The sequence below is a fragment of the Aythya fuligula genome, chromosome 2 (assembly GCF_009819795.1).
Source record: "Aythya fuligula isolate bAytFul2 chromosome 2, bAytFul2.pri, whole genome shotgun sequence".
NCBI lineage: Eukaryota > Metazoa > Chordata > Aves > Anseriformes > Anatidae > Aythya > Aythya fuligula.
The window spans coordinates 54,496,249-54,784,606 of record NC_045560.1 but is presented as its reverse complement, the minus strand read 5'-3'; the positions used below and the strand labels follow the sequence as shown (position 1 = coordinate 54,784,606).

Below are 288,358 nucleotides of genomic sequence, written 5' to 3'. Positions count from 1 at the left end.
AATTAGAATAAATAAGCTGTACATAGGGGCTTATATTAGGTCTTTCTCTCCTCTGTGTAGATTTTAAGTGAATTTGGTTTTGTTCTCTTTGCAGTAGAAAGGTGCTGGAATATGTATAGATAGTATAAGCATATACTTCTTCAGGAACATGGGGCATGATTAATTTGCATGAGTAAATTAGTATATATTATTAGACTCAAATAAAATACATTGATATACTTAATTATACATTAATATGCTTTGTATTAATATACATTAATATACAAAATATTAATTTACATGAGTAAATTAATTTACATAGAAGACATGCCTGAAGGTTGTCTTTAACATGAACACTTATTATTTTTTTCTTGTTTCTACATGTCTTTTTGAAAAATATTAAGAAGAATTGCACATCTGACTGAGCACTTATATCATCCTGCAGATATTTCAGAGAAAACAGCTGAGTATATAATTATGTATTAAACAAATCTTACAACAGCATTGTTCTCAGCAGGAGAAGAAGCAAAGATATTGTCAGAGATGTGAGGAATGCTAGAAAACTCAGGGTTGCTATTAATTTTACAGGACACCCAACTACTTGAAACTAAGCTATTTATGTTAAGGCACAGCTTTGCCTCTGTTCATGCAATAATACTGTTCCCTTACTTTTAAATTTTTTATAGAATTTTACTGTCTTCTTTTCTGGTTGTTTGTATATACAGCTGATTTTATTTCATTTATTTTATTTTTTAAGTAAGTGTACAAGTCAAAAATGAAGCACTTATACATAATTAAACTAAAACACCTGCAAATCTTAATTAAATTTCCTGGTGTATTTTCATTGAGAGATATTTGAAGCCTTTATATATATGAAGCTTTTAATCATATGATAACACAGTTTTGCTCAGCTTCATTACACATATGGAATAAATGACAAACACTTAGGGATTTATTCGGTAATTTACCTTATACTGGTCAATATTAGTGTCAGTATAAGTGATATAACTAACCTTTTTGTAACTAAGAATAATAAATCACAACTGATTAGCTACAATATAGACACGAGAGGCATCAGAAATTTATGGACAAAAAAAGAAAACCTCCCATTTATATTGTTCAGACACAATTTTATTTGAAGATGGTAATGCTAGATAGCTCAGCTAAGATTAGTTGAGATATTTGCAAGAGTGAGAAGTCTCACAGGGAATGGTTTGGCTGAGCCCATTTTCCTCTGCATTGGAAAAAAAAAATGAGTACGCACCAGGAGCAATTAGATCGCTTGGGTGAGAGGGTGAAGCTTTATGTGCTCTAACAAGGTTTCCTGCATTGCAGTCATTCCCCTGTCAGATATGGTCATGGGCTAATACCTTGTACCCAAATTAGAAGAGTGAGATTATTCTGTGATGCCCTTCATGTATGAGAGGATGCACCAGCTGTTGTGTGGGAGGTGGGTAGTGAAGGGGTATGAAAGTGGAGGATGACCTGTGGTTTTTGATGACTTTACAAACTAACACATAGATAAGCAAAGGTTGCAACTCACTTTAAAGACAGCCAGACTTACTGCATCATTTTGATGTGGGGGAGAGACTGGCTGTCCCAGAAATGGTCATCCCTTGTGCTAAAATCAGCAATCCCATTTTATTTGTTCAAATGCATTTAAGAGCAATATCTTTTGTTATTGTTGTTTTTAATCCTTTTTTTTTTTTTTTTTTTTTTTTTTTTTCCAGTATGTGGAAACAAATGTCTGTACTTTAACATTACATAGTTAAAAGATATATATATATACACACACACCATTTAAAGCACAAGCCTACTTTAAGGATGACATATTTTCCAGCATTTCACAAAGAGGTTTGTATCTGCAAAGAGCTCTTAGTGCTGGAGTTAGCTCTTAGTGCTGGAGTTAGTCAACAGCCAGTTTAGTAAGCGTGGAGCTCTCAAATACTTTCTGTAAACATCTGAGTCTCACCTCTGAGTATGTTGTGACCCTACACAAGTTTTAGGTCATTAGTTACATGCCTACATATGGCAGTGAAAAATCACCATATCCCTCTTGGAACAAAGCAGACAGTAATTAGGCTATATGCAAGTTATTTCAGGCTTTTGTATTTTTTTTTCACTTCAATATATATAACCTTATGAATCTTGAACGAAGTTTCCTAATTCAAGAGTCATTTAGAGTTGTTGTTTTTGTATTCCCTTCAATTTATTGTTCCAAATCATCCCACATTGTAGATAAATTTTTAAAGAAGAAAATACATTTCCTTAAAAATAAAAACTATATTTTGTATTGTGCAATTCAAAGCAATAAAAAAATCATACTGTGATAATAAAATTGCAGACATATTATTGCTGGCAAAAGAATAAATTAGGATAAGTACCCTAAGACATAATAACAGCATTCAAATAATACATACAACGAATGTAACAGAATGTTGACTGCAATTATTTATGGCAATAGTGAGTTGTGGGCTTTATATATCATAGACAAAGCACAAGGTTTCAGAGATAATGTGGACATGCCACTGGATGCTTTTAGTCTACTATCAGTTTTTATTTTCAATTTCAATACACAAAATAATTGAAGTAATAATATAAAGTAAACATAATGTGAAGTAAAAGTAGTAAAACAGCATAAAGTAAAAGTGTAAATGAAAGTGCAAACTATACATAAGAAAACCAAGAAAATTCTAAAGAAGTGTTTTGACCCTAGTGCTCAAACAGTTTTTCTGTTAATACAGATGAAGTTATCTGAACAGAAGAAAAAATATTTTTTCTGGAAAACCAACAGGTGCTGGATCAACAGTTTTATGTGATAAATTTTTGTTCTCTTATATCTATTCTAACTTTCACTCTAGGACTGGTAAACACAGCAAAATTCTCATTGATTCTGCCTCCTTAATTCCAGAATAACTACAGGAACTTGATTTAATTTAGGATTGTTTCTTCCTTGTATTGGTACTCATTGGCATACATAAACCAGACTTCCCAGCACCAATGAAAATTTTGGAACTGAACCATCTGAAGAATATTGTTTGTGGAAAATGACTGGATAAAGTATCTTTCAAGTTTTTTCTCTGTAGGTATTTATATCAAATTATATTATATAGGCATTCACATAAAATGTACCCTGATCAAAGGATATTACGTTAAAGATATTTTGAAAACATTTACAGGGAAAAATAAAATACAATCATCTTTTCTAACTACAGTGAAGCTCGCTATATGCTAAACAAGTGTGTCTTACTAGGTAAAAAGGAAAGAATTCTAAAATTGTTAAATATGACACCACATATTTATAGTCATTAAAATGGAGGTTGTCTTCAATATTTTCTAACTGGACTTAGGTGGGAATAATAGACTCAAGTTATTCCTGCTATGTACATCTGTCCAATGAAAATTTATTTTCCCTTAAAAAATGGGAACTTCCAGTATGACACATACTGAAACAGGAAGTGGAAGACTCAAGAAATCAAACAGGACTCCAAAGGAAAGGAAGGAGCTGTTGGCAATTCTATTCTATTAAAAACTATCAGACATCATCATGATGAGATGTGTGTAAGACCTTGTTCACCAACAAACTGAATGGTGATGTCAAGTGGAAAGTAGTGTGTTGTGATTACAAGCATCATGTGTTTCTGCAATAGGCTAAAAGAGAGATTATGTACAATACCATTATGTACAATTTTGATTTCATTTGAGTTACCAAAAGACCTGATGTTCTTTAGATATGGGTTTAGCCTTTCCTAGTATAACTCTCAGAAAACTCATGAAAAACACAGCGACTGTGGTAACTGTTCCAAGCATGATACATATTCACTTTTTGTATGGTTTTGATGGCATTCTTTCCTTATTGTTGTCCGCATTTGGTGATTTTACTGCCTGGTTTGAAGTGCTTTATTAAAACTCTATTACTGTATAAAGCATTGTCTAACCCATGCATACAAAGCAGCCCTGTTATCCGGAGATCTAGAGATTCTCAAATCACACAGCATATCCAGAGCAGAGCTCCTCTTCTTTAATATGAAAAAACTGTATTATGAAAAGTGCTCAATAACATGTGATATACAGGTCCTTTTCTTTTTTATTTATTATTTTTTTTTTTAATAATATTTTCTTTGCAATGTGTTCCTCTAGCAGCAAGTACTGAAGAAACAATGTCAGATTTTTGAAGGAAACATCAGTAATTATTTTGGGAGCACTCATGTTGTCTTACTGTAGAGTGTATTTCTATAATAAAGATTATGATGAGAACACTTTAACTCATGTGATCTATTGTTATAGTAATGTTTCCGATAAAGACAGAAAACACAGTGTTATATTTTTTTCTTTGCTACCATCCTAACAAAGCATCCAGCAACAATGTAGTCTACTGTGATTGTCCTCAGACACCATGAGATTAGTTAGTTTTCCTACTTACTTTCTATTTAGAACCACAAAGAAGCCTTCCAGTACACAGCTTCATTAATGAAGAAACAAAACAACTGTTTGCAGTTGTTGCCAAAATACCAGTTGTTATTGCAAGTAGCAAAAACAAAAGGTACTTTCCAACCCTCAGGTACTACAGGGTTTTTGCTACCTGTGACAGCTGGCATGTATTTGTATAAAATGTTATGTGCTTTTCAAAAATCCATGTATATAATGCTATTGGGTTGTTTAGGAGAAAAAAAAAAATAATAAAAATTATTCACTATTGAAATGATGTTTGTCTTTTTATTTCTTCCAAGTATAGCATGAAGACTTAGCAAAGTAATTGCCATTCTCCACTGCAGGATCAGTTTTGCTGAAATTCCAAGTCAATACATTGGGATTGCCCAATATAAACGGAAATGTATTTTATCAAACCAGCAACACTGCACTGAAACACTCCCCAGTGACAATTAATCTGTTAAAGAAGTCTTAATTCCCATTTCTTCTTCTGTAAGCCTTCGTGCTGCCTGAATTATATCAGTATATCTTTCTGGGGAACAAATGCATAAATTGGTGAGTTAGGAGTTAGCTTTGCATTTAGTTCCTGAACCAGTCACTCAGAATCATACCTCTGCCCCATTAGAGATTTTGTGGTGTGTCAGTTTTAACATTTTGGTTCTGGTTTTGTCTGCAGTTTTCTGTTTTAATGGTGTAGCATTGTCTCATTTGGGAGAGAGATGCTGCAGTATCAGTTGTGATAAGTAAAGAGCACAGTTGGCTTAGTCTTCCGAATTCCTTGGTGCTGAATTTTCTCACAGAAAGAGCTAAAGGATTTTAAACCTTTCTAACAGCTAACTGTGACTGTCTTCCAACTGCCAATTTGTATTCCTAGCTGACAGGCCTTGAATGCAACTCAAATAGTTGTCAGAAATTGGAGTCAAAAAAGGAGCTTTAAATAATACATGACATTCAAAAAGGAGCTAAGCTTGTAATGTGTTTCTGAAAAGCACGACCTGCAAAGGGCTTTTTTATTATTTTTTTTCCTAGTAGTATTTTTTTTCCTAGTGGTATTTAACAGAAGATCCCAAGAAACTGCAGTGTCAGTCCAAACCTCTAAAAAAGCTAGGCTAGAAGTTTTGCTGAAGCTGATATTAGCCACGTGGAATATTGAAGAACAAAAGGGAACAAACAAACAAACAAACAACAACAACAACAACAACAAGCCCCAGCAACAATGAAAAGCCAAAAAAAAGGTTGGGAAAAAACCTGACTTGAATGTGTATGTATCTTTTTAAAGATTCAGGTAGCCTCTGACTCAAAAGATTGCTCAGGATGTTGTTCTTTCTGTTTGTTTACCTTTATTTTTGCTGAGCTGCTTTGTTCATTGTTGGATTTTAGTGCACACTCTGCTCAAGAGAGAAATTGGCACATTTGTTAAATAGTCAGATAGACATTGCTGCAGGTATGTCAAAGAATAGAAGAGCAAGATAACTATTCTGGGCACAAAACCTATGACACTGAAAATTGCCTTAATCACTGTCTGTGCTGGTTAGCTGTGATCATTTGGGGCTATTGTACAGTTCTTGTGCCTCTAGCAGTCTCTAGCATTTGTCATACAAACTAACTTTTAAATTCTTGGTTCCACCTTGGAATTGTCAGTGCTGAGGTGAGCTCCTGCACCCTCAGTTCTTCATCTGGAAGAAGTTTGGTGCTATCAAACAGGCTTCACCAAAAGCTAGCACAAAAAGCAAGTGAATAATTTAACATAGGACAAACGTTCTGATTTTGTAAAACTCCTGATTGACTGACAAGAAAGTATTTCTCCACCATTAAAATTGTATAAATTCTGACCTGTCCCTGAATTGGGACAAAGATTTCTTTAAAATATTTGCATTTTTTGCAGGCTACAGGAACTATTTTCTGTCCCATTCTAATTCAGACACTTGGTCAAAAAAATTGTATTCAGTCTTCCCTTTGGATACAAAGCACCCAAGTTGATGAATAAGAAGGGGATAACACTTAGATAATTAAAATGATAATTAGATCATTCCAGTGCAATGGTATGTTGAATTCTAGTATTATAGTTCCTTGTACATTATTTTATATAGTGATGGCATAGTGAGCATGTTCAGTTCTGTAAGCACTGATGCAAAAGTGAAATAGAGTTAGGTCACGTGGAAGAGGAAATTATCTTTTGTGTCTACTCCTTTTCAAGCAACTCCAGTGCTACCATTGTAAAGAATAGTTGCCTGGTGAGAGCAGGAGCCATCCCATCAGAAAGCAGCAGAGAAGCAGATGCTCCATGAGGGGGCCAAGCTCAGAGCTGCAGGTTACCCTACTGCAGGCTGTGAACTGACTGATGGGACACGTTACAGCTCTGAACTAAGTGGGTGATATTTGCAGGGTCTGTTAAAAGTTTGGGGATAATCAAACAAAGTGAAGAAACAAGTCACATTTGGGGTCAATCCAGGAAGTCCAGTGAGGAAAAGCAAGAGACAGGGACAAAGACAGGCTGCCTGTAACATAGGTTCAAATTTGCTCCATGAAGTTAGGCAGAGATAAGACTACCTAGAATACAGATCCCATCAGTAAAGGAGATGGGGGAACAGGGTTGAGCTCAAGCTTCTTACAGTGTATCTCAGGCAAAGTGTAGGAAAAATTTGCCATACCATGGAAGTTGGAGTGATTTGAATGATTCTGCATTTCTAGTTTCAAGGTTGAATAGGAAAAGATCTCTCTACTACACAGAAAGGGAAAGTTTTAAATTATTTGGGGCATTTAGGAGTTATATCTCAGATTCTCTACTCTATTTGGCATGATATCAAGCAAAAAGAGTAATAATAGAATCACTTAGGTTGGAAAAGACCTCTAAGATCATCAAATCCAACTATTAACCTAGCAATGCCAAGTCTACCACTAACTCATTTCCCTAAGCACCATATCTATGTCTTTAAAATACTTTCAAGGATGGCAACTCAATCACATCTCTAAGCAGACTGTTCCAATGTTTCACAACCCTTTCAGTGAAGAATTTTTCCTTATATCCAACCTAAACCTCCAACTCAAGGCCATTTCCTCTTGTCCTATCACTTGTTGCTTGGGAGAAGAAACTGAGCCCCTCCTCACTACATCCTCCTTTGAAGATGTAGAGTGATAAAGAGACTTGTTTTCTTGACAGACCCTTCACCAGCTTTGTTGCTCTTCTTTGGCCATGCTCCTGCACCTTGATGTCTTTCTTGTAGTGAGGAACCCAAAACTGAACACAGCATTCAACGTGTAGCCTCACCAGAGCCAAGTACAGGGGGACGATCACTTCCCTAGTCCTGCTGGCCACACTATTTCTGATACAAGCCAAGATGCTGTTGGCCTTCTTGGCTACCTGGGTACACTGCTGGTTGATAGCCAGCTATCAAGCAATAACCCCAGGTCTTTTTCCACTGGTCTACTTTCCAGACAGTCTTCCCCAAGCCTGTAGTGTTGCATGGGGTGGTTGTGATCCAAGTGTGGGACCAATTTCTGTCCAATACCAGAAATGCAGTTACATAAATAACAGATAGGGTGCTGGTAGACAGCATGTGGGAAGCTACAGAATGCTTTGGAGGATATGTAGAACAATGGCATGTGATGTGCACAGGGAAAAGGAGGAATCCTGCTCAAACAAAGGTTATGTGTTATGTCAAAAGAAGTGTTGAGCAGCATATAGTTTGGGAAGGAAGACTAGAGAAGAAGATGGTGGGATAATGGTGTGATCATATTACAAATAATGATAATCACTACCCTGTGTACAGTATGTTTATACTGAAAGAAGGCAGATTGCCAAAGGAGCAAAAAGTAGTATTGGTTTTACTGCTATTAGGTCTTGAGTGGGGGAGGGGGCAGTTCATTTGAGGGGAATGTTTTTCTGCAGTTTCTGCACAATATCTTGTTTGAATTCAGGATGTTTTATAAAGTAGGACCGAAGCTAACACAAACTTTTTGTACCTCTTGGCATATTTTCTTTTGCATCTCTTAAACTCCTGATGTTCTCTTAGCCGTTTCTTACCTGTCTGTGTTGTTTCAAAGTGTCTGTCTGAAGATTTGTTTGCACCTGAACTTTGTTTTTCAGACACTGTAAATATCCATGGAAATGCGACAGTTTTGGCTTTGAGCTTAAATCAAAACATATCCTGGACATTTATATATACAATACATGCTTCTGTCTGCCAGAATAGACATGTTTATGTTACTAAAATCACAATTGTTTTAAATACTTAAAACATCTCTTTTTATTTTACAACATGGCATTTCTGGGTTCAGTAAAAACTTGGAAAAATAATTGTATATCCTGAACATGTAATTTTAGTTCAGGATTACCTGTTTCTAATTCCATTAATTTTGGATAGGCATTTTCTTAAGGGTACATTTGATTTGTTCCCTTAATTATTAGAATAGAAAGTATCTCCTAGGATTTTCCTTCCCTCTGCTAAAAGAGCACTTGTGGTCCCATCCCAACAAAACATCCCAACAAAACATTGATGGCAACTAGGAGTCAAAGTAGGAAAAGTTGTCCAGGAATACCTCAAGTGCCACTTTCTGCATAGATTTAACATCTTTCTTGTACTTAACAAAAACCAAGCAATCTTTTCTTCTTTTTTCTTTTTTTTTCTTTTTTTTTCTTTTTTTTTCTTTTTTTTTCTTTTAAAGTAGTTTTCCCCTTTTTTGACTTTTATCTTTTTTTTCCCCCAGATGTATTAGTATATAATGCAGATAGTCTGTAAATTTGTTTCAAGTAGGCTGGAGAACAGTAAGTGATGGCAAGAAGAGAGGCAATGTGTTCCTGTATGTTTGCACACACATTTCTTTTAAATACTATTTTTGTATGCATGATGTCTGCCTTGTTTTATAGTAAGACATGAAGCAAAACTCAAGTTCAGATTCCAAACTAGAAACCTAGATGTATCTACTGTCTCTATTATTATTTCAGAGAAGTTATAATCTTGTTCAGAATTTGAGCTAGAATAATTAAATCTGTAAGTTTAGTTTATGAAATTTACTTTAACTCTTCCTGAGAAGAATACTACTGCTGCTTTTCCAAACACTTTATAAGACAACTGATTGCAAACTTCCTTAGATCTTGCAAGAAAAATTAGATGACTGTTAGTGCATATCTCTTCGCTTTTCTCCTTAAGTTGTAAAAAACATTTTCCTAGGCTGGTGGAGTTCATTGCAAGGCAGACTGGTGCATTTGAAAGATTCACAAGGTCAGGTCCTGCCTCCAATGTGTGCACAAATTTCACCAAAGGTGATTTAATGTAAGGATCCTGTATAGGATCTCTAAAAAGAATATCAGGGTAAGCCACAGCTAGATAGGTGTTCTTTGTAAATCTTGGGTGTTGCTTTTGGGTGTAATATTTGTACTGTAACTTAAATTCATTTGGATGAATAATATAGACAGAAACAAACATAAATTGGTATTAAATAGCATATTATTTTAGTTCTAGGACTAAATGCACACTAAATCCCAGTTCTAGGACTATGTATGTTATAGCATGGTTTATGTGAAAGTCTCAAATAAATTTTTGTTCAGAGTTTCCAATTCCTCCCTTCCTATTTTCTCTATTGTCAGTTCCCTGTTTTAGCATCAGCTACAAAGGCTAATGGTAAAATAATATTAATCTGAATCTGTGTAATTTAGAAGAACAGAGACAGGATAAGGTACCTTGATTATGTCCAGTTGATTTTGCAATGAGTTAGCATGTATATGTGTGTGTGTGTATGTTGGAATATGCCTATCTATCTCTATTTAGGAGACATAGATTAAATGAATATTTCTTCTCCGACCCTGCCATTTACTTGTTCCTCATCCCACCATAAAATAAGTGGCAATATTTTAAAAAACATTCCTCATAATCTGAAATATTTCTGTGGATTGTTCTGGAGCAATAAAGGACCTAGTTGAATTCCTGGGCCACCCTTCATGAGATATTTATTATTGTGAGGTTGTAGGCAGCAGTGATCTGTTCTATGTAGATACATTTTCTTTATTTTGTCATGATGCCAGCAAAACCAACTTTTAAGCTTTAGGCACAAAGACAATGCCTTTAAGGGGAGAATGAAGAGGCAATAATTTGCAGGTATGCCTATCTATCTCACTTCTCCAAATGGTTGACTTGTTATAAATAACTACATAATATTTCCATCACTGACACTATTATGCAGGGTTTACAGCATATATTTAAGTTTAATGGATTTAGTTTACCCTTGAGAGAAGGGCACAGTCTCAGTAGGGCAACATTACTTCCTTTAGACAAGATATAAGCAACAACTGTGTAACTGCAGGGCAGGTCTAAAAATAGCTTTCTGTCAGTACAGTACAAAGCAATGAAGTATAAAAGCAAGATACTCTGTTTCATACTGCAGTTAGCTGCTCACTGTAGATTTTCTCAACTTTAATTCAATTATGAAAGAAGCAATATAATATATAACTACATATTTTTTTTCTATTACATATATCAACTGTATTTCATGGAGTTGAAGTTGCCCAAACTAATTCATATGAAGTAAATGACAGGTTATGACAGTACAAAAAATATATATATATATTTCTGTTACAGTAATAATAATGAATGCTAGGAGCAATTTCAGCAAGTACAACTAAATCTCCTTTATCTCACACTCTTTAAAAATAAAGGGAAGATGTGTGGAGAGAGAGAGAGAGTCAGTTTATTCTAAACAGAGAATATCACAAAGATACAAAGACAAAACTGTGTCTCTTTATGAAGACCTTTAGATTTCATGGGATGCTATCCCAGCACCCTTTCAGCTGGGTTCCTCCATCATTTTGGGGCTGGGTGTGAATTGTGTCCTAAGGATATGTGGTTCACAAATCCCAGGAGTTAAATTGGTTGTTACGTTCCCTAAGTATCCTGTTCATTTAAACAATAATGATAGCCGTTCATTGGTCTGGTTGAAAATAAATAAGCATCCTATTGAAATGTGGCTGTGTTGTATAGCATGTTGATTTACTAGTTTCCAAGCATATTTTGATCTGCTAACTCTGCTCTTCAATACTTCTCCCTGACCCATAGGCCATCTGTTTTTCTTAAGGTTATGCAACAATTAGTAGTTACTTTGACTTGAAAAGACACATATTCATTTTCACATTGTAAATAGCTGCACTGTGATCATGACACTATTGCCTATTAGCAATACAAGCAAATGCTGCCCTTAAAAGGCATTTCCGTGACAATCCTCAAACTTTATCTTCTATGAACAGTTATTGCAGTTATATACACGCATCAAGATCATAAAAGACTTTTTTTTTTTCTTTCATTCTTTTCTGTTCTTCTTCAGGTGCTACATAAGCCTAATACATTGTTTTCATTTTGGGACAACAGATACTTTCATTTGTTATTTGCTATTCTGGATTATAGGGTAGCATTGTGGTTTAACCGTGCAGGCACACAGCCATTTGTTCATTCCCCCCTCCCAGTTGGGTGAGGGAGAGAATTAGGAGGGGGAAAAAAAGTAAAATCTTGTGGGTTGAGATAAAGGTAGATTAATTGGACAGAAAAGGAAGATAAATAATGATGATGATTATGATGATAATTGTAATAGAATAGAATGTACAAAGCCAGTGATGCACAAAATAATTGCTCACCACCTGTTGATCAATGCCCAGCCCATGACTGACTAACAGTTCCCTTCACCCTGCCACTTCATATGGTGTGGCATGGGACACAGGGTACGTTTCCAGCAGTCCAGGGGTTGCTTCCACCATTGTAAGTACATGGTACTTGTTTCTGCAGGTGTGAAGAAGAGTGATATGATCGATCTGCCAGGCCTCCCCATATTTATGTTTCAGCCATTGTCCTCAATAGCAGATGGGATTTAACAACATGCAGCAAATATTTCACAGTCATGAATTACCTGTGCAATAATGTTCATGGTCAGGTGTACTCCTCAATCATGAGTCTATCTATATGTGATCATCTGACCTTATTTATTTATTTATTTATTTATTATGGCAAAACCATCTTTCAGAAGGATTTGTACTATTTTCTTCCCTTTCTCAAACTTCTGCTGTGTTGCCCCACATGACGGTGCCATCAATGTATTGCAGGTGTTCAGGAGCTTCCCCCCTTTCCAGTGCAGTCTTGATCAGCCCATGGCAAATCATAGGGCTGTGTTTCCACCCTGGGATAGTTGATTCCAGGTGTACTGGATGCCTCTCCAAGTGAAAGTAAACTGTGACCTACACACTGCTGCCAAATGAATCAAGAAAAACACATTAGTGATATCACAGCTATATGCCTGTGGCATACCACTTGGCTGTCTTTGACTCCAGTTCATACAGCATGTGCAGAACAGCAGCACTCAGCAATGGCATGACTTTGTAAGGGGATGGTTGGACCAGATGATCTTGGAAGTCTTTTCCAACCTTAATGATTCTATGATTCATTCAGGCTGTTGTTATTCTCCACTCTCCATCAGACTTTTGCACTGGCCATATGGGACTATTAAACGGTGAGTGAATCTTGCTGATCAATCCTTGGCTCTTCAGTCGACGAATCAGTTTATGGGTGGTAATCAGGGAGTCTTGGTTTATATGATATTGCCACCAGTGCACCGCTGTGGTAGTGATCGGCACCTGTTGTTCCTCAACCCTTAGCAACCCCACAACAGAAGGGTCCTCCAAGAGACTGGGCAAGGTAGACAACTGTTAAATGTCCTCCATCTCCAAGACAGCTATGCCAAAAGCCCAGCAGTGCCCTTTTGGACCTTTGAAGTACCCTCTCCTGAGATAGTCTATGGCAAGGATGCATGGAGCCTCCAGGCAAGTCGCAATAGGATGCTTTTGCCACTCATTTCCAATTAAGGTCACTTCAGCCTCCAATACAGTTAACTGTTGGGATTGTCCTGATGCTCCAGAAATACTGATGGGTTCTGATGGGTTCTCCCCCTTGATAGCTTGATGGCATTAAGTGTACACTGTGCACTGGTGTCCACTAGAGCCTTAAGCTTCTGTGGGTCTGATGTACTAGGCCACTGAATCCACACAGTCCAATAAAACTGACTGTCCCTTTCCTTCAGCTAGGGTGAAGGTAAGATTTTCTATCCCACTTCCTCTCCGCGGTCACACAGGTAAAACCACAGGGTGGCATGTGGTGTGTACCCACTGTATCATCTTTAGCAGAGGGATGCTTACTCCTGATAGCTGAGATACTGGTTCATACAGGTGGGGAGGAAGACACATGTAGATTATCTTTAAGTTGGTGGACCTCTTAGGAAGGTTTTTCTACAGCCAAGACACAGGCCTGTAGGGAAGAAGAGAGACTTTCTTTGTGCTGCTGGAGTTCACTAGCCAATTCATCCACCATGGGTTCCTCTCAGTCTTTGCAGGTCGTTATTGCCAATAAGCTGGCATATGATGATAATGTGCTCCATACAAACTTCCACCACATAGGTAGTGTGCATTCGACTTCATCTGGATTTTTAGATACCTGTAAATTGTTTAGGTTACTATAAATCATCCCCAGCCTGGCTAATTCCCTGAGGTACTGGATACCCCTCTCCATGGTGGTCCATTTGCCTGGCTCACATGCATCGTCCTTGAAGGGATACCTTTCCTTTATGACCACAGGAATCACCTCCAGAGGGTGAAGACCTGTGCCTCTTTTCCAATTGCTTTGTCAATGCTCCTTCCCTGGTAAGGGAACCCAGCTGCTTGTCTTCCATGCCCTCTAATTCCAGGCTATTGGCTCTGTTGTCCCATCATTAAAGCAGCCAGGTGACAATGTGGTCACCTGGAAGATGGCTGAAATCTTTTCACATATCTTGTAGCTCACCCAGAGATAGGGATAATGTGGTTACTAATGCTTTTGTGATATCTTCTTCTTCATCCTCCTGTTCCTATGATGGCCCCAAACTGGGCACCAAAAAGACGGTTGTGTTTTAACCTGGCAGGCAGCTAAGCATCACACAGCTGTTTGCTCAACCCTCCTCCCAGTGGGATGGGACAGAGAAACGGGAGGGAAAAAAAAGAAAAAGAGCTCGTGAGTTGAGATAGGGACAGTTAAAAAGGATGGAAAAGGAGGAGAAATAATAACAGCAGTAGCTACAACAACAATAATAATAGAATGTACAAAGCAAGTAATGCACAGTGCAATTGCTCACCAGCCGCTGACTGATGGCCATCCCATACCCGAGCAGTGGTCCCCCCACCCTGTGCAGCCACCCCATATCAATTGTTCAGCATGATGTCATATGGTTTGGAATATCCCTTTGGACAGTTTGGGTCAGCTGTCCTGGTTCTGTCCCCTCCCAGCTCCTTGTGCAGCCCTAGCTTTGCTGACAGAATAGCGTGAGAAGCTGAAAAGTCCTTGACTTAATGTAAGAACTGCTCTGCGACAACTAAAATATCTGTATGTTATCAACATTATTCTCATCCAAAATCCAAAGCACTGCACCATACCAGCTACTAGGTGAAAAATTAACACTATACTAGTTGGAGGACCGTAACTGCAGAAACAATAAACTCCCAGTTAACCTCAGAATTGTGCAGGATTTGCTGTTCCAGCTGGATGCATATCAAGCTATGGGGCTTGATGGGATTCATTCCAGAGTAGCTGGCTGATGTCATCACAGAACCTCTCACAATTATTTTTCAATGGTCTTGGGAATCCGGAGAGGTCCCAGTGGACTGGAAGCTGACAAATATTTTCACAATTTTCAAGAAGGGCAAGAAAGAAGATCCTGGCAATTACAGGCCTGTCAGCCTCCCTTCAGAGCCCGGCAAAATTACGGAGAAGATTATTCTGGGAGTTATTGAAAAACACCTAAAGGACAATGCAGTCATTGGTCACAGCCAACATGGGTTCATGAGGAAAAGATCGTGTCTAACAATCTATTTCCTTTTACCACAAGATCACCCAGCTAGTTGACCAAAGGAAGCCAGACAATGTACTCTTTCTGGATTTCAGTAAAGCTTTTGATACTGTCTGGCACAGTATTCTTCTGTACAAAATGACCAGAATACAGTTAGATAAAATAATAATAAGATGGGTGAACAACTGGCTGATGATTCAGGCCCAGAGGGTTCTTGTAAATAGGGTTAAATCAAACTCACGACCTGTCACTAGTGGGGTTCCCCAGGGCTCCATTTTAGGAGCAGTCCTCCTCAGTGTTTTCATAAATGATTTGGACTTGAAGGTTTTTTGAGCATGTTTGCAGATGACATCAAATTGGGTGGAACAGTTGACTACATCTAGGATGGTGAGGCCTTGCAGAGAGATTTGGACAAATTATAGAGCTAGGAAATCAACCAACAGTATGAAGTTTAACAAGAGCAAGTGCTGGATTCTCTATGTGGGAAGGGGCAACCCTGGTTATACATACAGATGTATAGATATTGGAGAACAGCCCTGCATAAAGGGATCTGGGGGTTTTGGTAACAACAAGCTGAATATGAGCCAGCAGAAGTTGGACTTTTTCCAGTGGTGTTTTAACAGTCAAAGGTGGCATCTTTAGAAGCTAACATCTGTGAGCTTTTCTTTCTCCACCTGGGGGCAGGTCCTCAGGAGAAGTAAATAGCCTACAGCTGTAATGTGTCATTTGTTTGTAATGTAACTGGTTTTATGACAGCAAATCAACTGAGTCAGCTCATGGGAAGTTGTAGGGCACATTGACAGGCATTTCAATCAGGGCCTGAAGAACAAGTTCTAGACAAAGGTGACTACAGCTCTGAAGATGGATATGCTGTCTTGTGAGTCAGAGGGCTTCCCTCCCCATAGTTGTATTAAGAATGAGGTAATCACTTCCAGTGGACTTACTGCCCTTTAACATCATCTTGGACTAAATTGATAGGGACTGTTATAAGATGTATTTTAAAAATCCCAAGCTATGAAAGCAATGGAAGGGGAAGATGGAGATGTGTATGGGAGTACTTTGAATTTAAATAGAAAAAAAAATTATATAATAATTAATTACATTTTAGAGCAAGTTTCGGTGTTTTCTGTCAAAGAGCTGTGCTTCAGGGACTGTGAAGGATACATTTTCTTTATGGCTTCTGTGGAAATGGAGAAATTGTGTGTCATGTGAACAAGCAAAATAATTAGCTAATTCTTTAATTATGGAAAAATATTGGTTTGATATTTAGATTTCTCAACTCTATTTTTGTTTTTAATTTGGATGATGAGAGCATATAACTGACCATTACTCTTGAAATGTAGAGTTTGTCTCTCCTGCTGAATGTTGTGTATAATGTTATCTTTTCCATTTTTGTTATCATTAAATTACTAGCAAAATCTGATTTTGTTTACTGAAATGGTTTGTCTGTTCTTTTACATCTGTTTTCTAGTTTAAAACCAAATAAAATAAAAAACATGTGAAATACTGTTTTTAAAGCAGCCGTCAAAGGCTAAACACAACCCTTGGACTAAGGTGATGTTTGTCTGCTCCTGATTTAGAGCAGTGAAAATTCAGGATATTTGGCCTCTGTTTAGGTTAATAGCTCTCTCAGACAGACTCATCAAAGCCACATCCACAGCACAGCAAACACAACAGGTAGACTACAATGCTGGACATGCTGCATTTCTGAATGTAGTGTGACATTGGTGGTAGGGGGATGGTCGGACCAGATGATCTTGGAGGTCTTTTCCAACCTTAATGATTCTATAATCCTATGATCTATGATCCTTAGGTGTTTTATGTCTCACACTAGTAGCATAAATAAGATATTCGATGTAACTGGTGGAGGGATAAGGCTGATAAAAGTGTTGTTAAGACCCCTAGAAGAAACCCTGTTAGCCAGCGTGGGAGTCTTTTCCCACAGCGTGGGAGTCTTTTCCCAAAGCAATAGTTCATTTTAAGTTGTTTGCTTGTTTTGTTTCTTTGTGTGTTTTGTTTGTTTGTTTTTCCAGTGCTTGAAACAGGGACTCTGCCTCTTCTGGGAACTTTGAAAACAACTGCTGAGGTAAAGCAGCACTGATAAATACTAGTGCAAAATAAACTGGAAGATAACATTGTATTGATTAAGCCATGAGGAAAATCAACAGGATTTGATCACTAGATAATCAAGACTAGTAGTTATCTCTGGTTAAGAGAAAGACAATACTGTGATATTTTGCCCCAGATTACTTAAATGACCTGCTTACCCTTCTGTTGTCTCTAGACAATGTGAAATGACTACTTTGGAAGTTTCAAAGAACATCTGCATTGTGTAGCAGTTGTTAGGTACAATTCACTATTGAATTGTGTTTATCAGGAAGTTTTTTTCTGTTAGGAGAAATCATATTTTTCTAAAATTGCTATTAACTGTTATCATAGCAGTCTGATAGAATGGAACCTCATTGGAGGTTCTATTTTATTCTGTTTTAAAGAAAAATAGTTTAATTCCTGAGGTCAGATGATTATATAAGTATTTCTGCTTTATTTTTAAGGATATTTCTACAGTTCTTGACAGTGAGCAAACATCCCAAACATTCTGTGGTTATGGATACTACATTCCTAATGTTCCCAGTATTTTTGCTATAGTCACAGCAGAGAAAGGTAGGAAGTACTGTACAACAGAGATTATCCTTGTATGAATGACAGTTTAATAGAGATCCTGTTTAGTAGGTTATTTTTTTCCCTCCTTTCTTTCCAGACTACCTGGTTCTAATACTTAAAACATTTTGGTGGCATCTGAAGTAATTGCTATTGGAAAAATAATATTAAATGAGCTTTTTTGTTTGTCTGTTTGTTTTTCCCAAGTTTTGCGTACAGACAGCAGCCTGAGGAAATTTGTGGGAATCAGGAGTGCCCAGAGCCTTTTAAAATCAAGTTTTCAATGTCTTTCACTGATTGTCACTGACATTTAGCAGCTGGAAATCTTGACTGGCAACTCTTTGAGTGACCAACAGGTCATAGAAAACTAATTGAGAACTTCATCTACATAGAACTTTCCATTTATCACTATAACACAATATTTCCTCTTTTTATTTCTTTAAGGATAGGTTTTATTTGCCTCTTGATGTTATCTAGAGTTGCAGTGGTATTAAGACAAATGAGAGAACCAGAATTTGTTTTTAACATTGTTCTCTTTGCAGAAACATTATATAATGAATGTTGAAATTAAAGTAATAAAATTCTCTCAAATACTTTCAAAGTAGAATATATGATGGGTATAGAGTTTTTATAGTTTTTAACAACCTCCCAAATCAGAAGAATATTTTTTTTTTTTCTGGGCAGTAGTAAAACTCTCTGGGCAGTAGTAAAACCTTTGTTTGGGAAAAACTGTTCCCCTTGTTTGGATTCAGTTCTTATCCACTGGAGAGAAGAAACAGTGTAGTGCAACTTAGGCCACATAGACTCAAAATTGCAAGAAATTAAATCTTAACCCTCAGGAGGACTTTAATTCCCTAAAGTGAAAAATACCACAGTTTGCCTAAGACATAGCTGCTGCTGGTAGCCTTACACATCAAGCTTGAGGGTGCAGTATATAGTTTTTTGTAGGCAACATTATAATGTACTTGTGTAATTATGGTACTGGCCACAAAATCTTCAGTGGAAATCCTTGTTCCATGGAAGTCTACTTTTGCTACTAACTTAAACTGCTAGATTTCCTCCTTTACACTGAACAGCTGACACCAACAGTCTGGAGACAATTCATAGGGTGAGATATACTGATGAAGACTGAGTTACAAAAGTATTACTGAAGGTATCAAAGCACTATCCATGAGTGTGAAGACGGACTACAGTAAAACAGACATACTGTTTTACAGACCTAGTGGCCAGTGTAGGGAAAAATAAATTATCAGCAACATGTTCAAGTAAGTTAGCACATTCACTGGAAGGCAAATCACTGCTACTACTTTATTAACTTTGGAAACTAAAATAAGTCTTCCCTGAGGGTGCTGTCTGAGGAGATTGGAATGGTGCTGCTGAAAATGACACACTGCTGCTTCAAGAATAATCTAATAAAGTTAATGCTGGAGGTGGTATTTCAAAAGTGCTCGTAAAGGTAACTGTCATAATGCTGAAAGCAGAAACTCCAGCAACTGTATCAAAAAAAAAAAAAAAAAAAAAAAAAAAAAAAGGAGAAACTGTAAGTTTAATTAACAACATAATTGAGTTTGAAAATGAGTTCAGTCCTTCATTAAAAGGTCATTTGATACTCATAGCAAAAGAAATGTGCCTTCTATCCTACCATGTACCAAAGCTTTAAGCAGATCAGCAGTCACCACAAGGTGACTAAAAAGGGAATGGCTTGAAATATCAAGTCAAAACATTTTGAGCCATCTCTTCAGATAGTAAGTTGGTATAACTCCTTTGATTTTTGTGAAACTGTAGTCATTTACAAGAGGTGAGGATATGACCTAATATTTATTTCTTCAATTGGAAGTGGATGTAACATGTAGAGGGGAAGGTAATAACATTTCTCTACAGCAGGTGAGGTCACATCTGGAGTGTTGGTTCCAGTTGTAACTTCCCCACTATGACAGACATAGACATACTACAAAAGGCCATGGAGCAGATGATCAAGGGAATTGGAGTGTCTGATATGAGGAGATGCTGACAGATCTATAACTATTTATTTTGGAGAAGTGAAAGATCCACGGAGATCTTATCAATGTGCTTTAATACCTGGTGGGAGGGAGTAAGGAAAATGGAGCTGAAGCCTTATCAGAGGTACCACTGAAAAGGCCAAGAGATGATGGATATGAACTGATACAGAATGTTCCATTTAAGCATAACATTATTTTTTTTTTTAATTATTATTATGTTTTTCATTTCTGTGAGTCTGATCAAAACATTGGAACTGGTTGCCCAGGCAGAGATAAAGACAGGGAGATCACTCAACAATTATCGTCACAGGCAAAAGAGACTCAGCATAGGGAGATTAATGTAATTTATTACCCATTACTAACAAGGTAGAGCAGGGAGAAACTCAAAACAAGCTAAAAACACCTTTCCCCCATCCACCCTCTCCTATGTCCCTCCAAGTAGTGCAGAGAAATGGGGAATAGGGGCAGTGGTCAGTCCCTAATGCTTTGTCTCATCTGCTTCTTCACAGTCACTCTCTGCCCCTGCTCCATGTGGGGTCCCTCCCATGGGATGCCGTCCTTCCTGATCTGATCCTGCATGGGCAGTAGCTCTTCAAGAACTGCTCCTATATGGATCTGTACCAAAAAACTGTGGAAATGTCTGTGTTTGTTGTTGTTGCTGTTGTTTGTTTTTATATGTTTTTGGAAGGTTAGTTTTTTTAGAATCACAGGTAAATTTAGGATTGTTTAATAAGGATGTGGGAATAAATAAAAAGTCATTTAAGTTGCAGATTGGAAGTTATATGAGCAAGTACTGTGCTTTTCCCTTTCAGCTCTTACAGTCTACATTGTGCCAAAATTACATAGTGCCAAAATTACAGTGGAGACATGGAAGAAAAAAATGCTGTTTTTTCAAGTAGCTTCTAGACTGTTTAACCATCCTGTTGGAAATGTAGGGTATGCTAAATAACTTGAAGAAGAAAGCACAAGAAGAGGAGGGAATGCACTGAACAGAGCAGGAAGACATAGCGTTTTCTGTTCTAGTTACAGAAAAACAAACAAAAAAGCACAAGTCAGTGGAAGACAAAGATACTTCTGTTTCACCCTTTACTTCCTGAATATTAAGGTTGCTGTTCATTTTTTCCAGATATTGGATTGTCAGGAATTCTGTTAGTCTGCTAGCCTGTGACTGGGAAGAGTCTCTCTGCTTTAACCTTTAAGTCCTGTCTCATCCAAGAGAATGTTACCTGTTCTGTAATACCTTTTGTAAAAGGAGGTATCCCTAAGCAGAAAGAAAAAAAAAAAAAAAAAAAAAAAAAAAAGGAAATTCTGCTGTTCAGTCCAGTCTGAGGCAAGCAGTTGACCTAAAGATTTCCTTCTTTCAGTCTGGATGCACTGTACTTTTATTTTTTTATTTTTTTTAATTATATAATTTAGCAGTTTCCACAACATTTCCTTAAGCTGTTGTGTGGAAATCTGCAATCACAGGAAGAGTTCCATGCAACAAGAAAGCAAATGTTTTTCTCAGCATCCTATGAATAAGTTATGACACACTGACTGAATCTCTTTGGTAACTGGTGTGCTAACTCAACAGGGAAATCCATCTATAGCAAAAGCTATGTAAACTGTTGTTGTAGGTTGCCATAGGGTAGCTGCCACACACCTACCCATCTGCCCTCTCACTCCTCCCTTTCAACAGGCCAGGCAAGAAAATAAGATATAAAAGTTTTTGGTTTGAGGTAAAGTCAGGGAAATCATTTACCAGCTACTGTCACAGGCAAAACAGACTTGACTTGACTTCCTAGGTTCAACTTCACTCCTTCAATTTGTGAATCCTCTACCACTCCCTCCCTTCCCCATCCGCCAAGCAGCAAAGGAGGTTGGGGAAGGGAGGCTATGGTCAGTCCATAAAAACTCTTTTTTAACACTCTTTCCTCTTCACACTTTTTCCCTTCTCCAGTGTGGATTGTCTATGAGCCACAGTTCTTATAGAAAATAATCCACCTGCTTCAGAATCAGGTCCTCCATGGGCTACAGTGTGGATATCTACTCCATCATGATCTCCTCCTCCATTGTCTACAGGAAGGCTCATTGCTAGGTATCACTGCTATTTTGGAAAGAGTTAATATTCCTTTCCCATTGAAACTGCTGAATTTGGAGCTATAAAAATGCTTACTGAATGGACATAAGGCAATAAATGATGTAGGTGGGTTAAAAGATCAGTCACAGTGTTGAGAACTAGGGATGCTCTTTTTCTAGAGAAAAGCATTTCACTGCCACTTTAAAAATTTTTGTATTGATATGGAAATACATGACAGAATATCACTATGTCAATCCAACACTATAACTCCCATATTTATGTGCAATAAAACAATTATCTTCTTAGGAAAATATTTTATCCTTCAAGAGAGCTCCTTCAAGGCCTACTTTGGCCTGAAATACTTTTATTCTTTATTATTGTCATTGTTATTATTGTTGTTGTTGTTGTAGTTGTTATTATTATTATTGCTCATTTATTAAAATCCTGTACTGTGTACTGAATTTCCAGCTAGAAAACAAATGGCACAAAAACGTTGCTGAATGTTAAGCTTCTTTTATTACTGAGGTTGAACTGCATTATCTGGTTTGCTACAAATAGTACAACAATTAATCCTAATCCTGTGGGGGTGTGTTAATTGTCAAATCATAAATATCTCATAAAGCCAATTTATTTGGAGCACTTATGGCAGCCAAAAAACAATGACTAATTGATTACTGTCTGTTTGGTAGATAAGAAGTCCATAATTTATTTACAATTTTATCCTCAGAGGCTCATTAGAGGCTGGAACATGACAGTCAGTGCACCACTCACATTGCAAAACATGCATGTTGCTCTACCTTAGATAACCAAACACTGATGACTATCTTTCCACATTCATTTATCAGAAGAAACTGTTGCAGATAGACAATGTATTCTGCTACTTTTCAGAAAGAAAAAAAAAAAAAAGTTGTCTAAGAAAAATATGGAGGATGGAAAAATTCTATATCCATAATGAAATGTGTAGCTTTTTCAAGGGATTATGTTTGTATCATTTATTCCTTCTCAGGGTATGTTACTTTAATGTCTGATTCTTAGACTATTGTACCCCATTCTTCAATTGCAAAATAATAAATGCAACATCAATGAAATTTCCAAATATGAAGCAAGATATCTCAGGTGTGACAGAAATGAAAGCCACATTGATTAAATAAAATACATTTTTAAGTTGTACAAAGGCTAAGGAATAGAATTATAAGCACACTGAATTTCATGCTACTTATCCAAAACCATGTTTCTTTGTAATCTGTTATGGGAAGAATTAAAAGATTCCTCTTCATATAGATAGAGACATTTCTAATAATACCAACCACTTTTTCATTTTCCCCCTTAATTTTGTTCATTTTCTGTAAAACTTCTTTAAAATCTGACTGTGCAGTGCAAGAAAAGAATGACCCTGAATACTGAGTGCCTTATTAGAATGTTAATGTATGGTTATATTGATTTAGTTTAAAGGACACTATAAGAAAAAAAAAAAAAAAAAAAAAGTAAGAAAGTATGGCCATTCTCAGCACTTGAGAGCTGTTAGGAGACTGTAGAAGGGAAATAAATAAATAAATAAATAAATAAATAAATAAAAGACTAAACAGTCTACAAATTAGAGCAAGAACCCAATTTAACAAGTGACATTCTCTTCTATATAGGTATAGAAAGTACTTTGGTAGTAGTATGAATTTACTTTTCTGCTGTATTAGCTTCTAAAGTTAATTATACCTAGGTTTCCTTCAGGGACTCCTAAGCTTACATTATGATGCATAAACAGCAGACTGTTTAAGAAATACTTTTCTTGCAGAATTAGTCCGTTATGGATAGTAGTTTCTTTAAAGGATGATACCCAATGAGCTGGCACAGCCTATTGTTTTTTTATTTCTGAGGATATTCCTAGCAGGACTTTTGACCTTCATAATCACCATCAGATCAGATTGTGTCAAATCTTTGATTACTGCTTTCCAACTCTGAGAAGATGCATTTCTTAGAACAATAAGGGAAGAAGAATTGCTGTGCATATTTGCATGTCACATTTTCCACTGTACAAATGCCTTAGAGACTTCTAAAATTTGGTTTACAGTGAATACAAAGCTGACTGTTGTAAGGTTTCTTAAACTGCAAACTTCTTTTAAAGCTGAGCTCAATATATATATATATATATATATATACACACTATATACACACACACGCACTATCTGAGAGTTGATTTTTCACTGCTATGATGAATATTGACAGAGCTGTAAAATCATAGTATGAACAGGAATGATGGATATTTTTGCCTGTTTAAGACAGGATAGCATCTGCTCTAAGGAACTGAACCAGTAAATAGCCAGATCTCATGAAGAAGGGAGATTAAAGGCATAGTGTGTTGCATACACTGATGCAACTCCTTGAATCATTTCAACAATATTGGATATGTAAAACCAATCTGTGGAAGAACAGGCTTTGCTTATTCTTCTACGTACAAACAACAGGGCAGCCTAGTTTGTATGTTCAAATTAGAATATTTATGGGCAGTCTTTGAAAGCATTTTTTTCTCCAATGCAATTAAGAAGAAACAATTGGATGCATCTAATTTCCTGCTGGGTAAACCAATTGAAATGATACACAACTAAAATAAAAATTGGACATTTTTCTTTCCTTTTATGGTTGTTCTCTGCTTCTTCTATTCTTTTCTCGTTCCTTCACCTCCTTTCTCATTTCTTGAAAATTTATCAAAAATATATATTTAATTAAATTATCCGGTATTCTTACTACTTTGTCTCGCTAGAGAATTAAAAGACAAACCAAACTAAACCATACCAAACAAGACATATGAAACAAAAAAAACATCTGAGCATAAAATACACTGTCTTCTTACATTAGATCATTTGAACAAGGAAGAGAACATAATAGTGCCTCAGCAGAATTAGATAAATCCAAATGAAGGTAACATAGCCTTTATTTCATTTACATTGCACATAATTCATTAATAATAAACTTAGGAAAACCAAATCTATTCAGGAGCAAGCAGAAAAAGGGACAGTATTTATTTGACAAGCTAGTTGCTGAGGAAAGTGCATTCAGACTGCAGCATACCTAATTCATATTCTGTATTATTCCATGATCCTTCATTTGTTTTCAGAAAACAATGCAATGTTGTAACACCAACAGAGAAAAGTAGAAATAGAAAATTCTCTAGAAAAAACAGTCAGTAGATAACATTCTTAAATGTTGTTCAACTCTGCTGTCTTTTCTACTTTGTCTTCTCATCATTTCTCTTTAAAATTTGAGTTCCATTTTAGATCTATTTTCAGATTGATCTTTTCAAATGAACACTAAATCACTATTTCTTACGGAGCAGAAATGTTTGTTCTTAGAATACTGAACATTGAAAATAAAATTCCAAGTGTGCAATATTATGGTGCAACATCAATGAGGCTTAGATTCACTAAAAATGTGTTGCTAAAGCAAATGGTTAACTAGAAGAGGTGCTATGTATCTCTAGATGTTCAATTATTATGAGATTCTGACTAGATTCATTACATTTTTCTTTCATAATATTGTGTATTTTTCATAAGTATCCTTCAGTCACTAATCTAAGTATTTCATAAGTATTGTACAATAACAGATATCAAATTTTAAATAGTCAAATAACCTGGAAGAAGAAGTGAATGACATGAACAGTTTAGCAAAACACCAAACTAATTTCAAGTTTTCATATATGAAAATAGGGAACATGTTATCCACAAAACAAAAGCATATTGGTCTCTATTTTGTTAGAATCATAGAATGGTTTGGGTTGAAAGGGACCTTAAAGATCATATAGTTTCAACCTCCTGCCATGGACATGGGCATATCCCAGTAGATCAATTTGCCCAAAGCCCCATCCAATCTGTCCTTGAACACTTTCAAGGATGGGGATGGGGTACCCACAACTTCTCTGGACCACCATTTATACCACACTTAGATGTTATTAAAAATACTTCTTTTTGAAAAGATACTTAAATACATTTTTCTTAGAACACAAGAGCTCTTGATTCCCATGTGCAAGAAATCAAGCAAGGAAGACAGGAAACCAGCATGACTGAAACAAGACCTGCTGATTAAGCTGAAATGCAAGAGGGAAATGTGTAGACAGTGGAGGAAGAGACTACATCCTGGTAAGATTATAGCAATAAAGCCTAGGAGTGCAGGGATGAGATCACGCAAGCCAAAACACAACTTGAGCTAAACTTCGAAAGGGATGTGAAGAATAATAATAAGGGCTTCTACAGCTACAACAGTCAGAAAAGGAAGGCAAAAGAAGTGGTACCCCTTTCAATGAATGAGATAGGGGATCTGGCTACAACTGACATGGAGAAGGCTGAGGTATTCAACAACTATTTTGCCTCAGTTTTCATGGGCTTCTGCTCTTCCCATATCTCCCAAGTCCCTGAATCTCAAGGCAGGAACTTTGGGAATGAAGTCCCATCCATCATAGAAGAAGATCTGTTTTGAGACCATCTGAGAAACACAAATGCACAAAAGCCCATTTTTGGACTTGAGGGAATTGATAGATTAAGTTGCTAAGCCACTATCCATCATATTTGAAAAGTCATGGCAGTCAGGAAAAGAATCCAGAGACTGGAAAAGGGGAAACATAAGCCCCATTTTTAAAAAGGGCAAAAAGGGAACTACAGGCCAGTCAGCTTCACTTCTATGCCCAGTAAGATCATGGAGCAGATCCTACTGCAAATCATGTTAAGGCATACGGAGGACAGGGAGGTGATTGGTGACAGCCAGCATAGCTTGACAAAGGGTAAATCATGCCTGACTGACTTGATGGCCTTGTATGACAGATTGAAAGCACTGGTGGACAAAGGAATTGCAACTGATGTAAAATTCTGTAAGGCCATTGGCATGGTCTCACATAACATCCTCGTCTCTCAGTTTGAGAGATATGAATTTGAGGGGTGAATGAGTTGGTGGGTAAGGATTTGGCTAGATTGTGATATCCATGGAGTTGCAACCAATGATTTAATGTCCAGATGGACACCAGTGATGAGTGGTGTCCCTCAGGGGTCTGTAATGAGAGCAGTACTGTTTAATATCTTTACTGGTGACATGACTGAGGGCATCCTCAGCAGATTTGCCATTTGCATCAGGGCAGTCCTAAACATCTGTACAGAATGGGTAAGGAATGAATTAAGAGCAGCCCTGCAGAGATGTACTGGAAAACAAACAAAAAACAATAGATGTGAGCTGTCAATGACAACCCAGAAAGCCAATGGTATTCTCATCTGCATCAAAAGAAGCACAGCCAGGGGAGGTGATGATTGGCTTTGTAGGCTGCAACTCCACATTGCTGGCTCATACACAGTTTTGCATCCACTAATACCTCCAAGTCCTTCTCTGCAGGGCTGCTTTCAGTCCACTCACTGCCTAGCCTGTATTCATGTGTGGGATCGTCCCAACCTAGGTGCAGGACCTTGCAGTTGGTCTCATTGAACTTCATGAGGTTTGCACAGGCCCACCTCTCAAGCCTGTCAAGGTTCCCCTGGATGACATCCCTACCCTCCAGCATGTCAACTGCACTGTTCAGCTTGGTGTCATCCACCAACTTTCTGAGGGTTCACTCAATCCTACTGCCCATGTTGCTAACAGTGGCATTAAATAGTGCTGGTCCCAAAACAAATCTCAGAACACTACTCATCACTGATCTCCACTTGGACATCAAGCTGTTGACCACAACTCTTTGAGTACGACCATCCAGCCTATTTCTTAGCCACCAAGTGGTTCATGCATCAAATCCATCTCTCTCCAGCTGAGAGACAAGGACGTTGTGCGGAATTTTTTCAAATGTTTTTCAAAGGTCCAATAGATGACTTCAGTTGTGCTTCCCTCATCCAGCAATCCTGTAACCCTGTGTAGTGGGTTGACATGGCAAGGTTTTGGTAGCAGGGGGGCTATTGGGATGGCTTCTGTGAGAAGACTCCAGAAGCTGCCCCATGTTAGATAAGGGCCCCGCCACTGGCTGGAGCTGAGCCAATAAGCAATGGTGTTTGCACCTCTGTGAGAGCATATTTTAAAAAGGGGAAAAAAATCTGCTGGGAAACAGCAGCTGGGAGAGAGAGGAGTGAGAAGCAGCCTTGCAGATGCCAAGGTTAGTGAAGAAGGAATGGAAGGAGGTGCTCCAGGCACCGGTGCAAAAGTTCCCCTGTGACCTGTTGAGATGACCATTGTGAATCAGGTTGTCACCTTGCAGACCATAGAATACCATGGTGGAGCAGGGTTCCAAGCTGCAACCTGTGGAGGACACCATGGTGGAGCAGGTAAATCTGCATGGAAGGAGGCTGTGGCCTGCGGAGGACCCCCACTGGAACAAATTCTGGGCTGGATCTGTAGCCCGTGGAGAGGAGCCCACACAGGAGCAGTGTGCTCCTGATGGATGGACCCCATGGTACAGACCCATATCTGGAGCAGTTCTTGAAGAGCTTCTGCCTGTTGGCAGCCCACACAGGATCAGTTCGGGAAGGACAGCAACACATGGGAGGAACCCACATTGGAACAGGGGCAGAGAGTGGCTGAGAAGGAGTGGCAGAGACGAAGTGCTATAGACTGATCGTAACCCCCATTCCCCCATTCCCTGCACAGCTTTGGGGGAGGAGGTGGAAGATAGTGGATGGGGGGAAGGTTTTTTTGGTTTCTTTCCTTTGTTTCTCACTTCTCTAGCTTGTTAGTAATAGGCAATAAATCTTACTATCTTCCTACTCTGAGTCTTTTTTGCCCGTCACAATAATTGTTGAGTGATCTTCCCAACCTTATCTCAACCTTTGAGCCCTTTTTCACCCCCTTTCCCTTTGAGGAGGGAGAGTGAGAAAGTGGCTGAGGTGGAGCTCAGCTGTCTACCTGAGTAAAACCACCACACTCTGTCATAAAAAGCCACCAAATCTGTCAGGTATAATTTGCCTTTAGTGAAGCCATGTTGACTGAATTGGTTGGTGAATCACTTCTTTATTCCTGTGTGCCTTAGCAGAGTTTCCAGGAGGATCTGCTCCATGCTCTTGCCAAGCACACAGGTGAGACTGGCTGGCCTGCAGTTCCTCTTGTTGCCTGATAAGAAGTTTGGATTTGTTGCCCAGCGTGCAATGCCAGGTTCTATCTGGGTAACAATATGAGACATTTTGGTGCCAAGTGGTTCTGGTAGTTGGGGGGAGGAAAGGCATTAGAAATCCCCTGCTGATCTTCTCTCAGGAAGGTCTTGGGACACACATTTGGAAAAATTAGCATATGAAGTGAGAGCTGGAGGTGTAGACTAGCTTATAAATAAAATAACTCAGAGGGGCCACATGTGCACCCACCACCATCACAGACAAAAAAGGAACTTGACAAGAGACATCTCTGGAACCCAAGGTGGTGATCCCACGTTTTCTTCTACTTCTACCTTTCTAGCTTACCCTCTCTCTTTCTTCACGTGGTGGTTTTACCCTACTATGGTAAAAACTGGATTCTGCTCCTGTGGGGCTCTCCATGGGCCCCTGTCTCCTTCAGGCCAGATCCACATGCTGTATTGTGGACTCCTCCATCGGCTGAAGTGTGGAGATCTGCTCTGCCGTAAGACCCATGGGCCGCAGGGGACTGCGTGCTCCACGAGGGGAATCTCCACAGGCCATGGGAGAATTTCTTATGTGCCTGAAGCACGTCCTCCCCCTCCTTCTTCATTGACCTTGGTGTCTGCAGGGATGTTTCTCGCTCCTCACTTGCTCACCTACTGTTGCACAGCATTTTTTTCCTTTCTTAAATCTGCTTTCACAGAGATGCAACCAATATCACTCACTGGCATGGCACTGGCCAGCAGCAGTTCCCTTTGGAGCCAGATGGAGCTGGCTCTGATCTGACACGGGGCAGCTTCTGGGCTCTTCTCACAGAGGCCACCCCTGCAGCCCCCTGCTATTTAACCTTTCCCACGTAAACCCAAGACACTTCATTGTATGTTACAGGCCATTAAGCCCTTTGTAAAATCACAAGGTTTTCAATAGCTCCTGTTTAAACAAGAAGGTTTAATCAGTTACTGCCAGAATAGCTTTTGCCATCAATACAACTCTTCAATCGACTTTTTGGTGTTATGTCACCTTAAAAATTACCAAGGTACTTCGAACATCAGTGGCCTCTGAGTGGGTCATCCAGGATTGCTGTCTCCAGGCCCCCATACCAGGGTACGGTGATTGCAGCCCAGGCTACCTCCAGTCTTGACCTCTCCCATAATTTTTTCTGCATTGGTGAAGAACAGGTCCAGATGACAGAGAGAGCAAGTAAAAACAGGAAAATACTAGTATCTTAACCTCATTGTATCTGCATTTGAGTCAATTTCAGAGCAAAGTAGAACAAGTTAACACTAACCCTTTATGTTTTTTAAAAAAATGAAGCTTTAAACTAGTTTAGTATACTTGGCACACATTTAGCAACAGAAGCCCTTGCACAGTCAACTACAGTGGTATCTATCATAAGCACAGTGTGTTCCAGCTTCCAAGTAAGATCATTAACAAGCTTGCCAGGTCATCTGTATCTAAAAGATATGAGACTGTTTGCTTAGTCATGGAGGTGAGTTTCCACTGTGCTATTTTATTTTGTCAGAATCAGATTTTCCAACTGCAAAAGATTGATGTGTAAAGGCAAAATATTTGAAAATATTTGTGCAGATTCTATTTCTGTGTGCCTTAGTTCCTACAAGTCTATGTAGAACAGGCAAAAAGCTAAAGGTAGAAAAGGAAGGAAAAAGTAAAAGAAATAAGTATTATGAGAAGCAGAGGAAGTAGTGTAGTTCCCTAGGCAACTAAGCTTTTTTTCTTTTTGTTAAACCCTAGAGCTCACGTAGGCAAAGAGCAATTCTCACATCTCCACAAGTGTATTCTTATTACTTTGAAGAACAAACTCTCTCATTGGATACCATTTTTCTCTGGGATAACATTTATCTGTTTAAAGTGGAAGAGAGATTGATGTTTCCAGTGATGAAGGATTATGTACTTTATGACCAGTATGCTCTCTTTAATCCATTTTATTTCACTTGAAATTTTACTCATTTTAGTGATACCTCCCAGGATGCAAGAGGGATTTTAACAAAGCAGTATCAGAATGTCAGAATGCAAAATCAGATCTACTTGTTCAGTTATTTTTGTCTAGTGTATATATATACTTATATTTTAATAAGCCTGTTCCATTCTATCTGGTATAAGACCCCAAACATGTAGAATAGTGCTAATGTTAATAAGTTACATTACTCAATTATTCATTCTGTCACCTTAAACTAGCAAACATTATGACTGCTATCATGAATAGGTGATGCTATTCATGTTCAAAACTTCAGCCTTGTTTCTTGAGCTACTTTTATTTTTTGCAAAGTATGTGTGTGTTGAACTTAAAATGGAAGATAAATCCCTACTGATTTTGGACTGCAAAATCATGTTCTATCTACATAAACAAAATTTTATTTTTCTTTCTACTGTATGTTTAATATGAAGATGGGATACAACCTCTTACAACCTCTTACAACCTCTTCAAAGTTACCTTAGTTGTTCCTACTGAATGCTTGCTTCTAGGAACTAACACATGTAGAGGACACAAGGAGTAAATGAGTTGGTGCAAGGACAGTTTGGAGCATATATCTCATTAAAAAAGGAATGAAGGTAACTAGGTGCAAACAAATTTAGGGCACTACAAATAACCTGTTTTAGAGTAATCTATTTTTGTTTGTTATTCTTGCATGTGCCTTTCCAGCTTTCTGGAGGACAGATGGATTTCTCTGTAAATTTGTAAGAATATTAGAATGATTTTGGTCACTCGTGTTCTTTGAAAGGCCCTTTGCTTTACATGGTGGCCTCTTGCTGGATCATGGTATAAATCATTTTAACAGAAAATATTGACCCTCAGAGAAGTGAGTGAATTGTCATGGAGTCAAAGTGTGGGTAAGCTATAAAGTATAGAAGGAAATCCAGATGTCCTGACCTGCTAGTCCTGAACCCTGATCATTGTACAGCATGGCTTTCATTAAACTAATAATAGAAGCTGAGTAGGGGCATCCTCACAGAACTTACAGCTGATGTAAGCATTACACTTAAAGTTTACATTAGCTGCTGATTTTCCTAGAGGATATTAAATCTGTCTACACTAATAAACATTAGCTATAGAGATTTAGATATATAAATATAACATAATTTTCTCTTTTCACCACCAAAAAAAAAAATAAATAAATAATAAAGTGACTCTTTTCCTTCAAAAATTCAAGTCCTGCTTTCAAATTAACTAGACAATTAAAGCTACATTTCTCCTAGGGGCTTTTCTAACTGGAAGTTACCTTGAGTTAACTGACTACCAGGTAATTGATGATAGAAACTCTGGCTGGAAGTGCTAGAACATCCTCAAGTAACAATAGAAATAGAACACAAACAAAGATATTAATATATATATATATATATCATGGCACAGACTTTCAAAGAATTTCCAGAATAATCTTTATATATGCATTATTTGACATTTAAGCAACCTGTGGTAGGAAATAATAATGCTAGGTCTTGTCTCAGCTTCAGCTGTTAATTGCTGAAGTCAGTAGTGTGTGTAGTGTCATGTGCCCCCAGAGGATGGGATTGTATACATCTCCTCTGTTGCACTTTCAGGACAGTTGGATGGTTGTATAATAGATTTGGTATAGATAGTGCCTCTGCACATTTACAGGTCACTTGTTTTCACTTGCAACCTATACCACTGTAGAACAGAATTTCTCAGAATTCTAAGGAAATGGATACATCTATTTAAAGAATTGCTGCTGTAACCCTGTTAATTTTTTCCACTAGTACCTAGAAGAGAAACAATTGACCATCACCACCATGCTTTGGATCTTCATAATAGTAATTCATTGTACAACTATAAAAGGTACCTTTATAAATGTCACTTAAATGGGACAGCAACCCTGAGGGACTGGCTGCTGGAAACTACTGTGAGCTTCAGTAATTTCAGCATTGAGAAACAGCCAATATATTGCCATGGGAAGACAATCTTTTAGTGCTGCAGTTGCTTTCTAAATGCTATGACCTGGCTCAAAGCCTGATTGCAAAGGATTTGGGATTTTGGCAGGCATACTGTTTTGCTGCATCTTGCCTGGCATTAATTTTTCAATGGCTTTACCTTTCAGTAAGAGAAGTCAGTGACATTCCTTCTTTTCTCAAGAGTGCAATTTGGAAAAATGGGACCTGAAACCACACAGTTTCAGATCTGTAATTTGCAAAAGCACATTGTTTTTTTTTCATGTAAGTCTTTATTGTTGTTTGTTTCTTTTTTTTTTTGTTTGTTGTTGTTCTTTTTGTTTTCCAGCCCAACTGTAAGAAATAGTAACAATTCCATAAGAACAGCAACCTTTCATGATTTTTGGCCCAGTCTCCCACACTTCAGAGGTTTGGCTGGCTCAGATAAATGTGAATTTCTGAGGCCAAAGCCTCATACACTCACATACTTAGAAATTATTAACTGAAATATGATATTGCACTCACAGGCGACATTCTATTCATATGCCATCTAGATTAGTAGTGCTGCAACGTACTAGTAAAGTGGGTGGGGAACAAGTGAGTAGGTTCTTTGAGCTGTAGGCTCTGTAGGAAGAAGTTCTAGCTAAGTAACTGTGTCATTAATGTTTAATAAATGTATCTTCCCCACCTCATTGCTGTTAATTTCTTTAAATGAAACTAACCATAGTTCTGTATTCACGAGTCATCTTTGTCTGGCAAAATGCCTTCTTTTTTGTTACTCATTCTATTTATGAGGTAGATGGTTTAAATAATCCACATGAAGCAAAACAGAGCATTCTATAAAACTCCTTTCCCACCCCACTGTTAAGAACAGACAATTCTGTTAAACTTGTTTTGATTTGAACATGAATTATTTGTGAGTTCTAAAGGCTTTAGTGTTCTTTTATATTTCCTTAGGAAAATGATATCTGAATTTAGGTGTAAAATTTATAACCATCTTATTTCACAAAGAGGGAATTAAAAAAAGGACGGGGGACATGACAGCAGCTCAGTAGTGACAGTCTTTATTCTAGGACTATATAGGTCAGTGGATTATTTTTGACAATAGATGACTAAAGAACATAAGATCTCTCAGTATTATTTTTAAGCAGAAAGTATAAGTATGTGTGTGTAGGGGTTGAGAAAGTTACACAGATGTGTGTGTAACAAACAAAATCACAACATCTTTTGGGGTGAAAGGCACCATGGAAGGTCTCTAATCCAATTTCCTGCTCAAAGCATGGTCACCACTGACCCGAGATAAGATTTCTCAGGGCTTTATACATTTAAGCCTTGAAAACCTCTAAGGGGTGGAAACTGCATAACTTCTCCACGTAGCTTGGTAGTTCTAGTCCAAGTAGTTCTACTACTTGACTGTTTTTTTACGGGGGAAAAGTTTTTCCTTATATCAATCTGATATAATCTTGTTTCAGTGTGTATCCATTGTCTCTCATCATCCTGTCAAAGACCTGCTCCACATCCACCCAGTCCCCAGCCTGTATTTCCTCAAGGCACAGTCTGCCCAAAGTTTCCAGAATTGTCATTTGTTCTTGTTGAATTTTCCTGCAGTTACTGCTGGCACATTTCTCCACCTTGTTTATCTCACTGTGAATTTCTGCCTTGCCTCTGAGCATACTCACAGTTAACCCCAGTTTGGAATAATCTGCATATTTTGGCATATTTGACATACATATATAAGGCCCTCTAGGTAACTGATAAAGATATTAAACTAGTACAGACCCTTGAGGTACTCTGCTTGCAACCACTACCATTTTAAATGATTTTTCATGTTTAGTCATGCATTTATCTAGACCAGAGTGTTCTAATTTTGTCTCAAGCATTCTGTGAGAGACCATGAAAAGCCTTGTTAATGTGAATTTAATTTTCATCCACTGTTCACATCCTCGTGTGTCAAATCTAGTCATTTCATCATAGATGGTGGTTTTTATTTTATTTTTTTGTGCCTTATTGATTCTTAGTAAATGCATGTTATTCCTAGTTGCCTTTTTTTTTTTTCTTCATCTGCCAAGAAATGTGTTTCAAGAGGACTCACTCCAAGATTTTCTAGGAACCAAAGTGAAAGAAAATAGCCTATAGGCTCCTGAGACATCCTTCTTACCTGTTTTTGATGTGTCAGATTTATGTTTCTTCAGTCACTGTGGACCTTCACTGATTAAATGGCCTTTCAACAGTGACACAGTGTCACAGTGACATTTGACAGCTCTCTTAGCATGCCCAGATGCATCCCATCAGGTTCTATGGACTTATATAGGCTGAGATCTCAAGCCATCACTGAATTAATCCTTTTCCACTACTGATAGCTTTCTCTTTCTTGATCCTTGTCTCTAGGCAAAAAGGCATGAGAGACTTTTTTAATGAAGACCAAGACAAAGAAGTTGTTGACTACCTCTGTTTTAATCATGCTACTTGATATACAAATCAACATTGCAACAAACAGGAATAAAGAGTGGAATTGTTGCTAAAAGTCTTACTCCAAGTCCCTGTAAAAATACTGGGATTAAATTGGTTTAGCAGCCTAAAGTCAAGTTTCAAGGATGTCAACAGCTGAGCAATACCCCCAAGAACCATCATTTTATATCAAGATTCATATCAAGATTCATATCTCAATGAGATTTCATCAATCCAGATCTCATTTCCTTTGTCAGCATTTCCTTTTCAGATGACATCAGGGCATCTATTCCAAGGTTTAAGACTAGCTAGTTTATCTGATAGGTTTTTAGCACCTGAATTCAAAAGAAAGTTTCTAATATTGGATCAGAAAATCTTTATCCTTAATTCAGTAGAGAACATACTGCAAAGAATGCCATTGTTGTTGTATAATAAGAAAAATGTGGGTTGTGGAAAATCTGTAGTGCTACTGTGTCTTGGCTCATCCACACTCTGCCACCATCTGCATGTGCAGCACTGTGGCCTCATGAACAAAGAAGAAGAAGTCATCTGAGAACTTTTTGTTAAGCTTTATGTTAAAAGAGCTACCAGCAAGAGTTGCAAATACACTGACAAAATAAACAAACAAACAAACAAATAAATAAATAATCCCATGAAGAGGGCCATAAAAGCCAAAAGCAGAATGCCATTTATCTGTTAGAAAATGACATCCAAGCTTAAGTAATGAATGTTTTCTTTTGAAATATTTAGAGTGTATATACAAATTGTTTAAGCTAAAAACTTCTGTGGAGCAATGGGAACCTTAAGATCTGAGCAGGAACAAAAACATATTTCATTTATCAGTGTATGCATTTGTTTGGTCTCCTTTTTCTTATTACATATTTTTTCATTGTCCTATTACTATGGAAGAAAGCAGATACCCAACCAAAACAGAACTGTGTTTTTTTTTTTGCTTGACCTGTGACTTCCTGTATATTTACTCTCATTACATCATATTCTATGGCTCCAATAGAAATAAAAATGTTATTGAAATCAAACAAGAACACCGTGGAGGCTTAATCTTCTGGTTTCCTCTGCAGTTGAACTCTGGTAAGATCCTAATAAAATGCTTACAACATAAGGAAGATCCCTTTTACAAGTTGATTTTAGAAATGCATATTATGTCCTGTCTTAAGGTACCACTGTCATGTACTAAGGTTGTTCTCATTATACTGTTTATTTACAACACTCCTCATTGTAGCTAGGAAATATTAATACTATAATGGTAGGATTTCTGCTGGTGGGCAGGCTTTACAAGTATATAGCAGCAGTACTATAGTTAAACTTCAAACATCCTGACAGATCTGGCAGGCTTGGAACTATATGGTCTGCAAGTTCAGGCCTGAAAACAGTTCCACACACCTAGGACTGAGAGGAATTGTCACAAATGTGAGGTTTACAATGTGGATGGTTAGCAGATAAGGTTTTTATTGTATGTTTGAAGTTGATTATGCCTATCTGTTTCAATACAGCCTGACTGCTGAATTGTTCTTCTTACTGTTTCTTACACATAAATTTGTTGTGGTTTAATTCAGCAGACAGCTAAACAGCACACATCTGTTTGCTCACTCTCCATTCCAACAGCAGGATAGGGGAGAAAATTGAAAAGTGCAAGAACACATAAGGACAGTTTAATAAGAAAGAAAAAAAACGGGGAAAAAAAAATAAACAAAACAAGTGATATACAATGCAATTGCTCACCATGAGCCAACAAATCCCCAGCCAGTCCCTGAGCGACAGCGCCCCTCCCCTGACCATCTCTCCCAGGCTTTCATTGTTGAGCATGACATCAAATTGTAAGGAATATCTTTTGAACTCTTAGGGTCAGCTATCCTGGCTGTGTCCCATCCCATTTTTTTGTGTACCCCCAAGCAGGACACTGGCAGGAAAGCATGAAAAGCAGAAAAGTCCTTGATTCTGTAAGCACTGCTCAGCAATAACTAAAACATTGATCTGTTATCACCACTATTTTAATCCAAAATTCAAAACACAGAACCATACAAACTAGTAGGAAGAAAATTAACTCTGTCCCAGTCAAAACCAGGAAAAATTTCTAAGCCCAAAGCACAAACAATAACAACAGAAACAAACAAACAAAAACCCAATAACTCATCAGCCTACTAGGAAGCATTTGAAGGGTCTACTATTCTAACGTCGATGATCTCGATGATCTCGAAATGGCAGCACATACAATGTTCCAGGTTCCCAGCTTCATAATCAGGCTCATGTTTCAGTGGATGTTTAGATTAACCTCCCTGTTTCTCCTCTTTGTAAACATTCTACTGGAGATGTTTTTCTCTCTACCTAGAGATGGAGGTAGAGTAAATTAAGGAAACAGTATTTCTTTTGTCTTGCATCCTGAGAGATTGCCTTTTCCTGACTCCCTGGGTTACTGAGAGTGGGGAAAATGCTTCCATGCACATAGTTTTTTGTTGTTGTTTCAGGAAGAATTCCAATAGGCCAGAAAACTTTTGGTTGTAGAATTTTTGGAATTAAGCTAGTGATAAATAAAATGATGAATCGATTACACCCATTACTATTGTGTTCTCACAAATAAAGAATTATTTGTTCCCAGTAACTAAACATGAAACCAGTGGAAAATCAATTCATTATGTGTAGATGAGAGCCATCTAATCTGCAAGAGGAAAAGAGCTGCATGTACAAATTAAAAACCCAAGCCATCTGGACCTTCAGCAAGGCTTGCTGTATCTCCATTGGGTGTGATAAAGTAAAAAGCTGTTTCTATGTGCATACTCAGGCAAAACATATTTTCTTCAAAAATATCTGCTCTTAGCCACTCATTAGGTAAAGCAGGACTTACTTAACTTCTTTTGGTTGCTGTTTTGCATCCCCTACATTCTCTGTTGACATCACCTTATGCTCACATAGATAATGATGTGAAACTAAATTTCTTTTACCTTTCTGTAATGAGGAGTCACAATCCTTGAATTTCACTGCTACATAGAAGGTGTTTTTTAGATTTCCAATCTGATGGAACAACATTAATTTTTCTCCCGTTATTACCAGTTCCAGTTTTCTTCAGCAGTTGAAGTCTGCATGTCTGCCAGAGCTACACTTATTTTACTATAGCATGTAACCTTCATCCCCAAGGCAGATAACTGCATGATTTAGGAAGTGGGACTTCAATAATCAAGTGCATCTTGGAGTTGAATGCTTCCTTTCCCTCAGTATTAACAGCCAGGGTGTCTCTCCTGCAGTTACAGATCTGTCTTTCTTATACAAACCATAATGTCAAATTAGCACACATTAATTCTGTTGTTAGAGGAACTATTTTGCCGTGTTTAGAGAAAGAATTTGAATTTTACTTTCCAGTAAGTGTTATAACCACTTACTCCATAAGACCTATGTACTAACTTTTCCTAACTTTGTGTGATTGTGGAAGAGACCAAGGGCAACAGAACACCAATAACACGGAGGTAGGCTTAGCTTTAACTGTTCTTTACCCAGGAACAATAGCTACTCCAAGGACAAATGAGCTTATATACTCCACAGCCTAAAGCAAAAAGGAGCTGTCATCGCAGACTTAGGTCAAAGCGTTCAAGATCCAGTATTTTCAAATCCCTACCTTGAGGAAAAGGCTGATAAGGCTACACACAGTAAAATCCTCCTCCTATTTCCATCATCAGTGTAGTACTGATTCCCTTATTGAGATCATCCCAGGGCTCCCAATTCCTAGTGTTTTCCATGATGCCCTCTACGGTACTTGGCTATATGAAGATATTAACCTGAAGGTCAGGAGATCAGGAAAGCTAATCAAACTGTGAGAGTGGGCATACTAGCTCATGCCCAACAGATGTTCATTGATCTTCGTTGATGAACTCTGCCTGAACTTTAGGAGCAGGGCAGCTTAGTGTGTTTGGAAGACGACATTCTTGCATCTTGAGAGAAAATTGTCTGACTTGAGACGTTAAAAAATTTGTGCCTACAGAAATGTATCTCAATGTTTCCATAGCATTGCCTGCATAGGAGTGTTAAGGCTTAAGTTTTGAATATTGGTATTGAAAGGGGAAGTTAGATATCATCTTTTTGTTCATCCATTTTGAAGAGATTTTGCAAAATCAGACTGAAGCCCTGTTTTAAAGACTGAGGTTGCTGCTCTTTTTTACTGTCGTGGTTTAACCCGACCGGCAGCTAAACAGCCGTTCAGCCGTTCGCTCACCCTCCCCCCTCCCTCTCTGGGACGGGGGAGAGAAATGGAAAGTGAAGCCCGTGAGTTGAGATAAAGACAGTTTAATAAGACAGGAAAAAAAAAAAAAATAACAAAAATAATAATAACAATAATAATAATGATGATACAATGGTGATAATACGAAAGTAATAATAGTATGTACAAACAAGTGATGCACAATGCAATTGCTCACCACCCGCTGACCGATGCCCAGCCTAACCCCGAGCAGTCCGGCCCCCTCCCCCCGGCTAGCCACCCCTATATATTGTTTAGCATGACGTCAGATGGTATGGAATACCCCTTTGGCTAGTTTGGGTCACCTGTCCTGGGTCTGTCCCCTCCCAGCTCTTACTGCACCCCCAGCCTGCCTGTTGGCAGGACAGAGCAAAGGCTGAGATGTCCTTGGCTTAGTATAAGCACTGCTCTGCAACAATTAAAGCATCGGGGTGTTATCAGCACTCTTCTCATTCTAAGCCAAAACACAGCATTCCACCAGCTACTAGGAAGAAAATTAATTCTGTGCTAACTGAAAACCAGGACATCTATCCACCCCTTATTCCATACCATTTATGTCATGCTCAGGTTACACTCTTTTCCATACATTCTAATTAGTCACCTATAGTAATCATGGTAGTGATAACATACAGTATAATATACTATTTAACATGGTGCAATTCAGTTCATGGGCTATTCTCACCCAGTATTAAATCTCCTTGAGGTACACACCGGACCTCTCCGTTCTTTTGCATCACCCACCAAGTATATCCAGGTCCCTGAGCGAAAACAATTCCACGAATAGGTTTGCCTTTTCCTGAGGCAGGAGTAGCCCAGACTGTTTTACCCCAGCATATTTTTACATGCACTACAGGAACTTTATCCCCATCTACAGTACGTAACAGGTTTGATTGGGCAGGTCCAGCTCGGTTGGTAGATCCCCTAGTATTGACTAACCAGGTGGCCTTTGCCAAATGCGTATCCCAGTTTTTGAACGTCCCAGCGCCCATTGCTTTTAAGGTAGTCTTTAACAGGCCATTGTATCGTTCAACTTTCCCGGAGGCTGGTGCATGATAGGGGATGTGATACACCCATTCAATACCATGTTCTTTGGCCCAAGTGTCTATAAGGTTGTTTCGGAAGTGAGTCCCATTGTCTGATTCTATTCTTTCTGGGGTGCCATGTCGCCATAGGACTTGCTTTTCAAGGCCCAGGATGGTGTTCCGGGCGGTAGCATGAGGCACAGGATATGTTTCCAGCCATCCGGTGGTTGCTTCCACCATTGTAAGTACGTGGCGCTTGCCATTGCGAGTTTGAGGGAGTGTGATGTAATCAATCTGCCAGGCCTCTCCATATTTATATTTCAGCCATCGTCCTCCATACCAAAGAGGCTTTGACCGTTTGGCTTGCTTGATTGCAGCACATGTTTCACAGTCATGAATAACCTGTGCTATAGCGTCCATGGTCAAGTCCACCCCTCGATCACGAGCCCATCTGTATGTTGCATCTCTACCTTGATGGCCTGAGGTGTCATGGGCCCATCGGGCTATAAATAATTCACCTTTATGCTGCCAATCCAGGTCCACCTGAGCTACTTCAATCTTAGCAGCCTGATCCACCTGCTGGTTGTTTTGATGTTCTTCAGTAGCCCGATTCTTGGGCACATGAGCATCTACGTGCGTACTTTCACAGCCAGGTTCTCTACCCGAGCAGCAATATCTTGCCACAATGCAGCAGCCCAGATAGGTTTGCCCCTACGCTGCCAGTTGTTTTGCTTCCATTGCTGTAACCATCCCCACAGGGCATTTGCTACCATCCATGAATCGGTGTAGAGATAGAGAACTGGCCATTTTTCTCGTTCAGCAATGTCTAAAGCCAGCTGAATGGCTTTCACTTCTGCAAACTGACTCGATTCACCTTCTCCCTCAGCAGCTTCTGCAACTCGTCGCGTAGGACTCCATACAGCAGCCTTCCATCTCCGATGCTTCCCCACAATTACGACAGGACCCATCAGTGAACAGGGCATATTTCTTTTCATTCTCTGGCAACTGGTTGTACAGTGGGGCTTCTTCAGCATGACCCACCTCCTCCTCTGATGATATCCCAAAGTATTTGCCTTCTGGCCAGTCCATGATCACTTCCAATATTCCTGGGCGACTGGGGTTTCCTATTCGAGCCCGCTGAGTAATCAGTGCAACCCACTTGCTCCATGTAGCATCAGTTGCATGATGCGTAGAGGGGACCCTTCCCTTGAACATCCAGCCTAGTACCGGTAATCGGGTGCTAGGAGGAGCTGCGCTTCAGTACCGACCACCTCCGAAGCAGATCGAACTCCTTCATATGCTGCCAATATCTCCTTTTCAGTTGGAGTATAGCGGGCCTCAGATCCTCTGTATCCCCGACTCCAAAACCCAGAGGCCGACCTCGAGTTTCCCCAGGTTCTTTCTGCCAGAGGCTCCAGGTGGGGCCGTTCTCCCCGGCTGCAGTGTAGAGCACATTCTTTACATCTGGTCCTGTTCGAACTGGCCCAAGGGCTACTGCATGGACTATTTCCTGCTTGATTTGTTCAAAGGCTTGTCGTTGTTCAGGGCCCCATTCAAACTCATTCTTCTTACGAGTTACTTGGTAGAGTGGGTTTACAATCAGACTGTAATTTGGGATGTGCATTCTCCAAAACCCCACAACACCTAGGAAAGTCTGTGTTTCTTTTTGTTAGTTGGTGGAGACATAGCTGTTATTTTGTTGATCACATCCATTGGGATTTGACGACGTCCATCTTGCCATTTTATTCCTAAAAACTGGATCTCCCGTGCAGGTCCTTTGACTTTATTTTGTTTTATGGCAAAACCGGCTTCAGAAGGATTTGGACTATTTTCTTCCCTTTCTCAAAAACTTCCTCTGCTGTGTCACCCCACACAATAATGTCATCGATGTACTGCAGGTGTTCAGGAGCTTCCCCCTGCTCTAGTGCAGACTGGATCAGCCCATGGCAAATGGTAGGGCTGTGTTTCCACCCCTGGGGCAGCCTATTCCAAGTATATTGGACTCCCCTCCAAGTGAAGGCAAATTGTGGCCTGCACTCTGCTGCTAGAGGGATGGAGAAAAATGCATTAGCGATATCAATTGTGGCGTACCACTTGGCTGCCTTCGATTCAAGTTCATACTGAAGTTCCAGCATGTCCGGCACTGCAGCACTCAGTGGTGGCGTGACTTCGTTCAGGCCGCGATAGTCCACTGTTAGTCTCCACTCGCCATTAGACTTTCGCACTGGCCATATGGGACTATTGAAAGGTGAATGAGTCTTGCTGATCACTCCTTGGCTCTCCAATTGACGAATTAGCTTATGGATGGGAATCAGGGAGTCTCGGTTGGTGCGATATTGCTGCCGGTGCACAGTTGTGGTAGCAATTGGCACTTGCTGTTCTTCGACCCTCAGCAACCCCACAACAGAGGGGTCCTCTGAGAGACCAGGCAAGGTAGATAATTGTTTAATGCCCTCTGTCTCTAAGGCAGCAATACCAAAAGCCCACCGGAACCCTTTTGGGTCCTTGCAGTATCCTCTTCTAAGATAGTCTATGCCAAGGATACATGGAGCATCCGGACCAGTCACAATGCGGTGCTTTTCCCACTCATTCCCAGTCAGACTCACTTCAGCCTCCAATACAGTCAACTGCTGAGATCCCCCTGTCACTCCACAAATATAGATGGGCTCTGGTCCTTTATAGCTCGATGGCATTATAGTACATTGTGCACCGGTGTCTACTAAAGCCTTATACTTCTGTGCGCGTGATGTGCCAGGCCATCGAATCCACACAGTCCAATAAACTCGATTGTCCCTTTCCTCCCCCTGGCTGGAGGCAGGGCCCCCCTAATCCTGGTCAGAATCTTCCTCGTTTCTGTGTTTGAAGGACTGTCTGCTGGAAGTTGGAGCAGCAAACTTTTCGGAGAATCCCTTTTTCCTGATTGTTTTCTTTTGCAACTCACGTACCCGTGCCTCTAGGGTCGCGGTAGATTTTCCATCCCACTTTCTCATGTCCTCTCCATGGTCTCGTAAGTAAAACCACAGGGTGGCACGGGGTGAGTACCCACCATATCGTCTTCCTTGTGTGGGTGAACGCCTACCCCTGACAGCTGAGACACTGCTTTGTACAGGTGCGAAGGAGAATAATCTCTCTTCAAGTTGGTGAACCTTTTCAGAAAGTTTCTCCCAAGTGTTCTCCTTTGGTCGGTGGGCACTGGTTGGTTCAGGTGGGGAGGACAATAGATTCTCTTCAAGTTGGTGAACCTTTTCAGAAAGTTTCTCCACAGCTGAGACGCAGGCCTGTAAGGAAGAGGAGAGACTTTCTTCGTACTGCCGGAGTTGTTTAGCCGCTTCACCCACTGTGGGTTCCTCATCCTCTTTCCAGGCCATTATTGCCAATGAGCTGGCATATGATGATGGTGCACTCCGTACAAACTTCCGCCACATGGGTCGTGTACACTTGACTTCATCTGGATCTGTGGATGTTTGTTTGAGGTCTGGATCCTCATAAATCACTTCCCGTACGGCTAATTCCCTCAGGTACTGGATTCCCTTCTCCATAGTGGTCCACTTGCCTGGTAGACATAAAATATCTTCCTTGAAGGGATACCTTTCCCTCACAGCTGAGAGGAGACGCCTCCAGAGGCTGGTGGGTCGTGCTCCATCTGCAATTGCTTTGTCAATGCCGGCGTCTCGAGCAAGGGATCCCAGCCGCTTGGCTTCCCTGCCGTCTAATTCCACACAATTGGCTCCAGAGTCCCAGCACCGGAGCAGCCAGGTGACAAGCTGCTCACCTATACAGCGACCAAAATCTTTTCGCACATCTCGTAGCTCGCGCTCGTTTAGGCTTCGGGTAGTTACTGTTGCTCTTTCGGCATCCTCATCTTCCTCCTCCTGAATCCTTGACGGCCCAGCGTCGTCATCATCTTCGTCATCTCTATACTTAGTTTTGGCAGAAGCCTTACCTGGATTGGCAGAAGACTCTCTGCGTTCTAAACGACTTGAATTTCTATACCATATTTTCACCTTCTCTACAGGGGCAGCTTGCACTGCTACTGCTCGTTTCTCTGACTTTGTTACAGGGTCTGCCACAGGGGTTGGAATGCCCTCTGCAGGGTCAACTTGCACTGCTACAGCTCGTTTCTCTGACACGGCCACAGGAGCTGGAGCGGCTACAGGAGCTGGAGCAGTTGCAGGAACCGGAGCTGTAGCGGCTACAGGAGCTGGAGCTGGAGCTGGAGCAGTTGCAGGAGCTGGGACTGGAGCAGCAGTAGGAGCTGGAGCTGGAGCGGCTTCAGGAGCTGGAGCTGGAGCGGCTTCAGGAGCTGGGACTGGAGCAGTTTGCAGGAACTGGGACTGGAGTAGCGGCCGGAGCTGGAACTGGAGCGACTGCAGGAACTGGGACTGGAGTAGCTGCAGGAGCTGGAGCTGGAGCGGCTTCAGGAGCTGGAGCTGGAGCAGCTTCAGGAGCTGGGACTGGAGCAGTTGCAGGAACTGGGACTGGAGTAGCGGCCGGAGCTGGAACTGGAGCGACTGCAGGAACTGGGACTGGAGCAGCTGCAGGAGCTGGGACTGGAGCGGCTGCAGGAGCTGGGACTGGAGCGGCTGCAGGAGCTGGAGCTGGAGCGGCTGCAGGAGCTGGGACTGGAGCGGCTGCAGGAGCTGGGACTGGAGCGGCTGCAGGAGCTGGGACTGGAGCGGCTGCAGGAGCTGGGACTGGAGCGGCTGCAGAATCCACCGTAGGGGTCACAGTGGCCGTTGGATCTGTCACAGGGTTTGGAGTGGCCGCAGGGTCTGTCACTAAGTTGACAGCAGTATCAATGGCAGCTCGATAGGCATGAGCCAGGCCCCAGCACGTTACAATGATTTGTGTTACTTTGGAACTGCCAGAATCATTACACCTTTTTTTCAAGCATTCTGCCAGTTTTTGAGGATTTTGCCATTGTTCAGGGTGAATTTCCAACACACTGGGGGTGCCAACTGCTCTAGATGCCTGCCCATATCCACCCATACTCCCTGCCACCCACAACTATACTGCCTCCGGGCAGATCTCCGGATGAGCTTCATAAGTAGTTGTTTAACTTTAAGCAGAATCTGAAGTGCATTCATGAGGCAGAACAACAAGACTATGGTATTCTGAGTATTCCAGAAATATTCAATATCTTGGAGAGCTATTGTGACAAGCTCAGGGGATAAGAGGGTGGTGAAGGAGGAAGGCAGAGTGACCCAGGAGGATACAGGGGTGGTGAAGGAGAAAGGGAGAGTAAGCAAGTAAGGAAAAATATCCTCCCCTTTCCCCTCCACAGATTGACTCTCTAATGGAGAAAAACAATAGGTATAATTGCTAATAGTTCCCAAGATGCTGTTTCCAAAGTACAGAGTCCACGATGTTACTGAGTATAAATACCAAGTTAGAGTCATGACCAGATATCTTATCGTCTCATAAGCCATTGCTATAACACTTAGTACCATAATGGTCTGAAACCAGGGCCCGGAGAGGAGAAACAACACTACAGAGAGCAAATACGGAAAATAATGTACTATAATACTCAATTTGGAAAACAGGCGCAGCAGAGTTGTGATTAAAGCAATCAGCATCATGACAAGTGACTATTAAGCAGGTCTAATCCTTACACCAATTTTAGTTTAACACACTCTGATCAGATCTGCCGTTATCTCAACCTTTCGGGCCCCACGTTGGGCGCCAAAAAGACTGTCGTGGTTTAACCCGACCGGCAGCTAAACACCACGCAGCCGTTCGCTCACCCTCCCCCCTCCCTCTCTGGGACGGGGGAGAGAAATGGAAAGTGAAGCCCGTGAGTTGAGATAAAGACAGTTTAATAAGACAGGAAAAAAAAAAAATAACAAAAATAATAATAACAATAATAATAATGATGATACAATGGTGATAATACGAAAGTAATAATAGTATGTACAAACAAGTGATGCACAATGCAATTGCTCACCACCCGCTGACCGATGCCCAGCCTAACCCCGAGCAGTCCGGCCCCCTCCCCCCGGCTAGCCACCCCTATATATTGTTTAGCATGACGTCAGATGGTATGGAATACCCCTTTGGCTAGTTTGGGTCACCTGTCCTGGTCTGTCCCCTCCCAGCTCTTACTGCACCCCCCAGCCTGCCCGTTGGCAGGACAGAGCAAAGGCTGAGATGTCCTTGGCTTAGTATAAGCACTGCTCTGCAACAATTAAAGCATCGGGGTGTTATCAGCACTCTTCTCATTCTAAGCCAAAACACAGCATTCCACCAGCTACTAGGAAGAAAATTAATTCTGTGCTAACTGAAACCAGGACATTTACCTATCTCAAGTGAGTCTTTAAATAATTTTAAATATATCTTCCTAGTCCCTGTTACTCTAAGTCCTCTTGGGCATTTCATCTGTCTATGGAAACAACATTTCATGATTTGGAAATAGATAAAAAATATTGAGAATGCTTCCATGGGTTTCTAAAAAAATAAAATAAAATAAATTTATGACACCAAATATTTGAGCTTTCCCTGCTACAAAAAGTTTGGATCTAAAGCTTATATTCCTGTGCCAGTGTTCTCAAAAAAGGTTAATATCTACTAGAACAGTTTTCAACTAAAATTGAGATTTGGGACTTGTTGTTCTTCCTTAGCAACATTACATATATGGGAGAGGGTTAGAATTTGCTTTCTTCCAGATAATGTATCTTGTTGAAGAAAAACAAATAATAATAATAATAATAATGCTTCAAGGAAACTGTGACAAAAGGAGTCTGTGGTCATCAGCCCAATAGTTTACCAAGGATGCTAATGTAGTTTTCTTAATATTCAACCTTAAAATTGGATAGTTTGCATATTTATATTACACATACCACTCTGTTCTTGCTGTGTTTACTGTTAAAACAACATAAAATATTGAAAGGGAAGGAAAGAGGACTTTGATACAATTTTACCAAACCAAAAAATGTGTGAGCATTTTTGTTGCCTGTTATACTCTAGAAGAAATTATACTTGCCATGATACACCCCATTTTTCCCAGTCTTCAATCAGCTTTGAAAATAAAGGCTGATTCTCAGCACACCAATGAAAAAGGTGGATCTGTCCTCTATGGGGCATTATGACTGGCAATGGAAAGCCTTGTAATATTGTCAGCATTGCCAGAAAAGAGAGTCTTTGATTCCATTGATTTCTGTGGTAAGATCTCACCATGTGATCTAAGGATCACATATACTACAGAGAACTTTGGGCAATACATCCACACAACATCAAATTCTGGGCTGCATCATTTTTCTTCTGACATTATACAGGAGAACATACGCATTTTTAATTTCTTTTGCTGTCATGCATTTGTCCAGTTGAAGTTCTCAGTTAGAACCTTATCTATTTATCTCTAACAAAAAAAAAAAAAAAAAAAAAAAAGAGATGAAAGAAAAATAAAAAAAAAAAAAAAGATTTTTTTTCTTATCTGTAAGGAAAAAAAAAAAGCATATTGTTTTGATCTTTGAAAGATGATGGCTTATTTACAATGAACTATCTGAATTACTCTGAAGGGGTTTTAAAATGTTGACAGAGCTTTTGATAAAATAGGCAGCATTCAGTGGGAAAAGGTAATTGCAAAAGGAATAAGCCTATTCAGGCTGCTGCTTTTGTAATTCAAGCTTTCTGCTTTGGCTCAATGATTTCATCAAAAATAAGTCACCGAAAGAGACCCATGCTGTGCATTATTTGTTCAGGATCCAGGTGTGGCAAGTTTGCAATTTTAAAGTGCAGATATTCTGCAATTTCTGCAGCGTAGGTGAAATCTGTTACAAAACAGATGTCACTGTCCAACTCAGTTTTCTTTCTGCTACTTAATAAGGTGCCTTTCTCCTCAGCTAGAGTTCTATGAAAGACACACATCACACAGAGCAGATGATTAGATTAACATTCTGTTTTACTGTGGTGATATAGATTCATGAATTTTATATTATTTTTCTGTTCCTTTATTAATAGTTGGTAAGGGATTGTGTCAGTGAAAATATTTTGGTTTTGGTTTGATTTGATGTGTGCTTATTTTTGTGGAAAATGGAATGATTAACTCTGATAGTCACCAATGGTCATCAATAGTGATAAATAATCAAATATACTCAATTTGTAATGTTTTTACCTCATAGTTAGTATTGACAAAACTGGTATCTGTCCCTAGCTAACATAAAATTAATATCAGCTCTTGAATTAATTTCTGGCAATAAGTCAATTGGAAGTCTCACCCCAATAACATATAGCATATATTTATGGAGTTATTGCCAAGAATAATTTATTCTTGTTTATATTATACATATTCAGAATTAAAACAACAACAACAAAAACATAATGATGTTAAGTTATGAATTGCTTTCTTCTAGAATAGAAAGATGGAAAATGAAAGTTTCCCAGCATCAGGTGAAATGGGTGTGCAAGGAAAACATCAGGAGGTAGGATCTGAGATGGTTCTGTAGTAAAGCCAATGTGACGTATTTGCTAGTCGGCACTGGACTTGTCAACCATGCCATGTCAACCTCTATGCTCCTTCACAGCATGAAATGTCCTCAGCATGGACTGAATGGGTGTAGGAATGAGGAAAACAGTAAAGTTGTGTTCCAGTAGCAGCCACACACCACCTATGGTGTGTTTCACAGCACATTGTGCTGCACTAGCATTCAGTTTTCCTACTTCTAAAATGGAGAAAATAAATACTTCAACCTCAAATTACACCTTTTAGAGAAAAAGGGAAAGCATCAACCCTTAGTATGAAGTATTGCTATAAATTACTCAGTTTAACTTTATAAAACTCACCATGTGTACAGTACACTGTAAATTGTAGAAAAGTTAAGACTACCTGCTTTCACATTGCAAATGTTTAGCTGTTCTGGTGGTAGAGATTCTCTGAATGAAAGTTAGAGAAGCACAATTTGGTGATATTGTTTTTAGTATTCATAGTCATCAAAATACCATTGAAATGGTTGCATATAAATTTTTAATGCCCATCTTAATGTAACAAACTCAGCCTACTAAGTCTATTTATTCTTAACAAATGCTAAAATACAAAGATGATATATATATATATATATACATATATATATGTGAAAGAAAAACGGTCACCTAAATAGAATCAAGGTCTCTAGTCATGCAATAAAACTATCCCAGATTATTCTACTTTTCTCAACTGCTTGCTGTTTTTATTGTTTTGGGAAGCTGTTTTTTGTTAATAACATTAATAACATTATAATTGGCATCAGCAACTATGGAAATCAATAAACTGTTGTAATAGGTAACTGAATGCATAACAACTATTACAGTGAAATGATTTCTCTTGATAAAGCTAAACAAATCTTAAAAGTCAGGTAGTCAGCAAAATGAAGCAAACTGCTTTACTAACAGTGCTTAGTTGCAGTGTTTTGAAAAAACATTAGCAAAGCAATATTAAGAAGAGGATTCTGAGTCCTCAACATTTCACTGCTTTACTGTGGGGTATGCCAGTTTAAGGGTTTAGCATTTCTAGGAATGTGCCTTAATTCCACAGTAAATCACATTATGCATGGGTGTTACCAGGTACATTTATCTGTGTCCTTATGATGATCTGTCTCTGTACCAGGCTGATGTGCTGCTGAACTAAGCACTTTTCATTCCCTTACACTTTGCCAAAACATTTCTTGACTGTTTTGTTTCTTTTTCTATTTTACACACAAACATAGGCATATACCTCTGTGTATGAGTCAATACGTACTCTCTCTTAAGAACAATATTACAAAAGACTAGTGAACTTTTAAATTTAATAAGAAGGTAAACATACATGTATGTATTAAATTACCATAGAAGGATTATTTAAACATCTTTTTAAGACAAGGAAGTGTTATGCCCCTTTGACAGAGTGAGAGCTTGAGTAAAAAGCCCACTGTCCTGAGTTCACTGTTGTGGTTTTTTGTTTGGTTGTTGTTTTTTGTTTGTTTGTTTGTTTTATTTTGTTTCCTCACAGAATACCAGCAGAACTCCTTAGCCTTCTAGTGTTCTCTGTTTCACACCTTTGTATTGTTCCAGAAACAATAACAGTACTTTATGGAGTCTGCTTTTCTTCAATATGGGAACAGGAATTCAACCATGTCAAATAGATGTTGCAATTGTAACCATTTGAGCTTACTAATTTATAAAATAAAATATAATCATGTTTTCTTACAGTTCCCTGTAACTTGGAGTCCCACATAAAATACTGCTAGTGCTCTACTATCATTGACCCAAAAGTCCCTTAACTTTAAAGGAGTTATATTCAAAAATATAGAAAAATAACTGAAAATATAGAAAAATAACTGACTTCTTTTTCAGTTTTGACAGCACACCCCATCACCCCCCCCCCCCCCACCCTCCTACCCCCCAGCCCCAAATTCTGAAATTTCTTTCTTTCTTTGGAGGTCACTATGTGGATAAGCTGACCTGTTTTTACATCTTAAGAAATGGTAGATACCGTAATGGGAATCCTGTTCTCCCACATCTTGCAATTCTTACAGAGGTCAGAGGCACTTCAGCTTCCACTTGCAGGAAACTTCTGTTGTCTGTTGATTTTAACTTTTATTTTATTTTATTTTATTTTATTTTATTTTATTTTATTTTATTTTATTTTATTGTATTTTTCAAGAACTATGCTCCCCCGCAGACGCAAAGAACATTTAGGGCAATCATAAATTTTGAAAACAATTTTCATAAAGGAAATTGTTTAGTATGCTCTACTTGTTATATCAAAGCCTTCTCTAACTTTACTCACATGTGCCTACATGGACTACATTAATCTTATAATTAATTTTATGTTGTGTGCATTAATATGAATTTAGTGAGGCAGCAATATTGAAATCTAAATGTTATATGGCTTTTTATATATTCAATTCTGTTTAAAGCTGGTTACAAATCATACTCAGAGAGGAAACAAAATGGCATGTGATAATACTTGGCCATAGAAATGATCTTTTTTGGCTATGAAGTTCGTTTGTTTGTTGCATGGTTATTTTTTTGTCTTGATTTTCTCTTTCATGTGGATCAAAACCAATATTTGAGCCTCTGATTTTAGTTACAGATGTACAGAGTTAATCTGCAAATCTATAGGCTGCCTGTTAAATATATTTTTCAGAACTGAGCCAACTGGTACATACCTGAAACTATTTCCCATCAGTTAACATTCTGTTCTCTAGTAAATGAAGGTAAGTTAACTGAGGAATTGCACATACACATACACTTTGTGTATTGTGTAGCAAAAAGCAGGAAGTAATATGTTAATATTACAGTAGGATAAGAATTTTTCTTGATTTATATTTCAGAATGTGGAATTATATATGTGCATATGTGTATATGCATATGTGGTATTGGATTTAAAATTATTGCCTTTTAAGTATAAAATAGCTATCAGAAAGCACAAATATGGCACCTTGCATTAGGGGTGTCTGAGGGAAGGGGATATTTTTAGGTTGGTGGACACAAAGTATAAACTGTTACTATTGTGGCAAATGTGCCCCAGCAGTTTTAAGGGTTTTTCTCTTTGTTCTGATACTGTATGCTAATTATTTATACAATTAGATGGCTGTGGATTAAGCTGCTCACCACAGTTATGTTGCAACATCTGTTGCTATAAAACCCTCAGCATATCACAAGGCTTTTGGCAATAAGCAAATAGCTTTTGGCAATAGGCACCTGAAGTATCTATCTGTTATTAAAAGAAATTTTTAATCTGACCAACATTCAAAAAATCTTAAAGCCTTTCAAAGAGATGCATAGGAAATATGCACCACAGTGACATTCTGTGTCTTCTTCCTTCCATTTATTTGTAGCTGATAAACTTTTTAAAAAATGTCGGTTTTGGTAAAGTCTGCATGCACATCCTCAAGCTCAGAACTGGAGGAATTTAAATAAAATATAAAATAATTTGCATTTTTTGTGTTTTCATGAAGACTTACTGATTTTTATTTGTATATGAACCTATTGTTGGCCATTCCAATTTGTTTATGAGGTCAAGACTTTAATAAGAACATCTGTTAGATATTTGTACACAGTCATTTCAGGCTAACTCTTGCAGACCCCACAAGTGAACATCTAACATTCAGAAGTCACTCAGACAGGTTTAAAAAGAGCAAACCTCAATCTGGTGCATGTGGTTGTATGGAAATATTACCTGTTATTTGAGGTAATATTATTGAAAAATGACAGCTTGTAAAAATATTATCTACATAGTTTTTATGGCAGTGGAATGAACATAAAATGTTTTATGTAATATACTGTACATGATTATGATCTCAAATTTTCTGAATCAAATGCAAACCATTTGGCAAACTTGGGCCTTAGCCAGTTGAAAGTTAGTTGGTGTCAGTTACTGTATTTCTAAGAATACATGTATATATATATATTTCTATTTTGTAAGTTGATGATATTTAGAAAGTGTACATTTTAGTACCCAGATATTCACTGTCTTCTATATTGAGGACTGCAATGTCAAGACACTGTTTTTGTGATGGCAGGAGTCTCAGAAAACTGATAATTAATGTTTTCCATATAAAATATGTAGCAGAAGTACAAGAATACTCCTGGGAAAGTTAGAAGGCCTGTTAAAATGTCAGTTGCTGGTGTACCTGCAGTCTGTGCAGGAGAAAATGTTGCAGTCAAAAGGGATGTTCTGCACTGTTAAGGTGGTTCAGATGTGTCAAGTCTAGGAAAAGAAATGCAGTAAGGCTTCCAGCTGAACTCTAAATACCTCACCCAACCTTTATTTGAGTAGAAAGGCCTTCAAAAGTTGATGGACAGGCATAGCAACCAGTCAAGTCTGGGGAAATTAAAGCCAAAGCAAGGAACTATATTTAGTCACCTGTCATCTGGTCCTCAATATACATATTCATACTGAGTGTGTGGCTGTGTGGAAAAGATTATGACAGACTCTTCAGTAAGTTAAAATACTTTGTGAGAGAGAGGGAGAGAAAAAGAGATTTTTCCTTCTGACAGAGTACAGTATATCTTGCTTGACTGTCCTCATAAGAGACAGAATGAAGTCAAACTTCCAACTTTAATTGCAAGTACAATTTTCATAAATGTTCATATTATAACCTAAGCTCAGCTGTGTCCTAATGAGGGACTCTTCAGTGTTATTCTGCGTTCATCATGCCTCTTTGATTATCCAGAGACAACTTCCTTCCTTCCTTCCTTCCTTCCTTCCTTCCTTCCTTCCTTCCTTCCTTCCTTCCTTCCTTCCTTCCTTCCTTCCTTCCTTCCTTCCTTCCTTCCTTCCTTCCTTCCTTCCTTCCTTCTTTTTTCTCCAACTTGTCTATTCTCACATTCTTTTTTATTTTTTATTCTGGGGGGGAGGATCTTGCTAACATTCTAAGAGAAGTTTAATACAACCACTGGGGTTGTAGTAAAATCAACAATTGACTATTGGAAAATAAGCTATTTTTTCAAGTTCTTGCTTTTCAAGTGGTCACATTTAGCATCAGAGCTGTGTTACTTTCTATGGAAAGTCGCAGAAACTTTAATAAGTAAGTCTTCTTCAAATTCACCTGTTTTTACCAAAGACTGTATCAGATCACAACAGAAAAGAATAGTAGGATAGTGCTACTCATACAGCTCAGTTTAGCAATATTGCATCACATACTGAATTAGCATTTTTGCTGTTTCCATAAATGTGAAATTAGATTTAACTGCCAAAAAGAGATGTTAGAAATAGCCCAGTTTTTTACTCTAGTGGTCTGGCTGAAATGCCATTAATTCCATTTAGTTTTCACTCCCAACATTTATTGCAAAATAATTATTTCATCCTCATCTGCTCTGAGCCCCCTTTTCTTAACACTACTCTAGTCAGTTAGTCTAGTCTAGTCTACTCTAGTCTGGTCTATTCTGTGAGATTATTTAACAGCTGAGAAAAAGCTAAAAAATAAATGAGAATACAAAAATGAAATCGTAGCACTGAGCATAAGAATTCATGATGCCATGCATGTGCATAATTTGACCAATAAACTCAGATATTGGTAACTGATAGACGTAAAATAATGTTCTGATAATCTGTTATCAGTTAAGTGGCAGTCACTTAACATGTTGGAAACACTGAAATGAAGCATTTTTCGGGATGTATAATCTCGGATTACCAGGTAGTTTAAAGATCTAAATAATAATAACAAATTATTTTCTGCTTTGAATATTAAACTCCACTTTGCCCCATACAGCTTTGCTGTTTGTCTTTGGATATAAAGAATGTCCATCAGTTATGGAAATCATCTTTAGAGAATCACTAATCATCAAAGATTACTAGAAGTATAAAACAAAGGTGAGGGTATAAACAGAATATGTCTCTGCTATCACAAGATGAAATGGACTAATATGTCATGACAGTCTTTTGTTAACCCTCTACTGTACACACTTATTTCAGTTGTTGAAGAAACCATGAATTCTCTTCATTATATTTGAACTAGTTGTTGAAGAAATATCTCATCAGGTATCTCTAGTAGATAAAAATATGGTATTACTGGTACGTAACTATAAACACACAAATTAAAATATGTTGGATGTTGCGAAAAAAGAAAACATTTATTTATTTATTTATTTATTCCTATGGGGATTATTCTAGAGATAGATGTACAATGTTAAAATGCTCTCAGTGCTGTAATTATTATAGAAAAAACTTGTTGCTTTAGTTACAAAATTCAAATCTACTGATGCCAAAGGTATCCAAGGTACTTCTACATTAGTGTTTTAGCTTTGCTTGGGAGTTTGCTTTTGAAACAAATCTCCTGATCATTCTCATTTAACATGCTTTCTTTCACATCACTGAGCAGTCTCAGGTCATGTGCACTAGCTTCCTTTTGGGTGAAACTCAGTCAGATGTGCTCTGGGAGCATACCTAATGCCTTCCAAACAAAAATGTGTCTGCATTGAAGGGGACCAGAGTACAATTAGACTAAAATAAGCCTCCTCTTTCCACACGCAAAATATTTGTCTGTGTTGACATTGTGCTGAGAGGGGTGGTTACACCTTGAGAAAAATCCAAGTCTCTCTATGACCTTCTGCTTTGAGTCACTAAATAATATAATATTATATATTTTTAATTATATAATAATAATAATATTCCCCCATCATCTCTGGAAAATAATTTGCACATATCTTTTTCCATACATAGTAGGTGCACATTTTCTTGGTCTTCTGTGGTGCATGCAGGAAGACAGAAAGTAGTCTATTCATCCTCATGGAATCCCCACATATTCAAGTGTCTATAGTGTTTTTCTACAGTATTCATTAGATTGTATTGGAGCACTGAGTGACTGAGTTGTCACCTTACTGTGTTTCATTTAAGCACTAAAACACTTTAATTTTCAGGTGGTGAAATTAAAGTGACCTGAATCACTGAGAAGCTTTCAGCCTAAAGCTTCAAGGAATTCAGGTTGGTATTCATTGTTCATTGGAACTCAGTAAGTTGTAACAACAAGTTTTGAAGGAATCTAATAAGAAGTATTTTATTAAAATGGACAGTTTGACATTTGGGATTTTAAACAGAGCTCTTTCAAGGTTTGGTTTGACCTTCATGAAAGTACTCCTAGCCCCTAAAGGTGTGTTCTGCTGGAGAAGTGTTTCCTTCTCCAAACTTTGTGTTTGTTAGATCTGAATGGAGGTTAGAGGACAAAGAGTATGTGACATGTATTAACTCAGTCTCTTAGAATAACAAGGAAATTCTCCCAGCAGAAGCTATATGACTTCCCTTTGCCATGGTTTACTTATAAAAGAAATACTTAATATTTACTTGGCTGTCAAGAAATAACGGCAATCTTGAAACCCAAGAAAGTAGAATTTCCTAAGTTGCTATAGGGTGTTTATCTCTTTAAAGCTACTAGCTCTTTAACAGTTAGTTTAAAGGGACGGGGAATAGGAATAATGATGTTGGCTAATCATAGAATATAAATATGCTGATATCAAATTTATGCCACATTAGAGTAAATATCACTTTTTAAGACAAGCAGTGAAGCATTGGTTGTGTGTACTTATTTGACGGGAAAAAAAAAAAAAAAAAAAAAAAAAAAAAAAGGTTTTTAATAGAGAGTTAATAGAAGTTGAAATAGGAACAAAAATCACACATTTAGAGATACAAATAGCTTTTTAGAATGACAACTTTTATTTGCAAATATGTTCAGTTAGTCTAGACTGGCTAGATGAAAAGTCTATAAAAATACACTGATTTATAAGGATATGGGCATATATCTTTGATCTTCACTATAACCTTGCACAGATAATACTCCACATTTATCTTGACAGATTAATGTCTGCATCCTTAAAGCAGAATTTTCTTAACCTTACTCCTTGTTTTTCTATGCATCACAATCCCTTACCTGTACCCTCCTCCTGTGGTTTCTGACCACAGCAGTTCTCTGACAAATTTTTTTGTAGCATCTCCTTTGCAGTTAAATAGAAATGATCATTGAGAACCTTTTTCCTTAGGGATGTTGTGGCATAGCTTCAGAGTTTAATTATATTGCTTTTTATTTCCAATTACCTTGTGAGTGCCTACTTTTTTATAAGCACTTGGAAAGTTAGTCTAAATCAATACTTTGCTGCAACATCTGCTCACCAATAGATACATGATGGCACTGAAGTCTGAATTATCTTCTTCATGAATAATCCACTTTCATCTCAAAGGGCTTAAATCTCTGAACTGTGGTTGGACAGATGTGCACCATTCTGTCTGGAGAAAGTAACTCTTCCACCCATCTCTCACTGCAACACAGGTAGATATTGGGCCATTAAACTTGTAGTTACCATAAGAAGTACTTCTGTTATGCTGAGACAGTATGTCTGACACAGTGTACATTTTACACATCAAACTACTTCTATTTTTTTAACACTTTTGGAATAAATATATGAGAGATTTCTACTTGTGAACAAAATACAAACTTGAAGCAGAAACAGAAGAGTGATTCTGTGAATTTTCACTGTTCATTGCCAGACAGAATTTTGAGTTTCTTTATTTCATGTCAGAGTAGTCTTTTAACTCCCTGTGGAGTAATAAGGTTGCTGAATAAAAGAATCTGAAAGCATATTTCCAGAGTATGTTGGGATGTATGGGGTTAGCACTAAAAATCAAATAATATTTATGGATAGAAGTGAACAAACAGGAGAATACATGTAGATAAAACAAAAAAGTGAAATATTACTGTTTCCAGAGTGATGCATAGCCAGCAATTTGTGAATTGTGCTTTCCATCTAGGAATTTTGTTGGGCCTGAACTCTAACGAAATGAGCTTAGCATAAACTTTGAGAAGGTATATTTGTTTTGTCTTCCTGCATATCTATAAGGACCTGTGTACTGAGCTGGGAACAAGGGATTGGATTCTTTTATTAATGTTACTATTAAACAGAGCTTCACTTGTAATGAACCAAGTGGTGCCAGTTCTTCCTTGTCAACAGCCTATTCATTTCATCACCCCAACAGATATATTGGTTGGGGAGGGGGTTAAGAGAGGGGACTGAGAGGGAGGAATAGAGAGAGGGAAGGAATGTGCCTGGTAAGATCATGGAGCCCCTCTGTGCCTGGCAAGATCATGGAGCAGATCTTCCTGGAAACTCTGCTAAGGCACATGGAAAATAAGGAAGTGACAGCCAACATGGCTTCATAAATGGCAGATCATGACTGACAAATCTGGTGGCTTTGAGCAACCAGGTCTAGTGGAAGGTGTCCCTGCCACAGGCAGGGGCGTTGGAACTATATGATCTTTAAGGTCCCTTCCAACCCAAACCATTCTATGATTCTACGATTTCTTGAAAATAAGATTATTTTTCTTGTTGAATGTTATGAAAAACAAACATAACATTCAACAATGTTATGAAAAACAATCAACAAGAATTCAACAATAATTTAAACAAGAAAAAAGATTCTTGTTGAATGTTATGAATGTTATGACTTGAGTGTTATGAAAACTAGCATCAGTGAAGCCATGTGTCCAGCACAGGAGGAGTGAGAGAGATAAATAATTGTCTAATTGAATCTCTAGATAATGATAGTACTTCTTTCTGCTTTAATGAACTCTTTAAAGATATACTCATCTTTCATGATCAAGAAAGCTATCTTGGAAATTTTGTTGCTTAAACTTATTTCAAGTTGTTTAAAGTTATTTCAAGTTGACTGTATGGAGTCAGGTTCAGGTTGGATAACAGGAAAAGGTTCTTCACTGAGAGTTTGTTCACACTCTAGAACAGGCTCCCCAGCAATGTAGTCATGGCACCAAGCCTGTCAGAATTTAAGAAGTGTTTTGATCATGCTCTCAGTCATATGGTCTGAATTTTTGGGTAGACTTGTGTGGGGCCAGGAAATGGACTCGGTGATCCTTGCGGATTGCTTCCAACTCAGGATATTCTATGATTCTTTGATTCTACGATATCCTTTCCAGCTGGTAAGTCCAACTCTCATCATTAAAAACTTCAACTCACTGAGCTAGCAGAAAATGATCTGTAGGGCTTGTTCTTTTTTATTTTTTTTTTCTTTTTTTGTTCTTTTGTCTGTTTTATTTTATTTTGCTTTGTTTGTTTGTTTTTCCTTTTATAGATTATTTGCATTTTTTTTTTCTTCTTGGTACATTGAAGGATACAAGGAGTACTAGAGCTGGCATACAGTCAACAGTATAGTTATTTCTTTATAACAGTAGAAAAGTTGGTATAGATATAGATTTTACTATCCAGCTTTCTTACACATATGCAAGCTTCTCTTTTTGCTAATAGTTTCCATAAATTAGGCATTTGATAACTCTGCCTTACAACATTTAGTTTGACTTCATAGAGGACACAGAGATTCATAAAGAATCCTCTTTAAAAAGAGTATAACATTTTCTTTAAAGCTGAAGGACTGTTAGAACTTGAAAACTCAAATGCATCCCTAAACACAACTGGCAGAAGATTCATTTGTCAGATAGTTATCTTTGTTCTTCTGATGGAGTAGAGGCTTTTAATTTTCAGTTAGCTGAAAATACAGTTGTGTTCAGTTTAAAATTAATTTAATTGTGATGGATATTACGGTTTAATTTGCAAAGATAACCAGAAGGAGTCTTATGAAGAGCCTTAGCCTTACCAAACTATTACTTTACTCTGAGAAATTTGGAAGTATGTAAAACAGCTTCATTGAGCTGCCTCAAATTTCTGTAATTTAAAAATAAAAAAGGAAAAGTGCCAAAATCAAGATTGGTACCACAAAGATAGGTAAGAAATTAGATGCTGAGAGATAAAACACACATGCAAAAAAAATCTCTGCCTGACTCAGTATTTAAAAATGAAGAAAATAATTTCCAGGATAAGAGAAAAGACCATCTTGCAGACTAATACAGGAATAAATGGATAGCAAGATTACTGCATTGAGCTGGGGGGTGAGGGAAGTAGGGAATGGGGTTCATAAATCTTAGTCTAACTAAGTATCATTAGGGAACCCACCAAAATTATAAGGAAAACTTTTATTATACTAGTTTATATTTTCTGGTCTGATACTTAAGTTTCCACCAATGTTGTATGGATGAAGGGATATTGACAGTGATGTAACAGATTCCTGTGTGGAATGGACCTTCAACCTGCTCTGGCACAAGCCTAACCTGGATGTCTTAACAAGTCTTTTCTGTTTTTAACTGCTAGTATTCTATAGTATCTAGATGTCAAAAGATAGACCAACAACTATTAAAAGTGAAACTCATAAGATATAATTTAATTAATATATATATACTGAAGCCATACAGTTTGTTTTTATTTAGCTTGTGCTTCTGATCATAACATGTCCTTTTGTTTGTTTATTTATCTATTTACTAATTTATTTATTAAACAGAGTAATATGGACATAAGCTCTCTTCATACAAAGAAAAGTCTTGCTGAAGATTACTGAAAGAGTGGGGAGGAACAGCTAACCTGAGTGCTCAGATGAAAATCTGTTCATGAAACCAGAACAAACTTTTCAGGATATCTTAGCAAAATTCAGAGAGAAAGTTTAGCAAGAGGGAAAGACATTCTGTTGCTAAATATGATTAAAACATTGTCTTACTATCCAGATGATAACAAAAATGAAATCTGAGCAGTATATGGTGTTTCAAGAACATGCTGTATGTGCTGTATGTGCTCTGCTTCTCATAATACTAGTCATCTGCCCATTTGAGCAAGTTGAGTCTTTGAAGTTGAAATAGCAACTACAATGAGAGAAAACAGAAAAATAAAAATTAAATTAAAAAAAGATTATGTTATGTATTATTTAAGTTGTTAAACTTCATACCTGATTAACTGATTTAATTGGACAAAATGCTTGGTTAGGACTTGTGTTTAGTTCGGAGGAAGACTGGTAGAAGTTCCTTGAAGATTATATTTGAAGATTATATTTTAAAAAGCATTGCCTTAAGAATATTTTATGTAGAGAAAATACAATAACAGTATTTCTTCTCAGTGTACTTAAAGAAAACTACTCATTCCCCCTTAGGCATGAACATATCAAGTTTAATATACGGTCAATAAATTTTTTTTTACTTTAGATTTTTTTTTTCCCAATATGTGAAGCTATTTTGTTAAATACAAGTAATTATATCTGCAGTAATTGTATATATGTCCATTTGTGTCACTAATATGACCAAGATAAAGGGTCTATGGAACTCTTTATTAGTTTTTTGCACAGGTATGACTTTTCCTGTAACCTCAATTTAGAAAATCAATGAAATAAATTCACCATATATATATTCTAGAGAGAATCGTGGGAAAACTGAAATATTTGAACTGTACTATAACTAATCAGCCCAGCAAAGACATCAACAGAGAGCTTTTGTGTGACCAAACACTGGTCATTTTTTTAGAAGGTGTAATTTTAAACACATGAACAGAAGGGAAATTATCTGCTTTTCTGTCTTTCTCCTTTTCTGTTCTGAAGCTATCACAAAATCCTTTTGCAAATGCCAGTAGCATAGTATGAAGCCGATACAGTTCAGAATTTCCCATGGTAGGGCAACACCATCACATTCTAGCATAAGTAGGAAACAGTGTGTGGTCATGATATGCCACTGTATCATTACTTCATCTCTCTCAGATTCTATCTGCACCTTCTCTCTCTTTCTAGTGTGCCACCCTGCTCGTAACTTTCTTTTCTAATACTCTTCTCCCAGTCCAGATTATTCTTCTCTCTTTCTCACCCTGTTTCTTCTCAGATCTTGATGCTTTTTTATTTTTTTTTTTATGATGATGATTTACCAGTACAGTATTATTCTGTCTGAAAATTGACTAAAGGCTTTCTGAATGTACTCTAGCAATATACAAATTATTCACAAAATGAAACCAAAACAATATAAACTGAATAGAAATGTTCAATAAGAAACCACAGATACAGTAAAACTCTGTTACAGAGGGCTGAGTGATAATCCTGTCAATTGTACCTAGGTTTGCTGTGTGATAACTGATCTGGGCTCAGTAACAGCCATGTGTGTTTCAGAATACCCTACTCACATGATGTGTGCTCAGTGAGGTCTTTTGACCAACAGTTTTTAATTCAGCTATTCCCTGAACACTGTTTTCAATGTTAATTTTCTAATGAAGTATTTATTTATCCATATCTGTAGCACAAATCCTGTCCACTGACATAGTCCTTCAGCTCCTTCAGCTCCTATTAAACCTCCAGAGGTAAATGTTTGAGCACTTTCGCCACACTGAGAAATATGACTTCCTGTGACATGAGGACATGAGGAGGGAGATGAATTTTATATATATATATATATGTGTGTGTGTGTGTGTGTCTTATGGCTTAGAAATATATATGTTATTAATATATTAATATTTCAGAAATATGTGGCTACACTGACACAATACATAAGCCCCTCTACTCAGAACCTTCTCAAGATATGCTAAACAATACCACGGACCAAAGAGAATGTCATTTGAACATACTCAGAAGTTGACTTTTAAAGTGAAAGCAGCTTCAGTTCAGTCTTTGCTACTGCAAAGCAGAGCTCAGGAATCATGAAAAAGAAAAAAAAAAATGCCCCAAGGTGCCAATCTATTGTGTTGCTGTCCTACATCACTGAAATCACAGCTAATGCTACCACACAGACTCCCAAGAACAAGATTCAGAAGCAAAGGCTCTTGACTGTTTTTATTCATGAGAAACAGATTGATAATTTTGTGAGATGAAAACATTTAGTTGCTTTTATTTCAAAGGGAAATGGCTAGCCACAGAAGTTTTGCTTTCAAATGATGCCAGTTTTATTTTCAAAGTAGATTTCTGCGTGTAAGAATGCTTTGAAAGCAGACATTCAGCAGACATTCCTCATTCACTTAGATCATAGAATTAGTCTATTCAGGCTTATGGTGTGAACAGAAAAGAAACATCTTCACTAATAGATTCATCTGATTTTTCTTCATGTTTCCAAGCATAGCTTTTCCATTTGTTCAGAAGACTTTCTCTCGACTCATTAGCATGGAACAGCCATGCAATGAAGCCTTCTTTTAACAATGAATTTAATTAATTGAGCAAATAAGTATGAGGATAGGAGATGAAAAAGGCTATCTCTGCAATGCTTACTAACATAAGTCATCTTTGCTTCAGCGGGTAGTTTTAGTAATTTGAATAGGACCATTAATATGAGGGGTATTTGCAGTATATGAACTTCAAAGAGTTTGACATAATATGATTAAACAGCTATAAGATGACAGATTTTCACTGTAGCTTTAGCTTTCTTTGTGATGCTGTGGCTGAGATTCTTGGGTGAATAAACAAGAGACTAAAGACAATTTTTATTGCTGCATACAGAACTGAAAATACATTGGCTGGAGTAACCTCTAAAGTACCCGTGAAAACATTTAAGAAAAATATATCAAAAAGTTGTAGCAGATGAAGAAAAGATATTCATGTGATTTAAGGTCTGAAGAAAATACTATCTTCAGAAGAAAGACTTGAAAAATATCATCTGGAGAAGGTAAAGTGGCAGGACTATATTCCTGCATGCCTCCATTCAAGGTTACCATTAAGCTAACAGCAGCTTGACCATGATAAATCATTTCTGGACACTTCTAGATCCACTTTGAGAAAGAGGAGAAAACATCTACTTTAAATGGCACTCACACATATAGAAAACATGAATATGTTGAGAAGAATTTGTTGGAGAAAGTTTTTTAAGCAGACCACTCTGAGAGCCAAACCAACTTGCTTCCCTCCCAGTCCTGTTTCCATAGGGAGATGGTACTATCAGAGGCCTTTTAGACCTGTTAAGAAAAAGATTTTGAAGCCTTATACATTCAAAGGAAAGGCTTAGACTTCTCTTTTAATAAATAAGGGGAAAGAGCTATCAGAGAGCTCAAGAACTCAAATGAATGGATAAAGATGATTAATCATGTCATAGGATTTTTTTAGGTTTGATTTAATGACATTCACGCAACAGCTTCTGATTAGTGGCAGTAAAGATATGAAAAGAAAGGGAACAGTCCTAAAGCAGCTGTCTTATTGGCACAATATTAAAGCAACTGATTAAGGGGAATTAATTGAAGAAAATGAAAATTAAGACCATATAGCACAGAAGGAGGTGAGTGATCCACAGTTTGATGAGAATGTAACACTTCTCTGGTTTGAAAGGAATACTAACCAATAATATGGGCATAGTTTTGTTATAAGTTGAAGTTGCTTTCACAACCAAATCTAGGATTTCTCTTTTGTTAGACTCTCACTTCAGAAGACTTGATGAGGTTCTGAAATGGGTGCCCTGCCCTGCAGAGTGAGCTTGAGCTGTAAATGCAATTGCTGGGCTCACCAACAGTTACTATACCACTGAGGATGGTGAAAGAGGTTGAAACTGCATGTTTGAACCAGAAACATTTCTCTGGTTTTGTTGTCTTGCTACACTATCACCTGACTTCCAGTAGGGCAGTGGTCTTTTCAGTGGATAAAATGGTCTCTTATACAAAATTGTTTGCTTTAAACAATTTGTACTAAAAGTTCCTTTGTTTTGGTAATTTCTATGCCCTTTTCTTTCTCCCTTCCTGGCTGACAGTTTTCTAAAGAAGTCTTTGGCACAAAAACATGTTATTGTATCATGTATGGATATATCTGCAGGGTACTTCACAGCAACATCTGTTGCCCTATAACCAAGGTGCTTTGAGTTTCTGCTTATTAGATTCTTAGTATGGCATTTCTTAGTAAGGAAAAGATGCACCAAAGGTGTTTGCAGGCTTGGAGTTTGACTTTTCTCCCTTAGGTGAATGCCTGGAAGCAATCGGAATAGCAGTTTGGTTTTGTTTGGTTTCCCTTAAGTTATTAGTGAATCACAAGACATCCTTAAAGAACATAAGAAATTGTCTTTTTTTTTTTTTTTTTTTAGGGTGGAAGGAGGAGATAAAATGGCAAATAGATTGATTTTTTTCATATCACTTTTGTCAAGTAGTGATGGGCAGTGATGCCTGGCAGGTTGGCAGGTTAGGTGTGCCTGAGTAACATAAAAACATAAAGTTCAAAAGCTCTTCGCTAGCATTATTCTTCTTTAAAGCTGGTTCCAAATACCTTGTGCCTCTGTGCCTCTTACTACATTTCCGACTCTCTTTCAGCCCTTCTGTTGCACAAGTCTGTTTTATTACCCTCCTTTCCCCATGCTTCTCTTAACATTAAGTAGTAGGTACAGATGTTCCTTCAGTTTGGAGATCCATTACTGCCCAAATTAAATGCTTTATGTTTTCTGTTCATTTTGATTAATTTTCTTTCACTCATTTCTCATATTCTGGCAAAACAGACAACTGAGATATAACTTGTTTTCTGAGGTAGTTACTGATGTCTTATTGTGGTACAATGGAGATCTGTTGTAGGAAACATAGGAAATTTTTTCCTTCAGGATGTTGTCTGCAGCTCACCTCTTTATTTTTATTTCTTACTGGTATATTGTCTTGGGGACCAAAGCTTATAAAAGGCTTCTACAGAAGAGATACAGATGTAGCAGGGAACTTGTTCTGCCAACTTATTATTTTGACCTCTGGTGACAGTGATGAGAGCTCTCGCAATTTGTCATGACTAATGTTCCTCTACAGAAATCTGTCAATCTACACTGTATGTCCTATACATTTATTTATTTATTTATTTATTTATTTATTTTTACTGAGCCCTCCAACTTTCCAAGCAGTCACAAGGAAAGAAAGTAAAAAACAGAATAGGACCAGATCATTGCTTAAACTAAATGATTTGCTTTGCAGCTATTCATGAGTGAGAGCATAAAAACGTTTCAATCAGTTTTTTACAACTGTTTCTAATACCTGTATTTCAGTAATGTCTCATCAAACTAGTCATACACATAATTAATGTTATTTTCTCCATGTATACAGATTCCAAGCCCTGACTGAGAATTAGAAAAGGTTAATAATATTAGGAATTGTTAGGAACAGACCCAATATAATAGGAATAAATTTATTTGCAACAGAACCAAGAGGGATTTTTTGTGCATGTTTTGTTATTGTTGTTTTGTGTGTTTGTTTGTTTTGATCAAGTAATGGTTTGAAAGCATTTTCATTTTTATTTATTTTGTTGTTATGACAATGGTATGAGAAACTTTATGCTCCACAAGTCTTATTTAAACAGTATATATGCAGCAGACAGACAGAAATAGACTGCAATTCTTAATGAAATACCTTGTCCCCATAACCTTACTGACAGTTTGTTTCTATAAGTTATGACTCAGAAGACCAATCTTCAAACTGTAATGCTAACTTGAAAAGACAGTTTACAGAACTTAATGTAAATACATTGAAGAACTTTTGTTCCTATAAGTATAATTGCATATTTATGTTAATACCTGTAATTATATTAATACATAACATATCATTAACTGAAGACTTAAAAACTTAAAGGAACAGATTCTAGTCACCTATTTTCCATTCCTTTTGTGACTTTCTTGTCTTCCCTTCTCCTGCTTGCCACCCCTACACACCCCACCCCAAAAAGGATAAAATGCAGTAAAATGTTTAACTATGTGCAAACCAGCGATGACTCTTGAATGCCAGTAGAGAAGAATAAGATGCCTAAATTGCATTTCTGTCATGGCAGCGTATAAATGTAATTTTAATGTAATAATGTAATTTCAAGAAAATGCTATTGTCACCCAAAGAGACTTAGCTAACTCTTCCTTTCTCTCTGCATAACAGCACATACATAAAATGTGCTTTTCCCTGACGTTTTCTTAGAGTACTTTGGGCTCTACCAACAGCAAATACATTCACTGGAGTTGTCTCTATGTCATTTAGCTTAAGATGATTTTTCTGCAGACAAGGTATTGCCAACCTGGAGAATTTAAATACTATAAATTTCACCTCAAGTCAGTGTTTCTTTTTTGTTGTCATTTTGTTTTGTTTTATTAGTTTTGCCATTTCTCTTACCTTCATTTGCAGAGCTTTTGGGGGCAAGTTTGCAAACTTCCTTTGACACTAGAAATGCTCTTTTGCTTTGAATAAAACCTAAGAAGCTTCTATAATGACCAGCCTTCAGGAAGTGTAGCTTTAAGAAAAAATGTTAAATAAAGGACAATGACTATAAAATCTTGAAAGGGGAAATGAGGAAATTTTTGCCTTTGTATTTGCTCTCATTTCATGCTAGGTAGCCCAAACTGAAATACAAACCCTCACAGCCCTGAAATTCATAATACACAGGTAACACGATAGTTCTGAAAACATTTATCTTTTGCCTAATTGCTTGGATCAGCCAGGAACTACTGTTTCAGATTTTCTCCTCAATATTTTTTGGTATCAGCTGGAAAACAGAGTGATGCAGAGGAATAAACAGGGAGAATTTTGGCTTTCATAAATTTAATATCTATGTAATGTATGGTAAGTTAAGTAATAATGGTGACATGTTTTTTAAGAGAGTATTTTTCTTCCACCTTTACTTTCTGTGACAAATGGCAGATTGATCTATAAAATAAGACCAGTATATTTCCTATGTTACAAATAAAATCAGTGATGAATTTCCAGTGTTTATTTGGCCCAGATCTCAATTTTACCACACCTGAGAACTAAAGGAAAAACCCACATGGGAAAAAAAAAATTATGCCTTTTCTCTGATATCTCATGAAAGACTATGCAATATGCTAGGCTGTGCAACAAGATACCTGATCTTTTTTTTTTAATTATTATTATTATTTTTATTTTTCTTCAACTTATTAGGTAACCAGTGTTACAGAAACTTAGTTTATAAAAGAATCCTTAACAGAAAGGCTGCTTTAAGTAACAGATAGTTTTGAACAAGCTCTCAGTTTCTTTCTTGAAAATATATGGATGGTATCACAGATTTCTCTGCCTGTACCAAATAAAGGCAAGATCTGGAGTTTGGAGGAGGCAAGCAGAAAATATAATTACTATGCAAGTTTCTATGTATGGATATTTTATTTTAACTCTGTACTAGCAGTAGTTGAGTAAAATTGGAAAAATAAAAAATAAAAATAAGGAACATCTGCCTCCAGGAACAGACTGTGCTCTTACACATATGGTGACAGCATGCTCCTAAGGCACAAGGAACATGTTTTCAGATTGGTAGAGACAGTCATGCAAAGGCTTCATGCTGAGTTGCAACCCATTGCACTTTAGTCTATATTAACTATGTGTTTTCCTTGAGCTTAGCCCCCTTCTGCAAAAGGTTAACTGAGATTGTTGGAGAGTTTATAGTAAGTTTGGCAGTGTTTGCCTGAACTACCAGATCCTTTCAGAATATCCTGCCAGAAAATATAACATTTTAGTTTGGACCATGAATAACCTACCAAGAATATAAAGTAAGAAGGGAGCAGATTCCTCAAAGAATCATGAAAGTAGGAGCCTTTTCATGGAAGACTTGATAAAAGGAGTTATGGAGCTTGGAAAGAGAGACAAAAAATCACGATTCATAAAAAGCTCATAAAACACTTTAATTTGTGGGGAGACTTTATATGATGTAGTATCAAAAACAGGAATTTCTGTAGCAGTTTTAGTCTTTTCCTAGATGGAAATGGAAATATCTATATTGAAATCTCTCTCTCTCTCTATATATATATACATTGAAATATCTATATGAAAAAAGTACAGATATCTTTCTGAAATGAGCAGGATGGTGTATTTTTGTCCTGTAAGAATTACATGTATTGATGTGATACATCAGTAACTCAGGAAAGAGACAAAATGTTTATCCCTGATGGGTATTTGGGAATTATGGGTTGCTTGTTTCTCAGACTTTCATGCAAGTTGGTTAAGCAGCTTTGTGGTCTCTTGAGGAAACACTTTAATACTTTCAGTTGTCACCAGTTCAGGCAAAAGGCATTTCATAAAAAATAAGGAATCAAGCTGTAGCTAATGCTAGCATAACTAATGTTATGGAAAATAGGTCTCCTCAGACAAACCTTCCTTTATTCTTACAGTTTAGTTGATAAAGGTACTTACATGCAAACTTTAATAAAGCACTCAAACTATAAATTCTGAATAGAGTGCTGACTCTGAGGACTTGTGTAAGTACTAATGAAGCATGTTTCTGAAGTACCGAAGAAGGTGTGCATGCTACCTGAGTTTCTTCATTTCCTCTCTCTTTTGCGTATTTTCTGATATCTACTAAAATGTAAGCTCACATCAAAACTTTTTTTTCTTTGTCAAACCTTTCAAATAAAGTGTCTATCTTGGCACCAGGGAACCTGTTTCTACAAAACAGTAGAAGGTTAATAGTCTTTGAGCATTTCAACCCAGACAAAGTTAAAATTGGTTAAATATTCCAAAATTACTACAGCTTGTGGGCACAAAGGCAGTGAAACAACACAATGATTACAGAAGCTTTGTTTGCCAAAACCATGATAAAGAAAAACATATTAATAAGCACATTTTGGTGAGTTTAAGAACAGGCCAAATAAGACCACCCATGGAGTTGCCATTCCTGAATGAGATGCAAGATGGCAAATGGAATCGTTATAATGATAATTCATAATAAATCTTTATAAACCAATGATTGATTTTTTCTTCAGATACTATTTTCAAGCCTATGAATATGCTTGATATGGGGGACTCTCTGGTATTATCAATTGGAATAATTAGATATTTCTGAAGATCCAACATGCTCATATTTCATGCACATGCAAGCATTCATGCATATTTTAAACTAAAAGGGAATAGGTTTAGATTAGACATTAGGAAGATATTCTATACCCAGAAGGTGGTAAGACACAGGTACAGCTTGCCCAGAGAAGTTGTGGATGCCCCATCCCTGGAAGTGTTTAAGGCCAGGGTGGATGGTTTTTTTGGACCTGATCTAGTGGGACGTGTCCCTGCCCATGGTGGGGGGGTTGGAACTGAATTTAAGGTCCCTCCAACTCGGACCATTCTACGTTTCTATGTGCTATTGCTGTTTAAATCTGTGCCTGCATGTAAATACTTGCAGGATGTGTGTTTAGTTACCGAACAAGGTGAAGATAACAAATTCACCTAAGGTTTGTTATGCTTTGATATGTGAAGGTGTGGATGATGTGGTTTCACGTGCACATTGATTTCAAGAAAATAGATTTTTAGTTTTGTCACCCTTGGTCTTAGGGCCATTTTATTGATCACTGTCTTACAGAGGGTCTTGGGATATTCATCTCTACACTATTATAGTTCTTCCAGAGGATTGCATTATCTACTTTGCCCGGATAAAATGAAAAGGTGTTAGGTTGCAGTCTATTAATGAAAATGTGTAAAACTTTCTGAAAGTAAATCTTTTACAGACTAATTCTGTCACTGAAATTGTACTTCAAGACCATGTGAAACAAACACAAGTTTTGATACACATATAAATATAATATATATGTGTACATTTATCCTTTACCAATCTTCTTTTCATGTCTGTGATATCATTATACATCATGCTGCCAAAAAAAATATCTGTGACATGCTTTTTCATGTGGTAAAATCTCAGTGTAGTTTTGTATCAGAATAACATATCTGTCTTCCCTGAGGCTCCTGTTTTCTGGTTTGAATTATCTAAGTTTTCTGCATTACTTGAAAGAAACACAGGGCTCTAATTTACATGGTATTATCAGTTCAAACTCATGCTGGCAGCCAGAAATATCTAGGATTCAAAGTTTGTGCTCTCTTACCCTGCTAAAGTCTTCATGTTGTATGACACAAAGAGGAAGAATATGGTTTGACCCTGCTGATTAGAGAATTCTCTTTTTGTTATCTAATGAAGTCAGCAAAGCCAATTTTCTCTCTATTTTGTGTTATTTCAGCTTTAAAGCAGATGAATCAGGGAGAAGACAGCATTTAGTCCACTGTCTTCTGTATCTCTCCATACTGTGTGTCTTTTAAGCAGATGGCTCCTAGATATATTTTATCTAGGCAGTAGTTATCTGAAGAACCTGTGTGTATCCAGTCTGTAAAGTACAACTGCTAATCAGGAGTTAATGTAGTATTGCAGTCATGGTCCCAGCTGGGTCCTTCATGATTGTCAGTAATGACAGTCATTCCTACACCAAGCACCCATGTTGGAATGCATTATACTGGTTACTGGAAAAATGCTTTGTGTATAATGAACCTTGTTTTCCCCACTGCAGGTTGAGATAAAGGTATTTAGTATTCAAAATAAAACATATTTTAGTGATATGTCAACATTATTAACTATGCTGTGCAAAAAAGAAGAGAAATATTTAATACTTTGGTATACAGAATTTCCCTTCTTACATTTTCTTCCTCTATTCTTTCCATAACTGCTTTTCTGGGTGTTTTTGAGTGGATAAGTATTATCAAAGTCTTCTTGGCTTGTGCTGTCACAGTAGATTAGTAATGTCAATGAACTTGACTGGTTGTTTTTTTCCTTCTACTGAAGCATATGCTTAATACAAGGATGCAAGACCTGTATCCCGGGGAAATAGGTGGGCCATTGAAGAACTGAGCTTTGCTAGATGATTCTGCATGTTGGACTGTGTCAAGTATAATTCCAAACTGAGAGAAAAATGCCACATAGTTTCTCCAAATATTGAGAGTCATACAAAGAATCTGAAAACTGGGAAGTAAGCTGAGGTACAGTAGAGAGTCTATCTTTAATTACAGGGGAAATTGTGCAGCAGTAAATGTTGCCAGTAAGTGACCCTTCTGCAAAAATTTCTGTCTAGACAGTTACCACAGAAATTGTCTGAGATTTTTTTCTAGCCAATATCTGCAACTTCTGTGTGGTTTATGTACGGCGTCATGTGTTTACTAGCAAAACATCTCATACTTCTTAGAAGCCCAACCCTAAAAGGAAACCTCATAGATAAACTTCCTCAGACCTTCCCTTCAACTTTTCCTCTTTCCCAAAGAACAGCAAGGCTTTCTCTCAGTGTTTTGACGGTCCATCTTAACCCCACTTTCAAAATTAATCATCCTTTTTTTTAAAAAAAAATATATATATATATTATTCCATTGTTTTTGGTAACTATTTCTTTCATCATTGATATTTTAACCTGTAAGTAAAGTGCTTCCCTGAGTTTTCCTTTTATTGTTTTTTTTCTAACTCTCTAAAGATACTATGAGCAAGACTGAGATCCCCTATCCCATCTCATATATCTCTTGTCACTGATTTTGTGCAGGGGAACATTACTGTCTTGTTGGCTCTTGTCAAAAGAGAACACATTATTCATACCGTAAAGCTTGCAGTTCACGCACACTTCTCCATATTTTATGTGTGATAGACTGTTATCTTACATATTATGTTTCTGAAGAAATGAGGATGATATGTTATCTTCAATATGAAATTAGATTAAAATCTTTCCTGGCAGTTTTCTTTATTGTTAAAGCTATCTTTAAATGAAAAACACCAAAAACAAACAAACAAACAAAAACGTAAGGATGTAGAGAAAATCAACAGCACAACTTCTGCTGCTGCTCTCTCTCGCTCTCTCTCTCTCTTTCTCTCTCTTTCTCTCTTTCTCTCACTCCTGAATGGCAAGCACATTGCCTCCTAAAGTCATGGAAGTTCCCAAAGGAACCACCTGGATGGTTAGGAAATGAAATACTCTTCAGCTTTTATCAGACTGAAAAAAAAAAAAAAAAAAAAAGGCAGGGGGAGAGTGGGGAGGGAGAAGCCACTACAAATTTGCTGTTGAAGGCGGCCATCAATTTCCAGAAGAGAACATTTTTAAGTGACCTTGCGATTTTCTGATCATCCCTTTTACAGATCAGTTTTAAGATATTTTACTGGTCTCTCCCAACCTGACAGTCAACTCCACATCACCATATGAAGTGGTGTAGCTCCATCTCATTAGGGCCACCATCAACACCTGTAGCTATGCTAGAAGGCTGTTAATTGAAATCTTAAGCAGAGCTATCTGTTGTTGCTTCAGTCTGTGTTTAAATATTCCAGAAACAGAACAAGGTGTGTATCCCTGCTCCAATTAATAGGCTGGGCAAAATGGGCACCTTTGTAAGATGTAAAAGTTGCAGTTTTTATGAATGAAAACAAAGAGAAATGAGGACAGCAGTTTTGACATCCAAATCTGCACTGTAATAAATTGGCTCTTCCTTAATATCAGTTACTCATTTTAAAGATCCATTTGCTTGATTTCATACAAGATAAACTATTGTAAGGATCATAACATTTGGAATGTATTTCACTTTTATTGACTCACTTTAGCAACTATAAAGGAGAGGCTGTGCCAGATATTTTCTACATGGACATGTGCCAGTCAGTACAAATGTATGAATTATGTATACATGTTAATAAGTTAAAAAGGTCATTGCTATATAATTTTTACTGTATGCGCTGTAACCCCAGGAGCTGTAGCTTGGAAAGTTACTTTCAGTACTATGGGCAAATTAGTCTGTTAATTTTCTCCCAATAGCAAATGTTACTGCTGACTGTAATATTCCTTCTTTCTCAAACAGGATCAGGTTTAGCACATCTCAGTTTCAGGTTAAATGACATCTCATTTGTCAAATTTGAGAGTTAAGTAGTAGTAGTAGTAGTAGTAGTAGTAGTAGTAGTAGTAGTAGTTGTAGTTGTTGTTTTTGTTGTTGTTGTTGTTGTTTCCTTCTTGTTTGGCTTTACCTTCTTAAGGGAAGTTTCTAAGGAAGAGAGTCTGAGTGCAGAATTGTGGTAATCCTGGCAGATGGCAGAAGTCTGCTGAACTTCATCAAGAACAACAGAACACCACTGAGGAGGCAGACCTTCAGAGCACCGTGAAAGGAACAACTTCATTCTTCCTTCACCAGCCAGGAAGGAGGTTATGTGTAGGCGAGGAAAGAAGGGGAGATAGAAGAAAAAATGTTTTGCTGAATGATGTTGATCTTAAAAGACATCATAAGTAGAGAAGGAGAAGACTTTTAGAGGGGAATATAAGCTTTTATTTTTGTTGTCTTTGCCAACAGACATGGAGATGAAAATTGTCAGTCTTTTATATTTTGATAAATTCGCATAGAATAGTCCAATCAATATGTCAGCTCATAATTATACAATACATCCAGTTATGGGGGGGGGGGGGGGGAGTTGTTGTTTGTTTGTTTGTTTGTTTTCCAAAGGAAAAAAGCTGCTGTTCTGAAGGCAGACTGTTTTATTGCCTGAATTCTTGGAGATGAACCAAAACAGTAGACATGGACACATACCTGTTGATAATTTTCATGTAGTTATGTGTATGTATACACACAAAAAATAATAAAACAAACAAAAAAGAACCATCTTCTTATTGCTGGTAGTAAGTATCAATGAGTGCATTTTAAGAGTTGTCATGTAACAGTCAAATAAGTGTCCAAAGATTAATAGACTGATTTTTTTTTCTGCCTTTTGCTGGAGAGCTCATAGTACATTTGTGAAAGCAGAGAGTAAAAGGAGTAAAGGTTGTATAAATCATATAAATCATAAAGCTATTAAATCATATCTCAAATATAATGATAATTATTTTAAGTTTCAAATTATTTTAAGTATCAAATATAAACAGATTCAAAATTTCTGGTTCTGGCAAAGGTATGTGTGCATATGAATTAATAGAAATAGGATGGGATTTTGCAAGCTATGGAAGTGAGATTGAACTAGATGAAAGCTGAGATGTGGGGGTTACAGCAGCGTGAAATTATGTTTTTATGTAGCAGGAATAGAATGAAAGTTTAGGCAGTAGCCAGCCACTTCCTGTGAAATCAAAGATTAAGTTAAATATTCCTATATCCAAAACTTAAATTTAAGTTAATTATTTCCTCGATATAGATTAAAGAAAGACTCTCGCTGTCAAGTGACTTGAGGGGTAGGATTGCAAGGTTACTTTTATTCACAGGTTTTCCAACATTTGCCAGGTTCTAGGGGGAATGTCACTCTACCTCACAATGTCTTAGTCTATATATATTAGAAAAGGATTCATTTACTTTTCAAAACACTATATTCTTGTTTATTTTATTATTTTTTTCTTCCCATTTTGTCCCCATCTTCTTAAGGGGAGTTTCTAAGGAAGAATGTCCAAGTGCAAAATCATGGCAATTATAAGGATAAGAAGTTGTTCAATCATAAGTATAAAGTGTAAAGTAGTATTAATAGTGTTTCTAAAAACTGCTGCACTTTTTAAAGTTTCCTGTATGCCCCTCTCTTTCTTGAAGTGCTTGAAAAAATCATGTTCTATAAATCTCTTTCTTCAGTCATGTTGCAATTAAGTGTAATGAAATTAACCTTGCTAGAAAATATTATTCTGTGTTAAGTTTGTATAGTAAATCTCACTCTTGCTTGCTTAGTCATTCTAGCCCATATTCTGAATCAATTTTACCTTTGGTACTTCACTCAAACATCACAGATACAGAAAAAAAAAGAAAGGTAGATCAACTGAAATATCTTTCCCTTTAGTTCAAAAAAAAAAACCAGTATCCTAACTAAATATCCTAATGTCTATGACCTAAGCCTGCTGTAACCTATTGCACACATTCATAGAATCATAGAATATCCCAAGTTGGAAAGGATGCATAAGGATCATCAAGTCCAACTCCTGGCAGCGCACAGGTCTGCCCAAAAGTTTAGACCATGCGACTAAGTGCACAGTCCAATCGCTTCTTAAATTCAGATAGGCTCGGTGCAGTGACTACTTCACTGGGGAGCCTGTTCCAGTGTGCGACTACCCTCTCAGTGAAGAACCTCTTCCTGATGTCCAGCCTAAACTTCACCTGCCTCAGTTTAACACCATTCCTGCGGGTCCTATCATTGGTGTTTACAGAGAATAGGTCACCTGCCTCTCTACTCCCCCTTGTGATGAAGTTGTAGACCACGATGAGGTCCCCCCTCAGCCTCCTCTTTCCCAGGCTGAACAGGCCAACTGTCCTCTTCCGCTCCTCATATGTCTTCCCCTCTAGGCCCTTCACCATCCTTGTCTCCCTCCTCTGGACACTCTCCAACAGTTTAATGTCCTTCTTGTACTGTGGTGCCCAGAACTGCACACAGTACTCAAGGTGAGGCCACACCAGCGCAGAGTAGAGCAGGACAATCACCTCCCTCGACCGACTAGCGATGCCATGCTTGATGCATCCCAGGATACAGCTGGCCCTCCTGGCTGCCAGGGCACACTGCTTGCTCATATTCAACGTGCTGTCAACCACAGCCCCCCCAGATTTCTCTCTGCGGGGCTGCTCTCCAGTGTCTCATCGCCCAGTCTGTATGTATAGCCAGGGTTGTCCCATCCCAGGTGCAGGACCCGGCAGTTGCCTTTGCTAAACTTCATGTGGTTGGTGATTGCTCAGCCCTCCAATCTGTCCAGATCTCTCTGCAAGGCCTTTCCACCCTCATCAGAGTCCACAACTCCTCCAAGTTTGGTGTCGTCAGCAAATTTGCTCAAAACACCTTCTTGTCCTACATCCAAATCATTTATAAAGACATTGAAGAGGACTGGCCCTAAAAGGGAGCCTTGAGAGACCCAACTAGGGACCATCCACCAGCCAGATGTGGCCCCATTAACCACAATCCATTGAGCCCTGACCATCAGCCAATTGCTCATTCTTTATGTTCTTAAAGAACATTAAGAATATTCTTTATGTTTTTGCTTTTCATTATATGTGACAAGACTTAAAGACCCTGCCTGCTTCCATTAGGCTTTAGAGCACTGTTTTACCAGCTATAACACAAATAGCATGCTGCTGATTTTTTTATTTATTTATTTTTTATTTTTTTCCCTTTACAGTCTATTACTTTGTGGCAACACATTTCGCAAAGGTAAGTAAATAGATATGCTTGGGGCCCTACCCAGTCTCCACTATCACCAATTCAATGAAAACTCAGTGCACCCAATTATGATTTATAACTGATAACTTCCATCTTTTTTTTTTTTTTTTTTTAAAAAAAATGTCCTTTTGAAAAGAAATGTCTTTTAAGGCAGTTGCCTTAATTAATAAAGTTTCTGGTTGTCCTTTAGTATTTGGAAAACTCAATTATAATTAATTGACTAACTAGCAAGTATCACCAAATCTTTCTAAATATTACTCAGACCTTTCCTGTTTGTTTTCTGTATTTACTACCTCTGTAATTTCAATGTTTCCTATTCCTTTGAAGTCCAAACCTAGTAATTTTTAAAAGAATGATGCATACCTTCATGTCCGTGAGATATCAATTGATTACAGCTATTTCTATGACAGTGTTGCCTTCACACCTGCAATACAGATGGCATGCTGTAGGAAGAAGGAAGAAAAAGCACCAATATACATCTGCTGTTAGCAAATGATGATTGGGCATATCAAGTAGCCTTTGAGAGTGATTTTTTATTTTATTTTATTTTTCTGTGGCTTCAGTTTGCAAGTAAATCTTTAGTCCAAAGCAAGCTGCCTGTCTTTTTCTTGAGCTGGTGAGAAAAGTTTGTTGGAAGTTTCTGTTTATAAGTTAAAAAAGAAGACCCTGATATGAGGATTCTGAGTGAACAGGAAAGGCAATTCAGTCAGCCATAACAACTCAGCTTCTTGATTTTGATCAAGTTACCCTCCTGCAACAGAAATGAAGTTAGTGTGAAGGTAATACAGCAACTAAAAGGCTAGATTTTTTTTTTTTTCCTGAAGTTGTGAAGAGAAAACCCAAGGTATTTGCTGTGACAACAAGCAGAGTTTTTAAAGTCTTTACTTATATCTTTGCAGGAAATGCAAATGGCATGTCTGGGAAGTTGGCACAAAAGAGACCTTTTTCTCCCTGTTCCTTTGAATACCACCATCTAGGGTTCAGCAGTCATGCCTCAATGTTGCTCTTAGTCTAGCTAAAGTGTATTTTAGTTTAAAATAAATAAATAAATAAATGTCATGAAAAGACTTCCAGTGATGGGGCTTTTCGAACAAGTTTGGTTCTATGTATATATACAAACAGTTCCAAAAGCCAGAGTATTTGCCCTGCTGGGATAAAGTAAAGAGCATGATGAAATGTTGCATCTGTGATCAAGAAGTGCCGTAGCGTATAGAATACTAACACATGGCACAAATAATGTCCTCCAAATAAAGTCTATACAATCATTTTTTACTATAGTAAAGCTCCTTTCTCTTCCTCTTCCTCTTTTTTTTTTTTTTTTTCTTTAGAATCATCTCTCACAATTATATCCCATGAGTTTTTTTCTTGTGCGAATTTCCTCTAATTCCTTTCCACATGCTAAGGAACTCTTAATTATAGGTGGGGTGCGAAACTTTCAATTTCCAATGTAAAAACAAATGAAAAATCCAGTTAATTGAATTTATAGACTGAAAGTCAGCAGTTGCCTATCTTTGATTCTTGTTCAATGACTTCATGAATTTTTGAGAAGTTCAGCACTCACTTTTTTTTCGTTTAAAATTGCTGTGTTTTCTGCAGTACTTTTTTCCTCCTTCACTTTCAAATTGATTATTCTCCCAACTGAGAGTGTTTTTCCAATGATTTCCAATTGTTAATTGTGTTTTTTGTATCTTCCAAAACTTCTTAGACTGCACATGTACACTCTGAAATGTTGAACACTTTGGGTTATCTACTTAACAAGCTTCCTTCTGTTCCAGATTAATATGAGTTTCTGATCCAAAGCCGTTATACTGAAATCACTGAATCAAACTACTGAACAGATTTCTAAAGATCATGTTCTTCCCAGGGATCAATTTTTTTACAGCTTCATTAAAGTTCTAATTTTATATAAATTCTGCATGTACCATACTTAAATATTCAGGATTGTTGTCCACCTATGTTTTAAACTGTGTTGATTTATGGTTTGTTAGTACTATAAAACTTGACATTGGGAAAAGGTGTTTTTTTTTTTGTTTGTTTTTGTTTTGTTTTGTAGCTTGTTGATGAAGTTGCCTGTTGTGCAAAGGATGAGGACCTTGCACTTCTCTCTTGTGGTGCCTGGAGCACCTCCTGCCCTCCTTCTGCACTGAGTTTGGTGTCTGCAGGATTGTCTCCTCACTCTATCTCCCACCTGCTGCTGCACAGTTGTTTTTTTTTCCTTTCTTAAATGTGCTGTCCTAGAGACTCAACTAGCATTGCTCACTGGCTCAACTTGTCAGCCGTAGGTCCCTTTTGGAGCCAGCTGGACTTGGCTCTCATCTGAAATGAGGAAGCTTCTGGACTCTTCTCACAGACCAAGCCCTTGCCATGTAAAACCGATACACTATAATGAGAACTATTTTCTTCAGGTGTATTATTCTGTGTTAAGTTGGCAGGCCAACAGATATAAACTTCAGGGGTGGGAAGTTGTGTGCAGCTACAGATGACAAATTCAGTGCATTCCTGCAAGATAAGTGTGTCAGCACAGCTATTGCTGTCCCCATGGTTATTGAACTGGTGCTGACTGTCCTTCAGCCCAAATGCTACTGAAATGTTAATCTTAAATGGAAGAGCTAACCTTTAAGATTAAAAAGAGAAAGAAGAAAGTGCTTTTAACTGCATATCAATTATGTCAACAAGGAAGGATCTTTCTCTTGCAAAATAGTACAGATTAACTAGATATTAAAAAATAATAATAATAAAAAAATATGGGTTAGGGATAAATGCTGAGGAGATAAGCAATATTAGAATATATCTAAATAACTTTTAACTGGTTGTATAGATTAGGCTTGGTGAGAACTGAACGGGAATAAAGAGATAAAAATAAAATAAAATAAAATAAAATAAAATAAAATAAAATAAAATAAAATAAAATAAAATAAAATAAAATAAAATAAAATAAAATAAAATAAAATAAAATAAAATAAAATAAAATAAAATAAAATAAAATAAAATCAGACCACTTTCAGTTAGCTTGAATTTTGCTTATATGGACTTGAAAATATTCAATTTGGGAATTCTTCAGGCTGCTTAAGTACCAAGTGCACTGCTATCTATATAAGTTGCTGCACTTCTTCCTTTATGTTTACTGACCATTTGCAGTTAGCTGAAAAACAGTATTTTGAGATGAAGTGTAACCTAACATAGTGATATGAGCAAGAAAGCTATATGCAACTCCTAACTCAGCTATTACTTTTTCCACTATCTTGTGGTGCTGTTATTAGTCTGTACAGTAGTTTGTCAAGACAACACGTCTCCCCAGTAGAAGTTGAGTAGTCATCTATGTAGTCTTCCAAGACACTATTCGTGTGACCTAGTATGATAGTTGAAAAGATGTGGTTAAATAAATTGGTAATAAAATTAAATTTGAGGGTTAAAGAAATAGGAAAATAAATAAATAAATAAATAAATAAATAAATAAATAAATAAATAAATAAATAAATAAATAAGCAAGCCAGTGACCACAGAATCACAGAATTGTAGGGGTTGGAAGGGGCCTCAAGAGATCATTGGGTCCAACCCCCTGCCAAAGCAGGTTCCCTAGAGCAGGGTGCCCAGGTAGGCGTCCAGATGGGTCTTGAATATCTCCATAGAAGGAGATTGCCTCCCTGGGCAGCATGTTCCAGTGCTCTGTCACCCTTACCATGAAGAATTTCTTTCGCGTGTTGGTGTGGAACTTTCTGTGCTGCATTTTGTGGCCCTTGTCCCTTGTCCTGTTCTCACAAACCACTGAAAAGAGGTTGGCCAAATCCCTCTGTCTCCCACACTTAAGGTATTTATCAACATTAACAATATCCCCTCTCAGTCTTTTCTCAAGGCTGAACAAATCCAGGTGTCTCAGATTTTCCTCATAGGGGAGAAATTTGATTTGCTATGTGATGGGTAGTTTGCATGTCATGCTCACCAAGGCAGAGGGAGCATTTCTCTAGCAAGTAATGTGACAGAAGTATAGCTTGTACAGGAAGGAAAGTGATAGTATCATAGAATTATATAATCATAGAATATTCCAAGTTGGAAGGGATCCACAAAAATGATCCTGAACCCAAAATCAAACCATATATCTGAAAGCATTGTCCAAATGCTTTTTGAACTCTGTCAGACTTGGTGCTGTGACCACTTCCCTGGGGAGCTTGTTCCACTGCCCCTCCATCCCTCTCAGTGAAGAACCTTTTCCTAACATTCAGTCTGAACTTTCCCCAATGCAGCTTCATGCTGTTCTCTTAGGTCTTATCATTGTATGCAAAAGAGAAGAGATCAGAGCCTTCCCTTCCACTGCCCGTAATAAGCAAGCTGTAGACCATGATGAGGTCTCCCTCAGTCTCTCCTCTTCTCTAGACTGAACAAACCAAGTGACCTCAGCCACTCCACATATATGCCTTCTAGACAGTTCACCATATTTGTAGCCCTCCTTTGGATATTTTTTAGGACACAGTTGATATTATTCAGTTCACTTGTTAAGGACCCTGTAAGAAATTGCTGAGATGGAGATTTTTTTTCTTCTTTTTTTTTTTTTTTTTTATTTTGTCAGAAAAAGACTAAGAAAGCTGGCTTTGGATCTTGTATTTATTATCCTCTTATCTTCCGTGGTCTCCTTTGGTGCTTTGTTTTTTGACTACAAACTCGTCAGTAAGGGGATTTTTGTGTAATTTAGTTTTACAGAACTTTTCACAACTATATTTTAAACCTGTTTATAGTTTTTTTTTAGTATTATTACAGTACAGGTAATTCCTCCTAAATAGTGATAACTGTAATAATGACATAGTTTAATGTTAACATTTTTTACAATAAGTAAACAACATTCTAAGTATTTTTTTCCCAAGATTGACAATGTAAGTTAATTATTGCTGAGTTTGGTACTTCACATAATTTCTAAGAGGCTACAAGTTTTTGTCATTCTTTTATTTCATTACTTGAAGATGCTGAAGCAAAAGGTTCACTACCTTGAACTACTTGCTTATTCCCATGAGTCCTATGTGTATTTAAAATAGGTAGCCATCAGAACATCTTAATGTGGATCATGGAAAGGACTATACACTTCCATCTGCCTTAGAAAATCTACAAATGAACACACAAATTAGCGTAAGAAACAAAATAGCCAAGTGGAAGTTTAATGGGCCATTAAAATAAACCTTTAGGCCCAAAACCCAGTTACAAGAAACAGATGTACATTTCAATGATTCACAAATGATAAGCACAATACCACTTAGCAACCACATCAAATATAAATAAGGTTGTTCCTCTAGCAAAAGTTCCTGACTGACCATTCTAATTCTCTGCAGGAGACAGCAATGACACCAGAACAATTGGAAAAACAGAAAAACAGAAAAAAAAAAAAAAAAAAAAAGTGTTTTGCTTCATTTATTGACATGTTATATCTTTGTGATTGAAAACAGTTTTTTAGTTGCTGTCCGAGGCAACATTAGGAGTTGGGTGTCCAGAAGATGGAGTCACCTAAAAAGGTAAAGGAAATGCTCCACAACTCAGATTCTCTATTCTTGTCTCAGGAAAAAAATACGTTTTACAATTAGTCTAGCTAGATGAAGTTTACTAATACAAGAAATAAGGAAGACTTCTAATACTGAACTCTACTTCTGGATGAGTAGAAAAAGACTTCTTGGATCAGTCTACTTGACCCAGTGTTTCTACACACATTTTACACTTCTCTCTGCAGCATTCTACCATGACGCCGTATCCCAGGTATGACCATTGTTTTTCTTACCCTTAGATGTAGGGTACTGAATTGAATCTTATTTTGTCTTTGCTAATTAGAATTATTAGCTGTATCTCGACTACAGTCTCTCAGGAGTATGGCATGCATTCTCACTTAAACCCTGACTATACTGTGGGATGGAAACTGTTTAAGGACTAAAAGTGATTAAGCTGGTCTAATCAAATTATGTTAGAAAGGCAATGAATAAAAGGCATTGCAGGTTTTGAGTCCAATTATCTCTAAACTTGAGTTTAACCTGTTAACTCAAAGTACAGTCAAGTGCCTCATCTCAACTGCAGTTTTAACCAAGTGTATCTAAATGAAGATCCAGCTTTTTTTTTTTTTTTTTTTTGGACTGTAGTAGAATATCTCTAACCTACATTGTAGGTGTTCAAGCTCTTAAATATTTATGAAAATAATACCAGCCAACCTGCTTTGTATTATGACAGACATAATAGCTTGTACTCATTACCATAAATGTATGCATAATATTCCTTGTTTAAAAAAAGGAAAAAAAAAAAGTTCCCCTTCAAGATAAATGGGTCTTGAAAATCCATTCAAAAGCTAAGCTGATCCATGTCAAATACTGAATTTTTAGAAGGGCACTGTGTGCAATTGAAATACTATATAAGTGAGAACAAGCATGGTATGTAAAAGGGTATGTGAAAGGTTTCACTGAAGTCACAAGGACACAGTAATATGAGACACAAACAAGGATTCTACTGAACCAAAACAAATGCCGTTCAGACACTGTGGCTGAAGAGTATCTTATGCTGTTCACATTTCATTTCTTTTAATTGTTTAATTAATTTAATCATATAAATGATTGAAGATGAAAACAAATTTTTCAAATCAGTGAATTCCATAAGTTACAATATATTTTAAAAGAGAAAAAAAAATACTTTGCGCAAAATGCAAAGGCTATAAAATCATATCGTTGCACTTGATAACTTTTGAAAATCACACTATGAAATCATTTCCAGACAGAATATTTCAAAGTTTGTGAAGAAGGTCACCTGGGAAAGCAGTCACTTCTTTTATTTCTCTGCTTTTGCACACAAATTTTCACACTCTAGGTCAGATCCCATGAGTGATCCAGGCAACCAACTAAGAACCTGAACAAAAATTACAATATCCAACTGCTGCATAATTCTGGAGTGCCAAGATAACATTTTGCTGTGGTTTAACCCAGCAAGCAAGTAAGTACTACACTGCTGCTTGCTCATTCTTCCCATGTGGGATGGGGGACATAATCAGAAAGGTAAATGTGTGAGAACACATGGGCTGAGAAAGACAGTTTACCAAGTAAAATAAAAGCTTCATGCGCAAAGAAAGTAAAACAAGGAATGTATTCAATACTTCCCAGTGGCAGGCAGTTCAACTACTTCCAGGAAAGCAGGACTTATGCATAATAAATTTCTGGAAAGATGAACACCATTGGTCCAAAGATCTCCCCTCTTTTCTTTCTTTATCCCAGCTTTTATTGCTGAACATGATATCATATAGTATGAAATATGTCTTTGGTCAGTCTGAGCCATTTGTCCTGGCTGTATCCCCTCCCAGCTTCTTGTGTGTCCCCAGCTTCCTCACTGGCAGGACAGCACAAGTAGAAAAGAAACTCTGTGTAAGCGCTACTCTGCAACAAGTAAAACCATTGGTGTGTTATCACCACTCTTTTCATCAAAAATCTGAAACAGCATTATAGAATCCTCTACAAAAGAAATTAAGTCTATCCCAGCCAAAACCATGACACATTTCTATACTTTTTTTTTTTTTTTTTTTTTTCCCCAGTATATTTTCTAGGGACCTGAGGTTCTCACCAGTTTTCTCAGCGCTAGCCCAGTTTTGACAGAGTTGGGAATTTTTCCCTGTCACCCAAGCTGCTTGTATGCCCAGCTAGCATGTTTTAAGTAATTGTTCCTTCCACTGTTCTGCAACTCCATCAGAAGCATGTAATATTGCTAATCCCTACAGGCTCAAATGGATTATAAACTGCAGCTAAAACTTCATAATTTAGAGTCATTAGACACATTTCTTAGGGCAGATCTTGTATTGCCCAGCCCGCTTTTACTTTGACAACCAAAATTTTTTGAACAAAACAAAAAAAGCAACATAGCATAGGAAATGGAGGAGACAGTTCCTTCACATAAATAGCATGCCACATGAAATGGGGTTGCACTAGAGTAGTTTGCAGCCCTTTTCCACTCAGATATATCAAGAATGGTGTTTGAGCTTCCTGCATCCTAAGAAGGAGATCTCATCTTTTTGGATTATTGCTGCCACCTCTTCCTATGGGGTCCTCAAAATAAGTCCTCTCTGGATCCTGAGGAAGGAAAATAGTTATGGCTGCCAGGTGAGTATTTTGGGTGCTTAGTCAGCAGGCTGTTTGTTTTTAAGTATTCAGTAGCTTGGTGTGCAAGTATAAGCAGATTGCACACACTGATCTCAGGAAGCTCTTTGCTGACTGCAGGTGTTGATGAGAATCTCTTTCAAGAAGTACATCAGTCATACAAATATCTAGAATGTGAAGGTCCAAAAGTTACAAGCCAGACATAAGACCCCAGTAGAGCCATCAGACAATAGCCAGTCAAGTTCCCTTCTGTCTGAACTCAGCCCTGTAGTTAGTAATAGTTTGTACTGAAATCAGGGGCCCTTTTTTTAGCAGTACAATGATCAGAGTTGACCTTTTTGAGACAAGATTTCGTCATTGGGTATCATGGAGCAATATGTGGGACTAAAGGGTGTAGAAGGTCCCCTGGATTTTGGTGAGTTTGGTTTGGGGCCAAAAGAGTATCTCAGTGCTGGACAAAGATACAAAACCTACTTGCAAAAATGGACACAGGTGGCACCACTGTGATGGTTGTTGAATATTCCTACAGATTTTTTATTTAAATGTTAGTATTGGCTTTCCTTCCCTAACATCTTTTGGATATCCTTTAGGCAGTCCTTTAGGAAAAACATTCATCCTCTAGCATCACCTGGTACCTTTGCAGCCATCTTGCAGTGACCTTTCTCCCACTTAACTGGAATATTTAAACTTCCCAGACTACCACAGTTGTCAGCCTAAACAGGATTAGGGGAAGAAAAATAGCACTTAACCTCGTTTAAAGAAGTGAGATATATTTCAGACTAGTGGATAAGACCTAATCTATAATAGATGTAGTCAGGCTTGTATATACTAAGTCTGGAGTTAAAAACAACAGTAAGCTCTCCTTAGAGTAATGTGCCTCTGTACCATGAAGTGGTATCAGTGCTGAGGAGAGGAAGCATTCTCAAGGATTAACTGCTAAGGTGTTATAAAAATAGCTGTTCCAAATATACAATTATTTTTTAGGCATGTGGACCTATATTTAAGCTACTGTATTTCTGATTTTTAAAAACGGGATTTGTGAGAAAAAACCACCTCTTTTTAAATAAAATCTGAGCATGATTTTTAATGTTTTAAAAAAAATGATTTTCAATTTCACATGTAATCGTAATTTCTAAGGAAACAACCTAATTTTCAAATGTAAATGTGACTGAAAAGCAAACAGGTTTTTGAGCAAGCAAATGAAAACACAAACACGTTAAAAAAGAGAAAAAAAAAAAAAAGAAAAGAAAAAAGGAAGATTATGCATGAAAGATATGAGGTGTAGTATTATCACCTGACTTCATTGCTCTCAACTTATGTCACATAAAGAAAAACGTAAAATATATTTCACTCTTTTGTTTTTAAAAATTAAAACAAAACAAAACAAAACAAAACAAAAAAACAACCAACCAAACAAACAAAAAAACAACTTTCCTTCTCTACATTTGCAAAAGTGCATGTGCAAACACATACAGGTATTTACAGGAAAACCTGTAATACTAGGAGTTTTCTTAAGACTACTACTTTGGCATCAACTCAGAAAATTATTTTTTTTTCCACTAACCATTATTAACAACAAAAGCACTTTTTTCTTAAAATTTCTTTGAGTATACAATCTCTCTTTCACATCTTCATGCACACAAACACATGCATAGAGTGTAAGCAAGAAGAAAGAATGAGACAAGAAAAGAATTAAGTTGCTTTACTAAGCCGAATTTCCAGTTCATCCATTTATAGTAACAGTAGAGCATAAGCTAAGTAGCATTATGCAGGTTTATGCAAATTGTTTAGGATGAAAAGGGAGTACAAGTGACAAGAAAATAAATATAACATTGAAGGCCACTGGAAATATATGTTGAATGTGAAACAATGTTGAATGTGACTAAAAGAATAGTAAACACAGCACATCATAAAGCTGTCTTTTTATTTTTAACATCCAACATTTGTAACTGTAAAGAGGAGTGTAGCTCCATCTTGAGGGTTTAAACTCAAAATAGATCCAGTAACATCTGTGCTGTTAATTTGACCTAATTAGTTGTTACTACTTGCAGGACTTATGTGAAGAATCTCATTACATAGATAAGATATAAAATAGATGGAGCTTGGGCCTCAGTAGTGATCAAGTGGAATGCAGTCTAATAAACATCCTGTTTCTGGGTGCTCTGCAGTTTGCAAGGGGTTGTTGGAGGAGGTGAATCTCTAGTAAGTGTCTCCTCTGACTTAGTCTTCTTTAACAAGATTATCTTTCTATTTGAAAAGCATCACTAGGATTTTTATTTAAATGTCCTACTATATTTGGGGATTGTTTCCTTGTGTTTATTAAAAAAAAAATGATACTGTTTTTGTTTACAGTTCAGTGATAGAATACAAGTAGTAATTAGTAGGGAACATACTGTTTATCTGTAGCATGCTATGTGTTGAAAGTATTACCAGTTTTTTAGATTAAAAAAAAATAAAATAAAATTAGTAGGAAAAAAAAAAGCATTTTTTCCCCTCCAGTGTGAACTGACTACAGTTATTTTACTTTTGTTGTTTTTGTTAAATTCACACTGTCAGTGCACTTTTCCCTCTTTGACAGAAGGCATTGCAAATGAAAATATGCAGACTTTTATAATCCTTACTCAAGAAAAAACACCAAATGAAATCAGTATGGAGTTCTGCCCAAATCAGAAGTCCAGAAAGAAGCCTCAGGTCTGATACCTGAAGGAGCTATTTACAGAACTGCTAATGAGTGCACTGTGATGGAAAGTTATAGCAGAGCACACTGTGAATAACACCAAGGGTGAAAACTTGACATAAGGAGAACATACACAGATTAAAGAATAAAATAATAATAATAAAGCCATTAAGCAACCAATAAGATTCATTTAAAAAAAGAATTAAATTAAAAAAAAAAAAAAAAAAACAGTTTGCTAAACTACCGGTTCATAAATAATAATACCATATTTTAGTGTAACTTATCCAATAATACACATGGAGTATAACTTAGAGATGAGTAAAATAGGAGGACACTAAATCTGGTATATATGAATTACTATTTTTATTTTTTATTTTTTTTTAATAGAAAGAGATGGATGAAAATAGAGCTAGCAATGAACTGCAGAATTCTGCTGTAATTCTTGTCTTTGTTTTTGCTTACATCTTGTCTTTTCCTTTTAAAGATTCAAAGGGTTACACCAAGAAAAATGCTTGTCCTTTCACACTTACAGCTGCAGTGATTATCACAACTGCCCGTGATTTTATGGAACAGAATCAGAGACATATAATATTGTCACACACTGCCAGAATCCTGATGTTGGCCATTTGCAGAACTCCTAAAAGAGAATGGAATGTCTAACGTGAAAACAAGGAGAATTAAAAAGATTTTCTCCTGGGTGGAATTAATTTTAATAAGTATGATTTCACCTCTCAGGGATTTTTAAGGATGTATTGATTGACTAGATTACCTCCATGATAGAAACTGTTACCTGTTCTGCTATCTACTTGGGAAGATCTTCATTGTTGTATTGCATGGACAAGTACTAAGTCGTTAGGTGAGGAGGGTTGAGTTAGCCTCTCCTCTCTTCTGCGTCCTGGTCTTGAATGAAAATTAAGTTTTGAAGATACCAGTGTGTTGAAATATCTGCCTTACTGAAAGGAAAGTAGGGAAAAAGTCACCAACTCTTGCAGGATAGTGTGATATTTCTAGTTTCCAGACTGCAGTTTAAAGATAAGCTGTCTTCAGAGTTGGTTACTGCACAACTGCACTAATAGAGTATGAAGCTTTAGATGGTAAGCTCTGACACAAATGCAAGGCAAAGTAACAGACAGCTGCATGGTTTTCAGTAATTTATCTGGCACCTCTGTATAGAGTTGTATTGGACCACAGAGGTGTACCTGAATATACATAGCCAACTGAGAGTAGCTTCATCATACCCTCTTGCTTTCCGTTCTCCACTGAAAAAGACTAAGGTCTAACTTACACATATAAAACAAAATGATGAAAGGAGGCGGTGTGTGTGCTGTGTAGATCTTGCAAGGTGCTTTATGATTTCTCATTTTACTCTTAGCATTTTTTTAATGAATATATATCACTGTTGTATACATCTCAGCAAAGTATGCAGAAACTGTTTTGAAGAAGCCTTGAAACCTTTCCTATGTTATTTTCATGCTGTTGCCATCCAGATGCTCATGAAGTAAAAATCCCCAAATTTCCCTGAGGTAACAGGGAGGATGCAGTGGGGAACAGCAAGACAGAAGCATGGCCAGATGGAGTGTGGTATTTGGAGAAGCTTGTAAGAAATGTGGCTTACTAGATACCATGAAAGAAACAGTCAATGAATTTCTCATTGCACCAACCCTCTTTCCTGAAATTTTTCCTATATAATAGTCTTTGGGTGGATCTAATTTTAGATGAAGAATAGATAAATCAGAGTTGATGCAGTACAGACAGAGGAAATGAATGAGTTGTCACAAGCTGGAAAGATCCAGCTGACCTGCTATAAATCCATGCTGGCTGAAAAGCATGTTGCTTGCTCACTGGAAAGAATCATTAGTATTAATATAGAAGTTCAGTAGGTCACAGAAGTCTCATGCTATCCTGGAAGGCTTAGAATAGAAGAGAGAGGTAAAGGACTCAAATGGTCTTAATGCCTGTACTCTCTGCTCAGCAGAGGACTGGAGAAAACTCATCCCCATATTCTGCTGGTAAATTAGCCACTTTAACCCTATTGTTTTCAGCTAAATCTCCTAGTTATTGTACCAGCAGTCCTGTCTGGCAAATGACTTAAGGTTGAGCCCTTAGTGTAATTCTCTTCTCATTTTATTTTATTTATTTATTTTTGTTTCCAATAGACTACACAATTAACTAGACTTCAGATAAAATTGTGAATAAAATAGTGTGAGTGCAAAAGGCTGGTCCAAAGGAAATGAAGTGAGCAAAGGTGCTGATTTTAGACCTGGATAGAAGCTAAGATACAAGTTTGTCCTTGAGTGATTAGTGTTATACCCTAAATATATCCTTGAATGTAATTGTTTGTCTCTTAAAATTGATTATTTTGTAAAGAAGCACAGAATGAAACATCTAAAACAGTAATTTATTTGGAGTACACTGTTTGGGTCGAGCACTGTTTCCTAAATGTGAAATTTGTAGGTGTTTTAAGTTTTTCGCTTATTGTCACTGGGGAAATTATATTTCAGCTCTAGAAACACTCGAGATAAATTCAAACTTGTAGCTCAAGTTGTGTATCTGTAGAAGTGGTATGTATCAGAAATATCTGGTTCATTTGTTTTCCAGCAGAATACATAAAAGGAAATCAAACTTTAAAATTATAAATTAAAAAAAAAAAGGAATAGTTATTATGATGCTCATGAAATCCATTCAAACAGTATTTCAGTAGCCATATGGAAATCTAATCTATATTTCTTGGATTAGGAATGAGAGTGAGGATGCTGATTCCAAAAAAAATCTCAATGATTTAGAAAATAAACTTTCACTTATTTTTTCCCAAACTTTCCTCAAAATCTAGAAAGAACAATGAGTATATTTCAAAGATCCATGAGAGGAGGAAAAAACTATGTTGAATCTCTACATTTAAGCCTGGCCTTTTCTACCATTTTCTGCAGGACCTCTTCTGTTCTGCCCATATCACTGCTTTTCTCTTGCTAGGCACATCTCTCTTTTTTTTTTTTTGTGGTGGCATTAATAAACTGTGACCGCTAGAATGAGTCTGCAGAAATTTCTCTATAGATTTATGCAGAGTCCTTACTTTTACTGTCAGAGGGGGTGAGAAGGAAAAAAAAATATATCCCTGTCTTAGATGATAGATCATGTCATTCTGTTACAAGTAGGCAGCACTAACTATGGATAAAAGATGAAGATCTTTGCAATCCTTACACAGAAAAAAATTAACCCAAGACAAAAAATCTAGTGATGTTAAACATTGACCTTCTTAATTCTAAATTTGCCATGAATCTGAAAAGCTCTAGTTCTATAAAAAATATTGCTTCCAAAGGTGATCTCCAGCCAATGCATCAAGCAGTGACTGCCTGAAATTGTGGGATGTGAGAAGAAGAAAAAAAAAAAAAAAGTACAGGGTTTAATACAGTAAAACAGAATAGACAGTGAAAAATAAATCATTATTAAATGGATAAGCTATATGCACAAAATAAATTACAATAGACATTCTGAAATTCTGAGTAGACCTCTAATTCAAGACTGCTCCTAAGGTCCAGCAAAACAGAGACTTCTGCTCAGTCTGATCTAGATCCATACACTGCCCAACTCTCCATGAAGAAAAGATTTCTACTTCCATTCACTCTAATAGCCAAGTCAGCTTGCTTCTCAGGAAAAAGCTGAACAGATAGGTTTTGCAACGCAAGAGGTGATAGATCTGTACTTTAATCACCCTTTCCAGTCAATACTACATTTATTTCCATTGTGGTCTCTGGTTACAAATACAAGGATGTTCAACAGGAAGAGCTGGCTTGGATCTGGCCAATATCCAGAACTTTGAGGGCATTATATATCAAAACCAACCACATATCTTCCTTAGAAATGAGCTAGAAGTGCAGTATAGCCCACAAAGTGTTGTTCATAGTTCACAAAACCTGAACCTGGCTACTGCTATCTGCAGCAGGTAAGTTTAGTTGGAAAACGTAGCACTGTGTCAAATGTACTCCAGAAGTTTTATAGGTGGTTATTTGCTGTAATTATGTTCCTGTTTCAGACACAGGTTCCAAGGTTCCTTCTTTGCATTTGTGCCATCAGGTAGTAAAAAAATGTGTTCTTCACTATGCAGGGTAAGGTGCAGTATTTGCCCTGTGATGTGAAACATCATATAAAAAATGAGAGTTTAATTAATCATTGTGTGACATTTCCATATTCTTGCAATATCTAAATTAGACAAATCTTCAACAGTTCACTGCTTCCCCCTGACCTAATAAGAATGGAGATATGTATATCTCATACATATGAGCCTTTTCTTCTGGATTTACGTACTAACTAACCCAATCTGATGTTGTAACAAGTGTGAAAATAATCTAAATCACATTGGGCCTTGTAGGGAATTACTCATTTTTTCTGTTTTTCCAACAGCAAACTGACAACCAGAAGAAAGCATGGCAACTCTTTCAGTTCCTAGGGCTGGGCAGCTAGGTACCACCTCTAATGCAGTGTAAGATATAAAATACCATTTATCCCTTGGGATACATGAGTTCAAAAGGAACTAGAGGACAAGTGAAAAGATAACAGTATCTGTTAAAAATACATGTGTGGCTGAAGTGAATTTATGCATCAAAATGAACAAAGAAATATATTTTAGTAACTTTCCAAACACACTGGAGACACTGCAAAACAAAGGAAGCTTTATTTTTTACATTTCATTTCAGTTAAACATCTCTTCCTGTCTCCAGGATTTAGGCCAGCAAACCCAGTCCCTTTACTTTCTTCTTGAAGTGAGTTACAGAAATATAAATACTAGCTTTTTTTTTTTTGGCTTTTTTTTTTCCCGTTCTGCAGAATTTAAGGGAATAATTCACAGTGTGAAACTACCTTAAGCAGTGTTGCATGAGCACAAAATGACAATCACTGCCTCAAACGTGAAATATTTATTTTAAATAACATATTACCATATTGCTGTAACATATGAACTCCAGCAATGATGATTTGTTCCCTTTTCCTGGTGAGGTCTATACAGTTTCAAAAGAACAATGCCATACTGAGTCTGGAAGGCTCAGACTACAACAAAATACTAAAATAATAGTGTAAAAACTATATTAATTTATCTCATGTATTGGAGATATTATTTAATGTTACTTTACTTTCCTGAAATAAAATATCATTAACCTTCATAGCTGTAACAAATTTTAAAGAAATCTGCCTGCTGTTGATCTTAAGGCTCTTTGGCTTAAATCAGGAACCAGAATTTGACACTACTGACACAAACCCAGCAATTAGAACTTCAACATATCTGTGATGGTAGGCTTCGGTTCTAGAAAGTATTCCTACAGTACCTTTGAAAAGCCATATGTTAATCACCTATGAAAATTTCCAGTTTTGATGTTTTCCTTACCCTGTTTCTTAGAAATGCTTAGACCAAAACCAACACAAACATTGTAATTCTTTCTCCAGTCTTTGATGACCATGGAGTCAGCCTCTTGATCTCCAAATTAGATGCAATGGTATTCTTTGCTGGCAATTTGCTAATAGTGATATATAGTAGTGGTGTTATAGGCAGTACTGAATGTTCTTTCAAAACAACGTACAGATTCCCTACTCAAGTTCTTGATGAAGCACAGAGTGCAGTTCTGTGCAGGATGATAATTAACTCCTGCCACAAGAGTAGCCCTCCACAACCACTGACTGATTTGTATTTCCAGACACGCAGAAGTGCTCACAGAAATGTGCTTTCCTGAAAATTTTCTTATGCACTGCACTTCTCCAAATATTTCAGAGTCTAGAAGGCAAAAATCATAAAATCAGCATGTTTATTCAGGCAGATAAGTATTCATTTCTCACAGGAAGAAGGACTCACCCCTCTTTGTATCTAATATATTTATATATTTATACCCAATGTATTTATATATTTATATCTAATAAATTTATTCGTGCATATTTCTATTTTTTTTCGTCGATCGATTTTCTACATTTGCACGTATTTCAGTAGATGTGACGGTGGGCGGGAAACACGAGGCCGGCAGACAGCAAGCCGCAGCTCCAAGGCTTACCCTCGGCGCCCCGCGGGTGCGGGTGCTCGGCGCTGCGCAGGGCGCGGGCCGTCCCCCCCGCAGCTCCCCTGCCGCGAATGCCCGGCGGGGGCCGTGCCCGGCTCCCCGGGCGAGCGGCGCGCAGGCGCCTCTCGCTCCCCAGCTCCGGTGAGATGCTCTCGGACGTGCGAAGAGGATCGCCCTGCCTTTCTCTCTTGCCTTCTGCTTTCTCTCCGGCACCGCTGCCCCACTTTTCCTGCGTTTAGCCTGATCTCCTGGCTGGGTTTCATTTTTAATCCGCCTTTTTTATTTATTTATTTATTTATTTTCCCAGTGTTGCCCACCCCCGGGAGCCCGTTTAGCACCCACTCTCCGCAGCTCTTGCTCCTCCATGTAGCTGTATCTAAAGGGAGACCCGCCTGTTGATTATTCCACGCACCCTCTGCCCTTCCCCCCCCTGCCACCCCTCCCCCCGCTTGATTTCAAACCTTTGGATGGTATTTTTGTGTCATTAGGAGATTAACATCCCTGGAACACCAGGGGAGGAAGGAGGAGGTGGAGGAGGAGGAGGGTGGAGGGGGAGAGAGAGACAGCAGCCAGGAAGGTTGTCATATTGACACGAGTGAGGCTCTCCTCCCGCCGTCCCAGCCATCCTCGGCTTCTCGGTGGCAGCGGAGGGGGGCGTTTGCAGGCGCCGCTGGTTGCGGACGGCGGCAGGCAGGCGGGCTGTGCCCGGTGCCCGGTGCCCGCGTCCGCGGAGCTGCGGCGGCAGGGGCCGCCGGCGGGCGTGCGGCCGCGGCTCCTGCTCGCGGCCCCCCTCTCTTTTATGAGCAGCGAGGCGGAGGAGCGGCAGCCGGGGACGCCAGGAGGAGCATTTTTCACGGGTGTTTATGAATGGCACTGATATGGAGGAAATACCGTTTCAGAAAGTCAAGACCAAGAGGAAGAAGTGCTGCCACTGCTGCTGCTCCCCGCCTGCTGCCGCGGCGGCGGGAGCGGGAGCCGGGCTGGGGGACCCCCCTCCCTTGCTGCTGCTGGATGCCATCGCCTGCGAGGACGAGTTCGACTGCAAGGAGCTGGAGGCTCTCTTCCAGAGCTATAACCTGAAGCTGGAGCAGACGTCTACCCTCAAGGCGCTGGCCGTCCTCATCGTGCTCACCGCCAGCCTGGCCCTTGTGGAGCTGCTCTCCGGACCCAGCCTGACCATCTCCAAAGGCTCGCACCCGGTGCACTGCATCATCTTCCTCTCCCTCTTCATCGTCACCAATGTCAAGTACCTGCAGGTCACCCAGCTGCAGCAGATCGTCAAGCTCACCTTGCTCTTCAGCTTCACCTTCTCCTTCCTCTGCTGCCCCTTCTCACTCGGCGCCTATGGCATGGAGCCCCCCAGCGCCCCCGAGCAGGGCATGTGGCAGCTCATGCTGGTCACCTTCGTCTCCTACTCCCTGCTACCCGTCCGGACCCTGCTAGCTATCGTCTTCGGGCTGGTGGTGTCCGTCTCCCACCTCATCGTCACCGCCACCTCCGTCAGCACCAAGAGGCAGCGGCTCTGGAGGACGGTGAGAGAGGCCGGGCCGGGCCGGGCACTGCAGCACAGCCCAGCCGCGCGGTGCGTGCCCGGCGGGCGGGAGGGGAGGCGCGGAGCAGCGCGGTGCCCGCCGCGGTGCTCTCCCGGTACGGCCAGCCGGGGCGGCGGCAGCGCCCGGCGGTCACCGGGGAGCGCCCGGTGTGTCCCTGGCCGGGAAGGGGGGCGTACGCAGCCCGGCTTCGGCGGTGCTTGTAGTTCCCAAAAAGTTTCCGGGAGACCGGGGGCTCAGGGTGACTCCCGGGGGAACAGGACTCTAGGCTTTGTCGGTCGAAGGAAAACGGGAGCGCTGAGGAAGGGGAGGCATCCAAGCGATTACACGCTGGGGCAGGTCCAGGGGCACCGCATGCACAGTCAGTGCAAATCCAGCACGTATAAGACCGCTTGATTCACTACGAATTTGGCATAGACAATAAGCTGCGTGTACTAACAATGCTTTGTGTTGATTCGTATTCTTGCTATCCGTCTCAGCCTTTGACCCTTCGTGCCCGTAGCCCATCTCAGGAGGATTCTGCAGAAAAACTCAAAGGGGAAGCCCACCTCTTTGCTCTCCCAGGGAGCACGGCATTCCCACTTCAGTTTTCCTATGGCATTTGCTGCCCCCTCTCCACAGGCATTACCTGGTATGCCAGTGAACTTCCTAGCAGTTCCTTTTCCTCTCTGCATTAATCCAGAAAAACCTCCCTCTGCAGCAAGCATCGTTGGAAACGTGCTGCTGCACTCCTCCCCCTCCCCCAAATAGCTATTTATAGCCCTGCAGGGCTTTCTCCGGCTCTCATGGCCTGATGGACCACACTGGCAGAAGGAGGAGGATGAGGGGATGAGTGTAAGGGGAACGCTAGGGCTGGGAGTCAGGATTTGCTGCTTCAGGCTCCATTATATGGTGCCTCTGAACCACTGGGAAAGAGAAATATAGATTTTTTGTGTCCTCCCTGGTATCGCATTGATCATGTTTGCCCTCAGGAGAAGCACATAGGTTCTGGGGTCTAAACTGGTGTTAACTAACAATTTAATGAATAATTTAAGTACTTAGTACGTTGCTTCTGATGAATTCTGGCTTTATTCTCCATGGCCTTGTAAAAACTGTGCTGCAATGCTAAGACACACACAGTTGGTGCAGGCATAAACATAAGCAGACTTGTACACCTTTGTGCCCAGAAGAGTAAATTTCTTCTCCCTTCTTACATGCACACATGCCCCATAGTGACATATATACGCATACTGGACATACATAAGGACAATTAAAAGACTGGGATACTGAGACATACAGGATTATTCATGGCTTCATGCTGCTGAGCTGGTGGACAAAATAAATTGTATATTTTGAAAGGGAAGAGAGAGATAAGCTGAGCTTTATGATTTACCCAGATAATCTGATGGTCTATTTTTAAATGCGTGATTTAGAGTTTCCACGAAAGGGAGAGCTGATGAAATGCAGAACACAAAGAGGAGCCTTTTCTAAAAGCATCCAAAAGGGTACCAAAAATGTTAGAATATATCTCTTCAGGTAGGGCTGGAGATAGCTCTTTTTGCTAGAGTACCAATTAGATCTTGTGGGATTCCAGGCTATCCTGTCTGCCCTGACACAGACATATTTTACTTGATGCCAAGTAAAGCTCAGTGTGCCTGTTCCTAGAGGAACAATGTAAAGAAGCTGACAATAATGTCACTAAGATACCTGACCAAGGGCTTGAAGATGAACAATTTTAAGGAGAGGAAATCTGCTAACGGTCTTTCTTCACACTAGTTTAATTCAGCTTTTCAACAGGCAAGTAGCTGGCTTAGAAATACATAGAATCATTTGACTAGCAGCTGATGTAACACATGTACATTTCTTCTTCAGCACTCTCTCCCTTCAGCCAAAGTAATTTCAGTAATTTGTGTGCAGTTCCCTGAACAACTATGCTTTGCTGATAACAGGAGGCAGAAACCTGCTCAGAGTCAAGGGAAATAACTGGTCTGTGAACTTCCATTGCACAGAAACGTATGTTGATATGTTGCATATTTGCAAGCAAAATGTCTTCTGATTTGAAGACTAACCCTGTGTGTAGAAGGGACCCTTCTCTTATATAAAAGTTGTTCCTTCTTTTCCAAAGCACAATTTTAAAATTGAGAAAAATAAAGCCTTGTAAAAGCCACATCATCTGAATTTTATTTGCCCAGTCTAACAGTAGCCCAGTCTATTTTGTTAAGGGTAGAATGGATGCTGTCTCTCAGTCTGAATCTTCTTACCATCATTGTTTTTCATCATGAACATCCTGGTGCACGAAGACAGTGCATGCAGTCAGCCTGTCAAGGAGACAGGATTGCTCTACGCAGAGCTGCATCAGTGTGAATCTCTGTGCTTTATCTCCCAGCCCCAAAACTTAAACGAAAGGGTGAATTTCAATTGTTAAATTGGAATGTACTGTATCCAAAAAGCAGAAGCACCAGCACCAGCCACTGAGACCAGTTTTCTCTTAAAGGAGTAAGAGAATAATAGAACATCCTGAGTTGGAAGGGACCCACAAGGTTCATTGAGTCCAACTCCTGGCACCACACAGGTCTACCCAAAATTCAGACCATATGACTAAGAACATAGTCCAAACCCTTCTTAAACTCTGACAGGCTTGGTGCTGTGACCTAGAAGCTTTTGATTTTTGGATAGTTCAGGCAGGAAATGAATTTAAATGTCATTTAACCTGAGGTTTGAAAAATGCAGATCTAGTAACATCCATTGAAGTTTCTAGCAAATTGTCAGCAAGACCAGGTGCTTCATGGTGCTTCAAGTTCAGCCTATTAAAACATGGACGTACATTATGTTCTGAAGTGGGTTTTGGGGTGAACATATTTTCTTCCATGCTCTATGAGGAATATCTATACGCAAATCTTCGAATGCCAAAATCCTCACTGACTCCAGTAGTGCTGAATCAGACCCTGAGTGCGTCCCATGGCATGTGTAAAATTTGCATTCATATAAATGTACAAACACTTCAGCACATTAAAATCAATAGCTCAGCTCATTGCGGGAGTAGTTTGTTATGAGGTCTACACCATAAAGCACATTTACTTCAAGTGTGATAGTTTTCTGACAGCATAGTGTTGTCTCCTGATGGTCTGTGCAGATCACAGGCTCAATTCTTCTAGCTCTTGCCACCATTAGATATCATGTCACATCAGAGCTAAGACACAGGAACGTGAAAAAGTGAGAGGAGAGGAGGAACACAAGTGTAGGAACGCAAAGGAAGTTGGGGGGGGGGGGGCAACATGGCAGAACCCAAACTTCATCTTTCCAGTCAGTGGCTGGATTTTACCCAAATTGAAGATTCCAGTCTGCCAATCTGTACTTCTGATTTCCTAAGGGAAATGTAATAATGGATAACATATATATACATACATATATATATATAAAAGTAGAATATTAATCACATATAAAGCATTACAGGCAACCTTGACCACATTCATGGCAAAAGGCATACTGACTTCACAGCTGTTTTTGTATATCTGGTTTGACATTGTGATAAGGATTTAAATAGCATATATGAATGATAGCATTTTGATTATGTTAGTTGGACTCTTTCACTTGCTTTGGAGTCATGGAACAAGATGTTCATGCCATATCTTTTCTTGAGGAAAAATGTGAGGAAGCATCCACAGCAGGCTGAGCCTAGAGATGAAGATTTAATGACTTCTCATCTCATTTTTTTTTTGGTTGATTTTTTTTCCCCCTGCAGCTGGCAGATGTACGTTAGGTGCCACAGAGCAGTTACAGAAATAAAAAACCCTGCACCAAGAAGCTTAGTCCATTTTTTTGTTGTGATACAGAGAGTGGGTGTTAGAGAGATTAAGGGCAGATAGGGTGAGGAAGGCAGAGGCTGCTCACAGAAATTACTCAGCTGTGGCATGTGCACAGTTTCATGACTTACTGTTAAATAACTGCTTTTCATCACTAAATATTTTGTTCCTTCTTCTTTAAAAATAAAACGTATGGTTGTTTCCAGAAAATTCAGAAGCAAATTTTACCAACAGTGCCCTCACACATCACTATATTCATAAAAGAGCAAATCTTTTGAGAAAACCAAAGTTGCAACTTGAGTAATAAAGAGCAGAAGAAAGAAAAGTGCTATCATAAATTAGTGAAATTATATTGTTTCCAGCAGTGTGGAGAAATGAAAGTTGCAGTATTTTTGTCTGTATTTAAAACTGGTTTCATGCTTTCATTTATCTACTTTTATGATTAGAGCTTTTACTGATTTCAGCAAATTCAGCAACAAATTAATAATGGGGAATAGGCAAACTATGAAAAGTGTGACATGAAGGAAACTGGTAGTGATTATTTAAAATAATTAAAGTACTGAAAATTTCATTTGGTATCTTAACTCTTTGCAGGTTGGTGTGATAGTAATGTGGAATATCATGAGGAATTATCATATCACTGTATAGTTAATCATTTTTGATAGTATTTAAAATGTAATTAAGGAACACATAACTGACAGAACTATTAATCTCCACACCTCTGTTTCTCACACAGAAGGCTGAGACTCGCAGCCTAATAAAAAGGGCTGCAAATGTAAGACAGCTCAGCTCTATTTCATTGTCTTTGTTATTCTGTGCAAAGCACAGGTTTTCTGCTGCATGCATAAGAAGTATTACTGAGGTACTGTATGAGTTCATTTTACAGTGCTTTCCAAATATTAGTATCAAGACTATCTCTAATTTTGCAAATATATCTATGCACTGGTAATCTGTTTAAATGCACTGTTTTCCTGTCTCTCCAAAGATTGGGACCACTGTTCTTAGACACTGTTAAAAGGACTTAATCTGTTTTGTCAGTTTGTGAGTCTACACTCATGAAGCTTAGCTCTAAGTCTCCATTTGCAAAAGCTGTATTCTCCAGCACAATGATATAGTGAATAATTGAGCTTGGTTACTGTTAATAATGATTTTTCCTTCTCTTGGGAAAAAGGTATCATACCTAAGCTAGGGAGAAATTGTCTTTCTCACAAAGTTTTTTACATGCCCCTGAAGTTGTCTTTTGAAGTTGACTTAGTGTCACTGATCCTCTGTAAATGCAATATTACCTAAAGATCTCAAAGAAATTCTTATCATAGGAAAATCTCATGTGCTGTCCTGCTTTTTTGTTTGTTTGTTTTTTTTCCCTTGTGTATGATAGTTGCTGCCATTCCACTTGTAAAAAAATTCAAACACTAAAAAATTAGAGTTACAACTACTTTGTACAAGACAATTGTAAACCCTTTTTTGTAGGGTTTTGAATTAAAAACCAACCAACCAAACAACAACAACAACAACAAAACACCATCTAAACCTGATATATAATGCACTACTGTGTTACAGTAAACTTACTGTAGGACTGTTCCTAAATGAAATTATTTTATTGAATGATTACAAACCTAGAAACATACATGGATTTTTTTGTTGTTGTTTTGTTATTGCAGCTAAGGGGTTCAAGAGCGAAGCTGAAGCTGTATGAGGGAAAGGCCTTTTCTTATTTAGAGTCATAGTTCAAATGTAGGTAGTAAAGGTTCAAGTTTCTTTACCGTTTGAAAGCATTTTGATGGCCTAACAAAGTGATTGTTTACAATAGTCAGGTTTCTGAGGTGTAACCACAATTTTTTTTTTATATAGCATCACTGTTGGTAACACATAACTCAGTAGCAAATTTAAAAGTTTTTCTTGTAGTTGGAAGGCAAACACAAGTGCTGTATTGATTAAGATTGCTTATAAGGTAATGTGTATGACTTTTGTGGAATTATAATGAAAGTTTGTAGGGCCTATGCATCAATGGTATTAAGATGTATAACAATAGAATGGGAGGAAAACCTGCATCCACAGTATGACAGAGTTTGCTGCCATATTTGAATTTTAACACGATGGGTACGTACTGTGATTCTTACTGTGGCAAAAATCACACTCAGCCTAAATCAGTCCCAAGGGAGAAAAAAGGACTTTGACTTGTTGGCAAAAGACAGCAATGCTACATATAAGTAGACAATGGCTATAGTATAATTTCATTCTTTGGTGTATTGCAATGAATGCAAAGTATTTTGAGGGTCTTTCTTTCTTTAGTAAAAGGGGGTAAGTCTTCTGGAAACTGCTGTGTTTGGTGGTTTAAAAGCTGACATAGAGCAACCTATCTTGAGAGTAACTTAAGAAGAGAAAGCCCTAGTGGTCAGTTTATTCCTCCCTTTAATATCTGGAGATCTCACAGCTGTTTTCAGAAATGATTAAACTATCTTAGTTATGGAAAGTTTAGTGGGATCATTGTAGATGTCAAGGTCAATCTGTGGCTTTGGCATATTGCTGTAGGTGTTGTTTGGTATTATCGAAGTTTAGACCGAGCAGTTTTTGAGTTTGCTTCTTTTGAAGACTTTCATGTGGCAAAGGAATACCATATGAAAAATCATCTCTAGTTAACTTCATCTAATTCATTAATTTAATCTAAATCATTAATCTGTTCTTCATCTTCATTCAGAAGATACAGTGCTTCATGTCAATGCATCATCTCTTCAATGGTGAATTTCTAGACTGGCACATGATTCCCTGAGCACGGTGAAGAATGTAGGAATGCTTTTTAAAGGCTAAATTACTGAGATGCTAAATAATCAAATTCTAGACTTCCTTTTAACAAGGAAAGAACCAAAGGATTGGTTCCACCTTCTACTTTATGGATTAATTTAGTTCATACTAACTGTCAGAAACATAAGACTGTCAGTGTCAGTCAAACATAATTCTAAACACAGGAAGAAAGAGTATACTCTTTGCACCAACCTGTTGATATACTTGGGGTCTGAAGCACATTGTTGGTGCTTCACATGGGGTGCTTCATGTACAAGTGCTACATCATGTTTCTGCCAGCAGTATAACATGTGCTAACATAGCAGGAAATCCAGCTAGCACATTTTCTCCTCTGACTCAGGGAAACTAACACAAGGCTTTGCAAAGAGAGATCCTTGATGGTGACAAGCTTTGTTGTACCATGTTCTGCTACATTCGCTTTCTTTACTATGGAGTCACTCCCTCCATTTTAGATTAGTTGTGCCTGTGCCATTAGTAAAGGTGTACTGTCTGTACTGTCCCATCTGAGGCATGCTTTTGGGAATCTGTTGTTCAAGCTTAGTTGCATAAGTGTGCAAACCCTATCAAGTAGCCAGGATCATTTCAGCAATACAGCCTTTTTCCTTCTCTGTTGTAATCTTATCTTTGGGTGGGTCATACAGCAACAAGAGACATAGAGCTGCACTGCAGCTGAGAAAGACTGGGAGATGTTTTGACAATCAAAACACCAGGCAGAGGTCTGGTGGAACCTGGTTTAGGAGACCATCTCACTGGCAACTTCAAAAGCCAAAACCAGAAATTAAGCCTCATAACCATTTTCAGTTCTTTCCTTTGTGGAAAGACTGTATCAGGAATACAGGAAAACAGCAGGAAAGACTGCACAGGGCTTACCTGTTTTCTGGAAAGTAATTTTCAAATGAAAAGTGGGATAGGTTTCTTTATTTAGTTTTTCTTAAATGCAATGTCATTGTGTAAAGCAATCTTATCTAAGGACAGATAAGAAAGAATTAGAAAAGCCTGGTGATAACTGGTAAGTTATCATCACATCTGCCATCTATGTCCAGAATAGTAAACCTGGACAACGTTAGCAGACATGATGATGTGTGATGATATGTGGTGCTTGAGTAAAGCCCTCTGAACAGGAATCAGAAATCTCTAGTGTTCAAGGGCAGATATGCAGAGTCTAGTAGGAAAGCAGGCTCCTAGGTGAGTGATTAAGGTTAAACAAATAATCATAAGTCCAGCTATTTATTTCTGGATTTCAAAGCAGCAATCAATGGTCCAGTTTTACTCTCGGGTCATAGTTTAAGTCAGCATTACCACTGAAAAAGTAGTCTGTTGACATGGATACACATCCCTGTTCACCCATTTTCACCACACAAAAACTGCTGAAACCCTGCACTGAACGGATCAGGGAGTTAATGCAGATTAGAATGAGCCTAGCAACGTGGGCTCTCATCCTGTTTGTGCCTGTATGGGTTTCTTTGCAGGCACAAATAGGCTGGGATCAGGAACAAGAAACCAGTGAAACAAAGAAGACAGAACAGCTTTTTTTTTTTTTTTTTTTTTTTTTTTTTTTTTTTTTTTTTTATGTCCTTTTCACTATTGTAACAACAGCTGTATGGACTTCACTGATATATGAACTTCAGTGGGAACAGAGTTAGCCCTGATAACATCTTTTGTAAAATGCAACCTAACTTTACACTTTATAGTTAGTCACATTTGTATTAATTTAAATAAAGAAGTCTGGAAAATAAGTAAATCAGATGATATAATTAAAGGTTGGTTTGGTTTGGTATATCTCTTAAAACAACTGATACTGGAAAATATTTCAACATGGGTGCCAAACATCTGTAACAAGTTCACAAACATAAATTACTGTTAAGGAACAACAATTAAATTTTCTTATGTTTCAAAGACCCCTTAAAAGTAACCCAAGCATCCCCACTTTAACCATTAATATAGAGGATTTAGTTCTTCACATGGTACCAAAAGAAGGAAGTTTGACCTCAGTGCCAGGGAAGCTCATGGAGCAGATTATCTTGAGTGCCATCATGTGGCACTTGCAGGGCAACCAGGCGATCAGGCCCAGTCAGCATGGGTTTATGAAAGGCAGGTCCTGCTTGACGAACCTGATCTCCTGTGACAAAGTGACGCGCCTGGTGGATGAGGGAAAGGCTGTGGATGTGGTCTACCTTGACTTCAGTAAGGCTTTTGACACTGTTTTCCACAGCATTCTCCTCAAGAAACTGGCTGCTCATGGCTTGGACTGGTGTACACTTCATTGGGTTAGAAACTAGCTGGATAGCTGGGCCCAAAGAGTTGTGGTGAATGGAGTTAAATCCAGTTTGAGGCGAGTCACTAGCGGAGTCCCCCAGGGCTCCTTACTAGGGCCAGTTCTCTTTAATACAATATCTTTATCGATGATCTGGATGAGGGGATTGTGTGCACCCTCAGTAAGTTTGCAGACAACACCAAGTTAGATAAGTGTGTCAATCTGCTTGAGGGCAGGAAGGCTCTGCAGGAGGATCTGGATAGGCTGGACTGATGGGCTGAGGCCAGCTGTATGAAGGCCAAGTGCCTGGTCCTGCACCTGGGGCACAACAACCCCAAGCAGCACTACAGGCTGGGATATGAGTGCTTGGAAAGCTGCCTGGCAGAGAAGGACCTGGGAGTATTGGTTGATAGCTGAATATGAGCCAGCAGTGTGCTCAGGTGGCCAAGAAGGCCAACAGCATCCTGGCTTGTATAAGAAGCAGTGTGGCCAGCAGGTCTAGGGAAGTGATTTTCCCCCTGTACTTGGCTCTGGTGAGGCCGCACCTCAAGTACTATGTTCAGTTTTGGGCCCCTTGCTACAAGAAAGACATTGTGGTGCTCGAGCGAGTCCAGAGAAGGGCGACAAAGCTGGTGAGGGGTCTGGAGAACAAGTCTTTTGAGGAGTGGCTGAGGGACCTGTGATTATTCAGCCTGGAAAAGAGAAGGCTTAGGGGCAACCTTATCGTGCTCCACAGGTACCTTAAAAGGAGGCTGTGGTGAGGCGGGTGTTGGTCAATTCTCTCATGTGCCTGGTGACAGGATGAGGGAGGATGGGCTAATGTTGCACCAGGGGAGGTTTAGGTTGGATATTAGGAAAAACTTCAGTTTCCCTGGTGCCCAGGGAAGTGGTGGAGTCACCATCCTCGGAGGTCTTTAAAAGACGTTTAGATGTTGAGCTTAGTAATATGGTTTAGTGGAGGACTTGTTAGTGTTAGGTCAGAGGTTGGACTAGGTGATCTTGGAGGTCTCTTCCAACCTAGATGATTCTGTGATTCTGTGAATTGACTTTTAAACGTGGCCAGTAGCAAATACAATTTGTTTAAAGATTTTGAATTTGTGAAGATTTTGAATACCATTTGAGGCACTTTTAAATGGCCCAAAACTTTAAAAAATTACTTCATCTTCCATAAAGATATTTTATGTTAATATCCGCTATGGTGAACTGAAATGAGTGAATCACTAGAACCCATTATTTCTGCAGTAGTTAGAGACAATTGTCACTGATACCAGTTATAGAAGAGGCTGTATTTTTGAGATTGAAATTCAATAGGTTTTGCATGTTATTGTGGAAGTGTTATGTGAATAACTTACTTCATTCAGAATGGACAGAAGCTGGTTCTTCATACAGAATAGGCAGTTTCTACCTTGTGCTACTATTTTGGCTATATTTGATCTTAAATACCTAAGTTACAAGGCAGATGCTCAAATATATATATATATATTGATATCAAAATTGATATCCTGCAATAATCTATGCATGTCAGTGCTGATGCATCCATTCATGGTCAAGAGCAGAAGCAGACATACAATATATTTAAATACATCTTGCAATATCTTTAAGGTCTTGAATAATTCTGAAGTTGCATGCATCTTGAAGAAAATTCTGGAAGACAACAGACAGCTTTCTTAAAATTAATGATTCAGTGCTTTATCATGCGTTACCTGTATATCCTGAAATCAGTTTTTTTTTTGCTATAGTACCTTAGGAAAGCTCTGTCTGCTTAAGATAAATCTTTAATACTTTTCTTTTTTTTTTTTTTCTCATTGCAACTGAAAAAATATTAACACAGTGCAAACAAGGGATTGCTCAAGAACCTTACACATCAAATTATAGACTGAAATTCAGCTTGTCTTATTCTTATTTACCACTGATGTTAAGGAAATGCCTGAAGTGTCAACTTTGATTAGCTTCTCAACTTACTGCTTGCTGTACCAGTGCACAAATAACAGGCAGTCCTTTGTCATCTGATAGACATGCAAAAGAAAAGGAAAAAAGACTAGAGAAGAGAACCAAGATAATTTTTCTAAATGGAGGGGTCAGTCAGAATAGATTGAAAACCTGACTTCAGCTGCAGTTGTCTGGGGCAAGAATTTCATAAAGACAAGACTTCATCCTAAACATCACAAATCCCCAGGGAATAGTTTAAAATATTTCCATTTGCTCTAGGCTAAGCCATACTGCCATGTTTTCTTCTTTTCAGCTACTCTGAGATGAGCCTTTCATCTGGTCTCCATGACTTGGAGAAGGACGTTCATAAAAGAATGAAGTGTTCTGTGTTACAGTTAAATGGAGCGTGTTTATGAGCCACTTACACTTTTTTTTTTTTTCAGTGTATTTGCCTCAGTAACTTTGTTATTAGCTGCATAAGATGTAGATGAGAGGTAAATTTTGTTTACTCAAAGCAATGGCACGAATTGACAGAACAAAGAATAGCTGTTCACCTATACGTTTTCCAGTAACAGTTGGAATTGTTTCACTTCTTCATAGGCAAAATGAAACTACAATTATGTTTTTGAATAATTTTCCATCAATTTTTAGAAGAAACCATCTATAGTTTATACATACAATATATTTTAATAGCTATTTATTATAATTATATATCCCAGATATATTGCTGAGATATGTATGAATGGACTTATGCCAGAGCATATTGTATTTTAATTCTGATATTGCCAAGTAGATGTAACACTGAGCAATGTGAAATCTGGAAAGAAAAAAGAAAAAAAAACAGGTCCTTAAGTAAGGTCCTTAAATGCTGTTTTCTAAAACAGTTACCTTAATTTCTGTTTGACATTTTTAAAGAAATATTGACAGGCTTTTCAGAGGCAATACACTGGTTTATCTGCAGAGGGTTTTTGCTTATTTTTGCTGCATGACATGGAAGAGATATAAGTTTTCTATACGTGGCCAGGTTGAGAGGGAGCTTGAGTGAGTCAGTAATTATTTAAACCAAAAAGAAAAGGGGAAGCTGTCCTTTAACCCCATGTTAACTGATGGTAATTTCGAGGAGCTCCTTCACAGAATTCAGAGTTAGATGACTCTTGCATGTTACAGTCTTTACCTGTAGCTTTATGTTTGGCAGCACATGCTTGAAGCATACCTTAAAAGAACAAAAGAAAATAATGAAATAATAGATAAAAAAAATATGTGAGGAATTTGAGTAATTTTGTTTCATAAAATACCATGCAAAATTACCATTTCCCTTCTCACCTGCTGTCATTTGTGAAACTTCCACTGTGCTTGTTTTTGCTATTTGAATATTGCAAATGCTAATGTAAAAGATACAAGTGCCTACACAAAGATAGAACAGATTTATTCTGAAAGTTATTGAAAGAAGCATGCTGCCTATTTTCTATGTTTTCTCTTTCCTCATTCAGTTTTTCCCTCCCAAAGGAAATAAGTCAGAGGCCTCTTAACTTCTGCATTCTGTCTGTCTCTTTTCCTCATTAGTGTTCTTGCACAGACTTCTCACAGATTTCACCTCTACTTATCTATAGGTGTCTCCCTGACTAGAGAAATGTCTGCTTTTTACATCTTTTCTGGATTAGTTTATTACATGGAGCATAAATATTTCTGCATCTTGTCTACAACTCCCGCTTGTGCAAGAACCTTAAAAGAGGAATTCATTTTTATGCAGCTTTTATTCCTTATGCTTTTCAAGAGCAGAAAATGATGAAGAAAAGAGAAAAATCAGTGTTCCGCTTCATCCTGGAATAAGCACTTCACCTAGTGACTTCAAGTACGGTTTTGCTTGTGAATGAACTTCAAGATTCTTCTTATGACCATTTTTCAGTATCTGAGTCCAGAGAAGAGTGGGAAGTAAAATGACTGTTTCTGCACAGTGTTTTGTACAACTTAGATTTGTGAAATAGTGGCTAAAGGTTTGGTTTTCAGAGTTGAAAGAATTTTTCTAAAAATAAAGCTAACTGTGGTCCTAACATTGTGAGCATTTTGTCAGTTAAGTATTAGAACTAAATTCAGGCTTTTCTGCCTTATTAATTTTATCTTTATGAATTTTATGTTTTTTGTAAGGTGGTCTCTCTCTCTCTCTCTTTTTTTTTTCTTTTCTTTTTTTTTTTTTTTTTTCTCTGGGTGCAGCTGTAGGTTCATTATTGAACAGTAGTAAATGGATATGCTGACAGTACTTAAACAGCTAGTGTTCCTTTTATGTTTTTCTATTTAGTTGGAAGTTCTTGGAGCAATCCTGATGAAGAAATGTAACATCTTCAATATGCTGCTCTTGACTTTCTGTAAACACATCACAAATGTATAACTTTACATTTTTGTTTGTTTGTTTGTTTTGCTTCTTGAAAGATCATTTACCTGTAGCGAAGGGAAACAGATACACAAAAAGAGCAAACAAACAAACAAAACCAAACAAACAAACAAAAAAACACACCACTCAACCTCCTTAAATTTTTTGCTTGTTTGCCTTTTGTTTTTGTGAATATATACTGGCAGTTCTCATCTTCTGAAGCTTTGATACAAATTTTACAAGCCTCTGGGACAATATAAAATGTGGCCCTTTACCAATATAGTTTCCAGGGCAACTAAAGGGCCTGCAGTTTCATAAACACTGTGTTCTTGAGGAGAAATATTTGTCTGTTGGAAGATTATTTTACATTTAAGCACATTCATTTTAGAATCGTATCTCCTCATGAAAAAATACCTCTAGCATACTAATTCAGGTCTGGATTATTTGGAAGTAAGGCAAGGAGATATATTGTACAACTGCACTTGTAAGTGAGGGCTGCAAATAGTGTGATATAGGAAGGCTGTCAGATTTCCTCAGGCCCTGTATCTCTTCTCTAACGCCCAATGTGGGGATGCCATGTAGCCCCTTCTCAGTGCCCCCTGTCTGTTGGAAGATCACTGTTAAATCCCAAGTGATGTCTTTATTGCTGTTTATTTGTAAAAAGGTATATTTTTCAGGCTGACAATATATTTGGTTGTTAGCTGTACTACAAAAAACTTTATACTTTGATATGATATCAATGTGTACCTTCCATTTGAAAAAAAGTGATTGTGAAAAGAGTTTGGTTCGGAAAATCTGTGTGCACTCATATAACATTTGACTAGCATCCTTTTTTAACAGTTTATTCATTTTCTGTGACCAGTGCCATTTTTGACGTTTAGGCTTTAAAGAAAATCCTGTGTTGTCCTGCTCTGTGATAATATACTTCTCCACATGATCACAGAATTACAAATTTGTTTTTTCTGTATCCTCTTGAAGTATTAAGGCAGGACCAGGAGAGAGCATATATACACTACCCTTATATGATGTAATCAGTGTAGTATCTGAACAGTTAATTAAATGACTTGGCTGGACATAAATGACTTGTCAGGAGACTGAAAGCCAAGTCCAAATCAAAGATGCAGAAAATGGTTTGAATATCTTTATAACTGTGCCTGGGGTGATGAATTTTCAGTATATGCACTGTAATTAGTCTTGGTAAGATTTAGAGAACAGGGTATGTACTGTGTTAGCATTATTTGGTTTTCTTGTGCAGCTGAAGAGGTGTTTTTAGGTACAGTAATCTTGGAAAATGAACCAGATCTTTTCCTCAGCTTTGCATAATTCTTCCTGATTTATGCACCAAATGTGTTCATGCATATTTGAGTACTATACAAAACAATGACCTAGATTACAAGCTTAATTATGTGTACTCAATTTAATCCATTTTGAAGAGTTACTCCAGATTTTCACTAATTTTAAGTAACATGACAACTTGTACTTTTTTTGCTAGACATCTGTATCCAGTGAAGTTAGTTCACACAGTATTAGAGGTTCTGTTATTTCCTATTTTTTAATCTTTAATGTTTGACCATTTATCCGTTCCTTTCTTTCTTTCCTTGCCACCCTCCTCCCTTCCTGTGTCTTTTTCTCCATCTTTCTATGGTGTTGGGGAAATAAAACAAACACTATGTTGTGTTTTTGTTTGTTTGCTTGGTTTTGTTTTGTTTTGTTTTTAGTTCATTTATTTATTCCCTCATATACAAATGTTGACTTCACTCTGTTCATGAGGGCTTTTCAGATGATGAGTAACACAAGACTAACACACTGGAAAATCTGTAAATAACTGTACAAGGATGGAACGTGTGACCTTTTGTAGGAATGTGTTCTATGTCAGACTTCACTGGGGATTTTGAGTAGAAATGCTTAAGGAAAAGTAAAGTACAGATTTCAAGATTTGCTCTTCTGCAGGGTTTTGTGGATTAAAGTATTTTAACTTCTGAGACTTGAAGTAAATACTTTTTTTTTTTTTTTTTCCTCCCCCACAGGAATTTGTGTATTTATTTATTTATTATTTTCACAGAGAAGCAGTGACCTACTCAGGTCTCATCAGCAAACTGATCAGTAAATATAACAATATTTAGATAAAGATATGTAAAGGTATCTTCTGTTTCCTCTTCCCTTTAGAAATAATTTAAGACATGGTGATGACTATAATATTTATTGAGTATTACATTATCCATATATTCAATCAGACTGGAACTGTGAAGCACAGGTTCTCACAAGTATTTATGTCTCTGAGCACACAGGTTGGGTTTAGAGACAATAAGGCATCTACATATGTGCGTGGATTTACACCTAATTCAACCCATGGATAGGCTGTTTTCGACTGCTTCACAGGATTCTGTATTACCAGGATTTTACTAGAAGACACTCTGAAAACCTTGGATACTGGTGGAGGCTCTGGTTCACACAGAAACAAGTTCTAAAAATAGGAGTGTTTGTTTGTTTGTTCTTGTTTTATTTTGTTTTGTTTGTTTGGTTGGTTGGTTTGTTAACCAGTAGGGCTTAGTCTGATGAACATCATCTTATGAATTGCTTACTATTTGTCAGACCTCAAATCAAAAGGGCCACATACAATCTGTGAAGTACAAACACATGCAGATGGAAATGGTTCAGTGTGTCCCTGTTGCCTTGGATGTTTACTGAGCACAGCAAAGCAAAGATGGTAAAACTTTTAGAAACTGCTTTAACTACTTTTCCTCTGCACTTGTTTCTAGGGAGACCCTGTTCCTTGATGGAGGACCTTGGGCTTCTAGCTTGGGACTGAAGTGGATGACTTAATGATTCTATGCTGTAGAGGCTGTCTTAGGATAATGTTCCAGCTGTGCCAGGTGTACTTGTTTGAACACCTGTGAGGAATGCATACAACCTGTTCTAGAAATGTCTTAGACATCAAATTCAGTTTGGACTGAAACATCTGAATCGTACCTAGTCATTCAACTCTCCATGATCCCAGCAGAACTAATCCTCTGAGACTATGCGTTCTTGCAGTGCTGAACAGAGCAATGCAGAAAGAACTTTTAAAGCTGGAACTTTCGTATTGTGTAGAAAGTTTGTGTAAGCTTCACAGGATTGAGTTCCTTCTGCATGGCCATTTGAGTGAGGACCACAGGTTGGTGATTCCCTAAATGTGTATGTGAACACTGTGCATCTGTTAATTATTAGAAAGATTTTGTTTCAAAGGTCAATATAAGAATCACTGATATCAAACAATGAGAAGTGCATACTGAAATGGTACTAGTGTAATTGTGCGATTATTTGCTCAGACATAGTAGTAAAAACTTATAGATAGGTGCTTCATTAAGGGAGCCTATCCAAACAAGAGAGGTTTATTTATAAATGCAACAATTAAGAATTGAACTTTTTCCTGATCCAGAATACAATTACCACCATAGCTCTTGTGACTTATATAAACTGAAATTCTACTCTGTACTGTTTTTCACTTCGTTAATATTGTCTGGTTATAAGTATTTATTGAATAACCCCAGAATACATTTACCATCATTGAATTAGTACTGAATCAGTACTGAAAATATTAAATAAGAGACTTTTCTTGTGGCCATATGTTCAGAAACAGGAGTAATATAGCCTGCTATGCTGAGATCTTACCCAGAAGAGGAAGAAAGATATGATCAGACAGAAGCACACAGATAAGTGCTATTTGTGTTACCAGGACGGATCATGGCTGGGCTATCATGTGGTTGTAACTGTACAGCCTTCTGGTTTTGTTCTTAATTATATTGATGAGCACAAACAATACAGCAGTGGCACTGGGGATTTCCAAAGCATTAGTAATCACTGAAGACATAGCATAAGAGAAGAACATGCTAAGTTTTTATGCTAAGAAGTCTACTGAATATGTAGGTGTGGCTGAATTAAACTGGTATGAAGATGTCTTAAAGAATAAAATTATTTTTAGAATTTTCTTCAGCTGTGCTTAAAAGTAGCATTATGCCCCTTGTACACCTGAAAGGGTAAGGTTTCTCAAGCTGTGATACAAGAAAGACGCAATGGTCTGTAGTTTCTCTTAAAATAGAGGCTGTTCCTTATTTGCCTCCTACTCAACTGACAGTATATAACACCACCCCTCATATTAATAACTCTGACAAAATTTAATGTCAAGCAGAGAAATATAAGGGGAAGAAAGGAACAAGCAGAGTTTAATCAGAGAAGCAAATCAACCCTGAAAAGACTTCTACTTGCCTCTCTCTAATACCTTTTTAGCACTTTTGCCCAGAAAAGTAAATTTAAAACAAAAGAAAACAAAGCACAACTGAAAACAAACAAACAAACAAACAAAAAACAGCAAAGATGTGGCCAGGGATTTCACTGAGCTGGGCAGTCTGTTAGTGAAGAAGAGAAAGGTGGTCTCTGCCTCCTTCCAAATAAATCTTTTATTTTTCTGCTTGATAGTAAACAGTAAATATCAAGACTGATGTATAACAGTAATCAATGATAGTAATCATATAATTAATACATTCACATTGCCTTAAGGTGTATGTCTGTACCTTTAGAAAAAAAAACTGATTTCAGGGAAGGTAAGGAACTGTCACTTTTTTTTGAAAGCTTTCTTCATCTTCTGGAAATAATTCTTACTGTCTTTACTGCCAGTCATTGTGATACCATGTCCTTTTACCTACATTGAAGGTATGCTTCTGGTCAGCACATACTGAGCTCTTCTGCAGAGCACTTACAGTTGTCTTGAATAGTTTGCTATGTGTGTGTGTCTCAGGCACTGATTTTTTCCAAGAAAAGGGTTTCTCATCATAGCTTGAGGAATGGTCACAGCTGACTGTAATAAATAGAGGTTATACAGCAGAAAGTGATGCCAAATGAAAGGACTGTAATGGAGAGAAGGAAAGGTGAGCTCAAACTGAGAGCAGTGTAAGGGAAGCACCCAAGAAGCCTGCTGAATGTTAGATTGCAGAGCTCTGCTGTTTTTCTGTTTGGGATGAAGTGAGCCTCATCTCAGTTATTTGCTGTGTGTACAATGGTTATAAGAGATATCTACTCATCTTTTAGAGAAGGGGAATCTGTCTGTGCTTTGTCTGTGTGACTGTGGAGTTAACTTACTGTATCTGTGTCTGAATATCTAGACTTTTATACCTTGTTTACCTTCATGGAGATTATGATCAAGAACATGATATTTTCAATTATGAAATAAAGTTTTTATTTTGTGGCCTATTACCTACTTATAATTTTATGTTTCCTCCACTATGCTCAGGGCCTGGGGCATGTTCAGTGATGCAGTTAGAACAGTTGCTTTTTTTGTAGAGATTTTACTGGTGCCTATGCTGCAGGTAGCAGGCTTTGGAAATTGCCCCTTACTCTCTCTATCTCTCTCTCTTTTTTTTTTCTCTCTGTTTTCCTTTTCTCTATATCAGAGTTGGATGATCTCTGAGTAAAGTTAATTCAGCTCCTTGAATTATGTCAGGCTGTGGGAAACCATGCTCTGTGATCTACAAAGGTTAACACAAATTCCAAAGAATTATCAAACTCGCACAAAACTATGAGTCAGCAAAAAGCCAACTCAAATATTTCCTGTCCATAATCAATTCTAGTATGAAAAATATGTTCCAGGTAACCATTCTAAACACTTAATCAGCATCAGTTGTAAAAAATCCTGAATAGTAAAAAAGACAATCTAAAACAAAACCAAAGCATAGTAGTAATAGATAAAAATCAAAAGCACACCCAAAGGAAGACATGTTCTTCATGGTTTTTTTTTGTGTTTTGTTGTTGTTGTTGTTGGTGTTTTTTTGTTTGTTTGTTTGTTTTTGTTTTTAATTATACCTAACTTCACAAATTGCATAAGTCTGAATAACAGTAGATTCTAAATTACTTTACAGGGCATATTTAATGTTTCATTATATTATCTTCTTTCCTTATTTACACCATTTATCTATTTTACACAATGAAGATCTCAAAAAAATGGGAAGTTGTGTAGGAGCTCTTCAATATTTACACCTCATAACCTTCCTTTCTTTTCTCTGTCTCTTGCACCTGCTCACAGCCAGCACACACAATGGGCACCAGTGTTGCATGCTGGCCTCCCTTGTTTCTCATTCTGAGGCTTATGTGAAGGTAAGGATGGAGAAGGAAGAAAACATTGCAAAATGCAAAGAGGTATATAAACTCAGAAAATGAGAACATTCATAGACTTTTTTTTTTTGTGGTTCTCACTGCCAGTTTTCTGATGTGCATTGATTATCTCTTTTCCCCAACTTGTTCTGTGCGTTCTCACAGTCTCTAAGGGCCATTCACACCCTGATTTCTTCCCCTCACTTCCTCTTTTGTTCCCCCATCAGTCACTTTCTTTCCCTTTGATGCATGTTGAGATATAGCATCCCATTTACCCCTATTCTTCCTTCCCCTCCAAAAACAAACGAAAAGGCCTGGAAAAATCATGCTATTTACTACCTTTACATGATTTGCTTTTTTAATGTATTATATTTCCTCCCCTATTCTGTATTTGTGCTGAGTAGATTAAAAAACAAACAACTGTATCTTGATCAGTCATTCTATATTAGTTGGTACATTGGGGTTGAAATTTGCTCTGGCTTAGATGCAGTTATAATTCTGCATAACTAATAAGAACAAATGACTGATTTAAAGTTAAAGTGCCCATAATTGCCACACAGTTACCACTTAGAAGTATATGAAACTATTGTAGCTTGTTGAAAGGTGGGCAAAAAAGATGAAGTCTCTAGAGGGAAAGCTGTATGAAGAGCAGCTGAGGTCACTTGGTTTGTTCAGCCTATTGAAGAGGAGACTAAGGGGTGATCTCATGGCAGCCTACAGCTTCCTCATGAGGGGCAGTGATGGGGAAGGTGCTGATCTCTTCTCTGGTGAACAGTGATAAGACGCAAGGGAACAGCTTAAAACTGCATCTGGGGAGGCTCAGGTTCAATATCAGGAAGGAGTTCTTCACTGAGGGGGTTGGAGGGATAGTGGAACAGGCTTCCCAGGGAAGTGGTCATGGCCTCAAGCATGCAGGAGTTCAAGAAGCATTTGGATAACACTCAAACTCGGTTTGAATTTTGGGTGGTCCTGTGTGGAATCAGGAGTTGTACTTTATGATCCTCATGGGTCCCTTTCAACACAAGATATTCTACAATTCATAGAATCACTGCTGGCCATTCAGTCCAATGACCATTTTAGGTGTTCCCTTTGCAGGCTGGCCACACTAGTGCTCATACCAGTAAGGTATGTGGGGCAGAGAGACTATCAGACATGCAATGCCAGGTTGCTTGGCATGGTTGTTGCTGCCCATCAGATGGATGTTTATGGTGGGAACGATACCGTCCACATCCTGTGGTGACTGAGCTTCAAGGAATACCAAACCAGCTCATACCTTTTGATGTGCCATGAACTTCACTCTTCTACACTGTGATTTGTATTCTGTTTAAATTCACAACCAATAATTAGAAGGTCTAACACCTAGAGCAACAAACTTAAAGCCAAGTATTCACAGATGACATTGTAATGCTGATGTCTTCACCCTTAGTAGAAATCCTCTGGGTTCTAATATTAGAAGCAAGGGTAGACATTAGTGTCATGGTTTATTTGAGTGTGTGGACTGTCACTGTACAAAAATTGGACCTTTTTAATGGTAAGTACATAGTAAATCATTTGGCAATGGGTTTACCTTTGAGTAACTGTTTAAAGCAGAGTTGCATGAAAACCAGAAATTCACAATTTTCACAAATCACAGTAAATGGTGCTTCTGAATTTAGTTTGTCAAACACTGTCCTTATTCCACTTTTTTTTTTTTTTTAATTAACACTTACCAAAGAAGCATGTTGATCAAAATATTAAACCCTTATTGTAAACATTTAGGTCCTCTCTGATAATTAGTACCATCTGCATTTGTGAGGTTGCATGTGTGTTTCCAGGAAGCTGGGAGTCATTTGCAGGAGTGGAGAAGCATTATATACATTTACACAGAGTTACATGTGTGGGAAGGCTGAGCACTTAATTTGAAAAACAAATAAAGCATGTCAAGGGCTATTTTGTATTGCATGATATCAGAGTGTTGGTATCTCTCGCTTACTTATAAAGCTGTGAAAAACTGGCCATGTGAAGTGAAAGTGGCTATTATGGCATGGCAGCCAAAATTTAGTTTGAGTTGTAATTGGAAGTAATCAAGGACTGTTGCAACCATATTTTACATTTTGCATGTTTTGATTTTACAGTAAATATTAAGTTAAATATATATATATAACACATAAATATATCTATTTGTATCTTTTTGCAATGGATAATTTTGGAAATAAGTTTATGTTTAAACTTCTTTAAGTAGGTTAAAATATTCCAGTTATCTGATAATTGAAATACAGTCAGTGACCTACATTCATGAGGAAATAATTATTTTTTGAAAATGCTGTTCTAACTTTAAAAGAATCATTAATGGAACATATCTGGCAGTCCAATTTACATTTTAGATAACTCAGAATTATTAATCATCATGTTATGCCCAGGCAGACTTCTAATTTCTGCAGAGAAGTATCTAGGCCTTTGCAGCTTGAAAGAAGAAGCCAAAAAAAAAAAAAAAAAGAAAAAAAATGCCACCCCAAAAGCCTTTCCAGCCAAAAACAACTATGTAACAAGGGATAACTATATGGTCTGAAAGGGATTTACTTTTCTATGGGTTTCCTAATGTGTTCTTTTGAAACTCTTGACTGGTTTACAGGGCTAGCTTCATTTCTTCCAGATCTGTTTTTAGTCTTGGTGCTTTGCCATGTTGCATCTCACTGTATAGTTTCTGGTATATTGGTATACATATATCCACAATGAAAACATCAGGTTGGCTATACAAAATACTGTGAAACCAAATATGTTTTTCCATGGTTTTATTTAGTTTAGTTTAGTTATTTTTTCCTCAGAGCTAGAGCCTCACACCTCTTCATTGCTGTGCACCTGGTATGCATCAGCCTCATCTCATGCCACAAGATCAGCCAAGTTGCAGGCACATTTCCCCTGACAGGAGCATGTAGCTCCAGTACTGGCCAACCACTTCCTCAGGTCCAAGTATTGCAATTTGGCAACTGAAACCAGTATTTGGTAGGAAAGAAGAATTCACATTCAAAGGCAACGTGACACCTTCAGCCTTGATAATTGTCTTCAGTGCAGTCTGAAAGAGTGTTTCCCTTAGCTAGAGCAAGTCCTGCCTGCCTGCATTCCCACTCAACAGTGCAGGGTGACACTGGGGTCCTGGTTTTGGTCCTTGAAACAGTTACAGATGCTTTGGAGCACAGCTGAATGCAGTGGCACTGAATATTTAGCCTCTGCTCCTCTCCACCAAATCCTTCAGAAGAAAATAAATAAATAAATGGAAATAAAAATAAATAAATAAATAAATAAATAAATAAATAAACAGCAGAAAAGCTAATTCCATGGTACTGTCACCACTTCTAGAGCAAGTTTGGATGTTCCTTTGCCATGTCTGATTGTTCTGTAAATAACATCCCTTTTAGATCATGAAAACAGAAGAGAACCTGTATTATTCCTCAAATTGTTCTTCCAGCTGTATTATGTAGAATCACTGTGAAAACCTGGCTGTTTGGCCTAGTCTGTCCTGCTGGTAGTTTGATTTGGTTTGATTTTTCATACCTAAAAAACTGCCAAGCAGGAACAACAGTGCAACAGAGCAAACCAAAGGGGATGACCTATTGTTTAAGTTGCTAGATCTATTTAGTTGTTTTTGTCATCACTGCTGTAATGACTGTCTCTTACTTGGAGACCATCGTGCAGAAACTTTTTCACCCCATTGGAATTCTAATCCATAATTAGTGTTTTGGATCAAGGCAAAGCTACAAAGTTCTTGCATGTATTCCTGGTCATATTTTGTCATAGGCCCCATTAATGATTTTTTATCTGGGCAGTATGAAATAATACCTTGTGAAGTAACTTTAATGCCACAGCTAGTCTGCTTTGCATTAACTTTCTGTAATGGTTCCAAGGTGAACTCTGTCTCACAGCACAACTTTATTCCTTGCAGTGTTTTCCAGAGTGCCATTGCAGGGTAAAAATTTCCAGAACAAAGTATTGTTTGAGAAAGAAAGGGGTGCTGAAGAAGACGATTTGTTTGTTTGTTTGTTTGTTGTTGTTTTAAGTAAAAAGATTTGTGCAACAGTTGTATTAAATATTGCTGAATCAGAACTGTATTAACTCATCCTTGCAAGAAAGGTTAGATTTTTACTCGTTTCCTGGGGTCCTTACTTAAATAGAAAAAAAGGTTATCAAAATACTTGCATGATACGCAGTAACCTTGAGCAATTGCTGAAAACATTGTTTTTGGGCTTCGGGTTTGTTTATTTGTTTGTTTGTTTGTTTTTCTGAAGATTTATTTGTTCTGGGTACTGCGGGTTTAGCTTTTTCACTTTCTAACTCTTCATGTGATTTCTGTGTTCATTGGGCATCTCTTCACTGTGTAGCTGGTTAGTTACTTCTGATCAGTTCTGATAGCCCTAGAAAAGGATGGCTCACTTTTTTTTTTTTTTTTTTTTTTTTTTGTACTGGCTGTACCAATATCTCTTCCACCACGAACACTGGATGGCTGATTTGTTGTTTTTAGTTTTTGGATACTTGAATGGATTTTTCCGTTGAACACTGTCAGTATTAGTCTCTCCTATTTGTAGCTTTTGCTTTTTGTAGTTGCTGTAGCTTTCCAACACTTGTTTCCACAATGTATGCACCTTCAATATTTTGTCACACTGTACCTGGAAAAATTCTGAATTTTATCGTTTGGCCCACATTCTTTTATCAGGATGGAACTTAATGCACATATACTTTATAATAATGGTGTGAAATATATATATATATATATATATATATATATATGTATATATATATATATAAAACCTTTTATCTTTGTTTCTATCCTAGACCCAGTTGTATTGACCCTTATAATCTATCCAGTTCTTTCATCTGGAGGGGAAAAAGCAGTTTGAAATCTAACATCTTTTCACTGTTTTTTTTTTTTTTTTTTTTTTTTTTTTTTTTTTTTTCCTGAAGCATCTACAACTTTAATGGAAATGCTTTTCAGGTTTTTCTCCCTTGTGCTCCAATTTTGTGCTGTTTCCCAAAGCACTCTGCTGTAGCCTTTGGCACTTTCAGGATTCACCCCTGCTTGCCTAAGTAGTTGTCAACTATGATACAAACTTCTCTTTCTCTTTGTAGTGAACTATTTTACTGCATATTTAATATCTTTCAGAAGAGCCTTTAGCAGCTCTCAGAACCACCGAGAGCAGAGGATCTCTAATGCCGAGGATCCCAAACTTTCCCTATCACTAAGACTGGTAGTTGTTTCATTTGGTCCATAGTTGGCCTCAGTTTGGTGTTTGGAGCTATTTCACCCACACACCTCTTTCTACGTGGGCACCTGGGATGAGAGTTGTGTGGCTGGGTGACCGGATCTCTAAGGGATTGCTGTAGAGTTCAGAATACAGGTATTACTCTTAATCCAAAAAATAACCTGGATTATTCTCCTAAAGTGGATGTTCTTGTCAGAGCTGATACTTAGTAATGAATATTTGTTTCATCTTGCTGTTTTGTATCCATGGTGTTAAATAGCCTTGATGTTTGAAGTCCCTTTCCATGTTCTTCTGTCATTGTGACAAAGCCCTTTGTACCTTCAAAGTCAGCACCTTTATACTTGTTGCCTTCTTCCCACTCGATATAATTATGGCCAACATTTTATGACATTACAAATATTTTTGGTATCTTGCTTTATTAATTTTAATTGGCTGGAACAGGTTTTGACACAGTGGCAATTCTTATGTTGCTTCCTGTTGAAAAAAAATGTGATCTCTCAAAGGCATGGTTTTGAAAGAAAAAAAATATTATTTTATATATTAAATAATAACATTATTTGTAAAGGTGTGCCATTTCTGGCCAGGTGAGTTCCCAGAGCCAGTTCAATGTGTGACTGCCCTGCTCATCAGTTATTGCAGTAGAGCAGGAAGAACCAGCAGACGGGAAAGTATCACCAGAGCAGTCTCTGCTTCAGCTGGCTCAAGCTACCATACTAACAAAGAGTGCAGAGTTTACAGAATCTATTTGAATGATGAAAAGAGAAGCAACATGGCCACAGCAGCCCAGCACTGCACCTGGAAGGATAAACTCTTTTTAAGAGACTGTTTCAAGTCTCTCATGCAGACACTGTACTGCTGAGGATACAGTTTACAGAGTTCTGTTGGTAAAGAGCTAAAACGACCCGGAGAACCACTGGTATTCCTTACCAGTAACTCAAAGGACAGCACTGCTGAGTTTTAACACACAGTTGTTGCTGCATAGTGTATTACTGGAGACAGCAACAGATACGTTTCATTAATTGAGCAATTATACAAATAAGGTATTTTTTACCTATATTGGTCATTTAAAAAGCATAGTGAGACTTTATAGACTTAGAGGAATTTTTTTGTCTGCTACATTGCTGAAAAGTCACAACCTGATGTAAAACACAGTAGCTGCTTAATTGCTGGCAGATTCCTATAATCATCTGAACCTACAGGGTCTTTAAAGTAGGCAAAAATATAATTACTTTATATACTTTCTACACTGAACTAATTATGCAGTGCCTTACACTGGAAAAATATTCTCGTTTGACATCCCTATTAACATAAGTCTCTAAGGGTAGAACTGTATATAATTTCTGTAATCTCAACACAATTACAAACATATATTAGCATGTATAAAGTTATTTAGTTTTCTTTCTAAAACTTTAATCTCAGTCCTTGCCTCAATTCTTGTACTTCGGTAATTCTGACTGTAAAAATAGACTCTTTAGTTTTTCAATATGAATTATTTTATTTTATTTTATTTTATTTTATTTTATTTTATTTTATTTTATTTTATTTTATTTTATTTTATTTTATTTTATTTTATTTTATTTTATTTTATTTTCCCAAGATGCCAAAGCAAGGCAATATAGCATATGCAATAGAACTCAACAGAGATGTTAAAATCAATTTCAAAATATTAGAGATGGAGTTAGGCTGGCAAAAGTGACATAACTGCAATAACTAAGACTTTAGACTAAACTATAAAGGCAGAAAGTATGCTAACATTCTGACTTTCATGTAGATACTTAAGTCAAAGAGATTGTGTGAAGGTGACTGCTGGCAGTGTTTAGGTCACAGATTGTAGACTGACTATGCATTTGAGATTTTAGAGGTAATCAAAATAATTGCACTGGGTCAATCATTGTTTCATTGTAAAGAGTAGGATAGCCTCTCTTCAAAGTTTCAGAACTTTGAATGATGGTCTTGGATTTGATTTCTTGTTAGTATTTTAGCTGGCATTTGGACCTGCTGAGACCTGCTATTAAAAGTTGCTGGAGACTCCTAAAAAAGAATAGAAGTAGTGTTCTTGTGGTCAGCGCTTGTGTTAGTTCAAATTAATTTTTATATAGCAATGACATACTGAGATGGAGTGCAAGTTCACCAACTTAGGAGGCATGGCTTTCTTCCAAATGCAGTATATTTACTTTTTCCTGACTATGCTATGTGTTTGTTTTCTACAGATTCTGTTGTTTTTCATAGTTTTTACCACTTTGTCCAACATAAAATCAATAGCTCAGTAATGTCATCCTGGAGTTTTGTAGGAATGGCTGGCCAAAGATAGCCTGTTTCTGGGAATCTGGTTCCCTTTATTTGGGGATTCAGTTTAAAACCTCTTTTACAGATAATTCAGCCTAAGAGAGATTGTGTGGTATGTTCATTGTAAAAAACAATATTTTTTCCATATGAAATTAAACCGTACCATAGGGTTTGTCTCTCTTTATCTCCCTTTCTTTCTTTTTTTTTTTTTTTTTTTTATTCCTTTTTCTTGCTTTCTACGTGCTTTGTGCTTCCTTGTATTTGGACAATTACATTTTGAACCAGGTACTAGAAAAGAGCTCAAAAAGACAGTCAGGAGTGCTTCTTTTCCTCTTAGTTTCCTGGTAAGCTGCTTCAGAAAACATTTATGGAATCTAAAAATTTGCCTTATTTTCGTATCCCTGTGTAATAGTTACTGAGTCTGCATATGAATGACAGGAGCTTTCTTTTGGTATGTATTTTGCAAGCACAGCCTCTTTGAAATCTCAGATTCACAACCCCTCCATCCATCCTCCTCATGTGACAGTATAGTACCATTAATATACTTTTCCCATATCAGTATCACATTTTAATCAATGGAAATTCTGCTTCAACTTAATACAGCTAACTTATTCAGCTTATGCATAGCACCACTCATGTTATCCCTTGCAGGTTGCACCTTGAAAATGCAGTGTCCCACTAATTATTTTAGTATACTTCTGAGATAATACTGCTAATTTCTAATTCAGTATACAGAATTAGAAATAGTTCATGAATCTTAGTTCATTCCAGTTCCCTTTTCTTACATTTGCATAGAAGTACATATCCATTTGGTCCATCTGCCTACTTTCTACACTCTGTTTAGATGGGATTTGATTGATTCAAGCTGTTCTTCTTCATTTCTCCCTACAGCTGTTCTTAGTCCTTTTTATTACTTTACCTGAAAAGGATATGTGCTTTTGAACTGTGTCATCTTCCACCTTGCTAAAACCTCTCCAGTTCTTAGTTTGACCCATTTTTTGGATTTATATGAAGTTCATTCTGCTTATATAAGCTCATCCTATTTAAATAGTCTCTGCAGTTGCTACTAATTCAACACCTCAATTTTTAAGGGTCTTTGTTAAACTTCTGCTAACAGGTGAACTTTCAAGTACCCCATGACACGGTATTCGAAGCCATGTTCTTTTAAGTTAGTATTTCAGATGACTTCACTGAGGGAATTAGGATCAGATCAATGATATTTAGTTCTGAAGGCAGAAGAACTATCCCTAATGAATCTGTTTGTGTAGCTTGGGATTTCTTAAAAAGGGTTTGTGAACAGATGGTGTGGATATTTTATCAAAGGATTTGGGGCAGTCACCCAAGATATACTCAGTGCCTCAGAATCTGGCCAAGAACATTTTTGAAAGATGTCATGTAAAAGATTTTCTTTAATTATTGTTCATATCAGAAACTTAATCAGAAAAGAGTGTTAATAACAGTTACAGTAAAACAGACTTAATTAGCATAATCTTATATGTACAATATTTTTTTTTTTGTCTTAAAGATAACAAGAATTATGCTGTTGTTGCAAGAATGTGCTTCACATCTACTATTTTTTTTTTTCCTTTATCCTAAGCACAGGGATATGGAAAGAAAGGAGAAAAATGGAAAATTTGTAGTATACTATGATATATTTTGATCCTTACATTTCTGATCTAGGCATGTTAAATCCTAACTATCTGCACACTTATTATGAAATTTTAATCCAATACCATGTATTCTCATTTTTAAATCCCCTTTTACAGACTTGTAATTTCCATGATTGTTTCTGGCAACATCCTATAATGACTGAGGAAATACTTATTTAGTTACTTTTTTCTAGACCATTCAGGAGACAGTAGAAACGTTTTTAAACAACTGAAAAATCACTGAATAAATTGGTCATTAATACTTCAATCTTTCTGTACATAGCAAAGCTTTTCCCTGGGATAGTAAGGATATTACAGATTTCTGTCTCATACACATATAGCATAATCAACAGTGCAATATTCACTTTTACTATAAACCGCTTTTTTTTTTCCCCAAATATATTTCTAGCTAGCATGATTCAGCATATCTTGGTTATGTAGGTGCCTACTTTTCCCTTACCTGTGCAGTCATTATGATACAAGTCCTTTGAGACTGAAAGGATAGTGGATCCTTTCAAAAAAAAGTAATCTCTAGTTTTTGCTGTACTAAAGAAAAAAAGAAAAAGAAAAAGAAAAAGAAAAAGAAAAAGAAAAAGAAAAAGAAAAAGAAAGAAAGAAAAAAAAAGGTCTTCTTACCCATGTTCTGATAAGGCATCTTTTGTGTTTAAGAACAGAAACTTCAGTGGAAAGTTGGCTAACTGGTGTACATTACAGAAAAACAAACTAGAGCTAACTTTACCCCAAATGCACATGGTGTGGCATAGGCTCCTCAGCAGCACCTCCTTCTGGCTGCAAGACCACACTGGTTGGGTATTTTTCTTGCTGCTGTAAACAGAGCCAAATTGAGTCTTTGACTTTCCTTGTGTCTTCAGATTCAGGTAATGAACATATGGAACCCACACCTGGAGAAAGCAAAAATAAAACAGTGCTGGAGACTTCCCATCCTGTTCTGTTCCTTAGTTTTTCTGAGCACAAGAAGTATGGTTAGCAAACCCTTGAGAGGATTTGTGAATTGTTAAGAAAGACTTAGTAGGGCTTATTGATAAGGCTTTAAACTAGATTTGAAAGGGGAAAGGGTCTTGACAAGGCTTGACAGAGACAAGCCTGGGGTTGGTATGACAGTAGTTACAGTCATAGCAACCATAACTAGCGAGGTGCCAGCAAGGTTCACTGCACTGCCATCCCATATGATATAGGGGTTGGAGAGCCATACAGCAGCAAATGTACTAGGGACATTGACAGGTTAAAAATCACCAATGTGCCTGGGAATGGTAATGCAGGATTAAGGGCTTCTACACCAAAAAGGTGATGGGATTGTTAGCCCTTGTTCTCATGAGAGATTTCAGCTTTCCAGACGTCTGCTGGAGATACAGCACAGCAGAGAAGAAACAGTCTAGGAGGTTGTGGAATATAAATTCTTGACACAGCTGGTGAGTGAGCAACTAGGTACGGCACCCTGTTGAACTTTTGTTTGTGAACAGAGAATGATTTGTGGGTGCTGTGAAGGTTGGAGGCTGTTTTGGGCATAGTAATCATGAATTAACAGAGTTTTCAATTATTGGAAAAGTAAGGAGGGGGGTTAGCAGAACTGCTACCCTGGACTTCCAGAGGGTAGACTTTGGCCTGTTAAGGAGACAAGTTGGCGGATTCCCTTGCGATGCAGTCCTGAAGGACAAAGGAGCCCAGGAAGGGTGGACACTCTTCAAGAAAGAAATCCTAAAGGCGCAGGAGCAGGCCATCTGCATGTGCCTAAAGATGAGCCAGCACGGAAGAAGACCAGCCTAGCTGAACAGAGGGCTGTAGCTAGAGGAAGAAAAAGAGGGTTTATGGCCTTTGGAAGAAGGTGCAGGCCACTCAGGAAGACTATAAATATACCATGAGGGCTGTGCAGGGAGAAAAATAGAAGGGCCAAAGCCCAGCTTGAGCTCAATCTGTCTAGTGCTGTTAAAGACACTAAAAATGTTTTTATAAATACATAAACAAGAAAAGGAGGACCAAGGAGGTCCATCCTTTATTGGATGTAGGGGGAAACATAGTGACAAGAGATGAGAAAGAGGCTGAGGTGCTTAATGCCTTCTTTGCCTCAGTCTTTAGTAGCAAGACTAGTTGTTCTCTGGGTACATAGTCCCCTAAGCTGATAGATGGGGACGGGGAGCAGAATGAAGCCCTTGTAATCCAGGAGGAAATAGTTAGCAACGTGCTAAACCACTTAGTTGTATGCAAATCTATGGGGCCAGATGGGATCCACCAGAGGGTACTGAGGGAGCTGGCCAAAGGGCTCACCAAACCCGCGTCCTTCATTTATCAGCAGTCCTGGTTATCAGGGGAGGTCCCAGTCAACTGGCGGCTGGCAAATGTGACAACCATCTACAGGAAAGACTGGAAGGAGGACCCAGGAAACTACAGACCTATTTGTCTGACCTCAGTGCTGGGGAAGCTCATGGAGAAGATTATTTTGAGTACCACCACATGGCACTTAAAGGACAACCAGGTGATCAGGCCCAGTTAGCATGGGTTTATGAAAGGCAGGTCCTGTTTGACAGACCTGATCTCCTTCTATGGCAAGGTAATGCATTTAGTGGAAAGGCTGTGGATGTGGTCTATCTAGAATTCAGTAAGGCTTTTGACATTGTTGACACTATTTTCCACAACCTTCTCTTGGAGAAACTGGCTGTTCATGGCTTGTACGGGTGTACACTTCGTTGGGTTAAAAACTGGCTGGGTGGCCAGGTCCAAAGAGTCATGGTGAATGGAGTTAAATCCAGCTGGAGGCTGGTCACTAGTGATGTCCCCCAGGGCTTTGTACTGGGGCCAGTTCTCTTCAACATCATTATCAATGATCTGGATGAGGGGATTGAGTGTACCCTCAGTAAGTTTGCAAATGACACCAAGTTGGATGTGAGTGTTGAACTGCTCAAGGGTAGGAAGACTCTGCAGAGGGATCTGGATAAGCTGGACCAATGGGCCAAGAGCAACTGTAAGAGGTTCAACAAGGCTAAGTGCTGGGTCCTGCTCTTCAGTTCCTCCACAACAACGCTAGAGGCTGGGGGAAGAGTGGCTCAAAAGCTGCCTGGTGGAAAGGGAATGGGCAATGTTGTTCTATAGCCAACTGAATATGAGTCAGCAGTGTGCTCAGGTAGCCAAGAAGGCCAGCATGATCCTGGCTTGTATTAGAAATAGTGTGGCCAGCAGGACTAGGAAAGTGATTGTCCCTCTGTACTCATCTCTGGTGAGGCCGCACCTTGAATACTGTATTAAGTTTTAGGCCCCCTCACTACAAGAAAGCCATCAGGGTTCTGGAGCATGTCCAAATAAGGACAAGAAACCTGGTGAAGGGTCTAGAGAACAAGTCTTATGAAAAGTGGCTGGCAGAACTGGGGCTGTTTAGCCTAGAGAAAAGAAGGTTCAGGGGACACTTTATCATGCTCTGTAATTACTTTAAAGGCTATAGTGAGGTGGGGATCACTCTCTTCACCCAAGCACCAAGTGGTAAGACAAGAGGAAATGGCCTTTGGTTGCACGGGGAATGTTTATTTTGGATATTAGGAAAACATTCTTCACTGAAAGGGTTGTGAAGCATTGGAACAGGCTGCCTAGGGAACTGATTTAGTCACCATCCCTGGAGGTCTTCAGAAAACATGTAGATATATTGCTTAGTAACATAGTTTTAATATCGGACTTGGCAATGTTAGGCTAAAGGTTGGACTTGATCTTTTGGTCTTAGATATTTTTTCCAACCTAAATGATTCTATGATTTTATGACAGTAGTTGCAATTGACCCTTACTATTTTTTTTTTTTTGAGCACCTGAACACCTTGCTTTGGGGATTAACATATTTTCTCCTGTCTCATATGTTATGAAGCAGAATGAGAAATAATTGATGTCTTTTTTCTTCCTCTGTAATTTTCAGAATTACTTAAATCAGCTAAAAACAATGAAATTCTGCTGCTTGCAATCTCTTATAATATGTATATGGAAATACCACCTTTTCTTCAAAGATTGCATTCTCAGTTTGATGGACAGCCTTAAGTTAACTAGAATTGACAAGACATTCAAAGCAGAGCCATCAGACAGTTTGTAGAATGGAGGACTGTTGATGTTTAGATGCAAGTTTGGAAGTGTTTCTGTGTATTTTAGTAGCTAAAGGTGAGGAGGGGAAAAGAAACAAAAACAGGAAGACTTCTCATTCATAGCCAGAGTAACAGTCCTTGTTCCTTACCTGTCATTCTCATCCATTAAAAAAAATCTGAAACAATGTGCTAGTTTTTCTCTGAATTTGGCATCATATCAGTAATTCTGAGCACCTTATTATTCTTTAGCTTGTTTCCTGAGCTGAGAAGGCATGTTTCAGTTCCTCTGTTTAGAATTATTTTCCTAGTTTACTGTATTATTTCTCCTTTTACCCCCATTTATTCCTCCTCTTCTAAAAACATATTTGCTTTACTTCTTGTTTTCTTTTATCATCCTTCATTTAAAGAAAAATATTCAAGATTGTATTTATTTCTGCAGTTCACCTCAGTGTTTTTAACTGTTTGCCATTCACAATATTGTGAAATTTTCATATATATATATATATATATATATATATATATATTTACATTCAAATGGTCTTGCATTAAAATAGAACCAAACTTACACAGGACAAAAGATCATATAACCCAAGAAGTTATTTATCATGTCCTCACATGATATTTCTTCTAAAGTATCCTGTTGCTCACAAATTATTCATATTGCTCTTTCTCTAAGGTCCTGATCCTGCAATGAAATGTGTATGAATCAGTTAGGAATATTACCCAAACTCCCAACCACAGAATCACACCTGCATTTTCTGGTGCACTCAGATTATTTTTAGTCATACATCATAGGGATTTTCTAACAATAAACTTGATATTTTTCAGGAATGTTAACTGAAAATCAGGATAGTTTGGTTCTTTTGAATTCCTCTGACTTGAAATCATTGACTGATCAATTCAATTTTTAAGTAGAGGAACAGCCTCTTATTTTCCTAATAAGTTTATCAAGTGCAAGTGGAACTGGTAATATATATATATATTAAATCTTCCATCAACTTATTGTTTGATTATAGATGACATAATGTATTGCTGGTTTCTCTTCGCAAAAATATACTTTTCATAGTTGAACAAGAAAATGGCTAACCTTCTCTATATTTTCTGCTTAAATTGCTGTTTTTCAACTTCGTGGGTATTAAAGCTCTCAAGTGCCAACACTGACAGAAGATATCATAGATTAAATGACCATGCAGAGTGGAAATCTTATTATCTGAAGAGACAGCTTTTTGTAAAGCTTGCCTTGCAAGTTGTAAAGAATAACAGGAGAAAAGTAAACAGGCTCAGCGTAGTAGTTTCCTCAAGGCAAACACTTTCATCTTTTCAGGACATTTGACCAGAAGTGACATCATTCACTAGCTGCTTCAAATATCTGCATAAAGAGAGAAAAAAAAAAAAAAGAGAGCGAGAGAGACATAAGAGGACTTTTGTCAGGTCTAGCTGGCAATCTATCTGGCAGAAAGGGAAGCTGATTGAGATCAGTTTCATCTTAATGAAGTCATGTTTTCACTTAGCAGTACAGAGGCAAACAGAGCAACAGCATATGCACTTTATCCTCTCTTTATCTCTGTCTGACTTCATTTATCAGGAAAAGGACCAGGTGTTTCTGCAGTGAGTAAGAACCAAGGCTTCACAGTATAGTAAATCAATTTAATTTGCAGGTGAGTTGTTAGAAGACTTCCGTATACTTCTAGACATTTTTGAGGTGAACATTTTTTAGTGACAAAAACAAAAGTGAGACCCATTGCTTAATATGAAAAATGTGTACCTGACACTGCCTGAGTCACAAAAAATTACTCAGATTTGCTCGATAGGTCCATCAATAACCCGTTTCAATGTCATTTCCTAATAATAGATTAATTACAGGGTAATATTTGGACAGCTGCTTGAATTTACTCTGTGATGATTTTTCTCAGCCTGTAATTATACCTAACTGATTTATTACAGACTTGGGAACCTGGTTGTAGCCATGGCCCTCTCCCAGATACTCAGTCAAATCTTGAGAAAGCCCTGAAGCTAAATTAACAAAACAACAACAACAACAAAACAGCAACAACAAAACAAGAACAACAACAAAAAAAAACACTTTGAGGTTTTAATGTTGGGTGTTACATTTCCCAGGTTTTATGCATCTGACTTTCCAGGAGAAAAAATAAATCCCACTTTGGAGGAAGTATCCTGTGTACAGCACAGGAAAACACCTTTGCAATACCAAACAGATGGTGTTTGTGCAGCATTTGTAATATGCCCTGGGATAGTATTTCATCCCCAGTGGCACAGCTTCTGGGCTTGACAAGAATGAATGTGAACTGCTGGAGAGCACGGCTGGGACAAGGAAGATCCTTGTTTTGTAATCAGCTCTGTCACTGGCCAGCAGAATGACTCTCCCTTTCTGACTAAGGTTCAGTTTCCCAGCACTGTATATTGGCAAGGCTTTGTAGAGCACTTCTGAGTGCCCCTTGAAAACTAAACTAAAGCTAAGTAATGAAAGATCCTGAGTGGAAAGCTGGAAATGCACATCAGCTGCCGGAACATGCAGAAGCTTGATGAGTACTTATCAATATTCAGTAAACTAGATTCTGTTAGAGGGACACTGTGGAGTATATTTTATGGATAGTAAGATAACCAAATCATGCCATTGGAACATGAGACATTGCTGAGTTCACTTTGCCAATGATACAAATATTCAGCTGTGAAACGATAGTGGCAGGGAGCCTCAGAAGGAGGCTGTTGCATTCTTCCTTCTGGGTTGTTACTAAAGCAATCTGAAAATGTAGTGCTCATTGCTGAACTGAAGTCATAGCCTTGTTTTATGCCTTTAACAGCTATCCACTAGATAAGAAATGCATCCTATCTACAGCAGCCAGGTGCCAGAATGAAGCAAGCTGTTACGTACCATTTCTCAACCATTCACAGGACTCCAATGAAGAAAAATTGCATTTAAGATCAGAAGGTCTAGTCACCTAGCAACTCCAGTTCCAAAGAATGTCTCAAACTAGCTTGGACTGTATAGCTCCACAAGTCATTACTTTTGTGTATAGTTATTACAGCTTTTAAAGAAAATCATATATATTAAGATGTTCAGATGAATCCTTGCACAGGAACAAGTCTTGAAAAGGAACCAGATATTGCATGTAATAAATACAAACAAATGTTGGCCAATAGCTTTCTGTACTTTGCTGTAATTCCATAACATAATATTGTACTGACAAATGCAGAAAGGGGAGAAAGCTGCAGATTTTTGTTTGATGTAGAACAACTTCAGGGACTGATCTCCTGGCCTCTGTCAAACAAGTGCAAATTACATGCTCAAGTTAATAAAAATATGCAGGACATAATTTCTATAGAAATTATTTCAAAGAGCTTTGGCAATGTATTCTTTTGTGATAGCTAACAGCTATTTGTAATGCTTGAGAACAATTGCATTGTCAAAACAACAATGACAACAACAACAAGTACCACCCACAAAACCAACTGTAGCAAACCACCCCAAAGCACTAAGCCTTATTTGTTCTATGGTGATTTACAAGTTAATATAGAAGAGTGTAAGGGCAAACTCAGGAAAGAAGCATAGTAAACACATACATCTCTTCTCTCAGCACAGAGAAATTTGTGGAATATGATGTAGTCCAGTTTGCAAGAATATTTTTACTTTTTTGTGGGCAGCTCATTGTGTCAGATTTTCTCAGATGGAAGTGACTGAGAGCATATAATTAGATTTATATTAAGTTATATGAACCTGCAGTGGACCTGATGCAGCCTCTAGAGTTCAATACCATAATATAACAGCAAGAGAAAACTACCCTGTGATATCATCATACCATATCTGACAGCCTTTCATAGCCTCTCTCATAGTGAAAAACCATGGAGATCAGCCAGTTCTTGTGTGCACCTATGCTTGACAGATCTGTCTGGATGAGTGGGAAATTGTTTTGGCTTCATATATAATATTCTTCAGATATTCTTTTCTGTCCCCAGTAGCCCCAGTACTTATGTTGGCTTTGGAGGGACTTTGTTGATGTGTGTAATGTAACCTGCAATTATTTATCTGCAAGATCTGCATTGATATATGAAAATATTGCTAATTTAACTGGACTTCATAGATAGAAACATGAAACCAAGAGAAATAAATTAAAAGTGTTCTTCACATGCTGTCAGGAATCAACTCACAAAAGAATATTAATTTTCACATGTTGTGTATAACAACAGAGACAGATAATTTTCTTGTTGCTTTTTGAAATTTCTGAAGTGCAACAGCTTAGTGCTATACTTGGCAAGTTTCAGATGTTAAAGCTATATATAGTTGGGCCAACCATTTCTAGAAGAGTATTTTTGTGTTTAGATCTTTTTTTCTGGACTCAGTTTGTCCTTCAATGCTAGCCCTGACATACACACACTAGACGGTTATGATGAAGAACGATTTTCACCCATCATTGGATGATTGTAACTTCCTTGTTTGCTTCTGCATGCTCATCTATAAAATGAGGTTATGACCACATGAATGAGAAAACTAATGGCAAGGGAGGCTGAGGCTGGTGCTTGTCCAGGCTTACTTGTCACTAATCCCCTCTTAGTGTATGCTATAGATTCTGGAGGGGGGGCAAATTAAGAGGTGAACCATGGAGCATAGCACAGCAGAACACATTTTCTTAGTACATTATATAAAGAAACTAGGACAAAAACTAATAGAAGTAAGAGAGGACTGTTTATTCAAAAATGGAATACATTTGTTTAATCTGGAGATAATTTGTTTGGCTGATTTCTTTGGTACCAGGGCATAGTTTCTGGGACACAGCAAGAGCTAAGGAACAATTCTCTGCTCCTGTGATATGCCACTTCAGCAAAAGGAGGAAGTGGAAGTAGTAATTAAGTGTTCTCAAAAGGTTGCAAAGTGAGTTAAGTAAATGATTTAACAAAGCCATGTCAAGATCAAGAAGCAATTGCACTTTCTCTTCTACTCGTTCTGTAAATAAAACACTGCTGTAATTCCCCATAACTGGAAAAAGAGAAATTATTTTTATTTAAACTTTTGAAGGGTCTTATTCACGATATCAACAATTCTAATGAACAACACAGTATTGCTTAGCTCTTCAACCGTTGTAATGGAGGAAGCACTGACTCATTTTGGTAATCTTTTTATGACTCCTTAGAGACATGCCTCACAATAGACATTTATATCTTACAATAACTCATTTCATTGCTATGTCTAAGTGTTTTGACAGAATCAGTAAATGTTACATTATCTGCATAATAGGAACAACTGTGGCACAGAAATTACTTGTAGTAGAACTCAGTCAACACAAAGAACTGGAAGTAGAATTCAGGCCCCCCATACCTTTATTTTTATTTTTTTTTTCAGGTATCTGAGGGTTAAGACATATAAGAACCATCTTGATCTTGGATTTTTATTTATTTATTTATTTATTTCCCCTGCAGATTTCAGCCTTCACCTGGAGCAGCACTCCACATATACTACCTATTCTAGTCTCCTTTATTTTTTAGTACTCTATGTTAGACCATGATGCTGATAAATTAAATATTGATTTTAGCTACTGAATTATGATTTGGGGAGTGGTTACTATTGAAATTCATTTTCAGTCCCACTCAAATCACAAACCCAGAAAGCAGAATGAAGTTCCTTAAGTTTTCTTCTCTAATAATTTATATTTCTCATTTATTCTACTTCAGTTAGGTATTTAAATATCCATCCATATGAATGTCACCTTGTAAAAAGTATTTGAACAATCCATTTGAACAAGCCATTTACACCTTAGTGAAGTAGCCTTATTTTTCTGTGAGGAAATTTTGTGAGACAAACAGAAAGCAACTCCATAGTGGAAACCAGCCTCAGGTTTGCACTGTCTACTATGTTACTGTTCATCTCATAGCAGAATTAGACTGTTGAGAAAACAGTCTTCTTAAAAGGTAATTAATACGTCATTTGCAGACACAGTTCTCAACTTTTAAGACAGAGAAAGAACATGAATGAACATACTCATAAGATTCTTGCTTTGAAGGAAAGAAAAAAAGTGGAGATAGAATACATCTAGAATAGCAGAGAGAGAAAAAAAAGTTTTGAGAGACAGTTTGAAGAGTCTCTCAGCTAAACCCAAAGGACATTCAAGAACTGGGAGATGACTATGATAATAATAATAATAATTTAATAATAATAATAATAAAAGAAAATAAAAGCTTATTAACTGAGCTCTTTGATGCATGTGTATCTCCAGAATTACTTGCCCACTCTTTGATGGGAATTGCTACACCGCGTAGTTGGAATTCCCTACCAAATTCCTTATCAAAACTAACTTTAGACCCAAGTAAGTCAATGAAGAAACTACAGGAAGAATAGAAATGTGGTTAAAGTACCTGCTGGAGCTGTCAATCCCTCTTCAGTGACTAGGCAGCTTATAAGAACTACTTTTCCATGTCAGAAGTGTCAGAAGTCTGCCTTTGGTAACAACCACTAGAGTGAGCACAAGAAACCATGGCAGACAGTCTGTCCAGAGGTGGAGGTTGTACCCTGCTAAGGTATAGAGAAGCTTAAACCTCAAGGTGCTCAGTGCAGCTGAAGTGCAGCATACTTCATCCAGAGGATAAGACAGCAATCAAAACTGGAAATTGTCTTTCATGTCCTTGAAGCACTTTTGTTATTCTGACTGGCCTATAATCTCAGTATGGGTAACATAGTTTGAAAGAAGTCGCGGAACAAAAATATCTTTAAATTATTGTGTGTTACATTAAGTAAATTATTCCTTCTGTTGTTATGTAAATAGGAGATGGTGAAATCTGAAGAGCACTCTTTTTGATACTAAGCACCAATATAATGAATATAATGTAGAAAGGTTTTAAAATGAAACTCTTTGATATTTCAGCAGTTTTATATGCTTCAATAAGTCTTAAAATTGATTTGTGTTGAAAGTATGTCTCTCAGTCTTTCCTTGATTTATGTCAGATAATGTGTGTAAGTTATGTATGTTTATATAGAGAGCAATATACATGCTTACATATTGAAATGAAAGGGACTATGGGAGTGACATATATTTGAGAAACCTACAGAGAAAAATGTATGTAGTTTGCAGTTGAGGAAAAAGTAGTAAATACGCAGGAGGATTGCAGAGAGGAAGAACTCCTACCTCAGGAGACACTCTGCCCTACTTTCTTTTCTCACATTTTGAAATCTATGAATCTTTTACTTGCTTTATCACTTTTCATGATTCCCCACAGGCCAAAACTGAAAGCTAAGCTGTTTTATCTTAAAGTATTCAAAGCATGTTGGAAAATTACTGACCCTGCTGAGTCTGAAAGTGGTTACATGATTGCAGGAATCCACCTACTGGTTACCTAAGTCCAGGTGATCATCATTGCTTGAGTTAAATCATAATAACAATAACAGAACATCTGATAGATTGTTAAAATATATTTTACTGCTTTCAGTTGAAGACCAGAAACCAAGTTGACACTTTTTTTTTTTCTTAAAGTAATTATTTATGTTTTAAGTCACTATGATATCAGTACCTAAAGATAGTATTAATTTTGCAGCACTATTAACAGCTGTTTTCTATATATACAGGGTCAAGCAGTTGCTTTGCCTGTAACACTTGACTGTTTATTTTTTTGATCTGTCTACTGCCTCCAAATATGGCCTTAACAAATCCTTTCTATTTTTATTCCACTGAGCTTCTAAGAATTAGCTTTACAGAGTACTGTTGTCGTTACATTCAAACATGACAAAATGCAGGGATAAGGTGAATTTAGCAGCATTGGTATGTCTAAAAATAGGGTTATACTGGAATTTCTACAGAAATTCTAATTTATTGGTGCTTAATTTCTGCTGAAAACTGTTATATCTCAAACAGGCATGTGTGATGAAGCAAAATAAAGCATGATAGGAACTGCTGACTATGCTCATCTCTTTCATGAAATAACATGTTTGTGTTATGCCTTTCATCTTCAAAATTTTACATTTCCATTACTATTTATGAGAATTGGCATACAAGTAACCAGTACATGAGATTATTAGATTGAAATTCATCTGACTGATAACATTTGAATCCACATTTTACACTTCTCAAGAAGAAGCCACAACACCATTCTTTGCTCATATTATCTCTTGGGAGATAAGTGTTTCTTTTTGGATATCTGAGGAGAAAGAAAACATTAATGCTAGGCACAGATCCCTTTTGTTGTTGCAAGTTATTATTTGATTTTGTGCTAGTGAGAATTTTTGAAGGAAAATAGTTGGTGTTGTCCTCTTAGTTCACAACAACCGGATCTGAAGGAAAAAAGTTGGAGGAATTATGAATCCATGAAGGTCTGGAAAATCCACCAAGTGGATCTTTCAGTTCACCCCATTATGCTGAGATCACAGGAGATGTAGATGTATTATTACCGTCATTTACACAGGAGAAATATATTTCTTAATTTTGTGGGATAAAACATTTTCCAAAGGCTCTCAAAAGTCAGCAGGAAGTTTCTGGCTATCTTTCTGAATCTTTGCTTACCGTATTGGCTGAGTTCTAGCTTTTAGCCCTACACCCATGAAAGTTGGTAAGCATTCTCTACAATGCACTTTTTTTTTTTTTTTTCCCACTAGCTTTATTTACTTATTTATTTTAATTTGATTGTGTTTTTTTTTTTTTGGCACAGCTGGACTCACTATGCAGTGCAAACATGGGCAGTGGGCTTCTCTTTGGTTTACACTAGCAGAGCATGCAACATACTTGCTAGAAATATATACCTTGAAATGAGAAATAAAAATCAGTTTTATGGTCTTTACAATTTTAGATGCATTGGAATTTTACATGATTCATATTATTTACTGTAATGTCTTTCTTTGTTCTTGTAATAACCTGTCTTGGCCAATTTAACTGCCAACTGAAATTTTGGAATTACTGAGTTCCATGAATCCTCATCAAGACTTTTTGGTAATTAAGGTTAATATGAAGAATGAGACTCAAAAGATAGTAGAAAAATAGGACTCTTTGCCTTCTTTCTAAATAAACATTGCATTGCAAAATTTACTGTCTAAAGACACTTAGGTAATGCAAGTTTTCATTAACATCCTTACTCTATAACTTTATCATGGTTTCAGATATCAGAGATGCAGTGAGAAACTTGGATGAACTTGGATGGGGTTGTCTTGGGTAGGGAAGTGGTATGCAAGCCAGTGTTGAGCTACTTACATTAGTTTAATTAACTTTACTCACATATCATAAAAACATTAAGAAAATAATAATCAGAAGGTCAGTTGGATCATTTATGTGTTGTTCATCAAAGTACCATTCATGGAAGTAATTCCAAGGTAATTCAATGCTCCTGCTCATAGCATTTCTGTGGGTCTTGGCTTGTGCAGATGGTATAAACACTTTGTGCACCATTTGAAAGCCCTTGGCATCTTCTGACAGGTATGCTGCATAATTGCATCAACGATATTTTGGGGAGACTTCTCAAAAAAACAAAATATGATCACTAACAATATGGATATGGGGAGAGATTTTCCAAGTGCAAACTTCATAACGTGAAAGCTTGGGGTACCAAGTAATATGTTTTGATTTTGCATTACCAAGTAATACATTTTATATTACATTGTATTATTAAGTAATACATTTTGATTTAGTTACAGATTTTGACAGTGCCTCACTTCTCAACTGTAAAAAAAGGAACAATAATTTTCCTAAATTACTAAGGCATAGGATACAATTTCTGTCTTATGAGCATCATGCAATTAATTAAATGCTGAAGGTACTAGTCTCCTTACTGTATGGATAGATCTTTCAATGAACTGATGAAACAACTGATGCTGCATGAAAATGATAAGCTATGGATCATCACAGGAGAAATTCACTTCAGCAGATGAAAAGTTCTGTATCATGCAATATAGCCTGCTTGGATTTTTGGTAGCTGCTGTTATTGTTTCTCTACAACTGGGCTGTGAGAAAGGGTTTCAGTGACATGACTAGCAAGGCAGAATGTTTTAAAGAACATGCTTTTTTTTCCAATTTATTTTGCTGAGAAGGAATGTAAAATAAATAAATAAATAAATAAAACACAACAACTGTATTTTAAAATATTCATTTATTTTTCTTTCTTCCTTACAGCTTGTGGCCAATGCAATCCTTTTTGTCAGTGTAAATTTGTATGGGGTCTTTGTGAGGATTTTGACAGAAAGGGCTCAGAGGAAGGCATTCCTTCAGGCCAGGAACTGCATAGAGGACAGGCTGAGGCTGGAGGATGAAAATGAAAAACAGGTCAGTTTCTAAGACTTTTTTCTTTTTCTGTGTTTCTTCTGAGATCATTATAGTTACATGAACTGCAGGTCAGGACATTGCTGCTAAGTGCATAATAGGAAGTGTGTGCTTTCTACTGTGAAGGAAGAATGCTTCCTCCCCTGCCTGCATTAGTTCTTTCTTCTCAACGCATGCAAACATTTCACTCTTCATCACATGTAAAAGGTACAGCCTTACCACACAGCTACCATAAGCTCCAACACCAGAGTGGATGTTTTTTAGTGCTGAGGAAAAGCTAACATACTACTATATTACTATATAGCATATTAATATTACTATATATATGTATGTATATTCCCCTCTCTCCCTCCCTCCCCCCAGTTAATATTGGGTAGGTGTTAAATATGCTGTAAAAATTCTCTCCTGACTGTGTGCTATATCCTGTTTACATTCATGACATGTAAGAACAAAAGATGTCCTTACATTTTGGGGAGAAGGAACTACATATATATATGGATAAGAATCATAACATTCTATTAAGCCACATTAATTAATTTGATGTTTTATTTCACACAGTTGAATCAATCAGTCTTCCAAATAGTTTTGGCAATGATGAGAAAAACTGCTATATTGCAGAGCTTTCTGTTCAGAGAATACTCACAGGTTTGAATCTTAAACCCACTAACAGATGTTGATTCTGTAAACTTTGAATCAGTCTGATTTTTTCTGTCTATGTGATAACAGAGGTACATGCTTTGCAGTTCTGAAGCTCTTTAGCTTCATTGACTTCTGTGGAATTATGGTAACTTGTGCCAATTGAGGAGTTAAGTGGTATTCAAACCTTACTATAGAAGATGTCAATGTTCTCAAAGCATGAGTGCTTCACACACTTCACTTCCAATTTCCTATATTGAAATAATGTAGGTGCTTAAGAACTGTCCTGATATGGATTTAGTGAATGCATTTTTATGACCTAAGCGTACATAAGTAGATGTCTTCTTTAAACGAGTTTATATCTTTGGTGGCTGCATAAGAATGGCATTAACATTAAAGACTTTAGGTTTGATTCTGGGCTTTTGTAATCTCAAGCTGAGGATTTTCAAAGGCACAAATGTGCCAGAAGTTAAATTTCATGGGGTTTAGGCAACTGTTTGCCATTTATGCATCTGAAAACTTGTTTCAGAGATCCAACATGATCCAACATGAAATCATACTTGACTTTTTGTTTCTATATTTAGAACATTAACATTATATTTTATTTTATATTTTATCCATGCATAGATAAACATAAGAAAGGAAAAAAAGCCTTATACATAACTACCATTACTGTTTATTGTTTATATTATAAACGAAGAATCCTGTAAATCACTTTCCAATGCAGTATAAAAGTCAATGAAGAGAATTTACTTTTCTCCTTTATGTGTGAAACTAACTTTATGCAACATGCATAAAACTCAATGCAGTTGTGAAATATGCTAATGAGATGACAAAGTATCACTGAAATACCTTCTATGGCTGCTTTTGCACTACACTAGAATACTTCTGAAATCAAGATAAGATTTACCTGATTTCAAGCTATAACCTTAATCCATAGTTTCTGTAGAATAACATAGCCCAAGTTTCAAGTTATTTGCCAATATTCAAGTTTTTGTTGTTTTTTATTGTTTGTTTTTTTTTTTTCCTGAGGATAAAAGGACTTTCTGACCTAGTTCAATAGTTGTGATCATTCATGTGCTTTTGTTTTCTGAGCTACAAACAATAAAATTTAAAAAGGATTACAATTTATTATCAGACTTTCTTGTCTCATTCAAATGCTCTGACCTAAATAGCATAGCGCTTCTACATTGAAAATTGTAATCAAAACCACTAAAACCTTTCCCTGGTATTTCTGTGCAAATCTCTAATGAGAAAAGAAAGAACAAACTCTTGGCTTTTGATCATAAACAGCATTTTGGAGTTAAAGTGTTGACTGTGTGAGACAGATACCACAGTTGCATCTGTAAATGAGATTTCTTCTTCTGTGTCCTACTTACAGTGATTGTCCTCATATGGAATGCATTTGTAGTAATAGTCCCTTGTGATAATTTCGCTAAATCTATTTTTAGGAGCAAGAGATCATCACGTATACCTCATGTTGTAGTGTTTTTAGAGTCATTGTGCAGGAGTTTATAGAAAGGCTGTGTTGCTGGGGAGAAGGAAGCAGACTCTTTGTTGTGTGTGTTTTTGTTTGTTTTTGTTTTTAATTCAGTTTAATGTTCATTATGTTATCTGTTCTCTGTGGTCATGAAAAATAACTGCCCTCCATTGTGGAATCATCTATTTGTTATGTTGATAAATAATAGTTTGCAAGTCAAGAGTAAGACCTGAAGCCAAAGTCATAGAAAAGTAAGCTTTAGAAAAGGAGTGACTAATTATAATCATTTTGCTGAAATAGTTGTCTTCTCTTTTTTTTCTACAAATTTCAGCAGCAACACTATTCTCTGCAGAGCAGGCAGTTGAATAAATATTGTGAGGTAGGTCCTTTTCCCTGTAACTGGAACTTTGCTTTGTTGTTCCTATTCAATCAGAGCACCTGGGTACTTCCCTCTTATTCCCACTGCACTATATCTTTGTGTTCACTTCTTAATTTAAGACAACCCCTTACCTATATGCTAAGCAAGGCGTCATCACCTTGCTCCTTTGAAGACTGTGTTAGACATCCCTACCAATTCTGAAAGCAATTTCCACACAGTGCTTCATCCTTTTTGAAGTGAGCAAGCAGGAATGGAGAATGGGTGGGTGAAATGTTCAGCATAGAGTAGTGACCCGCTACTGATACAGGGTGCTTCCTACTTCATTCAGAGGGGAAAACAGAAAGGAAGCTGCAACTCATCATGTGACACTCATTCCCATTGTGGTGGCTCCACAGTGTGCCATAACTCCAAGAAAGTGATAATCGTGTAATTCTAAAGGCCCTATTAAACTGAAGTGTAACTTGATCACTGTATTTAAAGGATGGTAGCATGCCCATTTTCCATTTTTCTATTCTCTCTTTCAGTGTATTGAAATAGAGTTTTGTCATCCACAAGAATTTAGACCTGAAAAGACCAGAGTAATACCTGAAAATACCAAGACAGTTTTGTCCTCTACACAATTTTGTGATAGTGAACTTCACTCTAATTATGCACTGTGAAACAGAACTTAATTTTGTTTGTTAGAGGCTTGTTATCTAATGATTTGTTTGGGTACTTCTCAACTGTTCTTTTGTGATAAATTATGAGTAGTCATTCTATAATAACCTTCTGTATGACTGTCATGGTACTGTAGATTCCTCTCATAGCCCTGTTCGTCTCTCTTTCCAAGCTGAACTGTAGCCTGTTTAGTCTCTTCAGGTATGAAAGTTATTTCCTACTCCTAACCTTGCTGATTTTTTAAAGAATATTGCTCTTTTGTTTTGTTTGCTTGTTTTCCCTGATAATAAGAATATTTTTATGTATATTCATGCACTGGACTTGGGATAAAGCATATAATTTTCATCAGTTAAATGTACTTGCTGCAGCACAAGCTGATATGAAAAGTTCTTGTTGTTTCCATATGAGGAATACTGGAAAAAAAAAATTTACACAAACCTCCCAATCCCACAAAATAGCTTTGATGTCTTTACTGGTTTGGTACTGCAGAAGTACATGTAAATATGTTTAGAAAAGAAGGCCATTTTTCAAGCAACTCGTGCAGATCATTTTTTTTATTTTCCATCCTAAAACTTTTGCATTTCCTCCTAATTAGAATGTGATGATGGAGGAAAAAATGAAGGGGAAAAAATGAAGGGAAAAAAATCATCTTGTCATGAAATTGTTCTATACTCCATTACAATGCATGAAGCAATTTTATTTCAGCCTCTAGCATTAGAAGCTGAAAAAAGGACCAAAACCCAAGTGCAAGTTCCTGTACCTGGGTCAGGGCAATCCCAAGAATGAATACAGGCTGGGTGGAGAATGGATTAAGAGCAGCTCTGAGGAGAGGGGTTTTGTTTGACAAGAAGCTGAAAATGAGCCGGCAGTGTTCACTTGCAGTCCATAGTCAACAGTATCCTGGGCTATTTCAAAAGAAGCATGATCTGCAGGGCGAGAGAAGTGATTGTCCCCCTCTACTCTGCTCTCCCCACTGGGAGTACTGCATTCAGTTCTGGGGCCCCCAGCACAAGAAGGACAGGGTTGTATTAGAGCAAGTCCAGAGGAGGGCCACAAAAATGATCAAAGGGCTGAAGCACCGGTCCTACAAAGACAGGCTGAGGGAGTTGGCGTTGTTCACCCTGGAGAAGAGAAGGCTCCAGGGAGACCTTATAGTGGCCTTCCAGTACCAAAAAGGAGTCCTACAAGAAAGCAGGAGAGGCACCATTTATCAGAGAGTACAGTGATAGGCTGAGTTTTGGTTTTAAACCAAAAAAGGGTAAATTTAAATTAGACATAAGAAAGAAATTCTTTACTCAGAGTGTGATGAGGCACTGGATCAGATTGCCCAAAGAAGTTGTGGATGCCCCATCTCTGGAATTGTTCAAGGCCAGGCTGGATGGGGCTTTGAGCAACCTGGTCTAGTTGAAAGGTGTTTCTGCCAATGTCAGGGGGGTTAGAAAAAGGTGATCTTTATGGTCCCTTCCAACCCAAAGCACTCTATGACTCTAAACTACAGGGAGTTAGGATGCACTGTGCAGACACAGGCAGTTCTGTGTTCTACTCTCAGGAACAGAAGCATAGCACTCCAGCTAGAGTATACTCTGTTATACTTTGTTAGTATAACACCACAGTACTTCCTAGTACTAGAACAGTGCTAGTTCTGGGAGACAGACTAGCATCTCCGTGTTGTTCTGAAGTGCTTATGTATACATTCACAAGATCATTTGAAGCCAGCTAGCTACATTCTCTTTATGCAATGCTGAATTGTGCATACAAATGTCTGTGAATGAAAGTGCTGCATTTTAGAGCAATATGTTTAGCATTCCATATAGTAACTGGAACATCACTAAGTCACAGATCTGATCAGTAACTATTCATACAAAATGAAACTGTGTTGAAAAAAGTACAATGAATCTCATTGCAGCGTACTTTGAATTGCTGCTTAGGGCATTTTGGATTTAAATTCCCTGCTGGGTTCATATCCCCCCTTCAAAATAACTTTATCTAGATCTTCCACATTTTGTATGTTTCTACTGCCTCCTGTATCTTTGGATAAAAGTATGACACCCATAACAACCCTCCAGTCATTTTGTCTGTTATATTTAATTTCAAACATTTATGGAAAAAAAAAGAAATAAAATACATTATGTTTGAATAAAACATGCTGTATTGGACTTTCATTTTGGTGACAGATATCAGGTTGCTGTTTTTGTGTATATGGTTTTTCTTTTGTTTTTCTCAGATCAGTAAAGGAGATGGAAAAAAAATATTTGCACATCTTCAGACAGAAGTAATTTCTAGGGTACCTGACAGCATGTTTATCGATGCATAATCAGGTTCTCCTTGTTTCCCACCTTTTTGTTCTCAGAATCTTGCAACTTTCTGCACAGCAGTTCAGAACAAAATATGAAATTTATCATTAAAATACAGGCCCTGTTTCCATAACCATTCATATTGGCTCTGCACTTTATCTGTAGGTTTGTGCCCAGTGCGCCCTGTCAGTAGGAACATAGAGTCAGAATTAAATTCCCCAGTTTAAGACTACACATATAAGCAAATCTTCGTAATGCAAAAATTTGGAACATGTGTGGGCACAAAAACATGTTCTTGTTAAATTATCCAATATGCAACAGGGAGGTGATACTAGTGTTACACAAATTGCAGGGCAAGATGATATCTGGTCCTCTGTGAAAGCTAGCCAATGCAATCTCTGAAAAATGTGGGTGGATTAACTAATTTTAGCTGACAAGTGAGCCTGTACTACATTAACACTGTTGTGTTCTATGCTATGAGGAGGCTTAAAATTGATTTTTTTTTTTTGTGTGTGTCATCAAACTACAGCCTTACAAAGGGTAATCCACTTTTAAAAATCTATTTGTCCTGTTCTAGGATGAGGGCAAAGAGAAAATAATAAGTGTTACCATTTCAAATTCTAAATGTGAAGTGCTGGGCTTCAGGCCCACTTGTACAGGCTTGTCAGCAACGCCTCGTAGCCAAATAGCAGTAGCAGTAGAGATGCAGACTCCCAGCCTCTGCTTTGTTCATTGCCTTTGGCTACTTAGATGCTTATGCAGAACTGAGTCAGACTGTTGTCTACCTTTACTTTGTTGAGTGGTAAGCCTGGCCTGTCTCCCACCTTTCTCAGATGGAGGGAGATGCAAAGATGCACAGAAGACTCCCCCACACAACAATAAAAAGAAAAAATTGCCCAAAAGCTTTCCACTGACTAGCATCTGTTAGTCCCTAGTCTTGCAGTAGTCATACACGTACCTATCCTTAATACAGCAAATAATAAAACTGAGGGCTACTCGGGCTACAAGCAAACATTCAGGTGGAAGGCTTCAACTTCAGCCTGAAGCTATTATGAATGGCTTGGTACCCCTTGCAAGGCAGAATATAGCAACCAAATAAATGTGTTCCAATTTTTCAGCTCTATTGCACCTGTGTTTATGCAGATTAAACCTCTCATCAGAATGCACATAGTGCCAGAAGCTGCATTGTTTGGCATACCATTAGAATTCTTACCTAACTTTGCCCAAGTAAAAGTGAGGTTTGTAATCTAACCTTCTAATCTGTGAAAAGTAATCCTTGGTAGTAATAGACACATGTGAGGGCACTTCATCCCTTCTATTCTGAACACCTTGCTGCTGAGGTTTTCCCAGGGAGTGGTTATAGAAGGACACCTAAGGTTAGGGCTACACAGCTGTATAGTAAGAGACAGACATTCCTTGCAACTAGAAAATCAGTAACACACAAGAAAAAACATACAGCTGTAAATCATACAAAGTGCATACATTTTAATTACATCTTACTTGTATTACTCCATCCACATGCCTTTAATTTTCAAAATGTAATATGTGGTATCATATGAAAAACTATGAAAGCCTTTAGAAAGCCACACATAGCAGCAGGTCACATCAGTACTGTAACAATTGGGCAGATCTTTAATTCATCTCCTGAAAGCTTCCCACTGTTAGCAAGTATGTAAATTAAACCAGTTATCAGCCATTTAATTTTTCATACAGGGTACTAACTAAACAGATTTCTAAAGCCTGAAAATTTGTCATACAAACTTAGCTTTTTGCTATAAGTCTATATACTCACTGTTACTCAGTCGAACGGGATGAGTTAGATTGCTGTTTGTTGCAGTTTGTTTTTCCTCTTATATATATAGACATATAGTCATGAAACTACATTAAGCTTTTACATGTTGTAATGAATGCTGGCTTACAATGAGTACAATAGACAAATGTAAATAGAGAACTTAAAAAATAAGAGTGTGTTGGGTCACCACAAATAGTTGTATCATTCTAAAAGCTATTGATACTTTGGCTGTTAGGAGTTTTGAAAGAAATACTGGGAAATTTTGAATAAGTTCTGTTTCAAACAATAGTCAATTAAATGTGTTGGAGAAGTTTGGCTCTTCGTGAAATTTTTTTCTTTTTTTTTTTTCAGTTGCTCCTTGTGTTTTCCATTACAGAGAACAGAGGATGAGAGACAAATAAGAACACACAAAACTGTAATTAAATTATTAAAATTACAGTACCATACAATTTTAAATAGATAACATCATGAATATGATTGAAAACAATCATAGGTAATAACACTAGATATAATATATCGGATATTTAGTTAAATACTAAAACAAGTATTTCAAAAGTACTTTCTATGATTGATTGCTAAATATCAGTATTCATAACAGCAATGCTGTGTGGACATTCATTCAAGGATGCACACAGAATCTTTTCAACATGTGTGCTAGATGTAATGTTTCTCCTGCTGCAGTTTCTATCCTGGGAAGGGGAGGACCAGGTGAAAGACACTAACTAAAATGAAGAATGCAGCAGAGCTCAGCTTTCTTCTCCTGCTAGAGTGAGAGGGAGAGTGATAGAGACGGGTGGCAGCATTTTCTCTGGGAAAGATGAAATGTGCCTTGCACCACCTTCAGTAGTTGTCATTCAATCTTTTCCTTATTAGCAGCCTCTGATATGGGGAAGGATGACAAGACCCATGGCTGCTTTTCTGGCCTCAGGAGGCTGCTCCTCCTTGGGTACAGCCTACTTGTACCTACAGCTAGCCTTATGTACAATATATACTACAAATGCACTGCAGAATGGAAATACAGGAAGACATTTTCAAATCAACTAAATGTTTTATGTCTTCTAGTAGGATGGCACAGTATAAAGTAATGCAAGCTCATGAATAACTTCTGTTTTTCTTCCCTCAACAATATAAATTCATAAGAAGCTTTAAAATGTCATTAGAAAAGTTGTTACATGTGTTTTTATTGTTTCCCACGGAATTGTTTTCACTTCTAGAACTGTATGAACTGTTTTGAAAGCTAGCTAACACTTTAACAGAAGCTTAGCATGATTTTCCTATGCTACTTTTCAGACTGAAGGTGGTTCCATCATAGACTAGTAGGTCTGCCACAGATGTGTTGCACATTACACCTAGTGGCACGTGCAGTTTTAAAATACTTCACAAGTTACTGTGTTACTGCTTAATCACAGATTATCTCCATGAACAGTATACTGAACAGGATTTGTGTGTGTGTGTGTTTAGTTGTTGTGGTGGTTTTTGGTTTGGTTTGTTTGTTGTTGTTCTGGCTTGTTTTGCTTTTTGATTGTTTGTTTTTGTCTTCCAAACTTCTTTTTGTAGAGTGAAGAGCTTCTGTTTCTCATATAATTTAATCTCTTTCCAAGGTTTCTGGTCCATATTACCTCCTTGATACAAACTGGTTTAGGGTTTTGCTTCTTTTCAAGCACATCTGGCTAGGAATTTCCGTTTGACAAGGTAATTGTGGGTTAAACCTGAGTACAATTTAGCTCCATGACTTTTGTTTTATTAGGAATTAATGCATGTCTATCCCAAGAATTAATTATTACATGGTGGAACAATCCAGACATGGCTGTCGACTGGAAAGAAGAAAAACTTGTAATTGCAGAGGAAATGGCACACCAGTGGTTAGCCAGTGAAGTGCTTTCTGCTCTTCAATTTAACCTAGAAGGGAGTAGTGTCAATGAAGATGACCCTACTTGTGATGCCACCTTCCTAACATCTTCAAGAGAAAGGAACTTGGAGAAACAACAAGATTGTTGTCCCCATCATGTTCACAGTGAAAAGCTTTGTTCTGTGCAGCACTTCAGTCTCTAGCAAACGTGAACTCATATGTGACTTGTTTGCAGGACTGCCTAGAAATTGCATTAGCACTGCCAAGTTCCCTTTGATCATGACGTTGGCAGATGGCTTGTACTCTTGACAGTCAGTTTGAAAATCCTTCTTTATTTGAATGAGAAAAGACTCTTTATAAAGAAATTAAAATTTGGAATTTATGTTTTATATATATATATATTTATAAATATTCACATTATCTATGAATATAAATACTACATATTCATACTACCAGCACTAACATGAGGGGATAATTTTACCAAAAGATTAAACCCACTCTTCCTGACTATGCAAAATAGAAGGTAAAATATTTTCTTTTCCTTGTAGGAAGATTTAGAATTCTATATTTGGTGGCTCGTCTGCGCCAAAACCAGTTTTATCTTCATTGATATATCCTCAAAAACCTGCTTATTAAAATCCTATTGAAGCTTGATAGATAGGAACAAAGAGGTTTATTTAAGAAAAATAAGAAATTAAGAAAATAATAAAGAAAAATTTTACACAAATACTCACTTGAATTTTGGGGGGCTTTACTACCAGATATTTTCAAATCTACCACATTACTGTCTTGTCATACTCACTATAATTCTCTAAATGTTCTGTGGTTGGTAGCAAGTCTTTGCTGATCCATACATCTTTTGAACAGAACAATGACAAACTAAAATACACAAATTGTGATGAGACTTAATGCTTTATCTCATAACTCTAGTCACTCAATCCTCAAAACAAGAGCAGTGAAGGACAGTATATTTTAAATATGTGATATAAGAATATGATCCCATAATTGATGATTATTCTGTCACTGGTGATGACCCCAGACAACAGCTCACCTCAGAGGAGCTGTCAGACCCATGTCATATACAATCTAGTAACAGCAGTCCTAGCGTAGTTCTCAGAACAGACACTGTGCCTTGTGTGTAATCCAGCCAATGCAAAAGCTGACAAGAATTAGATCTGGTGGAAACTTCTTACAGTGGAGAGTTTTGATTTTCCAGTTCTCTGTAAACTTTATCTGTTTAGGCAGTGGTAGCTCCTGAAGAAGAGGGGAAGCAGCCTTTACTCACAGTGAGCCTTTCTTGCTATGAAATGAAAAACTGGCACTAGCAGGTAGCCAGGAAAGAACCTCTTGCTTAGTTTACCAAAATGCTATCAAATCTTCCTACTTTTTCTCTCCTTTCCTTTCAATGTTCACTGCAGAAAGGCAAAGAGTTTTGCTGTGGTTTTTTTTTTTTTTTTTTCTTTTCTTCCTCCACTCTCACCCCCTGCCTTATTTTGTTTTCCTCCATCTGCTTCTGCTTTCTGCAGAAAAGAAAATCAGTGCTGAAATGAGTATCATATTTTTCCTGCAATGTTCACTGTAATGCTTATATGGAGACATTGAATTTTGCATTATGTTTCAGAGAAAGCGAAGATTAAGGGTATGGGGTGAAACTGTAAAGATCATTGATATGCCAATGCTGGTCACATATTCATTGCCAGTTTATACTGTGTAATAATCCTTACCGTTATATTTCTAGAGAATTCTGATTTAACAGATATGAAGGCAACCAGGAAAATAGATTATGCTTTCTAGACTTCTTGTTTCATTGCTTGTCCTCGTAGCCCTTCTCCGCTCTCATTCCTGTTTAAAAATGATGCATGGAGCTGATCTAAAGGTTACCCTACTAGCAGTCTTCCAGCCCATTCTAGCATCACACTTGCCTTCATAGAGTATCACCTCATAAAGACTTCATAGTCATTCAATGGTCAGTGGTATCTGGGGCTTTTTCACTTGCAGAGGTTTCCAAATCATCCTATCGCATGTGTTTTTGTGGATTGTGCTGTTGAAGTTTACTCATTCTTCTCATTCTACTTCTCATATGCTCTCCTGTACCTTCAAACAGGTGTATGGTATCATTACATACCATACACCTTTATATACATTATATACTTTCCAGCCCAGTACTTCTACAGTCGATGCTGCCCATTGCTCTCTGTTTTAGCCAAGATTTCACTCTCCCTTATTTCCTTCAGTAAGCATTACACTCTCCATTTTATTATTGTAAATAATCATCTTCCATGTGGAGTCTATCAATGCCTTATTAAACATTATGCTGATGATATATTCTGCCTTTCTTTTGTTTAAACAAAAGCAAATAGGTTAACCATAGCCATCTTGCATTGTATGATCATGTACCATAATAGTATGCTGTTAGCCATCCTCTTACCATTTCAAAATCAGTGCACTAGACTGCGATTTTACGGAAGGTCTTTTTTGTTTATGATTGTAACAAGGATTTACTGATAAATAGATATTTTCAAGTAATCTCACGAATGTTCTGAAACATTGCCACCTTGTGGCTTCCAAAAAATCACCATCTTTAACGGTGCTTTTTTTCATACTTAGTTGGAAGACAAAGCAGTCCATTTTTCAAAGTATAGTTTAATTTAAAATAATGTATGAAGGAAATATATTGCCTTCATTTTCCAGGTTACAGGTAGTATAAAAGAATCTCAGTAGTATTACACAGACTTTTTTCAGTGCACTAGGCTTCTTTTCCCTCTCATTTTTTTTCCCTTGCAGTTTCTGTAAGGAAACTGTAAAATGAATGTACAGTTTAATATAGGTATAACAGAGACCATAAACACACTAAGCAGTATCTTTTAAAATTATGCAAGAGTAATTTATCAAGGTATAATTAGGTAGCAGGTGGTAATGTTTAGGATGTACTTTGTAGTCCCTGATGACAAAGTAGAAACCAAATCTCAAAATTACGTACATGAGCTGACTTTGAAACAGTCTCTAGAACATTTTTTATGAGTGCCTGAAGCTTGTCTTCTCCAGAAAAATGAATAAATACATAAATATTGTGTCACTTCCCATTTAAGAATTGTAATAATAGAAGATCTTTTGTTGACTGCATAATCTAGTAGACTGGATTTCATTTTTGTGTTATAAAAATCCTTTTAAGTGTAGATGATCAAAATGGTTCTTTTTTATGTGAGCTTCTTTTCCTGTTTGCCATTGTAACTGGACAGTCACTATATAAAAAAAAAAAAAAAAAAACAAGAATAAAAAACCATGTCAGTCAGAAAGCAAAGGTGCTAAACATATTTTGTTACATCTTTTTATTTTTGTTTTTGCTTGTTTTTAAAGTCCTTATGAAAATGTAGAAAGCCACAGGCCATGGGTATGCAGTCTTTCCTAAGTAATATGGGTTAGTACCTGGGGACAGGGAGTGTGAGGATGGACCATCAAGAGCTACTGCTTTCCCCAGCACAAGTTTGGAAACCACTGAGTCCTATTTTGAGTAATCTCTCTTCCAAGCTAGATATTGGGCCTGAATTCCCTGGTGGGTGAAGGCAGCAGGATCAGCAGTTTGGCTGTAAGCAGAAGTTCAGAAGAAACATGACAAAGATGACTAAGATGGCCTGACTTGCATCCATTACAGGCCCATTCTCATGGGGTTGCAAGACATAATGAGCAAAAATTTTCTTCATGGCCCCTCAGCAGGTCCAGACTGTAACTTAGTTCTCAGAATGAATTCTACTAGACATGCATATACAGTAACATGAGTGAACAGGGCTCTTGCAAGCAATAGGTTCAACAAACCAAGGAAACACAAGAAGCCACAGCTTTGAGACAATGCTCCACTTCCTCTGGTTGCTTTTCTCCTGTATCTCAGAAACAATGGAGACTACTGTTTCCTTCGATGAAGTAATTTAAACTGACTTTAAGGAAGATTTCCATTTTGTTTTCTATTTATCTTGTGTGATAATCTACAATAAAAATAATTCAGCATGGAAAAGCCCAGCAAGTACATCTAGTTAATGGGCCACCCAACTACACAGCAGACAATGGGGAAGAGAGGAGAAGATGCTGGCTGTAAACATTAAGATATTTTACTGTACTGAAGCCTCTTTTTCTGATGAAGGGAGAATGGGTTTGTAAATGATTTACAGCTTCCTAAAGAGTTTTGAAAAATCTATCAGTCATTTCCCATACAGATGTCAAAATAAATAATTTTGTGCAATAGGAAAGGAATGTGGTATTAGGCTGGATAGTATTGTTTGGGAAGCTGAATAAAATGATTATAAGTACAGATGAAATTTTCAAAACGACATTAAGAAAGCCTGCCCTCCTTTCCTCTTTCCCTCCCTCCCTCCGTCCCTCTCTCCTTCTCTCCTTTATAAAGGGCTTTTAAACAACTCCAAACTTGTGTGGGATTTGCCGCTCCAGCTAGATGCGTGTATGTCTGTGGGGCCTGATAGGATTCATCCCAGGATGCTCAAAAAGCTGGCTGATGCAAGACCTCTCTCAATTAATTTTCAACAGGCTTGGGTACCTGGAGAGGTCCCAGTTGACTGGAAGCTGGCAAATATTGTTCCAATTTCCGAGAAGGGCAAGAAGGAAGACCTTAATAATTATAGGCACTTCAATCTCACTTCAGAGCCTGATAAAATTATGGAGAAGATTATTCTGGGAGTTACTAAAAAACACCTGAAGGACAACATAGTCATTGGTCACAGCCGACATGGGTTCATGATGGGAAGGTCTTGTTTAATAAACTTAATTTGCTTTTATAATAAGGTTACTTACCTACTTGACCAAGGAAAGCCAGTTGATAAGATTTTTGGGAGGGGATTTCAGCAAGGCTCTTGATATTGTTTCTCACAGTTTCTTACAGTATCTGTCTGGACAAAATATTCAGCATACTACTAGTTAAAAACATAATATGATGGGTGAACAATTGGCTGACGAGTTGGACACAAACAGTTGTAGTAAATGGGGTTGCATCAGGTTGTCAGCCCATCACTTGTGGCATTTTGCAAGTCCCCACTTTAGGGCCATTTCTCCTTAATGTTTTAATAAGTGGTTTGGATGCAGGACTTGAATGTAAGTTTGCAGATGACATTAAATTAGGAAGAGCTGTTGAATGCCCTGATGGTAGAGAGGCCTAGCAATTAGAGGGCTGGGTGCTCACCTATCATATGAAGTTCAACAAGAGCAAGTGTAGGATTCTGTATCTGACATGAGGCAATCCTGGATTTATGTACCAGCTCAAAGAGAAGAGGCTAGAGAAGAGCCCCATGGAAAGGGATCTGGGGGTTCTGGTTGATGGAAAATTGTATATGACTCAACAGTGTTCCCTGGCAGTCAAAAAGGCCAACTGTATCCTGGATTGTATCAAGCACACCATTGCTAGCTGACTGAGGGGAGTGATTGCCCCACTCTGCTCTGCACTGGTGCAGCTTCACCTCAAGCACAGTTCTGTATGCCACCATATAAGAAGGATATAAAACTATTACAGAGTATCCAAAGGAGGGCTGCTAAGACGGTGAAGTGTCTAGAGGGGAAGGCATTTAAGGAGTGGATCACTTGATTTGATTAATAACTTGAGTAAGGAGGTCACTTGATTTGTTCTGATTAGAGAAGAAGAGACTAAAGGTGCTGATCTCTTCTCTCTCATGACCAGCAATAGGGGAACAGTGTGAAACTGAATCAGGAGAGGTTCAGATTGGATATTAGAAAAAGGTTCTTCATCAAGATGGTCATTGGGCACTGGAACAAGCTGCCCAGGGAACTGGTCACAGCACCAACCAGAGTTCAAGAAGCATTTGACAATGCTCTCAGATGTATAGTTTGATTTTTGTGTGGTCCTGTGTGTAGCCATGAGTGGGACTCAATGATCTTTGTGGGTGTCTTCTAACTCAGGATATTCTTTACTTGTTGAATTGTGCCAAGGTGTCACTGAGCAATTCCTGATTGGCTTAGTATGTACATTTTGACTTGACTTGAAGTCAAAGGAATGGATTTATTCCTTCTTATTTTCAACAATTCTTCATTGCTGTGGAAGAATGAAATCTGGATATTTTTAAAGTTGTGTTCTATTCAAGTTGAACTAAGTCTTCATTAGTGGTGCAGAAATCCTCATTAATAGGAATAGGACAATTGACAGAGGCAGACCAGTTTGGCATTACAAATCCCAGGCTACATCTGACAGTTTAAAATAAAATTGTAATGAAAAACACTGTGAATGAAGGGGATGTAGGTCCTAATCTGTTAGTTTCTTTTCTTAGTGGGATTTCTGCAGGGAATGCAAAATCATTTTCAGACAATTACAATCTCATAAAAGATTATTTTTTTTTTAATCGTGATTTCACCTTAGATCATATTAATGCTGAGTGAAGATTTATAGCAGGAAGAGAGAGTACAAATTCCTAAGACAGCAGATGTTGTTCACAGTGTTAAGATTTAATTTTCTGATTAGAAACTAGCTGCTAAAAGCTTAAACTGTATCGTAGATCAGTGAGAAAGATGAAAATGTGGAGACATTTTTCTCTCTACTAGCCCCTGTATTTTGTAATATGCCACATGTTGAGGCTTCCCCAATACAACTTCAGTTGTTACTAAAAAGAAGTTCTGCCACATGAGTGTTGGTTTATTCTAGTCAATGTTGTTGCTAATTGATTAGTGATCCCTGTCTGACTCTTGCTTTTTTTTTTTTTTTTTCTGTCACCACCCATCTCCGGCAGAGGTGACAGCCACCCAGGCATGAATGTCACTACAAGTGTAACTGGCCTTGCTTCAGTACTGTCACTTGTTCCATTCAATTCACTATGCAGCCATGCACATCTAGTTTTCCTTTTGGTCTGATGTTCAGATCATTTTTTCAATCAGATCAGCCATATGGGAGCAAATGAAAAATCAGTCAATGATGGTAGGATCTACTGAATAGAGATCCAGATGAGAACCATTTCCCCAGCCTTCAGCAGTATTCGGTATTCACAAAGTCAATTTTACATTTCCAAACCTCTGAGATGTAATCATCCCTTATGATGACCTGGAAGACAATACCACTTTGCTTGACAGATGAGATATTGCCCAAAATAAAAGAGGCTTTTTTTTTTTATTTTATTTTTTTAATAAAGTTAGATGCTGTCTTTCATTTGTATTCAGTGCTCTGATACTTTCCAATGTGAGTTTGTTTCTTATCTTTTCCCATCTGTTCTGCAGTGACTATTCTTTAGAGCCACACTGCTGATTCCTTTCTTGGCCTGAAAGGATAGCTCAGCCATGGCTGAGTCTTTCCTTGCTTGTTGAGTTTGAGGCTGCTATATTAAAATAACATTGAAATTGTAGTAATTTACCATTTCTTACCAAGATCTATTGCTAAGGCTATTTGGTTAACTTGAAATTCACAAATATTTAATTTCACCATATTCTGCAATATTCATGGTATATAAGTGAAAACAATAGGAAATAGGCTTAATTAATGATCTCTAGCCTCAAGTCCATATGCACTGCCACAAATACAGGAAGGATCATTAGTCTAAAATAAGAACTCTAGCAGTTCTGCAAAGTTTATCTTACCTCCTAGTGACATAAATAACCAATTCGTCATATTTCAGATGAAACTGTAAAATTAAAAACCCTTTGTGTGTTATTTGGAGTTTCTGTCTGGTAAATGTGTGCATGTGAGCAATACAGCATATTTGCCCATGCAGATACCCTCTTCTGAGTGTTGATTATTGCTCCTTACTTCATGTGATTCAAATAACAGGATGATGCAGTTCAAACAAGTTCTGCACTTATGTGATGTGCTATCTCACAGTTGCCATTCCTGTGGCTCCTGTTACATATACAGTTATGTGAATTCCTTCAGTATGTTTCCAGAACTGAAACTATCAGGCCTGATGCATAGACTTGTAACTACTCACTGGAAAAACAAAACAAAACAAAACAAAATCAAACAAACAAAAACAGGTCTATTGCATTTTGAATTGTGTTTTCTGTGTGAAAAGAAAAATTCAACAGATATCTAAATACAACACCTAAGAACACCTGCTGCAGGTTCTACAGGTCCCTGAATACAGGCCAGAATATTTGGAATAACTACATAGGCATTTATAGTCAACACTGATGAGATCCAAAATATTAGAGGTCCTTTCTATGCAGGTCAGTGACACATGCTAAAATATCTATGTGGATATAGCAAGCAGAGTTGTGTTTTAATAGGGGTTTGCACCAATGTGTTCTGTTAACATGATGGCTGGAACAGACATTGCCAGACTCGATAAGATGCCATTAAAACTGCGTCTTTATTATGGTTATGCTGATTCATACTGTGTGGATAGTTCTGTCATCCATTCTCTCTGCTTAATAACCAGCTGTCATAGTCCTTGTAGTATAACATTTTTATTAGATTCAGAAGTAGGACATACAAATGATCCTGTAAATTCTTTCTCAGATAGATAAAAGCTACTAGAGATAAAGAAAGTTGCTACTATTAACATTGTGATATTAATGAAAATTTTGGAAAATTATCAGTTTTTGCTGTCTCTTCCATTTCTGTGTAGCTTGTTTGTCAACTGATTTATTTATTTTGTGCAGAATATTTAAAAAGAATGCACAGTCTGCAGAAGTCTGAAAAAAAAATGGTTTATACTATTTATTTAGAGAAGGTTCTCAGGAAGCAGACTCAAGTAGGAATAAGTTGTCTAGTTTCCTAGTTTAAAACAGTTTAATAATAGACAACATACTATAGCGCAAAACTGATGTTGTTTACATTTTTTTCAGGAACGTCTCTTGATGAGTCTTTTGCCCAGGAATGTTGCAATGGAAATGAAGGAAGATTTCTTGAAGCCTCCTGAAAGGATTTTCCACAAGATTTACATTCAAAGGCATGACAATGTTAGGTAGGATTGATATCGTACATTAAATAATTTAAAGCAGAGAATGTTTAGTAAATATACATGCAGTTGTGATCAGGTCTTGGAACATAATAAACAATCAGTATAGTAAAGATCTGTCATTTATGGGAGAATGGTGGCTGCTAGGAAGACATAGTAGTCTCAGGAGTAAATGATCACTTAATAAATGGCTTTCAATAGTAATGCTGGGAGGCAGGAAACTTTTCAAGTGAGTAGTCATTCTTTTTGTACCATCTTTCATTTTGAGTGAATAGAATTATTTAATTTGCATGGTAACAATAACACATTTGCATTTATTTTCCTGATAGTAAGGAAGGACTACTTTTAGTACTATAGTTTTTCTGAGTAACACCATGGAAAGTGTGAGGTAAACTCAAGAAAATACATGTTTGTCCCCATTACACAAGCATTCATCTTCAGAAGATGTTATTGACTGAGGCCCAATTTGACTTCTTGTTCTTGTTCAGTAACAGACTACCGTGTAAGCGGCCTCATTCATGCTGGTTGTTGTCAAAGTGCATTCTCATTTTCTATTCTCTTTGCCACTCGAAACAAATTCCCTAAAGGATTTGTCTGAATGGTGTTGTTTTATGATAATTCCTCTAGTTACATTTTCTCCAAGTGCTTCCACACTAAAAACAGTTTCAAAGAGGTACCATCCTAGCTCTAAGCAAGGTGCATCTCCAATAGAAGATATCATAGAACTGTCTTAAGATTTTCACTGTCTGCTCATGTGGCAAAGGAGTAAACTCCATCTCACCTATTCAGAAGCAGTTTCCTCTTCTTGGGGTTTAGCCCATCTGCCATTGAGCTGACTGTAATATTTGCAAAGACCACTTTTAGTGACTAAGATGCTGCAATTAAAATTATCTATGTCAGAGAATCAAAGATTACTGTAAAGGGATTATGTAGAAGACTCACAAATCAGGTCGGATTGGTAAACTGTAAATGAAGCATTATTGAATTTATTCATTAAAAACACATTTATTTCCAGTGATTAAATCTTACATTATGTTAATCATCATCACTACATACAAAAAAACTTGGTCTTTAACCACCAACTTAAAGTTAGCTGTAAGTGTACAATACCCCAGAGATGATCCTGCACAGTTGGCATAGTTGGTTATGGGCTTCAGTAGTTCTCAGTTGCCAAAGTCAAGGTTGTCAGGCTTGTGAATTCAAGACCAGAAAGTGAGCTGTCTTTTCATCTATTTTTCCTTGCTTATGACTCATGCTTTCATACTACTGTCACCCCACCAACACTGTTTGTCTCTTTTTCTATTTCTTGCCAATCTTTTTTCTTTGGTTTGCAGTGGCCTGCCTATTTGCAGTCACTTGTGCTAATCTTGTCTGCTCTCTGCTAAGTTTTTGTTGCTCAGGTGCCTCCTACTGTCTTTGTTTGTCTCTTTGGTGATCAGATTGTTCATATACCTATAAAAAATTGTGTCTGGTTATGCCATCACAGTGTTACAAAATATATTCATCCTACCGTTTGTTGCATTTATATTCAGGCTTAATGCAAGCCAATATTGTCCTGGTTAGTACATTTATAATTTACATGCATAATAGGTCTTTACTTTGACTACAGTGTGGATAGTCTTTTTGAACTCCATTATTTTGCAACTGAACTGATATAATACTTCTGAGTTCTCTGTTGTGCTAAAGTCTTTTTAAAAACATAAACTCAGGAGTTATCCTTTTCTGCATGACACGGTATTTCATATAACCTGTAAGGATGTTGTGGCTCACATATTGCTTCTATGTAGAGTTCATCAAAGACTTTGAACTTGAATACATCCTCTGGGGAGGTGAATTCATTCTCTGGCATTAGAAAGTTATTTTTGAGGTAAATGGAGAAAAAGTGATATGGTCTCATTTTAATGTGAAAGATCCTTGGGGAAGAGACCTGAAAACAGGAAATCTCATCAAGTATACAGCAAGAAACTATATAACTCATGCTCTTAATGCAACTATCGCATTCAGAAAAAGATAAGAGGGGGAATACTGCCCTAGTAAATACTTAGCAAGCTGTTGCTAGCAGGTCCCAATATACCATTGTTATATACGGAGTGGTGATTCGTGTCGAGAAAATGGTTGATATTAATAAAGAAGGGGGAGATGTGGGAATGTGGCCATGGGGGTTGGAAAGCCCCATGGTTGATGATAACATCAGACTCTTAACGATGAGGCCATCAGGAATGTAAAAGAGTTTAGAGGGAACAAAGAAGGGTGATTCAAGAGACTCCATCCAGTCTCAGGTTTCTTGTTCTCCAGCCATTAAGGCATGGAAATTTCTGGGTGTTTGCCGTTGCTGTTATTTGCAAAGTTGTTTGACCAATGAAAAGTTGTTTTTGAAAAGGACTTCTGTGGGGAGAAGGGTATAAGAGAGGAGCCTGCCCTCAAGATTAAAAAAAAACAAAAAACAAAAAAAAGGCAACACGATGTGGTGACGTTATGTCATAAGTACAGAAGCAGAAAGAAAGAATGAAAAGGAACAGGCTAGCAGAACGGAGAACACGACGGGAACAGGCACACTGCCTCATGGAGATAGGTTCGGCCAAACTCAGCAAACTGCTCAAAGAAGCTCGTACAGAAAGTCACTGGAAATAGGCACACCGGAGCTGGAAAGAAGCTCAAGCTGAGAGGAGTGGACCCGTGCACACAGCTGCCCCTCGCTGGCAAGCAGCTGCGCATTATGGGGAATCATACGTCCTTGGAAACAAAGACTGTCCTGGTAACCTTACAGATTATTCTCCTTATTAACAATCAGGCAGTTTATGATCCTGAAATATGGGACCAAACTGAGGTCAAGATGTGGGACTCTGCAACTAAAAACGACAAGGTTGCACCTGGTGAGCAATCTCTGAGGCCTTAAAGAGACGTGGGGTGGTTTGCCAGACAGCGAGGGAGCTGCAGGCTCCTTTACTGATCCGACTGCTATGCCATGGCCCCTCTGCTGCTACAGCCATCGAAGGCTTTTGCTGTTACGCCCCCTGTTGACCTGGACGTGCCTTTTGACCCAGGCTCTATTGGCCTTGAAAAGGAGATGGATATGCTTTTCTTCGATCTGGGAAGAACGGGATACATAAGGCCTGAAGGCTGAGTTGCTTGACAACTTAAAGCAAGACATACTGTTCAAAAGGAATGGAAAATGGAGACTGTTAAGTCATGGAACTTAAAGGATTGTTTGTTACCTTTTCTGATTGTATAGGCAGACTCGGGTTTAGTATGTAAAAGCAATGTTCTGTATATGTAGAATGTTTGATGTTCGTGTGTGCATGTTGGTGGAGTGTAGACTCCCCGCACACCCAGCGCTGTTTACTTGCCTTTTATACTTTTTATAAATATTCTTTTATAGATATTACTAAATTCAGAGTGAGTTGTATCGTCATTTATAACACCAGTTTCACCCTCAGAGCTGTGTGACTCTGCAGATTTAAACAAGGAAGGGGAACTCTCTGCACATTTCACTCTGACAGCAGCGTATAGGACAGTCCTACCCTTCAGGAAGCGCAACTGGGTGTCAGTGCCAATAATAAGATGTGGACCTTACCTTTTTAAGGAGATGGAAGCAACTTTTCTTAGTAGTGGCACTTCAGTCCTGTACTGGGCACCATACCTGTATTCTCATAACTTGCCCTTTTCATACCAGGCATTCTATATTTCTAAATTCCTGGAATTTCAAACCCCAAGGCTAGGCAGTGGAAAAGATAAAATATGCCGTATATTTATGCTTCTTTATTGCAACCCCTTTTTTTTTTTTCCTGGCAAATATCTGAGGCTGTCAGAGCGTCATCTTCCAGAATGGATAGACTGAAGGATATAGGCATGAAATGAGTAAACTGCATGATTTTTCCACTCTCCACCTATTAAAAAGGAGAAGGAAGAGAAGGATGAGGAGGAGGAGGAGAAGGGGGAGAAGGAGGAGAAAGAGAAGGAGAAGGAAAAAAGGAAAAGGAAAAAGAGGAAGAGGAAGAAGAAGAGGAGAAAGGAGCCATGACCAACAAAAACTATGTACCTGAAAAAAAAATAATGAGGATTCATCTAATGTTTTATTTTTCTTTCTGCAGTAGAAGCATTAAAATCCTTTAACATCAGTTCAAGATTTCTATGTAGAGAGGGAGCCTTACTTACTTTATATTTCCATTTGAGATGGTTCTAAGGTAATCAGTGAACACAGCCCATAAAAAAGCACTAAATGTATGGCTCTACATGTATGTATGGATGACAGTGTCATCAAAAGAACTTGGAAGGGCCATAGGAACAGCAGTAGTTTGTGGGAAAATTTCTTTTCTTCTCTAAATCACTCACATTTAGATAATGAAAAATACCTGCTGGGGAAGATATGTATCAACTCATAACCTGAGGAATGTCTTGTTACTGAAAGTGCCAGAAGTGAAGAGGGTGAAACCTTGAACCCTCCATGTTCCTCCAGTTCCAGTGCTTAAACTTTCATAATTTATTTCTAATACAAGCAGATCCTTGTTTGCACTATGTAAATGCTTACTGCTTGAGCTTTGCAGAAAGAAATACTGATGGCCCACTATCTAAAATGTCATTTGTCCACTTGAGATACTTATTTTCTTACAGTGTAATTGTTTATTTTTCTTCCAGATTTTTCATTTTTAAAAGAATTGTTCCAATATTAGAATTTTGTTTAAATGAACTGCTGATCACTTTCACTTGTATATTTTCTCTTCCTGACATTTAGTTTCTCGTATGTGGTAGTTTTATCATGTTTTTCTTGTAAATTAAGTACAACATACAGAAAATACTTTTTTTTTTTTTTTTTCCTTCTCTCACAATCCATTAACTTTGGAAGAGCATGGAAGCTCTCTGTTCAGCAGCAGTTTCATGTCAAAAGAGAAAGATCAGTAGGCCCAAATTTACATCTGGAAGCAAGACAGTGTTACAAGAAAAAGTTTTTATTCATATCAATGTGTTTGTGTGTGTGCAGTAAGGAACAAGAAATATTTCCCAGATAAGGTAATCCCCCATGTTCACTTTTTAAAGGGTAGTGCTTAAATCAGAAACTATATATCTATGGAACCCTCCCAAAGAAGAGGTCACAAAGAACTGTCATAATCTGGTGAAAATCAGTCCTTTCCCTACACATTCTTCACTGTACATACATCTCTGCTTCTACATTTTGTGTGGAATACCTGAACATTATTCAACAGTCTTGAAGACGTGATGTTTTTCTGTCAGCCAAAGAGAAAGAAGTGAGGCATTTGTTACCTTGTAATGTTTTTGGACAGAATTGTTATACAGTAGGAAATTAATGCATATTCTTTAAATGGAAAAAAAAAAATATATATATATAATGTAAAACGACACATAAATACACTTTCAGAATTATAGTGTGAACCACATGAGAACATTAGATTCAAGCCTTAGGGTGGAAAATAATCACAATCAAAATAACTTCTGATTCTCATAAGAAAAAACAAAAACAAACAAACAAACAAAAAGTAGTTCATATGCAGTTAAAGAGACATTTCAGCATAGCACAAGAACTATCTTACAGGGGTAACCCAAGCCAAGGTCACCATGAAGGATGTGAGGACCATATGTCAGCTTACATGTGAAGATTCCCCAATATACCTGCTCTTCTGTGATACTCAGGAGTGTGGTTTGGAACATAAAAGATACATTTCTTCCTTAAAATCAGGTTAAGCAAGGTAGGGTTTATATTTTCTTTTAAAAGAAGGAAACAAAGTGAATATTGATCTGTTACTGATTTCTTGGGCCTTTGGTACAGCAATTTAACCTAAGTTTTACAAGTAAGAAATAGAACTGGCTCAGTGTAACAAGAGAATAATTTCAGGCAATGCACTGTTTCAAAGCTACCAATAAAATTATTTCTTGAATCTATTTAGATGTGGTTGTGACCCAGTTTGAGGCCAGAGACAGTCTGCAGCTACTTACATGCAAATATTTCTGATCTGTGCTGTATTCTAGAAAGCATCAAAACACAGATTTATTTTTTTTTAAATTTGAATTACCCATTCCAATGCTAAAAAGCTGTGATCATGAAGACTATAGACAGGGTTTATATATATATATATATATATAAATAAGTGTGTATATATATATATACACGCACACATATATATAATATATATATATATATTATATACATATATTATGTATATTATATATACATAATATATGTATATAATATATATATATTATATATATATATACAGCTTGTAAGGCTTCACAGTGAACTTTTTTACATAAAAACAAATCCCCTTCCCCCTTCTTTTTTTTAGCTTTAATAATCCTTTGTGTTGTTGTGCTTTTTTTTTTTTTGAGATCACTTGTTTCTTAATCATTGCAGTGAGTTACAGATAAAATTTTCTAATAATCTTCACTTATGATTGATTTTCAGAAAAAAAAAAATAGGAAAAAAAATCCTACAGATGCCTTTTTGATGCAGCATGTGCCATTAAAATATCACTCTTACTTTAAGCTGTACTCTAATTAAATAAAAAACACACGCAGAAAATAAAAACTAACCATCAAAAAAACCCAAACCATATCACTTCTCCCTCTTTTGCTGAGTTCATACAAGTGGCTCTGGTGAAGCCAGCAGGACTGTTCAAGCATAAAAGGCACATTAAAGAGCACTGTTATCAGTGAACATTTACTACCTACAAGCTCTTAAATCTGGAACTTGGCAGGATTTCTTTTTTGGCACATGCCATAAGGAGACACAGAAAAGTATTGTTCCATCAACATTCTCAATGGGAAAGTGGCTTAAATCTCTTACACCAAGCTACAGGCTTTCAGCGTTCCATTTTAGCAAGGTGTAGCATCTTCTCAGAGTGCTGCGGTAGGGCTGCCGTGTCACTATGCTGGCTACACATGCTCATGGAGCTCAGGGGAGCAGATGAGAGAAAGCAGGAACACAGAAGGTTCTAGTGGAATTACTCAGTGCTTATCAACACAGAGATGCTCCAGATATGTCACAGAGCATGAGACAATGCTGTGAACAAGCTCAGCTCCTTGTATGTGATAGAGAGATGAGAAATGACTGACTGTTCATAGTGATTCTTTAATTCCTGAAGTTGCTTACAGCAGTGTTGCCTTGCTTTTATTCAGGTTTTCTATATAAGAAGCAGTTAGAAATTAATAGTTCTGGGGGAAGGGAGAGTTGTTTATCAAATCAGATTCACCAGGAAACTTTTTTAAAGAGTCCTTAGGATACCTCAACTAAAAATTTGGACTAAAAAAAATAGCTATTAAAAACCTAAAATCTTCTAGTAAAAAAATAGCAGTTAAACAAAACAAAATAAAGCAAAGCAAAACATAACATTATTTTTCAGTGATTACAAATCTTTTCCACAAGTTACACAAAAAGATACAGGTATCTATCATCTAGGCTTTGTTGTGGTATTGCATAGGATTTGTATTTTTATGGTAAATTTATGTGGGTATTAGGGATTATAGCGTTGTCTGTGTGTCTACTAGAAACTGTTCATAAGTCAATGTAGATTCAACTACTGTACATAGTAATTGGAGAGGGAATATATCTTTTCAGAAAGGTGAGTTTCATTAAGAAAGAAGGAAATATTTTAAGATCAGAAGGAAAGAGGCGAATCATAGGATCTACATGTATAGTGGTGGGAAATGAGACAAACTCTTCAAGAACTTTGTTTGCAAAGTTGGTAACTGAAAGAAATCATTTATCTATAAAAAATATTAGTGAAAAATCTGGTATCTTCCTGTTAGAAAAAAAAAAAAGCTAATTTTCCTATCAAATGTTACAAAGATAGCCAGTGCTTTCATTGGCGAGTATTCAGGCTCTATCTATCAATACATTAAAAAAATGTTAAAACTAAGATATTATAGGAAGAAAAAAAAAAAAAAAAAAAGGTAATTTTAGGCTCATTTTACAAAATACAGTCAAGATGGGTGGAAAGTTTCAGGAAACAGCCACAAAAAATCTACAGTCAAAACTACAAATGCATCAAGAACAAAGGAAATACTCACCCAATTCCAGCTGTACCATCAAGTGGTAGTTAAGAGCAGAAGGTATTAATGGAATTATGAGGGTTTTAAGTCATTGAAAGGGTAGCCACAGCTGTTACTTTGAGATAGACAACCAGTAATAAAAGTATGCCTTGCATCTCAACTAAAAACATCAGAAGAAAATATTTTAAACTTCTCTCCTACTGCTTCTGTCTTGCACTTTAGTAGTATATGTATCTGCTCCTCAGATCTTTTGTAAACAAGCAGTGTTAGGATTAAGCAAACCTCCCACCTGGAACAGCACTGCTCCTTCAACACATCAGCATCACACAGACATTAAAATCAAGAGCAGGGAAAAAGTTTGAGAAAGCACTGCTCAAAAATTATTTCCCCTATAAGATTTAAGTAGAATTTATGATAGTAATAACTCATCTGTCTAAAATCCAAAACAATTTAAGATTTTACTGGAATAGCCAATCTTCCTGATCCTTTGAATTTAGTGGTAAAAACTTGGTATGACAGAAAACTACAGGACAAATAATAAACACCTGGAATATGGGATTGCAGAGGTTTTGGTATAGTCCACAAGCAAAAGAGAATGATAGCTCCTCAGAGTCCATTCTCTCGGATGTGGGATGGAAGAATAAGAGTATTGCTTAGCCCCTGGGTAATGAGGCAACACCAGACTTAGCACTATAATAACTATTTAGCTTTACTAACCATTGAAGTTACACCACTTGTAAAGGAGAACTGCAGTTGACTCACGTGCAGGCCACCTCATTGGACAATAAGAAGTAACTTTTATCTGTTGTTTTCACTTTCTTTCCACTTTCATTTTCTCTTCTTTCTTTAATAGTCACAGTTTAATTGAGATTGTTTTGCTGATTTTTCACCAGAGTGTCCTAATGCCATTGTTAAGTTTTCTGTGGAATTAAGGCAGGGAGAGTCATATCCCTGAATGGTTGTTAAGAGAAGTGATAGCTAACATGTAGCTTCTCGTTTCTTGGTTCTATATATGTTAACACTTTTTAAAAACAAACAAACAAACAAACCAATTGTTTGGCAATCACTATGGAGCATCTCTTTGTATTAGCATAACATTGTATGGATTCTTATATGCATAAATAAGGTAGACATAGGTCACTCTATTTTAATCCTCACTAAGGATGTGAAATTCCATGATGATTAACAATTAAGTTACAGTGAATCAAGACTGCTTTACTCTTGAATGAGAGCATCTACAGGAATAATTAACGTGCCTTAACAATGATGTCACTCCTGTAGTTGATTTGTCTTTTCTTAGTATGTCAATGTTAGGTATGGCCTCCATTTAAGACTCACATTATTTTCGTGTGAATAATATATCCAAATCAAAGGAAAGGGAATTTCATTGTTACTTTGTCTTCTGCTGAGAAATAGAAATTTAAATATATTTGAAAATATGGTTTTGCTATGGAAATGTTTTAGGCATATCACTGTAACTCTGGCACGGTATATCTTGTCATTTATCTCTGTAGTACCCTTATGTGTTCCATGACCATAAAAAGCATTACTATTTTTTTTCTGTTCTCGCTCCCTGTGTCGGATCTTTCCACCCCTCAATAAATACCTTCCATGTTCTTTGTGTTCTAAATACTTGAGCAGGATATAACAGGAATAAAAATAAATAATAAAATAAAATACATCACATAGGTATTTACTTCTAAAGTCAAAACCCCATGTTTCAGCCCAAGATACCCTGTTCCATTTTTTAGGCATTTTACAATGAAGAGGAAGTGTTGGTACTGCCCCAAAACACTTGTAGTCCAAGTAGTAAGGGAAGAGGCAATGGATGGATACAAACTGGTGAAGAAGTGGAAGAGATAATGGTCAGCATGCTAGCTAAAATAAAACAAGCCAACTAATAAGTTTGAATTCCAGTTTTAAAATATCAGGGCTCCATGTGATTGTCAGGGGTTCACTCTTCCCAGTACTGCCACTTCTGAGTGGCAACAGACCAACTGTGAGCCAGTAGGCTCACAGTTACAGTTTTACAGAGCACTTTGTCTCTGTAAAAGCCCTGCTCAACCACTGTCTGTTTCCTATTACCTCTGCTGAAAAATGAGGGTAGATCATGTGTATTTCTGCTTACATTAAAAAAAAAAAATGCAGCAGTTGCTATGGTTGTAATATTTCATGGCAGAATTTGCTCTAAAAAAGGGCAGAGCATTTACTCACGGTCTTGCCTCCACCGTGCCTTGTCCAGACAGGAATTATATTTTGTATTTTTAAATAATATTATATTAAAGCAGTGATATACACACACACAAAAAAAAAAAAAAAAAAAGTTGCATATTTTGAAAATCTTATGCCAAAAATGTTTAACAGTAACCATATTACTGAACCTATTCCATTACCTGCGAAATGTATGTATGTAGTTAACTGCAGTATTAATTAGTTCACAACCATAACTAAACTATGACGATGTGTCTTAGCAAACAATAATTCCGTATTTTATCTTAGCTTGCATATAGTATGTTCTTTACATATTGTGGGTTCTTTTATTGGACTTCACTTTTGTGTAGAATTACCAGTGTCTTAAATCAAATATTGATTGAGAAGGATTAATAAATAATCTTTTAAATGTTTAAAAGTCTATCAAGAAACCCATACTGACTTATTAAGGTAGTTGTATGTAAAACAACCTTCCTCTTAACTGAAAAATGATTCATGAATGTACTGTCAGTGCTCAGTGATTAAAAAGTTGAGCTTTTGATGTAATTGTGCTTGCCAAGAGTGTAATGGTTGCTCTGTTAGCTGTTCACACACAATTATCACTACCAACCTGTGTCTAGTTCTCTACTTCAGATCGTTTCTGGCTTTATTCTAAGTAGCATTTTTGATAGCATTTCATGGTTTGCTTGAGTCTGTGTGTTGGTTCCGTATCATGCTATAAAAGAGGAAAATGAGAATGTGAGGATATCTTCTGTACTGATATCTCTGTGTCTTCTTCCTTTTTTACAGCATTTTGTTTGCAGACATTGTGGGGTTCACTAGTTTGGCGTCACAGTGTACTGCCCAAGAGCTGGTGAAGCTGCTGAATGAACTCTTTGGCAAATTTGATGAGTTAGCTACAGTAAGTACAACATTCTTCTTTCAATGTACTTGAAATTCCTTTCTGAATAATGATACATTAGTTAAATATGTTAGAAATCTGTAATAGATGGGTTTAGCCCTGTGTGTTACAAGTTTCTAAAGCTTATATTTTAAAATTAATATCCTAGAGAGAAAATAGCCTATACTAACTGTTTAGGAAAGGAGTTAAAATTGCTTTATTTAAATATATTTTTTGTGTTTCTTTGGAAGCCATTGGTGTTCTTCATTGGTCATGTTTACACTAAACAAGAAGGATATTTCAGTATTTAAATGTCTATCCTGCATGGAAAAAAAAAAAAAAAAAAAAAAAAGATTAATGGAAAATATGATTTTTTTGAGGTACAATATAAAACTACTTTCTGTGATGACAAGAAGCTAGAGAATCAAATTCACAGACAACACTCATGACAGAAATGATGGTAGCTTTTCAGAGGTTGTTGTAGGCATAATGAGATTTATAACATTACCTATACGTATGATATGGTCATTGCACTTAACTTTATGCAGACTCCCCAAGGAAAAAGAATTTGAGAGAAATGTTCCTTGCCTGTACTTCCTAGCAGTCTAATAGTACTACAAGCATTTGACAAGAAATGAGAGGCATGAACATTCCTGAAAAAGTTCACACAGCTGGTTTCAAATTACACTTAACAATATGCTAAAAATGTGTTTTCTCCATGAACAAAGCAAAACTTCATCAAATCTCTCTTGTTTGTTAACCTTGTCCTCAGAGCCTTCGTTGTTGAGAAGTATCACCTCTACATAAGTGATGCTTCTCCACTGTATGCAGCAGCCTAGAAGAACATATTTATTCAGGTCCCCAACATAAGTAGCATCTAAGTCCAAACTCGCCTTTTCTTAATATAGTCTTCTACATAAGAGATATGAAGTCTATGGACAATCAGTGGCTCTGTCTTGATAAAAGGCTCTCAGGTACACCAAGGAGAAAGATGCTTTCTGCTTCATAAGATGCTGGAGTTGAGGAAGACCTATTCTCTCCCATAGTTAAGCGGGGTATCTTTTGATCAAGTGCTATGTCCTGATTTGCACTCTGTTCAAGTCAGAACAGAAAGGAACTAATTTTTTTTTTTTTCAAGGAAAATGTGTCCTTTTTACAAGAAAAACAGAAGATTAACAGGAGATTAACTTAGATGCTGAGTAGAAAAGCAATGAATGTGGATTTTTATTGGGGGGGAGAGGAGGTGTGTGAATTTGTAACGTACTCATTTGGCAATGCCTCATGGGGAGCACAGGTTTCCTGCCTAGAGTACTTCAGATACATATAGATTTGAAATAAAAGGGACTTCCATGTAGCTGACCATTGTCAGGAGCTTAAATGTCTTAAATAGCTGTTTAAATAGCTGCTCTCCCTACTTTCATTTCATTACTGAATTTATCCTCTATATGGCAACAAGACGTCTAATAAGTTCTTTAAAAATTTACAGTGCTGTCATGTGTAGAGTCATCCTAGCCGTAAAACACAAGGCAGTGTAATAACACATCAGTTGTGATATAACAAACGTGCACATACAAACGCCCATGCCTGTGATGTGTTATGGCACTGAAGCAAGGGAAATGGCTACCATACCATTCTTGTTCCTTTAGTTCTGGCCAGGTACAGACAACTGGAGGTGTTAGTGACACCTGAAGCAAGGATAACAAACAGATACTGGATCATGGTGTGAGGTCAGTTGTTTTGTGGGGAAGAAGCTGATCAGAGACAGCAGAGGAGCTAAAAAAAAAATGACTTTTCTGTTCAGCCTGCATACATTCTCTTTCCAAATTTGAAAATAAATTTATCTTCTTTCAGCTATGTGGGGAAGAATTGTTATTTACTTGTCCTTCTAGTTCATACTGTGCTGCATCGGGTTGTGATTAGGGGGTCCATCCGTCAGGAGCAAAGTGGTCCAGCTTGGTTCCCACATGGGCAGCAGCTCCTTCCAGGTCATCTGCTCCTGTGTGGGCTCCTCTCTACGGGCTGCAGCTCCAGCCTGGAATCTGCTCCAGCAGGGGCTCTCCACTTAGAGTTACACATGGCCCTGCAAGACTGTTGTCATGCTCACAGCTTGTATCTCTTGTACCTTGTGATACAAGAGACAAGACACATTTCAGCTATATTCTAATTATTTTAACCATAAGTCATCTTATTAGTAAAGAGGAAGGATTTCTTTAGCATCCTGTGTGATAAAGAAGCATATTTGTTTTCAGGTAGTTAAAGAGAGCAATAAGGTCTCCCCTGATCCTCCTCCTTCTCTTCTCCAGATGAAGCAACCCCAGTTCCCTCAGGCACTCCTCATAGGACTTGTGTTCCAGGCCCTTTTTCTGCTTCATAGCCCTTCTCTGGACATGTTCCAGGGACTCATTGTCTTTCTTGTGGTGAGGGGCCCAAAACTGAACACAGTACTCGAGGTGTGGCCTCACCAGAGCAGAGTAAAAGAGGACGATCACTTCCCTTGTCCTGCTGGCTATGCTATTCCTGATGCAAGCCAGGATGCCATTGGCCTTTTTAGCCACCTGGGCACGCTGCTGGCACACATTCAGGCAAGTGTTAGCCAACACATCCAGTTTCTTTTCCTCTGCACAGCTTTCCAGCCACTCTACCCCAAGCCTGTAGTATTGCATGGGGTTGTTGTGGCCAAAGTACAGGACCCAGGACTTAGCCATGTTGAACCTCATCCCACTGGCCTCTACCCATTGATCCAACCTGTCCAGGTCCCTCTGCAGGGCCTTCCTACCCTCCAGCAGATCGACACTTCCCCCCAACTTGGTGTTATCTGCAAGCTTACTGAGGGTGCACTCTCAATTCCCTCACCCAAATCATCAATAAAGATATGAAAGAGGATGGGCCCCAACACCAGCCCCTGGAGAACACTACTGGTGATCAGTTGCGAGCTGGATTTCACTCCATTCACCACCACTCTCTGGGCCTGGTCATCCAGCCAGTTTTTAACCCAGCTAAGAGTGTACCGGTCCAAGCCATGGGCTTGCCATCTTCTCCAGGAGAATACTATGGGAGACCACATCAAAGGCCTTACTAAAGTCTAAGCAGACTACATCAACTGGTCACCACCAGATGGGTTAACTGGTCATAGAAGGAGATGAGGTTGGTCAGGCAGGACTTGCCTTTCATGAACCCTTGCTGGCTGGGCCTGATCCCCTTGTTGTCCTGCACATGCTATGCATTCAAGATGTCCTTTTCCATCAGCTTTCCTGGCACCGAGGCCAAGCTGAGAGGCCTGTAGCTCCCCAGATCCTCCTTATGACCATTCTTATAGATGGGCATCGCTTTAGCAATTCTTCGGTCACGTGACCTCTCTGTTTGACCATGACCACTGAGAGATGATGGAAAGTGGCTCAGCAATCACACAGTTCAGGTAGAGTAGCAGGTCTCTAACTGTTTCCACATGAATTGTGAGGGGTTTCTTCTGCTCCTTGTCTCAGACTTCCAGGTTGAGAGGCTGAGTACCCTGAGGATAAGTGGTCTGAAAAAGTAGGCATTAAGAACCTCTGCTTTTTCCTTCTCATCAATAGTCATGTTCCCCCCTGTGTCCAGTAAAGGATGGAGAATCTTCAATAATTTCCCTTTCAACTTCTGTCTTTCTGCACCTCAGACTTCTAAGAATTTCCTTTTACAAAGAGATAAGGATAGATGAAATTTAGTCTCTTTCAGGATATCAGTATTCTGAATGAAAGATTTATTTGTTCTTACCACTTACGGCATCTCATCTGTTAGTCAGATGGAGGCACTGAAGTTTTCCTTGTTCTTTGCTTTTGCAGTTATGTATGCCATCAGACTTTGCCAGTATTTGTAGGCTAAATCTATTTCTTTCCATTTTAATTTACTATATTTTCCTGATTACCTTCTTCGCTTCTAAGGATCTTGCTGCTGAGCCTTAAGCAAAGGGCCAGTAAATTACTTTTCTTGATCAGATTGTGTTGTTTTTTGTTTTTGGTTTTGGTTTTTTTTTGGAACTGTGTCAAGAACTGTCAGTCCTTCCCTGTGCTGTAGAGCCAGCTAGTCCTGGAAACAATCACTTTAAAAAGTTGATTCTACTGAACCTATAGAATGTTTTTAGTTTATATAACTATGTTATATTTTAAACAAATAAAAATATGTAAAATTTTGTGGGCTGGTTTAGATGGGAAAGTTAGTGTTGGAAAGCATGAACATACAGGATGTGATCTTGTTTGTGGAAATTGGTAAGTGTGCACTAGGGGGGGATATTTGCAAAGGATAAGTTTAAAGAGATTTGTCTCCCAAAGTTCCCTTGAGAGTCAATGCAGAGACAGAAGCCCACTGAGGCAGATAGTGCTTGTAAGCTTGAATCATCCTGCTCATTTGGAGAGGTCTCCTTGAGAGACCTAAGAAAGCGTCCCTAGACTGAAGTTGTGTTAATGAATATGCCTTTGACTATATAGGAACTGGGATTAATGATGTGTATGGTGTTAAGCTGAAGTTGTTAAAGTTGTGTTGAAGTTAAGCTGAAAATTGTCTGTGGGACAATTTTTCATCGAGGAAGCTAACATCACACACTTAGTAGGAACATACAAATGGGTATGTACTACAGAAGAGGTACCTTTTCTGACCTCCTTCATAGTACTTTTTAGGCTAGAGAGTACTGTGCTTCCTATGTCATTTCTATGTCATATCTCTTGTCATGATTTGTATGCTTGTTATGAATTATCATTTTCTTCCTGAGCTCATATTCCGCAAATCTGAGATTTGCTTCTTTGCATTGGACCATGATGGATTTTTCTGATCAGTTCCAGATGCCTGCAGTGTGGGCGTTTGAACTGAAACTCCTGCAGCCGGCATAGAGAAAGGTATTTCTGGAGTTCAACAGGTGTCATCCAAATGTGATGCCTAGTTGCAATCCAGAAATGCCAAGTTAATTTCATTATTAAAAGGGCAGTTTGGTTGATAACCCAGGTGCACACTTTACTTGTCTAATGTACCCTGCGTAAACACACTCCTATATATGGAGTCTTTTGTGACTAGAAGGGCTGTGTCTCCTGTGCTGGAGGCCAGCAGCACTATCCTCACAGCAGTCAGCTTTGCTCATCTCAAAACTTACTTTTTATCTCCTTGAAATTTCTCTCTGGAAACTACTTTCCTTATAGCCAGGTGAATACACTAACTTGCTAGTTCTTTTCATGCAATCATTTTTCAGTAATTCTTGCAGGCCAAGGGAAATGGACATTTCCAGTGATTAGGTATTGAATATTTTCCATGATTTTTTATTTAGAACATGACTGAATTTCATGTTTTGGTTGGTGCACAAAAGTGACAGCTTTTTTAATCCTCTCTGTTGTGGTAGAAGAAATCAGAAAAATTATCAGTTTCCTGAAATTTAGAGCTTAGTTTTTCAACTTTTTTGTAATACATTTGTTTTAGACTTGTTTCTCCTTGGATGTTGATTAGAAAACAACATTTTACAGGATTCTTAATGAAAGCTAAGTAGGAGACAAGCATGCATATCTGTCATGATGATTGTGTAAAATATTCTTGTTAAGATCCTTTTTAATTTCCAATTATGCGAATTAACCTACATGACTGTTAAATGGGTTCTCACTCTCAAAGACTGAAACAATATAAGTATTGTTAAATTAGTTTCCATTCAAAATAGGGAGGGGCTTTATGGTAAGAATGGAAGTTCATGTATGAGGTCGGACAAGAGATGTAGGTTATTGCAGGTCAACATATATAGTTGCCCTTAAAATGAGAGAAAGTACTTGAAGCAAAATGTCTTTTTATTGTTATCCTGAATAGTTCTACATGTTTTACATATATATTAATATGGCTCCTGTGATGGCAGATAAAGTATCATGACTTCACAAATACATTATTAAACTACAAGCTTAAATATGCTTATCTGGAGATGGCCAGTTTTCCTCAATCAGAACCTAACAACCACTTGCTACAGTGCTTCCAATACTGAAACCAGATTTGTTTTTTTTCCTACTGTTTCTATCACTCTGTAGAAGCTCTTGTTAAGCCTATACTCACTCTTATTGCTCTGAATATTTCCCCATTATGCTGCCAAATCAAACGTGATGTAGTGCTGCAGTTAAGTTAGCTCATTCTCATTTTTTTTTCTCTGTTTGTCCATTTTATGCTGAGACAAATTGATGTGTGAGTACTTGTCACTTTTACCTACAGGTTGGCAAAGTTACTGTATATTTTCAGGCATTATTCCATTAAAAGTTTATCAGAATGATTATATGAAATTTTAAACCCACAGATCAAATGTAGTTGAAAGAAATATTAAAATATGCATGCAGTAATTGAAAGAATTCATAGAATCATAGAATGGCCTGAGTTGGAGGAGACCTCAAGGATCAGCTAGTTCCAACCCCCGTGCCATAGGCAGGGATGTCACCCACTAAATCAGGTTGCCCAGGGCCTCATCCAACCTGGTCTCAAACACCTCGAGGGATGGGGCATCCACAACCTCTCTGGGTAACCTGTTCCAGTGCCTCACCACCCTCTGAGTGAAGAATTTCCTTTTAACCTCTAATCTAAATCTCTTTTAGTTTGAAACCTTTACCCCTTTTCCTATTGTTATTTACCTGAATAAAGAGTCCTTCTCCATCCCTTTTATGAGACCCCTTTAAGTACTGAAAGTCTGTGATGAGGTCACCCCAGAGCCTTCTCTTCTGTAGGCTGAACAGCCCCAGCTTGCTCAGCCTGTAGGAGAGGTGCTTCATCCCCTTGGATTCAGTGAAATTTTCTAATTGGTAGAACAATTTTCAAAAATGCATTACCACTATTAGCACACTGAAGTGTAATGTAGCTGGTGGTAATTTTCATGTCACTTCACTACACTTAGGATGTGACTACAAACTTTATCTGATAAGACGGATTCAATTCTCTGTCTCATAGGGTGGCGCACTTCCAACACAGTTATTAAAATAGATTTGAATACTACACAGAGAAAGCATGTTGGTAAATCTTTCTGTTTTACTGAAGAAAAACAAAAAAGTAAAAAAAGATAAGTGACATTACTGTTTACTGTTAATGAAAGCACGAGAAAACTGCAGGATCTTTAGCTATAAGGAGTTAGATGAAGTAGGCTTGAATTTTATTTTATTTTTTTTTCGACAAAGAGTGCCCTTTCAGAGAGGATTCAAAGAAGGGTTCTGAGGAGTGTTTCACATTTGAATCTAAAACAACTTCTTCATCATTTTATGAATTTACCTACTTGTATCTTTTGTGAATACTGCTGCACTGTAAGAGATTTTCACTGGGTTGTCCTTTACATGGAATGTTTTGGGCCTTGTTTTTCTCTAGTGTCCTTTGGTACACAGAACAGAGTTATTGAGCTGTGAGGGGGACAAGATCTTTTATATTTTGTTTAATATTATAAGGGAATGAAATATGGTAGGAAAGTGTAAATATCAGAAACATAATCTAATGTTTTACAAAGGATGTCTCATTCTCACCATTAACTGAAATTAATAACTTGGTATAATATTGTTCAGTTGCACCCTAAAGCCTTCTGACTAACCCTATCCAATTCACTGCCTTTTCTTCTAAGTTCCTGAAGGAGGGTGGCCATTTCTTTAACAGCATAATGCTGTACATGCCCTTCCAAAGGCACTTGGAACAGTAAGTCATGTACTATGCCTCTCTGCAAAGGAAGGAGTGGATTATCAATGGGGATACAGGGATACAGGTACAAAGGGAACAGGTATGTTAGAAATGGCTCAGGAATATGGGAGTATCAACACCCAGATATTTTCTGCCAGGCTAAGCTCAAATGCTTTGAAAGAGAGGACTCAAAACTTGCATCTTGCCCAATTAGACTTTCAGGTTCAACCACATTTACATGTATTAGTATATTAATAGTTCACAAGATCAATATTCTAATTTGCATTATTGCATATGTTGTATGTGTGTTTGGGATATAGGTAAATTTTTAATCTGTGTGTCTGTGAATGTATACATGCACATATGTACGAATGCCTATATTTGTGCTGCATGATATATATGTGCAGCATGTTAACTGAAATATTATGTTTTTTTTTTCCTACTTCTGTTCCAATCTAACAAAAAAGTAAAATAAAATTGAATAGAGACTTGATTCCAGCTTTTGAGGATGTTGTAGAAAATACTAATCTTTCTGCAAGTCTCTCTAGTGTCTTTATACACATCTGTAATATGGATAAATTTATGTTAATTTCTAGAGTGATTCAAAGCTTCCTAAGCCAAATTTCTATTGAGATTAACAGCACTTTGGCCTAGAGTGCTATAAATTTTAAATATGCTGTCCGTATAAATACACTGAAAATAAGTTACAGTGCTAACAGGGGTTACTTCTGTCTTGTTCTTGTTCAAATTTCCATATGTTTCATTGATCTCTTTGGAAGCAGAATGAAGTTCTAGGTTTGTGAAGAGATAAATACTAAATGCAATTTATTGCCATTTTACATCTTTGGGGAGTTTTAGAGGTGCGTTTTTTGTTTTGCCCTCCTCCCCCAATAGTTATTTCACTAAGGAAGGACTGTAACTGATGCGTTTGGCCTGTGTCATTGAATTAGGCTTGGGCCCCTGAGGATTAGAGGGACAGCTGGTGTAAATTAATGCATTTCCCCTGAAACACATGATACCATGCTGATTAATATGAACTGAAAATTTGATGCCTTTTGTCTACCTGATACAAATGGTGACATCACTCTTTCTGCAAAACACATTTAAAACAAAACAAAACAAAAACAAACACCTAAAACAACTACAAAACCCTCTTATTTGTAATGGACAGATAGAATAAACTGTTCTATGTCAGTACTTGTCTAAAAGTGTAAAGGAAGCTCTTAGCAACTTTGAAGGATCCTTTGCCTTCCATGCTGGTCTTCTACTTCACTCTGACAAACACTGTGAATGTCGGTTGTGCCAGGGGGAATTCTGCAGATCTGCTCAGGAATACCTTGGTAAGGAACAACAGGTGGGCAAGCTGCCTGGATAATGCTGTGCTAATCTCTGGTGCTTTTTGTCATGTTCATAAAACCAAATTATCAGCTGTTTGTAACAGGCATTGCTTGTATTATCTGTAACTAGAATTTATACCTATCACACTTGAATTTGTCACTGTTGCAAGTGTGAAAAATATTGTTGAGTCAAGGGCTTTTTTTTTTTTTTTGGAAGGTGCTGAGGAAACAAAACAAAGAGAGGAAAAGAGTTTGTTTTGTTAATTTGCTTATCAGTGCTTATAAAGATTGCTCTTATAAAGCTGCATCTCCTTCCTGGAATTTTGTCTCACATAGAGAGGAAAAGAAAACAAGTGATTTTGCTAGAGATTACCGTATACTAATTGATGATTATAAACAAGAAAAGTGGAGATAACATCTGATAAGGAACAGAGTAGTGTTTTCAAAAACACCAGGTGATTTAGCCATATATCTTCCATCAGAATTGATGTGTTTCTAGACAATGCTTTAGTTTTATTTTCTTTTATTTTTCATTTGCATGAGTAATGAAGTGACATGAGAAAGTGGAAATGGATTGAGCTCTGTACTGTCTTTTCCTTTCTCAAACTATCTACCAGTCTGCTAGACTGTGCTGTGCCAGTCTGATAGAGTAATTTCCTGTATCCCACTGTAAAATGTGAAGTACTGGTCTATAGCACAGTAAACTCTCTAAGAAAAACAAGTAATTTGAAATGAGCCATTTTGGACATAGACACTGAAGCAGAGTGAATACTGATCAATTAACACATACATATTATCCGCCCCAGATTACTGAAATGGCTTTTCTGAATATCTTTTGGTTGGGTCAAATAGTCATTGCCTGTCCACAGACCATGCATACCAAATTTGAAGATGAAAAGAGCTTTATGGAGGACTGTAAACTGTGGGACAAAACTGCATTTATTTTGGAAAGATGGTCTCAGCCTGAACTATTGAATACCCTCTACTCCTTCAAGATTTGCCCACAATTTTTTAAAAGTGGCTTATTTTGGCAGTATAATTTAGTGGTTTCTACTTAAAATGAGTGGTTTCTATTAAAAAACTTAGTGGTTTCTGTCCAAAAACCTTGAGTTGGAAGGTGTGTTTTGTGTCAGGATGGATTTCGAGGTTTGCATATTACTTTGTATCAATAATTCTTTTACTTTTATAATACCAGTTAACCAGGGATCTCAAAATATCCTATTAAAACTTCAAGTAAAATTCGTGAGACATTTTGTGGCTAGAGGATACAGGGATACTTTAAGGCCCCAGTGACAATGCTTCCAGAATAATTATGCTCACATTCATTAAATTATATATGAACAATGATAAATAACAGTATATTTTAAATTGTGCTGTACAGCAGAAGCCATTTTAAGTAGCCTCTCTTAGAAAAGCTTTTTCTACTAGTTAGGCATACCCAAAAACATGACTTGTTTCTTTGATTGAAGATATGAATTTACTGCTAAATTAATATGCACATAAAAAGAAGTAGGCAAACCGATTTTCCCAAAGTGTTAACGTGCCTTCTTCTGTACCTGAACTGAGGTAAATCTTAAAGTATAATACTTGTTCAATATTCAGAAACATATACAGGCTTGGGAATGACAGCAGCTGGAAGAGTGTGTAATAATAAGCCCTGAATACTATGTATGACATGTTAGACAGGACAGGATCACTGTATGTATAACCATCACTTCTGAGCTGGAATATGCAATGGAGGCTGTGGTCAAATCAGGAAGGCTACGATTCTTGTAGGCATAAGATTGAATGAGGATATATGTCATTTGAAATGCTAAACCAGTATAAATAGGCCATTTTTTCCAGTTTAAAATCACCACCAACACCCCCTCCCCCTCCAAGCCTTTTGTCACTAAAGACAAAAGTGTAAGGTGTATTTCTTTAGTCAGATTATTTACTTTTTTATGCCATATTCTAAATGGTTAAAAGTTGTCGTAGTCCAGCTGGAAGGTATACTATCGTCTCCTCATGTTTCTTCATACTTTATTAGTTAAAGTCATGGCTTTGTTAAAAGGCACTTCGTTATGCATTCTCTGTTCAGGAATGAACTTTCTACTCACAGTGATGTAGTAATTATCATATCCTATCATTGCTTTTTCAAAATGGAAGAGGCTTAGCCCGATTTCTACGGTTGTAGAACTTGCATTGTATATAAGCAGTAGATAAATTTAATGGGAGAGACTTAGCCAGATTTCTATAGTTGTAGAACTTGAATTGTATGCAAGCAGTAGATAAATTCAATGGCAATGAAAAGTGACTTCTTCTGATGTGCAGGTACATCACGTTTATGCTGAGAGTGCGTAAGTTTTTAAGTCGTGATTTATGTATTGGTAATGCGCAGATGTAGGTACCTTTACAAATTTTCTTTTTCAAGTTTCAAATTGTCTTTCCTAGTAACTGGAACTGGATTTGAACAAAAGCTTCTCAAAATACATTTCTTTCCTAACATTCAGTAGCTCTTTGACTTCAGTCCTTTCATTTGTATTCATACAGAATGAAGTGTCCTTGCAAATCTTGAATTCGTATTGACCTAACATGAGGGTAACGGAATAATTTTTGTTCAGAACTATGTTAAACAATGTTATCCTACGTGTGTTAAGCAATGTGGGGCTGACCACTATTTTAAATGTATATATTTTAAAATAAATAAATAAATGTGCATATGTCAGCTGTTCTTTACAGGGAACCTAGATTTCATGGACTGTAAATTACTTCACATGAACACAAAAGGTTTCCCTGATTGACTGCATATAGTTGGAGAATATTTTCTCCTTTAAATATTATAACATTTATATAAACAGTAAAACTTTTCCAATTCTCTTTTTATTAAAGGAAAACCATTGCAGAAGAATAAAAATCCTAGGTGACTGTTATTACTGCGTATCAGGATTGACCCAGCCCAAAACGGATCATGCCCATTGCTGTGTTGAAATGGGACTGGACATGATTGACACCATCACGTAAGTATTGCATGTGGTATACCTGGACAGGAGTGCTGCAGCAGCTTCTGTGTGGCATTCATAAGAGATATTTTCAGAGGAACAGTGCCTGCTACCATTCATACAGTCACGGAAACATAGAATGGCCTGAGTTGGAGGAGACCTCAAGGATCAGCTAGTTCCAACCCCCGTGCCATAGGCAGGGATGTCACCCACTAAATCAGGTTGCCCAGGGCCTCATCCAACCTGGTCTCAAACACCTCGAGGGATGGGGCATCCACAACCTCTCTGGGTAACCTGTTCCAGTGCCTCACCACCCTCTGAGTGAAGAATTTCCTTTTAACCTCTAATCTAAATCTCTTTTAGTTTGAAACCTTTACCCCTTTTCCTATTGTTATTTACCTGAATAAAGAGTCCTTCTCCATCCCTTTTATGAGACCCCTTTAAGTACTGAAAGTCTGTGATGAGGTCACCCCAGAGCCTTCTCTTCTGTAGGCTGAACAGCCCCAGCTCACTGAGCCTATTTTCATAGGAAAGGTGCTCCAGCCTCTTGATCATCTTTGTGTCCCTCCTCTGGACCCACTCTAAGAGCTCCATGTCCTTCTTGTGCTTGGGGCTCCAGACCTGGACACAATACTCCAAGTGGGACCTCACAAGGGCAGAATAGAGGGGGCCAATCACATTCCTCAACCTGCTGGCCATGCCTCTGGTGATGCAGCCCAGGATGCAGTTGGCCTTCTGGGCTGCAAGCGCACACTGACAGCTCATGTCAAGCTTTTCATCCATCAAAACCCCCAAGTCCTTCTCTGCAGGGCTGGTCTCAATCAGTTCTTCTACCAGTCTGTATTCATGTCCAGGATTGCCCTAGCCCAGGTGGAGAACACTGCACTTGGACTTGTTGAACCTCATTTCTCAATGCTTTTCCAGGTCCACTTGGATGTCGTCCCTTCTTTCTTGTGTATTGACTGCACCACTCAGCTTGGTGTCATCTGCAGACTTGCTGAGGGTGCACTTGATCCCACTGTCTGTGTCATTGATGAAGATATTAAACAGTACTGGTCTGAGGACAGAATTCATTCCTGTTATTCTTTAGCACCCCTTGCCAAGTTTAGTTCCATCTGTGCTTTGGCTTTCTTTATCCCATCGCTGCACATCTAGACCATATCTCTGTACACTTCCCAGGCTAAGTGTTCCTGCTTCCACTGCCTGTGCATTTCCTTCTTGCACTTCAGTTTGACCAGCAGGTCCTTGCTCAGCCATCCTGGTTGTCTGCCCTCCCAGCCTGCTTTTTTATGATGGGGGATGGAGAGTTCTTGTGCTCTAAGGAAAACATCCTTAAAGTGTCTCCAGCTTTGCTCACCTCCTTTGTCCCTGAGGATAGTGTTCCAGGGGATCTCAGCTACTAGGTCTTTAAATAGCTTGAAGTTTGCTCTTTGGAAGTTTAGGGTGCTGACTTTGCTCTTTGCCAGGCCTGTATTCCTCAAGATTATAAACTCAACCAGGACATGGTTACTGCAACCCAGACTACCTCCAGTCTTGACCTCTTTAATGAGCTCTTCCATGCTGGTGAGCACCAGGTCAAGTAATGCTTCTCTTCTGGTTGGTTTGTCTAATACCTGGACCAGGAAGTTATCCTCAATGCACTCTAGGAATCTTATGGATTGCTTACAACCTGCTCTGTAGTTTTCCCAACAGACATCCAGGTGGTTGAAGTCCCCCATCAGGATGAGAGCATGCAAGTGTGACACTTCTTGTAGTTGAAGCAAGAATGCCTCACCCACAGGCTCCCCTTGCTCAGGCAGCCTGTAGTAGACCCCAACCACAAGGTGTCATTTATTGTTGCGGTCTTTAACTCTGACCCATAAGTTCTCAACCTGTCCATGGCTGTTTCTCAAAGGCAACTCGTCACAATTAATTCCTTCCCTAATGTAGAAGGAATACCACCTCCCTTCCTTCCCTGTATATCCCTTCTGAAGAGTTTGTAGCTCCCTATTCTGATATTCCAGTTATGTGATCCATCCCACCACATTTCCATGATGGCAATCAGGTCATGTTTGTCTCATTGAACCGTGGTTTCTAATTCTTCTTGCTTGTTTCCCATGCTGTGTGCATTGGTGTAGAAGCATTTCAGTTGGGCAATCGGTCATATTGCATTTCTAGAGCTCTTGCTGATTGCATTGGTACAGTTCGAAAGTATTTCCCTGCCATTACTTAGAGTGATAGTGTTCTCAGGCATGCTTTCTTCACTCAGAGGTACATCCCCTTTCCCCACCATGTCTTCCCCCCTAACAATTAGTACTGTTGCATTCAGGTCACAGGTATAAAAATCAGATATACCGATTTTTAGGAAGGATGATTCTATACAACAATTTTCCAGTCCATTTAATCACTGTGACAAAAAAAGAAGGGCACAAGTACAAGTATATAGAGGCACATGCATGTACTTATTAGAAGATGGAAAGATCATGGTAAATCATGAAATATTCCAGTTGTTATTTTCCACAAAGAAAGAAATCTGAATTATTGTTTTTAAACTGCTCCTTTCACACACCAATATGCAATCTTAAAACCAGTCTTGATGTATGTCTGTTGTGTCTGTTTGTATTCCCAAAATGATAGCTTTCAGATTTCTCATTTCCATATGTCATGTTTAAACCTTCAATTTAGTCTACTTTTCAGAAATGTAATGTGAAATTTACTTGCTGATAAGAAAGATTTTTTTATGTTTGAGAGGTCTGCATGGATTGTTGTTTTACCAAGAAGAAAAATGTGAATGTGAGAGAACTGCGAATGAGCTTTTAGCAAGAGCTGGAGATCTGTTTCATTACACAGGAGGGAAGGGATAAAGGGATTGAGATTTCTTCACTATTGCCTTATTCTGTGTCTATATGCATGCAAATACTTGTGTTTTATAGAGAGGCTGTAGGAGGGAGTGCACACCTGTATTAATTCTATATCTAAATAAATAATGATCAGCGCTTGTGGGATGAGATTGCTGTTCCAGTATATCATGTGCGATGGGCACTGTAAAAGTGTGCCACATCAGAGCCTTCACCTTTTCTGTAATGGAAAGTGTTTGGTCACTGTTTCCAGTAGTCAGTTATTTCTTTTCTCTGGTGTTAGCTGGGCTGCTGGAAATACAGAGTTGATTCAAAGTTCTGCTTCCCCTCACTTAATCCGTAAGTTTTTGTGTTGCACAAAAAGAAGACCTACCTTCTCTGCAAAGGTGAATAGACCACAGTGTAATCTCAATTTAAAAATAGTTAACTATTAAATACAGAATATATATATATATAACAAACAAACATAAGCCTTTTGAATTCAAATTATGTGTTTTATAATTCCAGTTACTCCTCAGTTATACTTCAGTGCTGTATTAAACAAAAAATCTATTAAGTCCATATGATGCTGCTGGCTGCTGTGTTTCTTTATTTCAGTCTGTCTTCCAGTCTTTACCTTATGTATGTTCATGTGATGTTACAGAATTCTATTCTAAAGCCAATTAGACAAAAGAATCACATGATTCATTCTTCCCATCAGTCTCTTTCCCAGGGACTTCTCCAAATATTTCTAATTTATAAGCAGATTTTTAAAGCAGAATTTTAAAGTAATTTTTACCTGTTTGTGGCAACAGAAATATTTTCTCTTCAACTCAGAGATGAAATTTTCGGCTCCTTACCCAATTTATTCAATAAGTATAAGTATTGTTTATTGAATATTCATTATTCCTCAGGTAATAGGAATAACAAGTTGAGGGATTTGGTCAATCAGAAAGAGACTTAAAAGCAAATTTCTCACAAATTTCCATGCCTGGCATTTGGAACATTTTACCTTCTTTATTATTTCTAATAAATCTTTGACCACTTTGTATTTTTCATGTCAGACATTTGTATGTGAGGATGAATATGCACATATATACAGGTGAATACATGATGCAATTGTTTTTCCAAATTTAGATCATGCTTATTTGTGCAAAGGCTTGATTTTGTAGAAGAGTGTATTATGATCCTCTCACTGAGTTCACTGTATGCTTTTCTCAAGAGAGTTTGTCTCAATGGAAGTAATGGCTGTTTCTTCAAACCCTGCTAATGACTTAGGGGAACATGGGCATTACCACATATACTGTTCTTTCATACCAACCTGAACTTTTTATGTGAACCTGTATTCATTGATATTTCTTTGCAGAAGACTTTAAAGAATTAAAAATAGGAGAGAAGTATGTAAAACACATGAAGGCTGATTCCCATTTCTAGTCCAGTCCACATGATTTATTGTAATATTAATTTATAAAATAAATCACAATGTTAAGGGTTGGGTAAATGAGTCCATATTCTCCCTTTGTTTCAAAACATGAATATTTAAATACTTCCTGTTTTCTTTGTAAAAGTTGTAAAACTGACAAAAGACTTTGTAATCTATTATAATATATGATCATCCGTGTTAACACAAAATCCTAAAAGAATCACTGTATGGTACTCTTCTTCCCTACAAACACACTGGAAGGGAGTACTTAACAACATAGCGCACAAAGGACAAATCCTGAAATAGAAAAAAGATCCAAAAGTTATTTATGTGTGTTCTTCCATACTATGTTTATAAGGAAGCATTGGGCTTTAGAAGACACATAGTTAAATATACAAGCCTTTTACACATTTTCAGAAGTCTTTTTTTTTTTTTTTTTTTTAATTCCTGGAAAACAGTGCCTATTGCTCTTCTCTCTTTTAAGCTCAGTATTAATCATTATTTCATTAGTTATGCTATCTTTCATGTGTACAAATAATAACTGTCTTAACTTTTCTTTTTTGAATTCTCAATTTGACCAATATTAGAAATTAATTATGTTCCCTTTGTATGTTATTATTTTTTGGCTGCTGTCACAACAATGTAAATTTGAAAAAGGAATTGAATTTAAAAGGGTAGAATATTCTGGGACTTTTCAACCTAGAGAAGAAAAGACTCAGGGAGATCTTACCGGTGCATACAAGTAACTGATGAGAGGATGCAAAAAGATTGAAGCCAAACTTTTCTCAGTGGTATCTAGTGATAGGACAAGAGCCAATAGGCAAAAACTGAAATACAAGAATTCCCATTTAAACATAAGAAAAAAACCTTTTGCCATGGAAATGTTCAAATACTGGAGAGTTTGCAGAGGGAGGCGGTGAAGTCTGTATCCTCGGAGATATTTAAAACATATCTGGGCACAGTTCTAGGCAACCTGCTGTATCTGAACCTGCTTAGAGATGGGAGGTTCATCCACATGATTTCCAGAGACCCCTTTTAGCCTCAGTGATTCTGTGATTCTAAGCAGATGGGCAGATTCTAAGCAGCGTGTTATCTAGAAACATCTGGTAAACATCTAGTTAATACCTGTAGTAGAATATAATTAAATGAAAATTTCAACATTATATTTTTAACAGGATTTATAAGTTCGGAAGACTTCAGAGTGTGTAGTCAGTAACCAGATTATGGGGAGAGAGGGCAAAATGGAGAAGAGGCAAAGCTATCCATTTCCTTTGTATATTTGCAAAATGAATTCTCTCTCTGTTTTTTTTTTTGTTTTGTTTTGTTTTGTTTTTTGAGGAATTAATGTGAGTAAGGATCCAGGCTTGGTGCATATTTCTTTTCTCAGTTAAATGAATATTCCAGTTGTGCTTATGAGGGAAAACAGGAAAATGATTCATTCCATGAACTCTTGCCCTTGATGGCAGTATTATTTTATTTTTTTCTTTTACTTCAAGTGGAGCAGCACCTCCACTTGCTCAAATACTCTTGTTGACAGAAGCACGTGGATTAGCAAAGTGCACAAATAGCTCCAAAGCAGGAAAATAGGTTCTTCTGAAGATTAGGAAAATGTCTTCAGTCCTTCTTAAAGACCAAAGCCAGAATATGGATTGCCCAAGCTAATTTGTTTGAAAATATGATGAGCAAATGAAAAGGAGAAGTGTAGAACTTATGACGGTAAAGTTGGAATGAAACATTTTATTTTTTAATGGTATGACTACTAGGTGTAGCAGCTTATCAGTCTCATGAGAGGCAGTCATTTTTGTTTTTAAACTCCTATTATCCAGTGTCAGAGCTGGATGCCAGGTGGTACTGTTCTAAATGTCTATTAACTTTACTGAAGAAACCAGGCCATGGCATTGTAAACTTATATTTTGAAGACATTATGCCTTATGACAGCTTTGTCATGTTACCTAGGATAAATAAATATACAAAAGCATGATAATACCATCTAATAAAGATGGATCTGTCAAAAGTGCCTATCCCAGAGATATATACCACCACTGTTTCCTTTTTTTTCCCCAGGAAATCAATGAATAGAAGTTCCTAGTGGTTGTTTGAGAGATCTGTGATTTTACTGAGTTGAATGTTGAGTTCATGTAAATTGATACTTTCTGTTCTCTTAGTGCTCTGTGTAGCTCTTATTTAGGTGTCCTAGAACATGATGCTTCATGCAAGTATCATCAGAGAATGTTGTCTCAATTACATTTAGATTGAGAGTTTCAAATAGAATTATAATTTTTCACAGAAAATTATAAAACAACAACAACAAACTTGTCACAATTTCATCTGCCTTGTACAAAGCAGTTTTTTCAGGGGCGCAGTTAAAGTCAGACTAGAATCATGACGGAAAGATCCTTTTCTCTTTTTCATAAAACAAACAAACAAGGAAACAAAGCAGATAGTGTTATATTCTCATATTACTCCAAAGGAACTTGTGTTGTCAGTGTGTTTTGTGTCAGTGCCTCAGTACAAGCTAGCTGTTTTAATTCAGAGTCACTTAAGCCATCACAGCAATATTTAAGTGGGGGTTAAGTGTTGCATATGACCAATGTTGCTTTTAAGTTTGGACTGTCAGATTTTCTTAGGAATATCATTTAAATGGCCATGTTCATTAGCACCTCTAATACGGAAGATACTGTCCTCACCTCAGTTTCGAAGTCAGTTAGTCCAAGTATGCTCTTCACCTTATTTAAACTGTTTGCTACAATTGAATGTTCCAGTATATTTGCTCCAGTATTTTACTTTCTCAATAGATGTTTACTAGCTGTTTGCTGTGTGGAGAAGTTTTGCTCAGCTAACCATGCTCTTCCCCCTCTTCCCCATATAATGACTAGATCTCTGATTTAAGATAGTGTGAGGCAGGGAAATTTTTTAAATTTTAAATTAGCAGTTTGCCCTTCCCTGTGGAGCTCTTCATCAACTGATATAAATTATATTAAATAATCCTTTGGCTCAATTAACAACTATAAACTCTTAGGATATAGAATGTGTGAGTTGTTTAAATGTGCTTAGTAAATCCACAGGGCAAGAAGTGAACAATAATGTTTCTAATTGGAAATGAGGACGGAATGTGTGAGCAGGATATAAATACTAGATTTGAGACTGGAATAGAATATTTGGGATAACATTCATAAACTTGTTAGAAATGTAATGGGGTCATGTAATCATTCGTATTGTCACATAAATGGTACATTTTCACAATACTTCTTCCCTTGACATCTTACTGGGAGTCAATTTTAGTACTGACTCAGAGAAAATTGCAACACTGGCTGGATCAGTGGCTATGTCTACATTAGCACATTGGCAGCACATTTGTAGATCGCAGCAGCTGGTCCTGAATACTTCAGTTTAACCTATATGTATTATGGGGGAGGACCTTTTTTTTTTTTTTTTTTTTTTTTTTTGTAACAGGACTTGTCTTGTCCTCTGTATTGAATGTTCCTACTACATGTGGAGTTTGAAGAGGTCTGAAGGAAAGAATCCTTGCTTCTTGAAATCCAGGCACCTCAGTGGGGTCTAACAGGAGATAAATCAACTTTTCTCTGTGTCACATAGGTGAGTGTATCACATATGGATGACTCCACCTCATATGGATGACTCCATCAGTCATCCATGTAAGGCCTAACATATGAAGTTGGGCTTGTTTTCCACCTGCACATTCTGTGGATGCTTGTTTGGGCATTGTGGAGGCTGATACTTGAACAATCTCCTGCCTCTGAGCTTGGTCATTGGCTGAACTGTGGAAGAATGGGTACAACAATAGCCCCTTTAAAAAAGCCCAAGTGAAATGGCCAGAGTCCTGCTGGAGTCTTCTTTTGTCTGAGCAAGAGAGGCACTATGTTACCTGGTGTAAACATTGCTGGTTCTTCAGAAGTCCTGGGCTTGGGAATGTCTGGACAGGTGGGAGTGCATTCACCTTGAATTCTGGGAGAATCAGCAACAGGTGCATAAATTTTCAGATGAGGAAAAAGTTGTCTATCATGAGCTGCCTTCACCATCATTGTTGAAATTTTTGTTAGCTTGTACCTCTGTCAAAGTGAACCTCTTGTTTCCTGAAGCAATCAGTCCTTCATAGCCCAGGCTGTCTTGCTCCAGGTCTCTGTTGTCTTACTCCAGATGAGCAACATACTGGGAAAGTATGCAGCTCTAGCCAGTACTGTTTCTGAGTCAGGGAAGGGGTGTGGAACATCATGTTCATGAAGCACAGGTACATCCTGGAGTGTGGCTGTGTCCTAGCAGAATTGACAGATTCCTGGTGGGTAGCCATGGGGGAGACAGGAGAAGCCTCCACAGCAACCAATGGCTCCCTCTGCAACTGTGCTATGTCCTCCCAGGCCAAATTAGGTGCTCCAAGAGAGGTATTGGTGACTGGGAATAAGCAGCATCCATCACTTGGTGTGGCAGTCCATCCTGGGCTCAACTTAATTTTCTTTTTCCTTCTCTCTCATCCAAGCCCTTACTCAGTGCCCAGGAGCATGGAGTAGAGACCCTGGGGAGAAGAACCCTGCAATCCTCCCAAGAATCCATTCCCTCTACCTGGTATCCCACAGGCACAAGGACAGCTGCTAGCTCTGTGCTGCATCTGGGATGATCCTGCTCATGGCCATCCCCAGCGCTAACTTTTTTTTCCTCATTTCTCTGTGCTGCCACCACCCTTGAGTGCTAGAGCCTCCCCACCAAACTGCACACTGGGGACCTGTACTGCTTCCTGTCCACAGCTACACAGGCACAAGGTGTTCCTTGAGGGCCTGGCAAGGGGAGGGTCACTGTTGCCGTCTTTTTATTTCTCTTTTATTCAGAGAAACCTGTAGATAATAGAAAAGTGAGACTGTGAGCTCCGAGCAGGTGCTAGGTCATGATAACAGGCAGGGTAAAGCAGAGCTTTGCAATAGTGATGCTCCCTCATTTGGGTTTTCTCCTGAGGGCATAGAAATCCCTGTTTCCTTCTGAGATGGTGTTTGCCAGTCCCACAGGCTTTTGCTACAGATCTGCTCCATACCATTTCTATCCATCCATCCTGGTGGGTGGGCTGCAGGGTGGAGTAAGAAATGCAGAGAAGGTTGTGGGCTGCCCAGGCCAGGAACTGACTGCCATTCAGGGTTGAAATACTCTTTTCTTGGTATTTGAAATATTATTTCAGTGCTTTCAGGTGTCTGCCTTCCAAAGACATGTGTGTTAGGTAATATCAATCTGCTCAATTGTTTGTTTGTTTTTTGGTTTTTACCTTCTATGAGCACGTTCATTTTAAGTGTCCTCCTCCTCATGGCTTCTGTAGCAGTAACTAGCAAATTAGTTGATATTCTCCCAATCTGACGTTAGTTCACAGAAAGACATTCTTTGTCATTAATATCCAAGAACTAACCATTTCTAAATTATGTTGAAGTGGAAATGACCCAGATATAGTTAGGGAGACATGCAAAATTCCTTGTGGTTAAAGGGCACTGTTATCTTAGAACTGTGCATACATAAAAATCAAACATATATAACTGAACCAACAATCTTGTCTATGCCTTTAACCAGGAAACATCTATTTCTATGCAGGTATTTTTGGACCTAAGAAAGGATCTAAATAACTTAAAGGAAATTGGGTACAGAGATTCTATTTTTTTTTTCCTCTGTTGCTTCAAATTCAGCATGGGTGTGGATAAATGTATTTACTTCACAGAGCAATTCTGCAGATTATCTAAATGAGTTTGACCATATGTAGCAGCACATGAAATATTTATAGCTAAGTAGAGAACTAAAATGTAAAGGATTAGTAAGAGACATAAGCTGTCAGAGTAGATGAATATCTTCTAAGTGAATAGACTCTACAAGCCTACAGCTTAATATATATATATACACATATATATATATATACGTATATGTATATAGTCCCATTTGTTTCTGAGCTTCCTTTTGTATTAACATTTGGAAAATTTTTGAGAATATTTTTTCCAAACCTAAGAAAAATAAGTTATAATGAATAATTTATTCGTTAAAATTTTTTTAGTTTGCCGGTTCATGGCTTGTCTATGAAGTACTGGTATTTTTGCAGAAATGCATTATTAATTTAAAATGTATCATTAGGTGTTCTTGTGATATTTTATTACAAAAAAAGTTGATGCTGTTTGGAAATATGATTGTGGTACTTTTCTGATGATGAAAGGTCTAAAGGGCAAGACATATGTGGAGTGGCTGAGGTCACTTGGATTGTTCAGCATAGAGTAGAGGAAACTGAGGGGAGACCTCATGATGGCCTGCAGCTTCCTCATGAGTGGGAGCAGAGGGACAGGCGATGATCTTTGTTCTCTGGTGACCAGCAAAAGGCCCCAAAGGAACAGCATGGTGCTGTGACGGGAGGATCAGGTTGGATGTTAGGAAAAGGTTCTTCACTGAGAAGGTGGATGGGCACTGGAACAGCTTCCCCAGGGCAGTGGTCACAGCACCAAGCCTGATGGAGTTCAAGAAACATTTGAACAATGATTTCAGACATATGGTTTGATTTTGGTGTGGTCCTGTGTGGAGCCAGGAGCTGAACTTGATAATCTTTGAGCCCCTTCCAACTCAGGATATTCTATGATTCTGATGTTATATTTGAAGCCTCTTTTTTACACATTACTTAAATTCTTCATTTTTGATAGTTCACTGGGGTATGTTCATGAAAATTAGGGGACACAGGGACACATAATAAATTCAAAGTAAATTCAAAATGTTTAATAAACTGCCCATGAAGTTTTTGTTTGTTTGTTTGTTTGATTTTGTTTCATTTTTCGTTTTCCTGACTCAAATTTAATGATGAAAGCATCCCTGAAACATACTGGGGTTTCTTGGAAAAATGAGAAAAGTTGTTCTTGATTTAGATTTTTTACTAAGTGACTACTTCTGGAAATCTTTTGTGAAAAACCAAATGTGTTCAGATTCCGCTTTATGGTTCATTGGTACATTATACAGTGCAGATTTTTTAACAAGGAGTACAATCATCCATGTTGTATTTCTTTGCTCATTTTTTTTTTTTCATTTAATTTGTTATGATATTCAAATTTCTACAAGCAGATGAGTTTTTCCCCTTTCTCCTGAGCCAGCTAGGACAAAGAAAAGCATACATTTGACATGAGGTTTTATATGCCGTTTTAAATGAAAACTTTTTTAACATTAATTTACAAATAGAGAAATACACACTTGCAGGTATGCTGGTGAAGATATTTATACAAGTATTTAGTTATTCAAGAGAACATAGATAGGCAAGCAAACCATAATCCTAACATACTTTGCCTTGCATGCTATCAGGTCTTGGTATAAAGTCAGTTGTTTGCTACAAATGTACAGGTAAGGATACAAAGGTTAAGTTATCATTAGGTGGCTTATATTGTTAGCTCCTTTCATTTCCTCAGTGCTTTGCCAAGTATGCAGCAAGCCCTGTAAGAGTGGAATCCTTTTAGGACTCCTTGGAGTCATTTTTAAGGCTTGACTAGGAACAGATACTGGGGAAAAAAAAAAAAAAAGGGAAAAAAAAAAAAAAAGGAATTCTGACTTGCAGTGGTAGAAATAAGATAAGGAAATACTTTGTTAGAAAATAGTGCATAAGCCTTTCTCTCCTGTTGTATAAAATATGACTGAAAACTGTGGTAGGCCTGAATTCCTGTTGAGGACAAAAGATCTCCACGTTACTCACATTAGTGGTAGCTGACATGGTACATACTTCAGCACTTCATGGCTGCGAAGCTCCTTGCTTAAGTTGAGGCCCGATATATTGTGCTCCTCACCCCACATCTTGTCCTGTGCTACATGTCCCATGCAGTGCTACAGGCCTGGGGGAGAGTGGCTGGAAAGCTGTGCAGAAGAAAAGGATCTGGGGGTGCTAATTGATGCTCACCTGAACATGAGCCAGCAGTGTGCCCAGGTGGTCAAAAGGCCAATGGCATCCTGGCTTACCAGGGAGGTGATCGTCCCCCTGCTCTGGTGAGGCCGTACCTCAAGTACTGTGTTCATTCTTGGGCCCCTCACCACAAGAAAGACATTGGGGTACTGGAATAAGTTCCAGAGGAGGGCTACAAAACTGGTGAAGGGCCTGGAACACAAGTCCTATGAGGAGTGGCTGAGGGAACTGGGGTTGTTTAATCTCAAGAAGAGGAGGCTCAGGGGAGACCTTATTGCTCTGTACAACTACCTGAAAGGAAGTTGTGGGGAGCTGGGTTTCAGCCTCTTCTCGCAAATAACTAGTGACAGGACTACAGGGAATGGCCTCAAGATGCACTGGGGATGTTGAGGTTGGAAATTAGGAGACATTTCTTCTCAGAAAGAGTACTTACAATTGGAACAGGTTGCCCAGGGTGGCGATGGAGTCACGATCCCTGGGGGTGTTTAAGGAAATGTTGGAGTTGGTGCTTAGGGACATGGTTTAATGGGTGACATTGTTAGTAGGGTGATGGTTGGACTAGATGATCTTGGAGTTCTTTTCCAACCTTTATGATTCTATGATTCTATGTGTCCTTTCAATTAATTGTAGTTTTAAAAGTACAACAAGACAAAAATGTAATAGCTATTTCTGGAATAACTAAAAAGTCATTTTAAAGACCTCTCCAACAAATCCACTGTACTTGGATGATATTTAAAAAAAATACATTAGTCAATGAAAGCCAAGAGAAAATTGTAACCAGAGCATCATCCTTTTGGAAAGTTTAATTTGAAATCCTAAAGAAAATTAAATATTACACTGATTAGGTAGCTTTTTTATTCTCCCATTTTATTTATTTTTGGACTGCAACTTAACTGTGGAATGCCAGGTGCCGCTGTAATGGGAAAAGCTGCAAAGATTCATGCATAGCATTTCCTCTGCATGTACTGTGTAAGTTCATTAACTTCAAGGTTCCTTTTCAATGTTCACAAGTCAGGGTAGGGTGAGAGCGTACTCCATTCACAGAGATAAAGAATCCTTCCTCAAAAGTGGCATCAAAATTAAAAATGCTTTTAATAACGACGTCACCAGTTAATTCCCCCTTTCCCAGGTATACATGTACAATGAGAATCTCTGAAGACTAGATTTAATTTATGAGTTGAAGTCCATAGAGGTGGTTTCTCTGCCACTCTTGCAGCAGCTTTGGAGAGATATTAGTATTTATAATTTCTCTTTATCTACTGTTCTTGCACTGATGTGGTGGTTTCACCATATTCTTTGTCCTGCACTTCTATAAGAGAGTGGAGTCATTGCTTCATAGTACCTCCTCATAACTCTTCTCCTGCAGAAACAAGAATTTTTAAATATGTTTGTGCCATTTCAGACTCACCACAGGAAGTTATGCTTAGTTAAGCATACCATAAAGATAGAAGCACAGCACAACTCTGTGTGATTACTGGTAGTTGCAACAGTTCCCTAGCAGTAGCAGAGGGATCAGATGAAAAATATGAATTATTAAATAAGTATCATCCAAGATGATTGACAATCTGAGACACCTGGGGAAAAAAAATAATAAAAAAAAAAAGGTTAGTTTTTAACTGAGTATGTTTTCATCAAAGTGGAAATTTAATTAAAGGGTGAGTTTAGAGAACACCATAAATCAAAACTGTGGACACATTACTGAGACAATAATATTTTTTTAATTTATTTTTCAACCTTTCACAGACGAACTGGAGGGATCCATACCATCTCTGTTTTCAGATTATGTTGTATTGTTTCGATTACAGATTTAACATTTTACACTATTACCTTTAAATCAACCAACCAACCCACCAAAAAAAAAAAAAAAAGGAATAAGGAAAAGGAAGTATTGTTCTGATATTGCAGATGTAGAACTGAAAACAGAGGAGAAAATTACTTTGAGTGACAACAAATTATGGTAAAAAAAAAAGAGAAATTTAATCATTTAATGCAAGTCTTCTGTGACAAAGAGACAAAACTAACCAGTAAAGCGAAGCTTTACAAAAACGCCAGGTATTGCATTTTAATACCGAGTTGAAAGTAGCCTGGAGTAGTGGTAGGATTGAAACATGTTTGTTTATTTACATGTCAGGTTAAAATTAAGCCCAATAAGATAGTTTCAACACTCTTCTTTGAATTCCAACAATCACCTTGTGTTTGCTTGTCATCCTGATGAAATAAGCACACATTGGGAAAAAGGAATATTTATGAGAGTAAAAAAAGAAGTAGGTAAATGTGAGATGAAAGATAAACAGGAAAGTGCAAGAGTTAAGCTGTCTGTCTTTGAGTTATTTGAGTTACAGCTAGAAAATTATTTGTTTCAGCAAAATCAGCAAAATACCTAAGCTTCTGTATAAATGTGATAGCAAATACTGAAAATGAGACAATGAAACTTAAACGTTTTAGGAAAGTTTCATTACAAAACCCATTTACTATGCTTTTTTTTTTTTTCCTTTTCCTGTATTAAATGTAATGAAATGTAACCTTTACTGTGTTTCATTAAAACCTGGAAAATCAATTTCTTGTTCAATAAATTTAGAAATACTGAGAAATTGGTTCAAAACTAATTAAAATATGAACAAGAGAATAATTTCTCTATAATTACAATTGAGGTTTAGAAACTACCCTAAGAGTGAAGGGAAAGAACAGTACCTGAATACACCATCTGAGATTTTGAAAAGTTCCTGCCTTTTCAATTATGTACACATCTGTTAACTTTGGGGGAAGGAGTGAAAATAAAGAGTAATGCTGTTGTCTAAAGACTAATATCATGATGCTATATATTCCAGATCTGTTGCAGAAGCCACAGAGGTTGATCTCAACATGAGAGTTGGATTACATACAGGAAGGGTACTTTGTGGGGTCCTGGGTCTCCGAAAATGGCAATACGATGTCTGGTCAAATGATGTGACTTTAGCCAATGTAATGGAAGCTGGAGGGTTGCCTGGGTAAGTATGAGGAACAAAAACAAACAAACAAACAAACAAAAATATATATAAAGAATCAGATACCTGTATAGGTGAGGAATTTATTTCCTTTGCAGAATTTGCAATGTAATCACTATTGATGAAAAGGATTAAGGGTTTTGTACAGTAGGAGTAATCATTGCATTATATGATGTCCGCTGTGGAATTGTCCAAATGGTCTTAAGATTCATGTTAGTAAATAGATTAGATTAGAAGTAAAATGTTGAAAAGAAAAAGAAGAAGAAAAAAGGATTTCTCTTAAACATGCACATAAACCTACAGCCATTCCATGAAGCACGTCCTAGAATTTGAAGTACTCCTTGGGTGTCCTTGGACTCAATTTACAGAATCACAGAATTGTCTAGGTTGGAAGAGACCTCAAGATCATTGAGTCCAACCTCTGACCTAACACTAACAAGTCCTCCACTAAACCATATCACTAAATTCAACATCTAAACATCTTTTAAAGACCTCCAGGGACGGTGGCTCCACCACTTCCCTGGGCAGCCCATTCCAATGCCTAACAACCCTCTCAGTAAAGAAGTTCTTCCTAACATCCAGCCTAAAACAACCCTAGCACAACTTTAGCCCATTCCCCCTCGTCCTGTCACCAGGCACGTGGGAGAATAGACCAACCCCCACCTCGCTACAGCCTTCTTTAAGGTACCTGTAGAGAGTGATAAGGTCGCCCCTGAGCCTCCTCTTTTCCAGGCTGAAAAAGCCCAGCTCCCTCAGCTCCTCCTCATAAGACTTGTTCTCCAGACCCATCACCAACTTCGTCGCCCTTCTCTGGACTCGCTCGAGCACCTCCATGTCCTTCTTGTAGCGAGGGGCCCAAAACTGAACACAGTACTCGAGGTGCGGCCTCACCAGAGCCAAGTACAGGGGGACAATCACTTCCTTAGGACTGCTGGCCACACTGCTTCTTATACAAGCCAGGATGCTGTTGGCCTTCTTGGCCACCTGAGCACACTGCTGGCTCATATTCAGCCGACTATCAACCATCACTCCCAGGTCCTTCTCTGCCTGGCAGCTTTCCAACCACTCATCTCCCAGCCTGTAGTGCTGCTTGGGGTTGTTGTGCCCCAGGTGCAGGACCAGGCACTTGGCCTTGTTGAACTTCATACAGTTGACCTTAGCCCATCGGTGCAGCCTATCCAGATCCTCCTGCAGAGCCTTCCTACCCTCGAGCAGATCGACACATGCACCTAACTTGGTGTCATCTGCAAACTTACTGAGGGTAAGATCCCCTCATCCAGATCATCAATAAAGATGGCTGGCCTCAGTACTGAGCCCTTGGGAACGCCACTAGTGACCGGCCTCCAACTGGATTTGACTCCATTCACCATGACTCTTTGGGCCTGGCTATCCAGCCAGTTTTTAACCTAATGAAGCATACACCAGTCCAAGCCACGAGCAGCCATTTTCTTGAGGAGAATGCTGTGGGAAGCAGTGTCAAAAGCCTTGCTGAAGTCAAGGTAGACCACATCCACAGCCTTTCCCTCATCCACCAAGCACATCACTTTGTCATAGAAGGAGATCAGGTTAGTCAAGCAGGATTTGCCTTTCATAAACCCATGCTGACTGGACCTGATCACCTGGTTGCCTTGTAAGTGCCACATGATGACACTCGAGATAATCTGCTCCATGAGCTTCCCTGGCACTGAGGTCAAACTGACAGGCCTAGAGTTCCCCGGGTCTACCCTCTAGCCCTTCTTGTAGATGGGCGTCATGTTTGCTATCCGCCAGTCGACTGGGACCTCCCCCGATAGCCAGGATAAATGATGGAAAGCGGCTTGGCCAGCTTCTCCGCCAGTTCTCTCAGTGTCCTCGGGTAGATCCCATCTGGCCCCATCGACTTGCGTACATCCAAGTGCCGTAGCAGGTCACGAACCATTTCCTCATGGATAGTGAGGGCCACATTCTGCTCCCCACCCCCTTCCACCAGCTCAGGGTACTGGGTATCCAGAGAACAACTGTTTTTGCCGCTAAAGACTGAGGCAAAGAAGGCATTAAGCACCTCTGCTTTTTCCTCATCTTTTGTAACTAATTTTCCCCCACATCCAGTAAAGGATGGAGATTCTCCTTAGTCCTCCTTTTTGCGTTGATGTATTTGTAAAAACATTTTTGTTGTATTTAACGGCAGTAGCCAGATTGAGCTCCAGATGAGCTTTGGCCTTCTATTTTTGTCCCTGCACTGCCTCGCAGTATCCTTATAGTCCTCCCGAGTGGCCCGCCCTCTTTTCCAAAGATTATAAACCCTCTTTTTTCTCCTAAGCTCAAGCCACAATTCTCTGTTCAGCCAGGCTGGTCTTCTTCCACTCCAGCTCATCTTTGGGCACGTGGAGACAGACAGCTTCTGCGCCATTTAAATTTCCTTCTTGAAGAGTGCCCAGCCTTCCTGGACTCCTCTTCGGAAGGGAGGCCCTTCTGAACTGCCTCTGAAGGGACTCTGCCAACCAGTGTCCTGAACAGTTCAAAGTCGGCCCTCCGGAAGTCCAATACAGCGGTTTTACTGGTACCCCTCCTGGTTTCTCCAAGAATGGAGAACTCTACCATTTCATGGTCACTCTGCCCAAGACAGTTTCCAACTACCATATCTCCCACCAGTCCTTCTCTCTTTGTGAACAGCAGGTCTAGCAGGGCACCTCCCCTGGGAGGCTCACTAACCAGCTGTGTCAGAAAGCTATCTTCCACGCTCTCCAGAAAACTCCTAGACTGCTTTCTCTGGGCTGTGTTGTGCTTCCAGGATATGTCTGGGAAGTTGAAGTCCCCCATGAGAACAAGCACTGACAATTTCTCAACTTCTGTCAGCTGCCTGTAGAACTCATCATCAGTCTCCTCATCCTGATTCGGCGGTCTATAACAGACCCCCACCAGGATGCTTGCCTTGTTGGTCTTCCCGCTGGTCCTAACCCATAGGGACTCAACCTTATCATTCCCAGCCTCAAGTTCCATGACATCAAAACTCTCTCTGATATAGAATAGAATATATATATGGAATATATAGAATTTAAATGTACACTGTTCATTTTCACAAATATGCTTATATGTGCTTCTGTATGCAACTTGCATTTGGACTGGGATTTACCACCTTCTGTTGGATATTTGCAAGATTATGATTTGCTGAACAGGAAGTCAATGGTTAAGTTTTTTGGTTAAGTGAATTTCTGTTTGCTGCATATGTCATTCTGAGACAATTTTGGCAGTGTGTTTTTGTATGTTCTTTACCTTGAGGGTTCCCGATGGAAAATAAATAAATAAATAAAAAATTAAATAAAACAGACCTGAACATAATTAATAGAGAAGAGCAGTAACAGCTTTGAAGATATCTCCTGGGAATACGTTTCAAATATAAGGGTTCCTTCAGGAGGAAATGTGAAGATAGTTTTGGGGATAAGCAAACTCAAAACTAGAATCATAGAATCATTCAGGTTGGAAAAGACCTCCAAGACCATCTGGTCCAACCATCTCCCTACCACCAATACCACCCACTAAACCATGTCCCTAAGAGTGTCAAAGTTGACTGTGCTGCCAAAACAAAGTGGATTAGAAAGCTGCCTTAACGCAGAGTAAGTAAATGGAACATGTCACAGCTGTGAAGAGAAACAAAAAGAGAAGAACAAGGAGTTTCTTCTTTATGTACATGACAGACTTGGAGTGTGGAGCCACACATTTCAAACAGCAGGCTGTTTTTCCAAGCAGGCAGTGAGGTAAAGGCTTAAATCCATGCAATGTGAAAGATGATGTGAAGACTTCCACTTTCTACAAATCACTGAATCTGCAAGGTTTTGGATAATCTGCAGTTACTGTTTTGGTCATTCTGCTTAAGTTTAGAAAAAAACATTTAATAGAAACATTTTTGTGATTTTTTGGCTGAAAAGACAGAGCCCATTATGATCTTTTTCATGAGTGTATTACACTAGCAACTACCTAGTAATACATCTTAGCTATGAAGAACATCTTATTTTTCTCTCCAGGAAAGTTCACATTACAAAGACCACCTTAGAGTGCCTAAATGGGGACTACGAAGTAGAACCAGGATATGGACATGAAAGGAATAGTTTCTTGAAGAAACATAATATTGAAACATATTTCATTGTGCCATCCCATCGGAGGAAGGTAGGCTCCACAAATTCTAGCTTGTTTTGTGGCATGTTTTTTGTAGTTTAATAACTGTTCTATGATAGTCTGAAACAGAGGCAATATCGGTATTTATTGTTTCTAAAATCTTTTAAACTCTTGAAATTAGATCTTTTGGTTTTGGTTGAGGCAGGAACACTAAAAAAGCTAACCTTGTACATTACCTAGAAAAGAAGATCACTATACTTTTGAAGTTTAAAGTTAAAACAACTTTTCACTTAACCCACAAAAAAAGAAAGCTTTTGGTTTATTCAGATTCTGTAATCATTGCATTAGAAATGATATGGTATGTTAGTCTAAAATGTAATTCATTCCTATCTTCCACTTCCATTCAAAATTATATTTCTGAATATTAATGCTGGCAGCCTGACTATTTTATCTTGCTCTTTAATTCCCATATTTCCATGACATTTTACTCACACACTCCTAACACTTTCTACAACCTCTCATGATAGTAATGACTCCTTTGGTAGGCCTGGAGGAGTCCCTACTTAATAGATGCAGAAAAAAAACTATTTACAGACTTGTCATGCCCATAGCAGAAAAGACAGTGAAATGAATTCAGCAGTAACCGAATTAACATTCCCTGGAAATCTGGAAAAGTTGCCATGTTGTCAAGCTGTACAACACAAGCCTGTTTATCTAGGTCAGGAGAAGAGGCTGGAGTCGATCATCCTGCTTTTAAATGTATATATAAGTCTACCGTAGATCAGATATTTATGCTCAAGCTGAGTAAATTTTCTAAGATTATTGCAACAAAGAATATATTCTCTGTCCAAAACAGACAAATAGCTCCAGTGTTTTCTCCCGCTAAGCTGAGCTGCTCATGACAAATTGAACATCATTTCCCTTCCTTTCTCTGCCACCTCAGACTCCCACAATGATTTTGGCTATCCCTTTCCTATCCTAGCTGCCTTTCCTCATAGATTTTGCCAGGCTCCCCTCTCTTTTCAGTGCATTCCTTTTGTCAGACACTCGGAGAAGTTCTGGGAAAAGAGAAGTACGTCGGCAGTGTTGGAAGCGACAATAATATTTTCTGCACCTTTCTTTCTTTTCTGCACCTTTCTTTCTTTTGGTGGAGAACAGAAAATGGAAAGTGTGGAATGAGTAAGATTTTAGCTCATTTGAGCAGGAACTTCTTAGATGTTGCTAAGGATTTAGCCACGCCTGATAGAAATGGATGTGACACCTCATTCTAGCCAGATTTTCAGAATAAGGAGAGAGTCCCATCAGTGCAATGGTAATTTCTTGAGTTGCAGTGAAGTTGGTGATAGTTAGTGACCTTCAAGCAGGTTCATTCACAGGCACACCTTTCTTCCTCAACCAGTTACTGAGTGCACCTCAAAAGTAAATGCTGAAAAACTGTAAATTTCATCTAATTGGTATGTCCCAACAAAAACAACTAAGCAATGATCCTATTTAGGACAGTCTGTTTTTATGCTACAAAATAACTTTTGTGACATCAGTAGGAGTCTTGAAAGGCCCTTATCCCATTTAAGCATGTTCAGTTTGTTCCAAACCTCTCCATATCAAATGATGCTTATCTTAAAAGTTATCTGCCCTCACATATGTATTACTCTTTATCTCAGCCGGACAACTCAGAATACAGACTTTTGCAAACATATTGTCCAAGTCTCTGCCCAAACAAGTTTAAATCAGGGATTTGACCTTTAGAGAGAAATTTTAAAATATAAGTCTCAAAGTAAGTACGGAAACAAAAAAAAGATGAGGTTTTGAAGTGAATTCAAAGCTCCATGCTTGAGGATGTTAGCTAACTTTCCATTAACATGTTTTTGACAAAAATATAACCAGGGAAAAATAGATCATCCTGAATTCCAGGTCAGCAGTCAGGTTCCTGGTCTGAATTTGATTATCTGGAGAGTTTTTCTGGAAAGTCGGGGAGTCAAGTCACCACAGAATTCTGATTCTGATGATGAAAGCTACTGCTGCTTTATACCAGAAGGATTGCTGCAAGGGTGTTTTATTATATGCTTCCTCTAAAGCGTCTTGGAGAGATGGAATAAAGCATAAAGGAGAGATGGAATATCCTTGTCTGCTCTGAAAATCACATGATCTCGTGTTTTGTTCTTCTGCTAATCTATATGATTAGACTCCATTTTAGATAGTAGGAAAGAAAATAGGTCGAAAATCAGTGGGCTAAATTCTGTTTTCATTCTCAGTAAGAGGTTTTTGTTGCCTTTCTTGAAACCAGAATTAGTTCCTAAATTAACCAATCTCTCTTCCTGAAAAAAAAAAATATATATATATGAAAAAGTATGTTGCTGATTGTCACTACATTTGTTTATCTTTTTTTTTTTCTTGTCTGCTGTTTTAACTCCCAGAGCATTATGTATCATTTCATAATGCATAAAAAAGGGAGAAAAGGCAGTAAGTGCATCTATTACATGTAGACATGTATTCTCTCAGCTGCACTGACTGAAGAATTTCTAAGAATAGAATCTTGACATTCACATATTAAAGTAAATGAAGCCAATGCATGTTTAATGTGCAAAGATGAGAGCTTACATATGAGCACCCATTCCTTTTTGTTTGCAAGGCTGCTGAGAAGCTGCTGGTGACTGCTGAGAAACAACTCAGTTTGTCATCAGCCACATAAACTGAATGCCATGTTACCCTGGGTGTCACTGATGGATTTGTAGAAGTGACAGATGCTGCAGTACAGCTTGGCTGACATCAGCTCTCTGGCGTGCATCAGTGCAGTGTCAGCCAAACTGGCAGAAAGAAACACTTCATGAATTTTACAGATATAGACAGCCTTCTCCACTGGACTCAAAACAATCAGTACATCACTTTGCTGTTTGTCATAGTATACTACAGCCATCCCCAGTCTTTGTACACTTGCATTGGACCACAAGATACTAATAAATAGCTGTAAGATAAACACCTGCTATATCCTCTCCTACCTTGATTCAGTCATTAAACCTTCAGAGATATAGAAACAGAGGACTGGCCCTGAAGCACAGACAAGATCTAGCACCCGTAGGTGAATTCAGGTATCTGCTGTTTTACTATTGTATTCCTTCCCCTGGAGCCTCATTAGCTGAAATGCGAAGACATTTTTAGTTCTTTATGCATCATCTCTGAGATTAATATGAACTGACTGTAGCAGGGATGATTCCAAGAAGAATGAAAATCAATATTATCTGCAACAGATGGCCAAGAATCTGTTGAACTTGAAAGATAAATAATTTTTTTATTGTTAATATTTATTTAGAAGGCACATACCCCACATTTTCCCTTATTTGATGTGCCAGAAAGACAGATCAACTGAGCCAAGAATGAGAACAGTATATGAAGACTCATTCATGTACCAATTACATTAAAAATGTGAATAAATTATAAAATGTTCCCAATTATTTTAATCATTTATTCAGTCAACTGACAACCAAAATTTTGTGATCTGATAAGATTACTAGAATGGTGTATAAGCTAAAACGTGAGAGGAACTTAGAAAAGACCACTGAGAGTATTCTTTTCTTTTTGTTGTATTCAAGTCTTTTATTTTGGTAGATACTATATTATTCTATTACTGTTACTGTTATTTACTATTTGCTATTATTACTATTATTTATTGTTTATTTTTATTATTTAGCAACAATTATGCATGTTTGACTGGATAACATTCAGCTTCTAAACCCACTTAGTTTATCAGATAGTTTATCCAAAGGCATAAAGACTTTTTTTTTTTAATGAAATTCAAAATTTTGGTCACCTTTATTTAAAATCTTACATAAATATTCTTCTTAAATATTACATAATAATACAAAATGATATAGCCCAAATAGAAACCAAGTTTCTAGTTCTGAAAAAGCTAACACATTTATTTTAAATGACATCTGTTATTTCTTCATATTGTATATAGTTTCTAAGCCATGTAGTGATATGACCAAAATATTGCACTGAGACAAGATTTGAACAATTAGATTAAAGTAACTAGCCACAAGTCTCAACACATATATGAAAATCCTCATCTGATCTAGTTAGAAAAATTTATCTCTTTCTGATACATTAAATATTCACAAATCCATACTCTATGCTTTAGATACATAGATGTTCTTAGTATCATCAAATGTCCTGAAGTATAGTAAATATTACTCTGTTTATGGATGTTATTAGAGGGAAAAACAAAACAAACAAACAACAACAACAACAACAAACTAGGCCAGATCCTGTCAATCTCAGAGCCCCTTCTGGGAACTTTATACTCATGCTTAGACCCCGCTAAATAATTTTCACTGTTGATTCCTCAGTAATCTTTCTCACTAATCCTGTTCCAGCTTTCAAATTTCGTGCTTGAAATTCAATTTAAATTTCTTTTAACAGAATGGGTCTGTTTTTCAATAGAATTCTTTCTTTTTCATTGGCAGCACCAGCATTAGGCAAAGTATCTTTGCATCAGTTTTATGGCTGGCATAGTAGACTCGCAGATGCTCAGCTCAGTAGCAAGCTTAACTAGTCTACTTCACTAGAACTATTATTCTCATGCAGTGTAACACATCCTAAGATTTGCCTATGTCTGCAGTGATAGCCAGGTGGATTTTTCTTAGGCTTACTTACTTATATTTTCTACATTAATTCACTCTCTACCTGTGTCTCTCTAATTTTGCGAAAGCACATTATTTTCTCTAGATGAGAAACTAGCCCAGTCCAGACAATTAAGTACATTTCCTGAGGTACTTCTCTGGATAGCCAAGCAGTGGTAAGAAATTATGAAGTTTTTCTAAGGAGAAAGATTTCTCAGAACATGTAATTGTTTCCATTTACAGAAGTGGGCCTGCCATCACTGTTAGTCATTGCCAGCTTAAGGGAACCTGCTTCACTTGAGTAACTTTGCCAGGTCAATATAACCTTTGCCAGGTCATATTTGCAAATACAAATAATCCCACAGACCATTAATGGTAGGCAATAGAGATGTTTCCAAAAAAAGGGAACTATAAACATTATGAAAATCATAGATAAAGTCTATAGATACATTTTATAAATGATTCCTATATATTCATAAATGCATCATGGATTCTAAAACATACCTTGACTGTAATGACTAATTAGCTTAATAGGTTGCTAAACACCACCTGCAACTTTTCTACTAATGTGCTAGTGAGTTATGCACCATGTATTCAAATACATTTGTTTTATTTTATTTGTGGCAATGTAAATCACACAGTGTCTGCATCTACTGTTTGAATAGTGCATATGATGGTTGTTCATGAAAAGTGAGTACCACATCTGTTCACATTTTGGAAACTAGCTATACAGTGAATGCAATGAAAAATAAGTTTGAAATATTAAAAGACAGAGAAAGAGAGGGAAAGACACATTATATTTACAACTTCTCTTCAAATATTTCTCTGAAGGGGCTGACATTTATCCTTCTTACCGTACCTTGTACCTACAAAGACATGCCAGGCAGTCTCAGAAAATCCTTCTTTAGCTTGGACAGCCATAACATACTATCTGAAATCTCTGAGTAATGCTATGACCACTCTGAAAATCACAACTAAAATGGTTTACATCTTTTCTGAATACTTGTCTAGTTATTCAGCTGGAAGTAGATGACAGAGGAAGGGTGTTCTGTCTCCCACCTATTTTGCTGCAGCGAATCTGCAGAAAAATGATCTAAAGACGGTGCTAAAATTTCTATTTTATTTTTGTCCAAAAAATAATTATGACCAAACCCAAATACCAGCAGTTTATTTGAGAAGAGAACTTAATGCAATAGTTGAAGAAGAGATCACTTTTGTCAGTCTTAAGATTTTAGGAAAACTTTACCCAAAACCTGGAAGTTAAAGAATCCTCTTAATAAGCAAACACAGCTCAGGAGAATTCTTTGGAAAGTACTGTTTAAAATGTAAAAATTCTTGTAAACATTAGAAATTTGTAATGCAGTTATCTACAGCACATACTTGTGGCATAATTTATTGTGAAGTACAGATGGATTTGACAGCTCGAAAGGTTGATCATTTAATTTCTTTGACTCATGATCTGCCTATCAAGGCAGAAATTCTTTCTGCACACCTGAGATTCATTCTGCATGACAACAGGTGCAAGAAAAGTGGCAAAGACTGTCACATCATTGTCATATCTACCATAAACAGATGTGATTTTACATTTCCTATATTGCAGTCCTCTCACCAAGGAGTGGCTGGAAAGTAAACAAATTTTCTATCACTTTGTTGCTTGAAAAGGCAGTATTTTTGATTTGGAGCCCAACATCCTCCTTTACTATTAATCAACATAACTTTGTTCCATGAAACAAATGATCTGCCTTCAATATTAAAATAAATCACTAGGCCCCATACTTTTCCACCACAAGCAACAGGTTTTGTCTGCTTATGTCTTTCTTCTAGCTGATTTGACATTTTTCCCCAGTCTTGAATTATTCTCATGTAATAGCACAGAGTAGACAAAACAGATTGCTTCATGATTACTTCTGTGTTTTGTATAAATGAAATACTTAGTAACTACATGTGCTTACCTTCTGGCTTAATTTGTAAATCACTTTTATCTGTGAATCATTGTTAGCATCTAGTGTATTTCACAAGTATAACTGCCCATTTACACTCTTGAGACAATTTCTTTCATGTATTAATAATATTTTCTTAAGCGAAGTAGTTTGATGTGTATGATTGATGCATTACTACGGCATTTCACAGCATGTTGTTAGACTTTGCCTGACTTCACAGAATCACAGAATTTCTAGGTTGGAAGAGACCGCAAGATCATCGAGTCCAACCTCTGACCTAACACTAACAAGTCCTCCACTAAACCATATCCCTAAGCTCTACATCTAAACGTCTTTTAAAGACCTCCAGGGGCGGTGGCTCCACCACTTCCCTGGGCAGCCCATTCCAATGCCTAACAACCCTCTCAGTAAAGAAGTTCTTCCTAACATCCAGCCTAAAACAACCCTAGCGCAACTTTAGCCCATTCCCCCTCGTCCTGTCACCAGGCACGTGGGAGAATAGACCAACCCCCACCTCGCTACAGCCTTCCTTAAGGTACCTGTAGAGAGTGATAAGGTCACCCCTGAGCCTCCTCTTTTCCAGGCTGAAAAAGCCCAGCTCCCTCAGCTCCTCCTCATAAGACTTGTTCTCCAGACCCATCACCAACTTCGTCGCCCTTCTCTGGACTCGCTCGAGCACCTCCATGTCCTTCTTGTAGCGAGGGGCCCAAAACTGAACACAGTACTCGAGGTGCGGCCTCACCAGAGCCAAGTACAGGGGGACAATCACTTCCTTAGGACTGCTGGCCACACTGCTTCTTATACAAGCCAGGATGCTGTTGGCCTTCTTGGCCACCTGAGCACACTGCTGGCTCATATTCAGCCGACTATCCACCAATACTCCCAGGTCCTTCTCCACTAGGCAGGTACAGGACCAGGCACTTGGCCTTGTTGAACGTCATACAGTTGACCTCAGCCCATCGGTGCAGCCTATCCAGATCCTCCTGCAGAGCCTTCCTACCCTCAAGCAGATCAACACATGCACCTAACGTGGTATCATCTGCAAACTTACTGAGGGTGCACTCGATGCACTCATCCAGATCATCAATAAAGATATTAAAGAGGACTGGCCCCAGCACCAAGCCCTGGGGAATGCCACTAGTGACCGGCCTCCAACTGGATTTGACTTCATTCACCACTTGTTTTAAAAAGTTCATCTTAGTAAGGAAAGATTCTCAATAGCCTCTAAAGTAGATGCTGAAAATTTTCTAATCATCATCATGTGAACAATTAAAAAAAAAAAAAAAAAAGAGAGGAAAAATGTGGAGGAATGGTTAAGTGAAATAGGACACGTGGATGTTGGGCAGTTAAGAGGCAATGGGCTAGTAAAGTACCGTACTCAACTCACATGAGTCTGGCACGTACACAGCTGGCTGAGAGCCAATCAGGCTCAAGGACACGATGCCCTTGAGCGATTGGGAAAGTCCCTAAGGCGGGACGGTGGCTAAAAGAAGGAGGAACTACCTGAAAAGAGCGGGAAATGTTAGCCAATCCTGAGCTTAGTTTTTGCAATATGTATGAGTTGATTATGTTCGAACTAGATAAAAGGCGACAGAGCTATCCATTAAGGTTGAAGTTCACTGTTCACTCATATTGAGCGTCTGTGTCTTCCTTCCGTCGACAACAGAAAAAAGCTAAAGGACTAAATTGAGTGAAACGATGGGTCTAAAATTACTGCATTCATTATTTATTTATTTTTATTATTTCAATTCAAACTGAAGCTCCATTTATATTTGTAGGACATTTCCTTCTCTGTAAATTTGATTGATTAAGTCTGTTTAGGTCTGCATGGACATGCCACACATTTCTCTAATTTTTTCTTTCTTTTTTCTTTTTTTTTTATTTTCCAACTGTATTGTATTTGTGTTTTCCACAGAGCACTTATGGCCCAAGAAATCCATCCATACGTCTAGCAGTTCCCTTGGACGTTTTTGCATTTGTCTCTACTTGTCCTGTCCACATTGTCTCAAGAAAGTCTTTGTGATCATTATGCTTTGCCAGCTTTCCGAACTAATTCATTTTGAGGATATTTTGACATTAGTGTTTACTAGCCCTTTTGAAGTGCTAGAGTTTAGATTCCTGCTCTAAATAGTAACAGAATAAGAGATCTTTACAGCTAATGCAGGGCATGTGAAAACTCCAGCTACTCAAACTCTCTCCTTTGATAGCATACCACATGCAAAAATACATTTGGCAAAAGTGGTCTAATTTGAAATGTACCTAAGTATCTAATTTGGGGTACACACTAGGCACACATTGAGTATTTCTGTTTTCAAAGTGATGCTTGCCTGCAGCTGCCATTGCTGTCATGCCTAGGAGAGTCCAGCCTGGTTTGTATTTTGAATATCTGACAACTCCTGAAGAATTTAACTAAGAGATTTAAATGCCTAACTTGAACATTTTAAGTTTTAACACCCCATTTATACCTTAGCAGAATTGTTTTAAAAGATAGACACAGTGTTTTGATAGAAGCTCTAGATTATTTCTAGTTGGAATACACACACCCCAACACTGTAAGTAGACTACTTGTGCTACCACCCAGCAAACAGTGTGCTACTCTAGATCTTCAGGACTGTTCCTGCAGTTGCCATGAAGCTGCTACAGCATTTATGATTTCTGTGAAAGTATTTTGAATGTCATTGATATCTTCTTTTTTCAGTACTGTTTAAGCACTGTAGCTGAATATAGCCAGGGGAACAACAGTCTGCTGCTGTTTCTGAGAATCCCAGATAAGCACCAGTGAATCCCTTACTGGAGTATCACATGAGATTTAAACACTGGGGTGTTTTCCCAGAATTTTAATCAGTATTTTTTTTTGTTTCCTGTGTACTTAGAAATGCTCACAAAGCTGTAGACAGTCAGGCTGCTTTCAGAGTGCTTTTAATCCCAGCTCTTAACCTTGTTTGCTGACTGCTTTGCAGCACATAACCAGCCTTTCTAAAATTATGAAGCAAAGGAACAGTGAACAAAATAAAAAATGATCCCAAGGGTTAAAAAAAGGAGTGTGAAAGTAAAATGCATTGACAAAATGAGCTAGGATGAGAATGCTGCACAGCTTTCCTGTAATACTGTCCTAGAGCAAGTTTAAAGAACAGGCAGAGTGAAAGATGTTTTGTTTGTTTGTTTGTTTCATTTTTATTTGTTTTGTTTGATTGTTTATCTTAAGTCTGTTTTAACAGACTGCACTGCATTTCTTGCCATTATCAGAGGCTTACAGCAGAAGGTGACCTTACTGAAATGCTCCACTCAAAAGTTCTCTGTGTAAAAAATGTTGTCCTGCAGTCAAAAGAGTAATGATAATTTAAAATAAGGGACAAGATTTGTGAGATGAAAGTGGGAGAGTTCCTTTGTTTGTGCTTTTTTATGCTGTGTATATATAAGAGTAGAATGGAAAATCTCCAGGCCCAGTGTAGAATCCATAGGTCCAGCAACTATCAGACCAAAACATAAATAAATAAATAAATAAATAAAAAGATATGTATAAAATTATCCATGATCTAGGAACTGCCATTGTGCCCTACTTGTGTGTATTGCAATGTCTTTGGCATGTTTAGGGCCTTGACCAGCCATGAAGAACAGAAGATATATGTGTTCCACACATTTTCATAGCATGGCACAGTACCTGGATTTGGAGGGGGCCTCTGGAAGGTCTGTGGTCAACCTCCCTGCTCAAATCAGGGTCACCTTCACAGCTAGATCCACTTTTGAAATACAACAGGTTGCTCAGGACAGAAGCATCCAAAAAATGCCACAGTTTTTGCAGTAGTTCACTCAGAATGACATGAAGAAGGGGGCCCACAGTTGACTTCAGATGATTTTAACTGTCACAGATATGTTTTGCCAGCAGATTTTGCAGTGGCTATCCCTGCTAGAGTGGAGACTGAGGCAGACAAAGCTTCAGGTGGCAAATGTAGTCTTCCACTCCCAGCTTGCAGAAAGTGCCTAAGGCTTCATTCTGCCATGAGTGATGTTCCTCTGTCCTGCAAATGTGCTGTATTGGAGGAGCTGTGCCATCAAGTAGAAGGAGTTCCTGGAAGAAGTGAGCAGATTGCACAACATCAGAGAAGATGAAAGGGGGATTGATGGGATCTTCTCTGTGATCCAACAACTTGAAGACCCTCAGACCCCAACTGTAGGAGAGAAGCTGGCAGTATCCATACCCCACTGATGAGGTACATGTAACCTCTGTATGAAGGGAAGGGTGGAAGCTGATTACCTCTGGTACCAAGAGAAAGGCTCCTGCCCCACCTAGAGGCTTATATCTACAACATAGGTTCACTGCCCTCAGTGTTGAAGAGAATTCAGATATCCCTACAAGCAAAGAAACTTATCCCTCTAACCCATGCAAGATCACCAGGAAGAAATGACAAGTCATTGTAATGGGTGACTCCCAATTACAGGGGACAGAGACACCCATTTGACTTATCAACTAGAGAGATTTGCTGCTTACCAGGAGTCCAGTTCCAGGATATTGTGGAGGTACTGCTGAATCTCACCCAGCCCTCTGAATACTACCCCCTCCTGTTACTCCATGTAAGCACAAATGATACTTCCAGGGGAAATATCTGGCAGAGATCTGGGGAAAATAATCAAGGGCATGGAGTCCAGGTGGTTTTCTCTTAAATCCTCCCAGTGATGGGAAAGGTTGTGAGGAGGACACTGATAGTACAGGTCAATAACTGACTATAGACCTGGTGCTGGTGACAGGGTTTGAGAGCATGGGACCCTGTTTGCAGATCAGCATCTGTTTGGGAGAGATGGGATCCAGCTCATGAACTTGGGCAGAGCTATTTTTTTTTCCAGTAGGATGGCTAACCTCATAAGGAGGGCTTTAAACTAAGCATGAGAAGGGAGGGAGAAAGTAACCAGCAACCCTGTGTTGGACAGGGTTGTCAAGAAAAGGGCATGGGGTGATATGACCATGAGGGATCACTAAAGCAACAAAATGGGGCCTAAGCAGGATCACCTATAGCTTTGCATGTAAGCAAGGAACTGACTACAAGGCACCAATATGGAGAAAAGCCCTAAACCCATTCTGGGATTCCAGCATTCCAGGGAACCTCTCTGAGGTGCCTATATACTAATGCAAGGACCATGGTGAATAAGCATGATCAGTAAGAGCTGTGTGAAGTTGCAGGGCTATGATCTTGTTGGGATCACAGATATGTGGTGGATTGAGTCCCAAGAATAGAGTGATGCAATGGAGGGATACAGGCTCTTTAGGAAAGACAGGATGGGAAAATGAGAAGGGGATGTAGTCACTTATATGAGAGAGAAGCTGGAATGCATGGAGCTCTGCCTGAAGATAGATGAGGAGCCAACTGAGAGCTTACATGTATGTTAAGGGGAGGACAGGTAAAGGGGACATTATAATGGGTGTGTGCTGCAGGCCACCTGACCAGGAAGAACAAGAAGATGAGGCCCTCAACAGACATACAGGAGAAGCCTCATGTTCACAGGCCCTGATCCTCATGGGGAACTTTAACCACCCTGATGTCTACTGGAGGAACACAGCAGGACAGAAACAATCCAAGAGGTTCCTGGAGTGTGTTGACAATAACTTCCTCCTCCAAGTGACAGATGAGCCTACAAGGAGAGGTGATCTGCTGGACCTCATACTCACCAAAAATGAGGGCCTTGGGAATGTGAAGGTCACAAGCAGCCTTGGCTGCAGTGACTCTAAGATGGTGGTTCAGAATCCTGAGAGCAAGGGAGGAGGGTGTAAGCAAACCCTGGACTTCAGGAGAGCAGACTTCAAAGATCTGTTTGGACGAATCCCATGGATTAAGGACCTGTAGGGAAAAGGGACCTAAACAGGCTGGTTAAAATTCAAGACTCACTCCCTCTAGAGTAGTCCATCCCAATGAATGAGAAGTCAGGCAAAAATGCCAGGAGGTTCAAACACATAAAGGAAACACACAGATGATGGAAGTAAGGATAGGTAACCTGGGAAGCATACAGAGATGTTGTCCAAGTATCCAGGGATGAAGTTAGGAAAACTAAAGACTAAATAGAATTGAATCTGGCCAGGGATATCAAAGACAGCAGGAAGGGTTTCTGTAAGTACATCAACAACAAAAGGAAAATTAGGGAAAATGTTGTCCCACTGCTGAGTAACATGGGATACCTGGTTACACAGGAAATGGGAAAGGCTGAGGTACTGAATGCCTTCTTTGCCTCAGCTTTTACCAGCAAATTGAATGCTGCAATCCTCTGCTCTGCTGCAGAACATGGCTACACCGGAGCTGGTTGTATCAACTACATTATTATTGCTACATTAGGAAAATTTGTAAATAGAGTACCTGTCCAAAAAGTATGTTTTAGCTGTTGAGAATGTTAGCTCAACGGCTGATCACATCTGCCGTACTCAAGTGTAACAACTATTTACTTGGTGTCCTGAGGAATACTTAGTGTCCTGAGGAATACCTAAATTATATTTACTGTATGAACAACCTTGTAGATCATCTTCTGTGTGATCACTGCAACACAGCACAGTCTTCTGTCAGGATGTCCTGAAAAGAGTTCATACTAGGAACCTCTTAACAGAGACTTATGTTGAACTATATTTGATCAAGTGACACACTAGTGTCCTTTTAGATTCCAGTTGATGACTGTGCACTACAGTGCTGGTAATATTAGCTGGCTTTAATCAGATTTTCAGTGTACAATAAAGTACATAGGCACACATAAGAACCTTTCCACATTTGAAACAGGCCATATATATCTATACATATATAAACATATGTAACATATCCATCTGTTAATAAAAATGTTCAAGTATTTACACACAATTCATTTTTGTGTTTCGTGAACAGTGTAACTCACTAAACAGTGTATTGGTAGGCCAGTAGGATATACTCTTGATTCTCTAGAAAGTGCAAGTGCTTAACTGTGTGTTAAACAGCATAGCAAACTAATATCTGAGATGCCATTCAAAATATAAGCATAGCGTCATTTACTTCCATCTCTCTAATTTAGATATCCTTGAAAACATGCATTAAACAAATGCTTACAGATAATACATACTTCTTCATTCCTTGATAATTAAGTAATGATGTAAACTGTTCAGTAAATCATAGCATTGTGAGAACCAGACAGCAAAGCCGCAGTGTCATTTGTGAGGTTTAGGACATTTAAATAAGAATTTTGCAGTATGATTTGCTCTGTCTTCTGTATTTAGGAGTGCTAGAGACCAAATCCGCTGCTACTTCTTTATTTTGCTGTTCCAGAATAGGTTAATCTTACAAGCTTAAATTCCCATTCTGTCGTGGCATGGGGTCCTTCCACATTTCCCATGAAGCTGCTTTACATATTTTACATGCCAGAAGCATGAATAACATTGGTATAAATGCTAAGGGCAGAATAAAGGATTACTCTTTTTCTATCTGTGAAAGCATCTGAATGCATACTAGAGGTTTACTAAAGTCAGCAAGAGTTAAATACATGCTGAAAAGTTAAGTTAAGCAAGAAAATATTTCTCTTTGCTGAACTGTGAGCTCTGTTGTAAAATGGAAAAATTATACTCAACCCTTTGAGAATAATTCTCTGTGGTATAATGCTTCATACTTTGAAGAAATGAGATTTAAGGTATAATTTCAGTGTGTCACAATCTCTTTCTGGGGCATGTATGTATCTTTTAAGCAAAAGCAATCCTTTTCTGATTTTAATGAGTTTACCAGTGTCTGAATTAACAAAATGAGGAAATAAGAATGAGACAATCATATTTTTAACTTAACTTACTAAGAATGTTAATTTCCTCCAAATATTTCTTCTATTTCCAGATTTTTTTTTTCAGTTTAAAGAAATAAAAATGTAGCCTCTTTTATGAATTTGTCATTATTTTTAATAGTCTACATTTCTATGTAGACTATGTAACTATTCCCAAAATGTTAACTATAAGTTTAAATATTCTGTATAATAGATTTTATGTACTAGATTAAAAAAAAAATTAATAGTCTTCATATGTAAATATGTAATGTTTATCAAAATGCATTGCTTCTTGATCAGATTACTGCTTTGTTCTAAACACTAGATGATACAGATATCTGCAGGTATGTATGGGAATGTTAATGACAGTTATAAATACTATTTTTTGATCAACAGATATTTCCTGGACTGATTCTGTCAGACATTAAGCCTGCCAAAAGAATGAAGTTCAAGACAGTCTGCTATCTGCTTGTTCAGCTCATGCACTGTCGTAAGATGTTCAAAGCAGAGATCCCTTTCTCCAATGTCATGACGTGTGAGGATGACGATAAGGTAATTCATATGGACTCTTTAAGTATCGGTTTCAGGGTCACATAAAGCAGACCTGCTCTGAGTATTTGTGGGATGGCCTGGCCAGCTGCTTCATGTGTTCCTGCTGCGGCTAGAGCTATCTAATGACCACAGCAATGGGAAATACATGCAGTCATCTCACACTAAAGACAAAATTTAATTATACCAGGTCTTACATTTGGAGCTCCTCTTGAATAAACCAGCACAGGTGTCTTACATGGCTTTTATTAAGGGCTTCTTTCAAAGGAATTAGAGATTCTGAGGCTATTTATGCAATTACCAAGAGCTGCTCTTTTGCATCATGAGTCCACCACAGTCTGACACTGATAGCAGCAGATGCAAAATAAGAACATAATTTTATATCTCGAGATGGTTCTCTAAAAAGCAAAAAAACTGCTTAGTAAACAAAACCCTTTAAGTCCCTAATAAAAATATTCAAGTCCCTAATTATCAAATACAGTTTTCTTACTTTTGAATAGCTTTTAATGCCATAACTCATGATTGTTTTATATGCTAGTAGATCCTGGTATACTATCAGAAATTTATGGAGAAAAAAAAAAACATTTGAAGACTTGACTTGCCCTTCCTATTCTCTTTGCCGGCAGGTGGCAATATTGTATATGCTGCTCTACCAGTGCTCCAAAGCAAGAAACGTGTGCATTGGAATCAGCAATTCATTTTGTATTTGACTGCTCCACTTCTTGTTTTATTTTTTTAATTATTATTATTTGAATTATGTGCAGTTACTGAAGATTCAATCTAAATCTTACTTAAAGAATTATAACTTTTCTAGTTTGTATTTTACATGCGCATGTGTTTCTTCTGGGGGAAAAAGAGAAAATCCTGTTAGCTTCTTTAAAACACAATTTCAGTGAAGAATTTCAGAAACTCCAGATTCACTTTTGAAATAGGCCAATACAGGGACTTCGGTATGGCTTTTCAGTTGTAAATTAGTGCTTTTCTTTGAGTATTTTTAAAAAGGCAACACACATAGTCTTTGAAACATATGCAGTTCTCTACAATGATTCTAATGTGTATATATGTATAAATACTGTAGTATACACAGAAAATCCAGATATGGTTTTCCCAGGGTTCTGATGTGTTATTCTTGTTGTTGTATTTTTTTGTTTTGTTTGCTTGTTTGTTTTTCATGTGAGAACATATACAGTGAAGTTCTGAAATGCTTTCTTTGTCTGAACCAGATATTCCATATTCCAAGCTTTTGTACCTGATACACTTTTAACATGGAGTGTGATACATGTTTTTAATATTAACGCACTGTGTTGCAATCCAGAGTTTCTTCAGAGCTATCAGTCCTCTAATCAGTTAAAGCAAGGTTTGTCTATAAAGACTTTAAAGTCAACACACTACTGCAGTATATATTTAATTATTTCTGAGTAATATAAATAGAATCATACAATATTCTGAGTTGGAAGGGACCCACAAGGTCCAACTCCTGGCTCCACCCAAAAATCAGACCATGTGTAGTGCTGTGACCCTGTCCTTGGGAAGACTGAGTGCCTGACCACCCTCTCAGCGAAGAACATTTTCCTAATATCCAACCTGAATTGTAAGACGTAATATCACAAGTGCAGCTCCACTTGCATAAGAGGGCACAGCTGTGGTTACGCAACCCCATGCCGTGCACAAGGCATTCCCACATACTCCCAGCCTGCCCCAGAGGCCTCCTCCGCCATCTAAATAGGAGACCAGGCAGTATGCTCAGGCACTGTTCTCTGGACTGTTCACACTGCTGAAGTGCTAGCTTGCACCTTGCTCTGTTTTGAACTACCCTGTGTAGATGTCTCCAAGACAGACTTTTGGCCTGGTCCGTGGCTCTCTTTTATTTAGGATTTATAGATAAAAATATTGTCATTAACAGTCTGGGCAAACATAGATACACACATACACACCAGCCCAGGAGACAGGATTATTCTTGATCGTAGATAATACATCATATAACTTTACTGTATGAAATAATAACAGAAGAAAAAATAAGAGACTTAAGTAATTAACTGTGAGCAACACCTAATTTGACTTAGCACAGTAACTTTGACCCTATTTTAGAGTAATAGTTAACAGTGTTTATTTCATTGTTTACTCCCATTTCAAATTTTGAAGCAAAGAAGCATTTTTAAATTATTTTTATTTTTCTTAAAGAAAGCTGTTTTGCTCATCCCTATGTGCTCATCCCTGTGGTTTAAATTCAAATTATTAAAAATTCCAGCAGATATTTTTGCCTCACGCTAAGCAATTTATATGTTAACTTTTTTATCTTTATGAACAGCAAAACTGTTAATTCCTGGCAATATTCCCTGACAGCACATAGTTTCCATATAAACTTGTGGGAGAGCTGGTAGATTTTGGCCTGTTTGAAAGATGTTCTGCAACAGAACAAATTTATGGTTAGAAATATTTAGAATAGTTGTATGACTCTCAAATTAAGATTTCTGTTATGGTTAAATAAAAGCAGAGGATTGGATTTGAAAGCTCCAATCCACATATGTCCATACAGTTAATTTTCATGATGAAATAACTACTTCTTACACCACATTCAACTTCATAAGTAATAGGATCTGATAGTTTGAAGAAAAATATTTCAATTTGTTATTATATAAAATATTTTTTATATTTCATAATTGATTAATAAACTACTTTCTATATATGGAGACAACAAAACAGGACTACAGTTGTAGTCCACTGTTTATTCAATGATGAGGATCTTACAACAACTACTTTCTGTGGAGTAAGACAGGAAAATGACATTCCTACAGAATTACTTAAATAATGAGCACCACCTCTTTTTATCATCTGGTTTAGAAGGATTTATTTTTGTAATATATCCTTTAAAGAGTGGGCTATTAAGTATTGACTGCTGTGAAGAGAGAAATTTATAACAGCTTGCTGACAGACTCTACTGATTATAAACTGAGCCAATGGAGTCCTTTTCCCTGACCAGACTCACCATTTCCTAATGTGTTGAATACTCTTCCTGAACTCCGCAGATGTTAAATAATACACATATATAATATTATGTATATATATATAATGTAATATAACATGTTATATTATATTACATTTATATTACATTATATATATTATATAATTATATATATATATTATATTATTTGTATTTTAAAAGTTCAACTTTAGTGAGCTGGGCTGTCAAAACCCATTTGGGAAGTGAGGCTTGACCCTTTTTAAGCTGAAAAGAATACTCAATACCTTATTCTTCATGCTAATTGTTCAAAATGCTAATTATTATATGACTGGGTTGTGGTTTTTTTGTTTGTTTGTTTGTTTGTTTTGCACAATTGGCCTACATCTTTATCACTCTATGTTAAAAAATTAAGAAGTTACAAGTCTGTTTTGTGAAAGCCCTAATCCTTTCAGTGTGTGCTGATACATGGACAGTCATACTAGTGCAGATCTAACCATAGTGGCTTGAATTGCAATGCCCTCAACTGAAGGTTAGCACCATTGTAGCTGAGATGCTGCTCACCATCTCTGTGAGTGTTCTAAACTCTCTCTGTGAGACACGTTGTCTAAAATTCCTTTCAGATATGCTCTGCAATAGAGCTTTTGCACTGACAAGGACTTTGAGGGATCATCTTTCCTGTTATGCTATGTCAGCCTTGAAGGTATGAACCCCAGTGAGGAGCAGTTTAGCTCTGATAATTTATTAAACTGCTCCATCCAGATGTGCAAGTGGCCTAAAAGTGCATACTAAAGAGATCTTAACAAGAGAGATCTAATGTGAGTTACAAATAGGAAAATCTGAGATTTCTGATCCTCCAAAGTCATATATGGTCATCATGCAAGAAGTAATGGAAAATTTTATTTCCAAATATATGTTGACACCTTGGTGGTCTTGGCCAGTAGGACTTTTCTTGTGTCATGAAGAGCATGGCTGTCACATCTTTAAGATGTGCAGGGCTCTGTGTCTTTCATTAAGATAAAACTTCTAATGATTTTGCTAGGTAAAGTGACTTTGGGATCAAACTGTTTATCTCTTCAGTGGAAAAGAAGTCTCAGGAGAGTATGTAAAGAAGATTTCTGCTGATGAGGATTGAAATCCTGGAACACAGTGGGAATATGATCATCAATTCTAAAGAGATCAGGATTTCACCTAAAGAGTTTTTTTTTTGTAGTTGCTTTTCTTAATGAATTCCTCATACTGACTGTAAACTTGGGATAATATGAACACAGTAAATGTCAATGTTAATAAAAGTCTGTGCTTTTTCTTAATTTCTGCTACAGAGGAGAGCTTTAAGGACAGCCTCTGAAAAACTCAGGAATCGTTCCTCTTTTTCTACCAATGTCGTATACAACACTCCTGGAACTCGAGTAAACAGATACATCAGCCGTTTGATAGAGGCCCGTCAAACTGAGTCTGAGATGGCTGACTTGAACTTCATTACCCTGAAATATAAACAAATTGAGCGTGAAAATAAAGTAAGTGTTTTTAAAATTATTTTTACTGATTTCATTGACTGTGAGCCAACTAGCATTTTTTTGCTGTTGTTTTTTTAGACAATATTTAAATTCTACTCACTATCTTTAAGTAATCTGATGGATTATCTTTTAGCTAAGAAGGCCAAATTATCTTCACCTTCTATGGAAGCACTTGGAAGGGAGAAGAAAGATCAGTATCTTTCTACTCATCAAGCTTCTCATGCTGTCTCATGGTGATGTGGCTGCCTACTTATTCATTGGCTATGAATGGCATTCATGGAAGGCAGGATGCTTCCCTCTGCATATGTAGCCTGATGTGGATTGATCCAATCCATCCTATAAAACAAAGAAAAGCTTAAATCTCTGGGCAAGGTTCTGACCTCATACCAGTATAACTGTGCTGAAAGTGGTGGACTTCCTCCAGAAGCACATAAATACATATATAGGAAGAGTTATCAAAGTAGAACTGTTTGTTCCTACCTTTTATGTTTGTTTTTTTTAATTATTATTATTATTATTACTGTTTTGTTTCAAAAAATAGAAACATTTGGTTTATTTGTTTTTTTTTTTTTAAAAGCAAAAGTAATACAGTTTTGGATTAGTTTGGTGGTAACATTTAATTCATTTTTCCACTGCAAGTCACATCATAGTCTAAGATACTCTGTGAGTACTATTTGAAGATAGAAGTCTGTGTGCCCCATTGGACCCATTTTTTATTTATTTTTTAAAGTCTTGAGCTTTATCTTTGATTTCAGGTTCCCATAGTGTTTATTATTTGATTTTGTTTGCTTTTGAAGTAAGAACTTTATTTTGCATATGGCAGGTGAAGTTTACTGAAGGAAGGGAATATTTTGATTCAACTGTATGGTGTCTTTTGGGAATATTTAGAACTTTAAAATTGTCTTTCATATGTTTAGCTTTGCTCGTGTTTGTTTGTTTGTTTTTTCCTTTAAATTGCAACACAAGGTTTAAAAAATCCAAAACTTCCTGGAACTGACTTTTTGTTTGTTTGTCTGTTGTGTTTTTTTTTAATTCAATTAATGTGTTTTTCCAGGCTGCTCTGTATTTCACACTTGTATATGTTTCAAATTAGACATGAGAATAGCCATTATGACAGTAGTATGTGTATTTTATAATCTTAAACTAAATGCTGTAAACTCTGTTCCCTGAGAAAATACTGTATCTTGCAAGATGCAGTATATTATTCCTATACTAGCATCACAGGGTTAGAGTATGTGGAATCATGGCTTCAATTTCCTTTGATTTTAACTGGCGTGTGTGTATCTCTACTGAACTGCTTGCTTTCTGAGGTTATAATCACATCCTAGTCAGGAGTGTTTTTGTGTAAATTTAGTGTTACTCTAACAGATAGAACTGAATTCTAGCTTTTTATGATATAAATGAGGTTGAAATTTGGATCTTTCTGACAAAACTCTTCTGTTATAAGGACTGTAGCTGGAATCAGGGACAATAATTGCTGAAAACTGAACCTAATCTCCCAGTAGCACTTGCCTCCAGCATACCCATCAGTATCCTATCCTGAGTGTTTGAGGTGACAACGCTCCTTGAAGGCAGTACCAAGGGGTGGAGGAAGGAGGGATTTCCCTTCTGCTTTGAAATGACTGGCTCATTTTTGTACCAGAAGATAAACTTATGCCTGGGTCTAATGCAGATTTGACTAATTTGAGGGTGAAAACTAAACAGCTAGGCCAACAAAAAACTGAAAGAAGGCTATCAAGCAAGATCTTGCATAGACCTGCCTCATTCATTTTTTGTGAGAATTAAACAACAATTATTTGTATGTTTGCAAAGTGGGAAGAGACTTGTTCTATTTTAGTTTATAGCTCTTTCTTGCTGAGAATGGTTAATTGTGGGTGGCAGGGTTTGTATAAAATGCTCACTGTCTTCATTTCCTCCTTTTTCTAACAGTACCACCAGCTTCAGGATGAATACTTCACCAGTGCTGTAGTTCTCTCACTAATTCTAGCTGCCTTATTTGGCCTTGTCTACCTTTTAATAATACCACAGTAAGTTTCTGTCTTTTGCTATTATAATTTGAAGTTGAACATCTTCAAGCATCCTGCACAAAATCAAAACATTCCTGTCTCTGGAAATGACAATAAGCACCAAAGCCAGTAGCTGCTCAAACAGGGGATTGTCTGTTGATCTTTCCTCAGACTATCTCATCTATTTATCCAAATGACCCATGATATAGAATCATTGAATGGCTTGGGCTGGCAGGGACCTTGAAGATCATCTAGTTCCAACCCCCCTGCCATGGGCAAGGACACCTACTGCTAGACCAGATTGCCCAAAGTCGGCCTTAAACTCTTCCTGGTATGGGACATCCAAAATTTCAACGTCATTGATACCTTATTTAAAATGGTTTCTTCCCTGGTCTCTTTCGGTTTTGATGTTTTCTTTTCTTTTGTTTTGTTTTCTTTCTTTGTGGAAAGATTTATTTGGAAGTTGAAAAGACCAAGATCTGCTAAAGATTTTTAATTTAAAGGTTTTCTACACTGCAGACACAGATGTTACAGCAGCTTTTCTAAATTTGTGTTGGCTTTGAACTAGCTACTTCAAATATTGATGGAAACACTCTTACCTGAGTTGCAGTCTGGGCTGCACTAAGACAGATATAACCAAATATTGCGGGTGAGGGGAGGGGTGTTGGTACTTATTGTTAAGTGATATAATGTAGTGATTAATTCAAGTTTTGCCAGTTCTATGTAAATGCTTACTAAAGAAAAAATATTAGATGTAATTTTCAAATCTACAAGTTATAAGTAGATGTAATTGTTTCCAAGTTATAAAAAAAAAAAAATAGTATTTTTTTTCTAGATGAGAATATCTAAACATTGAAAATAATCTTCACTCACTTTTACTAATTATTAGGATTTCAGTGGAAATAGAACTGGCCACAGAGTAATACTTTTGAAAATCCAATTTTGAATCCAATCTTTCATTTTCACAAATCTCTAGTCAGAACAATGCTTACTCTTATATGGTTCTATTGTTTCTAACTGAAAGTTTGAAAGTAATCTTTTTTACTTTGATAAGTCACCATATAATTTTTAATGTGATACCTGTCACCTGAAGAATTCAAAATCACTTACAAAAATCATGTAGTTTCCATACTAACAACCTCTGTCGACTGACTGGAGCACAGTTGAAAACACCTTCACCTACTTCTGAAGTAAGGCCCAGCTGCATTACATAGCAATTTAAAGCAAAGATAGACAGAGCATTAGTGTCATTGAAAGTAGAATGAGTTTCCAAGAATTGTGTACTATGGTAGTTGCTAACATTTACAAAAAGTAGGAATCACTTAAAAAACAGATAGACAGATATTCAGCTTAAGCTCTTGTATAACAGATGTGGAAACACCAGACATAACTACTGCATGCCAGGAAAATGGACTGGTTCATCACTGGGCCAGTTAGAAAAGCCTCTTACTGAACAGTCGCAAATTCTCTCTTCCAGTGTGTCTGTGAGCAGTGGCTTTAGACAGCAAAACTACAAGCTTGCCCTGGCTCTTTCCTTGCTGTGACAGTAATGGAACCATGATGAGCTAGACTAAAACTCTGGAAGTATCAGAAAATTTCTCCTCTCCACAAAACTTGGAGTTCTAAACTACTCAGTTGCCAAAAGTAGTTGTAAATATGACTAGGAATGCAAAAGCCAAGAGAAGACATGTCATGTGTTACTACGGTGGAATAGGTGATAATAATGGTGTTTGACATGTATCACAGTATTCCAAGAAGGAAGTTCAAAATCTAAAGACAATTGTTGTAAGATAGTCACTTGCTGCGTAAAAACATAAATGCAATAGGCTTGACATTTTCACAATTTCTGTGTTCATCTCAGCAAAACAGCTAAGGACACAATTATATCCCTAGTTGTGGTTGGTGGAAGAAAGTCTATGTTTCTGTTGACTTTAGCTGTTCAGTTATGGATGCACACATATAGCATAACCACTAAAAACCTTGATTATGAACCTTGCTAATATCTTATGCTGGGTTGAATTATAAACAAAAAGAAAAGCAAAAACAGCAGTGTAACCCTTTGTTACTGGTGCCAATCCAAATATCTGTCAGGGTCCCACTCAGCACTTGTTGTCTGTTGCTGCCTTGAAAGACATTGTCGCAGTCCCCTGCATCTTCTTCTTGCATATTATATCCTAAATACATCTTGCATATTATATCCTAAATACAAGACAGTTATCTTAAAATGTAGGGGAGTCTGCTATCTATTAGTACTTGTATTTAGAATCCACATTATGACAGCATCTAGAGTTCCTTCTTGGTTCTAGATAAACATACTATACAACAGCATTTTCTCTGTTTGGGTATTGATAAATTCTTACATAAATTCTTATATGAATATTAAATCAAAATCAAATGTTGAGATGTTTTACTACAGAATAGTGCTGTTTTTCTTCTACTGTTACAAGAAAACGTAAATTTTTCAAGATTAAGGGCAACATACATGTTGTTTTCACAAGACTAGAAAGGAGGGTATGAAGATCATTCTATGTTGCTGTTATATGGCCTTGTTCCATGGCTGGCATGGGGCCAAGCTGCACTTGAACATAAATCAAAGCACCAGCTCTGGTGGATTCATTTTTGCTAGGTTGCTCACATCTATAAAGTACTGTTCCAATAACACTGGCTTGCTGGAGGATGGAAGCTCTTGGCCTGTATCCCTCTTCTCATTTTGAAAGACCAGAAGAAGGAAGATTTAAGTCTTAATTATAAGACTTACTACAGCATCTTTGCAAAAGCTAAGATTTTTCTTACCATTTGAGAAAAAAAAAAATCAAAAGAAGGGAATTGCTCTGTGTCAATAGAAGTGAGTGCTGTCCATTCTGATTTTATTTGACCTGTCCATTCTGATTTTATTTGACTTGATAAGTAACAGGTTTGACTAGCCTCTGATTTCAGAATCTTTGAGAAGGAGAGATTAGAAGGGAAAAGCACCAGGTAGCTGTTACACAGCTGTCAAGGCCAAATAATTGGGTTGCACTCTCCACTTTCCATATCATCCTGCATTAGTCTAAAATTAGGAAGCGTCTCTCCTGACACCCTGTAAGGGTGACTTTTTTAGATGATTTGGTCTCCTTGCTGTGGTCAGAGTGGGTACCATGTACAGGAATGTTTACTGATTTCTCATCCTTGAGAGAAGTGTATTTCACTGTGAGTTTTTTCCCTACAATGGTTAGCTTTACAGTAAGGGTGAGGGAAGAGATCCTCCAGCACTCATCCAACACCATTTCAGAAGGACGCCTGTGCTGTTTGTTCTCATATCTACTACTAAGTTGGGTTGAATTACTTTTACTGTATTTTGCTTTTAGGAGTACCATAGTCCTTGTCCTCCTGGTGTTCTGCATATGCTTCCTAGTTGCTTGTATAATGTACCTACATGTCACACGAGTACAAGTAAGTGATTTAAGAATATTTTATCATTCCTTCTTTTACTGGCTATGCTTTGTTTGTCTTTTGGACTATGAAGCCATCAATGCACACTTGATAGCATCAGAGTCTGAAATCTGTGTGCTTTTCAAGCTTATTGCTAAGTAACATATTAGGCACTCCAAATCATACAAAATGTTTCACTTGAATGTGGACCTAAAGGTATCCATGAGTAATTTTTGAAGCAGTATAGCATTCAGTGCCATTAATGCTATTTATTTTTGTTTCTTTGTTTTCTTCTTTGCTACATCTTCACTGAGTACCTATCACCGTCTGAATCATTCCAGTGCCCAGATGAACGGCTGCTTTCATCTGGCATTTTCTGACAATGAAGCATGCTATTTTACCTTCCATTGCAATTGGTATCTAAATATAAAGTGCTGCTAACTTCCCCTGTGTTTTTAAAAGGTTTCTTGTCAAAGCGTCAACCACTTTGATTATAACATACAATGTTTTGCACATGCAACCTTTGGCTTTTTCAAGAACTTTAGAAATTATTAATCCTCCTGCATTACATTTTCACAACAGTAATAATGAAGAAGGACATTTAGCTGTTGTAGGCAAGAATAAGATCAGCCAGATCAGAATAAGACATCTAAAGACTAATTTTCTGATGAAAGACTATTTTAGTGGTTTAAACCATTTTTAAAGACATTAATTAGGAGAATACATACAGTTAATCAGCAGTAATTAACATACACTAATTTTTTAGTTGAAAATATGCCCTTTGGCAGGAGGAAAGAAATTGTTTTCATGGAAACATAAATAGTATGTTAGCAGAGTATCTGGTACAGAGCAGATTTTTTTATAGACCTACACATTTTTAGGGGAGTAATTTTGATGATCTCCTTTGTTTCATAAAGGCACAGTAGTCTAACATGTGTTGTTCTGTGTATGAACAGTAAACACAGATGAGTTTGTAGGAAATTGCTCCTCTTTATGCCATTTCCCTGGAACTAGCACAAACTTAAGGTTAGTTCCAGCACTCCACAGGATTTGAACTTCAGATTCCTCTAGAGATCCAGTATTTTACAGGACCAAATCCAGTATTAGAAAAATAAAAATACATAAAAATTCTGAATAGAACAGTTTGAAATTTTGTGGAGAAGTTTTCTCTTGTATAATGAATAAAAGTTAACTAATATACTATGTATAATGAATATAGAATTATGAACTGGGCACTCTGTAAATTGGTATTCTGGCATTTATTTGCTATTTTACATTTGACAAGTGACTTGTGCATCTCACTCATAAAATCACTATAATAATGTTGAACTGTACTGGTTACCTAGTATTTAGGAGATCTGACAGTAAATCTTTAGTTAATAAAAATCCCACAAATAAAACAAAGGAAATGAAACACAAAATGCTTTATTGTGATGAAAGAGCAAATTTCAAACTGACCAAAAGTCAGAAATATAAAGCTTTTATGTGACAGTCAGAACTTTCATTCAGACATCTTACACATTACCTTTTAAAGTTTTATTTTCCTTTTTAACCTAGTAGCCTACCATGTCAACAATTATAACATATATAACACACACACACACACACAAAAAAAAAGTCTATGCAAATGGGTCAGGACCCATTGATTTTGAATCTGTGTTTTGCTTTGTCGTTATTAACCATGCAGCATTATCTTCAGACTATGGGAATTCCCAGCATTTTATTATTACTGTTTTGACCACTGTAACTGATTCCATTGCAAACTGAATTAATGATATATATATTTATATATTTATTTTATATGAAATCATTATAAAGGTATTTTATTTGTGTGAATAAAAATACAATTCTTGCCTCATATATGCATAGATTTTGGTCTAGATGGGTGGACACCTTGATGGGTAAACAAACAGTCTGGATGATCAGATTCAGAGTATAGTGGTTAACAGGTCACACTCTACCTTGAAAGCAGTAATATACCAGAATATTTTATTGATGCTGACTAATACTTAAACTGTATTCAGGTGTGACTAATTAACTCAAGCCCATCCTGTTCTTACACAAATTTACTATTTATATTACATCAAATGTTCCCCATTTATGCTTATGTGTGCTGAATCCACACTGAAGCCAACATGTACTCTCAGATCACACAGGGGTTTTATTTTTTCTGTAATCATTGTATTTCCATGTTTTGCAGCCCAGATGAAGTTGATTCATCTATAACTGTATCAGACTTTGAATTCTGTGTTCACACATACAGAGGAAATACCTCTCCATATGTAAAAGGAAGGCGAAACATTTAATTACATAATTTCTGTTGTGCCGAGGCCACAAAAGCTCCTCTGTGGGTACTATGGTGCCTGCTGGAAACTATGCTTTTGCTGTTGGTGATGAGTTGAACATCTTTAATTCAGGAATTGTGACTTTCATTCAAAAATTATGTTTTTGCTTGTTTCATTTGATCTTAAGCCAAACCCAGTCTCAGCCCACTCCTTTTAAGGGACACAGGATAGTTCCTACTCTTTAAACTTGATTCTTTCATACACTTGATTTTTGCCCCTTGAAAGGAAGGGGCAAATGGAGGAATGGAGGAAGTCCCATGGTCTGAAATAAGTATTGTGGATCCCCTAAATAATAGATGTCCCAAATGTTCTCAGTGCAAAGGGAAAAGAAGGAAAGCATCTTTTGGTGAAAACAAAGTGGATCTCTACATGTGGTGGTTTCACACCGAGGGCTATCCAAGCTCCACCAAACCAATCTTTCACTCCCTCTCCTCAAGAAAACAGGGTGAGAAAACATGATGAAAAAAAAGCTCAAGGGTTGAGATAAGAACAAAGAGATCCCTCACCAATTACTGTCACAGGCAAAACAGACTCAGCATAGGGAGAATAATGTTATTTATTGCCTATTACTAAGAAGAAACTAAAAGCAAACTAAAAACACCTTCCACTGCTATCTCTCTACCTCTATATATCTATATACCTCTAAATACCTCTGCATATCTCTACATACTCTTCTACCTCCTCCCCCTGAGCAGCACTGGTGAATGGGGAATGGGGGCTGTGGTCAGTCCATAATGCTTCATCATCTGCCACTCTATAATGGTCAGTCTCTGCCTCTGTTCCAATGTGGGGTCCTTCCCACATACAGTCCTTCCCAAACTGATCCTATATGGGCTTCTCACAGGCTGCAGTTCTTCAAGAACTGCTTCAATATGGGTCTATATCACAGAGTGAAGCCCTTCAGGAATGGATTGCTTAGGTTCCCCATGGACTTCATCTCCTGCCACACCACCTGCTCCTGCTCCTCCATGGGCTGCAGTTCTGGCCCAAAGTCTGCTCCTGAGTGGAATCTCCAGGGGCCGCAGCTTCCTTCAGGCTGCTTACCCCTGCTGCAGCATGGGGTCCTCCATGGGCTGCAGCATGGAGATCTGCTCTGCTGTAGTACACCACAGGCAGCAGTTGGACAGCCTACTCCATCATGGGCTTCTGCAGGGTCTGCAGGGGAACTTGTACTCTGGCAACAGGCAGCAGTTGGACAGCCTACTCCATCATGGGCTTCTGCAGGGGAACTTGTACTCTGGCAACTGAAGCAACTCCTCACCTTCTTGGTCACTGACCTTGGTGTCTGCAGGGTTGTTTTTCACTCTCTCCCATCTGCTGTTGCACAGCAGTTTGTTTGTTTGTTTGTTTGTTTTTCTCTTTCTTAAATCTGCTCTTGCAGAGGTGCAACCAATGTCACACACTGGCTCAGAGCTGGCCAGTGGTAGGTTCCTTTTGGAGCTGGCTGGAACTGGCTCTTATCTAACATGAGGCAGCTTCTGGACTCTTCTCACAGAGGCCACTACTCCTCCCCCCACATCAAATACCCTGCCACATAAGCCCAGTACGGCTGAAACAATCATAAGTACTACACCCTAACAGACTTGTTGCTTCTCTCACACTTTTTGTCACTCATTTCATGTATGCTCCACAGCAGTGAACACTTCATACTTCAGTGTTGGAATTGGGGTAAAAATGGAGATGAGCAAGAGATTCACAAGACACCATTCCACTAAACATTTTTGTTCTCTGCTGCTCTTTCTGCTCTGACAAATTCAATATTTTAAATGTGTCCTTATAATTAAAACTACCCTGGCATTTAATGTGACTATTATAGTAGAAGACACAAATAGCGCTGAAAGATTCCTTGCTACCATAGTATGTTCTCTTGAATCACTATTTGTAGCTGATAATTTACAAGGCAATATGTGTTTTGGGTATATTCCCTATGGGAAAAAAGTCAAATGCCATCACAGATTACTGTTTGCATTATGAGCAGGCAGCCTACTAACCTTTCAAAGAGTTTTAATTATAATAAGAAATAATATATCATAATAACAATTTCAAATGTATTACACCCAAATGCAATTATCATTAAAACACGCATACACAATTATAACTGCATGCTTGTTTCATAATTTACACTGCAGGAAAAATTCTCATACCACTTTGTTCACTGTAAAAAGGTTACTAAACAATAGTTAAATGTGTTTTAAAATATATTTTTAAAAATGGTTATCTATAAATCTTTTTTTTCTCTTCCTTAGTGTTTTCCAGGGTGCCTGACAATACAAATTCGTACCATTTTGTGTATTTTTATTGTGATATTAATATACTCTGTGGCTCAAGGATGTGTGGTGAGTATTTAGATCAAATATTGCCTAATTTAATATTATGTTTAAGAACAACCTGTTACAGATACCATTAAACACATACCATGTTATGGTGTGGTGGACTCCTACTTTTTTGATTATTCATGCACACAGAGCGTGTTTCTTCAAAATTAAAGACCTTTGCCATAATTTGAACTCTGCTGATTATATGATCCACTGAAGCTTCTCCTGTATGATATGAATTTGCTCAATACTTCAGAAAATTGAGCTTCTTTTACAGCTAGTTCTACATGGTGGACTTGAATGTCAGATGGGATTTAAATTTACACCTAAGTATTTGGCATTTAGTTGCCTTGTTGAATTCTCAGCACTCGATTTTGCCATTTTGGCTGCTAATGCTTGTGTGCACCCAAGCAAAAGAATCCACACAAAAATAGCATGCTAAACACAAATGGAAATGATGAGGAGGTAGATGTCTCAAATCCTGCCTCTCTCTGAGATTTAAGCAGTGTGTTCTAAGCAGTAGGAAAACAGTGATTTCATAATTCACAGTACTGACTGAGATGCCACATACCTTATTTTATATGTTTTTTGTTTTGTTTTTATTTTTTTTTAAAATTCACTTTTCCCTGGGCCTCCCCTGAAAAAATCAGTTTGATCCCCAATGAACTGAATAGGCAGAAGATCCCTTGTCTTGATCCAATGTCCTGAGAGGTACCAAGATTTCCTGATGTTCAGACATTTCTGGGAATTCTAAGATCAACTGTGTGAATAAAAGCACAGACATATATGAGATTCCTAATGTGCCTATAAGCCTGAAGAGATGTGTAGTGCCTGTAGGCTAGCTAGCATCTCAGCAAGACGTCCGTATATCTGACTTTTGGATTTAGAAGAATATTATGTCAGCTGGAACCTTTGTAAATCAGCCTCAATACACCTGATTGTTTGACCAAGTGAAACCATTGCCATTTTTACTGCTTACAGATGGTGAAAATGAAATGCAGAGCTCATAATAGCTAGAGCAGCCTCAAACATCAGTGGAGGAAGACAGATTAGAATTTAGTTCTGGCCTCTAAGAAGGGTCATCCAATTACAACTTACAAATGCATATAGCTTTATCCTTTATTGAAGCAGAAAGAGCCTGTAACCACTGAAATGCTTAGAAGTGTTTAATGAGTAGAAACTATTAGTTCCTGCAAAATAATGCCTCCAGAATTCTCAGCTAGCAGAGAAGCTGTGTGTTGAGATTTTACTTAGTTAAGAGCACATAATGTTTTCCTGGAAAGATTGCGCATCATGTACAAAGTTCTCATGCAAGTCTATGTTTTCAGATGACTGTAGTAGCCTTTTCAAGAAGGACATCAAACAAAATCACATGGAAACAATTTTTCACCTCAGTCTCTATAATTTCATAATGTTAGCCATTATGAGTTTAACTTACATTTTATCTTTCATGTCTCATCTTTCTGAATTACTACAATCCCCTGTAAAATATATAGCTTAATAACCTTTCACATTGTCAGTTATTTTACAGCATGCTATAAAATTTCATTGTGAGTGGTCAGGATGAAATAAAAGGGTCTAATAACACACTTCAAAAGAGAAGTTTAAGTACAGGGCAAGGCTTATGTGGCAGTGCCTATTAAAATCAGTATCACACTACAGTCCCACTCTCCCTGTTTATGTTAACTCTAATCCTCTACCGTAGTAAGGGATGAATGTTGGAGTGCAGTTAAGTCTGGAGCTCTAGGGAGTTGCACTGTTTCACAGCAATTCCTCCCTTCCTTGCCTTCCTTGTATGAAAGAGATCTGTATATGACATTGCCTTTGGAAGAATCTGATTAAACTTCCTCATGTTTATCATGGGAAATGCACCAAAACTTCCCCACACCCCCCAGCCAAGAGAGGAAATAGAGCTCCTCAGATAACTGAAATGGTATGGATAAATAAAGACAAGATGTTGTATTTGAATCATATGTGATAACAAAATTAGCTCAGAGGTGGAGAAAATATATTATTCATTCTTAGCTTTTCAAACAGAGATTAAAATATATTTTATTTTATATTTAATTGATTAATTGAAATTGATAAAGCTTACATAGTTTATAAACAAACACATTTATTTCTGGGTTGTGTGCGAGAGCATTTCTAACCCAAATAACCACATACAAGGTTTACTGAAGTTCATAAGCTTTTCAGGTATATGTTGGCTTGAGAATCTCTTGGTTTTGAGCACTGAGAGGGAAACTATTCAACTAATCCCTGACTTCAATCAGTTGGCCCTGCTGGCATCTAATGAACAAAGCACGTCTCCCACCTAAAACTGAATAAAGCATTCAAGGAAAAGGAGAGAGATTTTATTATAGCAGTGAGATGGCTGGGAACTCCATATCAATTTCTTCCCAATTATAAATTAACTACTGTCAGTCCCCACAGCAGCTGTATTTCTGTTTATTTCACATTTAACTTACTTTCTTCCTTTTCCCTTCTCGTATTTTTTCTAGGTTGGCTGCATGCCTTGGGTTTGGAATACCAATTCCAGCAGTTCAATAGTTATCATTTCTCCTGGTGGAACAAATAAAACAATGAATGAACTTCCATGTGACACAGCCCACTATGCTTTCCTTTCCTGTGTAGTGGGGACTCTCACCTTGGCAATATTTCTACGTGTATCTTCCTTGCCAAAAATGATTCTCCTGCTTTTTGTTACAATTTTGTACATAGTTATTCTGGAACTCAGTGGTTATAGAAAAGCAGTGGGGTAGGTATCCTGCAAAGTTAAAGCAATGCACATTTCGTTATAGATAGTCATTACATTTACTATTCATTTGTGAATTGTGCTCAAGCATTCAATGCTGCTTAAGGCCTTATACTCTGTAGAACATGAGAAATACTTAAGCCATCCTTTTTCCAGCAACTGTAGGATCTAGTAATACCAATCATCAGTATATAAGCTTTGGGGAACTAACAATTGTTGCTCTATTATTCTGAAGTTTTATCCTACCATACCTCAGCTGTTTATGCTGCAGTATAATTGAAATATGAAACAGAAAAAAAACTCTTAAAAACTTCACTTTCATATTTCAGCACCCCTCAACTAATTCCAGCTTTATTTAAGCTTTTGAATTTTGAGGGGTTTTGTATTTTCTAAATAAAAGTATGCACACATATTATGATAACGTATGTCATAAAGTGCTGAAGAAGTTGAATGTTGGTGTGATGCAGTCATAGTACTATCATGTAGCACCCTACCAGTATAAGCCTTTTCAGAAAAGGCTAGTACCCACAGGTCCCAAACTAAAGATTTTATATTAAAAATATAGATTATTTGCTATTAGAAAACCTGGTATAATACATTTATTTTCCTTTTATTTTTAAGGGGTGGCTCCTTTTATATGCGTGGCTATGAACCAATACTAGCTATTTTGCTGTTTTCTTGTGCTTTGGCACTGCATTCCAGACAGGTGGACTTGAAGCTACGTCTGGACTACCTCTGGGCTGTGCAGGTAAGTCATAGGATTTCTAGTACTCATGTACATGGAATTATGTCTAACTTTATGAAACTGCTTACAAGTACTTTCAGAAAAATCAGTAGAACTAAGACAGTCAAAATCTTTCATGTCTGTTGGGGTTTACAAAGAAAAGTTATTACAACCTTCTTTCCAGAGATGTATAAATTTCACTTGTTTTGGAGAAGTGATTTTTTGTTTGTAATTGTCGTGGTTTAGCCTGGCCGGCAGCTAAACACCACGCAGCCATTTGCTCACCCTCCCCCCTCCCTCTCTGGAACAGGGGAGAGAAATGGAAAGTGAAGCCCGTGAGTTGAGATAAAGACAGTTTAATAAGACAGGAAAATAATAATAATAATAATAATAATAATAATAATAATAATAATAATAATAATAATAATACAATGATGATAATAGTACTACTAATAATAATATGTACAAACAAGTGATGCACAATGCAATTGCTCACCACCCGCTGCCCAGCCTAACCCCGAGCAGTCCAGCCCCCTCCTCCGACTAGCCACCCCTATATATTGTTTAGCATGACATCAGATGGTATGGAATACCCCTTTGGCTAGTTTGGGTCACCTGTCCTGGGTCTGTCCCCTCCCAGCTCTTACTGCACCCCCAGCCTGCCTGTTGGCAGGACAGAGCAAGAAGCTGAGATGTCCTTGGCTTGGTATAAGCACTGCTCTGCAACAATTAAAACATCGGGGTGTTATCAGCACTCTTCTCATCCTAAGCCAAAACATAGCATTCTACCAGCTACTAGGAAGAAAATTAACTCTGTTCTAACTGAAACCAGGACAGTAATTGTTCTAAAACAGCATATCATTAGCGAAGTAATATATGTAAGGTACATTATGAATGCACGTTAAATTTCAAACATGGGAAAATTACTGTTACCAGTATAAACTTGAGATAAAGAAAATAAATCCATGTTTGCTTGTTTTTATTATTATTATTTAAATAAACTTATGTAGATACCCCCCGGGGCTTTTTTTTTTTTTTTTGAAAATACATTTCTTAACTATCATATTCACAGGAAAAAAATATAGAAATTATATTAGCTATAAGCAGGAGTGTCAGGAAAAGTCTGCTTCCCCTCACTCCCCAGCACTCCTATGCCTACTTCCAAAGTGTGTCACACTGACCCCTGAAGGAAAGAGGAAGTTGAAGAAGATGTAAGTTTGGTTTGATGGAATTTGGAAGTTGTCATTATGATTGATCTTACACTTTTATACTCCTGTATTTCATACAGGTTACAACCTGTTCACACCTACATGCTGTTAACTATGTTAATTGTCATAGGTGATTCCCTTCTGAGAGGAACAGAGGACCCCATAAGTCAGCAAGGCCCTAACCATAGGAAGTCTGCTGCCTCCCTCGGGCCTGGGTCAGGGCCATTACCAGGACACTTCCTGGCCTGGTTTTCCCCTCCGATTATTATCCATTACTGATGATTCAGGCTGGCAGCGATGAAATCATTGAGAGAAGCCTGAAGGCTATCTAAAGGGACTTCAGGGGATTGGTGTAGTTAGTAGATAGAACAGGAGTACAGGTGGTGTTTTCATCTATCCCTTCAGTGGCAAGGAGGCATACTGACAGGACCCAGAAAACAAAGCTGATAAATACATGGCTGAGAGTTTTGGGCCCTTCATTACAGAAAAGACATCAAGGCCCTGGTGTGTGTCCATGGAAGGGCTACAAAGCTGCTGAAGGGCCTGGAACACAAGTCCTGTGAGGAGCGGCTGAGGGAACTGGGGTTATTTAGTCTGGAGAAGAGGAGGCTCAGGGGAGACCTTATTGCTTTCTACAGCTACTTGAAAGGAAGTTGTGGGGAGCTGGGGGTCAGCCTCTTCTCATAAATAACTAGCAAGAGGACAAGAGGGAATGGCCTCAAGGTGCACCAGGGGATGTTGAGGTTGGAAATGAGGAGACATTTATTCTCAGAAAGAGTGGCTTTGGAACAGGTTGCCCAGGGAGCCGGTGTAGTCACTGTCCCTGAGGGTGTTTAAGGAAAGGTTGGATGTGATCCTTAGGAAGATGTTTTATTGGGCAATGCTGGTGGTAAGGATATGGTTGGACCAGATGATCTTGCGGGTCTTTTCCAACCTTAATTATTCTATGATTCTACGATGCTATGATTCTATGTTGTTAAGGGAACTGTCTAAATCATTTGAGTGCTTGCTTTTACATGTAAGATCAAGACTGCAACACGTGGGTTAAACACATCCATGGCATTACTGTGCTACTTAGAATGGAGAAATCAAGAATGATTTAGCTCTATTTTCTTCTACTCATAAAGTTTTTCTACCTAGCAGTTAAGTTCTGTTGGGAGTTTTTGTTTGTCTCAATGTCCAAAACCATGCCTACCTCTGTGTTTTACTTACATATGTGAGTGTTTTTTATTTATCATTTAGTTATCATTTGAGTAAGCTTTAAACTTATCACATTCTATAATTGCTGAGGACTCCATGCTGTTTAACTGAGTCTAGAATGCATGACCACTTCATTTTATTATTTTTCTATGACCCCAGTATCTATATGTGCTGTGCCTGTCAGCCTCCAAAATTTGTTTTGGACCAAATAGTCTGTGTTTGTTGTGGTGCCAACTATAATTTCCAAGAGGAAAAAATATCCCCTGGTTTAACCTTTTTAAAGGTTAAAATTGCCTTTGAATAATAGGCAGACTCTAAACTACTAATTGTTTAACAACCATTAAGAGGAGACAAGGGAAAAAAACATCTTTAGTGATGGTTCTCCTCAGCTCCTGGACTGCAGGAGTCCTGTACATGGTTTAACAGCATTCTTGGTCATGTTTCCCTGTGGCTGAAGTATTATTTTTTCATCAAAATATTAGGCTTAACTTGGTTATCTTCTCAGTAGCAGAATTTTTAGAAAATTGTTCACATAAATGCACATGATCTTCAGAGATTTTCTTCCATTTTACAGGGCGAGTGTAGTGGTTCGTTGTGCAAACACTGAATTGCATGAACTACTAATAGAGCTGGAGATTCACATATCCCAGTTGCCAGCCAGTGCAGTGTGAAAGACTTGAGATAACATGGTGCAATATGGAGTTTAGGAAGTTCTGCTGGTGCTAGCTCATGACTGGAAGAACTTCAGACTCCAGGGCTATTCTGGAAGTTTGCATAGTTTTAGTAATCTGATTGCAGTGCTAATCCTGTAAAAAATAAATAAATAAATAAATAAATAAATAAAATCTCTGATGAATAAAACAATTAGTGGCATACAGCTGTAATAGAAAGGATTTTGTCAATATTTTTTTGATTTACTTCATCATGAACCACAAACAGACTAGTACTAACTAAATGATATTTTAAAACTGAAAGTATCCTGCAAATAATGACATTATTAAGAAGAATATATTGCTAGATTCTCAGTGATCTATGCTAATATTAGAGGAAAGCACCAAACTGTGTTTTGAGAAAAAGCAGAGAAACAAAGCTGACTTTTAAAATTGCATTTATGAGAAAAGGTAATCTAATGCAAATGCATCTGTTATATAACAAGAACAGAAGTAATGCAGCAAGTTTTAGGTATACTACGTGAAAAACAAATGAACAAACAAAAGAAAGCACAACATTTTCTAACTGATAATGAGTCGGTAAAACATTTATATTGTACTTACTGTTCACATGTCATTGGTCATACAGGTTCTTTTTGGTTTTGTTCACTTTTTTCTGTGTCAAATTTCACTTTTCTGAATATCACAGTATTTTCAGAAACAATTATTTTATTTTATTTTTTAAACAGGCAATGGGAAGAGAATTTCGGTTTTTACATAACACCATTGAGAAACTTTATGTGCCTCATATGACAATAGTTGTAAATAGCAAATATAAGAGCATTTCCCTTATTTATGACTCTTAATCACTTTTTTATATATAAATGAATCAACAAAGCTAAAAATAAAAAATAAATACAACAAAAAGTTTATGAGGAAGCTAAAACTGACACAAATGTGTTTTTTTTTTTATCCAGGATTTGTAACAAGAGGAAAGTAAAAATAATGCTATTATGTTACTGATTGTTGCATTCTTTAGGGAATACTAGAATATCATTTACCTATCTTTTCTAATGTGTTACACCTGTAAGAAATACGTATTCTATGATTGGCAGGCATGACTTGCCATGTGTACATACACTTTGTGTCCAAAAATCCTGTCCTGCAGACACTGTGATGGGTCTATTCTTTGTGGTTTTAGTGCCACCTTCAGGTACAAGGATCATGTTTCTGGAGCACCAGTGCCCAATTTCTTCTTAGCTGTATCCTGAAAAAGTGGATTTCCATGTGATAACTAGTCAGTTGGTGGCATTACTACTGCATTTTTATGCCTATTAAATAGCCATCTGAGCGCTCAAGTGATAAAACAGTACAGACCACTTCCTGAACAGACATGTAACGAGTTACCAGCAATGTAAATACTGTGGGATGCTGTGTGACTGTATAAAATGTGATAACTGCTTATTATATTGATGTGAAATGCCATAGTACCAATGAACATTCTAAATTTTGTCACCAGATGTGAAGAAAAAGCAAAGTTTGCTTTTAAATACTGCATCTTTTCAAATACAGTTAAAGTCTGCAAAATGACCTAGGTGCCATGAATACCAAACAGGTACAACCAAAAAGTAGCATGTTAAAAATGATATCACTCATGCCTATGGATTTTGTTTATTTTTTTTATTGTCACAATAATCTATCTTGTTTTTTGAACCAGCAGCTACTGTGTGAATATCATGGTAGCAGCTTTCCTTAATGAGCCAACAGGAACAGGAACAAATAGATGAAGATTTGGTTGCTATTTAGCTGCCTAAATACTATTTCCACCAAGAATGTAAACACCTGTGATCTGTGTTATTTTATTCTTTCTGCAGCCTCAAGTTCTCCTCCCTTTGCAATGTCTATTTTGCCTGGGAAAGGGTGATGCCTATACATCCTTTTATCTCAGCTACTCAAAGAGTAGCTTTGAGCTCAGGAGTTCATGAGTCACAAGGAGAGAAGAAAATTTTCATTTGCATTCCCCTGAAAGGCAGAAAACAGGAAGATCAAAAAAGGTCCAGAAAATATGTCATTGGTTTGCTTTCCTCCTCAGAGGGCTGTGTGAAAATCAGAACGTAGGGCTCAAAGCACCTCTCAGAACAAGGAGCAAATAATGTTGCGGAAGAGTTTAAGAAGGATTAGGCTGGAATTTGCAAACCTGGGAGTACTAAAAAGAGATTTCTATATAGTTAGTATTTTTCAGATAAAGGATCTGATTTTTAGAATTTCTTCCTTATGTGTGGCCCTCACTGGCTCCTGTGACCAAAGTCACTTAAAATAAGACACAAGAACCTTGAGTAAAATAAGACACAAGAGCTTAGCTGTGTTAACTCTTAGACACTTTCTTAATGCTGTCATTCTCATGAATTGTAGAATCTCTGTTGTGCACAGGAATTTTGTATGTATTCATGACAAATACTGTTGTAATTAAAGACAGCCGTAGAAATAATTATTTTTACATTAAAATATATATTTGTTTTTAAATTGCCTTTCGCTCTTGAGGATGTTCAAATGTAAAACGGTTTTCTCTGTTAAATCTGTTTTACCAGGTCAGTTTCTATTTTACTGCAAAGTGTCATAGATTTGCTTTAAATACTAGTGATTCTCTAAGCTTCCCTTTTTTGAAAGGTGGTTCAGATAGTGCTGTCAGTATTTCTACCTACCTAAAAAAGAAGTAATTCACCTCTAATTTCAATGTGACTTAAGGGGAATTACTAATAGCTTTTTAAGAGTGCCCATTTAAAGAGCAGAGGTCCCTGTGAGACACCAATACACAGTTGATTAAGCCCTGAAAGTAGTCATCAGCCTAGTGACTTTAGAATTAGTAAGAACTTAAAGGTAAAAAACCCCTGATGCTACTGTTCTCACTCTACTTCATAGATACTGTTTTGCTCAGTTTAATTTCAAAGTATGTTTTTGATGGTTTCAGTTAATTTTTCTTTTTTACATTTTGGAAAAGATTTTCTTTTCCTTTATCCCTACAGGCAGAAGAAGAGAGAGATGATATGGAGAGAGTCAAACTGGATAATAAACGAATTCTCTTCAATCTGTTGCCAGCACATGTTGCACAGCACTTTCTTATGTCTAATCCAAGGAATATGGTAAACCAAGATAAGGTTTAAATATATGGTAATGTTGTATAAATGTGACCATTTGCAGCTTGGGTCAACTTTCAACTGTATACTTTCAAGAAAAGCTTGGACTTATAAAATTGCATTCAAATTAAAATAAATGGGTTTGTAAATACTTGTATGCAGGAATTAGATCAGGATTATTTCTTTCTCTGTATTGTCCTCTTTCTCTGAAGAATTTTAAGAAAAAGCAGGATAAGGGAATTCTGTAATATTCAACATCAATGCAGCTGAGTGTCTGCATGCAAATCAAAAATTTCTTTTTCAATTAAATTAGAGGATTGGAATTTATCAGAGTATTTCGTGAGCTCAGTTTGGTTCTGAGTGGTGAGGTGTGTGAATTGCCAGAAGCTTCCATTTGAACCACTCTAGTTCTGTAAATACACCATATTACCAAACTCAGCCTTTACAAGTAAAAACAGAATTTTACTCATCCAGAGAAGCTACAATAGCTTTTAACCTCAAAGTCCACAGTGATGAAGTGAACACTGGTTCAAGCAGACATTACCACGTTTTTTCTAGAGCAGCTGCAATAACTGCAGCAATTGTGGCCATAATGACCACAACACTGCTCTTCTAAATTATGAGTCTCTGTGCTTTGGAGTTTGGACCAATATATTTAAACTGCAGAACTGCAATTATACTTTCTGTTAGCTCTCTGAATTCTTAAATAGGAGCTTTACCAGGCAGAACAAGATTATATTGCTAATGCTGAATACAGGATTCTGCAACTCAGGGAAAGAGATGAAAAAGCAAGGCTGCTGGTTTTGTGCTGCAGGGTAAGACTGTCCTGTCTCCTATTTTAACCGTAAAACAGAACTGAGAAAATGCTATGGTATTTCTCACACAATAAAAGAAGTTCTAAAACTGTTCAGAGTTTCTATGAATTTTTCAGTCACTTCATCCCTACACAGGGAAAAGAGACTACATTTTGGTTGTTTTTGTTGTTTGTTTGTTTGTTTGTTTGTTTTAAATGGCTTTAATAGCTTAGGTTTTACTTTTATGCTGTGGATTTTTTTTAAGGGAAGAGATCTTGCATTTGTTTATTTATATTCAATAGGACTGGCTCTCTCTCTACCCAAACTGATGACTTTTGTCCTAGCTATCCAGGCAACTGCTCTTGCTGCTTAGCAGTAGAATAAGTATCAGAATAGGTATCATAATAATAATGTCTGTTTTAGATTAAACTTTTTAAACAAAAATTATATCTGTTCATGTACTGCAGGACCTTTATTACCAGTCATATTCACAAGTGGGAGTGATGTTTGCTTCCATCCCAAATTTCAATGATTTCTACATTGAACTGGATGGCAATAATATGGGAGTGGAGTGTTTACGCCTGCTAAATGAAATTATTGCTGATTTTGATGAGGTAAGGTCTAAATGTTTTGTCTTTTGACCATATCAGTTCTACCAAACTTCTATCAACAGAGGTTTTTTGTAAAAATTCAACATATTTTGAACTGTTTAATAAAACAGTACTATATTGAGAACCAACTGGGCCTCTCTCCAAAGTGCCTGTTTTGTACATTTGAGGACATGAATCTGACTTCAAATTCCTTTACTGTAAGAAAAGTATTAAAATGCAAGTCAGTGGTATTTTCTTGTTTGTTTGTTTGCTTGTTTTTCTTTAAATGACCACAAAGAAAGCAAGCCTCAACTTACCTCAGCAAACCATAATATGGTTTAATCAAGTTGCACATTATTTGTTAACTATGGTTGCTTGTCTAAAATATTATGTAATATTTAACAGTTTTATGTTTTAAACAAAGCTTATGGACAAAGAGTATTATAAGGACATAGAAAAGATCAAGACAATTGGAAGTACATATATGGCAGCTGTGGGACTTGTACCTACTTCAGGAACTAAGGTAAGAAGATTTTATATGACAGTCAATGTGGTGGAACTGTTCTCGTTCAGTTTTCAAAGGAACACCAGGAACACAACCAACTCAGTGTGATTACAGATAGCTTGTTTTATTTCTTTACAACAACTTAAATCTGAAATTCAAATAACATCATTAGCTTGAAAAGAAAAATTGCTATCCTAGCAACTTCTCACATGCCTGCATTTGTATTTGATTGTCTGCAAATCTGGATTCTTTGTAAAGGATCTGTGTAAAAAGCTCCTAAGTCAGAATGGTAGTATTTTAAACCCAGAATCTATTTACTAGATTTGTATGCAGCATCTGGAAAAACAGAATCCCCTGGCAGAATACCAAATATATTGTGTTCAAATTAATAACTACATTTAAAAGGCATAATGTATTAATAAACTATTAATAAAATTAATTATACAAGCAATATAATGAACACATGAAGGCAACCCATGCATTCAGATTTCCCAGAATCTCCTGAGACCTCTTCCCTATTCATAGAATCATAGTATCATAGAATGGTTTGGATTGGAAGGAAACTCAAAGATCATCTATTTCTACCCCCTTTGACCAGGTTGCTCAACACAACCTGTTGTGTTGACTTGAACACTTCCAGGGTTGGGGTATCCATGACTTCCCTGGGCAACCTGTTCCAATACCTCACCATCTTCATCATGAAGAATTTCTGCCTTATATCTAAACCTGCCCTCTTTTAGTTTAAAACTGTTACCCGTTGTCTGATCACTGTACCCCCGATAGAGTTTCTCCTCATCTTTCCTATAGGGCCCCTTTTAAATACTGAAAGGCTGCTATAAGGTCTCTCTGGAGCCTTCTCATTTCTAAACTAAATAACCACAACTTTCTCAGCCTTTCTTCATAAGAGAGGTTTTCCAGCCCTCTGATCATCTTCATGACCCTCTTCTGGACCCACTGTAACACATCTATGTCTTATCTGTGTGCCCAGAGCTGAACGCAGTACTCCATGTGGGGTACTTATGAAAGCAGAATAGATGGAGAGAATCACCTCCTTTGACCTGTTACATACAATCTTTTTGATGCAGCCCAGGATATAGTTGGCTTTCTGGGCTGCAAGCACACAGTGTGTCATCTGCATACTTGTTGACGGTGCATTCAAACCCACTGCCCATGTTGCTGACAAAGATGTTAAATAGTACTGCAAATGTTTTGCATGAGTACAGGTAGATATGCATGCCTGTTCTGATACACACGTACAAGTGTTGTAGAGATGAACTCATGCATATGGTTTAAAATTTAAAAAATAACACTGAATTAGAGGGTAAAAGCAAAATGAGGCAGGAGATTGCCTGTAAATTTTCTAAGAACAACCAACAACATTAAATGAATAAATAAGGCAACATTGAAATCAACTATTAGAATCACAGTGGAGTGTATCACAACTTACTTTCTGGTCTGCAAGGTGTTTTATTTATTTACTTATTTATTTATTTATTTTAATTTTTCCTAGAGTAGAAATCTGGACATTATAAAAAGACATTTTAAAATGTTGAGTTTATGCTGAAAATGTTTGACTCCTGGTTCCTGAGGAAGGCAGAAAATTCTTTGAATTTTGTTCCGTATGATCTCATACAAACAGGCAAAGGCATACTTTGTGTCTGGTATAAATGCTCTTTGAACTATAATCCCGAAAACACGTGTGTTATTGCTTAACTTCAGTAGCATATGTTCCAAAACCTAAACATGTTTATCTCTTGTATTTTATAGTTGCTAACTGAAGGGTCAGCTGAGTTAGTCCAGTACTAAAGGTACTGCTCTGAGCTTATCATATTAATGTATTTTAAATCACTGCAGATGGTCTTGTACAGGACCCTGGGTTTTCCTGAAATCTTGGGGCAAATTTTGATCTTTTCTGTACAGGTAGAATTTATTTAACATTCCAAACTCTCAAAAATTTAAAGATCTTTTGTGATCACAGATAATATTTTCATTTGTAACTTGGGTTTTCAATTCTTCTGTGGTATCTTCTGTGATGCAAGTGGGCAGGAATTGTTCATATCCTCTTGGCAATTTCCTGCTAGGTCTTCAGCATGCAGCCATTTATTAGAAGTATGATGATCCTGGGTAGCCTACCATGTCCAGACAATCACTGCCCTGTCCACACAGTCCCTGGACTGCCCTACAGAGCCAGATATGTCCACTGTAAGCCATACCAGACTCAAGTGCTCCTGGTCTCCCCTCTGCCAGTGGTATCCCAGCTTCATAAGAAAATCTGGTGCAGCCTCTAATTGTGTGCCATGGATTTTGTGCGAGGTTTAGGACATGAGCACAAGTTGTGTATGTGGTTAACTCTGCTCTTAACTGAAAATACTTACACACATAGGAACTCAGTACACTTATAAAGTTAAATATTTTAATCCCATATTTTGCAGGACTTTTTTTTTTTTTTTTTTTTTCTTTTTTTCTGCAGCTTGACTTCAGCAGGTGCCTATAGCAAATTCACATTGCCTCTGTCAGGGTGGTTTTGCTGTGACGATTATGCCGATCTTTCTATTAACCTTTCTTCGGTTATTTAAATAAATAATTCATTGCTAGTTACATCATCAGGGCAGCACACTTACCAGGTTCTTTGTAGATCTGCACAATGTAAGTTCACTGCATGTGTGGAGTCCTTGTAAATTACATCTGTGATTTTACTAGGATCCTGACTTTGTTGTGGTTTTCAGTGCAAGTTCAAAAGAGTGTGGCAGTAATCCTTTTGAGACACATATGCCATCTATAGTAAATCCTGTATTTGTGACCTGTCATCTCTCCTGCAACCATGAGAGGCAATGCAGGAAATCAAAGTATGCATCAGGCAAGACTACATTGGAAGGAAAAGGAATGTAAAGATTAGAGATTTAATAAAAGCATAGACTTCTCTTTGTTCCAGACATTCAATATTCTTCACCCTCTCTGTTAGAAGTGTAGCCACCAGCCTTTTTATCTTTAAACTTAATTCTTATTCTTATATTTGTCTTTGTGAGGCTGGAAAAGAGTGGAGCTAGCTGACATTGCAAGAAACGTGTAAAGAAAACTATCCTTCCAAAAAACTGGGACTTGCCCAAGTTTTTCATTTTAATCATTTTTTGTTTGTGTTTTCTCTATTTTTTTTAATTTCCCAAACACATGGAGGACCACTTTCAAATTAAGCTGAGAAAAGCAAATAGCAGCCTGTTTCTCAGGTTTCTCAGGCACATTCAATTTATAAAATCTCACTATCATGTCAAAAATCCAGTAACCTCTCATCTCATGCCAGCTACCACAGCCATGTTGTGAAACACCGTACTGAAGCTAGACAGCCAATGACCCTGTATTTCTTTCACCATATCCTACCTTTAGCCGACTTTCACTTTGTAAATCTGTTCAAGAATTCATATTTATTATTCAAATTAAAGTACAACGTGAGAGCAACAATACTGAGTCAGGTCAAAGGTCCACCCTGGTAACCTATCTTTAATGAGCCAACAGTAGATACTGGGGGAAGGGTATGAGTTAGAGAGCAAACATGCAAATCTCTGTTTTCTACTTTCTAATGATATGCTGTTTAAGAAATTCTAGATCTACAGATAATATCTATTTACCAGTTCATAGCAAATGTTTCTTCCATTAATTTGTATAAGTATGTTTGAATCTAACTAAACTTTTGGAATCAACAATGTTCTCTGAAAATGAGTTCAACAGTTTAATTAGACTGTAGGTGTAAAAAGTATTTCTTTATGTTTTGTTTTGGGGGGTTCTTTTTCCTTTTCTTCCTTTTCCTTTTCCTTTTCCTTTTCCTTTTCCTTTTCCTTTTCCTTTTCCTTTTCCTTTTCCTTTTCCTTTTCCTTTTCCTTTTCCTTTTCCTTTTCCTTTTCCTTTTCCTTTTCCTTTTCCTTTTTCTCTTTTTATCTTGATACTTCATTATTTTATTTGATCCTTTCTGGTTCTTTTGCTGTAGTTCATTTAGGTATGTTTTATAACAAATCACTTCAGCTTGCCTGGAAAGGAAAGAAAATAGAGCTGTTCTGTATCTCGCAGGATTAAACATAACAGGAATTTTGTCAATGGGAACAACATGGACCCATGGAGCTGGGATCTAGCAAAATCCCCAAAGGGAGAAAAGGGCAGAACTGTAGCTATTAATAATCATCAGGCAAAGTAGTTTTGTAAGAAACCAGGTTATATTCTGTGAAATGCTCACAACAAACATCTGCAGCTCTCTAGCAACAGAACAACTTAACCATGGGAACTGTGCTTTCCATTCTTCCCAGAAATCAGAAAAAGATAGGAGTGGAAAAGGAAAAAAGAGGGAAGGGAAGGGAAGGGAAGGGAAGGGAAGGGAAGGGAAGGGAAGGGAAGGGAAGGGAAGGGAAGGGAAGGGAAGGGAAGGGAAGGGAAGGGAAGGGAAGGGAAGGGAAGGGAAGGGAAGGGAAGGGAAGGGAAGGGAAGGGAAGGGAAGGGAAGGGAAGGGAAGGGAAGGGAAGGGAAGGGAAGGGAAGGGAAGGGAAGGGAAGGGAAGGGAGAATCAGTATTTGAGAAAATAGTGCATATGCTGTAATCACCATCAAAAGTTCCTTTCACGGGCAGCATAATAGGTTAAATTCCTTCCCTAAGCCATCCAACTTGGGCCTTTCATTGCTTTTCATATCGGTATTTCAGCTGCTTCTTAGTACCAAACAAATCTAATGTTTAACACCATTTTGTTTCTAGGCTAAAAAATCAATTTTTTCCCATCTGAGTGCACTGGCAGATTTTGCAATAGAGATGTTTGACGTTCTTGATGAAATCAACTATCAGTCTTACAACGACTTTGTCCTACGAGTAGGTAAGTCACATTCTACAATTATCACACAAGAGGAACACTGTTGTTTTTTAACTTTCCTTGTACTGTCTGGAAAGGACTGCCTGCCCTGAATTCCTGAATAAAACTGAGAAGCCTTCTTGTAGAATGTGCACATCCATGTAGAAGATGAGCAGCATGAATGGTCATCATCAGTACTAAAGAATTAGACCTGTGTCCAATTCCAGTGTCTAAGTCTATGCGCACCTAAAAGGAAACGGCACTAATATTTTTATACAATATTATTACTGTATCTAATATTGTGGCTTACATTGCTTTACATTGCTTAACAGGTGCAAACTAATTCCAGCTGTATTTAACTGTTAGGTACTCCAGCATCTGCATAGACATTGTTGGCATTAAAAGTGTGGTGGGAACTTTTCATAAAAATCATAAAATATCCTGAGTTGGAAGAGATCCACAAGAATCACGAAGTTCAACTCTTGTCTCCACACAGTACCTCCCAAAAATCAAACCATATGTCTGAAAATGTTGTCCAAATGCTCCTTGAACTCCAGCAGGCTTGGTGCCCTGACCACTTCCCTGGGGAGCATGTTCCAGTGCCCTACCAACCTCTTGGTGAAGGCTCTTTTCCTAATATGCAATCTGAACCTCCTCTGACGCAATTGCATGCCATTCCCTTGATGATTCTCCCACTTGATTCTCCCACTAATGAGAAGAGATCAGCACCTCCCCCTCCAAATCACCTCCAACAGTCCTTTCTGCCAGGACACAGTTTGAACAAAAATTCTTAATTTATTTCATGGATGGAAGTTTTGAAACAGAAACTTGACCACATTTATAGTCCAGGATTTATAGCAGTAATAGAGATTCTATTGTATATCTATATTGTAGATCTATATGTATAGATGATCTATACATATTTGAATATGTAGATATCTTGTATATATATATATATAGAGAGAGAGAGATTTAATTTTATTAAAATATAAATCAAAACAACTTGCATCTTGATATTTTTCAGTGCACAGGGGAGCTTTTCTCCAGAATTCTAGGCTTTGGTGTACAGTTTCAGAAGTTCTACCTTTGCTTTTTTTTTTTTTTTTATGCTGTTATTACACTTTTTTTTTTGCCAGTCTTCACACCTGTCTTGGTGAATAAGTGCTGTTTAATCCAACAAATAAAATTCTCTGGTCTTCACAGCACGGTCCTTCCCATGGAATCCTTTATATGCTATTTCAAGCCTTACCTCTGTGAGTACATTTTCCCAGCCTGCTTAAGGAGCAAGATTTTCTCTTCCCTTCCTTCCTCCTGTCTCACTGCTCTCCAATGAAAACCAGCTAGACAAGGGGAAAAGTGAGGCTGCTAACAGCAGGATAGTAGGAAAGACCAAAGACAACAAGGATGGCAGCAGCAGACTGATACATCTTTGACCTTCTGTATATCCTGATAATCAGAAGTCTGAAATTCTTTTTGAACCATGTTACAACTGTTTTTTCCAGGTTCAGAAAGGGGTAGAAGACAAATATCTAAACCCCATTCTGCTGTATAACTTGCCTGGGAAAGACTTTGCGTAGAACATTATGGAGGATTTCACATTTACAGCTCCTAAAGGGCACTCAGAAAAAAGAACATCCCATTTTTTTCTTTCAAACAAGTGTCAAAATCTGTCAGAAATGTAGAAGGAAGCCCAGTGTTTTCCTGAAAAAGATGCTTGAGCTGTTTTCACATACTTTCTTCTTACAACCTGTTCTGAGTTGTCCTGAGTTTTCTAGTAGTGATAACCACTATGACATGCTTCTCTTACCCCATTCATTGTGTTTTCAAGGCCACTATTTCTGTTCAGCTTGGAAAATCCCCCACTAGAAAGGCTTTGTATGAACAGCCACAGTGGAAGTCATAGCAAACAATTAAAGGTCTTTAAAAATTTTTCTTGAATATTTCCACAGACAAATTGTGTAGTACCACTACTTTTCTTCTTTTCTTAAAAATAATTTAAAAAAATAAAATCAACAAATGGGCTAATTTTTTATATTGTTTATCATACTGCATTTCCAATTAGATATCTATGTATATGTCTTTGTTTTGTATCTAAAACTCTTCCAAATTCGAAAGTCCAGTTAGTGTTAACATACATTGTGTTCTATGACCAATAGAATTCCAGGACACTTGTGATAAGTCTGTTTTATAAGATTTATGTTTTCCTTCAATAATATGCTGTAGTGTTTGAAACAACTGAAAAAACAAACTCATTATTGTTCTGATTTTAGGTATTAACGTTGGGCCTGTAGTGGCTGGAGTCATTGGAGCCAGAAGACCACAGTACGATATCTGGGGAAACACTGTAAATGTTGCCAGCCGGATGGATAGTACTGGAGTGCAAGGGAAAATTCAGGTGACTGCATTCTAAGATAATTTTACAAACTTTATATAACTGCTGTTTTATATGTGTTTACATTTTTAAGACTCCTTAAAAATGCAGCCTCACTTGATTTTGTGTTTTTTGTTTGTTTGTTTTGTTTTGTTTTCTGAATAAAGCAAAATTCTCCAGATGAATCAGGAAACAGATATGTAGTTGTTTTCCATGATATGCTTCATTACTTCATAAAATCCAGATAAATTGTTTCCCATCAGAAGAAACAGGGTTCTCTGCTGCATTGCACTCAGCTGGAGGCAAGCCCAGGAATGCCAACACTGCATGGGGCACCCAGTGTGCTGTAGGAATTTTGCCTGAATAAGGACTACAAGGAAGGGATCTGTGTCCATTTGCATCCTGCTGCATTTTATATGGCTTTAAAAATTCCTCAAATCCTTTGGATTGGAGATGCTACACAGGCAGAATATTGTTTTTCTACTAGTGCTTGGCTAGAAGCAATGCTGCACATCTCAAAATCTCAACGAACTCTTTATCCAAAATACCTGTTTAGTCTCCAGGGATCAAAAGGCCTTTTGGAGTAACTTACCATCAGTAGAACTGATACAGCTTAGAAAAGTGGAGAATTTGGCTACATACTTCTGACAGACAGAGCTTAATTTGGCTGTGTAATTATTCATCTTGAGACCAGAATTTCTGCTTCTGAGATTCCAGTTTGGTCAGTGATTTTAAATTCCTTAAGAAAGCTTTTAGTGAGCCCAAGAGCAGCAGTACATGTTAATTCATTCTGCTTATGGGTACTTCACAACAGATAAGTAAAATAGGGAGGGGTTGGCAGTTTTAGGATTGACCTTATATGAACAGAAAAAAAAAATGAAAAGCTAATATTTTTTTCTTTTTTTGTTTCTTCTTTTCCCTCTCTTCAGGTTACAGAAGAAGTTCAGCGGATATTAAAGAGGTGCAGTTATGAATTTGTGTGCAGGGGTAAAGTCAGTGTAAAGGGAAAAGGTGAAATGTTGACCTATTTCCTGGAAGGAAAGGCCAATGGAAATAATCCACAAACACGATCTTTAAACTTAGAGCGGAAAATATACCCTTATGGAAAATCAAACATTCAAACAAAACTGGGTACCAGCTGTCCATCAGTGTCCTCAGTTGCTAGCTTTACCGTAAATGCTGGGCTTGGAGCAGTTCAAGCATCTGCCACTCATACAAATCAAACACTGCATTATCTTCCCTCTGTGCCGGCTGTGAAGGAGGCGTAGAGCAAAGGAGATTTGGTTGTGCCATTTGCAGTGAACTTGGAAAGCAATGGTTCCCTGAATTTTTACCAAGAGATCAGAGGTCATATAGGCCATGGCATTAACCAAGGACCACTACAACCCAACCAAAGAGAACTTGGGAACTGTGTAATGAACTCTTGGGATGGAATATATAAGGGCTAGCAATTCTGTTAGAAAAGTCAAAACCTGATTTTCTGGAAATAAGGAATATTTTCTTGACATTTTTAATGGGTAAATGGAAAAAAAAAATGAGATAAACGTGCAAGCAATTATTTATGAGTGTGTGTGTATATATATGTTTTAATTTATATATGCACATATACAAACACTCCTACGTAGAATTAATATAGTTATATATATATATAAAAAAAAAAAAAGAAAAACGTTAAAATATGTATTTATTTACACATCCACCTACAATGACATAGCAAAGAGATTTCTCTTTCTGTCATAGCCAGCATTGTTGGGTCTGGGATTAGAAAAGCTGCATTTAATTGTGGAGTGTGTGGCAGATGAAGGTTCTCTTGGGCTACAGCAAGAATCAGAAAAACCGTGCTCCCAATGCATGAGTTAAAGCAATGAGAAGTGTTCATTGCACTGTCAGTGGCAGATTAACAAAGGCTAGATTCAGGTAATTGCTAAACCTTATGTATTTTTCAAGCTCTACTTGCATGCTCCAAAACTTTGAAGAAATTCCAAGTCAAACAATAACACTAGGTTGTAAAATAGATAAACAACAGAACTTTAATTTTGGCAGAAGAGCAATACGTTTTCTTTTTACATTGGAAAAAAAAATCCATTGGAGAAAAAAAAAAAAAAAAAAGGTGTTAGAGTTTTAAAAGTTGCTAATTCCTCAGAGGTCATCAGATTCTGTGTGAGACAGAGGAGCCACCCCCCAAATAGAGCAATACACTTCAGCAATATAGAAACATTCCTTTATGTATATTGCTGATTTTATCGAAGAGCAGAAGGATGGTATTATAAATTGGATGGCTTTTGTAAACAGCATAGGTCATGTAACTCGGTTCCAGGACTTAGCTATACCTTTCTAAGCTGCTCAAAGAATATTCCTGTACTTCAGACAAACATGCTGTTGCTAGCTTTGTGCTATTTGTATATTTGCCAGGTCTTATGTCTTAATTGATTTCTAAATTAATGCCATAGTTGTTGTTTTTTTATATCTTGATTCTATCCAGGCTCACTCCTCAAAGCTGTACATTTATAGAAAGCTATAATTCTGAGAAACAAGCACAGTCAAACTTTGCCTAACTGAGGAGCACACTGGTAAACATACCATGAAAGTGAAGGCTGCTCTTAACCTGCATAAAAGGGAATATGTTGTGACTTCTTTTTCCTTTAATAGAGCCCACATCCTATCATAAATCGTTTCATTTTGAAACACCAGTCTAGATGTGATATACATTGCGTAGGAGGGGGTAGTCTAGAGTTACCTGGCTGTGGATGACTGGTGACATGCTCCATGAACAGCTGCCATAATGGGGATGCACAATCTAACCAGGCTCACTGCTTTCCAAAAGAGAAGCAAAGCTTCAAATTGTCAAAAAACATGCAAAGCTTCATTTTAGTTAAAAAAAAAAAACAAACTGCAGAAGTTGTCAAGATTGTACATTAGGAAACATATATAGTATATTCCACATTTCCTATTTTGTTACTGATTTCAGTGGAAAGAGGATACTGAATGTGGTTCTTCTACAATCAGCATATGGACAAATTTTGTGTAGACATGTACAAATAGTTAAAGAAAATCTGCAGGAGTTTCTGTTCCCTGTGTAGCTGTGGGACTCCACTGGTTTTCAGCAAGGTTTTACCTGGTATCCTGTCAGCTAGGTGCTTGATTACAAAGATAGCACAAATACTGTTGTGATTAAAACAACTATAAGAAATGTAAATTGTTTCCTAACTGTTGGGTGTATACACTCTGTCTGACCTGTGAAAAGTCAATGCATTTCTTTATATTCCTAACAGCTATCCAGTTCACAGGTATTATTTTAGAATTATATAATTCTGTTTTGGCACCATTCAAAGCCATTTAAATAAATACACATAGAGAACACAAACTTAAAAGAATAAATATTTACAAAATTAAACTGAGTAAAAGGTATCCCTGCAAAGTGCACTGCATATTTTAAGTTTTCTAATAGGTTTATAAGAATTAAATCACAATGCAATTAAGTGACATATTTAACCTAAATGGAAACTATTGCGTCCAATAGCATTAATCACTCAGTTTCACTCCCAAAGAGACCAAGCCACACAATATTTGTAGCAGTGGACTTGATACAATTTCACTGATAGTAATGAAACTTTTTTTCACATGTCCTGTTACTACAAAGCCGCTTCAGATCATAGTGTAGTACATAACCAAATAGACCAAATATAAACATTGATCCACTTTCAAACCTTAAAATGGAAGTATTTATATCTTACTTTTTTTTTTTTTTTTTTTTTAAACAGGTCCAAAATATAATCATATTGCCATTGTTTCTTTTGTCATTAAATTAACAGTGAGCAGAAATGAATTGCTCCCTGTGCTGATATTCTGGGGACTGTTCTTATTCCCAGACTCTTTTCCAGCCTATTCATGGAGTAATGTCAGTGGAAAATCACGTAGCAAAGAAGATCTTGTAGCAAAGGTTCTCCATTACCTTGGGCAAAGGTTTTTTAAGCCTGATCCTCTTCTCCAACAAATGAATGAGGCAAGTGTCTTTTGTAAGAATATTTTTCATGTCGAATGGAAAGGACCAGATAGGTGCTCTCCATTGGCTAGCTACCTGTGGGATCCTTTTGCCTCTGGAGCAAGGTGAGTGCACCAGGATGTCTTTTTGGCACTACAGCTAGTCCAGTTTGTGTGTGCTATCTTAAGCTATCAGTGATGGTGTATTTGAAGTCAGTTTCCAGACTTTCTCCTCATCCTAACATTAATGTTTTTGTTGTGGTTGTTATTGATTTATCTTTCTTTTAATGGGAAAAACTGTATTTTTTCCTACTACTCATGAAAAAAGTTCAGCCAATTCACAAATGAGTAAAAAGCCATATGAAAACGATAGGCAGTATTAATCAGACATTCCAGCAGGGGAGTCCAAACATCCATTTAAATCATGATATAATGAAGCTGTGCTCTTACCTTTATGCTTTCCCTTTTTTTTTGTTCATATAATTTTCCCCCTTTTCCTTTTCTTGTGTACATTTGTTTTATTTCAGATCTTGTATAACAGCTTTAAATGATAGCTATAATGTCTCTGTTCTTATCTAGTAGTAAGATTTCTGATAACCCCACAAATGGATATTTTCTGCCAAATTAGAGAAGTCTGTCGTAACTTCTTTTATTGGCTGAAGATCACATGTGGCCAACTCTAATATCTTTACAAACAGTTCTGAGGGATTTGATTTGGACTTACTTTAACAGGTGCAATTGCATTTCCTATCTTGCATTTATTAATTTCCTGGTCAAGTTTTGAAACTGTTGACTAGGTGACCTTGCTGTAGCCCCAGCAAGGAGTCAGTTCTGCTGCACAGTACCCAAAAGTCCCTAACTTTTAACTGAGGGTAGTGACATGGTGTATTGTAGGTAGAATAGCATCCTGCACTTCTGCAGCTCTTAGCTTGAAATAATTAACAGATATGAGCCCTACAACAATGTGATGCCATTTTGGCATGTTAATGTGTGTCAATAGTAAGCACAATTTTTCACATCAGTTTGCACGTTTTCTCTTTAAGATAATAGTAATAGTTAAAGTTTTGTTCTTTATATAAGGAAATAAGTATCAGAGATGTTCAAACTTACTTCACTGTTTTGGGAGCTAATTTCAAAGTGTTCCTGTGCTACCTTTATCTTTAAATGATTTTTTAATTACTATTCTCTGCTGAGATTACAAATTAGCATTCAGATGAATTCCTGGCTAGATATTTCCAAACATTTTCCATTCACATTGAGTAGAAACCTGTTTTATCCAGCCTGTAAAATGCATTGTTATTTGTAGATGCTTCTAAATGTAACTAGTTGCGCTCTTGTTTTCACTAAAACACATACAAATTATCCATTGCTTTCTCTAGGTGAGACTGAGAGTAAAAAGCTTCAGCTCACAGGGCTGAATCTGCATCACTTATGGGCCCACAAGGCCTGCAGAAATCACCAGGGATTTAGCATGATTACAAAGGTCAGGAGTTGAACTTCTGTAGGCCAAGTTTTGCTTTGGGTTACAGTGATGTCTCACTCTGGTATTGAACCGACGTCACTATTTTACAGCACTGTAACAGAGTAGATTATAAAAGTCTCTTTCATATTTTTGCCCATAATTTGTCTGTAAGGCAAAAGAAAGTTCTTGGGAGCCACTGTTTGAAAGGAAACAGTATATGACCTGTGCCATTTCAGTGCTTTGAGAAATCCAAATACAATAGTAACTAGCTAGAATCATTTTCATGTGTTGAATAAATACCTGCTTGTAGCAGAATCAAAGTATTTTCTCTGCATCAGCAAGTCCAGATTCTGTATGTGTTCTGCCCAGGCAGGATGACTATTTAGCCATAATGTTCTTTCAAGTTAGAGTTTTGTATTACAGTGAAAACCAACATTTTTTTTAATTTGTGATAAACCTGTATTATAATGCCTTATTTATTTTTAATCTTGTACAGTGTTACAAAACAACAGAAAACATTGGCCTTTCATGTACTATTCACTTTAAAAGATGTATTGTGTGAAATTTTGTAAATAGTTTTAGCTTTGACAGGTAATTGCATGTACACTTGTATAAAAAGAGGCAAAAAGGCACACTTTTAACAAATTTTTGTAACAGACATTTTACATGTGCATGGAGACTATAAATCCTTTGGAAATTGATGTCCTTTTGGTTTTCCTTGCAATATACTGCATGCCACTCATGCCTGACTTCAGTAAAAAAAAAAAAAAAAAAAAAATTTAAAAAGTACAAAACAGTATGTTTTACTAAATATTTTTTACATATCACTTCTGGCACAAAGTTAAATCCACTAGTTGCATGTGTGTTCAGCAAAGCAAAATCTAAATGCAAACAGCAAAATAAGAAGAAAAATAATTTAATGATTGTGATCTGCCAACCTCAGTGTTCCAAGTTCCATAATACAGTATATGAAATGTGTTATCAACATCTATGCTGTTTTTATGAGGTACCTTCTGGTCATTAGAAGCAATAAACTCTACTTACTGTAATACAAACACCAAGCAGATATTCTAGTTCATAATGATGTAATATCTGACATTCAGTGGGTACTCTGTGATACTGCATTTGATGTAGTATTGTCATCATGCAGGACCAAGTGTCATATACATTATTGCTGTATGCAGGTGCAACACTATGGAAGGTAAAGGGGGTGAACTGGCCCATTGATGTTACCCAGAATAAATTTCTAATGTGGTATTAAGTTATTGTATGTGGAAAGTACACAATGTGAATAGATTATTTTACTAGATACATACATATGTATATATATGTATGTATATATATAAATTCATTTTGTTGCCTTATTTTTGTTAAAAATGTTTTTAGCCATTTTCTAAAAACCTTCTATTGCTAAGCATAAACTGTTGAACAGAACTATTAGGAGAAGGTTCACCAGGTATTCTGGCTTTGAGCTGCCTGTGTTCTCCTGTGCTGATGCAACTCCTGCTCCTACTGAAGCCATGCACCACTTATATATTACAGCCTGGCTCACAGTTTGAGCCCCCTGTCTGGTAGTAGCATAAGATCAATAAATCAGTAACCAGTCCTCTTAAATGATTTTTCCATATTGCTGCTAAACCAAACTTTAAATTTTGGAAATATTTGGCATGCACCATTTTTAAAGTTTTTATATTCATGATACTACAATTAGGAACTACTTGAATTACTTACAAAAGTGCTGTATGATAAATCAGGAGTATTGTAGGAGCATAACACTGAGGTTGGTGGCAGAGGAAAAGGGGGATGGACTCTGAATACTTTCTATTATGGATTAACAAGGACTTCTTGTATTTTACAGCTAGTTTTATAATAGGACTTAGGAATCTGTTGGTTTGTTTGATTAATCAAGTGATTGTGGGATTAACTAGGCAGTACACTTCCTGCAAGCAATTCTGTCATCAGATTGTAGATTATCTCATTCCAGATTATCATATCCCAGTTTGTATGTAAGAACAACTACCTTGTATTGATGATTGGCTTCATACAGCAGTTAAGGGTTTCTAACAGTCATAAACTAACTCATCTCAAATTCAGTGGATTTTACATCTCAGTGTAGCATAACGGTTGTGACTAATGACAATCTGGACTCTGCTTCTCTACCCCAACCCTGTTTATGATTGGCTTTTTCCATAACTCCATATAGGCTTTTATTTATTTATTTATTTATTTATTTATTTATTTATTTATTCTTCTTCATTCTTCTTAATGCCATCTCTCACAGAGTTTTCAGGCCACTCACTTCTGAGCAAAATTAAATAATGAATAAATAAGTAAATCTAAATAAATAGAAAAACAAGTAAAGGTTAGGTGGGGCCTGCCTATCACTCTTTAATTATGCTTCAAAATGTCAAACTGCTTGGGCCGCCTGGGGCGATCTGTAATCTGACAAATTCAAGGGCATAAAGAGGGAAAGAAAAAAAAAAAAAAAAAACAACAAAGAGTTAGCAGGTGTCTGTTCACATTCACAAAATTATTCAAGATCTCTTGCTGAACTGCTTTAAAAATTCCAGACAAAATCATTAGAAATAGTTGGTTGTTACCTTTTATGCCTATTTTCTGATCATGAGGAAGCACTTTGAAATCTGAATTAGCATTGGTTAATATCCATAGCCAATGTGCTGAAGGGACTAGTTTTTACTTGTGCCTTACTACATGCTAGAGGATCTGCTTCTTTATACTGGGATTCCCTGTTTTATGTCTATTGTGGCATCAGACATGTCACACCAGCATAAGACTGCAGGAACAAACAGTGCTGTGCATCACTGTGAACCTTTTTTATTACTTTCTTTCCTACTTTGGTTTACTACCAGCACAGCTATGCCAGTGCAAGGAGTGATCCAAGTCTTCATAAATGAAGGCCATAGACAGGTATATGTGGGTCCAAGTTAAATAAAGAAAAGATTTTCTAGAAAGCTCAGTGTACACACTGAGCTGAGTTTTGCAGGATATCTGGCCAGATAGCTTGGAGCTCCTTTGAAAAATCTGGCTGCCCTCCTCTTCAGAACACGCTTGCACAACGTGCTGATTATATATATTCAGTACACTTACCTACAGCATGTATCTGCACTGCCACATTTCCTAGTTTAACAGTCCTCATTGCGGGCAAGGCTGAAGAGTATTTTAATTACCAAGATTCTGTACACTATTGTGTCTTACTGTTTAAGTGCCTGATCTGCTACTTTGATCCCAGACCTGTCAATTATGACCTCTGTTATGACAATTTTGAGTTGGCACATTGAAGTCCTTTAGGTGATTTCTCACTTCTTTTACTCTTTAGTGTGCATGGGTGCAAAGGTTGTCTATTCTTACATTTCAAATGCCACTCAAGTGATATATCAAGCATTTTCAATGAAATGTACATGAAAATGAACTACTCGTGCCATCACAACATTGTTTAGTGATAATTGCATTTCTAAAGAATTACGATATATAGCCTTTCTCCTTTTATTTTATAGTGATATTATTGTACTTCAATTAAGAAAAAAGAAGTAAATTGCTTTTGTGAGTTGCTCCATTTACATTTACATATTAGTGTTCAAATTTGGACTTACACAAAGCAAGTTTCTGTTTTGTGTTCAAGTACCTGATTATTACACAGAGGTAGATTTGGACAACATTATGGAATACATTAAAAACTAAAGTAAGGCTCTAAGACTTTACACTCAGAAAAGCGGTGTCCAAGAGCAGTTACTGTTTCTGGAGTAATTTAATCCAATTCAGAGAATTCTAGAACTTCATAATTTCAGCAGTTTCAGCTAAATTTGACCCATCTCTCAAAATCCCTGCCACTAAAACCCATACTGCAATTAACAACATCTGTCCAGGTTTTATTGTATTGATTAGTCCTTGTACTTTGCTGTCAAGAGGTGAATTTTAGCCCTACTGGTACATGTCCATAGTTTCTGCTTGCAAATGAAGTATTTTTCTGATTTGTTAATTGGAAAGATTAACAAATGTATGTTTCCTTCTTTTTATAATTAAATATCCAGTAGCCTAAGGCAGGAAGCAAAAACAGACATGAAGCATGTATTCTACAATCAATATTGTCCTGCCTACACATGAAGACACAGTGTCCATTGTAGGCTTATCTATAATTTTAGGCATCCTAGAAATACTTAAACAGAATAAATGCCATAGCAGTAAGACTAAAAGAAGTTGGGCAAGCCTGCCTGCCTAACACCACACAGTTCTTTTTTTTTTGTAATTAAAAAAAAAAAAAAAAAAAAAAAAAAAAAAAAAAAAAGACTAAAAGACTTCCAGCTCATAAACACTGCACCACTTGTTAAGAAAGTGTATGTCATCAGTTTGACCCTCCTGCACTTAACTGACCCTCAGTTGTTCACCTCCATCACATTTTTATTGCAGTTGTTTACTGCTTTTTTTCTTCTGTATGTCCTCCATCACATGGTTGCCAACCTTTTTCTTTTTTAAAAAAGTGTTTTCAAATAGGTGTTAAAGGGAATAGAAAGAGCTTTGACAAAATATTGATAGGAAGTGGCTGCACATGACCGTAAACCCAAGATAAATGAACCCTGCGGTGGGAATGCAGACTCCAGCAACTGGCAGCACTCTGAAAAGTAAGGCTGAATCCTGCCAGCTGCAGAGACACGGTTAAACAGGAGTGTGGTAGCCTGATTCATGCTGTCATGTTTAAAAAATAAGTGCAAACCCATTTCAAGGGTGGTTGTGTAGTCTGTGTCTGGAGTTATTACTCTATTAAAAAAAAAAAATGAAGAGTAAAGCAAGATACAGTTTGGGGGGTTTATGAGGTTGGTTGGATTTAGGTATTCAGTAAGAAAACCATGCCACAGGAATCTTACCAGCTGCTTTAGCTGCATATATTAGCAGCAAATTCTGCATTGTTTGCAAACTAACTTGAATATTCTGTTTAGACTTTTGGGGGGAAGTCATTTGCATCAGGTAGAGATATTCCATTCCTCAAAAGGAAAACCAAATGTACTGTTTTCTTTATTTGATTGGCATACAAGGTTTCCGAAGATCTTTTAGTCTGATTTACAGCCCAGTACAGCTAATGCTTATATTAACTTCAATGATTGTTGAATTGCTAGATCAGGCCTTAATTTAAGGTCTGTTCCTCTCCCACTGATGTCAAATGTGTTGTTGCCAGTGACTTCAAAGGGACCAGGAGGAGGCCTTTTGTATCATAACAGAAATATCTATGTAGGTAAATAAAACAAATAGTCATAGCTTTAAGAAATGAATTCGTAAGTCAAGATGACATTTTTCCAACTGTTTTAGCCCACTGATACCTACACATATTTTTTGTAACTATATAACTATACACTATATATATATATATGTATGTATATACATAGTACAATACAATAACTTAACACTGGGTAACTTATAATGATAGATTTGCATTAATAATACGGGTCTTTTTATGTAAATAGAATATTGTAGAGTATCTTCCAGTCTTTTTCAGGATTGTTAAATTGAGAAAAGCAATTGAATATTTGTCCTATTTTTATGTTAAAAAGTGAATGGACTGAAATGTTAAATGTGAATGTAAATTTCTTATTGCAACTTTTATACTGAGTGTTTGCACTATTATAATTTCTGAAATCCAATTAAAAATAAAGGAAAAAAAATCTGCTTGAATAAACAACTGTTTGGGATTGCTGTTTGTTTGACTGTTTTTGTGTAGTTGAATTCTTTTTTTTCTATATGAAGCTGCCCTTCAAAAGGTCCAAAATACTGCTTCTCCATTTCCAAGCTAAGAACATACATCTAGCAATCCTTTAATTTTACTTTTATAGTTGCCTTGTGCTAAAGAACCTTATGGGACCAATCCAGCTCCATTGCAATCATGTTTACTTTCTGCATTTATCACAGTGAAAGCTAGCTTGAACCAATTGCTCCATCCACTGTACAAGCAGAGCAAAGTAAACATGCACAAATACTGGCAAAATATTGGCCATAGAGACCAGAAGAAGGGGAGACCAGAAGCTCATCTCTCTTTCTCCCTTTCCCCAAGCCAGCAAGAATTCACCAATTTGGGCCGATTATGTGGATGCAGTAGGTGGTTTATATTGAGAAAACTGTGCAAGATACAGAACAGGCCAAAGTGCAGAATTATATATGCTAGCTTAAAACTGATTTGAAAACTGATAAAGTTGCGTCAGGTAACATGTCTCTTAAGAGACACTGTAGGCTTGGGCACAGAACCAAAGTAATTTGATTGTACCACTGCCAAATCACAGTGGACTGCCATCTGGCCAGCAAAAGCAGAGGCGCTCAGGTCTATCATGCCTGTCTATGTAGATATGCTCTGAGATAACTTCGAAATGTAGAGTCCTTTGCGATGAAAAACAGCCTGGGTTCAGAAGTAAGATTTTGTTGTTGTTTTTGTTTTTGTTTTGTTTTCCAAATGCTAGACTAAGGCTTCCCAGCCACTTCCCTTGCAGGTTAGAGAGCTCAGTACAGAATTACTGTGATGACAGTGAGTGTGCTGAAACAGTTTTTGGTCTGCCCTTACACTAATAAAAGGAATTGTCTGAGGCCTTACATAGCTATTTCTTATTTTCCTCTTCCTCTCTGAAAGAGAAGAAACCATATCTTCATAAGTTTCAATCAGAATAGCTCTAAAGTCAAAAGGATGCAGATAAACTGAAAATCTGGCATTCACCTTTAATTGGAGCTGTTCTGTTGCACTGGTATTTTATGTATTTTTCTTAATATTAAGAAGTTTGACCCTCACTGTGTTATTTTTGGTGGTGTTATGCATATAACACATATATACATATTGTATATAAAATATGTACACACACACATATGTTAATGCAATAGTTAACACACATTCTGGATTAATGACCCAGCTCAGGTACACTGAAATATTTTTTCTGTCATGCCCATTACACAGCTGAATCACTTCAGAGGCATAATCACACAGTGTGAAAATTTGTATTGCTTCAGTAATGAGGTAGTATCAGCAGTGGGTTGCTTATACCCTCTGGTAATATTTTTGGACAAGAACAGCAGTTCAATTCCTGGGTGCTTTATTTTACAGAAATGCAGTATCTGGAATTTCTTGTTCAGGGTCTGCATTTCTATAGCATAAACCACCCAGGACTAGAACTGGTATTCTTTTCCAAAAATGTTACCAGAGGATATTGTCAATTTAAAAAAGAGGGAAGGGAAGAACGGAAAATGAGAACACAGTGTACATCATCCAGGCATTATTGGTGCAATGCCATTATATCTATGTCAAAGCATTCCAGTTTTGCAGCCATTCCCTAGGTCAGCAGGTCACCTAATGCACTGTTCCTGCTGGCAGAACATGATGTTCTGTTGCCCATGAGAATGAAATATTTATACAGGTACCAATCATGAACCATATTCTCTTGTTTGGATTATTCTTATGGAAAAAAAGGCCATAACTGGAAAGCAATCCACGTAGTGGAAATTGTCTGTTACAATTCTGGCTCTCATCTCTCACTGAACTGTGGTGAGAACATTTGAGGATGGGGATCTTGACGTATAGCCAGGCTATCTAGAAGTCCTAATCCAATCCTAAACATCCAGTCCTGTGTAGATTATTCCTGCTATCAATTACAGTAATAGTTTGCATAGGTTTTCAGGTTCAGGGCTCAAAGGATAGAAATGGGCATTTAATTTTGCATTAATATGAACCTCTGAGATTTGTGCTGTTTCTATACTTAAAACCAGACATTACTCCACTATTATTACATTTAGCCATAGCAAGTGAGTGATGAATAAGTAGAAAGAGCTAGTGATGAAGAAGTAGTCATGATTATTATGAATGTTTACCTTTCATTTTACTAGGCCTAGTCTGAAGATGCCAATGAAGGCTTTCATATCCTATCCAATGAAGGCCTGACATATCAATTACTATGTCACAACAGACAAAGTGGATGAGCTTCCCTATCACAAATGCTCTGCTTCACTAAATCAGTGGGACTCTGATGACTTCATTAGCATTCCCTTATCTCAGATCACCTGGGAATTTGTCTGTGGGATTCTAATATGATAAGAAAGAGCCATTGATAATCATCTGGCCTGACCTCCTGCAAAGGGCTATACTGCACTTCACAAACACAGCATTTTTTGTTTATTATTAGATGTAATAAAGTAGAGCAAATCCATCATTTTCTAGTCTCTGAGAAATTTGAAGTTAGACGTTTGTTTGGCATAGACCAAACTGTGCTTATGCTGTTGCCAAAGGTCATGAAAGCATCACCGACTGTTTTCCCCCAAACTCTATAGTTACTCGGTATGTTTATTGAACTTTGGCAATAGTATTTTGTTCTCCTCAGCAGCATTGCCAACATAATTAGAAAGGAGCAGTCATATCAGATAACACACAGCAAGTCACTGAGGAAAGATCCCAGTTGAATATTAACTCAATGGACTTCTGGAGTGTAGAAACACGTAGAAAGTGTATAGGACACCGTCTAGTGAACAAACAACATGCAGATAGAACACATCGTGGCACTCTGGTAAGGCTGAAGTGGATAAGCATATAATGAAGAGGAGTCATTGACGTAATTACAAAGGCAGGTAGTGACACATTGATTTTATGAAGGTTATTGACCTCTACTGCTATGAAAGTGTACCTAGTTTCTTACCACTTAGGTAGTTTGACTTTTTAAAGTCAAATATTAATCATCCAGACCTTTATATAAAAATATATTTTTCTCTGTTTGGCATTCCCTACAATGTTTTAGAATGGCTACTTGTATTTTATAAGCTCGTTTAACCAAGAGAAGCAACAATATTTAATGCCTTAGAGTTTTATAATTGGTTATAAGATAGCAGCTTATTTAAATATTTACAGTCTAATCCTCCTCTCACATAGACACCAAGCATTGTATCTGAGGGTAGAGCTGGGCCCTGCTGTAGGAGGGAGGACGTGGCACTGAACTTGCCTATGAGTTCTGATACTAAACAAAGGGATAAAGGTCTGCTCCTTAAGACTTTTGTTTACTCAGTCCTATGTTAAAGCAGGGAAGAAAAAAAAAAAAAAAAAAAAAAAAAGCTGTTAGAATATTACTTTCAATTCCCTGCACTTTAAAAACATGTGATAACATTTGCAATTATTTGGTTTTAAAGAAATCTCATTATTCCTTACACTGTCACTGAAATTAATCATATGGAAGGAGATTTAAATGCTTAAACAAAAGTTTGACTTTCTGAGTAGCTGCAGATCTCAGTCAGCATACATATTGCTGCTTTCTGTGTGCAAAATCAGATTTGCTGTCCAGCTGAATAGACCCAGTCGTGGCAGAGGTACACTACCTAAAATCTGAAACATATTTCAGACTCAGTGTATTGCTAGTACTGAGCTGTCTAGGATTCCCTAAAGCCTCAAGCTGCTTATAAGATGCTTCTATGACAGCAGTTAGAGTGGAAATTGTACCACACTTACTTCTATCCCTGGACAATGTAGCCAAAGACATTGACCTTGCCACTGGCCAGAAAAAAAGATCATTCCTACACAGGATTTCCAACAGCTGTAAAAGTACATTTCCACATGCTATAAGTAATCTCTCTCTCTCTCTCTCCTTTTTTTTTTTTTTCCCTCCAGTGATCATATTATCTTAATTCAGCATTCTACTGACAATGAGTAAAGTATTCCAAATGGCCAAAATAGATAGAATGCAGATTCATAGATGTGTATAGCTTGTTTAACAGACCACAGAAGATTATAATCCTTGGTTTCTGAAGATTTAATCAAAGATCCTTCAAAACATATGTATTAAATGGCTTTTCCCATAATATATCCTATCAAAAACCTCAGGATATTCAGTGGTGCCCAGGCATGTAATTCCTACTGAAATAAGTGGAAATAAGGTGATTAAGGCACTTTTGAAAGTCCCAGTGGGTTCCTTCATGCAGCTTTACATACCTAAAAAAGCTACATCCCCAAGAGTTTTGTACTGCTTCCATTTTAACATCTGTGGCTGCCCAAGGAGCCTACAACTCACTGAGACAAAGGCTCTGCTACTTTTCATATCCCACTGTATCATAACACTGGAAAGACAAAGGAAGGTGCTAGAGCTGTAGAGGTTAGTTCATGATGAAGTTCCCTGCTGTTTTCAGCCTTCATGTTGATAAATGAGATGTGCCACTCCTATTTTCACTGGGAAGTTCAGTCTGATTGGCAGTCTTAGAACATTCTGATTTGTCTTGACTATATCTCAAAGTTCAGAAGGAGGAAGAAAAGGTTATGAGAATTTGAATTAGATTTGAACTTTCATGGATTTCTTCTGTAAACAACTAATAATCTGGGCCTAAATCTTCTAAATCTTTTAGGAAATATGGTATAATTTCTTTTTTATTATTCCTTTCCATTCCTTTATTCTTTCCTCTAATTTATTCTCGTGGTATGGCTGCAAATTTAGGAAAGCATTTTCATCTTTGTATCCCTATCTGCATTTTTCCTTCTTTTTACATACCCCTCCCCTCCGCCCCCCATCCCTCCCTTTATTCCTCCCCACCATCCCTTGTTTTCTTCCTCTGTCTCTTCCTCCTTCCTTCCATTTATCCAAAAAAGTATCATCCCGCTATGAACAGTAGAGTGATGAGTTGTATTTACCATGCTCTTTTCCTACTGTCCATTATGTACTTTTTGTGGAACTACCCTCTTCACCAAAAACCATCATGCTGACCCCAGAGCAGGGAGAAGGCCTTCTAGAATAACACAACCAATTCAACATAATATGTTACAGAAGCATAGGAGCTGAGGTCTAGTTCAGTACCCAAGTTCCCTTCAGGAGAACTGGTTGATAACATCATCAGAGTGGAAAATAAAGAAATGAACACAGCAGCAATTGAAGATGGGCAGTCTCTCAGATTAGGCTAGAGCACTAAGTAAAAAAGATGTCCTATGGCAATACATGTTATTCCTTGTTAAACTGAAAAATAATTCCAGGTTTATTTTCTTCCCAATGAGGTCATCTCAAACTCCCACGTCTCTGAAGTGAATGCATGCATTTGAACTGGAATAAAAGGGTTGAAATGTGAACAAAACATTGTTTCGGTTTTGTTTTCCCCACTTATGTTGGTTTTGGAACTGAGAACTTTAAGAATGAATGTTTCCCACAAAGGAATACAGTAGAGACATTTAAAACCATTTTCTATATGAGTTTTGAACCATTTTAGAAAGGTAGATGAATTTATGTCCTAAAATTAGACCAACAGAAGAATCTTTTAAGCTATTAATGTAAAGTCATAGGAGGTTTAATATAAAATGTATGGAGACTGCATAATAATAATGCTGGAATTGTGTTTCACCTTGTATGATAGATACAACAGAAAAAAAGGACCATATGTAATCATAGATCAAACAGCTGGATCCAGATATAAGGAGTTATTGCTCCAAATATGAGGTAGAAAATGTGAAGAGAAGGATGATCATACCAAGGACCATAGTTTTAGTGAAGGAATGGTACATAATGAATAGGAGTGAGGACAAAATATAAAATGTGTTCTCTGAAAGCATCAAGAAGTCTGAAAGATGACAGTCATGCCTGACCTTACATGCTTCATGTCCAGGCTACAGATAGACCAAGGCTATAGCAATACCATCACTGTAGCTAGATTGCTGAGTTCAGCATGCTCACATTTGCTTTGGGCTCTTTTCTTGCTTATCTCTGCATAGTTACTTCTTTTCTGTTCTCTGTAACACCTTACCATCACTTCATAAAAAGCTAAATCTCTAACACAAAAGAGAAACTATGGCTAATAGTGAGAACAATTTGCAAATATCCTAATTTATATCTTAAGAATACTTGAAAAAGAACTAGAGAAATAAGTAAGTAATTACTTTAGAGGAGACAGGGAGATGTTATTTTTAAGAATTATGTAGGAAAGGGCCATGGAAGGTAGGCATAAAAATCATGCAGCTACAGACACCAGTGGTGGACTGTGAGAAGCCTGGAAAAGGATATGCTACAAAGTGAGGGCAAACATGTAGGGGAGGACAAAGAATGAACTACATTCTGGAAGGTGTGGCCAGGAGCTTTTGAAATAATGTCAACTATGTGCAGATCCACACACACACACAAAAAAAAATATTGTGCACGTCCATGATGCACAGCATTGTTTGCATCACAGCCTTACCGGGAGAGGCAGTAGTATGTCTCACTGTCACAGCAGGACAGTACAAACATTGCAACACTATGTCAAGCCATCACTCTCTGCTCAGTGCTATATAAGGAACTGGATTGCCAAGCTCTGCAAGGTACAGTATGGATGACCTGGTGGGTTTGTTCTTGAAACCACAAGGCCACTAGTTTGAAAACTAGTTACTAATATTCAAAATGAGGTAAAGGCTGGTCTAGCCTCTTCTATGTTTATAAAGGACTGAGAATTTTTTCTTTTGCCCAGCCGCAAATAACTCAAAATAATTTTTGTTTAGTTCTCAAAATATTCCTGTAAGAACCTCCCCGGGGATTTTAGGAAATAAATAGCTTAACCTGGACAGACTATTTATTTCCAGGATGTTTACTTATGCAATCCATGTGATTGTAAAGTGCCTCCATTTCTCAAGCTCTCTTTCTGTTCCTTTGGGGCACATAATTTAAACCTAGCAACTTACCCCATATACTGACAGACTGTTATTCCTAAATATTGAACTGGTAGCTCCAATTCTATATTCATAGTACTATTATTCATACAGCAAAAGAGGGTGGTTTATGATTAAGTTTGAAATGCTCAGACTCCCTGGAACCACAGTTCAACTCCTGGCAAGATCAGCCCTTTGGCCTTCTGTGCTAGGTGCACTCTACAGCCTCAGGTCACCCATATAAAGCCATGAAATCAGGTCTGTCTGATCAACTTAGATTGTAAAAGTCCACAAGTCATGCTTTGTCGAAAGGAGCTACCCCAATATCTGTGCATGCACTCCTCCACGTCTGTGCTTGCTTTACAGTGTTGTGAGAACAGCTGCTTACTGCCATCCACCACAAAGCTGACTTGCAAGTCAGTGGGCCTGGTTCAGTCCAAATGCATTTCTCTGTCAACAAAAATTATGGTCCTCCATCTGAACCTTACAATTTCAGACCAGGACAATTCTTATCTAAAAGGTGATGTTTTGAAACCACTTGCTTCAATATAAAATACTGACATTTCCACAGTTGCTAGTTGCAAACACCATGAAATTCAGACTGCATCAAAATAATCTTCAGTTAGTTTTCACTAACTACTTTTCTTAAGAGAGCTTGTTCATTGCAGATTTGACATTTATTCTCTCATTATTTTTTCAGGCAACTGAAACAAAAAACAAAACCTGTGTAGCAGATATAAGTCCATCAACATACATAAGTCCATCAACAAACAACCATTTTGCAACAGATCCTCAATATGCCTTAAACAGCTACGTGAAGACAATAGAACACTAGATTAATCATGTGATTGAAATGGGCCACATGCAGCACCTAAATAGCAATAAATGTAGCACATAGATAAGTTGTCTAGCCCATTTTCCTGTGACTATTTTATCCCAGATTTCTATTTAGCTTTTATTGTTATTATTATTGTTGTTCTTGTTATTCAGCAGCACTAGTGAAACTCCTAAAAAATGCTAAATACATGATTTAGGGAGTATCTGCAGCAAAGTATGCTGGGAGGTTGTTAGGGCTATAAGAACTGAAGCAGCAACTAAAGTTAGATCACCTGAGAAGCAGAGTAGTGGAGGACATCAGATGGGATCTGATAGCACTGGTAGGGTTATTTTCTCTTGCCAAAGATTTGTTTTCCCACTGTGTGCTCTGACATTATTAAATGGTTTATATTTCTCTGTTGATTTTAGATTCCTTCCCCTTTAATAATGGTGCTATTAATTCAAGTAGGTGTAAAAACATTGCTCGTATATAGGTATATTTGAATTAAAGAAAAGTGTGAAATAATCACAGCATTATGTTGTTCTCAGAAGTTTTGGTTGGAAAAACCTTTATAATTATTTTTTTTTAAATACAAAACAAAAGGCAGCTTTTATTTGTAAACTACTATTTAATGAATAAGGGGAAAGTATCAAAATGTATAGCTGAGTAGTGTTTGGGGGAATTGCAAACTCCTTATATTGATTCACAAGTTTATTCAAAGAAGCTTACTATAAGTAAGCTTCTATAATAAACACAAAGAGAAGTCAGTGTGGCTGGATATGGAAGGAAAAAAAGCAGTAACTGTAGGCTGAAGACTGCTTATGGTATATCACACAAACTAACACTGCTAAGGAGTGAATGGAGAAACAGTTATCTAAATAAAATTGATAGAGATACTTTTTTCCCAGCCCTTTTCAAAGGAGAGGTGAGGGGAAAACAAACAAAAAAAAATATATAAACCACATCTATTTTGAAAAGGCTTAATGCTTTTTTTCATCTTCTGGCCATGTGGTCTTCTAGAAACATTAAGTGGGGGATAATACTCTACCAAATTAATGGACCCTACACAGGTGCAAAATATTTCCTATTAGTGGAGAACAGATGCATATGACATCAGCAAAGTTTCTTTGTGTGCTGCTTCACCATACTCCCCTGTAATATCTTTAATAACTTATTTTTGGAAAAGGAAAATAAAATTCCCTTGATTAGCTTTATGCAATGAACTTGTATAAAGTTCATGAACTTCCTCATGAAACCACATCGATCAACAGTTAGTAGAAATGCTCACACGTTTAATATATAGAGAGATCTCTAGTGTGTACAGTTCAAGATATATTTATCTTGGGCTTCTGTACATGTAAGACAAGTTCCTTTTTGATCTTGGTGCAGGTGTAGAAGTGGGAAATCGTACCAATGTAACCTTGTCATTATTATAAACTCAGTTGTACAAAACAGTTGTTTCAGGATCAGAGTTCAGGGCTAGAAGTAATACAGATAGTAAGTGAAAGGGAATAAGATGTTTGTGATCCCTTTTTAAGGAAAATAAGAGAGACAAAATGGTAGTTGGAGTAAAGGATTCTTCCTTGAATCCAGAATGTCTCTATGCTTCTCCAATGTGCTTTCATTTTTGCTACCATATTTTAATTCTTTTAGCATGCAGTAATTACAAGGGTCTTACTTAGCATTAACAACTGCAAACCAAAAGCATATTATCTACTTATGCTGAAAGGAGAAACTACAGTCTTAATAAAGCTGGAGTTAATGAGATAGGCTAGAATCAACATGGAGCTTCATATGTGGAGGGCTTGGACAGGAGTAAATGTTGTATGTGACAAGATGCTTTATTTCTTAAGCCCTTTAAGAACACTGATGTGTACAACAAATACATTCCATGTAGAGATAGAATGCAAACAAGGAAACTGGAGCACTTTGGATTATTATTTTTTTTTGCAACTGAACACCTTACATAGCATCTCTCGCTATATGAGCAATGACACTTCTCTTTTTTATTTTCTCAAGACGGCAAACTTGACTTCCAGATGTCAGAGGAAGAATATTCTTTTCTAAATGTCAAAAGATCTATGAAAAAGCGACTGGTGAAACACAGCACTCCAGTGGACTCAACGCTCTCCAGAACAATTCCATCTCTTACAGATTTGACATGTCAGTCAGTCAAGGATCAAGATGGCAGTAAGAGAGTTCTTGAATCCCCAGTGCCAAAATCAACTCTAAGCAGATCATTAGCTCAAGTGTCTCTAGCAAGTATTGAAGCATACATTCCTCATAAGTCTCCAAAAAGGCTTTCAACAGTGTTTGACTTGCAAGAGTCAAACAAGGAGATAAACAAAAGTTCTCGGGTTGTATTTTCTAGAAGAAGACTTTCCACTGTGTTGGCCTCTAACGAGTCAAGTGAAGAACCAAGTGAAGAGGCTGTCTCAAGTGTGGAAACTCAAGCTCCAACAAAAGCATCTGAGAAGGTTGCAGTAACTCCCAGGAGTGGACCTTCATGGCTGATTACTGGAATACCAGGGATAAAAGATGTCCAAATAGGAAAAAAGAAAAAGAAGAAAACTAATAAATCTATTGTGGTAACTATATTCTCCATATGCTATGAAATAGTACACAGTTTTCTACTAATTTTGAGTATATACAAACTTTTCTAGGAGTACAGAAATATTTTGGTAATAGAGCATCTTCACAACTTCACCAGTAGGAATAAATAAGCATGAATTGGGTCATAATCTGTGATATCATCCCTAATTAGATGAGGTGTAATTTTCCAATCCGGTATTTATTTTATCCTCTGAGCTTGCATGACCATTTGTGAACACTAGTAGCAAATATATATACACATTCTTTAGAAGAAACTTAAGCATGGGAACAAATTAATGGTTAAACTTGAAAAATTCTCAAATATCTTAATATTGGCAACTTACCTAAAAACGGAGAAAGAAGCAATCTACAGATAAATCTGCACGCTCTGAGAGTAGAAGTTTTTTAGCTTAAAATGAAATCTACAGACAAAATCTGGCTGGATTGATTTATGATGCATTTGTGTTTTCTTTTTAAAGAAAGTGAAGTCTAAATGAATCATAGAATCAGATTGACTAAATATTTCTGTTTTTCTATAACAGAGAAAGAAACAAAGAGAATGGGTGCTTCGTCAACTTAAAAACATTGAGGAAGCAAGAGAACATGAGCTGACAATTGAAGAAATGTGACCAAAATATGTTTGGAATTAATGCTGTCGCATGGTTCTTGTATTAATAACTGGTTCCAATAAATCACATGCATGGATAATATGTAGTGCTTCCTGGACTATCTATTACTTTCTGAAGGCTTTTTATTATTATTATTGGTTGATTTGTCTTTGAGTTTTGTGATTCTTCTTGCCTCTTAAGTATAGCAGGTGTCAAATAAAAATCAAATACAGCCTCTACATAAGAGACAATGTTAATGTGCAGTAGATGAAGGTTTGGAATAAACAAGGGAGAGAGAGGTTTTATGTAAGAATTATTCTTCATCCTGCCATTGAGCACTATTTTTGTATAACATTCAAATCTCCTAGGATTGCTGCTGTTACCAAAGTGGCAAAGTCCTAGTGGGCCTCATGAGCGTAACCCTGGTTAGCCAGAGGAGAGTCTCCTCATCTAAAGAGTAATCAAAACTGATGCAATCAGGAGTGTTTTTTGCTGCTAGCTGGGGAGATGAGGAAATAGTGAGAGGCACCAAGGAGGGAGGCTGGCCTCTGGAGATTACTAATTAATGATTGTAATAATCATTGAAGGTTTGGTTCTAAATAAGTTTGTTGCAGACGTGTATTTGCAAATGTGCTACACAGTCATATCAGAGATCCTTACTGCTTCACTAGCTGCTTTAAGAGGCTGCAGATTTTCTGTTCCTCTCTGGAGCTGCTGGAGGGGGATGGGAGGGGGTGTTGCCCTGGAGGCTCTGTTGTTGAAATGGAAGTTCAGTTTAAACAGCTGCTTGTGAAGCACCTGTCAAGAAGTAGTGCCAAAAGTGTAATGCTTAAGTTAGTTCCTGCTGCTGTATGTTACTTAATATTTAGGCAGAGTTTAAAACATGTAAGCGGTCAATGGGTTGTCAGCAACAGTGACCCGAAACAGATTTACCTCCTTTCTAGTACATGTGTTTTCCTGATTGTTCTGGTTTTGAAACCAGCGAACTGGATTTCCTGCTTCCTAATGGCTCCAAAGACATGAAGTCTTGTTCAAAAGAAGCTGCAAATTCTGGACAGAGTCAGGGAAAGCCATTGCTTTTCCTTCTTACATACTAAAACTTGTAATGTCTCTTGCTCAAGACCGCAGAGAAGCTGAAGTGTGGTCCATGCCAACATTACAAGACACTCACTAGTAGCAGCTATGTTATGCTCAAAAATGCAAGAGTGGAGCTGTGGCTTTACAGCCTCTCTTGGTGTTTAAGAGGAAGTAGGATGTTTTTAGTAATGACTTCTGAAATGGAACTCTCCGGAGTTACTCAGAACAGCAGTGTCCCCAGATACAACTTTCTGTGGTAGCCAGGCAGTGAGGTGATATTGCCCCTCAGGTTCAAATATGCTCACTTGGTTTGATGCTTAGCATTCTGGTATTTGTTTGTTTGTGTTACCTAGGCTGCTTGTCTGGCCTCTGCAGGTTCCTCTGGTAACTGAGCTCCTGGCTGGTGTAGATCCCAAGCTGTTCTTGAGATAAAATAGGGTTGCAGATGTTCTCTTATTCCCCTTGGGCTTGGAGGCATTTCATCTGCATCTATGACTTGTGCCAGGGCCTGATCAGGGAAGTGCAAGGCTAGTGTAAAAACTCTCTTCTACCCTGGTCACATTATCCAATCACCTTAGTCTTAGTTTATTTATACCTCTTGTTTATTTGTACCTTCCTATATAGCCATTTGCAATTGTTCCTTTGTCAGGCTTCTCATCCTGCTATCAGAAGGTCTTGATCTTGCTTCTGCTTTTCTTTTTCCCAGTCATCCTTCAAACTCACCTTTGGCTCCTGGCTGAATCATAGGTTATCCCAAGTTGGAAGGGACCCATAAGGATCATCAAGTCCAACTCTTGGTGCCATATAGGTTTACCCAAAATTTTAGACCATGTGACTAAGTACACAGTCTAAACGCTTCTTAAATTCAGACAGGCTTGGTGAAGTGACTACTTTAGTGGGGAGCCTGTTCCAGTGTGCGACCACCCTCTCGGTGAAGAACCGCTTCCTGATGTCCAGCCTAAGCCTCCCCTGTCTCAGCTTGACACCATTCCTGCTGGTCCTATCACTGGTGATTAAGAAGGATAGGCTGGCACCTGACCATCCACACCCCTTCTCAAGGAAGTTGTAGACTGCGATGAGGTCTCCCCTCAGCCTCCTCTTCTACAGCCTGAACAGAACCAGTGACCTCAGCTGCTCCTCATATGTCTTCCCCTCTAGGCCCTTCACCATCTTTGTCGCCCTCCTCCAGGCGCTCTCCAACAGTTTAATGTGCTTTTTGTACTGTGGTGCCCAGAACTGCACACAGTACTTGAGGTGAGGCCGCACCAGCACAGAGTAGAGCGAGAAAATTGCTTCCATTGACTGACTAGTGATGCCGTGCTTGATACACCCTAGGATATGGTTGGCCCTCCTGGCTGCCTGGGCACACTGCTTGCTCATGTTCAACTTGCTGTCAACCACAACCCCCAGATCTCTCTCTGTGGGGCTGCTCTCCAGCATCCAGTGAAGATATGAACCCATTCATATCTTCAAATGTCTCCATTTAATGTCTTCTCCAGTCTGTCTTCTAGTGACTTCTTCCTTATAAACACAGTCTTTTGTCCTCCATGCCTATTTTTACTGCTGTACTCTTTGCACATCTTCAAAGTCCACTCTGATAGCTGTTGTCAGTTTTCTGCCAAAGCTCAGGCTTAGCTGTTATACCCTGAAGTGCCTTTGTCTTTTTAGGTTGACAAATCCACAATGCTAGCCTAAGTGGAAGTCATTAAAGGCTTCTTGGACCAAGACTCAGTCCTTAGCAGGCTAAGGATGCAATTGCTGGGAAGGTCTTGCTCAGGCTCTAGTCCAGGCTAAATCAAATACAAGAGGAATCCAGAGACTACGGCTGCTAAAAAGTATTTGGGCTTATGCCAAGCACAATGTGAAACATTCTAGGATTCAGAACACTGTAAATGCTAGGAAAGTTTTCAAGAGAACAAGGCTGCCCCCTGCTAAGTTTATGGAACTAATTGGTGCCGATAAAATCCCAGAGACTTTCATCAGTGGAGGGAAAATTGTTGTCCACCGTTGTAACATGGGACTGACTTTCAAGGTTCTTTACAAATCCTTAGGCTGTATCAGACAGATGCACAAAAATGAGGGCTTTCAAGATTTTGGAAACTACTATTTCCTCTCTGTGGAATGTTTAACAAGAAACACAAATGGCTTTGTAGCATTTATATCACAGTACTTCAGGTCCTCATGAATTTGGAAAAAAATCACAACATTGATCTACTAGCTTTTCATGGGAAAACGTACAGAATCAGTTGGCATTTCAGAGGGCTGTTGAAATGTGTCTGATACTTTATCTACACCAACAGTATTACTGTTAATTATAGTTTACTAGGGGATTTCAACCATAACTATATAATATGAAATTATACATTATCCCTATAGTGAATGGTGTTCCCAAAGAAAGACTTGTCTCAACTTTTTAAAATCCAAAATGTTAGGGAATATGAAACTACATGTATATATAGCTACTCTTATCCTGCACGTATAAGTACATCCTTTGGGGGAAAATAATTTAAACAAACAAACAAACAAAAAAACCTTTTGTGTACAGGATTTGTACTTTCCTTTCTCTAGCAGACTGCTAATTAGTTTAATCATACAGTTAGTTTTCTGTTGTAGTATGCACATATACTTTGAAAAGAATAAGAACTGAGAGAGGCACTACTATTGTGCCGTTTCAATGTTGTTTTATGTTCATACTCTAGCAGCAACAGTTACCAACCAATTACTGTTTGGTTGGTGACTCTCATGATGAGCAAAGTTCCTTTATGCATATTTATGTTGCAATATCAGCCCAGTTTACAAAAAACTTTAGCAGGAGCTGTAGAATCCAACACCCCCACAAAATAGGCCTTTTTATTAGCAACACCAAGTATGGATTGTGGGTGGTGAGACTGGAAAAGATTTGGGACTATATTGAGACTCATCATGAGAATGATGAGAAGATAAGCCTCAAGACATCATATTTCTAAAACATGTTGTAACAAACAAACAAACAGAAACAAACAAACAAACAAACAAACAAAAAAAAAAAAACACACACACACACCACACAACTTCTGCATGGATGAAAGTGAATCAGAGTTGAAATGGTTTCTTAAGCTTTGTGCTTGTTCTGGCTTTCAATATAACACTGAATATGTTTGCATGTTCAGAACAGCCTCCCCCGAGGGTACTCCTTTAGGCCAGTATTTTTCCTTTAGGAGCTAAGCTGTGACCTTGACCTAGGGAATTGTTTTTACTACGCTTATTTCTGAACGGATATTACACAATCTACCTGCTGATGGTGACTAAGCGTGATGTTGGATGGAGAAGAACAAAAACACTACCGAGAACAGAGGGAAGAGACAGAAATGTTTTCACCCTAGATTTATGAGCTCAACCTTGTTCCCACCGAAGCAATAGTAACATTCCTGTTGACAGAGCTGGGAGTGCTCTGCCCAGCTGGAGTGATGTTGTAGCAGGGCAGGTTGAAGAAAAATGTAAATACTAGAGAAATGGTAACCAAGTTAATTCTTCACTGATCATAGCAGAATAATTTTGGGATAACTAGGAAAAGTGGGAAACAATTTTCTTTTATTATTATTTTCATCAATGCACAATGTGCTATCATCCTGCTACAGTAAAAACAACTGAGTAATAAACAACACAGCAGCATCACTGACTTGTATCCCAGTGTGTTTTGTTCTATAAGACATAAAAGCACAAAATTTTCCCAGTCTTCCTCTGTCAATGCAAGCTCAACACAGAATCACAGAATCCTTTAGGTTGGAAGAGACCTCCAAGATCACCTAGCCCAACCTCTGGCCTAACACTAACAAACATACTGAAGTTTCAGCTGAGCTTAGCAGAACCTTAGAAGAGCTGGAACAGTTGAAGCTACTTGGTAACATTTTCAAATGTAATCAACAACTAGATATAGGTAGGTAGGCACAGATCCTAGGACCCCACCTAACATGTAAGCTTCCCCCAGATTTGGTTCTAAGGTGTTGTATTGCTGTGTGCATAATGTGTTGGTTTGTTTGTTTGTTTGTTTGCTTGTTTTGTTTTGATAATGCAGCCAGTCCCAACAGACTTGCAAACCCCATAGTACTTGACAACAGCTCCTGGTTGTCAGTCTCCTGGCACTGCTTATATATGTGATCTCACAGCACTTTAGCTACACAAGTAGGTGTATCTTTCTGCCTTTAGTTTCAGCAAACTGCAGGGTAAAACTCTAGGAAATGACAGAATGCATTTCAAATCCCCTTCTCCTTTGACACCAGACTTTGAAACCAAGTGTCCTGGGTTGCAAGGCAGTAATCACAATCTTAGACTTATTTTGTAGTCTTGGCTTTTAAGTGTCACCCGTCAAAGCTATTCTAGTTTGCCTAAGTATTTATTAGAAAAGAAGGTTGAACTTGCATCATAGGTTAATTACTCATTGTCTTTGCTTTTGTTTTTGCTTTGTTTTATTTTTTTCTTGAAAAATAGAAAGAGGAATGAAGAAAAACAATCTTCATGGAAGGAAGGAAGGAAGGAAGGAAGGAAGGAAGGAAGGAAGGAAGGAAGGAAGGAAGGAAGGAAGGAAGGATTTTCTGCTTCTTAGCATTGCTGTTGTTTTTATCACTTCTGTTGTCCTCAATTTCATCCTTTCATCCTTTTTTTTTTTTTTTTTTTCCCAGCTCTACATGTCGTCTTCTTGCTGCCTTTTACTTTCAGCTCCTCATCTCATTGCAAGTTTGTCTACTGAAGTGACCATCTTCTACTGGCAGATATTGTAAGCTGCTAAAGCTTACATCTTACAACTTCTCCTAAAGAGGACATGTCAGCAATGAAAGGGGAAAAGAAATATCTCTTACTTTTCAGATAGAAAAACAAAAACAAAGTGTTTTTATTTATTTTTTCCTAGAAACAGAATATTCCAGCTTTCTACTACAGAAAGAAGCTGTGGATTCAGATAGAGGGGAAAAAAGTATGGGCAGCACTGCTGATAAATTTACTGGGAGAGGAACTGGATTAAAAAAAAAACCTAGGTAAAATAGCTTTCAAAGTATACTTCCCTGACAAGAGAACACCATACAGTATACAACTAAATCAAGTTGGTGCTGGGTGATGGTATTCATACAAAATAGACTGGTGTTTTTTTAGTTGTTGGTTTTCTCTAAAAAACAAACAAACAAACAACAACAACAACAAAAACAGAAACAAACAACTCGCACATAACAACTCGCACATAAAAAAATCCACTGCACACAATATGTAAGATTTTTAATCACATTATAACTGTAATTATGCCAGAGGAAAGAAAGGAAGGGTTAAACTGGAATGGTGGAAAAAGGAGAAAGAAGTGCTGTTTGGCAACCTGAATAGCCCTGAGTAGCTGAAAAAAAAGTTCACTAAGTGAGTAGGACTGGAAATAATACTACAAAGGTTATGATGCAAGCACACAAATCAATAGTGTATCCTGACCTTGACTAGTACATCCAGTAGCAGGTGGGGTGGTTTTTTTTTTTTTTTTTTTTTTTTTTTGTCCACAACCGGGTGATGAAAAAAAAAAGTATTAAAACAGAGGAAAATCCTTACATGAGACTGGCAAAATGATAAGGTTGTCATGACAATGTTTGGAGAAGAGTTGAATACATTGTTCTGCATTATTATTTTAAAAGGTGAGCTTCTTTGCATATCCTTAAGCAGTCTGTGGAATGTATTTTCACTAGGTAACTTTAACACTAAGAAAGCTATTAAATCTGAGGGGATAAAAAGCAATGTTGTATATAAAAAAAGTAGTAAATTACGTTAATAAGGAAGTTGTGTTGGGGGGATTGTTTGGTTTTGGGAACAAACATGTCATAGTCTCTCAGTCACTAATCATAACAACAACAGCAAAACCACAATTCAAATTAAAACCTTAAATTTATTATTACATAGTTAGACATTTCTACAACAGCTCACTCAGATTTCATAAAACAAATCTTTTGAGACATCAAATAATTCCTCTCTGTGACTATCTTAATTTTTATGACTGAAACATCATGAATGAGCTGTGAGTCACTAGAAATTTTATGCTTTTCTACATGGTTTTACTACAGAAGGCAAAATTTATTGAATATTTATTAAATGTGGTCAAGTTTCTGTTTGTAAAGAGAGGCACTGCTTTCATCTTTAACAAAGTGCCTTGGGAATCTAATCTTGGCTTTTACTTTGTTTCATTATACATTAATTTTATTGATTTTTTTTTTTTTAATCCAGTAACTCTGTGTGATCTCTGTGTTTGATGGCAGAGATTATTTGTACACCAGGTCAGACAAATATTCGTGTAATATTCAGTCTTATCTCCAGTGTGATTTTGATATAATCACAGGTTGGATTAACTACTTCAGGTCTCTATTTGCAAAATGTGCACCTCTTCAAGGAGCCTATGCAGTTTTAAGTGTCCTAATGACAAGTCAAGTTAACAGCTTCAATTTTCTCTGAAGTGCTTGCTGAAGTGTATTTGCCCAAAAGTATGTGCCATGTAGGGTGACCTTCCTGAACAAGAACGTTGTGTCCCACAGTTATTTGGTCTTCATCCTGTTCTACCTCTTCCCCCAGAAAGCAAATCTTGGTCCCCTCAGTGAAAGGTTCAGGGGTCCCAAGCAAACGCCACAACCTTTGGCATCTTTTTTCCTATGGACAGTATGAACTTGCCTAAATTTCACTGTGGGGCCCATAGAAACAGCTAGAAACTGTAAATACACATAGGTTTAGGTTGCAGTGAGCATCAAAATATTTCACTCTTATCAGATACTAATTCAATGGTAATTACGTTTGAATAGCTAAGGCAATCCTGAATTCCAGTAGCAGGCTTCCTGGTTTCATTTCTCTGTGCAAGCCTTGACATCTCTAGAATTGACTGAAACCCTGAAGTCCTGTCCCTCATGCTCTGGGGAAACAATTAGAAGCTCTGAAGCTTGAAAAGTACTCTTGGTACTCTTAGCGACTTGTACTGGGTCTGGCTGGAATGTTAACTTTCCCGGCAGCAGCCCATACAGTGCTGTGCTCTGCACTTGTAGACAGCAGTGTTATCACACCAGTGTTGTGTCTGCTGCTGAGCAGTGCTGGCACAGCATCAGGACTCTCTCTAACCCTCCTAGGGGGTGGGCAAAAAAGTGAGAAAAGAAATATCACCGGGGCAGCTGACCTAAACCAACCAAAGGGATATTCCATACCATGTGATGTCACACTCAGCAATAAAAGGTGGAAACAGGGAGAAGAGGAGAGGGGTGGGTTCTCGTTGCGAAAACATCGGTCCTACTCCTGAACACCAGCTATGTGCATTGAGGCCCTGCTTCAAGGACGTGGTCAAGCATCACTCATTTGTGGGAAGTCGAGAGTAATTTCTTTCTCTGCACTCCACATAGCCTTTTTTTTTTTCCCTTTCCCCCTCCCTTTTCTCCTCTCCCTTTTAATTTTTCCCTTTAGTTAAATTGTTTAATTAATAACAATCTTTCCTTAATAATAATTATTATTTTTTTCCTTTAATTAAATTATCCTTATGTCAACCTGTGAGTTGTTCTTTACTTTACTTCTTCCCATCCTCATCTAAGGAGGAGGAGTGAGAGAGCAGTTGTGGTGTTTAGCTGACTAGCATGGTAAAACCACCACACCACCACACAACTCTATTGATAATAATACGTGATATTGCTGAAATCAGAAATACCCCAGGACAAAAAGCAGGGACAGATTTTTTTCACAAAAGCAGATGAGTGAACTGTTTTATTACTGCAAAAACCAGTGCAGGGGTGAACAGCCTAAATGTAGAAGACAATTGTAAATAATTAAGGGAAATATAATCTCCCATTTTAACAGATTATCATTTTGGTGTATGGAGCAGCTCTCTTACCCTCTTGCTGAGACTTTCAGGCTGCAGTCTGCAGCTTAGCCCCTCCTCCTGTAGTAGGCATAGTTCAGGCATGTTTGTACCTAAGTTTTGGTTTTCCACTTCACAGGATACCCGAAAAAATGGACCTCTTGGCTTACTGTGGTCTGGGTCTTGTGATTTAGTTCTACTTTTATTAACATTATAGAAAAGATAAAAAGAGGAAAGAACAGTACCTTTAGTTTCTACCACTAACAGGCAAAGATTGTCATGGAGGAGAAAAGCCTCCTGCACATCAGAAGAAAAGATCAGGAATTTGAACCTATCCTAAACCTCAGTGGCACCCATGGCACTGAATTTTGGGTAAGCAGTATACTTCTTTAAAAACACAGCATCTTTAGTGTGAAAAGGGACATCCAGCAGTGCAACTGATTATGTATAAACAAGTATAAATTAATTATTATTGGCTGTTTTTCCACAGCCATGTTTCTCCATAGCTGTGTAACTGTCTATAGTAAATGATGCCCCCAGTCTGGGTCTGGATCTCACTTTGTTTCTGCCAATGCTGCCTAGTTCCCTCTCTACTTCATATGGAAAGCTTTGTTCCTGGAAAGACAAGTATTAATTTGGGGAGAAAAGGTGGATTCATGTAGATTATGGCATTTTGCCTATGTGATGGACCCAGGCATTAAAGGAAGCTGTAGCTCTCTATTACTGTCTCAAATTGCCCTTTAAATAAGATGCTCAAATATATATCTGAAAGATCTATTTACATTGCTTTTAAAGAAAATCTTCGGAAAATTTACCTTTTCTTTTATCAGCATAAGATAGCAAACACTTCGGAAGTTAACCCAGCAGTGGTGAAGTCTGGAGACTCATGTCTTAAGTAGCACTATAGCACTCAGGAACCATGGTAAAGGACACATTACTTTTTTGATAGTGCTTTTTTCTCTTCTCAGGTCCATGGCTGAGACACAGTGGCCAGAAACATACAGAGATTTAAACAGCTGATGCTAGTTTATGTTCCTGAAGGAAATACTAAAGGGATCAGTAAAATTTTTCAAAGTCCCTGCTAAGCTACAGCCCAACCTGGTAGGCACTGGAGGACCTTCATTTCCATGGGTTGCCCCAGGGAATATCCCTACCTGGGTTTAGTAATGCTGACAATAGTAAATGAGGTGAATCCACAGCTTTTTTATATTAACTCTCCACACAGGAATTCATGCTCTCTGGAGTTCCTTTAGCTTTACCTCATGTCTGGATTATTTCTCTGGCAGGACAAACTCTCACTTGTACCATCATTGCGTGGAGCAGCTGGCCTATGGCATGGTCAGACTGCTTTTTATCCTTTCTTGCCAGCAGAGATCACTATTTTTGAAAATAATTATCTAATTGGTCTGTGGACACACAGCTTTGGAAAAAAGACAGTTTATTCAATGCACAAATGCTTCAGGCACCACCACTGAAATGAATGACTCCTCCTCTTCTCCCCCCTTTTAACTAGATTACCCATGGTTTGACACAGAGAGGCTTCCTTAGCTAGACTTACCATGAGACATACCTCACTTTTCTCATTGGAGCTTCTGCACCAAAATCACCTAGTTATTTCTAAAATATTTTTATAACCCCTCCCCCCTAAAAAAAGTGCTGGGAAAAAATGCCAAAAGTCAGTCTGCAAAAGTTAGAGAATATCAGTGCAAAACAAATGTGGAACATGTCCTTATCTGCATCCAGAATCTAGAAGTTGTTCTTATCCAACCAGAATAGAAAAATAATACCAAAAGACATATATGTCATTGTTGCAAAGTGAAAATTATGAAAAAAATCAATCAATAAACCCTCAAATTATTCAGCAGTAACTTCAGTACTATGAATTACTTGGATAAAATAAATAAAATCCTAATAAACCATAGAGCTGTCACGTAGTATCTTTGATGGGACAAATGAGAAAGAAGAAAGTGGGTTTTTCATGTATCTATAGCTGTTTCTCTTCATATGCTAGATGCCATATATATATATGCGTGTACTTGTATGTACGTACAACACGTAGTAATTTTAGATATTAAACTTACAATTTAGGATCAGTTTCTTATCAAAGGTAAAATTATAAGGATATTCCATTGTTTGTTTGGGGTATTTTAAACCAGTGAAGCAGTCCCATTAGGAAATTATTTGGCAAGCCAGTTGAATTTTTGGTGATTAGAGGATAAAGATCACTTGTACTTAAACATATAAAACTTTAAGTTTTATGAGTCATTTCATGCAGCTTTAAAGAAAAAAATAACATGAAATATGAGGTCATTGGTTAAGAATTGTTGAGAAATCAATGGGAAAAGTCTTGTAGAAAAGTAACCCTTGTTTAGGATTCATGTAGTGTCTCTTCATTAGTGGTTCAAATTAGAGGACGCCAGTTGGAACATCTAAAGATTACCACAAAAAGTCTTCAGTAAACACAGCTTTACATTATGGATGTTTTTAACCTCCTGACTCTTATCTGTTTGTAAGGCAATGTTAGGGTCAGAGATGAAGATTGGTAGGTGAGTTGTAGTATTATATCAGACAGAGTCTACATAAACATATACACTACTTTCATTTCATTGATGTCTTACAAGCTATACAAATACACTGCTTTGTTGATTGATACTGTCCTACGTTATTATAACCTGTTCTAAAGTATATTCTTTACATATCTATAAATGAAAGATGAAGGGATAGATCTTAAGTGTCTAACTTCAGTGCAGGTAGGCAATTGCTTACAAATTTTGCTTTAGGAAAATGAGCTTTCCTCACTTTTATTGTACAAAGGACAGCAAATTAAAAAAAAAAACAAACAAAACAAAATGAAAAAAATTAACCCATCATTTAGAGTTGACCTGCAATCATACATAAAGGAAGCAAAATAAACACAATTTTAAAATATCTTGTAATTGGAGTGGGTGCATGGGGGGTTGTTTATCATTACAGGGTAAGTTGGAGAAAATCTGTCTTCTAGAAGGCTGCCAGTTGTTAGGAATTGCCTGGGCAGTTCAGATATTGCCAGCTGCCCCCCCAGCAATGACAAGCATGCCAAAGACCTGGAAACAGGATTATGGTTTGGAAGAACTTTCATTCAAACTAATGGAAGTTTTGTGACATAGGCCTGCACATCAGATAAAGACTCCAGTCTTGCACTAAGTTTCTCTTTATCCAATCAGTTAAAAATGATGGTGATGAGTTAAAAAACTTTTTACAGATGTGTTTCAAATGTATTATTAAAAGCAATTTCTTCTCAGTTCATGTTCCCTTTTTTAAAGCAAAGGAAGAAAAACTGCAGTCAAGACCATAGCAGTCACTCTGGAGTACAGTCATTTCATAGACAAGAAGCTTATGATAGGCAGTCAGTAGAATTATGATGCTCAATTCAGATAGCAGAGACTCTACCTATCTAGAGATAGGTAAGTGAATGAATATATACATGCACATACACAAATGTGTATGAGATCTTTGGGTCTTTGTCATTTTACAACTGGGTCTACTGGATCATTTATATTTTTTTCTTCATGTTTCTTCACAAAACATTTTGTTTTTGCATTGTTTTCTTTTACAGAAAAGAGGAAAGGAGGGAAGAAGGTATACTTTTATATATTCATCACTTCACATTGAGTGATAGGTGGATCATCATTTCCCAAGGCAGATGAACATGAAGAAAATATAAATGAAAGGGGAAAATAAACATTACAGCTTGAAAAGTCTAATTGCTGTATTTTTGTGCAGAAATTGTCATACCACAGTTTTTCAGCCAGACTCTTCTCCCAGTCATAGACATATGAATTCTACAGAATTATCTTTAAAAAAAAAATTGTTCAGTATCCTTAAAAATGAAAGTGAGTTTGAAGGGCTGCTACCTTTTGCATATGCAGCTGAATATCCTGAACTTTTGAAGATGATTTTTTTTTTTTTACATTCCATTAAATGGCTGAAAATTGGAAAAATAAAACTGTTAGATGAAGTAGTAAGGTGAAAAAATCTCTTCAAGTTGTAAAAATCTATAACTAATAAGAATACTTCAAGAACTGACTTAAGAATACAAGGAGTTAAAAAGGCAACAAAAACTACATTATAAATAAAAATCTTTGGCATCAGTACCAGAGAAACAGAAGTGAAAAATAAAATATTAAAGAATGCTCTGCAGTTCTGCTTCACTTTCTTTCACGTGAATGACACATTTGCAGCAGAGAACTAAGAACTAAATGAAAAACAAAACAAAAACAAATAAACAAAAATCATGTTACTTTAGATTACTTGACAGTGGAATTTGCTATTTCAAGCTCAGTACATACTGCAAATACCAGGATAAAATTATCTGCTCAGCACAGTGAAGTTTGAATGCTTTTGCTTTTATTATAGTGACAACCACTGCATGCAAAGGAGGAAAAAAAAAAGAAAAAAAAAAAGTGAAATATGAGTGGATGGAGAGGGTAACAGGACAGAGAGAAAAGCAGAATTATTTAATTTCTCTCTGGTTTGTTTGACCAACATTATTTTACCCCAAGTGCATGTTGTGAGGACTGATACTCCTCGTCCCAGCAGCAGCAGAGGCAGAAGACCCCTTTAGTTTCAGCTGTGCAGCCCCTCTGGCAGGTTAATGCAAGGACTCCTGTGTCCATGTGTACAGTGGTTACAGGATCCCAATGGCTTTATTACCCTTGGGGCCCCCTCTTTGGTATGTCAGTGTCCTCCTAACCTGCAGGCACATGATGAAAATTCAACAAGGGTTTGTTGCATTTGTTGCTGTGGAAATATGAAGTCAGCTGCTTCAGTTTCAATGGGATTTCCCTCCTCCCCTCTCTCCCCCTCCTCTTTTTTAAACATTTACATTGTTATCAAATGTCAAGAACAAGAGACATTTGTGACAGGCAAAAGGGGAGGGGATACCCCCCACTCATCCATTCCCCTCTGCCCGTTTCCCCTCCACCCCCACCGCATTTTTTCCTGTTAACTATGCTAGGGCAGAGGTGGGGTGAGGGAATAAAAGCATTCCTGAATGTCTGGAGGAAAGAAAAAAAGATAAAGGGGGAAAGTGAAAGGGGAGGGGAAGAGTGGTCAGGGATTTGAACCGCCAGTGAAATTATGTTTCTCTGGCTCTCTTGTTCAGATAATAGTTAACTTGGGGTTAAAGATTAATAGCCAGGCAAAGCATTGTATAAATGGCTCGGCCGAGCTGAATGTATGTAAACTGCCTGCTGCTCCCCAGTCCGCCGAGCTGCCCTCTCTGCCGTCCCTCCTCAGCAGCGACATGAGCAGCCTGCGGGCTCTGCTGCACCGCTGCTGGCTGCCGTCCCTGCTGCTGCCGGCGCTCCTGGGCCCTCGCCTCGCAGCCGGCGTGGCCCTGCAGCCCGTGCACTGCGCCCCGTGCACCCAGGAGAAGCTCGCCCTCTGCCCGCCCGTCGCGCCCGGCTGCCCGGAGGCTGCTCGGCAGCCCGGCTGCGGCTGCTGCCAGACCTGCGCCCTCGGGCAGGGCCAGCCGTGCGGGGTGTACACGGCCCGTTGCCGCCAAGGGCTCCGCTGCCACGTCCCTGCAGGAGAGCCCCGGCCCCTCTCCGCCCTCATCCGGGGGCATGGGACGTGCCTGCCCGCCAGCGAGGCCGGAGGGATGCGCGCGGCGGAGCTGACAGGTACGGCGCGGTCGCGGCCCCGCTCCTCCCCGGCCCGGAACGAGGTCTTTCCAGGAGGGATGTGCTTTGTGCCCAGGGGGAAAGGCTGCAGGTGCTGGAAGTCACAAGCCAAGGGAAAATAAAAAAAAAAAAAATAAAAAAAAAAAAAAAAAAAAAAAAGTGGACAAAGTTAGGCACTTGCTAGAGAAACAGGAAAGGCAGGCAGCTTTTTCAAGGAGAACATGCTCAGATCAGTGCGAGGCAGGCAAATCAGGCTTTTATGCCACAGACAAGAAGATGAAGTGTTTCAATGGGACGATGCAGGCTAATCAGCGTGAGGTTTCTGGGACTCTAGAGATTGTTCCGCTTTAATAGTAAAGAGCAACTAGAGTGCAACAAAAGTTTTCTAGACATTGTTGATGGCCAGCTCCAAAAGTCTTGAGAGAGAATGAAAAGACCTAAGCAGGCATTGCATTTGGGTTCATTTTCAGAATGAAAAGTATATTAAATAGTGCATTGCTAACCAAATTTCTTTGAGCAAAAAGCTGTATCAAGCATCTTATGCCAAATGATAATGACCAGAAACTTTTTCAGTGTTTATTATTATTTTTAAATGTTTATTATTATTTTTACTGTTTATTAACATTCTCACCATCATTGCTGCTATGTTCATGCAGTGGTGATGAAGGTAACTCAGTAGGCATTACAGAAATAATCATGGTTGACTCAAAATAACAATGGTCACTGGTGGTAGTAAATTGAATTTCTCTTGTACTTGAGGAGGTGGGGAGTGGAGAGAACAGTGACTAAAATGAGTGTTTAAACCTCCATCAGTTAAAAAGCTATAATATTTGTTTTTATTCATTCTTTGTTTTTATTCTTTTTTTTTTTTTTTTTTTTTTTTTCCCTCCTCAATCTTTCTCTTCCTTTTTTTTTTTTTTTCCATTGGATAATTATTTACAGCCTTGACCCAGCAAGTTATTTACACATGTCAAACTTTTATCCCATTATGAGTTTCTGCTAAGAGAAGGAACTTTTGCTTCCAGTGGAAGAGTTCACACACTAAGTTAGGCATGGGCACGTGGGTCATGCTCAGGGTGATCCAAACAGCTTCTTCCACTCCTTAGCTATTTGTTCCACTGCAGGCCACCATGAGCTTCTGCCATATCTTGTCAATTTCTAGCCCTCTGTGAGGCAAGCCACAGAACAAAGTACAAGATGTCATGGATCAGGTCTGGACTAATTCATCTCCTAAATAAGAACTGAAACACATCATGCTGTTAAAAATCTAAATCCATTAAAAGTTTCACTCCAGTCTTTACTTGCTTAGGAAAGTGACTACAACCCACTGTGGTCAATAAAAATTTTTAATTTCTAACAGACTATCTGGAGCTTAATCTTTTGTATTAGTGTGATTCCAAGTATTTATAAAATAACCAGCTTTTTAGAGAACAGCTCATGTGTCCTTATATGAATTTACATCAAAATGTTTAATGTAAATTATTACTCTTTCAAGAGCTAGTGAAGTGGATCTGTCTTAGACATTATATGTTTTAGTTGGTGGTTTTGATTCTCCTTCTTTTTCCTTATCTCACTTAAATATCATTCATTTCCAGACTCCATCGAACCTGAGGATATACCTTTAGAAAGCACTGAAATGACACAGGATCAGATGCTGAACTATCAGATGATGTTTCCCATAGGCCAGGACAAATCCATCCCCTGGAATGCCATCACTGCATATGAAAACATGAAAGCAAAGAGAATATCTGAACTAAAGAAGTGGAAAGAGCAGGTAGGGTTTGTTGTTGTTGTTGTTGTTGTTTTTGTTTTCGTTTGCAATCTTTTTATAGACCACTTCAGTAGAAGTTACTGATTCTGAATACAAATTTAAAATGTGCATGAAACTCCAACATCAACATCAAAATGTTGGCATTTTGGATAGCTAGCGAACAGACTTCTTTTGGAATGCCTTCATCAGATGCCTGAGGAACAGGCAAAATGGCAGGAGCTATAAAAACAGGTGTGCATCAGATCTGTCCTATACAGAGTCCTTGTAGAGGCTGAATCTTGCTCTGCAATTAATATCAGATTATTACATGGTTCCTTAATTTCCAGAAACCTATATTACAATCTTAGAATTCTTTCTTGTTTTAATTTAAAAATATATAATATATTTGTGCCTGGTCCAGTGTTCAGTGAACTAAAAAGGGAATACTTACATAGAAACATTGATAAGACACCAGTGCAAACCAAAACATTTATTAATTTCACAAGGAAACACTAGCAAGTAGGTACACATAAAAAGACAGAAAGCTCAGCAATTAACCTTCACTTTTACCTTCAGCACTGCAAAATTGCAGTGGTTAGTGGGCATGTGAGCAAGTAGGTTCTGGTGCCACTTGAGGGCACCAAAGAACCACAGTTAGTAGTCTCATGCAGCCGGTGTAAACCCGCGCCCCGGCGACATGAAGTTGAATTAGGATTGTGCACAACGGAAAGCCCACTTTCATAATGCTCGCTCTCTCCCTCTCTTGCACTCACGCACCCCTCAGCGCCCTCCCCCCTCCCCCCCAAAAAACAAAACAAAACAAAAAACAACACCAGCCAAACAACAACAAATACATAGCCCCCACTTCCCATCCCAGAAACATGGGAAGCCTCACTCCACACCCAGAGCAGAATTTAAGCACTGATTTAGTTTGGACTATGCTTAAGTGTTGTTAGGTCCAATTCTGATTTTTAGGCTTCTGCTTTTCTGACCTAGAACTACAGATAAACCCATTGACTTGAATAGGACTGCTTATGTGAAGAAGAGATTATTTTCGCTCCCAATAAAAATATTTGTTCAGTCACTTCTCCTCCCCTTTCATTCCTTTTAATATGTTAGGCACTATTAATGAAGTAGTAGTTGTGACTTCAAAAAGCTGGAAAAGAGAGACAGGCAAACAGTTTTTCACTCCCAGTTCCTGGTACTTTGAGTCTGGGTCTTGGAGCCACAGCAAGTGCTCTACACTCTGCTTTGGTGACGGCCATGTCCTGTACAAAAGATAACAAACGTTCAGATGTTTGCTCTTGTACTGTCTATATATGTCTTGCACCTATTCTCCATACATCAACAGAACAACCCAGACCATGGCAACCCAGAAAACGTGGCCAGCCTCACGTACACCAGCCTCCTGACACGCACCTCCCCATAATAGGAGATATTGTACCCTCTGAGCAGTAATGTGTTTACTCAGTACAGGTTAAATTTCCTTGTGTGGCAATTTAAGGACTTAAATCCTCATGTTTCTGAGGACAGAAAATACTTCAAAGAATAAAAACAAAGGCCTAAATGGAACATCAGAGTTTTCTGGCTGTGCTCCTATTGAAACATGTAGAAACTACATGCAAAGCAGCCTGGTGCAGACTGTATGACTAATAATTATTTTCAATTTTTTTTCTACTTCTATACTGATCATACTTTTTATTTATTTTTTTTTTTTTGGTTGGATTCTTTGTGATTTCAGTACTGACAATTTTTAAATGATATTCCTGCAGGGACCTTGTCAGAAGGAGCTCTACAGAGCCCTGTATAAATTGGCAAAGGCTCAGCAGAGAAGAGAAGGGGACATTTACAAATTCTATTTGCCCAACTGCAACAAGAATGGATTTTACCACAGTAAACAGGTACGTGCTTTTTTCCTGTCTGCTCACAGCAGTGCTGCGTGTAGTCTGACATAGCCCTTTCATAGCCCTGTGCTCTCCAGCTCACAAGTTTGCAGCTGCTGGAAAATGTCGTGAAAACAGGGATACTTTGTAGTAGGAACAGATGGTTTGTCTTTCTCTTAAAAGTGAGCCGCATGCTCTGGGCTGATAAAAATGGAGGCAGGAGTCTTCTCCATTCACAGAACAGGTGTATGCAAAGCCTTCTCTAAGATCTTTTAACTCTGTCTGTTCCCAGGCCAAGTCAAGCTTCATGTAACTAATTTGTTAGCATATTCACAGTCAATGTTAATGCATAATATCCACCACATTGCCTACATTGTTCATTGTATATGTAAAAATCACTATGGAAATAGGAGGTTCTCAGCTCCCACAGTAAAATACATTTTCAGTGACAAAACTCTCTGGAGCAACATTAGCCTTCTAAAAGTACAAAAAATAACCACAGGTCATGCACACAAATTTAGTAGGTCTGCATAAATCTGTGTCACTGAGACTCCTTGTTTTAGAGCATGGCATGAACATGTGACTCGCTGTGACCTGGGATCTAACCAGGCATGAACAGAAATCTAACTCCCCCCTATCCCAAGAAAGAATCCTGTTTCCTTCTGTGCATGAAGCACCAGGCCATCAAGCCATTGCTTTCATCTCTCTAGCTTGTATATTCTGCTTTCCTTCAGTTTCTTACTGAAGATATGGCTGTTTTATACTATTGTTTATCAAGAATTGGGCAAACTGTTTTACATTTGTTGTTGCTCTTATGGTAGCTGAGCTTGGATCAAAGCTCCTCAATCAACTGTTCTGGTTAGAGGCTATGTCAGAGCAAGGATTACTACATTCAGAATGAGTCCATGTGTGGCATTTCCTGAGTTTCCAGTCCTAGTTCTACAGCTCTACTTGTAGCATCCCATAGTGAGTTTTCTCAATTACTTATTCTTTCTTTTTTTGTTTTTCTTCGTAATAATCCTAGTGTGAGACTTCACTAGATGGAGAGTCTGCTGGGTGCTGGTGTGTCTATCCAAAAACTGGAAGAAAAATTCCTGGATCTCCAGAAGTGAAAGGAGACCCTGAATGCCAACAATATCTCAGCTCACAAGAATAAAACTACACATATTCATTCACACCAGGTTTTCTGTGGAGCTTGTTCTCATCAGAAACCATTTCAATCAGGATCCATTCCAGTAAGCTAATTATGGGCACCTGATTTTCAGCATATAGGTAGCCACATAAAGCAGCTTTTTTACTGTACTGGCATTACTCTGATGCTCAAGTGACAGATATGAGCAACTGCAAGATCAAGTCCTACAGTCTTGTATATTATGTTTGTATATTATAGATACCCTCATATGTAAAGCCGTTGAATTATTTATTTTATAGTAAGTGTATTTTTGTCAGTGTCTTGTTACTAATTTATATTCCCAAACACTTCATAACTTTATGTGTAAATACTTAATATTATTGCTTTTAAATGCATGTGGCATGTTGGAGAAATGTTGCTACTTAAAACTTCAAGTGGCATAAATCTTTTTGGGAAAAATGGCTTGTAAACTTGCATTTTTGTACTATATATTTATAGATGTAAAAGTGATTTTTAAAAAATAGCTTTCAGTAGAGAACATGGTTAGGAACTTATTTAAAACTTGTTTTGTTTATATATTATTGCTCTGTTTCAATGTCAAACTGTTTCTTAAAAAAGAAAGTCTAAACCTTGATTATATACTGAAGCTCACAATGGGACAGTATTTGTTTCTTTTTCCACACGTATGCACAGGACATATAGCAGAACAACAGGACAACCT

At 37.7% G+C, this 288,358-nt stretch overlaps 3 protein-coding genes across 3 annotated transcripts; all 3 read left to right on the top strand.

Moving 5' to 3' along the window:
• Window positions 1-94,408: 94,408 nt before the first annotated feature.
• ADCY1 (adenylate cyclase 1) lies at window positions 94,409-249,927 on the top strand. The gene is made up of 20 exons (XM_032183180.1): window positions 94,409-95,083; window positions 137,696-137,845; window positions 155,711-155,829; window positions 166,825-166,936; window positions 178,756-178,883; window positions 193,833-193,991; window positions 197,990-198,131; window positions 212,779-212,934; window positions 217,213-217,407; window positions 219,337-219,434; window positions 222,761-222,845; window positions 227,416-227,505; window positions 229,986-230,242; window positions 230,861-230,987; window positions 237,045-237,161; window positions 238,417-238,563; window positions 238,964-239,062; window positions 243,776-243,890; window positions 246,137-246,261; window positions 247,167-249,927. Exons 1-20 carry the CDS (start codon window positions 94,415-94,417, stop codon window positions 247,503-247,505), a joined length of 3,429 nt encoding a protein of 1,142 aa, XP_032039071.1. The 5' UTR covers window positions 94,409-94,414; the 3' UTR covers window positions 247,506-249,927.
• Window positions 249,928-267,146: 17,219 nt separating this feature from the next.
• LOC116485561 (coiled-coil domain-containing protein 201-like) lies at window positions 267,147-268,328 on the top strand. The gene is made up of 2 exons (XM_032181061.1): window positions 267,147-267,695; window positions 268,242-268,328. Exons 1-2 carry the CDS (start codon window positions 267,147-267,149, stop codon window positions 268,326-268,328), a joined length of 636 nt encoding a protein of 211 aa, XP_032036952.1.
• Window positions 268,329-282,493: 14,165 nt separating this feature from the next.
• IGFBP1 (insulin like growth factor binding protein 1) lies at window positions 282,494-287,973 on the top strand. Its single transcript, XM_032181060.1, has 4 exons — window positions 282,494-282,872; window positions 284,468-284,646; window positions 286,395-286,523; window positions 287,530-287,973. Exons 1-4 carry the CDS (start codon window positions 282,494-282,496, stop codon window positions 287,659-287,661), a joined length of 819 nt encoding a protein of 272 aa, XP_032036951.1. The 3' UTR covers window positions 287,662-287,973.
• The last annotated feature ends 385 nt before the right edge of the window (window positions 287,974-288,358 follow it).

Excerpts from the sequence above, each read along its gene's own strand:
- IGFBP1 (XM_032181060.1), top strand. The coding sequence starts at position 282,494 with ATGAGCAGCCTGCGGGCTCTGCTGCACCGCTGCTGGCTGCCGTCCCTG. Across the intron at positions 284,647-286,394 it reads TAAAGAAGTGGAAAGAGCAG|GGACCTTGTCAGAAGGAGCT; the intron begins GTAGGGTTTGTT and ends ATATTCCTGCAG. Across the intron at positions 286,524-287,529 it reads GATTTTACCACAGTAAACAG|TGTGAGACTTCACTAGATGG; the intron begins GTACGTGCTTTT and ends TAATAATCCTAG.
- ADCY1 (XM_032183180.1), top strand. The coding sequence starts at position 94,415 with ATGAATGGCACTGATATGGAGGAAATACCGTTTCAGAAAGTCAAGACC. Across the intron at positions 155,830-166,824 it reads CAAAGGCATGACAATGTTAG|CATTTTGTTTGCAGACATTG; the intron begins GTAGGATTGATA and ends CCTTTTTTACAG. Across the intron at positions 243,891-246,136 it reads CGACTTTGTCCTACGAGTAG|GTATTAACGTTGGGCCTGTA; the intron begins GTAAGTCACATT and ends TTCTGATTTTAG.
- LOC116485561 (XM_032181061.1), top strand. The coding sequence starts at position 267,147 with ATGTCAGAGGAAGAATATTCTTTTCTAAATGTCAAAAGATCTATGAAA. Across the intron at positions 267,696-268,241 it reads AAACTAATAAATCTATTGTG|AGAAAGAAACAAAGAGAATG; the intron begins GTAACTATATTC and ends TTTCTATAACAG.